We start from the raw sequence: 247460 nt of genomic DNA on the forward strand, positions 1-247460 counted from the left end.
AGCAGTTGACTGGTCACTTCGGCACATCTATAATAATAAAAGCGTAATATGCTAATTAGACCAGACAGCTGAATGCCCTTCCAGATGTCCTTCTGGACATCCTTCAGGACAACCTTCCAGATGAAGCCTATGCTGTGAGGGCAGAGGCAAGTCACTGGCTGCTAGGGCTAAGCCCCTTGCACAAATTTCGTGCATCGGGCCTCTAGTATGTACATCCGGGTAATGATATCAGAGAGCAATGCCTAGCTTCCTCTCCCTAGTGACAACTAGCCTCCTTGTAGTTTCTTCAGCCCAGGAACATGACTTGCTTTATAGCCAGGTGCATACATTTCACCCTTTAACCAAATGTCTGTGAAGCGTTTTCCTGTGCCTCATCTCATTTGATCCTTACAGGAGTCCTGGAGTAGGTAGATAGGAACTAGGTGGAATCCTATTTTCTTTTCATTAAAACAGAGATTTAGAAAGTTTATAAACTTGAGCCGACTGAAAAGAAGAAATGATGGACCTTAAAAATGACTTCAGGTTTTCTTACTGGGCAGAATATACTCAAAGACTGCTGCAGTTAAATATTTTACCCTTTGTTCTTCCTGCATGATCTACAGTAATAATCTGCTTCGTGACTTCAGACTGATGTCTTCCAAATCATGATGTCTTTCTATTTTGTTTTGTTTTGTTTTGTTAATATTCACCCAAGGATTTTTCCCCCTCTAGTGATTTTTGGAGAGTGGAAGAGAGGGGGAGAGACACAGAGAAAGAAACATTGATGTGAGAGAGATCGATTGTTCGCCTCCTGAACGCACCGTGACTGGGGCCGGGGATTGAACCTGCAACCCAAATACGTGCCGTTGACCAGGAATTGAACCCATAATCCTTTGGTCCACAAGCTGATGCTCTAACCACTGAGCAACCAGGGCTCCCCCTTCTATTTTTAAGAAATTGCTTTCCCTCTAGGTCTCCTAACAGACTTCCAGAAAGATAGCGGCATTAAAACAGGTCCCAAATTCTTCCCACAAATAAACAGAAGTGACCACAGGAAAATGAACAACACATGTACAACGTGGGCCTCAGAAACCTCAATTTCTGTGAATCATGATGTTGACAGGGCCATACTGAAGCAACTCACCAATCAGAAGTTTTGTGATCTTCTGACAAACCAAGAAAATCTTGGCAGAAAACCTCTAATATCATCTAGTTTAAAAAAGCAAGGACTGTGTCTATGACATTTTTTGTTCTTAATCTCATCACCTTTTTCACCCAGTGCCTCTCCCCTCTGACAGCTGTCCATCTGTTTTCTGCATCCATGATTCTGTTTCTATTTTATTTTGTTCATTAGATTCTACATATAAGTGAAATCATATGGTATTTGTCTTTCTCTGACTGGCTTATTTCACTTAGTATATAGTACTCTCTAAAATGCCATTTTTGTCAAAGATTTTATATATATACTAGTGGCCCAGTGCAAAAAATTCATGCACAGGGTGTGTGTCCGTCAGCCCAGCCTGCACCCATTCCAATCTGGGACCCCTTGGGGGATGTCCCACAGGGATCGGGGCTAAACTGGCAGTTGGACATCCCTCTCACTATCCAGGACCTCTGGCTCCTAACCACTTACCTGCCTGCCTGCCTGATCTCCCCAACCACTCTGCCTGCTGGCCTGATTACCCCTAACTGCCCTCCCCTCCTGGCCTGATTGCCCCTAATTGCCTCTGCCTCGGCCCCCGCCACCATGGCTTTGTCTGGAAGGATGTCCCAAAGGTCTCCTGGTCTAATTAGCATATTACCCTTTTATTTGTATAGATATAGGTAAGGACTGGAAGTAGAGGCAATCAGTGAAAAAGACTGGCATAAGAACTTCTCATAAGTTGAGAGAAGCCCGGATAACTTCCATTTTATATAAGTCTTCAAGTCTATCTTTTAAAGAAAATAATGCCAAATTAGAAATATCGCCGAAACTGGTTTGGCTCAGTGGGTAGAGCGTTGGCCTGTGGACTGAAAGGTCCCAGGTTCGATTCTGGTCAAGGGCATGCGGGCACATCTCCAGTGGGGGGTGTGCAAGAGGCAGCTGATCAATGATTCTCTCTCATCCTTGTTTCTAACTCTCTATCCCTCTCTCTTCCTTTCTGTAAAAAATCAATAAAATATATTTTTAAAAAAATATCAAAATTGCTACAGAGTTTTAAAAATTCCCACCTATTAAATTAAGCTATTTGAAGAGCATTTTCCACCACCTTAATCTGGCTCTGTGTCTGGAGTAATCAATTCATTTGAGGATAACGTCAAGATCCTAAATTTGAGCCCTTCTGTGAATGTGAGATACAGGCCACAGGGCTCTCCTGACACTTTAAACCCCACCCCTGAGCGAGGCCCTGACAGAATGACTCCATTTGCTCCTATTTAGACACTTCACATCAACAGAAGTCGGCGCAGGCTGATCACTCTCAGAGGACAAGTCAGTTTCTTTAATCGTGTCTTTTCAACCAACATGGTGGTCCCCACCCTCGAAGAGTCCTCTTAAATGAGCCAGCAGGGTTTGTTTTAATGTTGTATATCCAATACCCCACCTCCCCACCACACATACACATAATTGGTGAGAATATATGTATTAACCACGTATCTGAAGTAGAGGCCAAAGAGCACGAGAAAAGACATCTTTTTTTAAAAAATTATTTTATCATTTGCCTATTTTTTTATTAATTTGTTTATTGATTAAGGTATCACATATTTGTCCTCAAACCCCCATTCCAATTCCCCACCTCCCACCCCCACTCATGCCCTCACCCTCCTATTGTCCTTGACCGCTGGTTAGGCTCATATGTGTGCACATAAGTCCTTTGGTTGATCTCTTCCTTTTATCCCCACCCTCCCTTTGAGGTCCAACAGTCTGACCTATGGCTCCTTATCTCTGGATTTGTTCTTGTTGTTTATTCAACATCATTTTTTTTAAATCCTCACCCAAGGTTAATTTTCCATTAATTTTTTTTTTTTTTTTTTTTAGAGAGAGAGAGGGAAAGACAGGGAGAAATATCGATGTGAGAGAAACATCAAACCTCCTGCACTAGCCCTGGAGCCTGCAACCAAGGTACGTACCTTTGACCAAAATCGAACCCAGGAACCTTCAGTCTGCAGGCTGACGCTCTATCCACTGAGCCACACCAGCTAGGGAGAAAAAGCCATCTTGAGATGAACTCCTGCTGGGGTTGCCCACGACCGTCCGTGGCTCCCACCCCACCACCTCATCCTGCTGATCACAGTGCCAGGATATAAACTTAGACCTTCCAGCAGCCCAGTGTGAGCTCAGGGAGGGGGTGAGCAGCAGTAAACAGGGAATGTCTAGAAGCTGTGCCCCACTCTTCCTGCGGGGGGGGGGGGGGGGGGGGGGGGAAGGGACGGCAGGTCAGGATGTACTCTTCTTGATTCCTTGTTGCATAAATGGATACACTGTGAATTGACTGGAGATAAATAAAACCCCAAACCAAAACAGAGCCTGGAAAAACAACTTGCAAAATAATAGAAAAAAAAAAAAAGCTACCTCGTGTAAGGCACAGAGGAAGGACAAAGAGTTCAAAGTGATTTTTCAAAGAGGAAATGCAGTTATAAATAAAAACAAACTAGAAAGCAAAATAAAAAGAAATACAGTAGACTTCATGAAGACCTGAATCTTTTCGAGGAGGAAACAAAATGTATTAAAAATCAGACAAACATTTTGCAAGAGGAATTGAGGCATTCTGTGGTCCTTGAATGTGTGAAAGAAATGTACCTGCTAAACCTTCTGAGCCAGGCCTCCCACAACTCCAGTTTTTCCTGCTGCTGCTGATTAATTGCTATTTTCTATGCCACTGGCTTATTTTAGAATTTATTTCCCTGTAAAATCACCCATGCCATGCATTAAGTCTCATTGTCATGGCAGACTTTGTCTTTATAATGATCTCAAACACCCAGCATCATATGGCAGTGAAATAACAAATCGGATTTTCTAACTTGGTTTGCTGAGGAACGCTGATAGTCCCAATGTGATGAGTGCGTTTACAATGAAAAAGGTGTCCTTTACTCAAATCAGTTTGGGAAGTGCCGAATGAAACAAAGTTAAATAGCTTTTATTGTATAAAAAACAACAACACCTGGTCAATATCTACCCCGCCAGGGCCCTTGAAGAGGGGCTGTAATACAGGCGTGTTGCAAACTTATTTGATCATCTCCCGGAGGAATGTGTTTTCAAAAATGCAATTTTGAATCGCTGTAGCAAACCCCTGTCTGGTGAAAATGAAAACCAAGACAAGAATGCCCCTGCCACTTTTATTACTTGGACGGTTCTAGAAGTGTTTACCCCATGCAGTCAGAAACTATATTACATTTTGAAAAGGAACACATATTATTCTAACTTAGCATTGATATGACTGCTTGCTTACTCGGAAAAACTCAGGGATTAAATGAATATCTCAGAAATGAATAGATTTCAATAAATTGCCAATTTAAAATTATTTTATGAAAGTGTTCTTACCCTGTGTAGCAAAAATGCCCATATAGGTAACAAATTGAATAAGAGCTCCCAGTTGCATTATTTTTTTCATGTGTGTGTGTGTGTGTGTGAGAGAGAGAGAGAGAGAGAGAGAGAGAGAGAGAGACCTGGGAATATATTTATCATAGATTATAGAGGACTTTAATAAATAAACATCCCCTAAAGGACATAAAAATATATATATTTTTTAATGAGGCAAAATATGTTATTGGAAAGCACTGCAATTCTGTAATTCTCACTTTTATATCAACCTCAGACAGTCCCAACCAAATTCCCAACTTATTCTTGGGGGAAAAGAATCAACTGCAAAGCTCATGTGGTACAAATAAACGTCAGAATCATCCAAAAAGTGTGAAACTAGCCCAGCGGGTGTGGGTCAGTGGTTGAGCATCGGCCCATGAACCAGGTCATGGTTGGATTCTCGGGCAGGGCACATGCCCAGGTTGTGGGCTCCATCCCAGTAGGGGGCATGCAGGAGGCAGCTGCTCTTGTTGCTGAAATCAAGAAAAGCGTATTTTTACCAAAACTGTGAAAAATCAAAAGAAAAGTTCAATAGGAGGACATATCCTAACAGATATGAAGTCATAATTCTAACTCAATAACTACAGGCTATTATACTGAAGCTACAATGCTCTGTGTACTAAAGAGAATTAAAAATCCAAAATAAAGTGTATATATATATATATATATATATATATATATATATGATATTTCAAATGGGCGGTGCTCAAAAGATAAGTACTAGCTAACAACTGGCTCATGTTTTGGGAAAGAAAAAAAATTAAATCTCTAAACCCATATATCAAAATCATTGCAGAAGAGAAAAGTATTTTTTTTTTTTTAGTAAAACCATTAACATTGGAGAAATATAGGATAAGGTTTATATAATCTCGGGATGGAGCAATGCCACTAAACATTATCCCAGGGCCAGAAGGCAAAAAGGAAACCGTGTGTCCATTTTTTATTATTTTTTTATTTTTTTTAGTCATTTTAATGCTTTTTTCCCTGTGCATAAGAGAAATAACTGATAGAGTCAAAAGATACAGTATCCTTTACACATCGCAGTTAAAAGTAATGCAAACATCACATGACATTTTCAGTGAAAGTTACATTTCCAATTACAAATCAAAATGTGTATTATTAGGGTCTCTGTAAGAGAGAAGCTTGAGAAGAAAATCTTAGGTGAAAAGCACTTTTCCTGGCATAACTACACTGATCCTTCAGGCTGCACACAGATTAAGGTCATATACAGTCAATCAGCAAATGTTGACACAATTTCACACAGTTAAGTTTTCTGTACAATTAAATGTATACTTAGAAATACCAGGATAAACATTTCTACTATATTTTAACTCAACTCGCCTAGCCAACATTTTCACTGAGTAGTTGATCAAAGATGCTGTAAGATTCTACAAAATTGTTACATACCTAACGCCAGAAATACGTATAGTCTTTCTCACTGGGGTTACACATAGTATGCTCAGAAATTCTGTTGTAACATCTCTAGGTGTACAGTTCCAATTGTGCTTACTGTACTGTATACAAATATAGCCAAAAAAATCAAAGAATGATATAAACCTTACAGCATTTTGCTAGCAAAAATACATGCCAAAGTCACAATAAGCAATATTGTACCACAAATTAGAGAGCTTCAGATAATTTGCTTCTGGTTTTAATATTTCCCATTCTACATTAAATTACTATCAGAGGCTAATGTTTAAAATGCAAACAAATTGGACATCTGTAGAACAAAACTTGTTCACCCGACTGTGAAGTTTGATACCTGTTTCCAAAAATCACAATAAATGCAGAATAAAGAGAAGTGTCTGCATGCAACACTTTTTTTTGAGAAAAAACAGTAAAACAGTATTGATTCCCACCATTCAAAACAGACAAGGGAGGAAATGGAAGGAGAGAGGGAGGGGGGAGGGAGGGAGAGAGGGAGGGAGGAGGGAGAAGAGAGGAGGGAAGGAGGCAGGTACAGGACTCCACCTTAAAATCTAGCATTAGGTTTAGAACTAGACAGGTCGAAAAGAATCAAAATGAAAGTAAAGCATGATCTGTGTGTGTTTAAAGATTTCAGAGCCATTATCAAAAATAAGATACATTTTTCCAAGGTACAGAAATGTGATTAGGATGGCTGCGAGCCCAGCAGCCGCTCAATGGCTGCATTGATGTCGCCTCCTGTCGCTATCAGAGCCTGCAAGTTAGCTTCGCGGTTTAAGAAGCCCATGGCGTTGAGCTGTTCCAGTTGCTGCTGAAATCGGACTTCTGGGATTGGCAGCTGAGCAGCGTTTGCCCCAGCCAGAGCCTGCACCATCTGCTGAATGAACTGCTGGCTGGGTCCGGAATCGGAGGTGGGGCTCGTGGTTTCACTGGGAGCCGAGCTAGGCACGGTGGCCCCGGGGGTGCTGCCAGAACCAGTGGAGCCAGGAGGACCCGCGGGGCCGGTGGGTCCTAGGGGCCCGATCGGCCCGATGGGGGTGAACGGCACAATGGGGCCGATGGGACCTATGGGTGTGACCGGGCCTACGGGGCCTATAGCGGTTCCCAGCACCCCCACCCCCACACCTGGAGTGAAGCTGGGAATGAGGCCAGGCGCCTCGGAGGCTAATGTCTGCAGCCCCTGCTGGATCTGCATGAGCGCCTGCATGGCTCTGGGGTTGGTCATGGCTGACAGCGTGTCCGGGCTCTGCATCTGCTGCAGGAAAGAGGGGACCTGCGGACGAACCTGCTCCTGCAGCTGCGGGTTCCCGGAGAACACGGGGTTGTTCAGCATCATCTGCGCGGCCAGATCCGGATTCTGGGTCAGCGACTGCATCATGCTCCGCATGTAGGGCGCCGACAGCATGTTCTGGATGAGCTGGGGGTTCTCGGTGATCTGCTGCAGCAGGCTCTGCATGCCCGGGGTGCTGAACACGCTGGCCACATAGTTGGCCGCGGCCATGGTGTTCCCGGGGTTGTTGGCGCTGCCGCTGGAGCCGCTGCCGCTGCTCGAGGTGGTGCCGGTGGTCGCCGAGCTGTGGGTCGCCGAAGGCGGCGCCCACGGGTTGGGCAGCGGGTCGCGATTCTCCGTGCGGGAAGGCTGCGAGCCTTCCCCGGTGGAGGCGGTGCTCCCCACGGAGGCGAACGGATTGCCCCCGAACTGCTCCTGGGCCGCGTTCAGCATGGGCTCCTGAATGTCAGTGTACATGCGCCGTAGGGCATTGTAGCCCCCGGGGATGCTCTCGAGGTTGCTGAGGGCCAGGTCTTGATTTCTCATCATCTCCTGCATCATGGCCGGATTGCGGGCGATCTCCAGGGTCTGCCTCATGATGTCCGGGTTGTTGAGCAGGTGGCTGATCTCCGGGTTTCTCTGGATCAGCTGCTGCATCTGCGGGTTGGCCATGATGAGCTGCCGCATCAGGTCGGGATTGGAAAGCATGCTCTGAACAAAGGGATTTTCCATGATCTGGAGCATCATCTCCGGGCTGGACAGGAGCTGCTGCTGCATCTGGTTCTGGAGCTCCGTGAAGCTGGTGGAGGCCAAGCCCAGGCTGCTGAGGCTCGCGAGTCCTCCCAGGCCCCCCAGCCCGAACGGGTTGCTATTTGTGGAGATAGGTGTGGAGTTACTCCTGGGAGTCGACGCGGTGGTGGTAGTCGTGGTGGTGCCCGCCGTGGTGCTGGGCTGCGTGGTCTGGCCCTGGGGCCGGTTCTGGCTCTTGATGACCAGGTGCACGGTCAGCCCGTCGTGGATGCCGTGCTGGCTCAGCGTGTCTTGATCTTTGAGGATCTTGCCGGCGAAGATGAGCACGAGCTGATCCGTCTGCGATTTGAAGCGTTTCGAGATCGCCTCCTTGAACTGCTGCACCGAGCTGTTCTCGGGCACCGCGAACTCCTCCTTCTCTTTGGGGGTCTTCACGGTCACTTTGATGATCTTGGGCTCGGCGGCCGGGGGCGAGGCGGAGCCGGGGGCCGCAGCCGCCGGGCCGCGGGAGGGGCGCGGGGGGCCGCTGCTCTCGCCGTTCTCAGCCATGGCGGCCGCGGTGACGCAGGCAGACAGGGAAGGCGCGGGCGGCCGGGCGAGAGAGAGAGCGATCGAGCGAGCGAGCGAGCGAGGGAAGGAGCAGAAAGGAGGCGCCGCCGCGGCAGGCTGGGCCGGGGAGCGCGGAGCGCGGTACCTCGCGGAGGAAGGCTGCGGGCCGGGCTCCTCCGCCGGGGAGATGGCTCCGGGTAGGCCGCGGGCCGGGATCTCAGCTCAGGGCTCAGGGCTCCGGGCCTCCGCCGCCACCGCCGCCGCCACCGCCGTGTGATCCCGCCGCGCGCGCTCCCAGCAGCTCCCGCAGCCGCTCCGCCCGCCCCGCCCCGCCCCCGCCCCTCCCCCTCCGCTGACGCGGCGCCAGGCCCCGAATGATAGCTGCGACTCGATCAAAATGAAAAACTTCTGGAACGAACAGACCCGGGGCGAGGGAGAGCAGCGGAGAGGGAAATAAACAAAGAGAGGAGAGAAAAGCGAGAGAAGGAGGGAGGGATGGGGGAGGGAGAGGGGGGGAGGGAGGGGGGAGAGGGAGCCTGCTTCTGTAAAGGACATTAAAAGACCAATGGGGGGGAGGGATCGCGCGCGCGCGCGCGCGCGCACACACACACACACACACACACACACACACACACACGCATGCACACGCACACACACGCACACGCACACACACGCGCATTTGAAGTCTCCAGGCAGTGAAAGGATGAAAGAAAGCCTGGATCTCACTGACCCCCTGTAAAAGACAAAAGAATACAACATAAAGAACTCTGACAAAGCAAAAAAGGAGCAGATTAACACCCCGAGAGGGGACCGGGAGAAGACGAGCAGAAGCTCCTATTGTACAAAAAGAAGCGCAAATGGCCAATGGGCATCCGAAAGGATGATTAAGCCCAGCAGCAACCGAAAACCCAGCTGAAAACACTGAGCGTCCCCTCTGCCTTATCACACCGGCAGAAATGAAAGATGATAAACCTTCCAGAGAGCCGAGAAAATGCACTCTCATGCCAGTTGAGGTGTGAGTTATTGTCATCATAAGGCGATTTGAAAAATATATATCCACATTTTAAATATTTCCGACCTTTCTTTGTAAATGCCTCATTCAGAGGCCTCACCTAGGAAAACAACTGATAAGGATGCAAAAGCATGTGTATAAAACGTACACGCGCTACAGCATTTAAAAATTATTTTAAAAGGGAGAACCAGGATCTGTTTAAACAGAAATGATCAGCTCTGTGACGATATTGCCATACAATAAAATAATATGCACCCTGTTTTTAAAAAACGGGTGGTTAATTGGTATGATCTAAAATATTTTTTAAAGGAATAGATGAAATAAACAGTAGTTGTAGAGAAATCACAGAGCTATTTCCACTTTCAGCTATATTGATATATTTCTGTAGAGAAGAAATTGTGTAAGCCTGTATGTTTCAATACAAAAAAATACAATAAACATGTTTTTATTTGAAAACTATTTTTAAATAGTTTGTATATGTGAACTGTCTTTAAGTGTTTGTGTAAAAATAAATCTGGAATGCTGTACATTAGTATGTTAATAGCGGTTATTACTTAGTGCTGAAATTAGGAATAACTATCCTTTGTCTATTGATATTTAAATTTTTATGGCTTTTATAGGTATCCACTGCATTTATAATATTTTTAAAAATCAGAAGACATTCTGAGGGAGATGATAGATAGATATTGACAGGCACACAATAGTAAAGTCAGTCATTAACATATTTACCTAATTTAGTTACAGATATGTAGGGGAAATAAATAAAGATGTACCATTTGAATAATAAGAACAAAGAATTTTAAATTGGTGTATAAATTTCTAACTCCAGTTTATATTATACAGAAAATACTCTTTCCACCAATATCCAATGAGCATTTAACACCATTTAAATGTCATTTGGCCACAAATACCTTAATAACTCTTAAGAAAAAAATATGAGTATGTGATATCTATCAATTGTGGAATGGATTAAAATAGTATGACTAATATGATTAATAGAATACAAAAGATACAAAGAATGAATTAGATCTAAATATATTAATATGTATAAATCTCAAAACCCAATTAATTATCACAACATTCTATGGCGATTATAGATGCATTCATATGTATGTGAAGCTATCAGCAATATATTAAAGTGATTCACACTAAACTTGTACCCATGAGGAAGAGGAAATGGAATAGGTCCCAGGATAATGAGTAAAAAGAGATTGAATTAAATCTGTAAAAAATGTATTTCATCTTTAAAATGAAAGCAAATATGGCAAAATAGCAATAGTTAATTCTAGATGGCAAGGATATGAGTCTTCATTATAATATTCATATCCCTGACATCCAGGATGTTGTATTTAGAAGGATTTTTAATTTTCTCAAAAAATAAAAGAAACTAAGAAAATATCACATCACCTTATTTGATCATAATAGAACTAACCTAGGTATTGATAATGAAAGTATAAGTGAAAACATCAACCACTTGAAAATTAACACAGAATCACTTTGGGGACAAAGTGCAAATCAAAATTTTTATTAGAGTGAATTTAGCAACATAATGATAATGCGAACTTATATATCAATGATTATGATGGCATTTCCTTATGTATAGTCTGAAGATCTTGTTTAAAAAATACACAAATCTGGGCACCACTACAAACCAACCCAAATAGGTGATGCTCAGCGATCTGCATTCTTATCAAATCAGAGTTTAATGTTATTTTACTTACCGGGTACTGTACAGTGGGGTGACCCACTCTTCCTGGTCTCCCAAAAACATGTTGTTGTTTTTCTACTGTAGAGCAGAAGTTAGACTAAATAGCAATCATCTTGGAGTCCCTTCAGAGAAGGGTAGTTTTTGAGGAACTAAAAGACTTGACAAAGAGCATCTCCTCATGAGGGACCCTAGCTGGTATGGCTCAGTGGATAGAGCGTTGGCCTGTGGACTGAAGGGTCCTGGGTTTGATTCTGATCAAGGGCACATACCTGGGTTGTGGGCCCCATCACCAGTAGGGGACATGCAGTAGGCAGCCGATTAATGATTCTCTCTCATTATTGATGTTTCTATCTCTCCCCCCTCCCTTCCTCTCCGAAATCAATAAAAATATATTTAAAAAAAAAAGAAAATGTTTACCACCAACAGTGTGTTAGATGACACCTCCATCACGTCACATAATGATCATTTGTTTTTTGTGGTGAGAACATTGCAATATACTTTCTTAGCAACTTTCAAGTATAAAATATAATATTATCCTATATAATAAAAGCCTAATATGCAAATAAACCAAACAGCGGAACCACCAGAGGAATTACCAGTCACTATGACTGGCACTGACGACCAGGGAACAGATGCACAATGCAGGTGCTGCCCCCAGCCTGCAGAGGGAGGTGACTGGCAGCAGCAGCAGGGGGTGGAGTCGGTGAGCGGGCAGCGCCATTCCTGCCAAGGTGGGTGCCAGCGGGGTCCTCTCAATTGCCCCACCAGTTACCCCACAGATTGGCCTTGGTCGCTGATCAGGCCTAGGGACCCTACCCGTGCATGATTTTGTGCACTTGGCCTCTAGTTACCTATAATCATGTTGTATGTTAGATTCCCAGAACTTATTCATCTTGTAACTGGAAGGTTGTACCCTTTGACCAACATCTCCTTATTTCCCATCACCACCCAGCCCCTGGAGACCACCATAACAGTCTCTGTTTCTGAGTGCCACCAAAAGCAAATTTCCTTGAGTTTTTATCCTTAATTTTACAAATGATGTTATAGTTTATATTTTATGCCAAAATATACCCATTTTAATGTATTAAATTACTTACAACTAAGTAAAATTAGCATTTCAGTGGTTGAATGAACATGTTTTTGTTAGCAAGAAGCACATCAATTAGCTTTATCTTAAATTTTAAGAAAAGAGCAACAAGATAAATACATAAAACTGGCTGCATGAGTAGATTTAATAACAGATTAAGGGAATTTTTAAAAATTAAATTTATTGGGGTGACATTGGTTATAAAATTATATAGCTCTCAACTATACAACTGTATAAATTGCATTGTGTGTTTTACCACCCAAAGGCACATCTCCTTTTGCCACCATATATTTGACCCCTTTTACCCTTTTCTACCTTGCCACCCCTCTTTTCCCAACTACCATATTGTTGTCTGGGGCTATGAGTTCTTATTTGTTTATCTTGTTTTTTCATTTGTTGCTTTCAGTTTTACATCACATATGCGAGTGAAATCATATGGTTCTTGACTTTCTCTGTCTGACTTATTTCCCTTTGCATGATATTCTCAAGATCCATTCATGCTGTCTCAAATAGAAGCATTTCATCTTTCTTATGGATGAGTACTATTCTATTGATACTTTGTAAAAATCTTTGCTAATACTAAGAAGATGGATGATTGTATAACTTTTCTAGAAAGATATACATGACCAAAATATATTCAAGAAGTGGAAAACCTTACAGATCATGTAAGATATTGTAAGAAAAAGAATAAAAAATTAACCCTAGGTGGTTTGACTCAATGGACAGAACATTGGCCTGAGGACTGAAGGGTCCCAGGTTCTATTCTAGTCAAGGGCACATTCCTTGGTTGTAGGCTCTCCCTGGCCTGGGCACTGCTAAGGTTGCGTGCAGGAGGCAACCAATCTATGTGTGAAACACATAGATATTTCTCTCTGTCTCTCTCTTTCTCTCACTGTCTCTAAAAATCAATGGAAAAATATCCTTGGCTGAGGATTTTTTAAAAAGGAGTAAAAATTAAATAATTCGATATTTTAAAAATTAGCTTTCTTAGTAAAGGTTGTGACTGATCTTATGTGTTTACTTCCTTCCTTTATCAAATCCATTGAATTGATTGAAATGATGTGAGAAAATAATGAATACTTACCAGTATTGGAAAAGTGGAAGAAGTCTAATCCATGAATCTTCATGTTAAATACCAAAATAAATTCTAAATGAATAATAAAATAATAAAATTTGCAGAAAAATATTAGAGCAAATATTTCTATAACCTAGGCATGGTGATAACCTTTCTAAAACAACAAAGAAGAACCAAGATTGATGTATTTCATTAAATAAGGATTTAAAAACTTCCGTATGTGAAAAGTACAATAAAAATTAAAAGGTTAAAGTCAAACTAAAAGATTTTTGCAACATTTATAACACATGAGATCTTAGCATCCTTGAAATAACATATTTCTTACAAATCAAATTTTTAATATGACCACCCAAAGGGAAAAATAGATAAAGGACATTAATGAATATGTTCATGTTACAAAAAAAATAAAATGTTCAAAAAGAAAAGAGGGATGGGCCTGGTAGCATGGTTCAGTGGTTGAGCATCAACCTATGAACAGAAGGTCATGGTGTGATTCTTGGTCAGAGCACATGCCCAGGTTAAGGGTTCTGTCCTCAGTGTGGGGCATATAGGAAGCAGCCGATCAATGTTTCTCTCACCCTTGATGTTTTTTTTTTCTCTCTCTCTCCTTCTCCCTTCCCCTTTGAAATCAATAAAAATATATTTAGAAAAATGAAAGGAAGGAAAAGAGGGATGGGAGGAAGAAAAGAAAGAAGGAAGGAAGGGAGGGAGGAAAGAGGGAAGAAAAGAAGGAAAATATTTTATCTTCTTTAAATAAAAAATATACCAATGAAAATAATGAAATATTTTTGTCTACAAAATTAAAGAGGCTGTATAATATACAGTCTGATGTAGTCAATGTAGGCTGCTTAGGTACAAATTCTGACTTCACTACTTCTACTTATTAGCTGCCTGATGTAGGGGCAAGCAACTGAACCTTTCTGTACCTCAGTATGCTTTATCTGTGCTGTAAAAGGCTGTTTGAGGATCAAATAAATTAACGTATTTCAAACATTTAAAACAGTGCCCCGTAGTAAGCACTCTATGAGTGACATTATTGTTATCATTAGCAGAAGAAACAAGTTCTTCATACTCTACTGAAAATTAGATTATTTATTAGATACAACCTATGTGAAGGACAATTTGCTAAGAAACACCAAAAGCTTAATAAAACATGCAGGCAATTTTACTGAGCAGTTTTTTAAGGTATTTATCCTGAGGAAGCAATTGTAGGCTGTTGAGTTCTAGAGGTGATTACACTAATGTGCTGTTTTCCTGGAGTTTATCTACATACCTAAGGAAAACTCCATAATTAGTCCGCATTCCTACTGATGCACAGAGGAGCAAATAATACAGTCAGAACCAGAGAGACAGCAGAATGGTATAGTGGCAAGACCATAGACTTGAGCCAAAGAGATCGATTTCAACTCTGGCTTGGTCGCTTAGAGATGTATGACCTTAGTGCAGTTCATTTAATTTCTCTGAACCTCAGTTTCTTCATCAGCTAAAATGGGACTAATATGCATACACTTCATAGTTGTAGTTATAGTCAGTAAATCCCCTGAGTGGCCAGATTATTATACATTCAGAGATCTTAATAATCTGGCCACTCAGTATATATATTAGAGGCCTGGTGCATGAATTCATGCCTGGGTGGGGTCTGGCCAGCCTGGTCAGGGGAAGGGGACATGGACGGTTGGCCAGCCTGCCTCCTGGTCAAACTCCTGGTCAAGGGGACAATTTGCGTATTATCCTTTTATTATATAGGAAATACACCGAGTGGCCAGATTATTATGCATTCAGAGATCATAATAATATGGCCACTCAGTGTATATGAGACATTGATTGCTCTGACACACCCTCTCCTCCAAAAATAAAGCAAATGAAATAAGTTTACCATTGGTAAGTTAAACTATGAAATAAAAAACAGTAAAGGATCCAAGCAGAGATGCAATATTTCTGGCAGATATACTAATATACTCTGCTCTAAAGATGTATATTCAAATTACCTTTCATTTTTGTTCTGATTCCATGCTCTCTATAATCTTCTAATACCTTTATTTTTCATTTAGTTTGCCTATAAAGAAAGAATGTATAAGTCAGGTTTTCTTGAATGCCCAGGTATTCTAAGTGCTAGACACCCACTTTAACCTCTAGTACATAAATTACAAACTGGCAACTCATGAACTGGCTTTGGCCTTCCAACAACTAAAACTTGACAAATTTCTCAGGCAAATTGAGATTTCAAGCTTCTCTTTCAAAACTGGATGATATGGCTACATTGGTCTCATACCCTTGGAGGGCCACAATTTGACTGGAGTCGAGTAGTGGCTGTCCCTTTTAGACAGGCGTGTATACTGCTCCTACCAGGTCCACTTCATTTTTTTTTAATCTAGTTGGTTCCATAGGCATTGGAATTTCTGGCCCTTGATGGAAAAATTCAAGCTTTCCCTCCCCTCTCTCCATCTCCCAAAGAATAGAAACACTGAAGTGAGCCAAAACCGATTTGGCTCAGTGGATAGAGCATCAGCCTGAGGATTGAAGGGTCCCAGGTTTGATTCTGGTCAAGGGCATGTACCTTGGTTTCGGGCACATCCCCAGTAAGGGGTGTGCAAGAGGCAGCTGATCGATGACTCTCTCTCCCTTCCTCTCTGTAAAAAAATCAATAAAATATATTTTAAAAAAGAAAAAGAAACACTGAAGTGAGTTGGAAAAGACCAATAACAAACTGGAGTCACTTTATTAGAAGGTGGAATATTCACCTTAGGGGCAGTATAACTAAGAATGTATTGAGGCAAACACTCTCTGATGGTGATGATGATGATGATGACGACAATGATGATGATGCTGAAAGCAGCTAATACTTTTTCTTCCATTTATCTTTCCATGCCTATTACTATCAGAGTTATATTATCTTGAGGGACTTGCAACTGAAAATTGGGCCTTGAGAAGGATATAAGATGGGAGTGAAAGTCTGCCTCACTATGCTGGGTTGAATGAGATTTTACGTTATAACCTATGACATAAGTTGAATTTTATGAATTCCTTCCAAAGGAATTTGGAAGAACCAAATGCTTTCTAGATATATAAAATCAATAAAAGGGAAACGAAAAGGAGAGTTTTGAGAGAAAAAAAAACTCAGATAAAGATAATATGGAGGACTTAACATGGAAAAGAAAAGCGAGAGAACAGGTATTTCATCAGAATGTAGACATGAGTAGAACCACTGCTACTTTCAATCTCATTCATACCAACAACAGAATTGATGACAAAGTAAAGGTGTCAGGGGAAATTAAATCTATGATTTTAGAGGCTGTCAAAGCTTAATCTTCTTAAAGATAGTAGCATGTTGGCCAAGGGGATGTTGTAGGCATTAAAATGCTCTGGACTGACACAATTATGTAAACATTGAACAACTTACATAAAACAGAGTTACATTTCTAAGATACCTCTATAAGCCTATTTAATTTGCAATATGGTAAAGAGTTGAAGTTAGTGCTGTGAAGGCCCAAGGGGTATAGGAGCAGGTTGGAGTGGGTCATTGAGGGGTGAGGGTAAAGGGAATATCTGTAATATTTTCAACAATAAAAATAATTTTTTTAAAAAGAGTTGAAGGTAGGCCCTGGCTGGTGTGGCTCAGTTGGTTGAGCTTGGTCCCATGCACTGGGAGGTTGCCTTTTGATTCCAGATCAGGGCACATGCCTAGGTTACTGGCTTGATCCCCAGTAGGGGGCATGCAGGAGGCAGCCTATTGATGTTTTTCTCTCTCTCTCTTTTTTTTTTTCTTGCTCACAAATCAATAAAAAAACAACAACATATTTTTAAGAGTTAAAGTTAGCTACATTATATTCAAATGTGAATGTGTCATCTTTGAAAAGATTGTATGTAAAAAACTGCTTCCAACATGCAAATCAGAAACCAACAGAAATACACCTGGCAGCAGTGGGAGGAAATATTTCCTCCACATGTATTTGCAAGTGAATTCCTGAGACTATAGTATCAGTACTCAGAAATCTCCAATGGCAACAGAGAAATAAAGGGAGTTGAATTGTAGTTGAATCGAAAAACAAATCTCTTTCCAAGGCAACTGCTTCATTGGCAAATCTGTATATTAGATAAATAGGACAGCTGGTATTTACTTTTAATAGCCTGAAGTCCTCAGATTGGCATTTACTGATGGCATCTATTGGTGAATTGTGATGTTGCAGTCCAAAGCCATTGGACATTGAAAATGCCCAAGTATAAATCAAATAATGCAATATTTATATGAAAAGTCTCTTGGACTATAAAAGATGGAGGTTAAAACAAAGATACCAGAGTTAGGAAAGATGAAACCCTTGCAAAGGTAATGTCCATTGTTGATGGCAAATATAAGTTGCAACAGAAGATACAGAAGTTGTAGCAGTATTATATTAGGAAAGTCTGCAAATTTGAGCTTGTCTTCACAAAGTCTTTTCAAACAGTAGGAGGATAAAGACAGTTTGAAGGGAGTCGATTTCTAGCTACTTGATTTCCATATATCTTCTTTCCTAAAATTGATCTTCCAGAAAATAGCCCTGAGGTCAAGGCATCCCCTCTGCAATTGATCTTTTTCCACTTTACAAAATAAAGTCATACTTCTGTCACATATTCAAGATTTTACTATGTTGCATTGCCTCTGGGTGTAAAAACCTTGAGTCAACAAAGGGACAATTTCAAATATATATTGGTATCCACACGGAGAAACTGAATGACTCTAATGACTAGGTAATAAATCATTTCGCAAGTTCGTAATTTCCAATTCTTTGCCTTGGACAAAATTGAAGGAGGACCTAATGGAATTGTCAGATGATAGGTCATTAAGATAATTTATGAAGATAGATCATTATGTGATTTTTGGCATATTATTTGGAAGGAACTAAAAGATGGAAGAAAATTACTATAACCAAGTCCTTCTATTTCCATCTATTCATTTATTATATATTTTAGTGCTCATATTTATAAAAGCAAAGAAAAGTAAAAGACTTCTGAGCAGTAAGTAATATTGATGCTTAGATGAATAAACTAATAGGGGAGAAAGCCCTAAAATATATTTCCAATGGAATTTTACCATTTTATATTTAATATTTATCAAAGTTGGTGATATTATTTTGATCAATTCTGTAGTAACAATAATTATAATAATAACAATACAGAAAAATTTTTAACTCTTAAAATTAATTTATATAATTTTTGTGGTGAGGAAGTATGATAAGGTAATCAATGAAAGGCTTCCTAACATAAAAATATATAAAATTAGGACAAAACTTTTGTGGTTAAAATAAACGAAAATATACATCAAAAGGAAAAAGAAAATATAAATTATACAATTGTTAAAGAAGAGTCTTAAAGTTTTTTTTAAAAACAAATGATGGTGAATCTCAAATTGCTACAGTATTTTGATTCTATTGGATATTTTAAAAAGAGTAGCAGTTTATTTCAAAATTTCAATATTCATAATACTCCAGAAATTATATTCTTGCCATTATTGAAATATACGATGGCAAACTTTAGATGTTAGCTTAAATATGTGTCAGATGTTTGCAGTGCTTCAAAATTCAGTTATAGGAGTACATAAGCAAAAATGTTTGAAGATTTCTGATTTGAGGGCTGCCTTATACCTTTGGTCATCTGCTTTGCAAGCCCAGAGATTCACCCGTGTCAGCATCCAGAATGGTTTAGGCCTATAGAGACTGACTCACAAAAATGAAAAAGCAGATGATATTGACATAGACACAAGAACACCCATTTATTAATTTCCAGTGAGAAACAGCATGTTCACACATACTGGAAGTACTCAAATCTATGCATTCAGCACATTTTCCCTCTGCAAAGCTAAATGAAAATCCAAATAAAAATCAGAACAAGAAGATGAGGGATTGCTGATTATTCTTTGAGTGCAAATTGTAAGCCTGGCATATTAATCAGAGCAGACACAGGCAAAATCATCTAACGGCTATGTGATGGGTTGTTCTAAGATGGTTGCTAGGTACACTGCAATTTATAAAATAATAAACCAAATATTTATTGGCACAAACCCACACTAGTGCTGTACATCCATCCTCCAACAGAGATAGTCTTGCTCATAGGATTAGAAATGCTGGAAATCGAATGCCTAAGTCACCTTTTATCCATTGAGGACTCTCAGTGTACTTCAGTGATTCTCCTTTCCCTATGCTTTTGTTGCTGACCAACCTCTCCAGTGCCTTCACATTCACATATTCTTCTTAAAGATGCTAATACAGTCAATCAGGTCTAGGGCTGCTGGAAGGGTACATGAGTGGAGATATTCCATTGTTTGTGAGAGGGAGGTTCTTGGGTGCCACTGAAATAAGAATTTTCAGAAGCCCCCACGAGTGGATGACAGGCGACAGAAGGTTTTATTGGCGTGGAGTTACATTTCCTGGGCTGCAAAGTCCCCTGCCCCTTAAGCCAGTCCTGGAAAAGGTGCAGCTGGGGTTTCAGCAGAGCCATAAACAAGGCCAGTGTCCAGAGCTTCCGGTCCATGCTGCAGCCGGGTGTGGTCCAGTATTCAGGCCAAATTAAAGTCTATTAGTCCATGGGTGGAGTACAACATGGCCATGAGCTATGTGGGCAGAGGGGAGAACATCCTCTGACACAGGGGTAAAGAGGGAGGAGGGAGGGAGGGAAGGAGGGAGAGAAAGAGAGAGAGAGAGAGAGAGAGAGAGAGAGAGAGAGAGAGAGAGAGAGAGAGAGAGAGAGAGAACTTCCTTTGTTTGGAAGTTTGCAGTGGCCACGCCCATCCTGGCCATTGACTAGCTTTCTGGTGTGATTGATGGGGAAGCCCCTTCCTGCCTCACTCAGACCTTAGTAAGCAAGCTTCTATCTGGTCTCCCCTTTCCTCCTTTTTTGATACATAAAAATCAGGTTATTACAATGGCATCATTAGCATACTTATGCTTTAAGGGCCTGAGAGTCATTCTGTCTCCTCAGATGATTTTGCATCTCTTTTCTTTGATTAATGATGTGCAGATTTAACAATTTCATTATCAAATGGCAATCAAATACTACTTTTGTGTGTGTGTGTGTGTGTGTGTGTGTGTGTGTGTGTGTTTTAGGTAGGATGCAGTGGAGAGGAAATTCACTGTAGTCTCTAGTACTGAAATGCTGCTCTGGAAGAGTATCATCAATGAAATAGGTAAGTACAGTATTTTCCAAAACTAATAGGATATTATTGTAGGAGTTCATAGAATTGTGTTGTCAGGTGGAATATGTAGTCACATACATAGTCTCACCCCAGGTAGGTAAGAATTTAGTGTATGGTATAGCAATCACTCAAAATATACAGAAGTGCTCAAAGCAAAAAACTGTAACACAGAAGTTGAAAAGAAAATGGAAGAGGGTATAAATCTGGCTGGATGCAGGAAAACTAGGAAGGACCAAAATGAAAGATTGGAAATGCAAGCTTCGATGAGGAAATGCAGCCCTGAACATTTGCCAAGGAGACAACTATATTGAATAATGATGACGTAGGCAGAAAGGGATGGGGAATGAATACCAAAAGGAATGAAATGGAAGATGAGACAAAGAACACTAGAATGGTAGTTCCACTGTAAATGGATTTATAAATGAGACTCAATTTCTCTTCAGAAGAGAAACAGTACAAAGCTTGAAGCATAATATGAACAGAACAAAGACTAGATTGTGAGAGACCTTTAGGATTCTAAGAGAAGAAGAAATAGGTTTTGCTCTGATACCAAAAGACAAACAAACAAACAAACAAACAAAAAACACACAACAGGAAATAACAACAACAAAAACAGGTTTAATAGGAACAGGTTACAGAATTTTCTACCAAGTTCTGAGTTGGGAAGACTTTCTACTGGTCATTATGTAAAGAGAACAACTCCATTTTTGTGTTGTTGGGTTTTTTAAAGGTTTTTTATTGCTTTTGCTCAACAGATAAAAAATAGGAATAAAAAACAGACCTGAGTGATTTTTTATGTGTATAGAAGACAAAATTGCCTCATAAAATGAAGCAGACATGGGGAGAGCAAAGCTACTTCAGGTATTAAGTTACTCAACTGAACACAGGGAACATCAAATTATTTTTTAGAGGAAACGTCAATTATGTCCCAGAGTAAGGTGACGAGGCCAAGAAATGAGAGAATGCCGTTGGTGTCATGGATAAGCATGATATCAGTAGTAGATCAAGAGAGTACTTTAGTAAAAAACAAAACAAAACAAAAATACTCCTAGCCCTAGCTGGTTTGGCTCAGTGGATAGAGCGTCAGCTTGCAGACTGAAGGGTCCTGGGTTCGATTCAGATCAAGGGCACATGCCTGGGTTGTGGGTTCAGTCCCCAGTTGGGGACGTGCAGGAGGCAGCCAATCAATCACTCTCATCATTGATGTTTCTATTTCTCTCTCCCTCTCCCTTCATCTATGAAATAAAAAAAAAATACTTTTTTAAAAATGTTTAGCTTTAATTGGTTTGGTTCGGTGGACAGAGCGTCGGCCTGTGGACTCAAGGGTCCCAGGTTCGATTCCGGTCAAAGGCATGTACCTTGGTTGCGGGCACATCCCCAGAAGTGGGTGTGCAGGAGGCAGCTGATTGATGTTTCTCTCTCGCTGATGTTTCTAACTCTCTCTCCCTCTCCCTTCCTCTCTGTAAAAAAAAAAAAAAAAAAAAAAAAAAAAAAAAAAAAATCAATAAAATATATTTAGAAAAAATATAAAATAATGTGCATCAACATAACATATTTATGTTGCAAGTAACAACTTATTTGTGACAAAAAAAATGCTGTTTGAACTTTAATAGTTGAACAGGTTTTACTTACTTTGGAAATATGTTTTGATTTATAATTTTAGAAGGACTATAAGCATTAAAAGTTTGTATATAGTTTCATGCTTGTACATATATAAATACTATCATAATAAAATAATTTAAATCAAGTGTAGAGTTCCAACATTTCTTCCATTAAAGAGGGGTCCATACATTATTTAAGACTAAGAGGTCTGCAAGTCACATAAAAGGGTTTGAAAAACATGTAGACATAACCCAAATAAGTCTTTGGGTTTGCAGTGATAACTGGGGTCCTGATTAACTGAGAGAGACAGACAGAGAGAGAGAGAGAGAGAGAGAGAGAGAGAGAGAGAGAGAGAGAGAGAGAGAAAGAGAGAACAAGATTCTTCAAACATTTCTGTCTAAATGGACAAATGGAATGATCTGTATAACTGTACATATCTGAGAGTCTATAAACTTTCCCAGAAATCTTTTTTGTTCTTTCCATAAATATTTATTGAATTCACTACTATATCTTAGGCAGTGATTGACCGTGGGAATACAGTAGTGAATAAAACACATATCCTAACTTTATGGAATACAATATGAAATAAATAATTACAGAAATAAATGTAGAATTTAAAAATTACAATTAGGATATTAAGGAAAAGAACAGGCTATGAAAATGAGTCACAGGGCATACCTATTTTGAAATAAGTGGTCACAAAAATCTTCTCTAATTATAGTATTTAAGGTGAGATATGAGTGATGAGTAGGAGATAGGCAGATTAAAAAAAAAAAAAACAGGCGGGAGAACATTCCAGAAGAAAGTACAGTGCATGAAAAGGTTCCAAAGTAGATAAACTGGTATATCTCAAAATAGCAAGGAGCCGCAGGAAGGGAGTAGTGTGTAAAATGTATACAGTGACTGTGGAGGGTGGTGAGAAATAAAGTCAGAGAGATGTGTAGGAATGACATTATGCAGGACCCTAAAGGCCAGGGTAAAAAGTTTGGATTTTTTTTAAAAGGACAAATAGAAGCTAATAAATATAGGGATGATATGATTGGATTTGCATTTTTAGAAGATCACTCTGGCTGCTGTTGGGAAACTAGGTTAAAGTGAAACCAAAGAAGAAATAGGTGAACACAGAAGCATTGAACAGACTGTCCAATGTTCCAATGTATAAGGGAAGGCGGGGCGGGGGGCGGTGAGGGGATAAGAGATCAACCAAAAAACTTGTATGCATGCATATGAGCATGACCAATGGACACAAAAGGAGCGGGAGGGGGCAGGAGAGGGCATGTGCTGGGGGGTGGGAGCGGCTGGGGAGAGATCAATGGGGAAAAAAGGAGACTCATGTAATACTTTAAACAATAAAGAATTTAAATTAAAAGGAGGAGGAGAAGGAAGAAGAAGAAGAAGAAGAAGAAGAAGAAGAAGAAGAAGGAGGAGGAGGAGGAGGAGGAGGAGGAGGAGGAGGAGGAGGAGGAGGAGGAGGAGAAGGAGGAGGAGGAGGAGAAGAAGAAGAAATTTGCTGGTTTTGCTGGTTTTCTTTAGTGTTTTATTTTTCTCTTTATGTTTTGGTGTAATTTTGTGGGGTTTTGGTTTGTGGTTACCTTGGTGTTCATATATAACCATTTATATCCATAGCAGTCTCTTTTATTTATTTATTTATTTTTATTTTTTATTTTTTAAATATATATTTTATTGATTTTTTACCGAGAGGAAGGGAGAGAGATAGAGATCTAGAAACGTCCATGAGAGAGAAACATCGACCAGCTGCCTCTTGCACACCCCCTACCGGGGATGTACCGGCAACCAAGGTACATGCCCTTGACCAGAATCGAACCCGGGACCTTTCAGTCCGCAGACCGATGCTCTACCACTGAGCCAAACCGGTTTCGGCCATAGCAGTCTATTTTAAGCTGGTAGGCATTTACATTCAAATGCACTACATTTTTACTTACCTAAAGGCACTACATTTTTACTTACCTCTTCATTCTTCATGTTTTTATGTCATTTTTTTTTATTCTTGGTTTTGTGTATCCCGAGCTATTTATTGTCTTTGTAGTTGATTTTGCTACTTTAGCTTTTTAACTTTCACATAGCTTTTTAAGTGGTGGATTCACTTGACCAGTGAGGTTTTTTCCTTTCCTATATTTTCTTTCTTGGTTATGGCCTTTTCTTTTCTGGATAAGGAAGATCCTCTAATGTTTCTTGCAAAACTGGTTAGTCGTGGTGAGTTTTTTTTAGTTTTTCACTTTTCTGGGAAACTCTTTATCTCTCCTTCAGTTCCTTAATTTTCTCTGTGAGGTTTCTCTCTCCTGTTTGTTAGGCAGAAGTTGTTCAAATGGTCCTCAGTTCTCTCTCAGGAGGTGTTGCTCTCGATATAGGGGCGCATTTGATGAGTTCTTAGGAGAGGACAAGCTCAGTGTCCTCCTACACAGCCATCTTGGACACACCTCTCTCAGTTGAATTCAAGTTAACAATTGGTGAATCTAAATAAACAGTATATAAACGTTCATTTTATTATTCATTTGATATGATTATGGGCTAGAAAATTTAAACTAAAAAGTTGGTGGACATTGGTAGGAGTTACAGATTGGATATGGGGTCAACGGAAAATGAAAAAAATCAAGGATAACTCCTAAGAAACTGGATGTACAACGGTGTGATTCAGGAAGATGAGGATAGTGTCAGGTGTTAAACAGAAATGCAGACTGAGAATAAAGAGTTCTGTGTGATCATTCTGAATGTTAAATTCTTAGACATTCAAGTCCTATGTTGAATACACAAATCTAGAGCTCAAGGAGGATAGATGTCTAGACATATATATTTGGGCACCATCAGCACGTAGATGATACTTAAAAGCCATAGAACTTGTCTGGCCAGTGTGGCTCAGTGGTTGAGCATTGTCCCATGCACCAAGAGGTCATGGATCGATTCCCAGTCAGGGCATATGCCTGGATTGTGGGCTCAATCCGTAGTAGAGGGCATGCGGGAGACAGCTGATAGATAATTCTCTCTCATCATTGATGTTTCTAGCTCTCTCTCCCTCTCCCTTTTTCTCTCTGAAATCAATTAAAAAATATGTTAAAAATAAAATAACTTTGAGAAGTTTCTTGAGAAACCTTGAGTTTCTGGCTTCCCTGAAAATTTCTGAACATATGTGTTGAACATTTATTATGTGCTAGCTATGTTTGTAAGCCCTTTAGCACAAATTAATTCAAACCTCATGTATGCTCCATGTTGAAGACACCATTATTATTATTTTAAAATTGAGGAAATTGAAACAGAGAGGCTGGGTGAATGTACTTAAGTCACATAGGTATTACGTGGTAGAGTCAGTATTCAAATTCAGAGAATCTGGCTTCAGAGCCTACATTCTTAACTATGCTATGTCGTTGCTCTTTGGTTAATACTGGGCTCATATCTTTGCATGGCAACATTTGGCTGTAAATAGATAATATCTGCCTCTTTAGATTCAACATGTGTACTTGTGTTTGCCTTGGTATTCTTTACTATTTCCTTTTGTAGTGTACCTGTTCCTCTTCACTTATTTACATCACCTGCTTGGCCACTGAAGGCATTTGAGTGTTTGATTCCTAACGTACAAAGAAAGGGAAGAGGAATTCTACTTGTTCATATCAAGAAATTCTTACAAGAGGGTTTTCATTACTATGGAGAGTCCTTCAACATGACAGACAGCCTCTGGATTCAAAGGTTATATCATCTGTTTGCAGGTAGGGAGTCAGTTACCCACAGGGCCTAGCCTATTGCAGTGACTTCAAAGAACAGATGTGTAAACAAGTGGAGTTGCTGTGAGAACTCAAGAATCAGACTTGTGGATGGATTAAATAAACTTTAAGGTTTCAATTGTTCTGAAATTCTTTTTAAAAATATATATTTTATTGATATTTTACAGAGAGGAAGGGAGAGGGATAGAGAGTTAGAAACATCAATCAGCTGTCTCCTGCACGCCCCCTAATGGGGATATACCTGCAACCAAGGTACAAGCCCTTGACGGGAATCGAACTCTGGACCCTTGAGTCTGCAGGCCAACGCTCTATTCACTTAGCCACACTGGTTAGGGCTGCTCTGAAATTCTGATTCAGTAATCTAAAACAACATAAAGCCATCAATATGTCATACTATTAATATTTCAAATGGACTATCATGAAGCAATTGGGATTTTAAAGATGGAACAGGTCTTTGAGACTACCCACCTTTCCCACCTCCATAATTTTACAGAGTAGCAAATTGGAGACTCAGAGAAGATCCTTTATGTTTTGTTGTTTCCTCTCAAATTTCCAGGGAGAAATGACCAAACTTTCCTTTTTGCTTCTTCAAAGTGCAAACTTCAAAATATCCATATCAGTTTTACATCTCTACTATAAGGAATTACTACAATCATAATGTCTTTAAAAACACTACCTGATAGATTTTAGTAGTTAAATGCCAGGACTCTTTCTTGGGCTAAATATTGTAATCAAACTCACAGGCCCTTGAGCCTAAATATTTAGGTTAAAACTATTTCTGCACTACTTCCACCTTGGCAGTTTCTCCAATTAAATAAATAAAAATAATCGTAGCTTCTGTTTCAGATGTGAAGATTAAATAGAACATATTAATTTTTGTTTATTGACATTATTACCCTTAGCACCTAGTAAATACTTAATAAATAGTAGCCATGCTCTAGCTTAGGGGTGTCGAACTCAATCAGAGAAGGGGCCAAAATCTAAAATCCAGCCTAAATCGCGGGCCGAATGGTTTACTGAACAGTCATAAACTGTCATTGTGATGGAAACGCAGCGGAGTGCAGTGATGACAGCGCGGTGCGAGCCACATTGCAAGGCCTGGCGGGACGGATTTGGCCCGAGGGCCTTGTGTTTGACACATGTGCTCTAGCTGGTTTGGCTCTGGATAGAGTGTCGGCCTGCGAACTGAAGGGTTCTGGGTTCAATTCCAGTAAAGGCCACATACTTGGGTTTGGGGCTTGATCCCCAGTAGGAGGTATGCAAGAGGCAGCTGATAGATCAATGATTTTCTCTCATCATTGACGTTTCTCTCTCTCTCTCTCTCTCCCTTCCTCTCTGAAATCAATAAAAAAAAATATTAGCCATAATTTTATTATTGCTACATGTATGTTTCTATAATCCTCTCTAATAAAAGAGAAACATGCAAATTGATGGTACCTTGGCTATACCCATAAGCTACACCCACCAGCCAATCAGGGTGAGTATGCAAATTAACCAAACCAACATGGCGGTTAATTTGCATACCCAGGCCAGAGTGAATACTGAAGACAGCATAGAAAGAAGCCAAGCGCTGCAGAAGGGAGCAAAGCTGCGGAGAAGCAAGCAAGCGGGGCAGCGGAGAAGGAAGGGAAGCAGGTGGGGCAAGGGAGAAAGGAGAGAAGCAGGGGGGGCAGCGGAAACCACAGCGGGAAGTCCTATTGCAGGAAGTCCTATTGCAAGGGGCATCTAGTGGTATCCATAACACATTACTGACCTTGCTGTTCTATTTATCCTTCTCTCTCTTACACTGTAAATTTTTTGAAGCCTTATGCTACCTAATTTATAATTTTGTTCACAGGACTTTGCAAAGCATCCAACATGAGCAAGTAGTAGGTGCTTTATGAGCATTAGTTAAATAAGTAAATGAATGAATAAATTACTATTCCAATGAATTCAGTCTCTGACACCACATAGCTTTGCTGTTTATGAATTACAGGTCCAATAGGCATGTACTTTCCTGGATTGGCAAAAGAGGTTAGGAGGCTTGCTGAAAAGACATACAATAAAGATAGTTAGCATTTGTCTTCTCTGTTTTGTGACTATGCTTTCATGTGCATATTTAATGTTTCTAATTAGAATTTAATGATCAAAATATAGAGGAACAGCAATTAGTCAATGGGTTACCAGGAAGGTCAGAATGAAGTCATTATTAGTCAATAATGACTCAAAATAATCTCCTGATGGGTGCGAGATTATTTTAACAATTCCATAACTAAGTTTAAATATGAGAATCTGCAAAAAACTAAGAGATCTATAAATTAAAGAGGAATTGTTACTTTGAGTCATTTGTTGACTCACCAGCAGAGCCAGTTTATGCAAATTTAATTAGTACAAAAGCACATACAGGCTTTCAGTAAAGCCATTCCACCTGGATGATTGTCATTATATCACTTAATATATATTGAGAAGCCAGGTTATTATGATCTCTGAACACATAATAATCCGGCCACTCAGTGTGTGTGTGTGTGTGTGTGTGTGTGTATATGAGGCCTGGTACATGAATCCATGCATAGATGGGGTCCGGCCAGCTTGGCTAGGGGGAGGGGACATGGGCGATTGGCCAGCCTGCCTGCTGGTCCAAGTCCTGGTTGAGGGGACAATTTGCATATTAGCCTTTTATTATGTAGGATATACACTGAGTGGCCAAACTACTATGTGTTCAGAGATCATAATAATCAGGCCATTCAGTGTATATGTAACCAGAAACACCTATCTATCTACATTATAACCATAGACATATATAGGTCTATGAATATATGTCTACAGAACATAAACCACACATTTTTTAAATATATTTTATTGATATTTTACAGACAGGAAGGGAGAGAGATAGAGAGCTAGAAACATCAATGAGAGAGAGTCATTGACCAGCTGCCTCTTGCACACCCCCTACTGGGGATGTGCCTGCAACCAAGGTACATGCTCTTGACCGGAATCGAACCCAGGACCTTTCAGTCCGCAGACCAACGCTCTACCACTGAGCCAAACCGGTTTCAACATAAACCACACATTTATTAAAGAAAAGATTAGCTATTTTAGGAATTGACTCTAACATGTGTATTAAAACTATGTTTGTGTGTGAAGAAAAGCAGGATCTCGTACCAGATCTGAGAAAAAGAAAGTGATTAATGTTGTATTATAATGACAGCAGGAGCTTGGAATGAGATAGAATAATTTTTCTTACAATTAATTTCCTGGGAATCACATGAACATTTGAGATCTAAAAACAGTAACACCCCGTCTGAGCCCATGGGCATATCACTGGGAGATGTTATGCCTTGTCTGTGGCTACCAAACATCCTGGAAGGCCACTTTCCCTGCTGTGGAGGAACATTGGTGACATGCTGGCATGTTGTACTGAAAGAAGTACAGAATTCAGCCCTAACTGGTTTGGCTCAGTAGACTAAAAGGCCCTGGGTTTGATTCTGGTCAACGGCATGTACCTTGGTTGTAGGAGGCAGCTGTTTGATGTTTCTCTCCCATCAATGTTTCTAACTCTCTATCCCTCTCCCTTTCTCTTTGTACAAAATCAATAAAATATATATTTTAAAAAGTAGAGAATTCAAATGTAGGCTTTCTCCATCCAACTGTATATCCAGCTCTTCCATTTGTGAATATTCCCCTTCTTGCTACATCCTTCAATGACTGCTACTTCTATGCTAGTGTGATTATAGCTCTCCGAAAATTGGTTTCTATTCAGTCCTCTGTTTCCATGCCTGATTAATTGAACAGAATGTCAACATTTTAGGGAAGTTCAAATGGCCATCCCTTGTTATTTTGGTTTGTCTGACAAGGCCACTAGCAGGACTAGATAGATATCAACAGCCATTTGCCTCTGTGACAATAAGGTTTAAGGTTTAGGTTGCATTTTTCCTGATGAGACCCAAGCACTTCAGCAACATTATCAGTGACAATGCCTCTCCTGCTACTAAAAATATCACCAACAGTAACAAAGATGCTATGGTTAATTGTGCTGCTATGAACATAGGGGTGTGTCTTTTTTGTTTGTTTGTATCCTCCCCCACCTCCCACACACACTGGAATGGAAGTTCCACCTTTGTGGACCTTTTCTGTTGCATTCCCCACTAGGTGACCAGTGCCTAGAAGAGGGCCTAACACATAGTAGGTTAATAAATATCTGTTGAGTGCAGAAATAAATTAGCCTGTAGATGGACCCCATCCCCAGCTCACTGATAATTGGTACTGATAATGTATTTTTTCCCCTTTCCACTCTCATATCCCACTAACCCTGATGCTAGTTTTGGAATCACTGCAAGTGTTTTCTCTGGTCTTTAGGCTTTTATTCTTTTTAGTGTTTTTTCTAAATCTTAATTTTTTCTCTGTTCTCTCTTTTGTTTTTTATCTCTCAGCTCACCTTGAGGAGGAAATTGCAAAAGGTAGAGAAAAGGAAAGACATAGGAAGAAGGGCTGATAGAAAGAGAAAGGTTTCCTGGGGAGGCAGGGTATTGTTCAGAAAAGAGCATGGGTTTTAGAGTTCGAATCCTGAGTTCAACTCCTAGCTTGGTCAGAACATTTAGCACCTTTGTGGCTATGGGCAAGTGGTATAATCCTCTAAGCCTTGTCTACAAATTGGGGTCAATAATAGTATCTACATTATGGGGCTGTTGTGAGGATTAAATGACCCAATCTATCCAAAAACAATGTTAATTCTTTCTCTGCTTATGTATAGCTTATCTCCTGACTTTCCTTTCTTACCTAGCTTTCCATGAGGAAAAACAGAATGTTTTCACAAGTGAGATGCACAATACTTTGCTGCCCCAACACTGGCTCCTCCCCCCACCCATACCTCAATTCCTGGTCAACGCAAAACCAAAAACAAATGGAAATCACACATGAAAACTAGACTGTCAGGTCTGGAAAGAATTGTGAAAGATCTTCTCTCAGAACAACGTTCTACCTACTGGTTAAACATTACATACAAAGGTCGCCTTAGCAAACACTACTGCTCTTTCACAACTTTTACAGCCTGCCTCTTGGAAGAGAGATTCACAGAACGGATTGTTAAAGAATATGAATTCTTTCAAAATTAATCATCTTTATGAAATTATCCTGAAATATTAACAATAACTACCACTCATCGAGCACACAGTATGTGCAAATCACTTGGATAAGTAGTTTATATACTGCCTTATGTAATCCTCACAACAATGCTATGAAGTAATACCTTCATTATCCTTGTTTTATAGTTTGGGAAATAAAAGCTGAGATGAGTTAAATTACTTGCCCCGAATTCCTACAGCTAGGAATTAGGGAGCTGGGATTTGAGCAGAGGAAATTTGGCACTAGAGCCTAACCATAACACTTCTGAGCCAACATGCCAGGCTCTCTACTAAAACCCATCAAGTGAGCCCTATTTTGATAACATTGGAATTAACCTAATCTCTCTGTACAAGTGTTTTCATATTCATTATAGTGAAGTATACCTTCCCCTACTCCTAACTCTACACTCAGTATTCTCATCAAGTTATCACCTCAATATCTACCAATGGTATAGAGCTCCTTCTTTTGTACCACAGCATAGTATTCCATTGTGTAGATGTACCACAGTTTTCTAATCCATTCATCTGCTGATGGGCACTTAGGCTGTTTCCAAATCTTAGCTATGGTGAATTGTGCTGCTATGAACATAGGAGTGCATATATCCTTTTTGATTGATGTTTCTAATTTTTTGGGATATATTCCTAGAATTGGGATCACTGGGTCAAATGGGAGTTCCATTTTTAGTTTTTCAAGGAAACTTCATACTGTTCTCCACAGTGGTTGCACCAGTCTGCATTCCACCAGCAGAGGGTTGGACCTGCATTACCACCATTTGCCCACCATCCAGAACTGAAATATCATTGCTGACGTGTACACATAAGGAACTGTTTGACATTGAAATTGGGTCTCAAAAGAACTGGTGGCCCAGAAAGAAGCTCACTACAGACTGATTCATATGCCTTTCAGCATAACGGTTATTGCTTGTCTCATTTTTTATTCTTATAAGTATATTTCCAGTAGGACATGATCTCACTCATCTAGGGGAAATGGTGAACAACATAGACTGATGAACAAGAACAGACCCAGAGATAAGGAGCCATGGGTCAGACTGTTGGACCTCAAAGGGAGGGTGGGGATAAAAGGGAGAGATCAACCAAATGACTTATGTGCACACATATGAGCCTAACCAGTGGTCAAGGACAATAGGGGGGTGGAGGCATGAGGGGAGGTGGGGGGTTGGAATGGGGGGTTGAGGACAATATGTGATACCTTAATCAATAAAGAAATTAATAAAAAATTAAGTACAAAATAATATCTACCAACTAGTCTATGTTTCTGCTTTTTCTGAGTTTTTTTTTTTTTACCCTCACCTGAGGATATTTCCCATTGATTTTTAGAGAGAGTGGAAGGGAGAGAGAGAGAAACATCAATGTGAGAGAGATACATCAATTGGTTGCCTTCACACATGCCTGGACCAGAGCCCAGGACTGAGCCTGCAACTGAGGTGCATGCCCTTGATTGGAATCGAACCTGGGGCCCTTCAGTCTGCAGGCCAATGATCTTTCCACTGAGCCACACCAGCTAGGGCTCCAGGTGTTTAATCTGTCTAGAAAAATCCATTTTCTAGGTTACTCCGGTGGTTCTCAAACTTTAATGTGTACCAGAATCTCCTGGGTGAGTTGGTAAAACACAGATTGTACTTTTTTGGTTCTGTCCCAATTCTGGCCACTACCCTCACAGATCTTCCTTCTTACAACCCATACCCTTAAAAAACAACAACAACAACAACAACAACAACAACAACAACAAAAACCTCTGGAAACAACACAACAAACAAACAATGGAAGTCTTGAGAATTTGGAAAGAAGAAGGTAGACTGTCCAGAGACTTCAAGACTTGAGAGTAACAATTTGCCTGGGATTTCCTATTGCCTTCTACACATACTCCATAGGGCTTTGCAGAAGCCTCCAATCTGGAACCACCAACAGGCACAGATGAGAAAACAACAGAAAACTCCAAGAAGATCCTATTTCCTTTAGCCAAATCTCTGAGAAAAGGGTGGCCTAAAAAACCCAGACAATCTTTTTTTACAACACCCACCCTGCTTCGTTCAAACACCAGTGGCAACTGCCCACAGTCACACTTCTGTTCAAATCCCAACTCCCCTAATTCCTAGCTTTAGGAAATCCAGGCAAGTAATTTATTCATGGATTCAGCAGCATGGAGTGAGGAGCTTATCTCCCTCCCTTCCCCATGGAGCCAGATGACATTACTCTCTCTCTCCCCCCAAGTATTATAGTTTTGCAGGTATAGTTAAGAAGTTGATCATATATTCCCTTCCAGAACCAGTTTGATTACATAGCCAGGTGGTTTTGGCAAGTTAATCATCTACCCCTTCACCAGCAGAATCAGGTGGTGCTTCAATGACTATTCAAGGGCAGGGTGGGCAAGTATGAGCAGTGATATTAGAATGTCCCCCAGTGGAATCATGAGGTGCTTTGATTCCTTGGCCAGTGTTGTGTCAACATGGTTCAGTGGTAAACTGATCCTCCACCTCCACTGTGCATCAGTGCGATTGAGCAGGGTGATCTGAGTCATTTCCAGCATTCCACTTTCCTTCCTTCCCTGGTGTGAGCAGGCCTAATGGGAAGATGAACTTCTACATCCCCTCTGCAGCTGGAAGACTGAACTAGGGAGTGTGATGCAAGATTAGTGAGAACTCTCAACCCCACCACCACTTTCAACAGGGTCAGGTAGAAAGCTGAGCCCTCACTCTCATCTAGCATCAATGCAAATGGTTGTGTGAGGTGGTATAAATAGCACTTCCCTTCTTTCTTACCCTTGTGCTAGTGAGCTGAGTGGGGAACTAAAATTCACAGCTTCCTCTTTCAAAGGCTTCAAAGAGGTAAAGCAAGGCAGAATGAGGTGGGAGATGAGATTGGTTGACATTCTACTTTTCCTCATCCTCCCCACCCCTAATTCAGGAGGACCAGAGGGGATGTTTTCTCCCACTGTTGCTGTGCATCAAGAAGGTAGTGTAGCCCAAGCTGGTTTGGCTCAGTGGATAGAGCGTCAGCCTGGGGACTGAAGGGTCCCAGGTTCGATTCCGGTCAAGGGCACATGCCTGGGTTGAAGGCTCAATCCCCAATAGGGGACATACAGGAGGCAGAACAATGATTCTCTTCATTGATGTTTCTATCTCTCTCTCCCTTTTCCTTCCTGTCTGAAATCAATAAAAACATTTAAAAAAATAAGGTAGTGTACATTATATTTGTGCTTCTGTCTGAAGTCAGCAAGGTCCAATCAGGAGCTGAGCTTACACACCCACATAGAGGTAACAAACTGGTGTAAATTGGTTACCCATTTTCACTAAGAAGATATTAAAAGAGCTAAGAACACAGCCAAACTTCTGCCCCCTTTCAGCAAGGAGGCTTTCAGTTTGAGGCAATGTTCCACTTTTGCTGGAATGGAATCAGTGGTGTCCAGAGGATAAGTAAACACACACATTCATTCATTCACTCCACCTTTATTATATGTCTAAACAAAAAACAAGGAGGAAAAGGAGGAGGAGGAGGAGGAGGAGGAGGAGGAGGAGGAGGAGGAGGAGGAGGAGGAGGAGGAGGAGGAGAGAAGTTGTTTAAAAAGGGATCTGCAGTCTCATTATGTTAAAGGTATCCAGGATACAATAGAACATGTTTTGTCTTACCAAGCACCAGAAAAACTCAAATTGAACAAGAAAATAAAACCCACAAGTGCCAACAATATATGAATCAGTGTTAAAATTAACTGAAAAGAATATTGAAGTCATCCAAAAAGTGTTTCAACAATTAATTATAAATTCTCTATAAACAAACTAAAAATAACAAAGCTTAGCAAATATGTAACTTATTAAAAAGTATAAAAGGAAATTATAAAGCAGAAAAATTTCAGTAGTACAATGTAGATGGTATAAATAGATGACAGAGGGCATAACCAATTAACTGAAGAAGACATCAATAGAATTTACGCAATCTGAACAATGGGAAAATATATACTGAAAAGAAAAGAACAGAGCCCTGGCCGGATAGCTAAGTTGGTTGGAGTATCATCCCAAGCACCAAGGTTGCAGGTTCAATTGCCAGTCAGGGCAAATACAAGAATCAACCAATGAGTGCATAAATAAGTGGAACAACAAGTTGATCTCTCTCTCTCTCTCTCTCTCTCTCTCTCTCTCTCTCTCTCTCTCTCCATCTTAAATCAATAAAAAATTTAAATATTTTTTAAAAGAAACAAAATAGAGACTCAAAGAAATGTGAGATGAGAAAATAATGAAGAGTCCAATCATATAAAGAGAGTCCCAGGAAAGAGAGGGAGAGAGAGACAGAAAGAGGGAGAGAGAGGTGGGGGAAAAGAGAGAGAGAGAGAGAGAGAGAGAGAGAGAGAGAGAGAGAGAGAGAGAGTTTGAAAACGTATTGTAGGAATAATGACTGCAAACTTCCCATATTTAGCAAAATATATAAACATAAATATTTAAGAAGCTGAGAAAAAACAGAATATTGATAGACCAAAATAACTCCATGCCAAGACACATTATAGTCAAATTCTTAAATGTAAAGACAAAGAAAAAAAATTAAAACAGCCAGAGAGAAAGCTATAAAAAAAAAAGTGAAATGTAAATTTGAGTGACAGTGGATTTCTCATCTGAAACATGGAAGCCAGATAACAGTGACACATTTTCAAGTGCTTAAAAAACAACAACACCTGTTAATTGTGAATTCTATATCTGATAAAACTATCATTCGAGAATAAAGGGGGGGATAGAATATTCTCAGGTAAAGAAAATAATAGAATTTGTCATTAGCACACTTACCAAGACAGAAAGTTAATGATGACAGAAGATTTGTGCCTTCATAAAGGAAAGATGAACAACATAATAGATGAAAATAGTGGGAATGAGGTTCTTTTTAAATATATTTTATTGATTTTTTACAGAGAGGAAGGGAGAGGGATAGAGAGCTAGAAACACCAATGAGAGAGAAACATCGACCAGCTGCCTCTTGCACACCCCTTACTGGGGATGTGCCTGCAACCAATGTACATGCCCTTGACCAGAATCGAACCTGGGACCTTTCAGTCTGCAGACCCACGCTCTATCCACTGAGCCAAACCGGTTTCGGCAGGAATGAGTTTTTTTAATCACATTTAATGGTTGAAGCAAAAATTATATCATCACCAGATATGGTGTGAAACGTATGTAGAAGAAATATTTGTGACCATTATATTTAAAAAGTGAGGAGGAAAAAAGAAACTAAAAGGACATAAGATTTCCACACTTCACTTGAAGTAGTAAAAAATGTTGATAGCAGCAGATTTGATAAATTATGTCTGTATATTGTAATAACTAAAAAAAATAACATTCAAAAAGGTATACTAAAAAACTATAACAGTTAAAATAAAAAGTATTAAATATAATTAAGGGAAAGGCAATAAAAATAAAACGAGTAAAATTAAGAGAAAACAAACAAAAAACAAACAATAAAATAGCAGATTTAAAGCCTAACATGCAAATAATTACTTTAAGTGAAAATACTCTAAATGTAACAATTAAAATACCAATATTGGCATAGTGGATTTTAAAAAATATCACCCAGCTATATGCTGTATATAAGAAGTCAGAGGATAGAAAAAGATATCCATGTAAACATTATATTTTATAAAAGCAAGAATCACCACATTAATATCAGATAAAGTGGATTTTAGAGCATATAGTATGGTAAAATTACTAATAACAAAGAAGGATATTACATAATAATAAAATAATTAATTCATCAGAAGGACAAAATGACCATAAATGTGCACCTACAAAACAACAGAATCTCAAAATACATGAAGCAAAACATGGGTGGTGAAAGAAAAAATAGACAAATCCAAAACTATAACATAGGCTGCAGTACCCCACTCATAATGATCTATAGTGGTAGACAGAAAATTAGAATGGCTAGAGAACTGAACAATAGATTCAACTAATAGGATCTAATTTATAGATACAGAAAACTACTCACTAACAACAGAACACATTTTTCCAAAACAAAATAAGCTCTATCCTAGGCCATAAAGCAAACATGAACAAATTTAAAATATTTGAAATCATACAGACTATATTCTGTGGCTATAAGGAAATCAAGATAAAATTCAATAATACAAAAACAAAAAACTCTCCAAACATTTGGAAATTAAACAACACACTTATATGGGGTCAATATGGACATCTCAAAGGAAACAAAAAAACAAAATACTCAGATTTTATTGAAAATTAGAGAAAAAATTATAGCACTAAGTGCTTACATTAGCACAATCAATAACTGAAATTCCTGTTTCAAAAACCTACAAGAACAAGTTAAACCCAAAAGCAGCAGAAGGGGAGAAAAGATAAGAGAGGAAAAAATGCAATTGATTTTTTTAAAATTAGAAAAAAATCAATGAAACAAAAAAAACTGGTATTCCAAACATCAATAAAACTGATAACCTCATGCCAGACTAACAATGATAAAAGGAGAGAAGATATGGAACTACAAAATACCCCAGATAGCCAAAGATATCTTTGGGAAAATAACAAAATGAGAGATATCATGCTTCTTGATTTCAAACTATATCACAAAGCTACATAATCATCACAGGATGGTACTGGCACAATAACAGACACATAGATCAATGGGACAAGAATAGAGAACTCAGAAATAAACCCTCACTCATAAGGTCAATTAACATATGACAAAGGAGGCAAGAATATACAATGGGGAAATGATAGTCTCTTTAATAAGTGGTGTTGGGAAAACTGGATAAATACATACAAAAATGAAACTGGACCACTTTCTCACATTATACACTGAGTGGCCACTGATCTGGCCACTCAGCAGTATATATAATTTTTAGAGGCCTGGTGCATGAATTCATGCATAGGTGGGGTCCGGCCAGCCTGGCCAGTGGGAGGGGACATGGGCTGTTTGCCGGCCTGCCTGCTGGTCAAACTCCTGGTCAAGGGGACAATTTGCATATTAGCCTTTTATTAGACAGGATATATACTGAGTGGCCAGATTATTATGTGTTCAGAGATCATAATAATCTGGCCACTCAGTGTATATTTAAAAAATTGGTTGTCGCCTGCTGGAGAGGAGCCTGAAACTGAGGTACATTCCCTTGCCCTTGACCAGAATCGAACCTGGGACCCTTTGGTCCGCAGGCTGATATTATATCCACTAAGCTAGGGCATCTAATTATATTTTTATTGGCTACATAATCTGGAGTGATACCCCTGATTTATTCCTTACATTGTTGGAATATATATATATACATATATATATATATATATATATATATATATATATATGTATATATATATATTTTATGTTTGAGACAGATCTTTTAATCATGTGTCATGCACTTTATTCATTTTGTTTCCAAGGATCTTATAAGTAGAAATGGTCTCTTCTTTATTTCCATCTATTGGTTAACATTCTGGTGTCTATATTTTGAGGAACACATTTTTAAGTATATGAGCCAGGTAGCACTACCCTGAGAACTGCTCATGCTCCATAAACCACACACTCACACACACACACACACACACGCAGAACACTATGATCTCCTGTGGCCTTGTTACTACCAGGTTCTGCTTATGCCAGCCACAATAATTAAGAAAGAAATGATACAAGGCGTGCTGTCAACACCAGATTACATTTCCCTAAAGAATATAGAAATACTACCTAAATTCTAATTGGGAAGTCAATGAACTTGTTAACCTGGGGCTCCATTTTTCGCCCATCCCCTCTGGCAGCCATCAGTTTGTTCTCTGTATCTATGAGTTTCTTTCTGATTTTGTTTATTCATTTGTTGTTGTTTTCTAGATTCCATAATAAGTGAAATCAGATGATAGTTATCTTCCTCTGTCTGCCTTATTTCACTTAGTAATATCTTCCAGGTCCTTCTATGTGGCAAATAACAATATTTAATTCTTTTTGTGACTGAGCAATACTTCATTGTATAAACATATCACTTTTTCTTCATCCATTTATCAATCAATGGATATCTGCGTTGCTCCCATATTGTGGCTATCCTATATAACAAAAGCCTAATATGTAAATTGACTGAACTCAGAATGACCTGTTGGCCCGGGTGCTGGGCCAGCAAGCAGGCAGTGCCAGGCCAGCCAAGGTGGGTGCCAGCAGGCAGAGGGAGGGGATGGCGATCTGGTGGCCATAAGGTGATGGGGGGCAGGACTGAAGCTGCCCTCTGGTAGTTAGTGTTCTCCCATAGGGGGATCGCTGCTTAGCTACAAGCCTGGCTGAGGACTGATGAGCACAGCTGTGGTGGTGGGGGCAGGTGCATACCCAGTATGGAGTGTGCAGGAGGCAGCTGATTGATGTTTCTCTCTCATCGATGTTTCTAACTCTCTATCCCTCTCCATTCCTCTCTGTAAAAAATCAATAAAATAAAAAAATAAATAAAAAAGATTGGTCCTGGTACTGATTTTTCGAGGTAGCACCAAAAGCAAAGAGAACAAAAGCAAAAATAAACAAGTGGACTACATCAAACTCAATAGCTTCTGCACAGCAAATTAACCCATATCAACAAACAAAACAACAACGTACAGAATAGAACATATTTCCAAATATATATCTGATAAGAAATAAATATCCAAAATGTATAAAGAACTCATACAACCCAATAACAAGAAAAAATTAAATAAATAAAATAAAAATTAAAAAAAAAAAAACAAGACAAAACAAAACGCTGATTAAGAAGCTCTTCCAGCCAAAACCGGTTTGGCTCAATGGATAGAGAGTTGGCCTGCACACTCAAGGGTCCCAGGTTCGATTCTGGTCAAGGGCATGTACATAGGTTGTGGACACATTCCCAGTAGGGAGTGTGCAAGAGGCAGCTGATTGATGTTTCTCTCTCATTGATGTTTCTAACTCTCTATCCCTCTCCCTTACTCTCTGTAAAAGTCAATAAAATATATTAATTAAAAAAAGAAGCTCTTCTAAATATACTGCAGGCCCATAGTTTCACTGGAGAAACCTACCACATGTTTAAAGAAGAATTAACACCAGTTTTACACAACTTCTTGCAGAAAGCATATGCCAGTATTGCTTTACCACCAAAACCAGACAAAGATGGCACACAAAAGAAATCTACACACTCAATGCAATGCTGGCAACAATGTAGAGAAACTAAACCACTCACACTTTGCTGAGGGGGAAGTAAAATGGTACAGCTACTCTGAAAAAAAGTATGGTAATTTAATACAGACTAAACATGTGTTTACTATAGACTAAGCTATTGCATATTTGGGAATTTGTCCCAAAGAAATAAAAACGTATGCTTATACAAAAATCTGCACATGGGTATTCATAGCAGCTTTATTCATAATAGCCAATAACTACAGAAGGTGTTGAAGTTAGGTCGTTCAATTAGGGAATGATTAAACAAACTGTAGTACAACTATACAACCTAGCAATAAAAATAAATTATTATACATAAAACATTTGGATAACTCTCCAGAGAATTATGCTAAGTGAACAAAACCAAACTCAAAAGGTCACATACTGACATACTGTACGAATCCATGTATAAAACATTATTTAAATGACAATGTTCTAGAAATGGAGAACAGATAAGTGCTTGCTAGTAGCTAGAGAGAGGGGTGGAGGGAATAGTGGGCGTAATACAAGGGATCTTTGTATTGATGGCTCTGTTCTGTACTTTGGCTGTGGTGGTAATCACATGAAATTACCATGGTAAAGTTACTTAGAACTAAATATACACACCCACAGTAGTACAAGCAAAACTGGTAAGATTTGAATAAGACTGGTGATTTTCTGAATGTAAATTTCCTGTTTGTGGTACAGCACTACTGTTATACAATATGCTGCCAGTTTGGGTAACTGGTTAAAGGGTTCACATAATATTGTTTCTTACAACTACAAATGAATTTATAATCATCTAAAGATAAAACATTTCCAACCGCCACAGATCTCTGTTTTCTACCCTCAAAATTTGGGGATATAGTAGATCTGGTGTGGTTCTCGGGAATTAGCATTTCTCCCCCCCCCCCCCAATCTTTATTGTTGAAAGTATTACAGATGTCCCATTTATTTCCTAAATGCCCCCTCCACCTAGTTCCTACCTTAGGCCTTCACCTCACTATTGTCTGTGCCCATAGGTTATGCATACATGCATATCAATTATTTGGTTAATCTCTGCCTGTTCCCCCTTCCCTCTGAGCTCCGTAAGTCTGTGTCATGCTTCCATGCCTCAACTTATTTTTTAAATTTTATTTTATTGTTTAAAGTTTTATAAGTAGTAGTACACATGTCTCCTTTTTTCCCCATTGACCTTCCCCCGGGGTTCCCTTCCCCCCCTCCCCCCGAGGGTTGATCGTTTACCTCCCCGCCAACCCTCCCCAGACTTCCTGCTATAGTTTGACAGTCTGTTGGATGCTTCTTTGCTTCTGTATCTATTTTTGTTCATCAGTTGATAATGTTCTTTATATTCCACAAATGAGTGGAATATTTTGTTCATTGGTTCATGTGGTACATGTCTTTCTCTGACTGGTTTATTTCATTTAGCATGATTCTGTCCAGGTCTCTCCATGCCATCTCAAAGGGTAAGAGATCCTTCTCTTTTTTACTGCTTCATAGTATTCCATAGGTTTTTGTTTTGTTTTGTTTGTTTGTTTGTTTGGTTGGTTTTTTTTTTGTTTTTTTTTATCCACTCACCTACTTATGGGCACTTGGGCTGTTTCCAGATCTTAGCACTGTTATGGACATAGGGGTGCATGCATTCTTTCTGATTGGTTTCAGGCTTCTTAGGATATATTCCTAGAAGTGGGATCATTGGGTCAAATGGCAGTTCACATTTCTTTTTTCTTTCTTTCTTTTTTTAATTCTCACCAGAGGACATGCTTAGAGAGAGTAAGAGAGAGACACACACACACACAGAGATGGGTTTGTTGCCTTCTGTATGTGCCCCAACCAGGGATGGAACCCAAAACTCAGGATGTGCCCTGGCCAGGAATTGAACTGGTGACCTTTCAGTGCACAGCAGGAAGCTCAACCAACTGAGCCACTCCCCGTGGGAGACTCTTGATCTGTCCTCCTGAGTCACTGGCTCTGCCCTGCTAAGCCTGCTCCTGCAGAGAAGATGGCTGGCTGCACTCAACCTGAGCATCTTTTCATATGTCTATTGGTCATCTGTATGTCTCCTTTGGAGAAATGTCTATTCAGGTCTACTGCCCTTTGTTAAATTGTATTTTTTGTTTCCTTGGTGTTAAGTTGCATGAGTTAATATACACTTTGGATATTAACTCTTTATCTGATGTATCATTGGCAAGTATATTATCCTATTCAGTAGGTTGTCTTTGTGTTTTGTTGATGGTTTCCTTCACTGTGCAACAACTTTTTAGTATGATGTACTCCCATTTGTTTATTTTTTGTTTCTCTTGCCTGAGGGGGCATTGCCACAAAAATATTGCCAAGTGATGTCAAAAAGTTTACTATTGAAGTTTTCTTCTAGGAGTTTTAGAGTCTCAGGTCTTACATTTGAGGTCTTAATTCATTTTGATTTATTTTTGTATGTGGTTAAGGAAGTGGTCTAGTTTCATATTTTTCACATATCTGTTCAGTTTTCCAACACTGTTTATTGAAAAGACTATATTTACCTCGTTGTATATTCTTGCATCCTTTATCATGGATTAACTGACCACAGAGGAAGATTTTATTTCTATGTTCTCTATTCTGTTCCCTTAATCTATGTGCCTGTTTTTATGTCTGTACCATGCTATTTCGAATAAACAGATGATAAAAATAGAAAAAAAAACTAAATCAGCATAACATTGAATGTCAACTATAATTGAATCATAAAATTTAAGAAAGAGATTTGGAAATAATAATATGTAATTTTGGATATAGCTCTGTATTAAACCCACATCTGGATATAGGTAGGCAGACTTTCAATATTCCTGCTTGGCATCTTGTAACTGTTATTGATTTTTTTTAAAAAAAAGTTCAAGGTGTTATTTAAGTTAGAAAAAAATCTTCAGTTTAATAAAGATTTATTTCAGTGAATATTGAACATGATGTGACAGGAGTAATAATCACTGCCCTTATTTAGGACAGCTCTCAATCATTTAAAGAAGTGCATAGCTCATGTGGGACTTGGAAACTGCTTGTGCAAGTACCATCCATCCCCTCCCTCACTCCTTTTCACAGGATGAAAAGCAGCATCAGATTTCCCACTAGATAAAAATCCAGAGGCCTATCTTCAAAAGCAATTTAATGTTGCCTGAGTTAATATTTAGCATGGCAGTCATTGCCCAAGGGTAAATATCTCCTCTATCTGGATTTTTGTAGGAGGTGACCTTAAAATGGATTTCTATCTGCTCATCCCCTGTAACAGCAGAACAAATATTCTTAGAATAATTAACCTAATGCAACATTAACAGACACATGAATAAGATAGGAAAGAATATGTATAGAGAGAGACCAAAAGAAACAAAACAATAAGCCCAGAAGAAAAATAGAGAATTTTAAAATTTTAATTAGCATCCTTACAGAAATTTAAGATGATATTAAATCCACATGACAAAAAAAGGATATTGTGAAGAAGAAATAACATTTAATGAGAAAAATATTATAAACATTAGAATGTTGCCCAGCTGGTGTGGCTCAGTGGTTGAGCATTGATCTATAAACTAGGAGGGCATGGTTCGATTCTTAGTAAGAGCACATGCCTGGGTTGCTGGCTCAATCCCCATCAGGGGGGCATGCAGGAGGCAGCCAATCAATGATTTGTTGGGGAGCATAAGAGACTTGGTTGGAAAGTTATAAGTAGGACGTTCTGAGAAAAAGGAAGTATGTGGATGGCTGCCTGCCCTGTTTATTGGAGTTCTGACTTAAGGGGGGGCTTAGGGAAGTGTCATAGGTGACACCCCTAATTATTCCTTGACCTTTCCAAACAAGTCTGTGCATGTGCAGACCCCTGGGTGTTTACTGGATTCCTTATGCTTAACCCCTGGATGTCCTTGCTTAGAAGACAAATGCATGTGTCCTCCCAAGATTACTCACCCTACTGATTGTATCTAAAGATAAAAATTCCAATAAAGGCCTAACAAGGCAGGCAATCGAGGCTGCCTGGCTCCTTCAGCCAGGCCATCCCTTAGTGTCTCTTTCACAGCAAATGTTGTGTCTGAGTAATCCATTCATCCATCGCTCAGGGTCTCCTGGTCAGCCCCAGCAATAATTCTTTCTCATCACTGTTGTTTCTATCTCTTTTCCTCTCCCTTCTCTGAAATCAATAAAAACATTTTAAAAATAAAAAGTAAACATTAGAATGTTATTTAAAAAAAAAATCTAGAATACCAAGGAGATAAAGTTCAGAATCTCTCTCAGAAAACAGACCCCAAAGAAGAAATATAAAAGAAGAGAAAATAAGACAAAATTCAAAATTCCAACATTTGACTAGTAGATGTTCCAGAGAGAACAGATGAAGGAGACAATTATGAAACTAACCTTACAAGAAAATATCCAAGAATGGAAAAAATATTTTTAGATTAAACAGACTTAATCAAAATCAGATTTTAATGCCCACACCTAAAGTAACTTTATGAAATTTCAGAACATCAAGAACAAAGAGAAAATTATGAACCTTTTTTGAAAAACAATCTCATCAGCAATGTAACAAAGATCACACTGGCATCAGAAATTTTAGCAGTGATAATAACACCTTGAAAGTTCTGTGGGACCAAAATGTGAATCCACAATCTTCTACCTAGCCAAATTCACAATCAAATGGACAGGTCAAATTTAGATATGCAAGAACTAAGAGTGTCTGCTTCCCAAACATCCCTTCTGAGGAAGTGACATGAGGTTTTAGTGCTGTGAAATGATGTGTGAACTAAGGAAGGGGAAGGTATGTGATACCGGAAACCATGGAATTTATCCTGGAGTGCAATGAAAAGAAGTCTCAGGATGATAGTGTGCAACAGGCCTAGAAAGCAATCACTCTAAATTAGAACAGGAAGGCAGTAGGCCATAAGAAAAAATGTTTCCAAGAAAGAGAATGTATTGAAATCCCCTTCAATGGGTAGAATAAGTAAGAAGCTGGAAAATTTTAGTGATGTGGTGAAGAAGGCACATTTCTTCTCTCAACAAAAAGTGGGTAATTAGAAACTCCAAGGAATGTCTTTTAAAAAAATCATACTAAAGTATTATGTTCTAAATATGAAGCAAACTAAAACTTGGCATAATTTTTAAGATATTGATGGAATATAAGCAAAGAGAATCCATCTGGCCCTGAAACTAAGAAAATTTTTTTTTCCATTTGTGACATTATAACTATATAGAGAAAAATGTAATATGATTATACTTCCAGGACCCTCAGTGAACAATTATTTACATAATCATAATAACTTCATTCAAAATATTTTAAATAAAAAGAAGGAATTCTTACCATTTGAAGCAACCTGGAAGGAATTGGAGAACATTATGCTGAGTGAAATAAGCCAGTCAATGAAAGAAAAACATGACATGTAATTTTTTAGAGTAACATAATTACTGCATGAATAAATAATGCTCTAATGAACATTGGAGTGCAGGTATATTTTTGAGATAATCTCATCTTCTTCAGATGAATACTCAAAAGTGGAATTGCTGGATCATATAGTAGTTGTATTTTTAATTTGTGAGGAACTTCATTCTCTTTTCCATACTGGCCACACAAATTTACACTCCTACCAAGTGTACATCCTCACCAGTATTTGTAATTTCTTGTTTTCTTGATAACCATTCTAACAGGTGTGAGGTAATATCTCACTGTGGTTTTTATTTGAATTTATTGGATGATTAGTGATTTTGAGCACCTTTTTGTGTACCGGTTGGACATCTGTATTTTTTCCTTGAAATAAATTTCTATTTGGATCCTTTGTTCATTATTAATTAGATTAGAGTTTTTTGTTTTTATTTTTATTTTTATTTTTGGGGGGAGGTTGGCTTTTTACTATTGAGTTGTATAAGTTCTTTGCATATTTTGGACATTAACCCCTTATCAGATATATGATTTGCAAAACATTTTATGCTATTCTGTGTGTTGCCATTTCATTTTATTGATGATATGCTTTGTTGTGTAACTTGGTTATTTTTACTTTTTTGCCTTTGCTTTAGGTATCAAATAAAAAAAGTTATTGTCAACACCAATGTCAAGGAGCTTACCACATATGTTTCTTCTAAAAGTTTTATGGTTTCGGGTCATATAATATGTTTGAGTCTTTTTTTTTTTCTTCATTTTGAAGTCATCCATTTATTTATTTAATATAAGTTTCAGAGGAACAACATTATAATTGGCATCTGTATACACTGCGAAGTGATCAGCACCAAAGTCTGGTTACCATCTTTTACCATACAAATGAATCCCTTCACCTATTTTCCCCACCCCCATGCCTCTTCCCCTCTGGTAACCACCATCTGTTCTCTGTATCTATGACGTTTTTGTCTTGTTTTGTTTCTTTTATATTTTACATATGAATGAAATAATACAATATTTGTCTTTCTCCATCTGACTTATTTCACTTAGCAAAATATAAAGTATCTTTATATATGCTTTATCCATTCACGCACTATTAGAAATTGGAGTTGTATTCTTTGGATAAATACCCAAAAGTGGGATAGCTGGATCATATGGTAGTTCTATTCTTACTTTCTTAAGAAGCCTCCATACTGTTTTCCATATTAGTTTCATCAATTTACATTCCCACCAACAGTGTATGAGGGTTCTCCTTTCTCTACTTCCTCTCCAACATTATTTTTCTTATCTTTTTAACAATAGCCATTCTAACATGTGTGAGGTGGTATTTCATTGTTGGTTTGATTTGCATTTCCTTAACAATTACTGATATTGGTCATCTTTTCATATGCCTGTTGGCCATCTTGTATGTCTTCTTTGAAAAAAATGTCCAGATCCTCTGCCCATTTTTTTTGTCAGGTTGTTCATACCATTGTGATCTGAGAAGATGCCTGATATGATTTCAATCCTCTTACACATATTATGACTTATTTTGTGGCCTAACATGATCTAGCCTAGAAAATGTTCCATGTGCGCTTGAAAAGAACATATATTCTGTTGCTTTGGGACTAAATGTCCTAGAAAACATCCATTTATCCATCTGTCTGTATTATTTAAGACTACTATTTTCTGTTGATTTTCTGTCTGGATGATTTATCCTCTGATATCTTCGGAGTATTAAAGTCTTCTACTATCATATTACTGTAGATTGCTCCCTTTATATCTGTCAATATATGCTTAATACATTTAGGTGCTTCAACATTGGGTGCATGGATGTTTACAAGAGTTATATCCTCCTTTTGAATTGCACTTGTTTTCATTATAAAATGTCCTTCTTTTTCTTCTGTTAATCTTTATTTATAGTTTATTCTGTCTGATATACGTATTATTACCCCAGTTTTATTGTTTCCATTTGCATTAAATATCTTTTTCTATACTTTTACTTTCAATCTGAGATGGGTCTCTTGGAAACAGCATATGTACAGGTCTTGTTTTGTCATCTGTTCAGCCACCTTATGTGTTTTTGTTTGTTTGTTTTTAACATATATTTTTATTGATTTCAGAGAAGAAGGGAGAGAGAGAGAGAGAGGAGAGAAAGAAACATCAGCGATGAGAGAGAATAATTTATCTGCTTCCTACTGCATGCCCCTCACTGGGGATCGAGCCCATAACCTGGGCATGTGCCCTTGACCAGAATCAAACCCGGTGCCCTTCGATCTGTAGACTGATGCTCTATCCACTGAGCCAAACTGGCTAGGGCTACCCTATGTGTTTTTATTGTAGCATTTAGTCCACTTACATTTAAAGTAATTATTGATAAGCATATAGTTATTGCCATTGTATTGCTTTCTGATTGTTTTTGTATAATAGAACAGAGAATTCTCCTCAGTTCCTTTCCTATTCTCTTACTCTCTCCTCTTGTATGTTGGTGACTATCTACTGATAATCATGTTAGGATTTCTTGGTCTTTATTTCGTGGCTGTGTTTTATATAATTTTGGTTTGGGGTTATCATGTGCTTCCTATGTTTATAGCAATCTATTTTAAGTTGATGGTCACTTAAATTTGAACTCATTCTAAAATGACTATAATTTTTACTCCCCCTTCCATATTTGTGTTTTTGTCATTTGAAACTTCTTTTGTGTGCATGTGTTTGTGTGTATTCCTTAATTTATTGTTATAACCACACAATATCATCTTCCTATTTTTTTCTTTTAATCTTTGTACTAACTTTATAGTTGGTTGATCCACAGCTTTTACTAAATGCTTGCCTGTCAGTGAGGATTTTTTTCCCCTATATTTTCTTAGTCCTATTTTTTATCTTTTCTTCTTAAAGAAGTCATTTTAACATTTCTTGTAATACTGGTTTGTGGTGACAAAACCCTTCAGCTTTTCTTATCTGGGAAGGTCTTTATCTCTCTTTCTATTCTAAATTATAGCATTTCTGGGTAGAAAAATCTTGCTTGTAGATCTTTGCCTTTCATCACTTTCAATATTTTGTGCCATTCCTTTCTGGCCTGCAAAGTTTCTGTTGAGAAATCAGCTTACAATATTATTGGAGCCAAATTGAACACACTAACTGCTTTCCTTTTGCTACTTTTAATATTGTTTGTCTTTAAACTGTGGGGTTTTAATTTTCATATGTCTTGGGGTAGACCTCTTTTGGTTCATCTTATTTGGGACTCTATATTTTCTGGACTTAACTATTCAGTCATTATTTCTTCAAATAAGTTTTTAATCCCTTGCTCTCTCTTTTCCTTCTGCTACCCCTATAATGTGAATGTTTATTTGATGGCTTTGTGTAGTATTATGTTTAGATTTATTATTTTCTTTTGTGTATTTACTATAAATTTTTCTTTGTGTTTACTGTGAGTTTCTTATATAATATCCTACATATATAGAATTATGCTAAATGAAATAAGCCAGCCAGAGAAAAATAGTGTTATGTGATTTCACTCATATGTGGGATCTAATGAACAAAATGAACTAACAAACAAAACAGATAGACTCATAGATAGAGAGCAGGCTGACAGCTGTCAGGGTGGTGCTTGGGGGCTGGGTAGAGAGGGTAGAGGGATTGAGCAAAAAAGAAGAAGAGAAAAAAAAATCACGGACACAAACAACAATATGGTTTTCTTCAGGAGAGTGAAGGTGATGGAGGAGTGTATGGGGGGATAAATGGTGATGGAAGGAGACTTGACTTGGGATAGTGAACATACAATACAGTGTCAGATCATGTGTTGTGGAATTGTACACTGAAACCTATGAAATTTTGTTAACCACTGTCAACCTAATAGATTCATTGAGAGGGAAAAATTAAATTTAAAATTCCCATATAAACATGAATTAAAAAGTCTGTTTTGAATTGATAGCCACTTAAATTTGAACACCTTCCAAAACATTTCATGTTTAATTCTCCCTGTATTTTATATTTTTATCACATTTTACATTGTTTTCTTGTATGCATTCCTTAGCTAATTATTGTAGTTTTAGTTAAGTTTACTACTTTTATTTCTTTTTTTACTTTCATACTTGCTTGATAAGTGATTGGTCTACTAATTTTACTATATATTTAACTTTTCCTATGATATGTTTACTTTTGTATGTTTTCTTGTTATGAATTAGTGCCATTTCTTTTCAATTTAAAGAAGTTCCTTTAACATTTTTTGCAATGCTTGTTTAATAGTGATATGAACTCCTTTAGTTTTTGCTTATCTGGAAAATTCTTAATCTCTCCTTTAATTCTTAGTGATCACCTTGGCATGTAGAGATTATTTGGTTTTAAGTTTTTTCCAGTACTTTCAACATGTCATAACATTTCTTCTGGATAGCAATTTGTACTGAAAAAAAAAATTGTTGTGTCCATGGAAGGAACTGGGTTCAGAATCTTTCTATCCCACCATGTGTAACCTGTCTTTAATTCATTTTGAGTTAATTTTTTTGTATGAAGCAAGGTAGTGGTCCATGCATATATTCTTTTTATTTAAAATAGCAATTTATGTGTTCTTTAATTGGAATTGTATCGGCTAAATGAAGTAATACTTGTCATTCCAAACAAGTTAATATGGAATTCAAAAAATTTCCAGGATTGTGTCTCTGCTTATCAGTCCTCCCTTTGGGCCCCTTTCTTCAGGTTATCTGACCTATGAGCAGATTCCAAACTATGAGATTATCTTTTGGATGCATACTGGGGAATTTTTGCTGATTTCTCAAGACCTACTTCTTCATCATGAAAGCCTTTTTTAAGTGTCCTAGCAGTGACTTCCTACCCCACTCCATTCTCCACTCTCCCAGTCACAACTGACCAACCACTCCTTCCTGTCATTATTGCCTTAGTTTGACCCTTCAATTACACACCTAATCTAAAGGGGAATACAAGATATAAAAAAATTAAACAGTAGAGAAGGACTTTTGTTTCCAGTATAATGGAGTCGACATATTTAAAAACAAAACAAACCAACAACAACAACAAAAACCCCCCACAAAACCTGGACATGATATATAAAAGAAACACAAGAAAACTCTGAAGAGTAGAGAGAAAAAGGCAGAACAGTTGGGAATCAAGAGCTTAGGAAAGACGTGATAATTACCTTGGACTCACATTTTCCAAATTTGGTGCTAGAGAAGCTTGCAACCTGGAAACACCAGTAAGCCAGAGCAATGGTCGGCAAACTGCAGCTCATGAACCACATGCAGCTCTTTGGCCCCTTGAGTGTGGCTCTTCCACAAAATACCATGTGCGGGCGTTCACGTACAGTGTGATTGAAACTTCATGGCCCATTCGCAGAGTTGGTTTTCAGCTCTCAAAAGAAATTTCAATTGTACTGTTGATATTTGGCTCTGATGACTAATGAGTTTACCAACCATTGGCCCAGACAAAAATGCCTCAACCAATGCTGCTCCCTCTGACAAAGGACCAGGAAGGAGGATCCGAGAAGGCAGACAGCTTTTAGGTCATGTGCTCTTTTCCAGCCAAGCACCAAGTCTACTTTCATCAACAAAGGTGGAGAAAGGAACCTATAATAGATTTATCCCTTCATCAGGCTATAATTAAACACTCCAGACTCCCCCTCCCCACCTTTCACTCCCCAAAAGAATGGTATCTCGAGCCTGGACTTTATTCTCACTGAGAAGCTGGGGCTTTCATCACTTTCCAGTGGTAACAATTCTCTTTTCATGTGCTGTCATCATAGATCAGCTGGAGAACAGAAATGAGGCACTTATTTTCCTTCAACCAGGTGGTGTCAGTAAAAGCCTAGTAAGACATTGGTACCGCCCACCCTAACCCCCAGCTGGCAGTAACAAGGCCATTTTCCGTCTCCCCTCATCAGCGAGATGTAAGAGAAATCCTGATAGAACTATTATATTAAAAGGAGAACAAAATAAACCAATAGTAGCAGAATGATGGAAATAAAAGAACAAGAATCAATAAAATATAAAACAAAAAGACAAAGAGAAAATTAACAACAAAAAACCTTATTCTTGGAATAGATCTATAAAATTGAGAGGCTCCTAACAAAACTGACAAATCAAAAAGGAGAAAAGACACAAATAAAACAGAAAATATCATCAGAATAAAATAGAAATATCACTAGAGACCTGGCAGATAAGAATACTGTGAACAATTCTCTGCCCACATATTTGATAAATGAAAAGAAAGGAACCAAATTTCTTGGAAAGTACAAACTACCATATCTTATCCAATTTGAAACATGATTTGAATAGCCCTCTTCTTAGTAAATAAATTAAATTCATCATTTTAAGCCCCATAAAAATTAATTGCTAGGTTCAGAAGATTCCAAAGGACAATTCTACCAAATATTTAATAATTAATTACACTAACTGTGCACTATTTCTTCTAGAAAACCCAGGAGGAAGAAACACCTTCCAACTCATTTTATTAAGTTGGCATTACCCATATATGCATATAAACATATTCATAGGAGAAAATACTCATGACAATTACAGCCCTTGTTTCAGTAACTGGTCACATGGTCGTAGCTGGTATTTTTCCATTACCTCTCAATGATCCCTTTGCCTTTAGCAAGCTCTTCCTCACCTGATGGATGACCCAAACTGTCATTCCTGAAAGGTCTGGGCCATTAGTAGTCAGTCCTGCATGGGTTTGGTTGTTGTAATTTCCCCCTGACTTTTATCACACGGAAAAATCATATTAAGAGACCCCCTAAGGGATCTCTCAAATTCCAAAAATACTCTTTCTTATCTCCATTGTGAAATAGAAGACCAATTTCACTTAGTAGTCAGGATCAGTCACCCCAGTCAACACCATAACTCTTTTATTTGGCTGCTGATTCAGAAGCTTGAAGAGACCAAGGTGCCCTGATTGTGGTTTTAACTTCCAGTTCATGGAATCATTGTTGTGCCTTTTGGTGAAAGCAGCCGTCTCTTGAAAAAAGACCTCTAGGTCAAAGGAGCACAAGATTATGAGGACAAGAAACAAAGATTTAGCTAGTGTGCAACTAGAGATAATAGCGAGTGGCACAACTCCCATTTTTACCCCTTGATTCTTGGATCCGTCTATCCTTGCTGTGGGAGAAACAGCACTATGTATTGGCTACTGACTAAGAGCACATATACAATTCTGCTTAACCTTTCCCAGCCCTGCAAGGAATTGCCACCTAACTATCACTGTGAGTCTTCAAAGGCCATTCCACTATTCTATCAAGCCAGCTGCTTCAGAATGGCAGCGAACATGCTAAGAGCAGAAAGTTCCATAACTATCGGTCCATTACCATGCTTCTTTTTGTACAAAATTAATTCCTTGAGCAGAAGCAATGTTGTATGGAATACCGTGGTGGATGGAGATGTTCTGTAAGTCCCAGTGTGGATGAGTAGGGCTTCAAGGACGAATCCCCTCTAACATTTTTCAAACAAACAAACAAACAAACATAGTATGTCTCTCCGAATAAACAAAGGATAAAATACAACTTTATAACTCGACTACCATGGTGCCTAGAACAATGTTTAAGAAAATTAGTGGTAACAAAGTCATAACATTTAGTAACTAGAGTAGGGGACTCGATATAGCTATAGAAAGAGTATATCACTGTCAGAGAAAGGAGGGATTTAAACACTACTCTCATTGCTTAGTAAGCTATGGTGAGGAATTTTGCTAATAAGTATGTAGCTTTAGCTTGTGGTTTTGTTGTTGTTGTTGAAGAAACTATAAGCTTTGGAATTAGAACCTAACTGAATCTCATCTTTTAAATCTGTAAAAGCAATAGAAAATAATAATACCTACTTGCATAACTGTTGTGAAACTTAGAAATAATCTATACTTTGAGACTTCAGGCATATAGGAGTCATTCACACATGAAAATACTATTTTCCAATTATCCTCCATAACTGGCCATCTTCATTGGTGTTGCTAATACAATAAATGTTAATTATGCATTATGGTGTCTGGTACATAATAACTGGTCAAAAGTATATGTTGATTTAACAAATCCATGAAGTCTCTTCACCGGCATATTTTACAATAAAAGTTTTTTCCCCCAGGTCTAAATTTGTTTCAACATTCATTTGACCCACAGCAGACTGTCTGTACTTAAGACCACTAATTATTAATGTATTTGTGGGTTTGGTTCTACTCCATCACATCCCATGTCTTCTTTCCTCTATTTTAAAAGTGAAATCAGCCCAGCTGTTGTGGCTCAGTGGTTGAGTGTCACTTCATAAAGAAGGAGGTCACCGGTTCAATTCCCGGGTTGTGGGCTCGATCCCCAGAGGGGCACATGCAAGAGGAAGTTAATTGATGTTTCTCATCAATGTTTCTATTTCTCTATCACTATCCCTTCCTCTCTCTCTCTCTCTCTCTCTCTCTCTCTCTCTCTCTCTCTCTCTCTCTCTTAAAAAAAAGGGTAAAAAATCAATAAAAGGGAATTCAATTCAAATTCCCAAAACATTGGAAAATAGCTATTTCCTCATGAATTGGCCCTGCACTGGAAACTCTGTTACCTTAGCAGAAGAAAGATGAGAAGGACACAAGCAGATAAAAAGATACCTTACTAGGAGCTACATGCAGGGTGGAACAGGTATGCACTCTAGTGTCAGAGCAATGTGGGTTTAAATACTGTTCAGCCATTTAATATATTTATAGGATTTACTTTGTCCACTGGATGCTGTGGTAAAAGGGACACAGAATTTGGAGACCCATTTCTTACCATTTTACTAGCTTTGAAATATTGGGCAAATCATTTACAGTACTTTGGTCTTCTGAGACTTTGGGTCCTCATCTGTAATGTTGGAATCATGGTCTAAAGAATTACATAAAATAAAGGATGTTCAATACATGGTAAATTGACTATTCTAGAGCAGGAACTCAAAAAACAATAGCAATTTGTATAACCTGGGATTCTAAATTTACCACATTATGGCAAATCCTTTATTTTATTTTAAGTGATCATTGCTGATGGTAAGGTAGAGGAATGACACATGGTCCTGCTCTACTGAAAAAAAATTATTAGAGCTGAGAAGGAAATATCTGTATGTTTGGTAGAGATCATGGATGCAAATGCATGGTGCTAAGTCATACTCTGTTTTCCAATGGTTATGGCAATGACCTCTATTGGGGTCACCAAAGGAGGAATGCACAAGGCTAAAAGAGGTGAGGGATTATAAATTTATTAGATCATCTGCAAACCAAATGAGCTGAGCCCCCAAATGGTGTCAGCACCAAGGAATGGGAAGTCAGAGGTTTTAAAGGACTCTAGGTGAGCTTTTTCTGGGCAGGGAACTCTCTGGGCAGATCCGGATCCTGAGAAAGCCTGGAGGGGGGAAATAATGGTCTTAGCCAGTGGAATGTGGTCTCAGCGAAAGGGAATGTCAGTTGTGAACTGCTCTAAGGGTCAGTTCCCAGGGGAGGGGGAAGTGATTCAATTATCTGATCAGACCTAAAAGTCTCCTATGTAGGGTGGAGGAGGCATAACATGATCTGTTGGGTTATGGGAAGAAAATATTAAAACTTGTATTTGTAATATTTTATCTTGATACATTTGGCATTTCTGTGAATGTATTTTTAAAATATGTCTTCATTGAATTTTTTTAGAGATAGAGAAAGGGAGATGTAGAGAGAGAGAAACATCAATCAGTATGCATCGCAACCAGGGATGAACCCGAAACCAGGGTATGTACCCTGAGAGGGAATCAAACCGACACCCCCTCAATACATGAGATGATGCTCAACCAACTGAGTCACATTGGCCAGGGCTTTGTGAATGTTTATAATGGACAAAATATAAATTTGTACTATAGTGCATGTACATAATCATATATAATTAAAGCATAATATGCAAATCAACCAAACAGTGGAATGACCAGTTGGTGGGGGGCGGGGCCTGAGAGCAGGCAGTGCCAGGTCAGCCAAAGTGTGTGCCAGTGGGCAGAGGGAGGAGATGGCGATGGGGGGGAAGTGGGGTGGTGGTGGCGGTGACCAGAAGTGGGTGGAGGGGTGATCAGGGAGTGGGGCCATCTGCTCCCTGGCTAGGACTGTCCCCTGATTGGCCTGCCCATGAGGAGTGGGCCTAAGCTGTCGGTCGGACATCCCCTGAGGGCTCCTGGACTGCAAGAGAGCACAGGCCAGGCTGAGGGACCCTCCCACCCCCCCACCCCGAGTGTACAAATTTTCATGCACTGGACTCTAGTTTATACATAAATGAACATATATTGGAGATATAGACTTTTTATCATTCTCTCATTCATTCACTCAGCTGCAGGCACACCGGCCTCCTTATTATTCCTTGACCACAATAAACACATTCCTATTGCACTTGTTTCTTCTGTTTAAAATGGGTATTTATCAGATCTCCTTATTGCTCATTCCCTTATTTTATTCTGAGCTCTGCTCAGATTGCACATCCTCAGAAAAGTCTTCTTTGGCCATCCTGTATGAAATAACATCTTCTGGCAATTTTATCCTTTACCTTGATTTTCTTTTTTTCTTTTTTTCTTTTTTTTTTTTTAACTCATAGCATATTTATACATTATTTTATTTATCTATTCATTGGCTATTTTCTCCATCAGAATACCAAATATATGGGGGCAGAAACTGTGTCCATTTTCCCCATCATTGACTCCTTAGTGTTACAATGGGCTCTCAATAAATATTTGATCAAAGAATTCTCAACTTTTTTTGAAAAAGTTTGAACATCATCACTTTTAAGGAAAGAATGGTTCATTTTAATAGGTAGTTGAAGATCTTTAAATATAGAAATTTTGAGAACTTCCTAAGGTCAGAGTTGAAACTGCGCATACACTTCCCACAGATGTGAAAATTGATTGTGAACACTTGCATTTTCTAGGAAAACTAGCCTGATTGTGAAAAGAAAAAATTAACTTTCTCTTTCAATGTGACTTTGAAAAATTACTTAACCTCTATAATCCAGTGTCTTAATCCATAAAATGGCATTAGTAAGAGTCCACACCTTCCTTTTGAGATGTGAGGTAGATGTAAATTATTTGATACATAGTTGTAGTCCTGGAAATAATAGATAATATTATAATATCTCAAAATGATAATTCCTAGAATTAATTCTTTCAATATTTTTTAGTTGTTTTTTCTTCCAAATAGATAACTTTTTTCCTCTGATAAATCTCAAGGGATTTCCCAATGTCCCTCCAAGAAAGCAACACAACACATACAATTTGTTCCATTACTTAAATGCTGTTTTAAAAATGTGTATCTTAGGCCCAACCAGTGTGGCTCAGTAGTTGAGCACTGAGCTATGATCCAGGAATTCATAGTTCGATTCCCCATCAGGGTACATGCTCGGGTTGCAGGCTCAATCTCCAGTGGGGGTTGTGCAGGAGGAAGCCAATCATTGATTCTCTCTCATCATTGATGGTTCTATCTCTCCCTCTCTGAAATCAATAAAAGCATATTTTTAAAAATTTTGTATCTTAGTATTTTAAATGGTTTGCACCTTAGTATAGCAAGCAAATACAAAGGCTTTATTACCTGAATATTTTAGTCTTTTTAGTATCTTGTTTCTCAAATTCTTTTTTCATATACTTAAATTAACCTTCACTCTCTATTCTGTATGTAAGGCATAAAAAGGATAATGATTTTAATTGTCATCATACCCTGCTATCCACCAACTCCCAATGAAAAGTTAAACAAGTTTAAGCAGTTCTGGATCTCCCCTCACGTTCAACACTGGGCCATACTGTTAGGCTTTTTTAGGTTAGGGGTATCACAAAAAGAAACGACAAGAAATATGCTCCACTCCCATAATACAGCAATATGAAAGAACAGCAGTCCAGGGAAAGTGTGGAACAAAAACTTAGGAACAGTTTTGATTTGTCAGAACAAAGGGCTTCCTGAATGCCGCACATGGTGCCATTTTTGGACCAGAAGGGCCAATGCTGCTCTGTGGCTTTAAGGACTCTGATTTTTTTTTCATTTCGCTTCAAAAAATCAAGGCTCTTTTCTTGGGCCTGAGGACACTTTCTCTTGAATCATCTTTATTGTTCAAATCAGGAGGAGGATTCAAGGGTTAAATTGCAGTTATTAACCAAGTTGGCAACCTGCTTCCTGCTAGGAGCTGAGACCCTGCTGAGCATGCTTTCTGACATCCCTTTCTAAAGCTCTTTTCAAGGCGTGGGTGCCTGGCTACTAAGGACTAAAGCTATAATAATTACGATGGATAGAGGTACTGGAGGTTTTGAAATAGATTTCAAAATTACTTTACCTTTGTCAATACGCCATCAGAGTGACATTCTTAGTTTGTATGAAAAGGATGGGGTCTTACTGGAATATACTCATGAGAATTGTTGTAAGGGTGCCAAGGAAAATGCTGCAGCAGCTTTAAAGCTGGTTTTTCTCACAAACAAACCTAAGCAGGGTTTTTTTTCAGTTATTTGAAACCGTCAAATCTTCTGAATTTTATCAGAGGAAGAAAAGGCAGTTTGAACCAGGAACCAGTCTAATATTTAAAGAGATATAAGGGTGAATTGTTTGAGGAAATACAATAACCAAACTGAATAACAAAGAGTTGGCCTAAAGAGACATTAGCACCAGACAGATAAGCATTTATACCCAGTGCATCCGTTGCATTTTTACATGGGTGCTTAGCAGACCTTTTCTGATATATTCTATAGTGGTTAAATTCATCCCAGCCTCGTTCTGGATTATACAAATTGTTAATCAGATGGTCCAAATTCACGCGGTTTAACTGTAATATCATTTCCTCAGATGGTTTCCATATGTTTCAATTTGCTTTCAGCTTTGACAGGAACAGAGACAATGAGGTTGAAGTCTCCATAGTTGGGAAGACACAAGCTAAAGCTCAGATGAGAGCCAATTCTTCTGAATCAGACTGTTAGGCAGGTGTTACATTTACTCATTTGGCAGGCAGAATGTGATGGTGCTCACAACAGCTGCAGCTATAGGAAGGAAGGGGCAAGTGTGATTGTACAATCAGGTTTTGTCACTCTAGTCTTAGGGCTGTTTTAACGGGAGAGAAGAAGAGGGAGATATTCTGAGTCTTGAAGAGTCTCTGCTTTCTAAGCTACAATATTTAAATTCCCTCCCTGTTTTTTTATTGTCCCCCTGCCTTGAAACATGTCAAAGACTTACAAAGATTTAGAATTGTCCCAACAAGGCCTGTTTGCCAGATTTGGAAATTACATGGATTTGTTCCAGGCTGTACAATGTAGGAACACTTTCATCCCTATTTCCTTCCTATCCTCCCGCTGCCTCACCAAATTCCAAAAGGAATGTGTCTAGCTGCTAAGTCTGTACATCACACTGGAAGAATGCAATGGTTTGCACGTTCTCAGCCTAGGAGCATCAAAGGCTTAACCAAGGGCCAATTTTGCCCATGTGTATTTCATTAGATGATTATGAAAAGGTATCATTCTTCCCGTCCTTGTTCCTTTCCAAATGACTACCCTAGAGAAATTATAATAAAACAACTTAGAAACTAGGTATAAGTATAGGAACATTTTAAGAGAGAAATTAGCTGCCTATGAATGGACCCGGATGCCATCTCCAAATTTCCTATAATGATAGTTGCTTCATGGGAAAATCTGTGTCCTTATAGTGAAAGCTTAGACACTGGTTAAAGGGTCAAGACATGTCCTATAAGTTCATCACTTGGAACTTATAAAGGCATTAATCTGATCCTGCATTTGGGTTTCATTTTCTTTTCGTGGAAATAAATGGGGAACACCTGACTTAACAGGTAATCCTATATAATAAGCTAATATGCTAATTAGACCAGATGGTGGAACAACCTTCTAGAATAGGGGTGTCGAACTCAATCAGAGAAGGGGCCAAAATCTAAAATCCAGCCTATATCGCGGGCCGAATGGTTTACTGAACAGTCATAAACTGTCATTGTGATGGAAACGCAGCGGAGTGCAGTGATGACAGCGCGGTGCGGGCCACATTGCAAGGCCTGGCGGGACGGATTTGGCCCGCGGATCTTGTGTTTGACACATGTGTTCTAGAATGACCTTTGGGGAAAAACACTAGGCAGGGGACAGGGCCATGAGGCCACGAGGCAGCTGTAGCCAAGAGGGCCAAGGCAGCTGGGGCTGCAAAGGCCTACCCTTGCATGAATTTCATGCACCAGGTCTCTAGTAATATATAACTATCTAAATTTACATGTATTTAAAGGAATAATGGCTTTTGAACTAGAATAAAGCTAGTTTAAATATTTGTACAGCTACTCATTAGCTTTGGAACCTTACATCCAAATCTACCTAGCATGTGTCATGAAGTTGAGAGATAGTAGATGTAAAGCACTCAGCACAATACTTGACAAATACTAAGCAATCCATAAATTGCAGCTTTATCTTTATTGATACTAAAGAGCAATTAATCAAGGGGAGGTGCGTTCTTGATCCCATTTATCACTGTAAGAACCAATAAAAAGACTAAGAAACTCTAACTATGAACTAGAGCATATAATGGAATATACAACATCCTTTTCCTCTTAGTTTGGAGCTTTTTGTTTAACCAGTGACTCTAATCAGAATTATGATGAAAAAACCTGATACATGACTTCATCTATGATATTGACAAATGAACAAACAGAAACTTAGAGGGTGGAAGTGATGTAGTTATGTTGGCAAAGTTGGGACTAGTATCAAGCTCTGAGTTCAGGTTCTTTCTTCTTTTACCCTTACAAGGCTGCTTCAGCAATTGCAATGACCAGAAAGATAACTATTTTGTGCAGTTAAATGTTAACCTTTTGGGGACCATGGACCCCAATTAATCTGATGAAAGCTGTAGAACATCTTTGTATAAAATGTATGTGTGTGTATGTGTGTGTGTGTGTGTGTATATATATATATATATATATATATATATATATATATAAATAATTTGCAGGCAATTTCAGGGGCTTGTAAAACCCTTTGAAGTTCAAGTACCCCCAATTAAGAACCACTGTTATGGTGGATTCTGAGAAGACTTGACTAAATAAAACAAAACAAAATTCAAGATGGTCTAAGGGGCCCAGCTGGTGTTGCTCAGTGGCTGAGCATTCATCCATTAACCAGGAGGTCAGTGTTTGATTCCTGGTCAGGACACATGCCCATGTTACAGGCTTTATCCCCAGTGGGGGCATGCAGGAGGCAGCCAGTCAGTGATTCTCTCCCATCATCGGTATTTCTATCCCCCTCTCCCTAGCCCTCCCTCTCTCTGAAATAAATAAAAACATTTTTACAGGGTTTCATGTCTAACATGGAAGGAGTTACTCTGCTAATGTTCTGCCTACTGATGCCAATAAAACTATCTGTACTCCAGACATTGCATGGCAGAAACCCTATGGTATGAATTATAACATGGTGAACTCAACTTAGTGCAGCTTCATAATCTTTAGGAAAAACAAACCTGACAAAATTATACCAAAAATAAAGTTGAGTCCTACCTTGTTTGGCTCAGTAGATGGAGCCTCAGCCTGTGGACTGAAGGGTCCCAGGTTCGATTCCGGTCAAGGGCATGTACCTTGGTTGCGGCCACATTCCCAGTAGGGGGTGTGCAGAAGGCAGCTGATCATGCTTCTCTCTCATTGATGTTCCTACTTCTCTATCCCTCTCCTTTCCTCTCTGTAAAAAAATCAATAAAATATATTTTTAAAAATAAGGTTGAAAAATGAACTGGGAAGAATACTTTTACACATTTGATAGATAGAAAAGGGGTAATTTACTGATACTCAAAATTTTGTAGAATATATTTTTATTGATTTCAGAGGAGAAGGGAGAGGAAGATAGAAACATCTGATGAGAGAGAATCACTGATTGGCTGCCTCCTGCACGCCCCACACTAGGGATGGAGCCCACAACCTGGGCATGTGCCCTGACTGGAAATCAATCTGTGACCTCCTTGTTCATAGGTCAATGCTCAATCACTGAGCCACGCCAGCTGAGCTCAAATATATTTTATTAAAATTAGTATAAAAATATGAGCAACAACCTTTCCATATTTAGTGATAATCACATTGCTAGGGAATGAGTGCAAATGAAATCCTGCTGCATAACCACTAAGCCCTGGAAATGGTTTCTATACCCCACAGGCAGAAGGGACCCTGCCATAACAAGTTCCAGGTCCAGGAAATCCTCTTTGTCCTCCCACTAATCAAATCTTGTCCCAGGCCTGGGACACACTTCCTCTATCTAGAGCAGGGGTCGGGAGCCGCATGTGGCTCTTTGAACCTTTGCTGCGGCTCCCAGCAGGGCCGACAGCAGGGGGCGGGCGGGGAGCTGTATCACTTACCTCTAATACTAATTTTTGTTGTTGGTTAAGCATGGGAGACAGGTCCTTTTGTAAGATGTACACTGTAGGAAATTTGTGGCTATTATATAAAAAAATTTTAAAATAAATAAATTAATTAAATTATTATTTACATTTTTAAATTTAATTTACTTAATTTAATTTACGGAATATTGGGGGGCCTGATGAATTATTTTTATGGCATGCATGGCTCACTAATTAATTTACAAAATATTGGGGGCCTGATGAATTGGTTTTTTTTTTAAAGGTGACTTGTTGAGGCGGGCGCAGGGGCGAGGTGGGGACGGAGCAGCCGCACTCACCAGCGCTCTCTTTCCGTTTGCTCTGGCTCCGGACCCCACACACGCTGAGGCGCTTCTCCTCCTCCCAGCGCCCCCGTCCTGGTCCCAGCCCCGCGCGGGGTTCAGGGATGCCCACCAGCATGTTCAGCATCGACAACATCCTGGCTGCGCGGCCGCTGGTGGCTCCTGACCCCGCCGCCCATGTCGTCTTCCCGGTGCTGCATCGGGACTTGCTCTACAGCGCCGCAGCCGCCTCCTCCCCAGACTACTGCCAAACAAGGGGTGAGGATATCTGTAAGGCTGTCCTGGACTATTTAAGTGCCGAAAATATAAACACCAACCACCTGGTCTCAGTGGCTACTGATGGGGCACCGAGCATGAGAGGAGCACAGAAGGGCTTTGTGGCTCTACTGCAGAAGGCTCTGGGTAGAACGCTGCTCTCATTTCATTGCATCCTGCACCAAGAGGCATTGTGTGCTCAAACATTTCCCCCGGAATGCACAAAAGTGATGGATGTGGTCATTCAGATTGCTTATAAGATAATGGCAGAGGGTTTAAACCACTGCCAGTTCCGTTTGCTATTGGATGAGGTGGAAAGCATATATTCTGACCTCCTGCTCCACAACAAGGTCCGGTGGCTGTCCAGAGGCGAGGTGCTAAAACGCTTTGTCGCATCTTTGGAAGAAGTAAAAACTTTCCTGGCCAGCAAAGAGCTCACCTTTCCTGAGCTGGAACAACCAGAGTGGCTGTAAAAATTACATTTTATGGTAGACATGACAGCACATCTAAACACACTAAATACAACCCTTCAGGGGAAAGGAGTCACAGCCCTGTACATGCTGGAGGAGGTTTTGGCATTCGAGCACAAGTTGACAGTGTTTGTCAAAGATTTACAGAGAGGTACACTGTCTCACTTTCCCTCTTTGAGAGAGTTCAAATAAAGTCATGATATGATAAATTTGGAATATTTGAAGTCTGCAATCACCATAATGCAAAGTTCATTTGGGAAACGATTCTGTGAGTTCAGAGAGGAAAAAAAACACATTATCCTTCCCTGTCACTCCCCTGGCGATCGATCCATCCCTATTGAATATGACTGCATTTGCAGGTGTAGGTCAACCTGATCTTGAGATGGAACTGGCCGATATAGCCGACAAAGATATATGGGTGTCCAAGTTCACATGCTTGGCTGCTACTCTTAAGGATGTTGCCCGTCAGAAGGCCATTCTGGCTCAGAATCATAAATGGAGTGATATTGAAAACCTCCCCCAAACAGGACAAACTTGTGTTCGAAACATGGAATGCCATCCCCAACACTTATATAAACATGAAAAACTATGCATTTGGAGTCCTGTCGATCTTCGGCTCCACATATGTATGTGAGCAGGTCTTCTCCAACATGAACTATATTAAAAACAAACATCGATTACGCCTCACAGAAGACAACTTGCAAGCCTGTGTGAAAATGAAGGTAACGTCTTACAGCCCTGATGTGCAGACACTGTGCACTGAGGTTCAAGAGCAAAAATCCCATTAACCAGGTAAATTAAATATTTTAATTAGCTATTAATTTGCAAAAATATATTTTATATTGTTAAGTGAAAAAATCCTTTTTTTCTTCAGATTGACAGCTAACTGCATGATCCGGTATATAGCATTAAGGTAAGAAACAATATATGCAGTGTTATATTTGTTTTAAATGTCGCAATGGTTTTGCGGCTCCCAGGTTTTTTTTTTCCTTCGGAAACGGGTCCAAGTGGCTCTTTATGTCTTAAAGGTTGCCGACCCCTGATCTAGAGAAACAACTGGCCCAGCCTGGGGAAACTACTTCTACCCCCTCAAATAGCACCAGCAAAAACCAGGGAGAGCTTTGAGAACTTAAAAAATGCATGAAGCTTCACTGATGCTTTCTACTCTTCAATTTTAGGTTTTCTTTACATATTTATTATTGAAAATGATATCTATTTATTGTTAAAATATTAAAATAATGTATAAAATACAAGAAAGTAAAAGTAAGATACATCCCAAATTCCATAAATCAATGATAACCACTGCTATCAAAGAAAACATTCTTGCCAAAGCCGGTTTGGCTCAGTGGATAGAGCGTCAGTCTGTGGACTGAAGGGTCCCAGGTTCGATCCCGGTCAAGGGCATGTACATTGGTTGCGGGCACATTCCCGGTAGGGGGTGTGCAGGAGGCAGCTGGTTGATGTTTCTTTCTCATCGACATTTCTAGCTCTGTATCCCTCTCCCTTCCTCTCTGTGGAAAATCAATAAAATATATTTGAAAAAAAAGAAAACATTCTTCATTTCTCTTCATGAGATTAAAGGAAGAAGACAAATAGTACTGCATAGGCTCTTAAAATTGGACTGTTATTGGGACCAAACCACACGAAATTAGACCAGGACTTACATGCCATCTCTAAAGAGGGTGACTGCCTATTAATTTTTTTTAAAAAATAAACAAACATTATTAAAATCAAGATTATCCTATATAATAAAGAGGTAATATGCAATTTGACCCTCACATCCTTACAAGATGGCTGCCTATGACCAGGCCAGCAAGGGGGGTAGTGAGGGACAACTAAATGACTAATCAAGCAGGCTGTGTGGGCAACCAGGCTGGCAGAGGGGGTAGTTAGGAGCGACCAGGCCAGCAGGGGTGGCAGTAAGGGGTGACCAGGAAGGCAGGCAAGTGAGCGATTAGAAGCCAGCAGTCCAGGATTGTGAGAGGGATGTCTCACTGCCGGTTCAGACCCGATTGGGCCTAAACCAGCAGTTGGACATCCCCCAAGGGGTCCCAGATTGGAGAGGGTGAAGGCTGGGCTGAGGGGACCCCCATGCACAAATTTTGTGCACCAGGCCTCTAGTCCCAATATAATAGCTAAAGTGTCTATCATACAATAAAAAATTACCCATAATAACAAGAGCAGGAAAGTCACAACTTGGTTAACTGATGCTAACAGTGAGAAACAGGAATGCCCATAAATTTTTGGTAAGACTATAAATCAGTGTCTTCTGGAGGGCCATTGGGCAATATATATCAAAATGTAAAATAAATATATTGTTGCTCAAACAATTCCACTTCTAGAGAGTCACTATAAGTAGATAATGACACAAATAAGAAGAAAATGTATGGAAAAACTTTTTAATGCAAAACCTACTTTAACAATATACAATAAGCCCGATTTAAACAATATAATCATCTATCATTAAGGGTCAGTTAATGTAGCTATGGTTTAATCCATATAATGGAACTGTGCACATTTAACAATGTCAATAATAATGAGAATAATAATGCTTGTTGACTTGGAAAATATCAGACTATGTTGGTATGTAAAAGTTGGCTTCAAAATATCAGGAAAAAATAACCTTATTTTCAAAATTGCATATTCTATTTCTTGCTGAAAGAGAGAGAAATGAAGAATGTTTTCTTTGATAGCAGTGGTTATCATTGATTTATGGAATTTGGGATGCATCTTACTTTTACTTTCTTGTATTTTATACATTATTTTAATATTTTAACAATAAAAATAAATATTTTAAATAATAAATATGTAAAGAAAACCTAAAATTGAAGGGTAGAAAGTATCAGTGAAGCTTCATGCATTTTTTAAGTTCTCAAACAAGTCTGAATGGATAAAGCTGAGGAAAGTATTGAGATATCACATCAGAACAAATTTAGCAAGGTGAACTCCTATTGTTGAACATAATATGATATGTTACAGATAAGAAAGCCAGAAAAATCCTTTTGGATATTCTACTGTTAACGTGTATTTCAGGATATATTTAATATTTACACTGTTATTTCAGTTTCATTGTCTACTTCTATTCGGTATCTTGAATATAGTTTCTGTACACAAATTACTTGAAACAGCTTTAGTAAATTCCAAGATCTGTTTTGCTCAGAAGATGTAGTCCTTTTAAAGTAATAATGATAATAGTGATGATGTTGATGATCATAATAAAAACGGAGAAGAAAATGAAGGACAAGAAGGATAATGAAAAGTAGTAGTTATTGTCTTTGGCTAAAAATGGTAAGCTGAATACATGCACCTGCCTCCTTTCCTTGCTCTAAATTCCTAGAAATGCTAGAAAAAGAGTTCATAACAATTCTGGAAAACAAAAGGGCGCTTCTGCTGTACCAAGAATTATAGGACTCTCTGAAAGATGAACACAAATAAGATTGACAAAGGAAACTGTAATTATGAATATACTCATAAAAGATAGTGGTAGCTCAGAAGCAATATACAGTTGAAGTAGCCCAGCTGTTGTGGCTCAGTGGTTGAGCATTGACCCATAAACCAAGAGGTCAATGTTTGAATCCCAGTCAGGGCACAAGCCCAGGTTGGGGGCTTGATCCTCAGTAGGGGCTTGCAGGAGGTAGCTGATGAATGATTCTCTTTCATCACTGATGATGTTTCTATCTCTCCTTCTCCCTTTAGCTCTCTGAAATCAATAAAAATGTTTTTTAAAAAGGAACACATCTCTGAAATGGAAATCCCAGAGTACCAATTTCATTCCCATGAGCATTGGGATTTTTAAGTACATAAGTAAGTAAATAAGTAAACAAATGAATGAATGAATAATTGAAGTAGACAAATGTGGAATGCAGTAGAAACTCAGGGAACAATTGTCTATATGATTAGCTGAGGTATGTTTGAAGTAGCAATGCATGTCACCTCTCCATCCCCCATTAAGAATCAGATAGCAGAGGATTTTGCTATTAAGCTGTAGCAATATATATGAATGATTAGACTAGAGAGGAAACTGAATGCTTTGAATGGTGGTGACAACAGATCTGCGGGATCTCCATGACCTTCAGAAAGGTGCTTATCCACCTTTCCTGGTGTGATCTTCCATTCTTCCCCCATAATCACTGGAGAAAGGCGGTGGTGACCAGAAAGAGAATCCACAGAGAAGCAAAGAAAAAAAAAATGTCAAATTTAAAGGTAAGCCTAAAAGCAATTGTCAGAAAATATTTGAGGAAAATCAACAGCTTAAAACAGATGGACCAAACTCAATATGAAAGACATAAGGATGAAAGCAAGAAAACAAAAGGATAATTTTATATATAGTTAATATCCACACAGATATAAAAAAAAGGATATCATACATATGGAATACGAATAGGCTGTTACAAATAATTAAAATATTGCAAGCAAAAATGCACACAGGTAAGTAGTATTGATAAAATAATTAGCTGATAGATTGAATGGATGATTTAGTATGAAATGTATTGCAAAATAAAATTGGCCTAGAATATATGAAGGAAAATCAAGAGACTCATGAAGGGACCTCGCACCAGACCCACTCAGAGATTTTGACATTAGGCCACCTGCCCATAATCCTGGCACCAGGGATGACTTCGGACTGTGGCCCTCAGAGATCCCATGAGGTATCCTACCATGGATCCCTCCAACTGGCCTGCCTGTGGACTCCCTCACATGACTCACCCTTGGCTCCACAACTACCCACACAGAATCTCTGTTCAGATGACTGAGGAATAGCTTTCCCAGATTAAACCAGTCTTTAAAGACTGGAAGAGATAACTGCTTTTTCAAATACCTAGACACCGAAGTAAGATTGCAAATATTATGAAGAATCACGTAAAGATGACAGCAACGAAGGAACAAAATGAAGACCCAGTGAGTGACTTTAATAAAATGGAGATCAACCAACTACCTGACAAGTTAAATATGAATGCATATTAAAGTTTTACATTTTATCTCCCCACAGTAGAAAGATAGAGATCAATAATTTTTATCTTTAGTATAAAAGTTGGAAAAGTCGTATTTAAAGTAATTGCAGATACAATAATTTTTCATTGATGAACAATATGAAAATATATAAATTGTCGTGGGAGGAGAAATGAAAGTGTAGGGTTTTTACAAAAGTGAAAATAAATTATAATCAGTTTAAAATAGACTGTTATAACCAGAAAGTGTTTTATGTAATTTTCATAGTAGCCACAACAAATCTCTCTACTAGACACATCAAAGATAAAAAGAAAAGAATTAAATCATACTGCAACAAGAAATAAACCACAAATGAACACAGAGAGGGAGAAAGGAACAATAGAACTATAAACAACCAGAAAACAATAACTTTGCATTAAACCCTTATATATCATTTTACTCTAAATATAAATGGATTAAATACTCCAATCACCACCACCCACCACCCAAAGTCAAATAAACTTCCATTACCATATATTTAACCCCCATTACCCTTTTCTACCCCTAATACAATATACAGACCATTCATCATAGAACTGTACACTTGAAACCTATGTAATCTTATTACCCAATGAACCCCCAAATTTTAATAAAAAATACTCCAATCAGAGCACAATATCAATGTAAGACATTCCTCCCCCCTCCTAACAATGAATTAAACAACCAGACATGAACAAAAGTATCTCAGTGGGAGCTGTTTACAGCTCACCTGTGCATCTGAAAATAGACAATCAGACCTGGTAAGGAATGTGAATCCAAGCGAGTCAGTGAGCCTGTGCCATCCCATCACTGTGGTAAGGAGGAAAAACTGGAGAGTACTGACTTATTCAGATATTCGGGGTGAGCAAGAAACTCTTCTAGAGTTCTGCCGCCATTACTGCCACCAGAGGTGAGCTATACCAGAGAGAAAGTGGAAAGCAGTGGATGACTACCCAGCTACCCCAGTTTTGTGGGTCAGAGCTGGAGAAACCTGTTTTCCACCAGCAGTACCCAGAGTAGTAAGGTGGAATTCCATTATTGGGGGGAGGGAGGAGGAAGAGGAATGAGAAAGGGAAGGAAGCAGATAGGAATATCAGAGAGCATTAAAGGAACTTGATTCCTACTAGATGCTTCAGGACTTCAGCAAGAAGGCAGCTCACAAGCCCCTGGGCGTGTCCCAGTAACAAACCTCCCCACTGGATCAGCAGGCACCCCCATCTCTCTGAATGCTTCACCTATGCCTCCTTATTTTATGTGGCCAGATCCTTGTACATACTCCCAAGTGCAGCAGACAGAGCAGGTGCAGTGATCATAGAACTCTTGGAAATAGGGACAAGGGTCTGTGGGCAAAGGGGGGAACAGCTGAAGCTATAGCACCACCTCCTGGAAAATAAAATAGAAGTTGCCTGTAACCAGTCTGGTGAATTATAAAGCCCACAAGATACATGTAAAAGCTTCAAGGTTTTGTCATGAGGAAACAAGAACAAAGAATGGAGTTGCTCTGCCCACATGAAAGCTAAGAAAACACCAGATATGGCAACAGTAGTCATTTGTACCCCATCTGAAGGCAACCAATAAAGATTTAAGGAGGCGTCTACTACTTCAATGAGAAAACAGTAGTGAAAAAAAAATATTAAAAAATCAAGAAAACGTTAATATGTCACCTCCAAAATATACCAATAATTCTTCAAAAACTGAGCTTAAAGGTGTAGAATACTGTTATTTAGCTCATAAAGATTTTGGAATAAATGTATAAAGAATTCAATAATGTACAAAGAAAACACAAAAGGAAAGTTCAATTATATCAGAAAAATACACGAACAAAATAAGCTTTTTGCCAAAGAGTTAGAAATCATCAAACACCCAGAAATTCAATAAGTGAGATGAATAATACATTAGAAAGCATCTTCAATAGAGTAGAGTAGATGGAAGATAGAATAAGTAACTAAAAGAATAGGAATTTTGAAATAATACAGTTAGGAATGAACAAAGGAAAAGAAAAAGAACAAAGAAATCCTTATAATCGATGTGTCTCAACCAAAAATAAAAATGTTAGAATAATGAGGACTTCAGAAAAAGAAGAAAGGGATAAGGTGACCAAAATTTTATGTAAAGAAATAATAGCTGAGCCCAGCTGGTGTGGCTCAGTGGTTGAGCATCGACCTATGAACCAGGAGGTCACAGTTAGATTCCTGGTCAGAGCACATGTCTGGGTTGCAGGCTTGATCCCCAGTGTGGGGTGTGCAGGAGATCAATTATTCTCTCACATTATTTATATTTCCATCTCTTTCTTCCTCTCCCTTCCTCTCTGAAATCAATAAAAATATATTTTTATATAAAAAGGGAAATAATAGCTGAAAGTTCCCAATCCTGGGGAAAGATTTTGAAATTCAAGTTCACAAACCTAACAGGTACTCCATTATCTCAATGCCAAAAGACTTTCTCCAAAACAAATTATAATAAAACTACCAACAGGGTGAGTCTAAGATGGTGGCTTAGAAGGATACTGAACTTGTCTCCTCCCAAGAACATATCAAATATACACCTAAATTTGGAATAATTCCTCCTGAAAGATAATTGAATAGCTTCTACACAACAAATGAGAGAGACTGCATAGAGAAGGTTGGGGAGCCACTAGTGGTCTCTGGGAGCTGAGGGAACTCTCTGTGAAAGAAGGAAATGGTGAGCACCATTCGCTACCTATCCCTGGATATCAGGTGAAAGTTCCATCCAAGTTCAATGGCTGACATGAAGGGTTGTTCACCACTCCAGAGCTAGTGCCAATAGGGACAGGAGGGTGCCATAGCCCATGCACATGAGGTTTCCCCACCCAGAGAGTAATCAAATGGATATGGCATGGTGCTACTTGCACACACCCATGGACTGTGTGTGCACACAGAGCTCCTCAGCCCAAAGATAAGATGAAACTAGCAAAGCACCACGGTGCCCATATGTAGCACTGCTCTGTCCAAAGAAAGCGCAAAGATAGTGGGGTGCTCCTGCGTAAGTTAATAGAGCTGTTCTACCAGGAGAAAGTGCAGACCCAGCAAAGTGCTGCAGTACAAGCACACAGGGCTGCCCTGTCCAGAGAAAGTGAGGCACTACGGTGAGCACAAACAGTGCTACCTCACCAGGAGAGGTTGCATAAATGTTGGGGTGCTGCTGTGTGAACACATCGAGATGCCCCCTAAGCCAAAACCTCCTCCAAATACAAAAATACAACCCAGAACTTCCACTTCTGGGCATTTATCTGAAGAAAACAAAAATACTAACTCAAAAGATGTATGCACCCTTATGTTTATTGCAGCCTTACTTACAAGATGTGGAAGCAACCTAACTGCCCATTAGTAGACCATTCAATAAAGAAGATGTGGTGTCCTAGCTGGTTTGGTTCAGTGGATAGAGTGTCGGCCTGGGGACTGAAGGGCTCTGGGTTTGATTCCAGCAGCAAGCTAAGCTACCTGTCAGAGTGTCTGTGCCCTGGTGGTCAGTGTACATCATAGCAACTGGTCGAACGGTCAGACACTTGGCATATTAGGCTTTTATTATACAGGACTAGGGGCCCAGTACATAAAATTCGTGCACTGGGGAAGGGTCCCTCAGCCCAGCCTGCCCCCTCTCACATCCTGGGAGCCCTCAGGGGATGTCCTAAGCTGCAGTCTGGCCTCCCTTTGTGGGAGGCGCCCAGATCAGGGGAAGGCACCAGCCCCATCATCCTGCTGCTGCAGCCACTGCCAGTCACCACAGCCACCAAGGTGTTTTCATCAACATGTCCCTTCACCATGAAAACATGACAACTTTCTTTAAGCATTTTCAAGGTGTGTCTTTCATAAGATATGACATTTCTTTCTTTTTCTTTTTATCCTCCCCTGACGATATGTTTCCATTGTTTTTTTCCCCCTTCCCTCCAATTACAGGTTCAGCCCCTACCCAAGCCTAAAGCCTCCACCCCAGGCTTTAGGCTTGGGAAGGGGTCCCTTCCCCCCCCCCACCTTCGATTGCAGGCTTGGCCCCTTCCCCACCCCTCTGATGGCCAGCTGGGAGTGAGCTGGGTGCTGAGAAGGTTCCCAGGACCCAGGTATGTATGCAAATTAACCACCATCTTTGTTGGGTTAATTTGCATACTCACTCCTATTGGCTGTGGGCATAGCAAAGGTATGGTCAATTTACATGTTTCTCTATTATTAGGTAAGATTATAAATCAATAAACCAGGTAGAAAAAATGTAATTTGGAGAAAATGCTTAAGGAAAATATCCAGGCTACTAATGGAATTAACACCTTCAGATATTTAGCACAAGGAGCCAAGCAATCAGGTCAGTTTTCTTTATACCCCTCCCCTCATGAGAAGGGTGAAAAGCCTGTATTCTAGGCCATTCATACCCAGCTGTTTTGGTTCTTATGATCTCTTGACCCAGATGCAATGATTCTTGCTTTGATGTCCCCAGCATATGCACCTTCCCCTTGCTAACCTTTTTTAATTCTTTTGAAAATATACCTGGTTCCACCTTAGCCAGTTTGGCTCAATGATTATAGAGCAAAGATTGCGTATTCGATTCCTAGTCAAGGGCACTTACCTCTGTTATAGTTCCCTCAGCCCCATATAGGGGCGAGTGTGGGAGTCAAGGCGATATGTCTCTCCCATGTGGATGTTTCTCTCCCCCCAGCCCCCAACACTCACACTTCCTCCCTTCCACTCTTTCTGGAAATCAATGGAAAAAAATATCCTTGGGTGAAGATTAACTAGAAAAATGTACCTGGTCCCATTCTTACCTATCCCCACTCATTTTCTGCCCAGTGATTGTACCTAATCTGACAAATGAATCAGTATAATGTACTTGTGGGGATCAAATATGATTTATGTACTAACTCTCCCAAGTAATCCTGTGATTTTTTTAAATAAAATGATTCAGAAGTGTTTTTGCATTCACTATTCCCTTGACCATATTTTCTGCCAGCCCTACAAGTTGTTTCCCTCCTGTATCTCAGACTTTTTTAAACCCTCAAACTGAGGTCCTTCATTTCTCACAAAAAGTACAGTAATCTAGTTGGTGTGGATTCTTCCAAAATAATATGATTTCAAATCATTCCTCATAGGTTAATATGGATCTACTTCATTCCTATTAACTGCCACACTGTGTTCCACAGAAAAGCTTATACCATAATTTATTGCCATTCCCCTATTGATAGACATTTAGGTTGTCTATAATTGGTCATTATTATAATCAATGCTGAAATGAAAATCTTTACTGTACATGCACCAGCCACTACATATATGAGCATCCTTGTACTATAGACACCAAAGAGTAGAATTTCTAAGATATAGGGTATATAGTCTTTTTGGTCATAATAAATACAGGAAAAATTCCCTCCAATATGACTAACACTTTTTATCTCAACCAGTAGTGAATTATATTTGCCCATTTTCATATATTCTGTCAATACTGGGTCTTAAAAAACTTGTAATATTTGCTATTTAAATGAGTAAAAATAGTTCTCATTCTAATTTTATTTCCATGATTAGTAGTGAGGTTGAACTTATTTTTATTTATTGAATATATATAATCTATCTGTGAATTATTTGTTAATTTTTATTCGTTTTATAGTTTTATTATTTGTGATTTTTTTATATATAAGGTGTCCCAAAAATGTATACACACTTAACAGCTGATAGCTCAATTGATGTCTCTCTATTTTCAGATTTAGCCCATTGAAATTAATAATTATTCAAAGGACTTATGAGCCTAAACAGTGGTCAAGGACAATAGGGGCATGGGGGCATGAGTGGGGAAGTGGGAGATTGGAATGGGGGGTTGAGGACAAATATGTGATACCTTAATCAATAAAGAAATTAATTTAAAAAATAATAGATTAAAAAAAGAAGAAATTTCAAAAACAAAAAACAAAGTGTGTATGTTGGACACGCTTGTGTTATATGTGTGGCTGTGTTTTACCTTCTTATGGTATCTTATTCACATATTTTGAATTTGCAGAAATATATAACACATATCTGTTATGATATTTAAGACACTGCTGTGTTGTTTTCTTTCTGGTATCCCTCATTAGGAAGTGAATTGCTTGAGAGTAGCTGTATTTTATTCATTTCCATAGCAACCAGCAAAGAGTCTGGATTATTGGTCGCTTTTCAGTCAATATTTGTAGCATCCAGTTGATTATGCTTTTAACCCAAAGGGATGACAATGACTCTTAGAATAAAGAAATATTGCCGGAAAACCTATAAGCCCTGAGAATTCTTGTTTTGTATCATTTGTAATAAAAAATCCCTTTCTGGCAGTCACTCTTTGATCTGTTTTTCTAGATTTTGTTCTCAATTTTTCTCACAGGATTTCCCCCTTTCTACTTTCTCCCCAGTGTCTGAAAGACAAAGCTTCCCAAAGCAGAATCTTCAAACAAGACAGCCTCCCACATCCCCACCAAAGGTTGGTATTTATACTGAAGTAGCTTTGGAGTTTAAAGCTGTCCCTATCCCCTCCTCTTCTGCAGCCCTTCTTAGAAAATAACAACAAAAAATAAATGATGGTGAAAATAGGAATGGGCAGGGAAAGCCAGCCAACTGAATCAGTATCCACAAGAGCCTTTGTAGGGAATATTTTTTAAAAGCATTCAGGCTTAGCCGGAATGGCTCAGTGGTTGAGCATTGACCCATGAACCAGGAGGTCATGGTTCAATTCCCCGTCAGGGTACAGGCCCGGGTTGCAGGCTCGATCCCTAGTAGGGGGCTGTGCAGGAGGCAGCCAATCAATGATTCTCTCTTATCATTGATTTTCTATCTCTTTGTCTCCTTTCCTTTCTGAAATGAATAAAAAAATATTTTTTTGAAAAGCATAGTCTTCATGAGACCCCATTCTGGGATGTTGCTGACTAGATTACCAATAATGGGGAGGGCCTCATGTGCTTAAACAGAGAAATTACTGTGCTTAAGATAGACCAGCTTCCTTTCTTACCCCATGCTAACATACAATAGTTTCATCACTATAGTTTACACAGCTTGGGCCACAGGACCTATCTATCTATGTCATGCTATATGGAGGAAACATACAATAGAGATAAAGTCAAAATAATATCCATGGTATGTGAAGTTTAAAATATTTTATTAATAAAAAAGTACAATAATCAAACATAACAAGATTGCTTAGTACCCAAGCACACACTCTGCCCGGATGCCACAGAGAGAGAGTCTCTTTAGGTTAGAACAGAGTAACCTCTAAAGTGGCCATGCTAGCTGAGAAAATCCTTGAGTATTTCCAGGTGCACAACAGGCTCGTATATAAGAGATTGTTCGTGATCCTAGCCTCAAAGCCATATCTCTGGAGCAAGAACTAGTATAACATAGAGGAAAATGGGGTGCTGCTCTAAAGCACTGAAATAACGAGGCACAAACATAAGAGTTATAGAGACTAAAGCTTATATACTGTTCTGTAATTTCCTTAAACAAACTAACAATGACAAAAAAAAATTCAGTCAGTCCCTTCACTTTGGGCTCCTTTCCCCAACATACATACACAAAAACGTTTCTGGGACTGCTCTGCTGCTGTGACCTCCCGCCAAAAACCAGGGATGGACAATACTAGGGATTCTCTTCCTCTTTTCATTCAGAAATACAAGAAAAACAGCACTGCATACAACATACTTCAAAAGTAATGTCCAACACAACTACTGACCCTGGGAAACATCTATTGGAAGGGAAAGAGTTTAACTGTTAACAAAATAATCTCTCTCCCTCGGCCCTCAATCCACCATCGGAAAAGGAAATGGAAGGTGAAACCAGAGTGAGAATCAAAGAAATATCCTGCCACTGGTATGAATTGCATCCTCTTCCACCCCGCTCCCACCCCAAACATCCCACCTCGCTTTCCTCCTATCTATGCTGCTCAGGGTACAGGAAGTGGGGAGAGAGCAATGTAACTGGTGAAGTTGAACTGAGCAGTGTCTGAAGGGCTCTGGGAAATTGCCTTTGTGCTTCTGACAGGGTGACATGTAATGTGGTCCAGGCAGAGTAAAGAAAGGGGAATACAGTGTTTGTAGCAATGGATTTTATCTACCTATCCCTTTAGGCCCTAATATGTTTTGAGTCTGGAAACAGATCAGAATTCTATAGTTAGTAACGAGGAGAATGCAGGAAAAGTGAAAGTAGAATAGGGAATAATATTGCTTCCAGTGACTGCTCTTCAATGATCCTTGTCACTGACTCAAATTTAGCTCTATATTACCAAAAAAAAGCCTAATCCTCCCCATTTTCTAGGGCAAATATAGGGGATTATACTTATCATCATAGTGATTATCACAATACTTTTTATTCATTTAGGAATCTCCCATCGTTGTTGCCAACATCCATTAATAAGAATCCTCACAACATTCCTGTGAGGTAGATATTTAGATCCCCATTTTACAGATGGGTTAACTGAGGCACAGAGAGGTGATGTGACTTGCCTAAGGTCAACCAAGCGAGAGATGAGAAAATACGGGAGAGGTAACTTAGGGTAGCACCCTTAATGTCAGAGAGCCATATTTGCCCATGAGAAAGGAGTGTTATATTTTATTTTCATTCAGGCACACCCACTTTCTTCTGTGTCCATCTCTCTATGTAGACAATTAGCACACTGTGGGGGAACCAATAATTTCCCTAGGCTTATTCAAGGTTGGTTCAATAACCAATGGTTTGGTTATTGAGAAAACTTTTGGGGGGCAGAATAGATTTTCAAATTCTTGGAACCATGATGATAGAAATCCCTAATTCCTAAATGTTGCAGATCACTTGGTTTCAAAAAGTTGTTGGAGTTTGGAAACATGTTACTATCATACAAATAAGCACTGTGTTCTAGTTGTTATCCAGTGTACATATGAACAATTCAGATACTGCTATTTATAATAATAAAAACATAATATGATAATTAGACCAGATGAAACTGAGACTGTGAGGGGAGCCTGGGTCCCAGGGGCCCAGAGGGAAGCTGGTGCCAGCAGCTGAGGGAAGGAAGGCTACTCTTGCACAAAATTCGTGCACCAGGCCTCTAGCATATTTATACTAGAATTGCACAATTAAGCAAATAGATGTCAGAGTGTGGGAGATAGCTTTCTTACTGTTTGAGTGGGAGGTTACAAATAAGCAAAGGGAAAAGGCTAGAATGATACATTTGGTGATGGACTGGTATTGGCAACATCAGTATGAACTCACGTTTAGCTTAATAAAGATATGGAAGATTACCTATAGAAATATTTGTTGATATGTGTATATATACATGAGTTAGTGTACATACATATATATTTTTTGTTCTGTCAACTGAGATGGCCTAGAAGCAACAATACCCCAGTAGCCATAAGCATACTTAATCCTAGATCTTGGTTTCTAATACAATTATCCATTAAAAAGAATCAGGGCTCCTGAAAGAAATGGTTGATTATAAGAGTGGACCAAAAATATATAAGATGAGCCTGGAGCATCTTGTAGTGCCAGCAAATAAATATATGCTTAAAAAAAAAAATGACGGGGGTATGTCAAAAAGACTTGGGAGCCAACCCAAAAGAGCATCCAATGGCCAAAGCTGGAACAATTTGAGCATACAAAATAAAATTGCATTGATTATAACCCCAAGAATAAAGTAAATGTGAGTCCATACTGATACAAGTAAATTATTACATAAATTAAATGAGGGAGAAGAATCAAATCTCCCGTGCAGAATTTTTTGTAGATATTCACACTCTAGGATGCGGTGCACAACTCTCCACTCCTTAAGTGTGGGCTGCATAGTGACTTCCCTCTAAAGAGTACAGTATGGAATGTGGGGGAGAAAGTACAAAGGAGGAAGCTAACAAACACAATGTCAGCTCGGTAGTCCAAGTCAACATCAAAGATTAAGTCATGTTCATTTGATGTGATAAAAAGAGCTCTATGGTCTTCCTCCTTTTAACCTCAGTTTAATATGAGAAAAAGATCAGACAAATCTCAATTGAGGAACATAGTATTCAAAAGTGTCAAGGGGAAAAAAATCTGAAAAAGTGCCACATTCAAGAAAAGCCCAAGAAGATATGACCACTAAATGTGACATATCTTGAGTGGGATGCTGTAACAACAACAACAACAACAACAACAAAGGATATTAGGTAAAAATTTAGGAAATTTGAATAAAGTGGACTTTAGTTAATAAAACATCATTATTACTTCATTAATTATAACAAATGTGCCATACTAATGAAAGATGTCAATAATAGGAAAAACCAGGTTGTAGGGTATAGGCAAACTGTAGAATCTTCACAATTTTTCTGTAAGTCTGCAACTGTCCTAAAATAAACAATTCATTTAAGAAGAAGTTACCCTCACAAATCTTTTTGTCTTACCCAAAATTCTTTCCACCTAATCTAACCAACCAATTCACATTCTTCAGTTTTTCCTGAATTTTCCAATTATAATCATCAATAGTTATGTTCAACTGAAAATTATCTACAAATGGAGGAACTCCACTGCAACAAATCCCAGGATATTGTCCAATCCCAGCAAACAAGGTTACCTAAGAGCTACAGTTCCTGCCCAGCCAGTGTTGCCCAGTGCACTGAGCGTTGTCCCACGCACCAAGAGGTCGAGGTTCAAGTCCCAGTCAGTGCACATGCCTGGGTTGCAGGCTCGATCCTCGGTAGGGGGTTTGCAGGAGGCAGCTGATTGATGTTTCTATCTTTCTCTCTCTCTTTTCCTCCCTCTCTAAAAATAAATAAAAACATTTTTTTTTTAAAAAGAGCTACCGTTACTTTTCATCTCGCTGTCTACCTAACAGAATCCTATGTGCTTTTGGTGCAGTACTCTATTGTACTCTATTTGAATCCCTGTATGTTATGAAATACTCAATAAATTTTGACACATCTCTTAAAGAGTATATAATGATTGGAATGATTTTATTATTATTTGGAGGGGACTATTAATAAAGCAGTAACAAAATCCCTCCTTACTTTGCAGGGAAAAAATGAATAAAGATTTAGGTGGCAAAGATAGCAAATTTAGGAGTTTTAATTTGATCATCATAGTTAGTACAATAGTATGTTTGATAGCCTTTATTTATTAACAGGTTATATACTCCAATGCAAAAGATCCTGAGGTCTGGGGAGTGTTTTGAACTCTGGGAAAGGGAGTTTCAGGATCCAAACTCTGGAGAAAATGGGTCCTTGAACTCTACTGTGAAACACTGTATCAACTACTCAGTTATAAGCTTAAGCCAATATAATATATATGATGGTAAGTCACTTTTAACCATCTTAGAGCTACATAAAAGTTCCCTTTCAGTCTATAGTGTGGAACTTAGACACCAAAAGTCAGAGGAAAGTCTGTTTCAAAATAACCATGAGAAGTGTAAAAATCCACGTGTCGTTTTGAATAATACAGGCAGGCCTTGAATTCATAAAAGTTTATAATCTGGACATTGCATGTTTAAATGAGGTAAATCAATTCTGAGATATTACAGAAAGTGTCAGAAGAGAAATATCGTGTACCTGATGTTATATGTCCATGACCACAGGCACACTTTACTTATTATATAATCAGCTGAGTGTTCTAGTTTTCTGAAGCATAACATATAAAATTGGACAAATACTGCAACCAATCATGTAAATTTTTCTCTAATCTGATTTAATAATGTGACCCCTGGGAGAATGAGTATGCAGGTCCATAAGGCCTCAAGGAACATCTGTGGAAAGGATCTGACCCGTACTTGTCTCATCTGTAAAATATGAATGATGGATAGGACTAGTTGGCTAATGGGATCCCTCGTTGGTGCTAGAATTCTATGATTTATTCAGAATGGACAAACCTTGGGAGGTAGTAACCTAAAATATGTAAGCAGGGACTGGTTGAATATCTGCCAAGGAAGAGGGGTTCCATATGAACCTTTAGGAGAGAGGCTGAGTCCAAAGTGAAGGGATATAAACTCCCCCTCCCCCCTAAAGAGAGGAAATATGACATGTGGAGGTAGATCTGAGGTCCAGAGCCTGGAACACAGGGTTTTATGTCTCAGAGACTATTATGAAATAGGTTTGGTAACCAAATGTCTATATTATGCAATATGCTGTAATGGCTGAAAGAAATGCCATAGGTGCTCATAGCAGTTGCAGAGCATCCAAGTGCTTTCAGAAATTATCTCAATTTTCACTAGAAGCTTCCTATTCCAATTGAAACACAGGAATGCATGCTAATAATGCCATGGAATGAACAAATCTTTTTCTTACAACCCCTCACCTTTCTATGACATGGCCCCAGTGTATGATTTCTCATCATGCATTATACTCATAATAGTTGCTTTATGTAAACAAAAGAATAAACAGTACAATACAGCCCCCTCAAGACACTGTCTCAACAGGCTGCCATTTGAATGAGGTTTGTGATTACAGCACTTTTAGCGTCATATCCAAGTGACAGTCCCTCTCTATTTTTTTTATTCTGCTTCTTCCTGTCATGGTCCAACATGCTCTCCTGAAACACTTTTCATCCTACCAGCATGTCAACGTGTGCTTCAAATATTTGTCCTAACTCCGTGGTCGGCAAACCGAGGCTCGCGAGCCACATGCGGCTCTTTGGCCCCTTGAGTGTGGCTCTTCCACAAAATACCACGGCCTGGGCCAGTCTGTGTTGAAGGAGTGGCGTTAGAAGAAGTGTAAGTTTAAAAAATTTGGCTCTCCAAATAAATATCAATCGCTGTACTGTTGATATTTGGTTCTGTGGACTAATGAGTTTGCCGACCACTGTCCTAATATTTAACCCAAAAAAGAAGGTGATTGTGCTGTAAAATCCTTAATGTTGAAGGAGGAAGAGAAGGAAGGAGAAGGAGATGGACAAGATCACTTCATTCCCTTCAATGGACTTATGAAGCAGAAGTGCCCGCACGTGTGAAAACCAAACTGTCAGGACAAATAGGATTGGATTTACAAAACCACTGAGTTTTGCATGGGACTCAGTAAATTTACTGAGAATGTGTCCTATGCTCAGGATGCCAATCCATTCTACCAACAAGCTACACTGTTATGCCCTCTTCTGTCTAGGAACTTGAAAAAAAAAGTCATTTTAAAACACTACCAACCACTTTTAAGTACTGATTTTTTCAAAAATATGGATAAGAATTCTAGAACAAAAGGAGGGAAAAACAGGAAAAAAAGCAGCATATGTTTGTTCACAGCCTTGAGTTGGATTCCTGTTTTGTTATTGTAGAAAAAGTGTCCCATCTGCGACCATGGGTGCCACACTTTTTATTCAACCTAGACGGAGATGTGAGGATGGAATATGAGGAGCCACCATGGGAAATCAGCTATCTTTGCCTCCAGTCTCATCAACCTGGCTCAGTGAGCTACTCCGGTCCCATCCCAGAGGCAAGCTGAAGTCAAAGAGGAAAAGATGGTCATGACCTCAGCGCACACCCAGGAATGAGACCAGCGCAGCTCTTCTAGTGCGGACTGTGGAGCTCACATGGTGTCATGGCGCCTGCGGTGCAGGGACAGGTGGTCAGAGCGAGAAAAGCTCCGGTTGCAGTCTGTGCACCGGAAGGGCTTGATGCCCGTGTGCTTGCGGAAATGGCGAGTGAGCTCATCCGAGCGAGCAAATTTCCAGGAGCAGCCATCCCAGGTGCATTTATAAGGCTTCTCTCCTAAAAGGGAAAGATGAAGAAAACAAAACAAGGGGAGTCAGAGATGTTTGGCCACAGAAAAGATAACAGAGGCCGTAAGCTTTTAGCAAGGCTTTGGTCAAAAGGTGAGGCAATCACTTTGAAGATAGGCTCTTGTTCAATCTCACAGAAGTGCTCAGGAGAAGGCGGCAGGCGCTGGCTCCAACAGGCCTTTGCTTGAATCCTGGCTCTACTACATACCAGCTGTGTGACTTGAAATAAGTAACTTCTCTCTGGCTGGGTCTCTGTTTAATCATCTCTAAAGGTGAAGAAAATAACTCGCAGGGCTGTTTGACACATCTCTTCTGAACACAGCTAGTAAATGAGAAACCTGGGATCCAAACTGAGGTCTTTGACACTTGAACCTGTACCACACTGTAGCAGCCACATCCTCCCCTCTAATACCTCCCAGCAAATAGTCTTAAGGAGAGACATATACACAGAAAGAAAATGTGATCCACTAGAAGGAGCCCTCAGCTTAGCCTACAGGCCTTCTTCTGTGTCAGTTCAGAAATTAAAGTGCATGGAATGGGAGGAGGAGAAGATTAAGTCAAATTTTTAAAAATAGTTCATGCTCAGTATCTGCAAGGTGCTTCTGGGTTATATATGGAATATGTATGCTCTGGATAAAAAGCTAAATGAAAAAAAGTAATAGAAAATACATTAACACAAGAGGATCCCATTAGGGTGTGTAAATCACACAGTGCATGTTTAAGTACTCAGAACAAAGGTAATATCAATATACTTAAATGCAAATTATGAGATAAATTATTAACAGTAAGTGAATATCTGGAAAGTGAGGAGAAAAGCTGTGGGAAAAGGACTTTCTTTTTTTTTTCCTTTTTTTCCTTTCTTACTTTTCACTTTTCTGTGTCAATTGAATATTTTAAAAATCATGATATCATATGTTATAATAAAATTTTATTTTCTTTGTTTTATATCCATTTTAATTATATCTAGTAAACATACAGTATTGATTTCAGATGTACAACATAGTAATGTGTCATCTCACTAATTCTAAGAATCATAAAAGAGAGAAGAGACATTACAATGGATGCCTCAGATATAAAAAGTATTATAAGGGACAATTATGAACAATTGTATGCCCACAGACTGCATAACTTAGAAGAAATGAATAAATTCCTAGAAACATACAACCTACCAAAACTGGCTCAAGCCCTAACCAGTTTGGCTCAGTGGATAGAGCGTCAGCCTGCAGACTGAAAGGTCCTAGGTTTGATTCCAGTCAGGGGCATGTACCTTGGTTGTGGGCACATCCCAGTAGGGGGTGTGCAGGAGGCAGCTGATTGATGTTTCTCTCTCATTGATGTTTCTAACTCTCTATCCCTTTCCCTTCCTCTCTGTAAAAAATCAATAAAATATATTTTAAAAAAAAAACTGGCTCAAAAAAGAAAAAATAGAAAGCCTAAACAGGCTATTAACAAATAAGGAGATTGAGTCAGTAATCAAAAATCTTTCAACAAAGCAGGCCGGTGTGGTTCAGTGGTTGAAAGTCAACCTATATACCAGAAAGTCACAGTTCAATTCCTGGTCAGGGCATATGCTGGGATTGCTGGCTTGGTCCCCAGTAAGAGAATGCTGCTGGTCAACGCTCAACCACTGAGCCACTCTGGCTGGGCCCCCTTCCACTCTTGTAACTCAATGCTTCCACCACCAACCACTGCACTTAATATGCCCTGGCAATGCTGGGCTTCCGTCAGTCATTAGAACAAGACAAACTTACTCCCGTCTCCTAGCTTTTGTACTCTGCCTAGATAAGAGTAACACTTTCCTTAAATTTTTGGCATAGTTGGCTCCTTCTCATAATATTGTAACTATGTCATTTAATGTAAGAACCTTTTTTAAAATACTGATTTGAACAACCTTTTCAAAAGCATTTATTAGACAACTGGGGAAATTTGATATTAAGAAATTTTTACATTCCTTTCTTTGAGCACTTTAAATATCTCCTGCCACTCCCTTCAGCTTATTTTTAAATGTCCATTGCCTTTTAAAGATATATTCTTAAGTATTTATGACAAAGATAATATGATGTCTGAAATCTGCTTCAAAGTAATAGTGTGGGATGGGGGAGTTGCAAGGGGTGTGGAGGAAACAAAATTGGCCACATACTGAAATAATTGCTGAAGTTGTCTGTCTCCCTCCCTCTCTCTCTCTCTCTCTCTCTCTCTCTCTCTCTCTCTCTCCCCATCCCTTCCACTCTTTCTAAAAAAATCAATGGAAAAATATCCTCAGATGAAGATTAAAAAAAAAAAAGGAACACCTACAGGTAATCAATGGAGATGATGGCTATTCAGAAGACACCAGGCTTAGTGTAGTCATAGGCTGGTTTTATAATATAAAAGCTTAGAGTAGCCAAAACCGGTTTGGCTCAGTGGATAGAGCATCAGCCTGCGGACTGAAAGGTCCCATGTTCGATTCCGGTCAAGGGCATGTATCTTGGTTGCAGGCACATCCCTGGTAGGGGGTGTGCAAGAGGCAGCTGATGGATGATTCTCTCTCATCTCATTGATGTTTCTAACTCTCTATCCCTCTCTCTCTTCCTCTCTGTAAAAAATCAATAAAATATTTTTTTTTTTTTTTAAAAAAAGCTTAGAGTAGGAACAAGGCATAAGAGTAAAAGCCATGAATGGAATCTAATCCATGATTATAAATGGATCAATCTTTGAAGACTTTCTTCCCTTCCTATCTCTCAGAGGCTGTACGGTGTGTGTGTGTGTGTGTGTGTGTGTGTGTGTGTGTGTGTTGGGATGGGGTGAAGGTGACCAGACCTGTATGGATTCTGCGGTGGGCTTTCAGGTGAGAGCTTTTGGTGTATACTTTGCTACATCCTGCAAAGTCACATTGGTGAATCCGTCTTCTTTTCAAGTCAAGGGATTCTTCTCCCTGCATTTGGGCCATTGCTGCTGGTCTGAGGAAAAAAAAAAAAAGAGAGAGAGAGAGAGAAATAGGGTCAATGAATGCTTTTAATGTGAAGTCTAAATAAATGGACATACATGCAGTAGGACCACTGCATACATGCAAATTAATCACTTGACCCTTAAAAGAAGAAGTAAGATAGTACAAGCAATTCCCTTAACTAGCCCTTTCTGCTCAGTACGTGCAGGTTCCAGGAGGTGGCAATGTTTCCTTGGGTGGTTTCTGCTCCCACACAGTGTGAGCATTTTGCAAGTCTCATATTTGTGTTTAAAGAAATATATTTTTCATACAACATGATTGCTAAAATACAAGCCAACTACTTTGTTAGTCCCAACACTGGATGACAAGGCTGCTTTAAACATACAGAAAGAAACCCTATGCAGCTGTACTTTACAGGAAATTTGCCAATTTTTCAAGGGTAAAATTGATGATCTACAATTAGAACCTAACTCTGCCACAATATGCATACCTGTGCACATGTACGCACACAAACTCATACCTTTGCTGGGAAAGGTTTCCCTATATTTTTTGTCCCCACATTCTTGCTATTGTGTCTAAGAATTTGTTCAATTTCTACCACAGATACACATATATACTTAGAAAGGGTCTTGAAGTGAAGACAAAAGTACTCACTCTTGCTGCAGTCCCTGTAAGGCCAAGGATCCACTCTCATTTGCACTTTCCTCACTGTCACTTGGGACTTCCAGTGGAGACATAGACATGGGGTCAACTTTCACTAAAAGCAAAGAAAAGGAACAATATGGACTACAAATATGTGTCTCTGTTATAATTTTCAGGATTCCCAGTTTGGCCCACAATGAGAAGGAGCAGAAAGAAAAAGAAAGGAAAGCAAAAGATGGGAGAATTGTATTTGTGTAGAAGGAAGAGAAGAATATTTAAAGTATTTAGCATAGCGGGAAAGAGAAATTCCTTTGAGGGAAAGATAGTCAGGAACATTCTGGTACCACAAGAATAAGCTTCTCTGGGATAGGGAGTGGGATAGGACAGTGAGTTTCTCTAGGATAGGGTCTGGTTACGAATGAACTCTACCTCCAGCCCCCAGGACAGGGTCTGCTTAAAAGTCAAGTTCAATGCGTGCTTGTTGAATCATACTCTGAATAGTTCCCTGGCTGTCCTAAGACAAATGCCTATTCTCAGCCCACAGGTGATAATGCCCCCTTTGGCTTTTGTGTTCCTAAATGAAAACAAGCCAATGAAACACATACCGGGTAGCTAGTAGGTGTTTGATACATGTTACATCCTTCCTTTTCCCTATGTTGGAAGAAGCCCTCAAATATTTCTTATTATCAACTAGTGGTCCCTCTTGCAATCCAGGACCACTGGTTCCTAACCACTCACCTGCCTGCCTGTCTGATCACCCCTAACCACTCTGCCTGCTGGCCTGCACGCTCCCAACTGCTCCCCCAACTGCCGACCTGCTCGCCCCCAACTGCCTCCCCTGCTACCAGCCTGCTCACCCCTAACTGGACCCCTCTGCCAGCCTGCTTGCCCCCAACTACCTTCCCCTCCTGGCCTGATCACCCCAACCGCCTCTGCCTTGGCCCCGCCACCATGGCTTTATCAGGAAGGATATCTGGAAGGTCTCCCGGAAGAGCTCCTGGTCTAATTAGCATATTACCTTATCATTAGTATAGATTACTTGTGTTTCTGACATCAAACGAAATTCAGTCCTGTGGTCAGCAGTCTCCTAGATCTAGTAAAAGCTAGAAACTTAAGGATGCTAATAAAGTTGAACGAGGAAGGACCTGGCTAGTGCAATTGCCTTCATACCTTATTGTACAACATTCACTGAAATGTTTTAAACATGGCCCTGGCCAGGTGGCTCAGTTGTTTGGAGCATTGTCCTGTATATCAAAAGGTTGCAGTTTCGATTCCCAGTCAGGGCACATACCTAGGTTGTGGGTTCAATACTCGGTCCGGGTACGTACAGGAGGCAACCAATTGATGTCCAATTGATGTTTCTCTCTCACATTGTTTCTTTCTCTTTCTCTCTCTCCCTCTCTCTCCCCGCTCTCTCTCCCCTCCTTCCTCTCTCTAAAATCAATAAACATATCCTCAGGTAAAGAAAAAGTTTTAAGTATGCATCTCAATATATATGTGTTTGCATGTGTGTTATAAATGTGCTAGTATATTACAATTTTGTGTACATTATGAAAATAAAAAAATAATATGTGAGGGGCAAAAAAATGCAAATAGAAATGCTGCTACTTTCTCCTTGTGCTCTAATTGCTTTGGGCACCTCTCTCACTTGAGGTGGAAGCCTACCATTTTGGAGACCACTGAGCTAATGGTCTTAGCTTAGCTTGAAACTACATGAAACATTTTTGAAACATATTGTTTATTTAGACTGGCTCTAATGGACTGATGAATATTATGGTGGGAATTCAAAGCCCCTTCAAACCATCCCGAGGTGCTACCACTGTCTTGATCAGTAAATTCCAACACGGGGAATTTTATTTTTCATTTCATTTTTTCCTTTGGTTCTCTCTCCCTGTACAAGAATTAATAACTATATTTTAATTAACCTCCTCAGGAGATCTCAAAAACAAGATTGTGAAGAATATTTACATTACCAAAGTTAACCTCTAGTCAATGATGATGTTTTTATTCAAAAGAACATTGCAGAGTCTCAGAAATTTGATACTTGATATGTTGTTTTTCAGCATCTTACATTTAGTGATGCAACAATCACAAGGCATTAGATTTCAATGGTTGAAAACACTTAGAAAGTTCATTTTATATATATATACGCTGAGTGGCCAGATTATTATGATCTCTGAACACATAATAATCTGGCCACTCAGTGTATATCTTATATAATAAAAGGCTAATATGCAAATTGTCCCCTCAACCAGGAGTTCAACCAGCAGGCAGGCCGGCCAACTGCCCATGTTCCCTCCCCCTGGCCAGGCTGGCTGGACCCCACCCATGCACAAATTCATGCACTGGGATTCTAATATATATAACACTTAGTGGCCAGATTATTATGCATTTGGAGCTGAAATCTGGTTCCTAGTCAATTCTACCTACATCTCTTCCCTTTGGTCTTTTTAATTCATGTTAAATATTTGACATGGATTTCAGTCCTTGAACCATTCTAATCTCTCTCCTCTAAGTATACTCCAATTTCCCAACAAACTTTTTAAGGCATAACATCCAAAACTGATCAGAATGCTATAGATGGTGTGAAGCTATATATATGGAAACACTTCGAGAAGCCATATATTTTTCTTTGATCATTCCCATTTATAAACTACTTCCAGGAGGGAAAACTGGATGGTTGGGGGATAGTGGTGAAAGGGAGACTTTATACATTTTTGAATTTTGAACTCATTTTAAAAATTAAGCAGAAGGAAAGATTATAGTAGATGAACTCTCTCCCAGACAAATGTCCAAGTTTGTTTATCAAATTTTAAAAATATTTTTATTGGTTTCAGAGAGGAAGGCAGAGGGAGAGAGAGACAGAAACATCAATGATGAGATAGAAACATCAACTATTGGCTGGCTGCCTCCTGCATGCCCTATAATGGGAACAAGCCCACAACCCAGGCTTGTGCCCTTGACCAGAATCGAACCTGGGACCCTTCAGTCAAAGGCCGACACTCTAGCCACAGCCAAACTGGCCAGGGCTCATCAAATTATTTTTTGTGAGACAACTGTTATCTATCACTGTGTTAGGTTCTCTGAAGACACCAAAAGAGAAATAAAACACAGTTTTGTCTTTGAGAAATTTACAATTCAGTTAGGAAGAATGCCCATATACTGTAATACAGGTGAGTAAAAAAGTAAAATGGAGGGTGACAGATGCTAAAATGAGGAGGAACATAAGGAAATGGCAATATTTCAAAGGAGACTTTTACCTGCAGGGGAAAAAAGTGTTAGGAGCTTAGCAGGATCTAAGTCTAGCTAAGTATGTAGGCCTAGAAACATTATCAACTTGTCTGCCAAGGCATTCCTAATGGCATAGAAGGACAAAAACACTCTCCTGAAAAGCCCCAAGCCTAGTAAGCATAAAACTATTTTTGAAGTTTGTGTTTTATCTTAAAATGTTATTCAAATTTTATATTTTTCTCTTTAATAAAATCATATTTTTAAAATATAAAATGTTTTAAATTACTGAACTCTCAAATAATATATAGGTTCCAGGAAGATACATAGTATTTCACTCAAGGATATGCATACCCCAGTTTGAGAAGCCTGGGCTAAACAAAAGAGAGTTATTGTACATTCTTAAGCATTGAAACGACGTGATAAAAACAGTGTGTATGAAAGATTGTGCTTGAAGCTGTGTGCCAGGATAATTGGAGGGGATAAAAAGAGGCAGGCGATAGGACAACTCAAAAAGAGACTGGATGACAGTAACTAAGATATGGAAACAGCTCACGTGCCCATCAGCAGATGAGTGGATAAAAACAGCTGGGGTAGACATCAAGCAATGAACTTGCATGCATATATACATGACCCATGGACACAGACAATGGAGTGGGGACCTAGCAGGGGGAGGAGGATGGGACTGGGCTGGAAGAGGCTAATGGGAGGAAAAGAGAACCTATGTAATCCTTTCAACAATAAAGATTTTTAAAAAGAAGCTGTAGCACATATATAAATGGAATATTATGAGGCTTAAAAAAAAAAAAAAAAAAAAAAAGGATCTCGTACTCTTTGCAACAGCATGGAGGGACCTGGAGAATATTATGCTAAGCTCTATAAACCAGTCAGAGAAAGATGAGTATCACATGATCTTACTCATATGTGGAATCTAATGAATATAATAAACTGATGATGAACAAAATAGGTCCAGAGACATAGAAGCATGGAACAGACTGACAGATCTCAGAGCAGGGGGTGGGAAGAAGAGATTAACCAAAGAATACATATGCATATATGCATAGCCCATGGACACAGACAATAGTGTGGAGAAGGCCTGGGGTGGGTTGGGGTCTGGGTGGAGGGAGGCAAAAATAGGAAAAATTGGGGACATCTGTAATAATGTCAATAAATAAATGAGAGAATAGCCAAAACCAGTTTGACTCAGTGGATAGAGCATTGACCTGAGGACTGAAGGGTCCTAGGTTCGATTCCGGTCAAGGGCATGTACCTTGGTTGCGGGCACATCCCCAGTAGGGGGTGTGCAGGAGGCAGCTGATCGATGTTTCTAACTCTTTGTTCCTCTCCCTTCCTCTCTGTAAAAAATCAGTAAAATAATAAATGAGAGAATAGATTGATGGAGGTGAAGCTGAGGAAAGGGGCACAGTGATGCTCACCTGATCCAGCATTTTTGCCATCTCCTCCAATGAGTGGGACTGTAATGGCTGCAGGGTTCGCATCTGCAGGCAAAGCAGTATACACCATGGGCAGCGGTTGTACCACTACCGGGATGGTCTTCAGGGCACTCATTTTATTTGGCAGACTGACTGAGGGGATGGTGTGAATCACATGGAAGATCTGCTGGCCACCAGTGCCCTGAGAGGAGGCCAGGATAGGGCCTGGAGTCAGAACGGTAGGGATGTTTGCTAAAGTGCCTGCATCAGATGACGAAGTGGACACGACAGGAGTCTGGGGAGCAGGCTGTGGCTTGGGAGGGCGGACTGGCGCTTGCAGCATGCTGGCAGGCTGGAGAGGAGCCTTGGGCTTATGAAGGGAGAGGTCGACTGGTTCCACCTGGGGCAGGCTGAAATCATTGGCCAGAAGTTCTTCTGGGGGCTCGATCTTGATGTCATTAAAGAGTGCTGGGTTCTCCATGGGGTTGGCATCCAGAAATGGTAGAGATGTCATATTACCTCTGCCTGCTGCTGTCTTTGGGGGATCTCTGATTTGAACAGAGCCAGTGACCTGAAATAAATTAATAAACAAATGAGAGATGCAAAACAGTCAGTGCTAGTGCCCTGAAGAAGAGACACGTGAGCAATGAAAGGAAGATATCTCCATTCTCTTCTCATGAACAGAATGTATAAGGAGTTGAAAGAAATGAGGCAGGAGTACATTAAAGAGGGAAAAGGAAGGGACACTTTCCTGAGGATGGGTACTAGGCATTGTATCAGGCAATTGATACAAATTGTTTTACAATAATCTTTATAATAATTCTGCAAGATTAATTAAAGTCAACACTTTCTAACTATTCTATTTAATAAAGAAGGAATATGCTAATTTACCCTCACACCATCTCAAAGATGGCAGCACCCACAGCCAGTAAGAAGGGAATATGCTACTTGACTGCTCCACTCTCAAAGATGGCGGTGCCCACAGGCAATGAGGAAATATGCTAATTGACTGCCCCCACCCTCAAAGATGGCAGCACCCACAGCCAATAGGAAGAAATGTGCTAATTGCTACCATACCCTCAAAAATGGTGGTGCCCACAGCCACAAGATGGTGGCACCCAGTCCCCTCAGCCCGGCCTCTGGAGTCCCCCAGTCCCCTCAGCCCCCCAGTTGCCCAAGGGCTTACGTGAGGCACAGGCAAGCCTTGGATGGCAGCTGCCCAGCCGTCCAGGGCCACCAGAGGCTCAGGTAACCAGGGCCAGCCGAGGCTTGCGCTGCCGGCAGTGGCAACAGCAGAGGTGTTATGGGGGCATCACCTTCCCCTGATTGCTGGGTCGCCTCCCACCCCTGAGTGCTCCTGGACTGTGGGAAGGGGCAGGCTGGGCTGAGGAACCCCCTCCAGTACATGATTTTTCATGCACCAGGCCTCTAGTCCACTATAAATACTGGGCTAAGTTCAGTGAGGACACACATGAATGAGGTATAACCAAAGTATTAATATACTATCTATAATGATAGAATGATGTGAGTAGTTTTAAGTCATACCATAGTAAGTGATGCAGCAGATATATAAACGAGGTGTTTCAAAAAAGAAAATGGAGCCCAGCCAGCATGGCTCAGTGTTTGAGCATCGACCTATGAACCAGGAAGTCACGGCTCTATTCCCAGTCAGGGCACATCTAATCCCCAGTGTGGAGGTGTACAGGAGCAGCTGATCAATGATTCTGATCATTGATATTCCTCTCTCTCCTCCCTTCCTCTCTGAAATCAATAAAAATATTTTTAAAAGGGCACAAAGAAGCATCCATGTTTCATCTATGTAATTTAGTCAGAATGCCATCTGCTTTCTCCCTCTGATAGGCTATGGCACGCTTGATTTTTTTCATTTACAATCTCGCATCTCAACTCAGGCCTTGTTCAGAGTCCAAATATTGCTTCAATCTGCTTTTCTAAGACAGGACTCTGTGATTTGCCCCACTGTTTCACATACTTCTAAATTACTCAGTCCCTCATGGGTGGATACACTCCATTCAGGTAACGGAGCAGTAGAACCTTGTTGGTGGTGGGGAGGAGGGAGGATAGGGAGAGAATGTTGTAAAAAAAAAAATGGCTATTTAAAGTCCTCTGAATCCCGGAATCAACATAAACTTATTTTCCCCACATTTCCCATGTGTCTCTTCATCTGGCTAGTCTCCTTCCCAGATTAAAAAGGCAGAATACTAGGAATCTCTAAGAAAGAATAGGAAGAAGTATTTCTTCTTATAGTCTCTCTATCATGATTATCAATAATTTTGAGAAATAAAGTTACAACAGAAAGCATAAGAAGAGGTTAAGTGTAGTATAATTTTCCACAAGAATATAGACTGTGGGTGTTGAGAACAAGTAATAAACAGAACACATATGAGTGACTGATACAAGTAATTTAGCATTCCAGGAGCTCAAGCGTACTAGAGATTAGTGAGAGTTGGAGTTATCAGTGAAAGTTTTATGAAATAAATGGAATTGGAATTTGGACCCTAAGAAAAGTGTGGGATTTGGTAAATCAGACAGACTGATTGAAGCACATGCTGGGCAGAAAGAATGGCATAGGAAAAGGTATCACTAATGTTTGACCCAAATAGTTAATATTACAGAGATTTTATTAATTTTCTTGGTTGTAATAGTGTTGATGTTGTTAGATAGGAGAAAGTCAGTATTTATAGGTGATGCATACTGAATTATCCTTATTTTAATATATATTTTTTATTGATTTCAGAGAGGAAGGGAAAGGGAGAGAAGAAATAGAAACATCAATGAGGAAAGAGAATCACTGATAGGCTGCCTTCTGCATGCCCCCTACTGGGGATCAAGCAGCAACGCAGGCATGCGCTCTTGACCAGAATCAAACCTGGGACCCTGCAGTCCGCAGGCTGACACTCTATCCATTGAGCCAAACCAGCTAGGGCACATACTGAATTATTTAGGGGTGAAGTTTCTTGATGCAAATTGTATTCAAAGGTAAGAAATGAAGAGAGAGGAGAGAGAGAGAGAGAGAGAGAGAGAGAGAGAGAGAGAGAGAGAGAGAGAGAGAGAGAGAATGAGAGAGAATGAGAGACAGAATGAAAATGCGAGAAAATATGCCAAAATGTTAACAGTAATAAATTGGAGGGGGGAGACATATATACTACAATATGAATTCTAAAGCTGCTCATACATTTGGTCCAAGAAATTGTACTTTCAGGAAATAATCAGAAACTAGAAACAAAGAGCAGGTGGCAACAATCCATTGGTGATATAAGAATGTGAAGAAGGGCCCTGGCCTGTGTGGCTCAGTGGATAGAGCGTCGGCCTGCGGACTGAAGGGTCCCGGGTTCGATTCCGGTCAAGGGCATGTACCTTGGTTGCGGGCACATCCCCAGTGGGTAGTGTGGGGGAGGCAGCTGATCGACGTTTCTGACTCTACCCCTCTCTCTTCCTCTCTGTAAAAAATCATTAAAAATATATTTTAAAAGCCGAATCCGATTTGGCTCAGTGGATAGTGCGTCGGTCTGCGGACTGAAAGGTCCCAGGTTCGATTCTGGTCAAGGGCATGGTTGCAGGAGGCAGCTGGTCGATGATTCTCTCTCATCGATGTTTCTAACTATTTCTCTCCCTTCCTCTCTGTAAAAAATCAATAAAATATATTAAAAAAATAAAAGAATGTGAAGAAGGGGAGCAGCATGTATGTACTGAGCTAGAGAGCCACCCATCAACCCTACCTCATGACATAAACAGATCATACAACGGACCAAATAGGAGGCTTCTGCCCACTAGGATGTGCCCAGCACCACAAGCACCTTTGCTGTACTAAAACCAAGGCATCTTGGAAATGATAAGAAACAAAAAAACAAGTGATTAGATCATCTACTCTCCAGAATTTCTACACATTGATCCAATGTGCTTCAAATTCTAGAATCTTAATATACTTCACACACTGAAAAACATGTTTCAAACTGTACTTAGGTGTACAGAGATTTGAAAATAAGGTAGTTAAGCGTACTTGACAACGTTTTATTGTTTTTTATTACAAGTCCAAGAGATTTTTCTCTAACACTGACACTCAGCTTCCTTTTTTTTCAATCCTCACCCAAGGATATTTTTCCATTGATTTTTTTTTTTTTTGTAAAATGATTTAAACATTTTTATTTCTATTTATTTATTTATTTTACATTTTTTTAATTAAATTATTATCTGTTTCCATTGATTTTTAAAGCGGCAGGGAGGTGGGGAGAGAAAGAGGAAAGCATCCATATGAGAAAGATACATCAATTGGCTGTTGGTAAGTTGAAGGATCGAGCCTAAAATCTAGATATGATGTATGTGCCTTTGACATGAATCAAACTAAGGCCCTTCAGTCCATCTGGGCTCAGATTCCTTTTAATATTAACTATGGCTAAGAACCACCAAACAGCAGATGTTTTTGAACAATTAGCAAGTGTTGATGTGCAAATACTCCCTAAATGGCCACAGCTACAAATATCATTAAAACAGTACAAAGGCATCATATGTACATGCAACTCAATTGTACACCAAGGGCAAAACATTTAATGATTAAAAACATTTTCAGAAAATTTGACTCCTAATATAAGCCAGACACTATCTGGTGACTTTTAAAAAAGGGATCTGGCCAAGCTGGGATGGCTCAGTGGTTGAATGTAGACCTATGAACCAGGAGGTCATAGTTCAATTCCCAATCAGGAAATCAACTTCCCAATCAGGACACATGCCCAGATTGCGGGCTTGATTCCAAGAGGGGTCCTGCACTGCTGATCAATGATTCTCTCTCATCATTAATTTTTCTATCTCTCTCTCCTTCTCCCTTCTTCTCTGAAATCAATAAAAATATATTTTTAAAAAGTAAAAAAAGATCTGTACTGGATAAATAAAACTATATACTTAATTTTATAAGCAACTTAGAGATTTTTAAGGGTAACTTTGACTGTATTTTGGTTTCACGTATGCAATAACTTTAGAACTTAACCATGAGCAAAATGGGACTTCCACATCTAACATAGAGTGCTTGCTGTAAAAAAAATAAATAATCTGTTTTGCCCTGGCCAGTATTGCTCAGTGGTTGAAGCATGGGCCCATGGGCCCATACTTGGAAGGGTAGGGAGTTCAATTCCTGGTCAAAGGCATGTACCTGGGTTTCATGTTTAATCTCTGGCTCCAAAGGACCATGTGTGGGAGGCAGTCAATCTATGTTTTTCTCACATTGATGTTTCTTTCTCTCTGTTTCTCTCTCCCACTCTCTTTCTGAAAAGTAATGGAAAAAATATCCTCGGGTAAGGATGAACAACAACAACAACAACAACAACAAAAACCCCATAATCTGCTTTGAATCTTTGCTGTGGGGACATCCAAGTTCACAATTTTCTTATCTATAAAATTGGAACATTAAGCATACCTATCTGTGATGGTTAATTTTATGTGTTAATTTGGCTAGGCCATAGTGCCAAGATATTTGGTTAAATGTTATTCTGAATGTTTCAGTGTTTTGGTTTGGGATTAATATTTAAAGCCCCAGCCAAAACCGGTTTGGCTCAGTAGATAGAGCATCAGCCTATGGACTGAAAGGTCTCGGGTTCAATTCCTGTCAAGGGCATGTACCCTGGTTGCGGGCACATCCCCAGTAGGGGGTGTGCAAGAGGCAGCTGATCAATGATTCTCTCTCATCGATGTTTCTATTTATCCCTCTCTATTCCTCTCTGTAAAAAATCAATAAAAATTAAGGGAAAAAATAATAGGGATCATTAATATATATATATTTAAAGCACATGTGTCAAACACAAGGCCCGCGGGCCAAATCCGTCCCGCCAGGCCTTGCAATGTGGCCCGCACCGCGCTGTCATCACTGCACTCCGCTGCGTTTCCATCACAATGACAGTTTATGACTGTTCAGTAAACCATTCGGCCTGCGATTTAGGCTGGATTTTAGATTTTGGCCCCTTCTCTGATTGAGTTCGACACCCCTAATTTAAAGCATCAGACTTTGAGTAAAGCAGATCACCCTTCATAATGTGGGTTGGCATCACCCAACCACTTGAAGGCCTTAATAGATAGACTGACCTCCTTCAAGCAAGAAAGAATTCTTCCAGCAGACTGCCCTTGTACTCAAACTTCAACTTTGCCTTGGCTCTCTAGCCTGCCAGCCTACCCATTAGATTTGGATTCACCAAATTTCTACAATAATGAGAGCCAAGTCCTTAAAATATTTCACTCTCTCTATTTAGATAGATGAATGGATAGATAGATAGATAAATAGATAAATAGATAGATAGACATATTTATATATAAAACAAAATTATATCTATATCTACCTATCTATATTGAGAGAGAGAGAGATTGAAACATACACATTCTGTTGTGTGTGTTTTTTTCCTCTAGAGAACCCTGACTAATATACTACCCGACAGAATTATTATAAAGATTAAATAAGACAATACATTTAATCTTCAGAGTGCCTGAAATATGGAATAGCGATAGATAAATGATTGCTGTTTTATACCAATCTTGCTCCTATTGCTTTGTTCCCAGAGGCTGTTTCTTTAAGGCCAGATCTACTCCCTATCTGAATGTGAATACTGGGCATTCAGGTACTTCTTACAAACCTCCCTTCTTCATCCCTTCTTAGTCCTCAATATGTTGTTAGACATAGACAAGAAAAATGATCTTCAGCTCGATAATGATTATGAAGCACTCAACAGTATTATGGCACAATATTAGTATCTCTTTTTCCTGATAACTGACCTGTTTGAATACATGCATTGAGCCACTTTCTGAATTAAGCTGGGCCTTCAAGTTGTTTATGAATTGATCCATATCTGGAAAAGAGACAAGAGAAAGATAATTTTAAAATAGGATCTAACCCACTGTATTCACACACGATACGTCGCTTACTAGTATTCTTGGTTACACCTGTTTGTGTTTTTATTAACATGATTTCTCAAGATTTACTAGGTACAGAGAAGTCAGCATTTGGACAACATTCTAATTTATATGTTATGTTCATCAAGATGGCCCTGGCTTGTCCTCAATAATATGAGCTGCCCACTCCCCTCAAATTCTGTATGCATGTATAACTGTTTCTTCCAATCTCTACAACCCACCCTACATCCATAGGAATATCAGCATAGCTACATAGTTTCCAGAATGCTCCCCTTCCTGGCCTAGCTCTCATTCTAAGAAGTCCCATGTTCCTGTATGGATATGTACCCTAGTGAACATGCTTACACATCAGCATCAATTCTCTCTAAAGCAGTGGTTCTCAACCTTTCTAATGCCATGATCCTTTAATACAGTTTCTCACATTGTGGTGACCCCCAACCATAACATTATTTTCATTACTACATCATAACTGTAATTTTGCCACTGTTATAAACCGTAATGTAAATATCTGTGTTTTCTGATGGTCTTAGGCTCTTAGGCTCTACAGCTAGCCAGGGTCGCCAGAGACCATCAGAAAACACGATTCTTAACAGTGGCAAAATTAGTTATGAAGTAACAACGAAAATAATTTTATGGTTGGGGGTCACCACAACATGAGGAACCGTATTAAAGGGTCGTGGCATTGGAAAGGTTGAGAACCATTGATCTAAAGGGATATTTTATTTCTCTACCTCTCTTTAACATACAAGCCAGGTGGAGTTAATATGATCAATCTTTTACTTCCTTGTTAGATAGATTTTCCTCCTATGAGAAAAAGATTCTTGGTGGCCTCACTCAGCTGCCCTGCACCATCACATTCATTCCCACCAGAAGCACATACCAGCTTCTCTTTTACCAGATTTCCTTTGATCTATTTACAGTCTAATCTCACTAAGAGAGGAAAGCATGGGGCAAGGTAGATGAATCCGCAGCTTGCTTATGACTTAATTGGTCAGATTTCAGATTTCTCTAAGTATCTCCAAGTCAATTACAATTAGTTTCCTCATTTATGATCTGGTTGCATTTCAAAAGGTTCTCTATAAATCAGTTAATTGCTTTGGACATCAAATACACTTACCTATCTATGGAAATGTTCATTTACAGGTCACTTCACATTTAAGGCCAAATTCAGTTAATATACAACAAATGCACAATTAGCAGGAATAGAAAATTATAATATGACCGACCACACACAAAATAAAATGTAATTCTAAACACAATTCCTTTATTTATTAAAAGTCAGGAATGGAGAAAACAAATCCTAATTGAGTGGCAATAATAGACAAAGAATCCTCTATTGGAATTATGAGAAAACTTCTGAGACACTATCAAGAGCTTGGAGAATTTTAAGAATTTAAAATAGCATCAATTTTATCTCAAAGTGCATAGATTTTCTTTTCTTTCTTCCAAGTATTATATATGAGTAGAACTGCTCATATATACATCCATCATTCACCAAACCATCTCTGCATAATTACTGTTAGAAGTTAGAGTAGGCAAATTGTTATCAGTTTTTGATCTGAGTCAACCAGATAAGGAGAATCAGCAAACGCAGCAGCACTGACATGGGAGTTCAATGCCTACAAATCACAGCCCATTATGTTTGTCAAGGCCTTTTTCTTTCTAAGCTTGAACTTCTCAATCTAGAATTTAACATTTTCAAACTGTTCTCTGCAAAGTCCTAAGGTGTCTGAGAAGTCTTTTGGGAGGGGGGGGGGGGTTCATGGAGGAAGATATGTAGTAAAGAATAAGTATAAAAGTCAGATGCAGAAAACTGTGTTTTCCGTTAGATGGTAGGCTCTTTGCAGGCAGAGATTTTCGTCTTTGGTGTTCCTTTCAGTGGTGCATTTCAAGGGCTTCAGACAGTGCACATGGTAGGTGTTCAATATATTTTCCAAGGTTTTTGATGAGTTACAGAAAAGGAGAATGAGGAAGTGTGTTTTCTCGAGTACAGGAGTTAGACAAGAATAGAAAAGAATAAAAGAAAATTAGACAGGTTACGTAGGAGAGATGTTTGACATGCAAATAACTATGAAGTATGATGCGCCAGAGACTGTAGTTTATTATGCTTTGAAGGAGGAGTGAAAAAGGAGGGACAACAGTATAAAAGGAATGTTAGGTCAAGATAACTCGCATATGATCCAGAGGAGGGCACCGTGAAGTCAGGAGCACTTGCTTGGTTGCTGCCAGAAAAATCTGGAGGAGAGTGAAAAGAATTCCATTATTTTTCTCCATTCACATATTATTCAATTAGGCCTCATTATTTTTATCTGGGGCAACTTATAAGAGCCATCTCCTATCTGGTCTTCCTCAATTCCTATGGATTACGAGATAGTAGGGTTGAGGGAGCAAAGTGACTTTGATAACCTATTCAGCCCTAATGAACCTCAGTTTCTTTACCTGCCAAGGAAAGGGGGTATGGTACTGATTGAATAGGTTTAATGTGAAAATTTCATGAATTAGTAAATGCAAATGTACTTTTTTGCATAGGAAAAGTTCTCCCCGAAACTGGTTTGGCTCAGTGGATAGAGTCAGCCTGTGGACTGAAAGGTCCCAGGTTCGATTCTGGTCAAGGGCATGTAACTTGGTTGTGGGCACATCCCCAGTAGGGGGTGTGCAAGAGGCACCTGATCAACGTTTCTCTCTCATCGATGTTTCTAACTCTCTATCCCCTTCTTTTCCTATCTGTAAAATATCAATAAAATATATATTTTAAAAAAAAGAAAAGTTCTCAATATAAGTAGTTATTATCAAAGTCACCACCATTATTATTGCTGATGGCCATGTTTAGCTCTGGCCCAGAAGGGTATCAAATAGTTCTTTCATAAACTCAGTGTGCTCACAAACCTTCTCTTCCGCTTATATTTATAATCTCAATTTATAGCACCACCATCAGCCCAGTCTCAATCTAAAAACCTGAGGGCCAGTTACTTTTGACTCCTCTCTCTCCATCTCCAGCCAATTGGTTATCAGCTGCAATAAATTCTACTGAAGAAATATCTCTTAAACCTAGCTGTTCATCTTTTCCCAGTCACTTCCTCTTTTAGTCCATTCTCGCACATTGCAACCCAAGTGTGGTAAAAACATGTGGGGTCTGGACTGAGTGCCTAAGGTCACATCCTGGCTCTACAACTTCTTAACGATAAGACTCTGGGTAAATGTTTCTACACCTCTGTGTCTGTTTTCCCATTTGCAAAATAAGAACAATAGTACCAGCTCATAGGGTTGTTGAATTTATCAAGTTAATACGTGTTCAAGTGTTTTCAGCATCCTGTACAAAGAGGCACCATCAGGTGAGCTCCTCAGTAGATACCTAGTCTTGTTCCTCTCTGAGTCCCAGTTTTTTTTTTTAGCAGAGTATCTTCTCCATGTAGCGTGCTAATGTCCAATGAATGAATGATCATAGGAATAAGGAAGGTTATTTAATAAGAGCAATCTTGTATGCATGCATATTAGCATAACCAATGGGTACAGACACTGGGGCAGTAGGGGCTTGCCCAGCATGGGAATGGCTGGGGAGGGGGGGGGGGTCAATTGAAGAAAAAGGAGACATATGTAAAACTTCAGACAAAAAATAAAATAAGATAAAAACAATCTATATATATAAAAGCCAAAAGCGACTATCCGACTGTCCAACTGGTAACTATGATGCACAATATCCACCAGGGGCAGACACTCTGATTGGTAGCTATGCCATGCACTGACCACCAGGGGGCAGACACTAGACACAGAAGCTGCCAAGCAACAGCAAATGTGCAGAGTGCCCTCTCACACACTGGGACCCCTTGGGGAATGTTGGACTGCCAGTTTTGGCCCAATCCCCACAGGCCAGGTTGAGGGATCCCCACCTGTCGGAGGGTCTCCACTCATTCCACAGAAGTCCTTCAAGCCCTAGCGCCTCCCCAGGTGCAGCCAGCCAGGGGAGGGACCGAGGAAAGTTGTCTCCAGGTTGTGCCAGCCCATCTCACCCAATCTCACCCCACCAGCCATCTTCTAATGAATTTACTTTCAATGTGCATGAATCAATGCACCAGCCTCTAGTATACTACAATATAATAATAATATTAATATTTAAAATAGCAATAATCAAGGAGTCTGAAAAAAATACTTCTTGTCCAAACTGCATTAAAAGTATATTAGTCATTGTCCTCGCTGGTTTGACTCAGTGGATAGAGTATTGGCCTATGGACTGAAAGGTCCTGGGTTCAATTCAGTCAAGGACATATGCCTTGGTGGCTCAATCCCCAGTAGAGGGTGTGCAGGAGGCAGCCAGTTAATGATTCTCTCTCATCACTGATGTATCTATCTCTTTTTCCCTCTCTCTTTCCCTCTGAAACAAATAAAAATAGATTTTTTAAAAAGGGATATTAGTCAGCCCAGCTGGTACGTTCAGTGGTTGGGTGTTGATCTGTGAACAAGAGGTTCGATTTCTGGTAAGGGCACATGCTCAGGTTGCAGGCTCAATCCCCAGTGTGAGGTGTTCAGGATGTAGCCAATCAATGATTCTCATTGATGTTTCTCTCTCTTCCTCCCTCCCCCTTTCTCTCTGAAATCAATAAAAAAATTTTTAAGTATATTAGCAAATGGCATAAGCTGACAATCAGAAATGTCTCAGCCATTTTTGCTAACTGCACTTTCACCCAAAAGATAGTCAATTGGAGTTGCCAATAGATAACCATGGACGTTGTTAGGAATGAATATAGAGATAGCTATCAGAAATGTGTATAACCTTCTCTTTAAAAAATTTTTTATTTAATATTTAGCCAGCTAAAATTTTAAAAAGTGGGGCCAACAGAATGGTTTTAAAGAAAGCTCGGGATTTTTGTTTTGTTTTGTTTTGTTTTAAGGAATTTAAAAGCCTTTTACTTTTCTCTAAAGTTGGAGCTGCTGCTCTTAAGTGTCTAGAACCAGACAGCTGCACAGAATCTGGGAGGAAAGTGGTAAGGAAATACCCAAAGGGGGTTAAGGTATTTGTGTTGAGCCATGGAGATGTGAATCTCACAGGCAGGAGAGCTTCAGAAATGTAAATAACCTACTTGAGATAATAACCATTATTCTGCCTGGAATGGCTCTTCAAGCCTTTGTGTCTGGAAGCCGGACTTTCTGGTCCTTCTCCTAATGTAGGGAGTACTGAAAGGGGAAATAAAGGAGGAGATAAAAAGGAAGATTGAACCCCTTCCATAGGGGGGTCAATGTCTAATATATGCATGACTTCACACATCATATTACAAGGACCACGACCACAGAAAATTGCTAATGTTATATTCCATTTGCCATGTTCCGAAGGTTATTTTGTTACACATTTTCCATAGTGATGTGCTTGTTATATGAAAGTGAACAGTGCCTCTAAGGGACAGGAGCAGGTGGCTGGCTAATAAGAATGCATCTCACCCTTTGGCTAGCCCTGAGAGGGAAAAAAAATGTCTAGGGATGAATCAAGAAGTTAAACCTTTAAGGAAGGAAGCACAGCAGAGTCACTGAGGCCTACAACTTCAAAAGAAAGCAGAACATGGGGAACCCTGACACAGACCTAAGAAGGCACTCATATCTTAACAAGATAGAGCATGTGGACAACACAAATATGTTCAGACATAAATAATCATCCCTCATGTGCATCTACATAGCTTTACAGTAGGGAAATCGCTCTCATATACCATCCCCATTTCACAGATAATGAGCCTGGAAGCTCAGATCACATAGTTTAGAAGTGACAAAATCAGAACTGGAATTCTTATCTTTTGACTCAAATGACAGTGCTCCCTTACTACTTTCTAATATTGCAAATTTGATGAGCACCTTCTTTCTAAAACACTATCTACTCAGGAAATAAGCAAAGTGTCCTTCCATAGATGATTGGATCAAGAAGGTGAGGCATTTATACGCAATGGAAAGCTGCTCAGACAGAGAAAAGGTTAAATACTGCCATTTGTGACAACACGGATAGAGCTTGAGAATGTCATGATAAGGGAAATGTCAGACAGAAAAAGTCAAGAACCATGTGATTTCACTCAGATGTGGGATATAAAACTGAAAGCAACGAGTGAACAAACAAAAACTCACAGACACAGATAACAGTGTGGAGAAGAGGGGTGTATGGAGGTAATAAAGGGTATAGGGGGTCAATATATAGTAACAGAAGGAGACTTATCTTTGAGTAGGGAACACACAATGCAATACAGAAATGATGTATTATAGAATTGTACACATGAAACCTATATAATTTTATTAACCAATGTCACTCCAATAAACCTAATAAAAAAGAAAAAGAAAAAACTGTCTACTAAAAGAAAAACAATTTTAAAAACAACATACCAATCATTTAGAAAGATATTGAGTAGTATCAATCATTTTCAGCCACTGACGATAAAAAATGCTGAAACTGTTAAAAAATGAAAATCAACACTTTAGGGTTTTGAGATTATAGTAGTAGGCAGTTTTTTAAAACACATTACCTGTGTTTTTAATATCTGTAAAAGATTATTAAAGAACAACTAAAGCCCAGCCAGCGTGCTCAGTGGTTGAATGTCAACCTATGAACCAGGAAGTTGTGGTTCAATACCCAGTCAAGGCACATGCCTGGGTTTTGGGCTCAGTCCCCAGTAGGGGACGTGCAAGAGGCAGCCCATCAATTATTCTCTTTCATCATTGATGTTTCTATCTCTCCCTACCTATCCCTTCCTCTCTGAAATCAATAAAAATATACTTTAAAAAAATAATTGGGAGAGTTTTAGCAAACATTCAAAGAAGAACTAACATCTATCATCCTCAAACTATTCCAAAAAAACCCCAGAGGAAGGCACACTTCCAAGTGCTTTCTACATGGCCAGCATTAGCCTAATTCCAAAATCAAAGACACTGTAAAGAAAGAGGATTACAGGCCAATATCCCTGAGGAACACAGATGCTAAAATCCTTAACAAAATATTAACAAATCGAATCCAGAAATTCATTCAAAAGATCAGACACCATGACCAAATGGGACTTATTCCAGGGATGCAAGGCTGGCACAATATTCGCAAATCAATAAATGTGATATATCACATAAAAAAACTGAGAGACAAAAGTCACATGATCACATTAATTGACACAGAAAAAGCATTCGACAAAATCCAACACCCCTTTTTCTTTTCTTTTCTTTTTTTCTAATATATTTTATTGATTTTTTACAGAGAGGAAGGGAAGGGACAGAGAGGTAGAAACACCGATGAGAGAAACATCGACCAGCTGCCTCCTGCACACCTCCTACTGGGGGTGTGCCTGCAACCAAGGTACATGCCCTTGACCGGAATCGAATCTGAGACCTTTCAGTCAGAAGGCTGACACTTATCCACTGAGCCACATTGGGTAGGGCCAACACCCTTTTTTTCATACAACTCTCAGGAAAGTAAGAATAGAGAGATCATACCTCAACATTACATTAAAATACCAATGCCGTATTTCACAGATCTAGAACACTCCAAACATTGATATGGAACCAAAAAAGACCCCAAGTAGCTACAGCAATCCTGAGAAAGAAGAAAGTTGGAGGGATCACAATACTAAATATCAAGTTATACTACAAAGCCACTATAATCAAAACAGCCTGAGACTGGCACAAGAACAGGCATATAGATAAATAGGACAGAACAGAGAACCCAGATCAACCCAAGCCCTTGGATGTAGAGAAAAGGGGATGTCCTTACACTGAGCATGCCAAAAGCTCAATTAATATTTGACAAAGGAGGCAAGAGCATACATTGGAACAGAGACAGTCTCTTCAATAAACGGTGTTGGGAAAATTAGACAAGTACATGCACAAAATGAAAGTAGACCACCAACTTACACCATACACAAGAATAAACTCAAAATGCATAAAAGACTTAAATGTAAGCCGTGAAACCACAAAAATCCTAGAAGAAACCATAGGCAGCAAAATCTCAGTCATATCTCCTGGCAATATGTTTGCTGATACATCTCCTAGCAGTGTTTCCCAAAGTGTGGTATGCATACCCCCAGGGGTACAGGAAGAGTTTGGTGGGGGTACGCATTACACCATGCTTAGCTGCGCCTAATTCTACGTTCTCATGAGTACAAGGGGTACTCAGCATTATGAAAATTATAGAAGGGGTACATATATGTCAAAAGTTTGGGAAACACTGTTAGGGCAAGGGAAACAAAGAAGAAAATAAACAAATGAGAGTATATCAAACTAAAAAAATGCACAGAGAAAGAAACCATCAACAAAATGAAAAGGGAGCCCACTGTATGGGAGAATACATTTGCTAATGTATATCCAATAAGGGCTTAATTTCCAAAATATATTTAAGGAACTCATACAACATAACCAAAGGAAGACAAACAATCCAATTTAAAAATCGGCAAGGGGCCTAAATAGACACTTCTCAAAAGAGGACATATAGAAAGCCAAGAGACAGATGAATAAATGCTTAAAGTCACTGATCATTAGAGAGATGCAAATTAAAACAACAATGGGGAATCACCTCACACCTGTCAGAATGACTGTCATCAACAAATGACAAGTGCTGGTGAGCATGTGGAAAAAAGGGAACCCTCGTGCACTGCTGGTGGGAATGCAGACTGATGTAGCCATTATGAAAACAATGGAATTTCCTCAAAATATTAAATATGGAACTGCCATTTGTCCCAGTGATCCTACTTCTAGGACTATATCCTAAGAAACCAGAAACACCCATCAGAGAGGATATATGGACCCCTATGTTCATAGCAGAACAGTTCACCATAGCTAAGACATGGAAACAGTCAAGTGCCCATCAGTAGACGAGTGAATAAAAAAGCTGTAGTACATTTACACAACGGAATACTATGCAGCAGTAAAAAAGATCTCTTACTCTTTGAGACAGCATGGAGAGACCTGGAAAATATCATGCTAAGTGAAATAAAAAAGACAAGTATCACATGATCCCATTCATCATGCGGAATCTAAGTAACAAAATAAAATGATGACTGGAGTAGAACCAGAGACACGGAAGTAAGGAACAAAGTTCGGCATCTTAGAGGAGAGATGGGAGAGGGTGGGTCGGATATCACCCAAAGACCTCATATGCATATTTGAATAACCTATGGACACAGACAATAGGGTGGTGAGGGTCTGGGGCAGAGGGCATGGCAAACTGGAGGGGTACAATGGGGAAGGAAGGATAATATATGTAAAACTTTCAACAATAAAGATTTTTAAAAACCTGATGAACAAAATAGATCCAGAGGCCTGGAAGCATGACCAACACAGACTGGGGAATCTCAGGGGGAAAGCGGGGTGGGGTGGGTTTGGGTGGGGTGGGGCGGGGCAGGGCAGGGCAGGGCGGTGGGAAGTGCATAACCCATGGACACAGACAATAGGGTGGTGAAAGGGGAGCAGGCGTGGTGGAGGATCAATGAGGAAAAAGGGACATGTAATACTTTCAACAATAAAGATAAATCTTAAAAGTTTTTTTTAAAATAACAGAATGAGTACACAGATGTTTTCAGATAGTGTGTTTTTTTTTTTTTAATCCTCATCCCAGTGAGGATATTTGTTCCACTGATTTTTAGTGAAGGGAGGGGAATGGGGGAAGGAGGAAAAGAGGGGGGAGAGAGAAAGAGAGAGAGAGAGAGAGAGAGAGAGAGAGAGAGAGAGAGAGAGAGAGAGAGAGAGAGAGAGAGAGAACCATTCATATGTGAGACACATTGATTGGTTGTCTCTCACTAGCTTCCAGTTGGGGGCAGCAATTGAATCTGCTCCAGCTACTGCAGTGCATGCCATTGACAGTTAACCTTTGACCAGGAATGGAATCTGAGACTCTTCAGTCAGAAGGCCAGACACTCTTTGGCCAGGGCCAAATAGTTTAACTACATATTTTTCAGAAAGTAGTTTTGAGATGATCTCTGGGAAAATCTTCAGCAGCACAGAAACTACTCTACATGAGGTTAGGTACAGAATGGTGATGAAAGAACAATAATTGCCAACCCTCACTGAGTACTTACTGTGTGTCCTGTTAAAAGAACAAATGTAGACAGCCGTCAGTTGGAGCGCAGGCCTGACTGGCCACATATGAGGGGCGCACTGGAAGGGTGAGAGTGGCTCAGAGGATGCTGGATACACAGGGGTGCTCTGGGACTCCAAGTGGTGCCCTTTTGCTGATGTGCAAGGAGGAGGCAGGCTGAGTGAGGGCTGTTACATCTCCAGGCTTCCTCAGGGCAGGTCCCTCAGCAACCCCCTCACTACCATAGGCAGTCAGGGAGCACTGGGGAGTCTAGTCATTGGCCAAGATGATAGAGGGGCGGTTCATACATTGAGCACGCCCAAAGCTAGAAAGATGAATGGATAGGGCTCTAGGGAGTGAGAGTAAAGGCTAGATGATCAAGTTAAGTTGGGGATAATAAAAGTCACTCAATAGGAGGCTGTTTAAATGAACTGTGATGCATCCAAATAGTGAAAAACTATGCAGTCATACAAAAGCATGAGGTGTTTCTTTACATACATATATGGAAAGGGCGCCTAAGTATATTTTTAAGTAGACAAAGTCAGGTGAAAAATAATATGCAGAGTGTGTTACTGCATATAAAAGGCAATGGGGAGTACATATGTATATATAGAGACTCATTTCTTTAATCTAAATACATAAAATGCCCATGGAAGGATTCCTAATCAACACATAACTCAAGGAGGGAGACACTTCATTGTATATACATTTGCATATTTTTAATTTTGAGCAGTGTGGAATTCATTGCCAATATAAAATACATTTTTAAATGAAAGTTTTAACAAGAGCCCTTGACTAAGTAGATAAGGACACTGAGGGAGAGGGCAAAGCTAATGCTGGCATTTAAAATATATATATTTTTACTGATTTCAGAGAGGAAAGGAGAGGCAGAGAAAGAAAGAAACAGCAATGATGAGAATCATTGATCGGCTGCCTACTGGGGATCAAACCTGCAACTCAGGCATATGCACCCAGGACCCTTCAGTCCACAGGCCAATGCTCTATCCACTGAGCCAAACTGGGTAGGGCTAATGCTAGCATTTTGAGTATGGAGTAAGAGAATCACAACAGCCATATTTCCCCGCTGCTTACTATACTGTCATGTATTCCTTTAAGTGCTTTAAAAAATTACTACATTTATTCCTTTCTTGGAACCCTATGAGGTAATTTCTACTATTCTTCTCAAATCATGGACGAGAAAAGGCAAGTACAGAGATTATGATGACGGTAAGTTGCAGAACCAGGGAAGTGAAAAGGAAATGAGGGGTGGGGGAAGAGTCTAGAGGTAATGACATATTCTATTTTAGACATGATGAGATTGAGGTTACAAAAAAATGGCAAAATGATACCTGTATTGATATCAAATACAGGAATCTGGCTCCAGACTTAGGTTATAGATCCTTAATTTAAAGTGTTTAATAACCCCAGAGTTTGGTTTGTTCATATTATACCTATTTTGTATAAGTGTGCAATTAATATCTTTAAGTTTATTATACAAAGTACCTAGCATGTTACATTTAAACCCACCTTCCTGTCCCACTAACATACCTTCCTCTTCTCCAAACACACAAGCACCATTTAAATAAGTTACTTAAAGTAACAAAAATGAAGAGACCCTCCACTTATAAAATATGTAAGAGAAGTCAGGAACTGATCCAATGTGTTTTACTTACATTCTTTGTAATCACAAATTATCATATCATCTTAGAGATGAGAAAACAGAGGCTAGATGATAACGCTGAGTTGGTGATAAGAAATACATCAGAAACCCAACTTCAGATATAAAACCCAAATTGAAAACAGTATTAAATGAAAATCAAAAAGGGAATCAAACAAGGTCTCACATTGTCTTTGATACACTAATGAACATCATGTGACAATGTAATTAGATATGTACACAAAGTACAGGGAACAGTGTATCGGAGGTTCCAGATAATGCAGGGCTACAAAGAGTTTGTTTCTCTTTGAATCAGGGAAGAATAATAGAAATAGCATTTAATTTAAAATTAATAAGGAAGGAAATCTATCAATACTGTTTTAAGAAAAAATCATGAAAGTACGCACATTCTATGATAATTATCAACTGAGCAGACCAGATATGACATACAATTTCTAAGAAATAGCTGAGGAAATAAGGAAGTTTTGATGCACATGCAAAGGACTGTAATAAGACTTGAAGGACAATTGGGGTTTGAATGGGGAGGCAAAAAGAAGGCATTTAAGATGAAAGAAATACAAAATGAGTTTTAAACAAATTTCTCAGTGCCTGACACATAGTACGCCAATACATATTTGCTAAATAAATTATATATTCAAAGGCAATCTTCTCATTATTCATCAACTTAAGTGAGACAATAAACTATAGCCAACTCAAGGCAAGGATAAATATAGAAATGTGTCAAATAATAATAAAGTAAAACCTTGATATAACAGACTAACGAGGAGGGGCCTGTTAAAGCCGAAATCTGTTATATAATAAAGTACGTTTTCCAAATGCATATGCTAACAAATTGACAAATTAGTTTACCAGTTTTGACTTATGTATACGTTTGTATAATTAAAATTAAGTATGCATAAAAAGTTTAATTTCACAGAAAAGTTTTCTATATGCATTATAGTAATTTTAAATTTACACTGAATAGGTCTAATCAATGCCTGGGCCATATCAGGAAGGGTCTTGCTCCAACTGGTTTGCTCAGTGGATAGAGCGTCGGCCTGCAGACTGAAAGGTCCCAAGTTCGATTCTGGTCAAGGGCATGTATCTTGGTTGCAGGCACATCCCCAGTAGAAGGTGTACAGGAGGCAGCTGATTGATGTTTTTAACTCTCTATCCCTCTCTCTTCCTCTATGTAAAAAATCAATAAAATATATTTTTTAAAATTACAGTGAGCCAAAACCGGTTTGGCTCAGAGGTAGAGCATCCGTCTGTGGACTGAAAGGTCCCAGGTTCGATTCCAGTCAAGGGCATGTACATTGGTTGTAGGCACATCCCTGGTAGGGAGTGGGTAGGGGGTGTGCAAGAGGCAGCTGATCGATGTTTCTCTCTCATCGACGTTTCTAGCTCTCTATCCCTTTCTCCTCCTCTCTGTAAAAAATCAATAAAATATATTTTTTAAAAATTACAGTGAATTCACGACAAAAAAAAAAATAACCTGATAATTTAATTATAAGCAAGTCTTGGTTAAAAGTACTTTAAAATTAACCAGGTGTTAATTTTCACATATGACATACAGACCAGAAAATTTGCCCATTAAATTCGAAGTCTGTTAAATCAAGGTATCAAAAACCGAGGTTTACTATACCGCCCCTGCCAGAATGAGAAAGAATAAATGGTGTTCTCCCTCACTGCTAGGCACATGCAACCTAGAGGGATGGAAGATGACTAAGCTTGATGGCTTGATTATTGGAATTCAGTTAGCTATACCAATAAGGGCTTCATTTCAAAAATACATTTACTAGAATGACAGGGTGGGAGGTAGAGGGTGGTAGCAAGCTAGTTCATGTTTTCTCCCAAATTTCTTTCCAATGTATCCTGGAAGTCTAAGCCAGAGGGACCTACAGATCTCCTGAGCTCTGAAAATAGAGCCATGATCTGGCTTGGTTTTCAGATACATGTGTCCCTTTTGCTAAGTTTATATTTCCATTCTTCCTATGCCCTTCAAGCTAACCTGAAGACACTGTTCCCAGTCAGTTCTCTGTGTCACCAAAGATATAAAACCCCTCCCCCCAAAAACAACAATAACAACAACAACAACAAAATCTGAGAACGGGATGAGGTCATCTGTGAGTCACTGGTTTCTGTTGTCCAAATGTCCTGTTGGTTATATCATCCTGTGTAAGTTGCCCAAAGAATGAGGGGAAAGGCAGATTAGTGGCCCTTTCTCTAGGAGGTGCTAAAGTCCAGCGGGAGCAATGTTAAACCCAAAGTAAATAAAGCCGGTGCTCTAACTTCAGCCTGTGGGCAAGCGGATTCCATCTTGGGAGGTCTCCTTTCACCCCATCTGCAAGGTGTTTTACTGATTGGAACGTAGGAATTCTCGCAGCAGGGTTCCAGAGAGAAGAGTCTCAAACGGAGTAAGAAAAGGAAGTGAAACTAAGATATACACGGAATAGCAGGCAGCGTCTGTTACATGCATTATGGCGTTTCGTCTATCCAAACTTCTGTGGAGATAAGATTATTAATCCACATTTTCTAAAGGAGAAAAGCAACGTCCAGGATAATGCAGCAAGGAAGCAGCGATATTAGAGTTTGAAAGCAGTTATGTCTGCTGCCCCAAACCACCCTAGTTTCCAACCCAAACTTCAAGATTCTTCTCTTTGCCTCGTTATGATCAGCCTGAGTGACATCAGACAGGTGCTAAATAATACCAAAGGAAATAAAGGATTGTCCCTTGGGCCATCTGTTTGGACTGATGTTTCCAAAGAATATATTGTATTTCTTTTGTGATTTAATTCCCTCCAAATTCACTGAGTTTTACACACACACACACACACACACACACACACACACACACAGAGTTCTTCCAAGTTAATCACTGCAAGTCGATTTGCTACAGCAATTTGGTTCAATCTCACACCTACAGACAAACCAGCCACCTGAGCCAAGATTTAAAGAGCTAGGTGGGGCAGGGCGTAGGTTTCCACCTCAAATACAGCTCAGCCTCCCTTTAAAGAGAAGGCACACCCAAAGCAGCTCCTCCCCTAGGCTGCCTCCGGGACTTCACAGGCCAGCTCCAAGTCCCCAACAGCCTAAGCTCAAACCTTCACTCACTTCCCCCTTCTCCTTCCTTTTAGAAGCATCTCTGGGTACCTGTGATCGCTCAGGGGGGTAGGGGGGGGGTACGTGAGAGTGCTGTCCTTCTGAACCCTGTCCTCTGGACTCTGGCTGCAACTTTGGCTGGGTTGGGTTAAGTCAAAGACAAACCTCGCTGCTTAAGGAGAAATGAGAGTGCCGAGCCCCGGCCGCCAAAGTTAGACAAAGCCATCCATTCTTGCCCTCTCCCCTTCAATTCTCCCACAAGGCTCCCCAACCTTCCTGTCCCTTCTTTGCTCAGCCCTTTAGCAAAATCATTTTCTCTTGAGTTTCATTCGGTTCCACATAGTCTTTTCCCCAATCCACCTATGCCTTCCCCCTCCCCCCCAAAAACCTAAAGAACAGAAGTGGGGGTGGGGCTGAATCTCGACAGAGGAGATGGGAGTGCGTGGGTTCTAATCCCAGAGTCACTTACCGCCCATGTCACTAGCTGGGGACTCCTGATGTTTCCGGACCTCATACCACCGTCCTCCCCGAGGCTCATACTTCTCAGCTGATCGCAAGACAGCTGTTTCCTTCACACCCGCCCCTGTCTGCCAGCGACTCGCTCTCGCCTGGTCTCGCTGGGCCCCCAGCCTCCCCTCTTCCTCCTGGCTGGAAAGTGGGGAGGAGGGCCAGGGCAGAGGGAGTCAGTCCAGACTCAGCTGGGCCACCCTCGCAACGAGGGAAACAAAGCTCTCCAGCATCCAATCCCAAACCGGGGGGCCAGCAAAGCAGACTTCCTAAAAAGAACCTTACCCCCGCTGCCAATGCAGCTCTCTCCCTGGGCTAAAAATAAAGTGGGTTCGCTGGGTTGAAGTGGCCAAAGCCGAGGATCCTCGGTTCCCCTTTCACCTCCACCAATTCAGTTCCGGCCAAGCCCACTCTCCACCCATCCCCTGCACTCTACAGACCCTGGAGGAGAGGGCTCCGAGGTTGGACCTAAGAAAACGAACCCAGATCCCAAAGCAATACTTGGAGACAAAGTTGAGGCAGGCGGACGAGCAGGCGGACCCGTTCGGGGACAGGAATCTTTACCGCAGCCTTAGCCGCCCCACACCCCAGCGCCTTCCTAAAGAGAAAGAAAGGAGGCGCAGATGCATACAATCGGTGGAAACATATAGAGGCATCCCCAAGCCCAGGGCAGGGGCTTCAGGGAAAAAAGGGCCCCAACTCCCAGGGAGACATTTCTTGGAAGCACCCGGCGGCCCCGCTGGAGAGATCCTGAAGTGCTAGCAGGGCAGCTTGAGTGGGTGGGGTGACTCTGTCTCTCGCTGGTTACACCCAGAAGAGAGGTGTGACCGCTGCGAGGGTGGAGTTCCTTAAAAGGGACAGACAGCCGCCAGAGGAGAGTCAAAAGTGGGAGGAGGTGGAGAAGGGTGTGGCTGAGACCAGGGAGGGAGAAAGAAGGGGGTGGGGTGGGGCGGGGCACTGGGCGGAGAGTCCTGGTCTTGCCCCACCCAGCAGCTTCTCTCAGGCTCCAGCCCCAGCAGGTATACAACTCGAGTCAATTTCAATTCCCTTTTTCCCATCCCATAGAGAGTCTTGCAAGCGCTCTGCCTGGTTACCAGTCCATTCGGATTTAAACTCACTCACAAGGGGAGGGCGAAAGGGATTGGGGATTGGGGTTAGGGGCTCTCTACCAGGAGAGGAATAGGGAAAAGGAAAAAGCAAGGCTGGCAACTGGATTCCCATCCACCCTCCTAGCTCTCCATGGTAACAGGAAGACACTGGCAGGGACAGCGAGGTCACAGTGTCTTCTCAAGGTGGAGACTAAGAGCCGAGGAGAATGGAGCTGGGGGCATTTTGTAGGAAAGAAGGTGAAGGTGAAAGAACGGGTGGGGGAGAAGGAGGAGTTTGAAGAACCGTGGGGCCAGAAAGGCTTTTGTAGTCTTCCAGACACCAGACCTCTAAGAATAGGGTTCTCAACTGCCGGAGACTAACTCTCAGCCAGGCATTGCTAAGATTCCTGTAGAGGGTAATCCATAAAACAGCCACATTTCCAGGATTTCTTTGCCCTCGCCTGAAAGTCGCTCTCTAGGTCATTTCAATAGGAGGTCAGGAAGTCTCAAGCAACCACTGGCCCTTATCAGTGTGGCGTCCCTACCACAATTCTTTTACAGAGGAGGGAAAAGCAGCGAGACAAACAGAGCAGAGGGATGGAGGAAGCAGAGAGACAGGAGAAATAATAGCTCCTGTGCCTTGAGCACCTAATATGGACAAGTCACTGGGCCAGGTGCATTTATCATTTCTTATTCCCGACAATGACCCTGGAAAGCAGGTATTAGTATACTCTTCAAGCCCCCTTTTAAAGGATAAAAGAAGTTCAAAGCTCAGTGTGGTCAGCAATAAGACAGACATGAGCAGAGGATGGATGATGGGCCAGGTACAGAAGATCACCAGAACAGAAAGCCCTAGGGGCCTAGCAATTGTAGGGTGGGGCTTCACCCCCCCCCCCCCCCATGGTGGCCTTTCCCCCACTAGCTTATCATGGGTCCTGGTCCAGCGGTTTGGACCCCCTGACCTTTCCTCCCTAGAGATAACATCTAGGCCTCTGTTGTATTACGGCTCCAGGACCAGAAAAGACGCAAAACCAGGCCAGTAACCCCAGGGCTTACCTCAGGACCAGTTGCATTGGAAAATGATCCTCTCCCCTGGCACCGACCAATATTCATATTCAATCAGTGGAACCTGAAAAGTCACGCCTAGAAAGCTGCTGAATATTCTATTGAGATCTTCCCTCAGGACCTCCCCTAATATCTCCACCCTTAAAACCCTTAGGACAAAGGACCCAGTAAGCTCTCCCTCCCAGGAGCTGCCACACCTTCCCCTTCCCTCTCCCTATCCCCCCAGGCACATTTCTATTAGCTTTCTCAATCTCAAACTCCAAAGGCCCTTCCTTTGCCTCTATAACTTGTTTCTTCAGCCCAATTCTTCTACAAATTACTTCTTCTCTCTTGGTGATGTTCCAAATAAATGTTCTCCTTTAGTTTGAGTCTCGTCTCTGAATTCTTTCTTAGTCAGAACTCAAGTACCGAGTTTGCTGAACCCAAGTCCGATCTGACATCTGGCACCCTTCCCCGCCTACAACACCAGTACTTCCAAACACATATATGCCCATGTGCTTGATCTTTCTGCCTGAATGTATTCTAATCATCTCATCTTCTTACTCTGCCCCTAAAGTTGAAGTTCTCCTCTTATAGTTCCCCAACTACCTGGTTGGAATTATTATGCATGCCAACATCCAAAGCAGAACCCTGGGATTCACCCTCTACCACAGCATTTTCAACCTTTTTCATCTCATGGCACACATAAACTAAGTACTAAAATTCCGCAGCACACCAAAACATATTTTTTTGCCAATCTGACAAATTACCTACCCTTTTTGCTCTGAAGTGACTTTAAAAAAAATCAGGTATCACCCAGCTGGCATTGCTCAGTGGTTGAGCCAAGAGGTCACAGTTCAATTCCCCATCAGGGCATATGACCAGGTTGTCTGCTCAATCCCAGTTGGGGGCATGTAAGAGGCAGCTGATCAACGATTCTCTCTCATCATTGATGTTTCTATCTCTCTCTCTCTCTCTCTCCCTTTCCCATACTCTCTGACATCAATAAAAATACACTGCAAAAAAATTAAAAATCAAGTGCTTATACTTGTATAATAAGGATTTCTAGTACCAAGAGTTAACCAATCAAACACAACCATATTATGCAAGGTGACCAATAAGATGCAACTCTATTATAAATAGCCTATAATTATGGTTCTAGACAGAGCATTCATGCCTACAGTTATTGTTGTGTTGGTTGTCATTTTTTTAATTTGACAGTCTAAAGGAAAAGAAGTCAGTGCCCCTGTCAGGTGATGCTTTTTAAATATAAAAAAATATATATATTTTGCAGCACACCAGTTGAAAATCACTGCTCTAACCTATTGTACTCTGGACTCAGCCTACCTTTGAAGCAGCAAAAATCTTGGAACTTTCTTGAGCTTAATCTGTATTACAAATCCCTGAGAATGCCTGTTTCCATGTTTATTCTTTGGCTCACCTTGCTTCTGTGTTTGAAATGGCTTAAATTCTCTGTTAATCCTTCTTGAAAGAATTAACTCAAAAGATCACCCCCCCCTCCTTATTTAATTCCTTCAGGCAAAACTGACCATTGATTCTTCTGTGCTCTTCTCTACCTCAGAGGACCTATTTGTACATATAATTGCTCCCCCCATTAGACTATACTTAGTCCCTGAGATTAGGCACCAGATGTTATAATTTTTTTTTCTTTTTAAAAAAATATATTTTATTGATTTTTTACAGAGGAAGAGAGAGGGATAGAGAGTTAGAAACATCGATGAGAGAGAATCATTGATCAGCTGCCTCTTGCACACCCCCTACTGAGGATGTGCCCACAACCAAGATAAACGCCCTTGCCCAGAATCAAACCTGGGACCTTTCAGTCCGCAGGCCGATGCTCTATCCACTAAGCCAAACCAGTTTCGGCCAGATGTTATAATTTCTATAACCTGCATGCCAGATAATATTATTAACAATAGTAATAGTTACTGAGCATTAACTATGTGGCAAGCTCTATTCCAAGCCATGTGCATATGTATGTGTGTATGTGTGTGTGTGTGTGTGTGTGTGTGTGTGTGTATACACTGAATTCTTCTGACAACTTTATGGATAGGTATTGTTACTAACCATATTTTACAGATAAGGAGTCTAAGGGACAGAGATTAATATGCATATGTTGAAAGAATTTCCCTCTGGTAGAGGTTCTATAAAGAACTTCCTATATCACTAATTCATATTTTTCTACCATCTGCCCAGCTTATTACGTAAGATGCATTGATACAGAACCACATAGACAGGTGTACAGCTCTCTACATATTCTTTGAAAATAATCACTTTATGCCAGAAAGTTTTACTCTAAAATGTGGGAAGTTCTACTAAACATAGGATTCTCATCACTCCAACCAACACTATTTTCAGCAATACTGGAAAGTTTTCTCTTAGATTCCAGTGTGTGAAAAGACATTGAACTTTTTTGTTTTTAATTTTTATAAATATATTTTATTGATTTCAGAGAGGAAGGGAGGGAGAGAGAGATAGAAACATCAATGATAAGAATTGTTGATGGCTGCCTCCTGCACACCTCCTACTGGGGACTGAGCCCGCATCCTTCACCATGTGCCCTTGACTGAAACCCAGGACCCTTCAATCTGCAGGCTGATGATCTATCCACTAAGCCAAACTGGCTAGGGACATTTTTTTTTGAATTTTTTAAATTACAGTTGACATACAATATTATATTAGTTTCAGGTGTACAGAATAGTGGTTAGACAATTATATTACTTAAAGATACCCCAATATATCTTGTACCCACCTGACATCATGTATAATTATTCCAATATTAGAGGCCCAGTGCGAATTTGTGTACCAGTGGGGTCCCTCAGCCTGGCCTGTGGGAATGGGGCTGAAACTGGCTTTCCGATGTCCCCTGAGGAGTCCCAAATTGTGAGAGGATGCAGGCCAGACTGAGGGACCCCCACAGGTGCACGATGGGGGCAGGGGAGAGACATGAGAGGTTGGCCAGCTGGGGTGTGACCAAGAGAGGGCTCCAGGGCATATCTGACCCTGTTATTCAGTCCCCATTGGCCGAACCCCAGCAGCAAGCTAATCTACCAGTTAGAGCATCTGCCCCCCCCCCCCCCGTGGTAAGTGCACATCATAGCCAGTGGTTGAGCAGCCTTAGCATATAATTAGCATATTACTCTTTGATTGGTTGAATGGATAAATGGACAACTGGACACTTAGCATATTAGGCTTTTATTATATAGGATATAAAAGCCTAAGTGACCAAATGACTGGTGCTATGGCACCCACTGACCAGCAGGGGGCAGGTGCTCAGTGCAGGAGCTGTCCCCTGGTGGTCAGTGTGCTCCCTCAGCAGAAGCACTGCTCAGCTGACTGGCAGGTGCCAGACACAGGGCTCACCGCTGGCGAGTGGCTGTTGTTGCAGTGTGAGGTTCTCCCAATGAGGACTGAGTAGGCATGATCCCACAGCAAGCACAGTGGGGCCCAGGATGAGCAGGAGTAGCAGGCAGGAGTGGCAGGTAGCATTGGACTGCTGGTTTCGGCAAATTCCCACAGGCCACACCAAGGGACACCACTGGTGCATGAATTCGTGCACTGGGTCCCTGGTGTTTATAATAAAGCTCTATGGTTCTAACTTCCCCTTCCCTTAACTTCTGCTTTCCCTTATATAAATACCTCTCCATCTTGGCATGCAGGCTAGAAAATGCACATTATTTGCCATGTCTGCATGCACTGGGTTGAGTCAAGGATAAATCCTTTTTTCAGGGATAAATCCTTTTCAGTGATGAAACACCTAGTCTATATTATTTTCAGTCAACACCAGGGAGCACCACAGGTGCTCCTTTGTATTAGCTGGCTTAAGAAATAAACCCAATAGCCCAAGGCGGTTTGGGTCAGTGGAAAGAGCCTGGGCCTCCTCAGACTGAAGAGTCCCAGGTTCAATTCTGGTCAAGGGTGCAGGCTCCATCCCTGGCCCTGGTTGGGGGGTGTGTAGGAGGCAACCCATGGATGTGTGTCTCTCACATCCATTGATGTTTCTCTCTCTCTCCCTCTCCCTCTCCCTCTCCCTCTCCCTCTCTCCCTGTCTCTCCCCCTCCCTTCCACTCTCTCCAAATCAATGGAAAAAATATCTTTGAGTAAGGATTAACCAAAAAAAAAAAAAAAGGAAGGGAAGGGAAAAGAAATAGCAACCTACAATATCTTCAACTGCTTCCATCTCACCCCAAGCCTAAGGGAGGCTTCTGGTTGAACTAGTAGGCCTGTCATTTCCTCTATATACCCAGAGTCAGATGAGAAGTTTGAGTTAAATTTATCATGGAACCTAGTGGACAGCTAAGAAATATGCAGACAGAGGAAACATGGAACACACTGACAGCTGTCGAGGGGGCGGTGGGCACTGGATGACATAAGGTGAAGGGATTAGCCAAAGAACATATATGCATAACCCATAGATTCAGACAGCAGGGCAGTGATGGCCAGAGGGAAGGGAGGGGGGCTTGGGCTGGGTGGAAGCGGTAAAGAAGGGGAAAATGAGGGATATCTGTATTAGTGTCTACAATAAAAATAAAGTTAAAAAATAAATATGCAGACACCACATGTGTCAGGGTCCACAAGATGCTAGTTCTTCCCATTCCCTCTTTCTCCTCTCCCTCCTCCTGCTTCTCCTTTTCACAAAAGCCAGCTGACAAACTACCAGGGTGGAGCCCAGTCTGAGGGCTGTAGAGAGGAAGGAAAAGCCTCATTAAGAAAACCACCCTCCCTGCTCCCAGAACAACAACAACAAAAAGAAGGCTTGTTGGGGAGCTGAGGTGAAGAAGGTGGGGAAGAATATGGTAGAGTGAGGAAGAGTGGGGAGAGCAAGGGGAGTTAGGGTACAGCAGGGTAGAGCTGGTCTGAGAGAGGAGGGAAGCCAAGCAGTATATAAACAAAAAACCCTACATTCCTAGGTCACTGTTCACAGTGCAACCAAAGTGTAGCTGAAACCAGTGCATAGCTCAGTTCTAATGGGAAAAAAATTTCCCTCCTCACCCACTTTCTTCTAGCTCTGCAGTTTCCCAGAGGGCATATTCCTCCTTCTAGGAGGAGACCTTTTGGCCCTCTGCTAATGTTGAACCAGTGTTAAGTTCCTCACACATCCCAGGGATCAGCACTAAGGTTACTGTCTGCAAAGGGTAAGTTTGTTTTGGAGAGAGAAATCTACTTAGCTGAGAGGAGAAAGCCTGGAAGGAGACTGTGGGAGAAAAACAATGACTTCGCCTACAAACTGCACAATCTTGGGCAAGTAACTTCACTTCTCCTAAATTCAGTTTAGTTACCTTTTTTTAGTTCTATATATATAACAACAACAACAAACTAAATATATATATATATATATATATATATATATATATATATATATATACACACACACACACACACACACACACACACATTTTATTGATTTTTAACAGAGAGGAAGGGAGAGGGATTGAAAGCTAAAAACAACAATGAGAGAGAATCATCGACCAGCTGCCTCCTGCACACCATCCACCAGGGATGTGCCCGCAACCAATGTACATGCCCTTGACCGGAATCGAACCCGTGACCAACGCTCTGTCCACTGAGCCAAACCGGTTTCGGCTCACGTACTTTTTTTTTTTTTTTTTTAATATATTTTATTGATTTTTTACAGAGAGGAAAGGAGAGAGATAGAGAGCTAGAAACGTCGATGAGAGAGAAACATTGACCAGCTGCCTCTTGCACACCCCCCAGTGGGGATGTGCCCGCAACTCAGGTACATGCCCTTGATCGGAATCGAACCTGGGACCTTTCAGTCTGCAGATCAACACTTTACCACTGAGTCAAACCGGTTTTGGCTCACGTACTTCTTTTAAAGGTATGCTGCTAGGACTTACTTCTTAGATTTGTAAAAAAAAAAAAATATATATATATATATATATATATATATATATATATATATATATATATATATACACACACATATATATGGCAGAACTGGCTTTACAATGAAATTATGAAAGCCTGAACTTCAGGGCCCATCATTTGAATGGGCCCTTTCTAAGACCCTGGGAGGGATGAAACAGTGTTTTTCTTAAAGAGGATCCTCCAAACTGTATAAGCTTTAGGCCCTCAAAACTCTGGATCTACCCCTTATGAAAAAACTAAAGGCCTGGTGCACAGATTCCTACACCAGTGGGGGTCCCTCGGCCTGGCCTGTGCCCTCTTGCAATCTGGGACCCCTTCGGGGATGTCAGAGAACCAGTTTCAGCCTGATTCCCACAAGCCAGGCCGAAGGACCCCACCAGTGCATAATCAGGGCCAGGGAGGGGTCACAGGAGGGCGCTAGGACATGTCCGGCCTGTCTCACCCAGTCTCAATTGGCCAGACACCAGCAGCAAGCTAACTTACCGGTTGGAGAGTCTTCCCTAGTGGTCAGTAGTGTGTCATAGCGAGTGGTCGACCGAATGGTCAGACACTTAGCATATTAGGCTTTTATTATATAGGACTAGTAGCCCTGAGCACGAATCTGTGCACGAGTTCCTCGCTGCCACTTGCCTCAGCTGGCGACTTGCCCACCGCTGCTCCTGCGTAGCTCTCCGCTGCTCTCTCCGCTGCTGGTAGCTCACTGCTGTGCCTTCCTGTAGCTCCCTGCCCACTGGCCTGACCTCTTGTAGCTCTCCTGCTGCTGGTAGCTGGCTGCCCCGCCCTCCTGTAGCTCTCCCCACCTGTAGATTGGTCGTGACATTACAGTGTAATGGATAATTAGCATATTCCTCTCTTTTATATATATAGCAGAGCCTACAAAACACAGTGCTTAGCATAAAGAAAACTCTTCCATAAAGGATAACTGTCATTCTTAGCAATGACAGCTCTTAAATCTACTAGCTTTAGACTGAGTCTCTTTCTAGCCACAGATGTTGGGACCATACTTCCATGTTTGCCATACCTCCCATCTTGTATATATAAATAAATCAACTTATAGAAATTAGAACTAGATTGCTTGCTTGAGACATTCAGAGGCATGACTAAATTCAGCTTAGGAATGGCCACTGGACCAGGAGCAGGTTGAGCAGGGTTTGACATTCTCCTCGCGGAGAACTATCCCAGGCAAGCTCTGGCAGGCCTGCTAATTCCCACAAGTTCAGCTGTGCCTCATACTGCTAACTTTATCAGCCAAGGGCTTGGCTAGGAGGGTGTGTGTGTGCACGTGTATGTTGGGGCTAGGTAATTAGGTATATGTGGACTTTTCACACCAGGTTAGACCCTGGATGCTACAACACCCATCAACTGGAGGAGAGGAGATTTATAATCATCAACCAAGCCAAACCAGAAAAACTGGGAGCCTCAAACTCATCTGCAGGAAAGAATAACATCCTTTGTCTGGTCCCCAAAATGTATATTCCTGAATCAGGGAAGGATCCTATTGAGTGTACAAGAAAAAGACTTGCATTCTTGTTTTCATATTAAACAAATAAATATGCTCGATTGTCTAGCAGGGGTGGGGGGGCCTTTTTCCTGCCAACGGCCATTTGGATATTTATAACATCATTCGAGGGCCATACAAAATTATCCACTTAAAACTTAGCCTGCTATATTTGGTCAAACATTTAATTAACAATGCCTTGGCAGGGCCAGACCAAATGATTTCTTGGGCCCAAGGGCTAGATGCTCCCCACGCCCTGCGTCTAAGGACCTGTATAAATAGAAAAGAAACTTATTTATCACTGAGCGAATTCAGAGACATGAGGGTCCTGCAAGTCCCCAACAGGTAGGCTCACTCTTCTCATCACTTTCCTGACAGAGGGGCTGTGTCTATCTCCCACTATCCTCCAAATCAATGGAGATTAGCCTTCCCCCTTCTGTCCATTGTAGTCTTACCACTTCTCTCAGAGAGTGAAACAGAGAAGAAAGGAGGGAAGTACATCTTTGGTGCTTTCGTTAAACCTTCCCACTAACACACCTATTGAAGTACTACACCTTTATTCTTCCTTCCTCTGCCCTTTGCCCAAACGGCCCTATATTATGGTAATCATTTCCTATCAAATTAATGTCACAAATACTGTAGCAGCCTTCCATGAAGTTACAATGTCACGGCATCACCTTCTCAAGCCAGGCTAGCAGTGAATTTAAAAGAATAAGGCAGGCACATTAGCAGTATAATTCACTTCCTACAGTGAGATAAATGATTTGATCTGGGAAGAGAGTCTAATTAGTATGTCATGGAGATACCACAGCTGCTTACATAGTGTGAACACACAGAAGAAATTATCAGGACTATGTGAATGACAGGTAGAAAGAATATACACAAATATGCACGTGCCTGGGTTGCCGGCTCCATCCATGGGGCGTGCAGGAAGCAACTGATCAATGATGATAATCATTGATGTTTCTCTCTCTCCCTCTCCTTCCCGCTTCTGTCCATTGTAGTCTTACCACTTCTCTCAGAGAGTGAAACAGAGAGAAGAAAGGAGGGAAGTATATCTTTGGTGCTTTCGTTAAACCTTCCCACTAACACACCTATTGAAGTACTACACCTTTATTCTTCCTTCCTCTCTGAAATAAATGAAAATATATTAAAAAAATATTGGAGGCACATATTGGATGCAAGAGTTATTCACTCAAGCACAGAATGTTGATGTAGGAGGGACCTGAAGAGATTATTTTTATCCAATGCTTTTCAACATGTGGCATGCATTCCAATAGCTATATGAAGAGCTATCTTAGGTGGTACATAGATAGTTTCTAAGAGTACACATTTATTTATGGAAAGTAAAACTAGATTTCTATTTATGCTAGTGCTATTTTTGATGATATTTTTAGTAATATAAGAATTACCTTAGGTAGTACAGAGATAAATAGTTTCTAATAATATGCATTCTATTTACGGAGAGTAAAACTAGTTTTCTATTAATGGTTGTGTTATTTTTGATAAAATATTTTTAGTAAGATAAGGTATGTTTATTTAAGGAAGCATATTAAGTAAATCATGGTACAGGTGGTACTCAGCTATGGTCTAAAACTCTAAATCATAAAGGTGAAATACAAATAATTAAACTTTAGCAGTCAATTATCGAATCCAATTCTCCCAATTTGAGATTTCTTTTACTAGTCACCTTGGTTTAGAGAAAGGTTGAACTCCCAAATCAATAAATACATAGCAAGCCTGCCTCCTCCTTTAGTGCTCCTGGCAGAATTGTTGATTATGGAAGTTTCCCAGGGAACCTAGATGAAGCTTACACCTTTTCTGAACACACTTCTACAGTGATCGGCTGTTTCCTGAACACCCCCTACTGATGATCAGGCCCTAAACTCAGGTATGTGCCCTTGACTGGAATGGAACCAGGGACTCTTCCATCCACAGGCCAACCCTCTATCCACTGAACCAAACCAACTGAGGCGACATAAACATTTTTACTAAAGAAACACATTTTAGTATTTCAAAAATGATAGCAGTAGAATTATATGAAACTTTTATTTTATTGGAAATGTTTCTATAATGAGCATGAATTATTTTTATAATTGGAAAAATATTGGGAGTTGGACATGGGATGAAAGTTGTAGATCATTGAAGGATTATAGGAATTTTATTTCCTTTATTATACTTTCCTGTTTTCTATTTAAAAAAATTGTATTACTTCTATAATTATAAAAAACAAATAGGATGAATTGTTTATAAATCAGAAATGTATTATAATCCTTACTTGCCTGAATCACATCAGCTTAAATAAATGATATGTAAAGAGGTGGGCAAATGTAGGTTTATAGTTGTATGTAAAACAGTTTACTCTTGTGTTATTATTTATTAATACTGTATTATTTTCCATACAAACAACTCTAAACCTACATATACATAAACCCCTGTATAAGTAATACTAGTAATACAAACCACACACATAATTTATTATCTAAACTATCAAAAGGCGTTTTTTTAAATATATTTTTATTGATTTCAGATCCTCAGAAATAGGTTCTAGAGACCTGGGTAAGGAACTATTTTAAACCTGCACAAGTTTTGCCAAATGACAGTCCTTTTTGCATGTTCACATCTGTCCTTGGCTACATTTTGTTAGAATGAGAACAGGAAGTCTCAGCTAATGACCCCAATAGGAATAAAGTAGGAGGCACTATTCCATGGTGACCACCCAGAAGGCCATTTGCATTTAGGGTTTGCTTTAAAACTAGTTTTGATTATTTCAACCAGTATTATCGTTCCCATTTTAGAGTTTCAGAAGTGCATAGTATTTATGAAAAAGTACTTCATAGATTCAAGATTTTGTGACAATGCCCTGGCTCGTTTTACTCAGTGGTTAGAGCATCTGTCTCAGGACCTAAGGGTCACACATCTGATTCCCAGTCCAGGGCAAGTTCTGAGGCAACCAATCTACTGTGTCTTTCTCACATCGATGTTTCTCTCTCTCTTTCTCTACTCTTTTCCTCCCTCCTTCCACTCTCTCTAGAAATCAATGGAAAAAAATACCCTCAGGTGAGGAGTAACAAAAAAATTTTGTGGCACCACTTAAAACTCCAGTACATCATGATTCTCACACTTTAATGTGCATTCAAGTCACCTGGAGATCTTGTCAAAACACAGACTGCTGATCCCCACCCTCGAGGTTTCTGATTTAGTAGGTCGCAGGTGAGGTCTAAGAATTTTAATTTCTAGCAAGTTCCCAAGTGATGCTGATGTTGCTATTCTGGGGGCCACACTTGGAGGACTAAAGGTCTGGATTTAGCTCTTTGGGATAATGGGAATATAGATACTGCTAGCCTGTTATTGCTCTACAGGTGTTAAAAACCAACAGTTGGTGGATCCATGGGAATGGATCTTCACAACAAGGAATGTTTTCTATTATTAATATTTAAAAAATTCCTTTTTTGTAGAAGCAGCTAATAATAATGGCTACCATATCCTGAGTACCTATTCCTCTGCTAAGCACTTTTTTTTAAATTAAATATATTTTATTGATTTTTTTTACAGAGAGGAAGGGAGAGAGATAGATAGAAACATCGATCAGCTGCCTCCTGCACACTCCCCACTGGGGATGTGCCCGAAACCAAGGTATGTCTCTTGACCGGAATCGAACCCGGGACCCTTCAGTTTGCAGGCCAACGCTCTATCCACTGAGCCAAACCGGTTTCGGCTGCTAAGCACTTTATAGGCATTACCTTTTTTGTTCCTCACTATAATATTGAGATTCCCCATTTTGGCTTGGGTAGGGGCTGAAGGCCCATGATGAAAATGGTGGCTAAGACAAAGATGACTCTGAAGAACACAATTGGAGAGCATGAATAGTAATGATAATAACAATAATAACAACAACAATAATAATAATAGCCTAATATTGGTCTTATTTACCGTATTTTTCGGACCATAAGACGCACTTTTTCCCCCCCAGAAGTGGGGGGGAAAAGTCCCTGCGTCTTATGGTCCAAATATAGCCTACACATATACTTTAAAAAAAAAGTTTTTTTACTTGCCCGGCTCTGTGTGGTCTCTGTGTGCTTGCCCGGCTCTAAAATGGTTCTAAATGCTGCTATTTACTTTACAGGGTTGATTACATGTGTTTATGACTGTGATGTTGGGTTTTAATGCACATAAAATATTTTAGGACACTATTTGTTTCAGAATCTTTTTTTCTTCATTTCCCTTCTCTAAAAACTGGTGCGTCTTATGGTCCGGAGCGTCTTATGGTCCGAAAAATACGGTAATCCATGCAACCACTCAGAGTTAGTATCTCACTCCTATAACCAAGTACATGGCAGGGTATAGGAGGGCTTAATCTCTACTGCCTCCCAGTGTTCAGAGTCCATCTCAAGCCATCACCTGGTTTCAGTTGGATAGACAGGGAAGACTGCATTGTGAGTGGGAGGAGAGGCTAGAGGAGAGGCTGAAGGTCAGCCACTACTCCCCATCTAAATATTTCTGAACTCTAGCTTCAATGATAGCTAAGGATCATATTTTTTCTTTATGGAGGTTATTTTTAGTATGAGGGGGAAAAGGACTCTAGTAGCTTTATCCAGGCCCAATCAATTTTACTTAGAGCCACTTGATTTTAATCATCTATCTGCACAGAACATCTGGCAGACCCACTCCTGCTGAAGAAGCTATAATAACTGGCCACTAAACTCTCTGTTTAATGATACTCATTCTTCAGAGAGGCATCCAAATATCTTTAGGTTCCTTACATGGCCTAACATAGGCAGAGCCTTAAAAAAAATCTTTTGACCAAGTTCTCACATTCCCAGACACATTAAATCTTGACTTTTGCCCCTATTGCCAAATCAGCATTGAAAGATTTCATCATACAAATTCAGATGTGGAGCCCATGGTTGAACCACACATCCTGGAGCATACTACAATATTATATTTTGGGTACTTATATATAAGAATGTTTTTCTTGTGAATAAAATCACATTATAGGTGCTTATCCTATAAAATAAAAGCCTAATATGCAAATTCTCCTGTTGGGCAGTTGTTCGACCTGAAGTTTCATTGGAAGTTCGACTGACCGCTATGATGTGCTCTGACCACCAGGGGGGCAATGCAGAACATGGCAGGCATCAGCGACATGGCGCTGGCGCTGCCCAATAGGCCCTGACAAGAGTGGGACCACAGCAGGATGGTGGAGGTGAAGCAAGTGAGCGGGAGTGGTGGTGGGGAGGGAGCAGGGGGCAGAGGGGGTGTCCCCCAGCACTGATGGCACTATAGGAGGGGTAGTGGAGCAGGTGAGGACATGGTGGCAGGCCAAGCCAGAGTGCCAGGCAGAACTGTGGGGCTATGAGGCTGGGGGTGCAGCTGGGGCCTGATTTCTGCAGACCACCCTGAGGGACCCCACCCAAGCATGAATTTATGCACTGGGCCTCTGGATAAAAATAAACAAATGGGGGTTACATCAAATGAAAAAGCTTCTGCACAGCAAAAGAAACCATCCTCAAAATGCAAAGGGAACTCACAGTATGGGAGAACGTATTTGCCAATGATATATCTGATATGAGGTTAATTTCCAAAATATATAAAGAATTTATACAACTCAACATCAAGAAGACAAACAACCCAATTAAGAAATTGACAAAAAACTTCAATAGATAGTTCTCCAAAGAGGACATACAGATGGTCAACAGACATATGAAAAAATGCTCAACATCACTAATCATCATGGAGATGTAAATTAAAACTATAATGAGATACCATACTTGCCAGAATGGCTACCATCAATAAATCAATAAGCAACAAGTGCTGGTGAGGATGTGGAGAAAAGGGAACCCTAGTACACTGCTGGTGGGAATGCAGATTGGTGTAGCCACTGTGGAAAACAGCATGGAGTTTCCTCAAAAAATTAAAAATCAAAATACATTTTGGCCTAGCCAGTTTGACCCAGTGGATAGAGCGTTGGCCTGTGAACCGAAGGGTCCCAGGTTTGGTTCTGGTCAGGGGCATGTACCTCGGTTGCAGGCATCTCCCAGGCCCAGGCCCAGGCCCAAGCCCAGGCCCATGCCCCAGGAGGCAACCAATTGATGTGCATCTCTCACATCGATGTTTCTCTCTTTCTTTCCCTCTCTCTTCCACTCACTCTAAAAATCAATGTAAAACTATCTTCAGGTGAAGATAAAAAAAAAACAAAAAACCTTTTGACCCAGCAATCCCACTTTTGGAAATATATCCAAATAAACCTGAAACACGAATTCGAAAGAATGTATGCACCCCTATGTTCATAGCAGCATTATTTACAACTAGAGGCCTGGTACACAAAATTCATGCACTCAGGGGGTTCCCTCAGCCCGACCTGTGCCCTCTCTCAGTCTGGGAGCCCTTGGGGAATGTCCAACTGACAGCTTAGGGGCCGTCAGTTGGGGACATCCTTAGTGCTGCTGCTGAGGTGGGAGGCTCCTGCTACTGCTGTTGCTGTTGCATTAGGCTTCTGGCTGAGTGGTGCTTCCACTGTGGGAGCGCACTGACCACCAAGGGGCAGTTACTGCGTTGAATGTCTGCCCCCTGGTGGTAAGTGCATTTCATAGCAACCGGTCATTCCACCATTCAGTCAATTTGCATATTAGCCTTTTATTATATAGAATAGCCAAGATCTAGAAAGAGCCCAAGGCCCATCAGTAGATGAGTGAATAAAAAAGCTGTGTACATTCACATAATGGTATGCTACTTGGCAGTAAAAGAAAAAAAAGGAAAATTTACCTTTTGTAACAGCATGGATGGATGGACCTTAAGATTATTATGTTAAGTGATATAAGCCAGTGAGAGAATGACAAATATCATATGATCTCACATATATGTGGAATCTAATGAACAAATCAACTGAAAAACAAAATGGAAATAGAGACATGGATACATGGAACAGACTGTCGGCAGTTAGAGGTGACTGGGGTGGGGGGAGAATGAATCAAAGAAGGTGGAGGTGGGCAAAATGAGGATGGAAAGAAACTGTGCATTGGGTAATGGGTACAAGATAGGTGTGCAGATGATGTTTTGCTGAATTGTACACTTGAAACCTGTATAGTTTTTTGAACCTATGTAAACCCTAATAAAGTCAATAAAAAAAGGCAGACAAATAAAAGGCAGACAAATCAGAAAAAAAGAAGTATCAATAGAATTGATCTTAAATTAAAAAAAAAATCTAAATACTCCACCAAACAACTTTCAAGCTAATAAACAAATTCAGTAAAGTTGCAGGATAAAAAAGTCATCATACAAAAATCAGTTGTGTTTCTATACATTAACAATGGACTATCTAAAAAGTAAATAAATAAAATAATCCCATTTATGGCTATATCAAAAACAATAAAATACTTAGGAATAAATTTAACCAAGAGGTTGAAAGTTCTGTACACTGAAAAGTATAAGACTTTGCTGAAAGTAACTGAAGCAGAAACAAATTTATATAAATTCCATGTTCATTGAGAAGAATTAGTATTATTAAAATGTCCATACAACACAAAGTCATCTATGGATTCAATACAATCCCTATCAGGTTTGCAATGGCTTTTCTTTTTTACAGAAATGGGAAAAATAATCCCAAAATTCTCAGGAAACCACAAAAGACCTCAAATAGCCAAAAAAATCTTAGAAAGAACAATGAAATGATTTCACTTCCTGATTCCAAACTATATTACAAAGCTATAGTAAACAAAATACTGTAGTGTTAGCATGAAAACAGACATAGAAACCAATGAAACAGAATTGGGAGCCCAGATATAAACCCATGGGTATGCAATCTACTAATATTTGAAAAGTCAGCCAAGAATATTTGATGGGAAAAATATGATTTCTCTAGTAAATGATGTTAGGAAAACTAGATGTTCACATGTTTAAAAAAATGAAACTGAACTACCATCTTATAACACTCATAAAAAATGAACTCATGGTTTGGAGGCTTAAATGTAAGACTTAAAACCATAAGACTACTAGAAGAAAACATAGGGGTAAAGCTCCATAACATTGATCATGATGATGATTGATTAATATATATATATGATGATTACCACAACAAGGTTAGCTAACACTTCCATTACCTCACATAGTACCATTTGTGTGTGTGTGTGTGTGTGTGTGTGTGTGTGTGTGTGTGTCTGTGAGTGTGGTGAGAGTTTCTAAGACCTATTCTCTTAGAAAGTTAAAAATATATAATACAGTATTGTTAACTATTGTCACCATGCTATACATTAGATACCCAGACTTATTTATCTTATAAATGGAAACTTGTAGCATTTGGAAATGAATGTTAGGATATGACACCAAAGGATAAGAAACAAAAGTAAACAAGTAGCACTACAGTAAACTAAAAAAGCTTCTGAAAGGTAAAAGAAATTATAAACAAATTGAAAATACAACCTATGGAATGGGAGAAAATATTCGCAAACTACCTCTCTAATAAGGACTTAATATGCAAAATCTATAAGGAATTCATACAACACAACACCAAGCAAAAAAAAAAAAAGCAATTAAAAAATGGGCAGAAGAACTGAACAAACACTTCTCCCAAGAAGACATACAAATGACCAATATGCAAATTGTCCCTGTGTGAGTTTGACCAGGAGACCAGGAGTTCAATCAATTGCTGTGATGTGCGCTGACCACCAGGGGGGCAGTGTGGAATGAAAGAAGGCCCTGGCCAGCAGCCGAAAGGCCCTGATAGGCCCTAATTGCTGGCTAGGCCTAGGGACCTTACTATGCACAAATCCTGTGCACTGGGCCTCTAGTAGATATATGAAAAGATGCTCAACTTTACTAGCCATTTGGGAAAATGTAAATCAAAACTATTATGCAATGAGCCTGGCTGGTGTGGCTCAGTGGTTGAGCGCCAACCCATGAACCACAAGGTCACCAGTTCCATTCCCAGTCAGGGTACATGCCTGGGTTGCAGGCTTGCTCACCAGTAGGGAGCATGCAGGAGACAGATAATAGATGTTTCTATCTATCCCTCTCCCTTCATCTCTCTCTAAAAAAAAATCAAAAAAGACATATTAAAATGAGATACCATTTCACAACTGTTAAAATGTCTATTATCAACAAGGAAAGTAATAACAAATGTTAGAGAGCTTGTGGAGAAAAAGGAGCTCTCATTCACTGCTAGTGGATATGTAAACTAGTACAGCCACTATGGAAAACAGTATGGAGGCTCCTTAAATATTAAAGAATAGAGTTGCCACATGATCCAGCAATCCTTCTTCTGCCTACCTACTTAAAAGATTTGAAAACATTTATTTGCAAAGATAAATGCAACACTATGTTCATTGCAGCATTATTCAAGGTGGCCAACACATGGAAACAACCAAAGTGCCCTTCGATAGATGATTGGATAAAGAAGATATGTTACATATATACATTGGAATACTATTCAGCCATAAAAAAGACAAATACTGCCATTTGCAACAACATGTATGGACCTCAGGAATATTATGTTAAGCAAAATAAGTCAGTAATAAAAAGCTAAGAACTATATGATTTCACTCATAAAAGGCATATTAAACTGAAACTCACAGAAACAAACAGTATGGCAGTTACCAGAGGGAAGGGGTATAAAGGAATGTAAAGGGTAAAGAGTGCCAAATGGAAGATGATTTGACTTTGGATGGTGGACATACAATGCAATGTACAGATGATGTATTATAGAACTGTACACTTTAAACCTACATAGTCTTATTAACCAATGACACACCAATAAGTTTAATTCATTAAAAATAAATAAATTAAATAAATAAAAGCAAAAGCACCACACCTATTCTATTATGTTTCTTACAAGCGCAGAGGGGGTGAAGCATCATTAATCATACCGTACTTCCTATGAAGGCGTAAACTGTTTCAGACGCTGAGCCAACCCAGACTCCAGGATTGTTTCAGCTGCCATTTCAATCAAGCCTGCCCAGTAAACTGCTAGCCTAAGATCAACTCACTATAGAAAGAGACTTCTGAAGGGATTTTTGTAGTGCATTTCCATTTCTGAATGAAATCCACAGTTGAACTTCCTCTGACTTTTGATCTGCATTAAGAGAGCTCTTTTTGTGGCTCAGGAAAAGGGGAATGAGAACGTAAAAGAGATGGGCACCAAAAGGTCGCAGCTATTTCACACAAAAGAATCATTTTCTCTGTATTCAGCCACAGCCAAGACTCAAAAGAAAATGCATAAGCCCTTATGACATCATCCTTCCTTACCCAAAATGACCATAGAGTACATAAGCTGGGCTAAACTGAGCCCACAGAGGCTTGCTGCAGGCTGAGGGTTCTCCCAGGAAAATCCCTTGACAATGACAAAGAACACACTACAGATCTCTCCCTATATTGACCACAATGACCTATGGTTTGTAAGGACAGCTGTGGAAAGCATCGTATTTTATATGGCACCAGAAACGGAATCATTCACATGCTTCAGACAGAGAGATATTAGAGTAGGTAGAGAGAGCAGGCACTGAAGTTTGCCTGGGATCAAGTCTGAACTCTTCAATGAACAAGTTGTGTGACCTTGGGAAAGTTACTCATTCAGCAAATGTAACTGAGGTTATTTATTTATTTTAGGCATTTTGGAGACCTCAATGAATAAATCAGGTACAGGTCCCTGCCTTTATAAAGCTTGCATCCTAGTGGTGGTGGAGGGTGGGTTGGGGGAGACACAATAAAGTTAACACATTTTATATGTTCGAATGAAAAGTGGTAGGGAGCCAAAACCAGTTTGGCTCAGTGGATAGAGCATCGGCCTGCGGACTGAAGGGTCCCAGGTTCGATTCCGGTCAGGGGCATGTACATTGTTTGTAGGCACATCCCTGGTAGGGGGTGTGCAGGAGGCAGCTGGTCAATGTTTTTCTCTCATCGATGTTTCTAGCTCTCTATCCCTCTCCTTTCCTCTCTGTAAAAAAAATCAATAAAATATATATTTTGAAAAAGTGCTGGGGAGAAAAAAAAAGTAGAGCAAGATAAGGGAGATCAAGAGATAAGATGGAAGAGAATTAACCTTTCCAGCCTCAGTTTCCACATTTGAAAAAATAGATATAATAAGTGATTTATAGTCCTAGCTGGTTTGGCTCAGTGGATAGAGCATCAGCCTGCAGACTGAAGGGTCCCGAGTTCGATTCCAGTTAAGGGCACATGTCTGGATTGTGGGCTCGTTCCCCAGTGGAGGGTGTGCAGGAGGCAGCCGATCAATGATTCTCTCTCATCATTGATGTTTCTATCTCTCTCTCTCTCTCTCCCTCACCCTTCCTCTCTGAAATCAATAAAAAAAATTTTTTTAAAGAACTAATGTTCTCATCATGAAAAATAAATGATATTTATGCAAGGCAATAGATGTGTTAATTAACCACATATTATAATAAAAGTTTTGCAATATATATGTATACCAAATCATCAAGTTACACACCTTAAACTTACACAATGACATATGTCAATATTACCTTAATGAGGCTGGAAAAATTTTAAAAAATTTATTGTTTAAAGTGAAGAACTATAACTGCACCAAGCTAATGCTCACCCTGTTTCTCAACTCCCCTCCCTCCCACCCGCCCCCAGCTTTCCGAGCTCTCTTTAGAAACTTACAGTTTCTGGCCCTTTGGTCATAACACTGATTTCTGGCAGAACACAAGGCCATGGGATGGTGGGGGAGAAAATGCTTCATAATCAACCCCCCTCGGAATGGAGATGAGATTAATTATTTTCACTAGCCCTTTCATCAATTCTTATAATTGCATTCCATCGGGCCACCTTTTCTCTGATAAGTACTCTATTGCAACAGAGGTCATCTTCCTCTCAGAGTCCCTGGCTGGCTCCCACTCAGCACACCTGTCCCTGCTATGTCCGGTTCCGAGTGCGCACTCAAACTTGCAGTCAAGTCCCTTTGGCCAGATGCTCCACCTCAACCAGCCAGTGCCACACAGTGGTGTGTGCGATGATTCTTTGGAGAGGTGAAGACTGCCTAAGGACCTTGATAGGTTTGTTTTTAAAATTTTAGAACAGGGTTTCTCAATTTTGGCTGTATTTTGGAAACACCTGGCATGGGGATTTTAAAAATAGTGATATTTGGGTCCCAACTGGCAGATATTCTGATGCCATTGGCCTTGGGTACCTTTTGGGCACTGATAGTGTTTTAAGTATCCCCAAGTGATTCAGATGTGCAACAAAGGGGGGAAATCACAGTTTTAGAGTCATGTTTCTGCTCAACTATTGAGCCACACCAGCTGAGCATTTATATAAAATTTTAATGCTTCTTCTTACCATCACAAGCGATTCAAATGTGCAACCAAGGTGGAAAATCATGGCTTCAGAGGCATGTTTCTATAGGATCCCAAGGTAGTTTAGTTCAGGTCAGTACTCCTAGCTTAGTAAGATAAAAATTAGTCTATTTCAAGGACATTACACAGTATAATTTGGTCATCTATTTCTTGGAGGGAAAAACATTCTTTCATAACAGAATCATTATCATGACTCTAAGATAGGGGTGTCGAACTCAATCAGAGAAGGGGCCAAAATCTAAAATCCAGCCTAAATCGCGGGCCGAATGGTTTACTGAACAGTCATAAACTGTCATTGTGATGGAAACGCAGTGGAGTGCAGTGATGACAGCGCGGTGCGGGCCACATTGCAAGGCCTGGAGGGACGAATTTGGCCCGCGGGCCTTGTGTTTGACACATGTGCTCTAAGAGATTCATTCAATCACTTGTTCATTTGCTTGAATTAGGTTTTGACTTAAGGTAATGTTGAAACTGGTTTCATCTTCTATCCAGACCACTGGCACTGCCACATCTAATGGCTAAGGACCACAGTAGGAAGCAGTGATGACCAGAGCTGGTGCATGCACACTCAGCTGTGGGTGCCAGCTGCAAGTGCCTGTGGAGTAGCAGGATCCAGTTTCAGAAACACACGTAGCGGTGGGGTCCATGACAGGCAGCAAGGATTGGGGCCAACTGCGGGTAAAAATGCAGCTTTGGGGGCACTGGCTGTTAACTCAGTCTAATGTGACTATTGGGTCTCACCATGAGCACATGGCAGCAGAGGCCAACGTTGGGAGGCAGGCCAGGGGCATGTCGGTGCACAGCTAGAAGGGCTAACCCTAAATGTGTGTATGTCAGTGGGGGACAGTAGCAGGGATCCAGGCTGTAGTTTTACACTTACACAGCAGCAGAGGCCTGGGCTGTCTGCCAGTGTGGGTTCCAGTTTGAGCAGGTGGAAGAGGGTTCCAGAAGGGACTCTGGTGGTTGGTGTTTACAAGTACAAATTCTTGTGGGGCAAAAATCCAGTGAAATAATGCAGGGCATCCTTAGTAGCCATGCCTGGCCATTGGTTTTGTTAGTTTAGAAAGCTGCTGGGGTCATCTGCAGAGCAGGTCAGTAGGAACCGTGGTCACTCCCACTGTGCCATTGATACTGGTATCCCCTTATTTTCTTCCTTGCTCTTAGCCATTTCTATGCATTTCAGCTTTCTTGATCTCCAAGTGGGGTGAAGCTTCCACGATGTCAATTAGGGATGATGTCTTGCTCACTACTGCAACAAGGTGTCTGGTACCTGGTAAGCACTTACACAACTATCATATCTATTGAATAAATGACTAGGCCCTTAAAGTCAGGGGTACTAGAAGAAATTGTATTACACAATGGTTAGGTTACTGAACCATTGGGTTTGCAATCTAGCTTAGTTATATGATTTGAGCAAGTCATTTAATCTCTATTAGTCTCAGCTTTATCATCTGAAATATGAAGATAATAGTTGCAGTTGTCTGTTAACATTAACTGAAATAAAGTCATTAATGCATTGAGCATAGAACCGTGCCCACAGTAAAAGAAAAAGAAAGAAAGAAAGAAGGAAGGAAGGAAGGAAGGAAGGAAGGAAGAAAGGAAGGAAGGAAGGAAGGAAGGAAGGAAGGAAGGAAGGAAGGAAGGAAGGAAGGAAGGAAGGGCATTAAGTGTTTGCTCTGTGGCTTAGAGGACGTAAGTAAATATTTAGTCATAGTGCCATTGTAATCATTAGTCCCTGTAGCTGGCTCAGTGAGGATCTTCCAAAGAAGCCCACATTCTAATCCCTGGAACCTATGAATATGTTACTTTATATGGCCAAGGAAACTTTGCAAATGGGACCTAATTAAGGATCTTGAGATGGGGAGATTATCCTGGATTATCCAGATGCTTCTTAGGTAATCAAGAGTCCTTATTGGAGAGAGAGAGAGGAGTCAGAGAAGATGTGACAAGAGAAGGAGAGGTCAGAAAAATAGGGCTCTGAGCCCAGGAGTATGATTAGCCTCTAGAAGCTGAAAAAGGCAATTAAATAGATTATCCACTAGACATTCCAGAAACAATGCTGTCCTGCCAACACCCTGATTTTAGACTTTCTGACCTCTAGAACTATAACACAATAAATATGTGTTGTTTTAAGCCAAATCTGTGATAATTTGTTAAAGCAGTAATAGAAAATTAATAGTCTTTTTCAATGTTTCTTGCATAAACATACAAGTGATTGCATGAATCCCTTAGAGTCAGGATGATGATTCTGTTATGAAAGAGTATTTTTCTCTCCAAGAAATAGATGACCAAATCATACTGTGGAATGTCCTTGAAATAAATAGACTAATTTTTATCTTACTCAAGCCAGAAATACTGACCTGAACCAAACCACTTTGGGCTCCTTCAGAAACATGACTCTGAAGCCGTGATTTTTTCCTCCTTGGTTGCACATTTGAATCACTTGGAGAGATTTAATACACTATCAGTGCCCAAAAGGCACCCCAGACCAATGGCATCAAAATATATGCCAGTTGGGACCCAAACATCACTATTTTTAAAATCCTCATGCCAGGTGTTTCCAAAATACAGCCATGATTGAGAACCACTGTTCTAAAGTTTTTAAAAACCAATTTTTGGCAGTCTTCACCTCTCCAAAGAATCATCGCACACACCACTCATTAGCTACCCAGACTTGGAACTTTTTGAAGCCTCAGTCACTACAACAAAATATCACAGAACTGGGTGGCTTATAAACAACAGAATTTTAATTCTCAGTTCTAGAGGTAGAAATGTCCAAGGTCAAGGTGTCTTCCTAGTCAGGTGAAGGCCCTCTTCTAGGTTCATGGTTGGTACCTTGTCCTCACATGGTGGCAGAGCTAAGGATCTCTTTAGAGTCTCTTTTGTGAAGCACTCATGCCATTTTTTTCATTGAATAATTTTTTTATTGAGCACCTATTATGTGTCAGAGTCTTTAATCTCATTCTTGAAGGTTTCACCTAAATGACATAAGTACCTTCCAAAGTCTCCACATACTAATGCCATTATTTTTGAAGGTTAGGATTTTAACATAAGGATTTGGGGAGGTCACAAACATTCAGACTATAGAATAGTCAGAATTTATATATCTTCATCCCCACCCCTGAAATATATAGACCCCCCATTCCTTCTCTCCCCTAGAGCTTTGCATACCCCCATAGATTTAGCACGATCTTACATATCACACCCTTAATAAATATTTGTTGAATTAACCTGACAGTGTCTGTTGCCATTTTGGTCTCTATCACCTGCTGTGAGTGTCATAGAAAAGATCCTCCCTTGGAAACTGTGAACTCCCAACTCACATCTGTGCCAAATAATCTTGAACAATCAATGTGAAACATATGTTGAATCTCTGGAAAGAAAGGATGTCAAGGCCAATAGCAGAGTTACAACATGACAAAAAATGCTGGTACTTGTTTGTAAGTACTAGTACATTTTAAATATAAATCAGTTCAATCTAACTCAGGTCAACAAATACTGGGTGGCCAGATTATTATGATCTCTGAACGCATAATAATCTGTCCACTCAGTGTATATTCTATATAATAAAAGGCTAATACGCAAATTGTCCCCTTAACCAGGAGTTCGACCAGCAGGCAGGCCGGCCAACCGCCCATGTCCCCTCCCCCTGGCCAGGCTGGCTGGACCCCACCCATGCACAAATTCATGCACTGGGCTTCTAATATATATAACACTTAGTGGCCAGATTATTATGCATTTGGAAATCAATAATCTGGCCACTCAGTGTATATTGAGTGCCTACCATATCATAGCAGGGCACTCTGTTAGTCTTTGTAGAAGGACTTAGATATCATCGCACCCTTGAGATACTTTCAGTCTAGCAAGGAGGGATGAGGCAAGTATATTTATAATTGTCAGGCAAAAAATAGGATAAATGTCACAAGGGAAAGGGATCAGGAAAGGCTTGGACACAGGCTTTACAGAATTTTTAAAAATTTTCCAGAGGGCTTAGCTACCTGGAAGTGGGGGATACTGCTGGAGGATCAAATAACTATCACTTAGTGTGACTGTGCTAAGAACTTTTATGTACTAGCACACTTAATCCTCACATCCCCATGAGTTGGGTACAATATCATCATCCTGAATTCTGAAAGGCTAAACAACTTGCTTAAGGTCCTACACAGAAAGTAGAAGAAGGACCTGAACCCAGGTTTTTCTACTTACTCCAGTGCCTTTGCTCTTTTTTAAAGAAAATAATTTTTTTTATTGATTTCAGAAAGGAAGGGAGATGGAGAGAGAAACATCAATGATGAAGGAGAATCATTGATCGGCTGCTTCCTGCAACACCCCCTATTGGGGATCAAGCCTGCAACACAGGTATGTGCCCTTGACTAAAGTTGAACCTGGGACCCTTCAGTCCACAGGCCGACCCTCTATCCACTGAGCCAAATCAGCTAGAGCCAGTGCCTTTGCTCTTAATCGCTACACTATGTTACTCTCCTTGATGCTCTAACTGATCCTCTAACTGCACATACTGCAATCATTCACTTGGAAATCTCCTCTCTGTCAGAAATGACTCATGACAATCAGCTCTTCTTAGTGACCCATAGAATTCTCCATCATGTGTGCCATATGTTCATCTAGCCAAATTCTCAGCTCAGGAGTCCTCATGCAGATGGCCAGTCTTTGGCAGACAGGGTTGCTCTGGAACACCGAAGAAGGATATAATGACTATTCTTGGAAAGCCAAAATATGATATTACAAAATCAGAGTCCAGTGGAGTGGTTGTGTAAGCTGCATTAGCTGGATAGAGAAACTGATTATTTTAAATCATGCTTTTTTTTCTTTTAAAAAATGTATTGAATTTATTGGGGTGACATTTGTTAATGAAATTATATAGGTTTCAGATGTACAGCTCTAGCATACATCACCTGTATATTGTACTGTGTCTTCACCACTCCAAATCAAGTCTCTTATCACCATTTATACCCCTGTACCCTCTTCTGTTTCCCCTCACCTTCCTTTCCCTCTAGTAATCACCATACTGTTGTCTGTGTCTTTGAGGTGTTTTTTGCTTAATCCCCTCATCTACTTTGAGGTGTTTTTTGCTTAATCCCCCTAACCCCTCATCCTTCTGACAGCTGTCAGTCTGTATGACTCTGTGAAAATAACATTTTTAATTAAATTTATTGGGATAAAATCTATATATATATAAAAAAGGCTAAGTGACCATACGTACATCAGACGGTCCATCTGTTACTGGTCGATATCCATGATGCGCACTGGCAATTTAAAAATGTTGACTTGTACATTATTAATAAATCATAAGGACAAACTCTACACAGAATAGGAATATTCTTACCTGAACCTGTTTTCAGACATGGTCAGTTATATGTTGCTTTCTCTCCAGTTCAAAGGGTGTGTGACGTTAAAGTTGTAAATACTTCATCACAAGGGATATTAGTCAAGCACTCTGAAAGTGTTTTTCCTCTTAATGTGGTACACAGGGAAATATTAGAATAAGTTTAATCACTTTATCAGTCATTGTTTGCATCAATGTTGTTTTTATATCATGTTTTTGTTGTTTATTAATCAATTTATATATTATTTTCATATATATTTTACTAATTTTCTTTCATCTCTGACACCCCTATTATAGAGAAAGGGAAAATAGTGATATTAAAATATTTTGTATTTGAATTTTATAATACTTTATTATATATACTAATTTTTTGCAGTCAAGTAATTACTGCATGAATCTTTCTTCTAATTAATTTCCTTTCAATGTACATGAATCCATACACCAGACCACTAGTTGGTTAATAAAATTCTACAAGCTTCAAGTGTGCAATTCTATGATGCATCTTCTGTACATTGTATTGTGTGTTCACCACCCAAATCTCCTTCTGTCACCATACACTTGACCCTCTCTACCCTTTACTATACCCTTATCCACCTTCCCCTCTGGTAACCACCATATTGTTGTCTGTGTCTATGAGGTTTTGTTTTTTAATTTCTTGCTTTCAGTTTTCTATCCCACATATTAATGAATTTTAAAGCCACATGCAAAAGAATGAAGCTAGACTGCTGCTTGTCCCCATATACAAAAATTGGCTCAAAATGGATCAAAGATCCAAACATAAGACCTGAAGCAACTTTCAAGTATTCATTACAATATTACTAACTATTATCATGCAGTGCATTACATCCACGTGATTTACTTATTTGATAACTGTAAGTTCATACTTTTTGACCACCTTCACCCATTTAGCCATCCCCCAAACCCTGCTTTGGTAACCACCCATCTGTTCTCTGTATCTATGAGAGTTATTTTTAGATTGCACATACAAGTGAGATCATATGGTATTTCTCCTTCTCTGTCTGACTTATTTCATTTGTCAGAATGCCCTCAAGATCCACTTAGATATTTCCTTCATGTTATGGCTAATTATACATATACTAGAGGCCCGGTGCATGAAATTCATACACAGGTAGGGTCCCTAGGCCTGCCCAGTGATCAGGGCTGATTGGGGCCTTCTGGCTGCTGGCCAGGGCCTCCCTTCCTCAGCTGCTGGCTGCCAGCCAGGGCCTCCCTTAGTTCCACACTGCCCCCGGTGGTCAGCACACATCATAGCAAGTGGTGGAACTCCTGGTCTCTTGGTTAAACTCCAGAGGGGACACTTTGCATATTAGCCTTTTAAATAGAGAGATTCTTTATGTATTTTTCTATCAATGAACACTTAGATCGTCTCAATGTCTTGGCTATTGTAAAGAATTAAATAATGCCACAATGAACATTAGGGTGCATTTATCTTTCTTTGAGTTAGAATCTCAGTCTCCTCATCTGTAAAAGAGAGAGAGAGAGAGAGAGAGAGAGAGAGAGTGAGAGAGGTGAACCTTGGTCTTCTTTAGAGCCATGCTACACAAAATGTTATCCACACAACAGTACCTGTATCACCCAGAAATTTTTTAGAAATATAGAATCTCCTCAGGTCCCACCCTAGACCTTCTGATTCAAAATCTGCATTGTAAGCAGAATTGTAGTTGATTTATATACATTGAAGTTTGAGCAGTACTGACTTAAGTGAAAGGAACATGAGAGAATCTGTATAATTTCATCAGCAAGTTAAGGAGGCAAAAGTTGGGGGTAGGTATGAATGGGCAGTTGAAAAATATTTTAAAATCTTGGATCAGTTACTGTGGGGATGGATGAAAGGATGGTAAAGCAGCCAGGATTTTCCCTCTGAGATTGGAAAGCATGAGCTTATAGTGAACCCAATCCAAGTACTTTTTAGGGGAGAAGAGAGAAGATAGCAAATATGTGTATACTACCATTTACTGACTGAACATTATATGCTCATTACTTTTATATGTTATGTAATCATCATAACAATTATCAGATAGGTATTGTAAAGAATTTAGAGCAGTGTCTTGCACATAGTAATTGCTCAATAAATGTTAACTTTTATTGGCATTTGCAATAAATGATGTCTTAACCTGCCAATTAAAGGAGCTAGAGGCAGGAGAGAGAGGATCCAAAGTAACAGAACCATACTCACTTTATTGCAACATTAACTTGAATAAAGAGGAAAGAGAAAGCAACCCAATGTCTGCTCAGATTTCAAATGTCCTAAATGAAACTTCTCTTTCTAGGAAGTTTCCTGGCTTTGGCTCTGAGTTCTTCTCTCTTTGCACTGAAGAGTGTAGAATATTACCCTGGCAATAAGCAACTCTGCTTGAGGAAGTCGGGATAATTCTATTCTATTTATAAAAGGCAAGGTGAATGCCAGAAGAGGCTGCAGGACTGGGGCAGAGCTTGAATTCCTTTGGAAGGAATCCATCTCATGATCTTGAGAGAGAATAGTTTCAGACTGGGCAGCTTACTTCAGTACTTTCAGGAGGGGGGGGGGCAACTTCCCTCTAACACCCTCTAGGATTAGCAATCCCTGCACCCCAAAGCTCTGGGCTGAGAGCGGAATCTTTCTATATTGACTGCTACTTTTGTAAGGAGTGTTAGGAAGGGAACTTTGAAGTCATTGGGAAAAAAAATCATTGAAACAAGCAGTGTCCAAAGTCTCAGCTGGGAACCACAAAACTTGGAAAGCTCCTTTGCGTCAAAGGAATCCAAGAAGAAAAACACAGTAAATCCCCGTCATCCTGTCTAATTCGAAAGCCCAGGCATTACACTTATGAATGGAACTTTGGCTAATTCTTCAGTCCTAAGCACATCACCATTAGCTGCTCTCCTTTAGACCTGCCTGCCCCCTTTTCATCCGGGGCTATTAACTCTTTAAGAATGCACTCACCAGGCCTTATTCAGTGGCCTAGAGGTCATTATAATGATGAATAAGGTGATTTTAAGCTACTGGAGGAAGGAAGTCCTGTGGGATTCAAAGTGCGAAAAGAAAGGCAGGGTAGGGTATTCTGGCCCTTTGGGCCTCAAATTGCTTTGTAATAGGAACAATGTGGGTGTGCTGAACCCTACACGCTCCCAAAATAACAGGTCTAAACCTGGCAAGCAGGTCAGATAGGCCAGGCTTACAGTAGATTCAAAGACCTCCAAGAGAACACGAGAAGCTACCACAAAGTGAGCAGAACCCAAATAATACGTGGTCCAGGGGACACATTCGGAAGTGTCTGCTCCACACATAAGGGTCCCCTTCTAACTCCAACCTAATTTCTAAATGTGTGTCCCCAGTTTATATTACAGATCCCTAGCCTCCTGGGCCAAAGTTCGCTTATCTCGGGGTAGGCAACAGGCCCATTCCCTGTGACTTGGCAGTTGGTACTAAGCCAGCCAGTACCTTTCTAGGAGACTAAACTGTAACATATGAACTTAGGAGATAACGAAGCTATCTCTTGCCCACTCCATGCTCTCCTCTACTAAAAGAGAGAAAAAAAAAAAAAAACAAACACCAAACTTACATGCAGAGAACCAGATAGGAGACACAGAAAAAAAAAGAAGTAAAAAAAAAAAAAAAAAACCAAGCCTGAGTTCCCAACGACTTCCAATTTCCAAAACCCCGTCCATTCCCAAGAGACAGTCACATTCCTCTTGTGCTTAAACTAGCTCCAGCTGGTTTTGCCTTTTGCAACGAGAGGAGAGAAATGAATAAATAACATGTCGAAAGGGGCAGCTGCTGCTCAGTTCCTGGTGATTGTCACCACGCAGCAGTACAGGCCCAGTGATGCAAAATATTTCAAGTTTTTCAAGAAAGTTGCAAACCTATATTTTACATCAGGGGTGGGGACCCTTTTTCCTGCCAAGGGCCACTTGGATATTTATAACATCATTCGAGGGCCATACGAAATGATCCACTTAAGAATTAGCCTGCTATATTTGGTCAAACGTTTAATTAAGTCGCCCCTTAATGACTTGGCAGGGCCAGACCAAATGATTTTGTGGGCCTTATACAGTCTGCAGGGCAGACATTCCCTACCCGTTTTACGTGAAAAATTCCACTTGTATATACCGGTAATGAAACCAAATTTTAGAAAACATGGTCACTAGAAAGCTTATCGGTGGCCTCCATGTGGTTTGTGGACCCCTGAATTGTGACCTCGATCAGCAAACTTCCTGTCTCACCTGCTATTTCCTTACTTCCTAAATCTTTCATCTATTACTGTATTTTTCATGTATATCCATTTGTGCATTGTATTACCCTGATATTTGGGCCCACCTTGAGCTATTTCCTTTTGGTCTTGCTGACTAGCTCACTAAACATATAATGATTAAAAATGTGGATTGCAAAAGCCCAACTATCTGATCAAATTCAAGTTCTGCTGATTATTAGCAGAATTTTCCCAGTTTCCTAGATTTGAAGATCTATAGTTTCTCCGTCTATCAAATGGAAATAAAAATCCAGTGCTTAGAGTAGAACCTGTCACACTTGTTATTGTTCTTTTTTGTCGTTCTTATGAATAGTGTTTGAATGTCTGACTAGCAGCCATACTATTACTCTGGCCTCCCAGAAAGTACAGATCTCACCCTTTCCCCCTGATTGCAATGACTCTTGGGGTTCAATGAGCACTCAGGTTTGTGTCTACCTTCTGGCCCCAGAAATGTTTCTGGTCTCTGAGGAATGACACGGTGCTAAAGATGTCTCTGGTTTATTTAGCACATGAAGCAGCTGTTTATGTAATCCCTAAGGTTTTTTAAAGTAAAGAATGACTTTTGGGGAACGTGCTCTTAATACTGTGCCTATAAAAAACAGAGACTCCTTTATTTATAGTTGTGTCCTGATTCTGTCTACCTTTCCAGTCTTTTTTTCCTGCCACTGACCCAGAACACCGTTATGCTCACTATTTCCAAAATACACCACCTCTCCGGAACCTCCATTCAGTCACACATGATGTTCCTTCTATTGCGTCCTTACTTTCGCTACTTGCCTGGAAAACTCAGATTTATCTTTCAAGACTCAAGCATTACTGCTCTGGCAAGTCCTCTCTGACTCCTTGACTCCCAGGGTCACCCACATCTTTCCTGCTCATGTTAATGATTTGCTTACTTGTCAGTTTCCAAATCCCTCCCTCCTTGAATTGATTCAGCCTTCCTGTAATCTTCAGTGTCTTTAGCAACAAAATGAGTAAAATCCTATGATGAATCTACCTGCGAAACATGCAAAGGGCTTAACATGTGAACAAATACTACTTGTGTGATAGAACTTTGTCTCCCAGCTGAGTTCAAGGGCAAGGTTGAGGTCTTATATCTTTGTATCCCCAGCCTGTGGCACAGAGCTGGCCACATATAGAGTTCTCAGGGCATGTATGTTGAAAAAGCAAATAAGATGAATGAAGGAATGTTGCTTCTCCCTTTCAAAGCTATCTGCCTTATAGATGTGGAAATGGTCAATGTATAGTCAGCTTTAAATAAACCAAAGCTACAGATCGCATTCCGCTACAGCAGGGGAAAAAACAAACAACCAACAACAACAACAAAAAAAACAACAAAACACAAAATCTAAACACCTCTGAATATTTTCTGCTCTACTACCATGCCATCACTGACAAGCAAAAGTGCCCCCAGCCGAAAGAGGTTTGGCTCAATGGATAGAGCGTCGATCTGCGGACTGAAAGGTCCCAGGTTCGATTCCGGTCAAGAGCATGTAGTACCTTGGTTGCGGGCACGTCCCCAGTAGGGGTGGTATAAGAGGCAGCTGATTGATGATTCTCTCTCATTGATGCTTCTAACTCTCTCTCCCTCTCTCTTCCTCTCTGTAAAAAATCAATAAAATATATTTTTTTAAAAAGTGCCCCCAACTCAGGGAACAACTTTCCAAAGAATATAATATGGTCCATCGGAGCATCAGGTAACACAAGCTAGATAATAACATTCTTTGAAACCTGGCAGTTTCCCTGAGACACTATAGAGGGAGAATAGTGGCATTCCTGGTTTTCCAGCAGCTGATTTTGCCCCACCTATATTATCACCAAAAGTAGAGTTATCTAACCTCATCCCTTCCCTAGCCCTAGTCCATTTCCCTCTAGGCCCACATTGTATTGATTCTGTCTTTGGCTATATGATTCTTTCTGCTTAGAATGTCCTTTCCCTTCCATTCTGACTATCCAAATCCTACCTATATTCTTGAACAAGTTGCTTGATTTTTTTAAACTTACGAATTGTTTATTTCTGGGATTCCCCCTCTCCCTTTTATTGAATTTATTGGGGTGGCACCGGTTAACAAAAATCATAGTTTCAGGTGCACGATTCCACAACTGCAGCCACTGTGGAGAGCAGTATGGAGGCTCCTCAAAAAAATTAAAAATGGAACTGCCTTATGACTCACTGATTCCACTTCTGGGAATTTATCTGAAGAAACCCGAAACACTAATACAATACAAAAGAATATATGCACCCCCAGGATCATTGTAGCATTATTTGCAATAGCTTGATTTTTCTGTGCCCCGATTTCCCTTACTGGAAAATGGGGGAAATAATAGTATATAGTGGATAGGATTGTTTTGTTATATGAATAGATACATGTAAAGTGTAGATAGAGGGCTGAGCACACAGTAGGTATTCAGTACATGTTAATTATATACTATATATTAGGGGGAATGTTTGGCTGGGTGAGAGAATCCAAGAAGAAAAAGAAATTGAAGACGAGAGAAGAAAGCTGTTGGAACAATTTATCAATAGAAGGTATGGGAGAGAATGGATCTTCTTCTACTTACTGTGTGACCTTCGGGAAAGTACTTTCCTTTTCTGTGTCGAAATTTCCTTGCTATAAAATGGAGACGACAATAGTGCCTACCTCACAGCATTATTGTGAGGACTAAATAAAATGAAACATACTTCCCCATTAGGAAGGACTTGGGGAGAATAGCTTAAAAGAAATCTTGAGGGCAAAAAGACGGAAAGGTTTTTTTTGTTTTTTTTTTTTAAGTTCCAAGTGAATACTTTTCACAATTTTATGATGGAGTAAACTGTTGTGAAGTTTTCTTTAAAAGCTTAAATATTTTTCTAGTGCTAATAAATTTATTGTGATTTTTTTATTTTTATTTTTTTATTATTTTTTTTAATATATTTTATTGATTTTGTACAGAGAGGAAGGGAGAGGGAGAGAGAGTCAGAAACATCGATGAGAGAGAATCATCGATCAGCTGCCTCTTGCACACCCCGCACTGGGGATATGCCCGCAACCAAGGTACATGCCCTTGACCGGAATAGAACCCGGGACCTTTCAGTCCGCAAGCCGATGCTCTATCCACTGAGCCAAACCGGTCTGGGCTATTGTGATTTTTTTAAATTAAAGTGCATTGAAGAGGCTTTTTATAATGAAATAGTTTCAAATGTGTATGAAACCTTTCCCAGGTAATTGTATGATACAACAATGGTTAGTATGAAATTAAATTGTATCAGTTGACATGAATACAGCAATAAGCTCACTCTGTTTTACCTTAATAAAAAAAAAATGGAAGAAAAAAAAAGAAAAAGATTCTATATAGCTCTGGCCAGTTTGGCTCAGTGGATAGAGTGTCGGCCTGCAGAATGAAGGGTCCCGGGTTTGATTCCGATCAAGGGCACCTACCTTGGTTGCAGGAGGCAACCTATTGATGTGTTTCTCTCACATCAATATTTCTCTCTGTCTTTCCCTCTCTGTTCCACTCTCTCTAAAAATTGATGGAAGAATATTCTCGGGTGAGGATTAAAAAAAGAAAGAAAGAAACATGCTATCTAAAGCATAAAAACATAAACCATATTGATATTTCAGAGTAGGATTTTAAGTAAAATAATTGTTGATTACTTATTTTCTTTAAAAATGGCTTTTACTCCCACTTCCAGGAATATATCCTAAGAATCCTGAAACACCAATCAGAAAGGATATATGCACCCCTATGGTCACAGCAGCACTATTTACAACAGCTAGATCTGGAAACAGCCCAAGTGCCCATTGGAAGATGAGTGGATAAAAAAGCTGTGGTACATTTACACCATAGAACGCTACACAGCTGTAAAAAGAAGGGTCTCTTACCCTATGAGACAGCATGGAGGGACCTGGAGATGCTAAGCAAAATCAGCCAGTCAGAGAAAGACAAGTATCACATCACATGATCTCACTCATATGTGGAATTTGATGAACAAAATAGATCCAGAGACAGAGAAGGATGGAAGAGACCAAGGATTCTCAGAGGGAAGGCAGAGGTGAGGCTGGGGGGGGGGGGGTTGATTAACCAAAGAACTTGTATGCATAACCATGGACACAGACAATAGGGTGGTGAAGGTCTGAGAGGGTGGGTCAATGGGAAAACGAAAGGTGGACATCTATAATATTTTCAACAATAAAGGTTTTTTAAATGGCTTTCACTCGGTATAAAAATCAAAATCTTAGTAAAGTCCTATATGATCAGGCCCTCTATGTCCCTCTGACCACATGTCCTACCACTCTCTTCCTCTCCACTCCAGTGATACTCAGTAGATAAGAGCGTTTGCCTGCCGACTGAAGGGTCCCGGATTCCATTCCCTGAACACATCAAGCCTTTGCACATTCTCTTTTGTGTGTCTAATACCCCATTTCCTCAGGTATTACGGCTAGCTCACTCCATTTAGGTATATTTTTAAATATCACCGAATAAGAGAAATTTTGTTTAACTGCCCTATAGTAAATATATCTCCGCAACCCCAAATGCCTTCTATTCTTTTTCCCACCTTATCCCCATCCCACAAATACCTTTATTGTTTATTGGCTTTCCCCTCCACCAACACACCCTCATTAGATGACATTCCCTAAGTTTGTGCAGTGATGACACAGAATGGATTCCGACTAAGTATTTGTTCAATGAATTAATTAAAGAACATCATACCACAATGCACCTTGTGTTGATAGCTTTGCTTATCACAGCGCCTCGTCCTCAAAGGCTGAGCAACAACTAGGAAAGAACTCATACCAAAGTAAACGTACGGGCACGCTGGTCTAGTCTAGGCAAGAATAGCCTAGGTCACCAGATACGGGCATCTGAGAAGGGAACTTGAAGGTCCAAATTACTTCTACTTCTACTCTCTACCACAGAGAAAGCACAAAGTACCCTTTTTACAAGTATCCCCCCTGAAACCTCTTTGCCTCCAAACAGATAGAAATTCGCCGCAATCCCAGGAAGCAGAATGAATGACAGCAAACAATTTCCGTCGCTCTGGGGAAGCCACTAGAAGTCCTTGGAAAGGATTTCTATTGCTTGCCTGTGAGTCGTTAGTGGGTTCACAAACCTTTCATTGTCCTAGGAAGGAAATAACCATATTTCAGCAGTGGTATTTTATGAGAGCTCCGAACTGCCTAGCTCCCATATTCTCCAACTAGAAAGTGTCCCAGAGGAAAACAAGCCAATAGGAACACAAAGGGCCAATCAAACATGAAAATGGAAGCATACCTGTTCCTAACATAGTCCATGCATACCAACTGCAGGAGGTTGGGTATGGCACCAACACATAGTTGCTTCTCCACCCTCCATGCAAGGGTGTGGATAGCAGACTTCAGTGGGTGTGACATGTACAAGTGGTTCTTGGCTCTGCGTCAAGACTGTTCTCCCACTGACGAAAGTAAGGAAGAGTGCCAGTTGAATTTATGTTTCCTTTGTTTATAGGAGCCCATAGGCCAGTGACTTTAGGGGGAAATACCTCTAAGCGAGGCTTTCTTTCTTCTTCTTTTTTTTTAATCTGAATCCAGTGGACTCAATGATATGACCGCCCACAATGAGATCGCTTTGCGGGTTGGAAAGTCAATGCAGGAGAGAGGGGATGGAGGAAGGTGCTTTACTGAAATGTTGCCTAGGAACCCAGAACTAACACATGCCCTTGATGGGAGTTGGCACTGGGATGCAATGAAACCCAACACATGAAAGAAGGGAGGGGCTCTGTGACTTGCATTTAATACCAGAGACAGCTGAACTGGTCGACTGCAGAGCCCTGGGAGCTGTGGCATTCCATCCGCCGAGCAGAAACTTTCAGAGTGAAATGCTAGCCCTACAGCCTCAAACAACATGTTTTCATCTCTTTCACCTGTGGGGTAGCATTAGGCCCCACCCAATCCTGCCACTCTCCCTAAGCAGAGAGATGAGACAACATGGAAGAGATGTCACTGGTCCATCCGACACCTTCAACCAAGTCTCCACCACGCGGATTCTTTATTTAACATCAGAGGGGAGCTGGTGAAGCCCTTCTCCCCAACTCAGTCCTCCTGACTGGACATGGACGTGGGAATGGCAGGTCATCCAAGGTGGCCTTTGCTTCCTTGTGGAAGCATACCATCCTTGGCCTTTTGCATGCCATTTAGCCTTGAGTTCTTATCTCCTCCAGCTGCCTCTCCCAGCTATCTGCGCTTGGGCATATGAATGCCTCGTGCTTAAGGAAAGGCAATAAATGGGAACCACTGGAACTTTCAAGGGATGGATGCTTGGTAAATGTTAGAATCAAATTCAACATCCATCCCCATATCCTAAGAAGGAACCTTGGCCACCCATCTGCTAAGAAAGGAGTCAGGGACACCACTCTACATGGTCTTGACATATTAACAGACAGCGCTCAGCAGTGGGATCAGCCCCAGGCACTGAATGTAGCATTCAAGAAATATGTGTAGAATGAATTCTTGTTTTCTCAAGTCATCTGCACTGCCATGGCACCTCCTAGGAAACAGAACATTTTTCCATCCACCTAAAACTGCTAATTGACTGCAGTTAACTAATGCAACTTAAGGGTTTGCAGGCTGATCATCAGCTGGGTATTAGAACCAACTTTGGAGGTTGGTATGGGGGAGAAAAAGCCCTCCTTCCCATGCCAATATCCCCCAAACTCATAGTGTCACAGCGAGGCGAGTCCCTGCCGTCCTTCTCGAAATTGAATTTCCAATACAGATTTCCCTCAGTTGAACGAGTGCACTGTCCCTTTAAGAAGCCAGGCAAGATGGAGCCCTCCCAACTCACAGCTAGAGGCTTTAAGCAACCTGATAAGGATGCTGGAGTGTGACAAAAAGAAAGAACTCCTGGAGAGGGTAAGTCGAGGCTCCGATGATCCAAGGGGCCATCGAGGCACCAAACCATACAAACATCCAACTCCGAGCGCGCCTATGCCACGGGGTGGCAGCTCCCCTAGCGCCACCCCTCCTCCCCTTCCCTCCCTTTCTTACCCCACCCTGCTCCACCCTCAGGATCCTCCTTGAAAGAGTCTCCTTCTATAAGGTGGCTCCTTCGCCGCCCAGCGGAGACCCCAGGGAGGGGGGGCAAAAGGAAGGGGGGGAAAGGGGTAGGTAGGCAAAATGAAAGGGACTTACTTTTGGATTCTGCGCCTCCGGAGGCATCCTCTCCTCCCAGCCTGGGGCCAGGGCCAACGGACGGGGCGGGGCTGGGGTTGAGCTGATGGACTCGGGGTCCTCACTCCCTCGTACTGCAAACCTAGTTCAGTGGAGGGTTAGAGGTAACGGGCACCGATCAGGGCCGGTGGACACACTCGATTTGAATGCTCTCCAAAGGAGACAGAAGGCTTGGGGAGACTTGACCGCGGGTGGGAGTGGAGGTGAGCTCGAAAGCCCTCCTTTTCCTCCCTTTCGGACTAGCTCTCCCCGCCCGGCATTAAGCGATAATCAGGGGCAATGGTTTTCTTTTTTCTTCCTTTTGGTTTCTCCCAGCTGCCGGTCCCAGACCCCACCCAGCGGCTCCACCCCATCCACTGCTACACATTCTGTCAATCACCAGCCCCTTTAAAGCTGCATCGCACAACTTGGGTTTTCGGCCGTCTTTGGCGGGCACACCGAATGCGGGGGCTCCTGGCCTCGCCTGCAATGCCTCTGACCTTTCTGCCGAGTTTAGGAAGGCCGGCCTTAGTTGCTAGTGGAGGGTTCCCCTCCCCCTCTGCCCCGAAGCTTTCACAGTCCGCTCCACCCAAAGTCCTTCCGGGCCGGCCAGGCCACGCCATGCTCTACCCCCTTCTATTTTCTTTACTTTGTTTCTGGTCAAAAAAAAAAAGAAAGAAAGGGGGGGAAAAGCGGTTCCTTAGGCTCCAGATAGCCGAGAAAGTTTGTGCAGCGCCCTCTCTGGCGCCGCCCACTTCCTTACAGTTTCTGGACTGAAGTGGCTCCAGCAGATCCCCTGTCTCTGGGGCCTCTTGGTTTGGCCTGACTCGGTATATTCAAGTCTTCTCTAAATCTCATCTGTGTGAAGGCTCCACATTTCGGACCAGAATAGGGGAAGAGAGAGGGAGGATTCCCAGAAATGTGCTTCAAGCCTCGAACTCACCCAAAACAGCAGCCCCACCCCACCCTCACTGCCCACATAAGCACAGAAGGGTCTTGACGTGCCATCCACACCTAGAGGAACTCCAGATGACCCGTCAGAAACCACATGCAATACCATTCTCCATTCCAGTGCATGATAAAATACCTGGTTGCTCAGGGCAACAATCACTGAGCCATCCTCAACATCTGACTCTTTGAGAAATCCTGGTGGCTCTATCTTAAAAATCAGAATCTGGCCGCTTATCACCATTGCTGCTGCCACCACCCTGGCCCCACCACCATTTTTACATCCAGCCCCTGCCTACCTCTTGGACTTGACTTATAAAAAAGCCTTGTTCACTCTCTATTAGCCATGCTGATCTTTAAAAAACAAACACATTTTATTGATTATTTTTACAGAGTGGAAGGGAGAGGGATAGAGAACTAGAAACATCAACCAGCTGCCTCCTGAACATCTCACACTGGGGATGTGCTCACAACCAAGGTACATGCCCTTGACCGGAATCGAACCGGGACCTTTCGATCCACAGACCGACACTCTATCCACTGAGCCAAACCCATTAGGGCCACACTGGTCTTTTTGTTCCAATATGCTCTGTCTGACCTCAGGGCCTTTGCACTTTCTTTTATTTCTATCTATGGTGGGCTGCTATATTGTTTCAATCTCAGGGAAGTTTTCCCTGACCACCCAAATTAAAGTAAGTCCCATGGCTCAGGTACTCTCTGTGACCTTATCCCATTTTGTTTTTTAACACAACACTGATCACAATCTAAAACATTCCCACATGGTTGTTTGCTTCTGTGGTAAAGTCCCTCCCACTAGAGCATAAGCTCAGTAAGAGCAGAGACTCCATCTGTTTTTCCCTGCTCTAAACTCAGAACACTGCCACATAGTAGGGGCTCAGTTAATATTTGTGGAAAGAATGATGGAAGGTGATATCTTCTAGGATATATCTGGGGGTTATCACTTTTTATTAAATATCCTATATAATAAGAGAGGAATATGCTAGTTATCTGTTACGCCCTGAGGTGTAAGGACCAACCACGTAACATCTGGATCACGGATCTGCAGGAGGGTGGGGCAGTGAGCTACAAGTGTGCCAGAGAGCTACAGGAGGGGGCAGGGCAGCGAGATATGAGGAGGGGAGGGGGAGAAAGGGGCGGGGGGAGCTACAGGAGGGTGGCAGCGACCTACTGGCACAAGGATTCGTGCGCAGGGATATATATATATATATATATATATATATATATATATATATATATGTTGATTTCAGAAAGGAAGGTACAAAGGAGAGAGAGAGGAACATCAATGATGAGAGGGAATCATTGATCATCTGCCTCCTGTACATCCTACTTCCCTTGTGGGGATCGAGCCCACTACCCAGGCATGTGTCCTAACTGGAAATCAACACTTAACCACTGAGCTACACCAGCTGGGCTGTTTCCACACCTTCTTGCTGTCATACATAGAAGGGTGTGTCCACCACATACTACCCCCAGATGACCTGGCCTCCTCACAATAATTCCTCAGTTTTTTAAATGCCATGGTGGCAACCACAAAGACATGTTAACAAGCCACCCTGAAGGTCAGCCCAGGTGCTGGGCATTTCCTTCAGGTGTGCTACACTTCCTTTGGGGACTGCCTGTTCTTTTTTTATTATTGATTTTTTACAGAGAGGAAGAGAGAGGGATAGAGAGTTAGAAACATTGATGACAGAATCATTGATCAGCTGCCTCCTGCACACCCCCTACTGGGGATGTGCCCGCAACCAACGTGCATGCCCTTTACCGGAATCAAACCCGGGACCTTTCAGTCCACAGGCCCACGCTCTATCCACTGAGCCAAACCGGTTCGACCTGCCTGTTCTTATACAACCACTGAGCAACACTGGCCAGACTAGGTGTTATCACTTTAACAAGAATCAAACCAAAAAAGAAGGCAGCAAAGAGAGACACATCTATATAATGAATCACTGGCCCCATCTATTCTCCCTTAGAACATCCATCTGGATACCTTGTCCGTAAGCTGAGTTAGCAATGGTAGTATTTGGAAAAGCGACCCCATAGCAATGAACCTTTATATTGGCTTTTAGGGTTTGCAGTTCATTGCTAGTGGTTGGCTTAAATGTCCTTGGTTTTGTCAAGCAGTGCTAGGGAACATAGTTGTTGAGGACCTGGTCATCTGAACTCAGGGCATCTTTGTCTCTAGATGTGTTTCTTACTTTGGAGTCCGAACATCTACCTATGCTCTGTCTTACCTCCAAGAATGCATTAACTAATTTGATTCTCACAACTTCCCTATGAAGTAGGTATTATTATTATTATCCTCACTAGTGTCCCGGTGCATGGATTCGTGCACATTGAAAGGAAATTAATTAGAAGAAATATTTTAATATTGCTATTCGCCCTTTCTCTACAATGGAAGTATCAATCAAATTCACAGTCAACAGTGACAAATCAAAACACACACGTGCAATTGGCTCCAGCAAGAGCTTTATATGTATCGCACATGCACAAGTCAACTTAGCCTTTTATATATATGGCCCCTCAGCCCACCTGGGAAAGGGGCTACCTGCTGCCACCCACTCCCGGTTCCCTGTCCCAGCCCGGGGGCCTGGCCCCAATCAGGTGATCGGGACCTGCTGGCCAGGGAAAGTTACCAAGAGGCTGGCTAGCAGGCCCCATCAGCAATCAGGGCCTGCGGGCTGGGGGGCAGCTCCTGTGTTGAATATCTGCCCCCTGGTGGTCAGTGTGTGTCATAATGACCAGTCATTCTGTCCTAACAGTCACTTAGGCATATATATTAGGTCTAGTAATAATTAATGTCGTTTTCTAATACCTTTTTTAAATCGAATTTATTTAAACAATACAACAAAATTTAATCAACAATATAGTTGCCGTTGTTTTCTACTACTTGTGCCCAACGCTCAGGAAGCATTTTAATCCCTCTGTTGTAAAATTCTTGTGATTTTGATGCAAAAAATTCGGTCAATGCATTTTTAAAAAAAATATATTTTATTGATTTTGTACAGAGAGGAAGTGAGAGAGATAGAGAGTTAGAAACATCAATGAGAGAGAGTCATCGATCAGCTGCCTCTTGCACACCCCCTACTGGGGATATGCCCGCAACCGAGGTACATGCCCTTGACCGGAATCGAACCCGGGACCCTTCAGTCCCCAAGCCAATGCTCTATCCATTGAGCCAAACTGGTTTAGGCCGGTCAATGCATTTTTGAGGCATTCTTCATTATTAAATTTTTTTCCAAGAAGAAAGTTTTGCAAAGAATGAAACAAATGGTAATCGGAAGGGGCAATATCAGGAGAATATGCAGGTTGAGGGAGAACTTCCCATTCCAACTGGCGCAGTTTTTCAGCAGTGATTCTTGCAGTATGCGGTCGTGCGTTATCGTGGTGAAGAATTACGCTCTTCTGATTAATCAGCGCGGGTTCTTTTTCTCTTAAAGCTTGGGCTAACCTTTCCAATTGGGCACTATACACTGCACTTGTAATGGTTTGGTTAGATGGTAAAAGTTCATAATGAAGAATTCCTTTAAAATTCCACCAAACACACAACATCACTTTTTTCGCATGCAAGTCAGGTTTTGGCGTGGGCTGCGGAGCCTCATTTTTGTCCAACCATTGAGGCCGCCTTTTCAAATTAACATACAGCACCCATTCTTCATCTCTGGTAACAATTTGCTCTAGAAACGGCAAACGGTTTTGACGAGAGAGGAGCGAACTACAAATTGTGACTTTTTGATTACGGTTGTTGTCGGTCAACTCATGAGGAACCCATTTTCCAAACTTTTGGACTTTGCCAAGTGCACGCAATTGATTGGAAATTGTTTTTTGTGAACAATTTAAAGTTGTCGCAAGCTCTTGTTGGGTAATTTGAGGATTTTGCACCAAAAGAGCTTGAAGAGCTTCTTGATCAAAATTGGACACACGGCCTCGACCACTCTTGTCATCTAATGAAAAATTTCCCTCGCGAAATTTCTCAAACCAACGCTGGCATTTTCTGGCGCTAACTGCATCTTGACCAAGAGCACTACAAATGTTTTTTGCAGCCTCACTTGCTTTTCTTCCTAATTGGAACTCGTAAAGCATGCAGTGCCGAATATGCTCTTCATCCGCCATCTTCTTAGCCCTAGTTTTGCAACAAAAACCAAACCAAACACAAACTTTTTCAAGCAAAACTTGTTAATTGCACTTCACACGTTCTGTAGATACCACGTGTTTGAAGGTTATGTCAATACAAGTCAATGCCAAGCAAGATTTTAAACGAATGTTTAAAAACGACATTAATTATTACTAGACCCGAGATATACATATATATATATATATATATATATATATATATATATATATATATATATATATATAATACAGATGAGAAGACAAAAGCCCAAGGAGCTAGAATGACTTGCCAAAAATCACCTCCTTAGGAAATGATAAAGCTGGGATTTGAACCCAGGTAGTACAGCTCCAGATAGAAACATTTCCCACTACAGTGTGTTTCCTAAAGGAAATTGATGTTCTGTCGTGACACTGGGAAGAGCAGACACTCCATTTTGTTGGATGTTATTGGGTTAAAGATGAAGGGAAGCAGCTGTAATTAGGGACATTTGTTACCTAAAGCTAGAAGTGTGGTTTGAGCAGTTCTGTAAGCAATGACCTTGATACAAGTCATATGAAACAGTCACTTCCCTTTTCTAATGGAAGGATCAGGGCTGTTTAGCCTCAAGAAGAGAAAACTCCGGAGGATAACCATCCTGTCTTTAAGTCTATCTTAAGCTGACATTGACATGTCCTTGATTATTTATCCATTGTGTATTCTAACTCAGCTGTCTGCCTGATCATAAAACCTACTCAGCTTGGCCAAATTCTCTGGACTTCTGGCCACGTATGACAGATAACTCTTACTAGGTTGCTACCAATACCTGAGCATGATATCATGGGGAAATTTGAAATATACCATGGCTATGTTCTCAGCACAGTGCTGAGCACCGTGGAACATAGGCAGAGAAAAGTCCCACAGAATTAAAGGTCAGACATTTCCTGTAACCCACTACTACCACTTATTTGCTGCGTGACTGTATGTAAGACTGCATGCAAGGGTCTCATATTTCCCATTGTACAGTGAGGTTGAATCAATGGTTATCAAAGGCTCCTTCTAGCTCAGTCTCTGTTGATTAGCTTATTGATGTCAGAAAGTTCTTATGACAGGAAAAGGCTTGGGATATTAATAATGCATTCCCTTAATCTTATTCCTCTTGATTAGATTTTAGGAGACATCACACAGGATGTAGTATATTTCCAATGAACAAGAATTGACCTTCTTTGGAAGGGATTTACCATAGGTGGTTCTGTAATGGCCATGTCTGATGTCTGTGATATGTAAGCCTTCCCTATTGATGATAAAAACTAATTCCAGGGGAAGATCCCTGACCCAACTGAGACAATCAATTTCTCTCTCCCAAGAACATGGCATTTTGAATGGAAATAGTTTGGGGTGATAAGAGATGGGGGTGGATCACATTAAAGCTGGAGAGAAGATCCATAAATTTCTCTTGAATCCAGTGCTGACCTTTTTACTGCCCTTACTTGAGTCAACACTTCCCTTAACTCAGATGTCCCACTATATATTTTTTAAAATATATTTTATTGATTTTTTACAGAGAGGAAGAGAGAGGGATAGAGAGTTAGAAACATCAATGAGAGAGAATCATCGATCAGCTGCCTCTTGCACACCTCCTACTGGGGATGTGCCCCCAACCAAGGTACATGCCCTTGTCCAGAATTGAACCTGGGACCTTTCAGTCCACAGGCTGATGCTCTATCCACTGAGCCAAACCGGTCAGGGCCCACTATATTTTTTATTTATCTTTATTGTGGAGAGTATTACAGATGTCCCTCCTTTATTCCCATTGTCCCCTTTCTCCCAGTTCCTGCTCTGCCCCAGGCCCTTAGCACTATCCTTTCAATAAATTCTCTATTTCTCTAACTTTTTAAAAACTTTTATTACTTATGCTAGCCAGAGTCTACTTCCTGTTTACTGCTATATAATTGTCACTTGCCTGTCAAAAATTGATATTCAATAATTTTCATAACAGGTATTTTTTTTCTAATGTTTTGATTGCTTTTTAGAGAGAGAGGAAGGAAGAAGGGAAGAGAGAGAAACATAGAAGAAGGAAAGAGAGATAGAAACATAGATGAGAAACACTGATCAGCTGCCTCCTGCACACACCCCCCCCTACTGGGGATCTAGCCCACAACTAGTTCATGTGCCCTGGCTGGGAATGGAACCGGGACCTCCTGAATCATAGGTCAATGCTCAACCACTGAGCCACACCAGCCATGCCTAACAGATATTTATTGAGCCCAGCTTTTTGCCAAGTACATAGTGAGTATATAGCAGTAAATAAGATTTAACAAGATTTCCCCCACCAAGCCATTGGTTCAGACCTAACCCAAATCCTCACCTTTCTATGCCTCTATTACTTACACGTTGTCTTAAAACAGTGGTCAGCCAACTGCGGCTCGCCAGCCACATGCGGCTCTTTGGCCCCTTGAGTGTGGCACTTCCACAAAATACCACGGCCTGGGCGAGTCTATTTTAAAGAAGTGGCATTAGAAGAAGTTTAAGTTTAAAAATTTGGCTCTCAAAAGAAATTTCAATCGTTGTTCTGTTGAGATTTGGCTCTGTTGACTAATGAGTTTGCCAACTTAGAACATAGTTATACTTTAGATGTTATTTTACTACATTGTAAAAGCTCCTTGGAATTATGTTCTGTGTCTTTTTTATCTTCATTTCTCTTGCAGTGACAACAACCGAGCTTTACACATAATATATACTCCAGGCATGTTGAAATGAACTCAGCTCTGCAGTACACATGGGACCTGTCAGTCTTGTAGCCAACCAGAAAAACTCCCAGATATGAAAAGAGCTGTGATGTAGTGGAAAGAAGACTGGATTTTGAATAAGACTCCCAGTCCCAAGTTTGTCATTCCCTAGCTGTTTTACTTGAAGCAAGTCACACTTAACCTCTCTGAGCTTCAGAAACACGGGAGATAATAATAATACTTTCCTCAAGTTCCTCTGTGCGTGCATTGTAAAAGGGTTCCCTTGTCTCTTTATCCTCTCCAATACTTGTTATTTCTTATCTCTTTTTATGATAGCCATTATGGCATCTCATGGTGCTTTTGATTTGCATTTCCCTAATAATTAGTGATGTTGAACATCCTTTCATGTGCCTGTTGGCCATCTGTATTCAAAAATATATATGCACACCTGTGTTCATTGTAGCATTTTTTTTTATAACATCCAAGATATGGAAACAACCTAAATGTCCACTGACAGATAAATGGCTAGAGAAGATACGGCAGCCCTGGCTGGGTGCCTCAGTTGGTTGGAGCATCGTCTTGTACACCAAAAGGTTATGGGTTCAATTTCTGGTCAGGGCACATACCTGCATTGTAGGTTCTATCCCCAGCCAGGGTGTATAGGTGTGTATGGGAGGCAACTAAAATCTCTCTCTCTCTCTCTCTCTCTCTCTCTCTCTCGCTCTCTCTCTCTCTCTCTCTCTCTCTCTCTCTCCTCTTCCTCATATATATATACAATGGAATACTAGCCATAAAATGTGAAATCCTACCATTTGTGACAATATGAATGCACCTTGAGTATATCATGCTATATGAAATAAATAAGATGGAAAAAATTGTATGATTTCTTTCATATTTGCAACACAAAAATATCATTAAACAAGACAAAAGCAAATGAACAAACCACAAAAAACCTCATAGAGGCAGACAACAGATTGGTGGTTATCAGAAGGGAATGTGGGTGAAGGGAGGATGAAACTGATAAAGGGTGTCATTTGTAAGTTGACAGATGGAAACTAGACTTTTGATGGTGAGCATGATGTATTGTATACAGATTTTTTAAAATATATTTATTGATTTTGTACAGAGAGGAAGGGAGAGAGATAGAGAGTTAGAAAGAGAGTCATATTACCCTACTGGGGATATGCCCACAACCAAGGTACATGCCCTTGACCAGAATCGAACCCGGGACCTTTCAGTTCCCAAGCCGATGCTCTATCCATTGAGCCAAACCGGTTTCGGCTGTATACAGATTTTGAATTAAAATGTTGCATACCTGAAACATGCTGTAAACCAACATTGCCTCAATTAAATAATCTATCTATTTTGAGCAAAACTAATAGAATTTTTTATATTGCATACCATTTATTTAGGTAATACAAAATACATCATAAGGCAGTATACAATCAATTGCTAGAGTGAGGGTTTAACTTAAAAAAATGCAATAAATAAGAGAAGTGAAATAACTCAGAGGCCAGAAAAGCAATTGGCTAGGATTACCTTAATTATTCCTGAGGCATTTGTGAAAGGAGGGGAGCTGGCAGTTATTTTAGAAAATGAGAGTCAAGGATATTTCATCAGAGACCTAAATGAAGTAAGAGAATGAGCAATAAAAGATCAGAGGAAAGGTGAAGGAGCAGCAAGTGCAAAAGCAGGAATGAGCTTGGAGCGCAAGGTCCTGCAAGAAAACCAGACTGACTATGGTTTGAGCACCGGGGGGGCGGGGGGGGGGGGGGGCGGGCAGTGGCAAGAGACACAGTGAGAGAGGAAAGTAGAGGCAGAGCACACAGGACCCTCTCATCCATCAAAATAAAAAAGTATATTCTAAATTGTGATGTAAGCCCATTGAAGGATTTTGAGCAAGAGAGTAGCATGATTAGTTATTTCCTTTTCTTCTGTCATGTGTAAAACTAATAGAATTGAAGAAAGAAATAGACACATCCACAATTGTATTGGGAAACTTCAACATTCCCTTTCGGAAACTGATAGGACTTGTAAGCAGAAAATCAGGAAGGATATACAAGAACTGACTTCACGACCAACCAGCATGATTATACTTAGTTGACATATATAACATTCCACACAACAATAGCAAAGTAAATATTTTTTTTTTCAATTATCCACAGAATCTTTACCAAAAGAGACCATATTCCGGGCCATAAAACAAACCTCAACAAATTTAAAAGAATTACATCATATGGCATGTGGTCTATGAACAAAATAAAATCAAACTAGAAATCAGTAAGTGAAAGATAACAGAAAAGTCTGTAGACATATGGAAATTAAGTAAAACAAATTTATAATCAATGAATCAAAGAGGTGTTTTTCTAAAGAAATAAAAATGCAGAGAAATAAATGAAATAAAAATATAGCGTATTGAAATATGTAAGGCCTGAGAGAATTTTATAGCACTAAATGCTTACATTGCAAATGAAGAAATGTCTCAAGTTAAAAAAAAATCAACTTCTTAATTCAGACACTATAAAACAACAAAATAAACCCAAAGCAAATAGAGAGAAGGAAATAAAGACAAGACAATCTGGGCAAAAATCAATGAAATTGTTGTAGGAAAACATACAAAATGAAACCTTTAAAAGCTACTTCATTGAAAACAAAACAAAATTGGTAAGCTCACAGAAAGACTAATAAAAGTTAAAAGAGGGAAGACATAAATTCCCACCCAATTAGAAATGAAATGGGAAATAATACTGTAGATCCTGCAGCCATTAAAAGGATGATAAGGGTATAGCATAAACCATTTTATGCTCATATATTTGACAACTTAGAAAAAAGTGAATACTTCCTATCAGAAAGGGAAACAAAGAAAACAATCCCATTTACAACTGCTCCAAAGAAATAGAATAAAATACCTATGAATAAATTTAACCAAGGAGATAAAAGACCTGTACTAAGAAAATTATAAGGTACTAAAGAAAGAAATCAAAGGAGATACAAATAAATCGAAGCATACACCATGTTCACAGATAGGAAGAATTAGCATCATTAAAATGTCCATGCTATTCAAAGCAATCTATAGATTCAATGCAATCCCTGTCAAAACACCAGTGGAGTATTTTGTAAAACTAGAACAAATAATCCAAAAATGTATATGGTACCACCCACACACACGCATACACAAAATAACCCTCAACAATATTGAAAAAGGACAAAGTTGGAGGTATCACACTATCTGATATCAAGGCCATAGTAACTAAAACAGCATGGTACTGGCATAAAAACATATAAATCAATGGAACAGAATATAAAACCCAGAAATAAATCCATGTTTAGATGGTCAATTAATATTTAACAAAGCAGGCAAGAACATACAGTCTGTTTAATAAATGGTGATGAGAAAATTGGACAGATACATGCAAAAATATGAAACTAGACCACCTTCTTACATCATATACAAAAATAAAGTTAAACTGTATTAAAAACTTAAATGTGAGACTCTAAACCACAAAATCCCATGAAGAAAACTCAGGCAGTAAAATCTCCGACATGTCTCTTAACAATATTTTTCCTGCTATATCTCCTCAAGGGTAACAAAAAATAAAAAGTGAGATTACATCAAACAAAACTTTTTGCAGAGCAATAGGCACCATAAACAAAATGAACAGACAACCTACTAAATGAGAGAACATATAATGCCAATGATGTATCTGATAAGGGCCCAGTATCCAAAATGTATAAAGAACTCACACTACTCAACACACACACACACACACACACACACACACACACACACACACACATAATCCAGTTGAAAAATGGCCGAGGACCTGTTTAGACATCTCCAGACACATCTCCAAAGAGGGCATACAAAGGATCAATAGACATGAAAAGATGTTCAATGTCACTAACTGTCAGAAAAATGTAAATTAAAACCTCAATGAGATATCACCTCACACCTGTCAGAATATTTACCATCAATAAATCAAGAAAAAAAAAAGTGCTGGCAAGGATGGGGAGAAAAGGGAACCCTCATGCTCTGCTGGTGGGAATGCAGCTTGCTGCAGCCACTATGGAAAACAGTACAGAGTTTCCTCAAAAAATTAAAAATGGAACTGCCTTGTGACCCAGTGATTCCAATTCTGGGGAGTTAGCTGAAGAAAACTAAAACACTAATTAGAAAGAATATATGGTGATTCCCAATTAGGGCACATGCCCGGGTTACTGGCTCAATCCCCAGTGTGGGGCATGTAGGAGGCAGCGATCAATGATTCTTTCTCATCATCAATGTCTCTATCTCTCTCTCTCTCCCTCTCAGAAATCAATTAAAAAATACATATTTTTAAAAAGAAAGAATATATGCACCCCTATTTTACCGCAGTATTATTTACAATAACCAAGATATGGAAGCAACCCAAATTCTGATTGATAGACACGTGGATAACAAAGCAGTGATACACATTTATAATGGAATATCACTCAGCCATAAAAAGAATGAAATCTTACCACTGAGACAGCATGGATGGACATAGGGGACCTATTCTGCTCAGTGAAGTAGTCAGAGAAAGACAAATGCCATATAATTTCACTTATATGTGGACTCTAAAGAACAAAATAAACAAGCAAAATTGAAACAGACTCAGACACAGAGAACATTCTGGTAGTTGCCAGAGGGAAGGGGGTATGAGGAACTGGATCAAAGCTGTGAAGGTATTAGGAAGCACAAATTGATTATTACAACACAGCATTGGAAATATAGTCAATAACATTGTGATAACTGTGTGGAGCCAGTGCAGGCATAGGAAATATTGAGGGGAACACTTTGTAAAGTATATGATTGTCTAATCACTAAGCTGTACTAGCATACCTGAAACCAATACAAAATAAAATTGCAAGAAAAAAAATAAAAATTTAAATTAAAGAAATCAAACAGTTCTAAAACCTCAAACCATCAAAACTCACCCAAGACGAATTAGATAATATACCTAGCCTCATAATCATGGAAGACATTGAACATGAAATTAAACTTCTTTAAAAAATTAAAACAATCTCCAGACCCAAATGACTTCACTGGCAAAGTTTACCACTTAACTTAAAGAAGAATAAACATAATTTCCCATAATCTCTCCCAGAAAATAACAGAGGAGGGAACATCTTACAACTCATTTTATGAGGCTGTATGACTGTGATACCAAAAGCAAAGATATTTATTAAAAAATAAAATTTCAGACCAATATTTTTTATGAAGTTAAACATAAAAATGATTCCAGCAATATCTAAAAAGAATATTCCACAACCAGGTAGAATATACTTCAGGTACGCACATGGGGGATTCAAAAAGCAAAAATCTGGAGTAGATGCATGAAACATAAAAAAGAGGGAAACAGCATACCACCCTGGAAACGCAACAGTTTATAAAGGTAGGCAGAAAGAGATGAACAGAGAAACAATGAAAATACAGAAAAATCAGAAGGCAAACAAGATGTCAATAGTAAATTCATATATATCAATAATCATTTTAAACATGAATAGATTGAATTCATCAAACAAAACAACAGAGTAGCTCAGTGAATAAACAAACAAGACTCAACTATGTACTCCCTATAGGAGACTCCTTTCAGCTCTAAACACACACGTAGGCTCAAACAAGATACCCCATTAAAATAAAAACCAAAAGAAAGCCAGGCTAGCCATACCTGGACCAGACAAAATAGACTTTAAGCCAATACAACAAGAATAAACATAAATCATTAAGATATATGCATTCACATTGGAGCACCAAAATATATTAAGCAAAGATTAACGGATCTAAAGGGAGAAATACACAACAATACAATACTAGTAGGGGACAGCAATAGTCTACTATTAGCAATGGCTAGATTACCCCGAAAGAATAGCAACAAATGTTGGAACTGGACCGTACCTTAGACCAAAGGGGCTTACAAGACTTATACCACTCAACAGCAGCAAGAATACACATTCTTCTCAAGTGCACATGGGACATTTTCCAGGATAGATTATGTGATAAGACAGAAAACAAGTCTTAACAAATTTAAGAGACTGAAACCACACCAATAACCTTTTCTAACCACAATGGTATGAGACTGCAAGCCAACAACAGGAAAGCTGTAAAATCTACAAATATGTAGAAACTAAACAGCGCGTTTGTGAACAACCAATGGCTCAAATAAAAAAAAATCAAAAGGCACATAAAAATTATCTCAAAACAAATGAAAATAGAAACACAACATATCACATCTGTGGTAGATTGCAAAAGTATTGTAGTTCGGAGAGGAAAGTTTATGGCGATAAATGCATATATTGAGAAATTAGAAAGATCTCAAATAACTGAACTTTAACCTCGGGAAGTAGAAAAGAACAATTTAAACCCAAAGTTAGCCAAAGGAAGGAAACAACAAAAGATCACAGTGGAAATAAATAAAATAGAGACCAGAAAGACAATAGAAAGTATCAACAGAATTAAGAGCTGGTTTTCCAACAAGATAAACTAAATTGAAAAACCCCTTTTAAAAAAAATCCTCACCCAAGGATATGTTTTTACTGATTTGAGAGAGGAAGCGGGCAAGATGTATGTGTGGGGAGAGACATCAATGTGAGAAAAATATTGATGGGTTGCCTCTCCCATACCCCAACTGGGGATTGAACCCCCTGCAATCTAGGCATGTGCCCAGACCAGGAATCAAACTGGAGACCCTTCAGTGGAGTGGGAAGGACAACACACCAACCACCTGAGCCACACCAACCAGTGCAAAATTGACAAACTTTTACCTGTGCTAAGGATAAAAAGAGAGAAGACTCAAATTAAATTAGGAAGGAAAGAGGAGACATTTCAACCGATACTACAGAAATACACAGGATCAGCCTTAGCTGGTTTGGCTCAGTGGACAGAGCATCGGCCTGCGGAGTGAAGGGTCCTTGGTTTCATTCCAGTCAAGGGCACATGTCCACGTTGCAGGCTCAACCCCCACTAGTGGTTGTGCAGAAGGAAGCCAATTAATGATTCTCTCTCATCATTGATGTTTCTATCTCTCTTTCCCCTCTCCCTTCCTCTCTGAAATCAATAAAAATATATCTAAAAAATAAAGATACATAGGATCATAATATAATACTATAAACAATTACATGCCAACAAATTAGATAACCTAGAAGCAATGGATACATTTCTAGAAACCCACAGCCTAACAGGACCGAATCAGGAAGAAATAGAAAATTGGAACAAGCCAATAATGAGTACATTGACTGAATTAGTATTCAAAAATTCTCCCAACCCAGAAAACTCCCTCTATGGGAAAATTCTTGTCAGAAGGACACTTATTAATCAACAGATGCCCTCTATTCTGTTTTTAATGGGGAAAAATCTGCATAATTTTGCTTTATTCTGGGAATCAACCAGATTATTGATTCAGTATTCTCCTAGAAATAATGGTTGCTTTCATCTGAAAATTTCACAAAAGTCTACACATAATCAGCATAGGTTAAGGAAAGACAGAGAAACCGCACTGATGCAGATGGAAAAACAACATGTTTCTTTTTTTTAACTGGTAAAACCACTCACTGAATGAATAAATGGACCCTGACAGATTTTTCAAAGGGATAAGACATCAGCAATATAAACTGTGTTTGTTCTGTAAGAACATAAACAGGAAAAAGGTCTCATAAAAATTAAAAATAATTGCAAACCATATGGGCTTCTGGGTGAGGTTACACAAGAGTCCCCTGTGACTTGAGGAGAGAAGCGACATCATGTTTGAGCCAAGTTTTGCCCATGCCTGGCTGGGCAATTACTTGAAGTGCTTTTTCAATTTTTTTAAGTGAGGTATAATTAACATACACTATTATATGAGTTTCAGATTTACAGCATTATGATTCAATATATTTATATATTTATCAGCACAAATCTCGGTAACATACATCGCTTCACATATTTAAGAGAATGTTCCTTATGATATGGATTTTTTAACATTTAAAATTTTCTTAGGCCCTGGCTGGTGCTTAGAGCATCAGCCCATGGACAGAAGGGTTTCTGGTTCGATTCCCAGTCAAGGGCATATACCTGGGTTGAAGGTTCAATCCCGCCCCCTAGTTGGGGCACATGTGGGAGGCAACTCATCTCTCTCTCTCTCTTTCTCTCTCTCTCTCTCTCTCTCTGTCTCCCGTCCGTCCCTCCCTCCCTCCCAGTCTCTCTAAGAATCAATGGGAAAAATATTAACAACAGCAACAAGTCTCTTAGGAATTTTCAAATATGCAATATAGTACTATTAACTATAGTGATCACACTATACATTACATCATCACTAAGACTTTTTTACTTATTTTATAACTGGAAGATTGTACCTTTTGATGCCCTTCACCCATTTTCTCCGCCCACACCTCTAGCAACCACCAATCTTTCTTGCATCTAGGAACTCATTTTTTGTCTCATTTCTTTCTTAGGCTCCACATATAAGGGAAATTTATGGCATTTTCCTGTCTATGTCTGACTTATTTGACTTTGAATACTTCCCTCAAGGTCTTTCCATTTTGTTTCACATGGCAAGATTTCATTCTTTCTTATTACTGAATAAATCTATACTAATAAAAGGGTAATATGCTTATTAGACCAGACATCCTTCTGGACATCCTCTGGAAAAAGCCATGGTGGTGGGGGCCGAGGCAGAGGTGGTTAGGGGTGACAAGCCCAGCCAGGGAGGGCAGTTAGTGGTGACCAGGCTGCAGGGGAGGGCAGTTATGGGTGAGCAGGCAGGCAGATAGGTGAGTGGTTAGGAGCCAGCAGTCCCAGATTATGAAAGGAATGTCTGACTAAACCGGCAGTCGGACATCCCCTGAGGGGTCCCAGAATAAAGAGGATGCAGGCTGGGCTGAGGGACCCACCCCTGTGCATGAATTTTGTGCACCAGGCCTCTAGTATTTAAATAAAGAAATAGTCAAATTTTCTTAATTATTCACCCATTGATAAAAACTTAGGTTGTTTCCATATTTGAGCTATTGTGAATAATGCTGCAATGAACATTTGGCTTCTGTGGTGTATCACATTAATTGAATTGGGACTATTAAAACAAACTTGTTTGTCTTTCTGTGGAGGAGTGACCTCTGTGTAGAATGTGTGCCAAATGGTTTTGGCATGCCAGTTGGAATCAGGGTAAGCACGTGTAGTGCCTGAGGTGCGGCTGGCCAGGAGCAGGTTCCAAGTGGGGCAGTTGTGTGTACATATGTGTGCACTAGCTCTCTGTTGTTCCGGCTGTCCATGGCCAGAATGGAGTTGAGGCAGAGTGGCCTGATGAATGCATACTTTCTTCCCCTTCCCATCCAGGCAGGGCTGCCTGATATATGTGTGACCCACGCTGTTGCTTTGCCTGTTGCCCAAGCTGGGTCAGAGGAGAGCTACTTTGTATGAACGCAGTAATGCCCTACTATTTCCTCACTTTCTCCTGACAGGGCAGCCCTGCTACTTCTGTACTCTCTCCAGGTAGGAGAGTCCTTCATATGCACACAACCCAGTGGACAGGCACAGCAGTGCCTTTATACCCACTTGATCAGTTTCTGGGTGGAGGAGCCATGTGTACATGTGATGTATAGCACCCTCCTGTTTGTGCTGGAGCTAACTCTGGGAGGGGTGGCTGGGGACATGCTACAGCAGCCCTGGAGGTTAGCCAGAGAACCTAAATAGAACTCCCGCCCACTACCCAAGTGCAAGAGAAATGTAAACAATAGTTGCTCACTAGTTCCTCTGGTACTAGACATCCCTCAGATGCTATAAGAGAGAGAAGAGGGAGAGGGAAAGCGAGAGGGAAAGAGAGAGAGGGGGGGAGGGAGTGAGAGGGAGGGAGGGAGAGGGGAGGTGCAGGGATGGGAGGGAGTGGAAGGGGAGGGGGGAGAGGAGGGAGGGAGGATGGAGGAAGGGAGGGAGGGATGGAAGGACGAGGATGGGGAATGAAGTCCGTCCGTAGGGTAAGGAGTGTGAGGGAGGACTGGAGGTAGGTAGGGGAGGGATGGATGGATGGTAGGGCGGGGAGTTGGAGGGTTGCGTGTCTGGAGGGGAGGTTGTGCGTTATGGTGGTGGGTGCGGGTGGGTTGTTCGTAGGGGGTGGGTGGCTTTGAGGGTGCGTGGATGGATGTCTGAAGGGGAGGGGGGTGGAGTTAGGTTCGGGAGTGAGGTGGGAATGAAGTCTGGCTTCATTGCGTCCTTTCGTAGGTTATGTTATGAGTTCGGTCTTTTTGGCATTTCCTTCTTGCCTTACTTTAGTTCTTTCTTCTTTCTTCTTTTTCTTTCTTTTCTTTTAGTGTTTCTTTGCTCTTTCTTTCTTTTGTGTTTCTTTCTTTCTTCTTTGCCTCTTTCTTTCTTTCTTTCTTTTCTTCTTTCTTTTCTTCTTTCTTTCTTTCTTCTTTCTTTATTTCTTCTTTCTTTCTTTCTTTATTTCTTTTCTTTCTTCTTTTCCTTCCTTCCTTCCTTCCTTCCTTCCTTCCTTCCTTCCTTCCTTTCTTTCTTTCTTTCTTTCTTTCTTTCTTTCTTTCTTTCTTTCTTTCTTTCTTTCTTTCTTTCTTTCTTTCTTTCTACAGAAACTGTTCAATTGACCCTCACCCTCACTTGTTTCTTAGGGGAAATTGTTCCAAATATAGGTGTACATTCAATGTGTTCTTGGGAGGGGGCAATCTCAACCAGTGTCTTGGACCCATTTCCCTAGATGTATTCTCTTCTTAAATTATATTTTTGTTAGTCCTCACCGGAGGATATTTTTTCCATTGATTTTAGAGAGAGTGAATGGGAGGGAGAAGAAGGAGGGAAGGGGAAGGGGAATGAAGGGAAGGAGGGAGCAAGGAAGAGAGAGAAACATCAATGTAAGAGAGACACATCAATTGTTTGCCTCCCACATGCGCCCTGACGGGAGTAGGGACTGAACCTGCAATCCAGGTACCTGCTCTTGACTGGGAATCAAGCCCACCACCATTTGATGCGAGGGCCAGCATTCTAATCAATGATCTACACTATCTATATACCTAGATGTATTCTTGAGTTCAATCCAGCCACGCTTGTTTGTTTCCTCCCTAGAATAGAAACTATCTGGATAAGAAACTTCATTCATTCACCAACTATATATTTATGCCTATGACATATCAGTCAATGAACTATGTCGTGGAGAGTCAGTGAGGAGAGAAAATGGACATGTTTATGCCCTCAAAGTTTCCAGTATTGGGGGAAGGCCCATTTTTTTTGCAAGCTAACTTTTTGTCTTCCCAATCACAAGGCCTAAAACAGAGCTAACTACTCAGGGCTGCTCAGTCAATACTTGCTAACATATCAAGGGGAATTTAAATAGACTTATAAAGCTAGTTTATTTTCAACCTAATTTAAAGTAGAATGTCTGTCCAGCTCTGTCCACCTCAACCTGAAGTTCCTGTGCTACACAGGGTTGCAGGCATGTTAGTGGCACACACTAGATTGCCTGGATTCAAGTCCCAGCTCTGTTACTAATCAGAGTTGTGCAAAAATAACCTAACCTTAACCTCTCTGTGCCTCAGATTTATCATATATAATAGAGCCCAATTAATGGAATTTTTAAGGATTAAATATATATATATGTATGAACAATGGCCTCTGCCAGCACTTTTGTTTGGCAGAAAGCTGCCCTTCCAGTTCTTGCCCTGATTCCAGGCATGTTAGTTCCTCCCTAAATGTCCCAGGTTTCTTTTAAGCTGCTTCCCCAGCACTGGAGCTCAGAATGAGTCCCAGTAGGTCCATGCCCAGGCCCTTTAAGAGGAACTGCCTGGGACTCCATCAGCCTCTGTGTCAGCCACAATCTGAGCTGGTTTTTATAGCCAGAAGTTGTGAGGACTTATCTTCCCTGTCCTGGATCCCTGGGCGGGGGGGGGGGGGGGGGGGCGGGAGGCTGATGTGGGACTGAGACCCCTCACTCCTCAGGGAAATCTCCACAACCAAGATATCCTTCCCAATTTTTTTGTAAATTCTCACTGGAAGATATATTTTCTGTTGATTTTTAGAGAGAGTGGAAGGTAGGGAGGAGGGGAGGGGAGAAAAAGAAACATCGAGGTGAGAGACACATCTATTGGTTGCCTCCCACACACATCCTGATCAGAGCCAGGGATTGAAAAACAACAGAGGTGCGTGCCCTTGACTAGGAATAGAATCCATTACCACTCAGTCTGTGGGCCGATGCTAACCATTGAGCTAAATTGACCAGGGCATATCCCTCCCTATTTTAAAATGCCACACATGTAGGAGTGGTCCATTCTGCAATTCTGCCCCAAGTCTCTGCCCCTCCTACTAGTCTCCATGTGCTTCTTCTTTAATTCCCTAGGTGTAGGACTTCCATTCAGCTAGATCTCAGTTGGCTCTGAATGATGGTTGTTATAATGTGGTGGTGGGAGGCAGTGAGTTCCATGTTTACCTGTGTTGCCATCTTGACCAGAACTCTAAGATATTCGATTTTAAATGTTCTCACCAGGAAAAAAAAAAATGCTAAGAGATATGTTAATTAACTTAGTTGTGGTAGTTGTTTCATTATGTATAACACTAAAGGCCTGGTGCACAAATTTGTGCACAGGTGGGGGTCGCTCGTCCTGGCCGGTGATCAGGACCAATTGGGGCATCTTGCCCAGTTCCAATCGGGGCCACAGGAGGGCTGCAGGAGGTTGGCTGGCCACATAAGGTTGGCTGTAGAAGCACACTGACCACCAGGGGGCAGCTCCTGTGCTGAGTATCTTTTCCCTAATAGTGTGCATCTTAGCAACTGGTCAACCGGTTGTTCCAGTAATGGTCACTTAGGCTTTTTTATATATAGATATATTAAATTATTTAATCGTGCACCTTAAAAACAAACACATTGTACAACCTAAACATATAAAATTTTGTCAATCAAGCCTCAGCAGAGCTGGGGGGGGGGGGGCGCGTAGATGCTAATTGTGTTCCACACAGTAAGGAAATTTACACAATGGGGCTTGTTTATGAAGATTGCAGAAGACCCTGACTGCCTTCCTGCTAAAACATTGCTGTAGAAGCCTGAGAACTGTAACAACGTTTTCCCCTCTTGTTTTAAAGAGCCCAAGAGAAGCAGAGGCTATAACTGCTCTCATTAGCCCAGTTCTGGGGAGACAAAAACCCTAACTACCGAAAATTGCTTTGATTTAATGTAAATCCTACAAGCTGGAGGTATTTTTCTCCTATTGACTCTGCATCTCACTGCCTACTGTGGTAAAGCTTCTTGTTCCATGTGGCAAAGCCCCAGTGAAAACAGACATGAGATATTTCCATAGCAGCGAACAGAGTGGTAGTCTCAAAGCTAGGTATCACACGTGACACCTCAAACTCTCCACCATGAGTAGCTTCTTAAATTCAAGAAGGCCAAATACCTTCAAGGTTAAGGCTAAGTGCGCAAGCTCTGCAGGTTACTACCTGAGTTCAAATTCCAGCTTCACCACTACTGCATAACTGTGGGCAAGTTTCTGGCCCTCTCCGGGCCCACTTTGCTTATTTAAAAAAACAGGATAGCCGAAACCGGTTTGGCTCAGTGGATAGAGCGTCAGTCTGTGGACTGTAAGGTCCCAGGTTCGATTCTGGTCAAGGGCATGTACATTGGTTGTGGGCACATCCCCGGTGGGGGTGTGCAGGAGGCAGCTGGTCAATGTTTCTCTTTCATTGATGTTTCTAGCTCTCTATCCCTCTCTCTTCCTCTCTGTAAAAAATCAATAAAATATATTTAACACACACACACACATACACACACACAAAAACAAAACAAAACAAAACAAAAAAAACAGGACAGTGACAGACAGCACCTACCTTGTGGGGTTCTTGTGAAAATTAAATGAGATAATCCTTTTACAGCCTTACATTTAGTAAATACTCAACATTTCAAGTAAAGGCAGTACTGTTTTCATTTGGCAATCCCACCTAAGTTTTCATGATATTCTATTGGGTTAGCAAATAGAGGTGGTCGAAACTGGAATATTATTAGGTCCTTATACAAATTGCTATCTATACTCTTTATGCTAGCATTTGTTTCCATTTGCAACATACCAGTTATGAAATAGAAACTTCCTAGTCATTCCTTCTAAAATAATGCTTCAAAAAATTTTATATTACTTTGAGAATCAGTGGCCTAAACTATATATATCTTACTTGCTATAATGCCTTCAAGTCACCTTGCAAACCTAGTGAACCTGTTTTTCCACTCCTGCTTCCACACCTACATTTTCTCTTCTTTTCCCTAAGGTAGTAGTTCTCAAAGTATAGTCCCCGGACCAGCAGGATCAGCATCCAGCATCACCTGGGAACTTGGTTTTTAAAATTTTATTTTATGCTGAATACGGTTTGGCTCAGTGGATAGAGCATTGGCCTTCGGACTGAAATTCCAGTCAAGGGCATGTACATTGGTTGCAGCCACATTCCCGGTGGGGGGTATGCAGGAGGCAGCAGGTCGATGATTCTCTCTCATCGACGTTTCTAGCTCTCTATCCCTCTCCCTTCCTCTCTGTAAAAAATCAATAAAATATATATATTTTTTAAAGTTATTTTATTTCCATACTAGTGACCTGGTGCACGAATTTGTGCACATTGAAAGGAAATTAATTAGAAGGTAGCCAGTGAGGTGAGATGGGCCAGACACACCCTGGAGCCAACCTCCTGCAGTCCCCCCACAGTCAACTGCACCTGGGGTGGCACTGTGGCTTGAAGGATGTCTGTGGAGTGAGCAGGGTCCCTCGGACAGGTGGTGTCTCTTGACCTGGCCTGCGGGGATCCAGCCGAAACCAGCTCTCTGACATTCTCCAAAGGGTCCTGGAGTATGAGGAATTAGACTTCCTCCTCTCTGGTTCCAGGGTGTCATCTGAGAACCACTGCTGCTAAGTCACTGCAGCTCAGCAGCTCCTGCATTGAGTGTCTGCCCCCTGGTGGTCTGTGTGTATCATATCTACTGACCAGTTGGACAGTCCCTTTTCTACACCCCCCTCCCCCCAGCAATCACCACACTGCTGTCTATATCTTTTTTGCTCAATCCTTCCACCCTCCCCAACATCCCCCTACACACACATACCAGAGCTGTCTGCTTGCTTTCTATCTATGACTCTGTCTCCCAGCAATTCCACTTCTGGAAAATTTATCTGAAGAAACATGAATCACTAATTTGAAAGAATATATGTACCCCTATGTTCACTGCAGTGTTCTTTACAATAGCCAAGATTTGGAAGCAGTTCAAGTGCCCATCAGTAGATGAGTGGATAAAAAAACTGGTACATTTACACTATGGATTACTCCTCTGCCTGAAAAAGGAAGAAAATTTTACCCTTTGTGATAGCATGAATGGACCTGAAGGATATTATGCTAAGCAAAATAAACCAAAGACAAATACCATATGATCTCACTAATCTGTGGAATTTAATGAACAGACCAATGTCTGGTTTGATATCTTCTCTCCATTTCTGTGTGCATGCCTTCACTGTGTACTTGTTTACTTCAGTGCTCCACCTTAAAATATATTTTTGTCTTCAATGACGACTAGTCATTACCATAAGGATTATGTTGACTCATGTTATTTTGCTAACCTTTCATCCTTTTATATATCCAAGTTATAACTAGAATCTGAACAAGTTGAGTCAAGAGCAAATAATGATATAATTTTGTGTTTTTTGTGTGCTCATTTAATTTAATGTCTATATCTATATCTATCCAACTTCTAAAAAAAATGCTTTTAGTAGCTCCTTCAAATACCACCCCAGGTATTGAGGATAATGAGTCATGCCAAATCACGACTTCTATTAGTCATAGAACAGATCCCCGGTTCATTTGCTCTTCTCATTTTCCTAAGCGTTAAAAGGATAAAAAAATCTGGAGCATCTACTTAAAAAAACTCGCCTTCTCCAGAAGATTAATACAATTGTTGATCAAATTAGTCCCACGCAGTTCTCTTAAGACTTGAGATTATTAATCTAAATAATGTAGGCTACCAAAAGCACATGCACTTTGCTGTTCAGTGAAAAACTCTTTCAACTGGGGATAATAAGACGGGAAATGGTGACGTTCTGGTGGTCTGAAAGAAGTATCTTCAGAACACAGAGACGAGAAATGAGATGAGTCTACTGTGCTACACACTCCCTAAATGCATTTGTGTTTTGTTGGCGTATCTATGGAAGCTGAAAAGGTTGGGGCTTTGAGTAATTCTAGTGTGTGTTGTTAAGTTCCATTTCTCCCAGTTCACAATGCTTCATGTTTTCTTTAGGAGATGAAGTCAAATAGAATAATGCTACTTGACTAGCATAATGAAGGCATATCCTATCTATACTAATAGGAGTGAAATATGCAAATTGACCATACATCCGTTACACCCACCAGCCAATCAGGAGTATGCAAATGAACTCAATAAAGATGGCAGGTTAATTTGCATACACAGGCACAGAGCAGCTGGGTGGGTCAGGACGCCTGCTGGGTGGGGGGCAGAGGGAGCTATAGGAGCAGACTTGCAAAGGCCCCCCCGGGCAGCTGGGAGCAAAGCCAGGGGAAGGCAGGCCTATTCTTACATGAACCTTTGTACAATGGCCTTTGCTTAGGTGTAATAGAATATATAAAATTCACCATTTCTGGACCTCAAAGAAAGAAGTCACATTTCACAAATCCTTTTATTTCTCCTCAACTTTTTATTCGTTCCTTCTCCAGTTACATCCTAGAACAGGCTTTCAACACACTTCAAGCCTAGATTACTACCAGAGCTTCCCCAACCGCCATCCGTCAGCCCATAGAGTCTAGGTTAATTTTCTTTCAAAATTCCTTTCATTTAATTCCCCTCCTCAAAAACCTACAATGGTCTCCTACTTCCTAACACATTACCTTTAAACTCTTCTGCCTAGATTTAAGGCTATCATCAGGCTCCATCCTTTGCACCCAACATTATTTTGTACTATTTCACAGTAAGAAATGGATTCCCTTCTAGACTAACAGTGAAATTAACTTGTTCTTCCTTAGGAAAAAACTTAAATAAATAAGAAAGAAAAACAGACACTGAATCTCTAACAGCAAGTTTTATTTGTCATCGGAGTTAAGGATCATTTTAACGCATGCTGAGGAATAGTAATACTCCAAATTTCTAGGTTACTATCATAGGGAATACAAGACAATGTTAAAAGAGGCTTTGGCACACACAACTATTGGAACAAGATTATCAGAACACGCTATTAAAACCTTATCATCAGAACACTCACATATTACCTAGTTTTATGTCAGATCGGATTCATGGACAGCTCATCTTCTAGTTTCTCATTGGCTATTTGCGTAAATAGCATTCAAGGGTAAACATTAAGACTGAGGAGTGGGGAAGAAATACAGAAGTGGTAAGCATCACAACATTTCAGAGTCTACATATACTAATTCAACAGTAAGATTAAGAAACAGTATTTTGATTTCTTTTCTGAAACAGCATTTTGGCAATGCTTAGCGCATGAGAAGACACTGCTTTGGTCCGTCCACTCTTTCCAGCTTTTCAAAGTGTTTCCTGGCATTGCGGATGTTGATCAGAGTCGCTGCAGAAGCTGGGGGTGGGGGTGGGGGAGATACCCAACAAAGTAAGTACAGGCAGTCAAAGAAATGTCTATTAAAAACAAATAAACAAAGGAGATCCAAATCCCTCAAAGTAGTAGGACGTAGACAACATATAGGAATATGAGGCCCCAAGTTAAGCACAGTTTAGTTTTTCTGAAAAAGTGTGTTTATATTATAAACACAAACTTTCCAACATAAATTATTAAAAAATTATATTTGGGGGATAATACTATAAAACCTACTAACCTATATTATATTATATTATATTATATTATATTATTATATTATATATTTTAAATATGTTTTATTGATATCAGAGAGAGGAAGGGAGAGGGAGAGAGAAATAGGAAGATCAATGATGAGAGAGAATTATCGATCGGCTGCCCCTCACTGGAGATTAAGCCCGCAATCTGGACATGAGCCCTGACCAGGAATCAAACCCTGACCTCCTGGTTTATAGGTTGACGCTCAACCACTGAGCCACACCAGCCAGGCTTATGTTACATTTTAATATTAACCTAAGGTAGAAAAAAAAACAGTGAATCAGAGATAACTTAAACTTCTGGGAACATCCTGAAAATACTGCTACAACCTTTATTTTAATGATTGAGATGAATCTGACAATTATGGCATGGAAGCACCAAATATCTCCCTGTATGCCCATAACACAAATATGGCGATATGCTACTTAGAAATATACAGTAACATATAAAATAATCAATATTTAATAGTTCAGAGCTAAGACTGACTAGTCTTTTAAAAATCTAGCCCTGCCAGTGTGGCTCAGTGGTTGAGTGTTGTCCTATGAACTAGGATGTCACAGATCAATTCCTGAGTTGCAGCTTGGTTCCTGGTAGGGAGTGAGCAGGAGGCAGCTGACCAATGATTATCTCATCACTAATGGTTCTAACTCTCTCTCCCTCTCCCTTCCCCTCTGAAATCAATAAAAAATATTTTTAAAAAAATCTATACTATATATCATATATTTGGGTTCTTCTTTCTTGAAGTTCCCAAGAACAAAAGATAATACCATAGAGCCTAAATTATTTTTAAGCTTCAAAATATACATTTATTAAATAGAAAAAAAATACTGATTACTAGTACTAAGATAGTTTTTTTGTGTGATAAAACATATATAACAAGAAATTTAGCCCTGGACATGTGGTTCAGTTAGTTGGACATCAACCTATGCACCAAAAGGTTGCCAATTTGATTCCCAGTTAGGCACCTGCTCAGGTTCTGGGCTTGATTCCCAGTAAGGTGTGTGAAGGAGGCAGCCGATCGATGTTTCCTTCACATGAATGTTTTTCTGTCCCCTCCTCTCTCTAAAAAGTCAATAAAATCTTTTAAAAATTTACCATTTTATCTATTTCTAAATGTACACAGGTCAGTGGCCTTAAGTACATTCACACTGTTTCGAAACCATTCTCACTCACTACAAAATAGTTTTTCAATATCTGAGTCCTACCTCTAGGGCAGTGGTTGGCAAACTCATTAGTCAACACAGCCAAATATCAACAGTACAACAATTGACATTTCTTTTCACAGCTAAATTTTTAAAACTTAAACTACATAGGTAGGCACATTGTTATTAACTTCATTAGGGTGCTCCTAAGCAGGCCTTTGCTAAAAACTCAAGGGGCCAAAGAGCTGCATGTGGCTCGCGAGCCGCAGTTTGCCGACCACTACTCTAGGGCAATAAGTTTAAAGAATATGTACGTGGCTTTGAACCAATGTGAACTAAGTTTAAACTTACGAATGGATGGATCAGACATCACAACCATCACATAGGTGTTGGATGTAAAGATATCAATGAAAGCAGCGAAGTTAGAGTTCCTTACTTCCATGCTCTGGAAAGAAGCAGCCAGCTTGCTATGGGAGAGAAGAGAAAAGAGCAAAGAACATAAAATAATAGCAATATAAGAATTTTTATGTTTCAGGAAAACATTTTCATAGCATTATACCGTAATTGACCTCTTCATTAAGACAGTTCATCACTAGCTCCACTTTGTTTTCCAAGGAAACTCTAATGCTCAATTGATCATAGTTTGGAAAGTGACTTAGAGAGTTAGGCCTTGATATATATTTTTATTGATTATGGTATCACATAATTGTCCTCATCCTCCCATTCCCATCCCAAACCCCTCCCCACATATACCCTCACCCCTTTAGGCCTTGATATTGACTGTGAAATCAAAGTGGGTGTAGACTTAGATCCCTGTTAAAAATCATGTTATAAAAGATTTTTATTTAAGAAGCTTTTAGCTGAGGCCGGTTTGGCTCAGTGGATAGAGCATCGGCTTGGGGACTGAAGGGTCCCGGGTTCGATTCCGGTCAAGGGCATGTACCTTGGTTGCGGCCACATTCCCAGTAGGGGGTGTGCAGGAGGCAGCTGATCATGCTTCTCTCTCATTGATGTTCCTAATTCTCTATCCCTCTCCCTTCCTCTCTGTACAAAATCAATAAAATATATTTTTTTTAAAAAAAGCTTTTAAATTTGAAATTCCTCTATCACTAGGATTAATTTTTGAATTTTAATTACCTGGAAATTCAAGAAATGATCCCATCTCTTTGAAAACAAATCAAGGAAATTATATTTGCATTTCGTTCTATATTTCTCCTTAAAAACGTTAGCATTAAACATGCCACGAAGTCCCAAAGTATCTTTTATGCTAAGGCATAAAAGGAATAAACTCATACCTATTCTACTGTCTGGGTATCCACGTTTTACCAGAGTAAGAATTTTGATTCTTAGATATTTAAGAAATTGTGATGTTCAGCCATTGCATCTGCCTATATTCACAACACTAAGACTCAAATTGTATTTAATCCAAGCTGAGGCAACATGATTAGACATTCCCAGACTCTATTTTGTACCATTCCTGAATCAGTGCTCCCTATTTTAATTAGAAAACCTTGGTATTTGGTGGGGTAAATTATCCTACTTTCTTCTTTTTTAAAACTCTCTTGGACATTTTTTATTTCTTTCCAAACAGAATCAAACATCTCAAAAGGGTACTCTGCTTAGATCTTTTTCATATGCTTCTTCTGTAGCCCTTGAGTTTACATGAAAGGACAATGAATTTCATTCCCCTCAGACAAAGGGAGGCTCCCTTAGACTTTAGCTTTCTTTTCAATTGAAGGAACTATTCTGGATAGAGAATGTAGTCCACTCTAGTTATTTGTACCTCTCAAAATAACATTAATTTTTCCCAGTGATAAATAGATCCCACAAGACCTCTTACCTGCAGCTCAGCTTAAACTGCTTAATAATGTTGCTGATTTTTTCAAATCTGTGGGCATCACGCTGCTCTTTGCACTGATAGTGAGAAATCACCTATGAAAAAGAGCAATGCCCTGTAAGTCCATGCAATGTAGTCATATCACCCACCGTGACTGCTCTAGGCCAGCATCTGTCAGCCTCCTGTCACCTGATTTTCAGGGCAGACTTGGCACCTGGCTTACCATTTGTTTCCCTCAGCCCCATAGGCTGCCAACATTATGCAGAATTTCAACATACTTATGGATGACTCATCCCATAGTTTGGTTATCATTTTATTAGATCACTCAAGTATTATCTATTTTGATTTGTTGGTCTTCTTTATCACTTGCTTTAATCATGAAATGTTCATCTTATTTCAATATTTCTCAGGATGGTCTTTGATTAAAAAAATACAAATCGAAAAAGAAAAATATATAAAAATTCCTAGCTGCTCGTTTTTAATTTTAATAAAGCCTATATCCAAGTGGCTTTCGGTATTATATTTAAAAATCTTAATGAAATGATTATAACCTCTGAGAATTGACTGTTTATAAATGAACCTACTCAGGATGGACATCCACGAGAGCTGAGAATACTTTCCCTCACACTTTCAGATTTTAATAAAACCTAGACGAGCATTTTGTATAGGCTGAATATATAGATATAAAAATTTTCAGTAGGAAGCAAAACTGAGTCACTCGAAAGAACGTATGAGATGGATATTATTATCTCCATTTTAGGGAAGGAGAACCAAGCTCACAGATTAAGAAATGTGTCTAAAATCATTAAGCATTGGTAGAACTCAGAAACAAATTATTTACTGTAAATTGTTCTTAAGAGTTACATTTACTGAGCTGATCAGCAATTACTTATGCTGTGCTTTGTGACATCTCAAAGTCCTTTCTGCTACTGTTATTTAAAAACTTTACTTATATGCCCAGCTGGCGTGGGTCAGTGGTTGAGTGTCGACCTATGACCCAGGAGGTTCAATTCCCAGTCAGGGCACATGCCCAGATTATGGGCTTGATCCCCAGTGTGAGGCGTGCAGGAGGCAGCCAATCAGTGGTTCTCTCTCATCATTAATGTTTCTCTCTCCCTTCCTCTCTGAAATCAATAAAAAAATAATTTCCAAAAAAATTTTTTTTTTTACTTATAAATATATTGGTTTTTGTATTGCCTCTCAAGCCCATACACAGAGTAGGCTTTAATATACTTAAGTGGAATTTATAAAATTTAAATTAAAATACCAACATGCCTCATTTCTGTTCTGCCTCTCCATGTGAACTCTTAGCTATGTCAGTGAGTTAACCATTATATCTCTTCCATGTTAAAATTTCTCAACTCAGTCTTTTGTTGAAAAGGGTGGGATGTGAGCTTCCTCAAAAGGGAAATAACCCTCACCTATAATAATAAAAGTGTAATATGCTCATTAGACTGGAAGTCCTTCTGGACGACCTTCCCAATGAAGTCAGGACTTCAAGAGCCAAGCCCCTTGCCCGAATTTCATGCACTGGGCCACTAGTTTCATAATAAAATTCAATAGGAAACGGGGTTACTTCAATACAAATAAGCAGTGATTTGCAGATGTAATCTAAACTCTGTGTATCAGCAGCTGCCCATTGGTGGTCCATGAAGTCAGGAAGGTTAGTGACTGCTGCTGTAGATTATACCTACAAAAATCTAAGTTTTTACTAACTACTGAAGAATGACAAACCAAAGGATTTGTTTCAGGTCGCTTACTGACAATACTACTGTATAAATAAGGCATGTTAACATGATCACAAGAGGAAGAAGGTTCTTCCAGAAAGTAGCAATATGGTGTTCTCTGCTGCTGAATAAAAGAAGGTGAGTGCGAAGTAATATTTGCAGAGAAGAAAGTTCTCACCAGAAAAGTAGCTCTCTCAAATAGAAGCACTTCGTCAGCCTCAATAATTTCGGCAAAATTCCTCAGGTTCATTTCGAGCTGCTGAACATTGGGAATCAGCTGATAAACAATGCTGGACCAAGCCTAACAGGACAGAAACGTGGTGGAATATTACTGACAGGCAGCCAGTCCCAGACCTTTGCAAATGAGTAAGCACACTACGACACATGGACAGCAAAACACGGTGATAATTGAGTCCCAAATACTGATAACCAATGACATAAAACAAATAAAATGAGAAAGCAAAGCTAATATTTGACATTTACTCTTTAGTTGGAGTTTTTAAAAATTGTCAAACACTTGCGTATAATGCTGCGGAAACTTTTTCCTATTGATAATAAATAACTTAATTCCATCATGTTATCTTAGGAAAAGTTGAAAACTCTGATCTCCTATTGGGGTATAAAGCTTCTACTGCTGTCATTCAACAAATATTTAAATCCAACGGTGCAGACTGTACTAAAAAATCAGAACCTAATGATGCTATAGTTAACATATCCCTAAAAATCAGTTCTTTAAAACATATCAGAGCCACAAAGACAAACAGCCCCTCCCCTCAATGGGATAACATACAAGAGAAATTTTAAGAAAAATTAGTGCCAATATCATTCTAAAAGGCTTATATTCAGCTCTATAAATTATTGAATTTAAAATGGTCCACTGCGTGTTTGCCTAAAACTGACTTCATCTAAAGGAGTATGACTAAGGAAAGGAGTTGAAATTAACCACACCTCCCTCTAGTCTCTTATGGCTCTTGAATTTGAACCTCCATTAGAATACGTCCTTCAATCTTGCTCTCATTTGTCTGGCAAGGTGTGTAATGTTCTTCTCTACCACTAGAGGGCAGGAACCTGGTCTTAGTCATGTGTGCGGCCTACAGCATCAAGCAGGTATGTGATGAGTGCTTGCAGAATAAAACGGAATATAAAAATGTAAGTTAGCTCTATGCGACATTTATGCAAGCGAGAGTAGTGCCATGTCTCTGCTCCAATTAGTTTGTATTACTTAGGCATGGGGTTTCAGGCTCCAGGTTCCCAGGTCGGTGTTAATGTCACTGCTGAATTTACCTTGGAGAAGACACCAAAGCTAACCACAGCAGAGACATTGTCACTCACAGCAGTGTTGTGCTTAGCCAATTGTCTTTGGTCGTGTTATGTATTGCCATCCTTCACACCGCAGCTGGTTCTTATCAGTGCGTCATGTCCATCCTTATTCACGGTTACCTGTTCTATGGGAATAAGGCTTTGAGAGAAATTCGGCCCAAATGAACCTAGAACAGTATTTCCTAGACAGGTATCTCAAAAATGATCTGTTAATAGAGCGAGGCTGGGTCAACATAATATTGGGGAGGGAAATGAATTAGTGAAAAAATAAATAAAGCAATGGCTATATATTTAAAGTCCAGTGTTTTTTGTTTTGTTTTGTTTTGTTTTTCTCCTTGAGAAATCAGGTTTCTGTGCTTCTGGTTGTAGATCCTTGTTGTATGCAGTTGATACTGAGGCTGTAGCTACCAGGGACCGAGAAGGTTGTTTTTCCTACCCAGAGTCAAACTTGTCAACAGATACCAGAAGCAGTCTGAAGGAAAGGTCTGACCACAAGAGGGCGTCAGGGAGCCAGTCTTTCCAATCGCTGGATCAGTAGGAGAAAGGGAGGAAGCAGGATAAGGAACCTATGTGCCAATAAGGTCATTTCAGCTTTACCCGTAACACAGCTATTGTTGTAACCTCGAGGACTACCGCGAGTGGTGTGGTATCCATTCCAGCAGCAGGAACAATCTTTCTGGTTGAAAGAATGCTAGTCTCGCCCAGCCGGCGGCTCAGTGGTTGAGCGTCAACCTATGAACTAGGAGGTCTGGGCACATGCCCTGATTGTAGGCTCAATCCCCAGTGTGGGGCGTGCAGGAGACAGCTGATGAATGATCCTCTCTCATCGTTGTCTCTCTCTCTCCCCACCTCCCTTCCTCTGAAATCAATACAAACATACTTAAGAAAAAAAAGGATGCTAGTCTCCATTTGGCATGAATATGGATGCTACCAAATTCTAGGCAGACATGTCTCATTCTAAGACTCCCTTTGCCAATCTCTCCCTTAAATATTGTTCTTCTCCTGCCATCCAAACTTAGGCAGACTAGCACATAGCCTGTAGAAGTACCCGGATACTAGTCACAGCTCCAATCAGCATTGAGACCACAACAGGTCAAAATGGACGACAGCCAATGAAAGCTCAGCTGGCATGAATATCAGTATCAGATCAATCCTGACCAAACTGGCTAATTCAGTGTGGTTGGTAGGCATGTCGGCCCGATTTGAGATCAAAATCAAAATCTCTGAAGGTTAATTCTGATGTTCCAAATAATTCATTATAATTTTTTTAGTTCAACATTTAGATGGCTATGACAGAGTTTAAATCTTTTTAATAATACCCTTCTTGCTTTTTTTTTTTCATGCTCTAAACTGAGGGAACTCGGAGAAACATACACACCTTATAAAGAGTTTCATCCCAGATAGATGTCCGGAAGCAAGAACATTCCAGTGGGCGAGACAAACGCCTCAGATCTTCTTCTCGCTCTTTGAAAATCTGAATGAAAAAGCCCAGCACACTCATCAGGATACATAGCTCTCCTCTTTCTTTGCAAAAGCTGAGATATGATGATTTCTGCATATTTTGAACAGAAAGCATTTTCTCTTTCCTCAGAGGGATTTTTCAATGTGGACAGTACTTCAGAGACATTCTGACAGAAATGTTTTCAGGTCAGGTCTAAAAGTGATCCTACCTGTGATGGTGAATTTTATGTATTCATTTGGGTAGACCAGTGGTCGGCAAACTGCGGCTCGCAAGCCACATGCGGCTCTTTGGCCCCTTGAGTGTGGTTCTTCCACAAAATACCCCGGCCTGGACGAGTCTATTTTGAAGAAGTGGCGTTAGAAGTTGAAGTTTAAAAAATGTGGCTCTCAAAAGAAATGTCAATCTTTGTACTGTTGATATTTGGCTCTGTTGACTGATGAGTTTGCCAACCACTGGGCTAGACATTTGGTCAAAGATCACTTTCAATGTTGCCGTGAAGGTGTATTTTAGATGAGATTAATAATTAAATCAGTAGACTTAACGCAGATTCCCCTCCACGATGTGCGTAGGTTTCATGCCCCTTCCCTTTATTATACCTATCTACACACACACACACACACACACACACACACACACACTTATTGTTGGTTCTGTTTCTTTAAGGATCCCTTACTAATACACAGAAACACCCATCTTACTTGAAATTGATACTTAGGGAAGCGCCGAAACCGATTTGGCTCAGTGGATAGAGCATCGGTCTGCAGACTGAAGGGTCCTAGGTTCGATTCCGGTCAAGGGCATGTACATTGGTTGCGGGCACATCTCCAGTAGGGGATGTGCAGGAGGCAGCTGCTCAATGTTTCTCTCTCATCGATGTTCCTCTCTCTCTCTCTCTCTCTCTCTCTCTCTCTCTCCTTTCCTCTCTGTAAAAAAATCGATACTTAGAAAAGCACCCTAGCCATTTTCACTTCAAAATTTCCAAGTCTGACCGAATCTTTAATGAAACAGAACATATCTTTTGTAATTAAGTTTCAAATCCCACAAACAACAGCAATGCATCTCTGGAGTGTATAGAAACAACAACGAATGCCCTAGCCAGTTTGGCTCAGTGGACAGAGCACAGGCCTGTGGACTGAAGGGTCCCTGGTTTGATTCTGGGCAAGGACATGTACCTTGGTTGCAGGCTCCTCCCTGGCCCTGGCCCTGGCCAGGGCATGTGCAAAAGGCAAGCAATCTATGTGTCTTTTTCACATCGATATTTCTCTTTTTTCCTCTCTCTTCCATTCTCTCTAAACAATCAATGGGAAAATGTCCTTGAGTGAGGATTAAAATATATATATATATATATATATATATATATATATATATATATATATATATATATATATTCACACACACATATGTATATAAATATGTACACACAAATGACAAAACTTTATTTTGAAAGCTTAGGTGGAGATTTCTGCCCTGAAAAAAAGGATGGCACAAATGTCTCTATACTTCTACAAAAGAAGTGTGCAAAGCATGTCCGCCATTTCCTGCAGCAGCCTTTCTGTTTCTTACCAGATCCCGCTGATCCTCCTGTACCAGATCCATCTTGTGCACCAAGCAAAAGATTTTGGCATCTGGCGAGTTCTGCAGAATGGCCTCCAGGCATGACTGGTAATAGTGCATGTCCTTCTCCAGTTCGCGGCTCTCCACATCAAAGACATAAATCAGAACCTCCACATTTCGGAAGATGTTGTCCCGTTGGCTAGTGAAGTAGTTTTCCATGAAGGTGTCCTGTCTAGTAGGAAAAAAAAACAAGCAAGTCCTCAGTTTAGGACCTTCTACTTGTGATCCATCTTATATGAAAGATAATCGAAAAGCTTCGAATGACAGGGCAAATAATAGCAAACCGGTTTGACATCAATTTCTTAAGCCTTGCACTACCCTAAGGCCCTCTCCCTGTGTTACAAACATACTTTGACCTGTCCTTGGTTCTCCAGGCTTACCGTCTATTCCCCAAGGGGCCTTGACATTCATTGTCTCACCTGGCCCTACCTCAACATCTCATTCATTCCTACTCATCCCTTTAGATTTCAGTTCAATCCGTACTTCTTTACAAAAAACATCCCTGACCTCCCTGACGGGCAAATCCAGTCACCACAGGCCCTTTGACCAATACACTGTTCTTCTTTTTAACATTTCCAAGTATGGTTTTACTCATCTGCATGAGTTATGAATGAATGGCATTCTCTTCCCTAAACAGACCGTTCTAAGGTAAGGAACATGGTCTGTTACTGTTCGCCGCGGTTTCCCAGCTTTTAGCATAAAACCTGCCATTGATGAGGTGCCCAGTGAATATTTACTGAAGAATAGTCAATACTCTGAACGATATGAAAATGATTCCAAGAACACTTTATAGCGGAATGTTGCTCTCTGCTCCTTAGGCTGTGTGCTGTTTACCAAGGAATTCTCAATTCCCAGATGCCTAGCAAAAAACAGAATTTTGTTATGGGGGGGGAAAAAACACCTCATGAACCTAGTTTCCAGTCTTGCACTTTGCTATTAAATGACTGTGCAGCCCAGCCAGTGTGGTTCAGTGGTTGAGCATCAACCCATGAATCAGGAAGCCAAGGTTCAATTACCACAAGTCAGGGCACATGCCTCATTGCAGGCTCAATCCCCAGAGTGTAGGGGGCAACCTGTCGATGCATTTCTCTCTCTTTCTCCCTTCCTCTTTGAGAAAAATATATTTAGCCCTAACTGGTTTGGCTCAATGAATAAGAGCGTCGGACTACTGAACAGTCCCAGGTTCTATTCCAGTCAAGGGCATGTACCTCAATAGCAGGCTCAATCCCTAGACCTGGTTGGGGCCCGTGTGGGAGGCAACCAATCGGTGTCTCTCTCACACCGTTGTCTCTCCCTGCTCCCTTCCACTCTCTCTAAAAATTGGTGGAAAAATATCCTCAGGTGAGGATTAACAAAATATATATATTTAAAATAAATTAATATAAATAAATATAAATAGATAAATGGCCGTGACCTTAGATGCAAAATCTCACTGGACTTCAGATGCCTTATGTGTAAAAATGACATCTTATTGCCTAAAAGTAAGAGACTTGGGCTGATCTTGACACAGATTACGGAATTGGAAGCAATGGTAATAAGGAAGGATTTGGATGGAGAAATTTGCTAGGGTGTTAAGTGATCCATCTGCTAGCAATAATGAAGTCATTTTCTGATGGAATATTTGGCTATTTTGTTGTTGTTGTTGTTAACAGATACTCATTGAGCACCTAGTCCATGTCTGGTTCTATGCTAGGAACTGGGAAATGTTGAGCTAATTATGTCTGTTTACTTCATGAAGCACTTGGCTGTGCATTTCTTAACATCATCTTACTTAATCATCAAAAAACCCTATGAGTTGGCACAATCATTCTCTCTATTGTATGGATGAAGAAAGTGTGGTTCAGAGAGTTTACGTGATCAATGCCAGACAGCAGCTAACAGGGCTGAGATACAAATGCTAATATAACTCCAGGGCCTAAGCTCCTCACCAGTACGCTACCCGCCAAAGATCAAATGGCCACAGGGTAGGAAGCAATACCAGCATACAAGTGCAGTGAATGTTCATTTATGATGGGATATTCCAGGACTGCCTTGGCCATGAGAGAAAACACTGTCTCCTACTCCTTCCACGGAGGAAAGGTATGTGCTCAGGTCTTATGGATAGTGCTTAGAGTGCCTGGAGATAATTCATACACAGCCCGGCCTGTGTAGCTCAGTGATGACTCTCTCTCATCATTGATGTTTCCATCTCTCCGTCTGCCTTCCTCTCTGAAATCAAACAAAACCTATTTTCCAGCCGGAGATCTTGATGTCATCAAATGCCCACTCTAAATCAATCTGTATCCAATGGATCTATTATGGAAGGCAGCTATGCTCACCGCTCTACCGCCAACGCCAGCCAATGGGTCTCTCGTGAATGAGAGTTACTCAAGTGCATTCTCCATGCTGATTACTGCCACTGGCCTCACAGGTAATCAGATGGTACTTACCCACCACAGTCCCACAGGTTCAACACCAGGTTTCCCAGAAATCGAACATGGGAATGTTCTACATCAACTGGAAGGTAAATATGACAAATCTAGTAATTGCAGCATGCGAGGCGAAACTCAAACTAAGCAAAGCACTAAGCCCGGGATTTAGTAGGACCAGAGTGGAGTGAAATGCTCAAAGCCACAAGAAGGTGATTTTCAGCTTAGTAGCGTGGTTTAGTGGCAAGGTGGCACCCCGATTATCCTGAACTGGCTCTCATGTAAGTCGTTTTACTTTTTAGTAGTTTAGTGCTTGAAGCAGAGACAACTGCCAATTAAAATACTAATGTTAAAATCTTAACATGTAAGACAGAGACATATACCATTTAATAGCGCTATCCTGGTGCATGTACCCCTACCAAAGCCCTCCGCAAGAAATTTTTTAAAAGCAACAACCAACCCCGCCCCCCAAAACATACAACGTAACCATATTCACTCCTTCTATCGATTCCCTTATTTTCGTGACTGACCCGACCAATTTCACATTGGGGGTGGTCATGTTGACTCCTCTGTCCACATTCATTCATGGCTATCCTTTGTCATCTCCCTCATTTCCCACTCCTTGCTTTATAACCTGCCACTAACATTGAGGAAGGCCCTTCCCCTCTCAAGCCTACACAACCACAATAGCTCCACAGTTTCCTTCCGACCGGAAGCCTTCCCCCCTTTCTTTGACCCTCTAGGCTACTGCTAGGTTCATCTTCTTAGCACTACTTTGAACATGTCACTCCCCATTCAAAAAGCTTACAAGGGCTCCTCTATGTCTATAGGGGGGCGTTCAAGGTCCTTCAGAATCTCCCTTTCGTATTCCCCAATGAGACACATTAATAATGCCTTTTGCTCCAGTCCAATCTGGTTTGTTCAGAGTCCTCCCCAACCCCACTACCTCCCCAACCCCCAATGGACCTTACATCAGGGGTCGCAAACTTGCTAATAGGGGCCAGGCCAGTAAACATCCAAGAGCAAAGTTAATCATTTCTGAAGAGTAAACATTTACCCAGGGGGTCGATGGCGTGAGTGGCAGTTACTCAGCTGTAGCTCGTTTGCCATGCAGGAACATGGGTTTAGGATTAACAGAGCTGGCCATTTTTCAATCGTGGTGGGAAGTCCAGACTTTTAGAGAAACATTTACGTGTTGATAACTAATTCCAATTCTTAAGAACATTGGACAGGCCAAACAAAACACATCCACGGGCCTTTTCCAGCACGCAGTCTGCCTGTTTGCGACCTCTGCCTCACGCTTCCCTCCCATGCCCTCTATACTTGGCCTACTCTGTCCATCTGCCTAGAAAGTCCTCCCCACCTTTCTTTCCGACTTTGATTCATCTTGTAAGACCCAACTAAAACCCCCACTCCTCTAAGAGTCCTACCTGGCCACCCCCACTTACCGTCATCATTCCCTCTCAATTCATTCAAACATTTACTAAGCACCTACTCTCTGCCAGGCACTAAAAGTCACAAGGTGGAAAACCACAAATTTTTATCCTGGAAATTTCTCCGAGTGGAGCAGCTATCACCTTTACAATTGAGGTGACAGTCAATCAATCACTCAGTGGTATTTCTTCTATGACCAGCTCGAAGCTGTTGCTTAAACGGACAGCTAACTTTTGTGCAATTTTAGATTCTCATAAACTGTATCGTAAGCAGCAGAGCATTATTTTTTTTAGTGGACTCTGGAGCCAAACAGTTCTTAGTTCTATGTGTCTGTGTGACCTTGGGCAAGTCACTTCACCTCTAAGTATAAGTTTCATTCTTCTATTAAAAAAGTGCGGAGGCATACTCCTGACCTCACAGGCTTCCTGTGAGGATTGAAGGAGTTATCCTAAATCCAGTGCCTGGCACATAGTAGGTACTCAAACTACCTCCCTTCTCCCCTTTACTTCCCCCTCCTTGGAAAAGGAATCATATCTTACATGTCCTTGTATTTCCAACAGAGTCTACGAGAGAGTAGGTGCTCAAACTGCTATTAATTTGAAGACTATGTAAACGGTCTAGTACTAAAAAAAAATGGAAAGAAGTGCTACTGAGAAAGGGAAGACAATAACAAAAGAAGTGACAGGATTCAGTGACGGTTTAGATATGGAGCACACGGAATAGAAATCTGGTTTCTATTCCCCATATCACAGACATTGTTCTCATTAAGTGGCCAATGGCCTCATGTCAAATCCAGCGGACTTTTGAGTCCTTGTCTTACTTTCTATTGTATGACACTGTTGACCACTCTCTTCTCAAAAAAATTCTCTTCTCTCGGCCTCTGATATCACATCTACAACCTCTGGCAGATCCTCCTTCATGGCTCCTGTTCTTCTTTCTGACCCTTAAATGTAAGAGTTCTTCGAGATTCCACTGTTGGTCGCCTACTCTTCTATATATTCTCCTCTATTCATAATATTTTATTCTCTATTTGGGTACCGACAACTCATAAATATGTTCTCTCTAAAACATATTTCTCTCCTTCCTTTCTGAATCATAGAGTGGACATCTTCACTTGGTTAAACCACAAGGATCCCAAACTCAACGAGCGCAACTATAATTCATCATCTCCCCATTCTTCCCATAAAATCGATTCCTCTTTCGGTCTTCTCCATCTTAGGGAATGTAACCAGTTGCTTAAGCAAAAACCTTAGTTACATCCTTAAGTCCACTCTTTTCCCCGCCATTCCCCCCAAACCTATCAATCAGCAAGTCTTATTGACTCTACCTGTTAAAACATCCCAAATTCATTTACTTCTCATCATATCTATGACCATCACCCTAACCCAAATTAAGCCTCCTTCATCTTTTACCTGGTCTACTAAAATAGTTTCCTGATTTGTTAACCCGTTTCTACCCTTGCCTCCCCTAACCTATCCTCCAGATGACAAATATAATGGTCTCTCAAAAATGCAGATTATTATTCCAGTTTTCTTTAAAAAGAAAAGAAAACACATTATCTCTGTATAATTCTATATATGTCTGATTCTATACACTCAGGGGAAAAAAAAAGACCTGAGAATGAGGAAAGGAATATACTTTCTACACTTCCATCATGTTTGAATTTTTCACAAATATTATACTCTTGTCCTTAAAGTTGAACATTAAAAATGGTAAAATATGACTGTACTTTCTGTTTAAAATTCTCTACGGGCTGCCCTCTATTCTCAGTTCAAACTGCCTGGCATGGCTTATAAGGCACTTTATGATCTAAAACCCACTTTTTGCCTCCCTCTTTAGTCTCGTGTCTCCTATATGGCCCTCTGGCTCTCCTAGTCATCCTATCCTCTATTATAAGAGCAACTGAAACGAGCCAAGAACAGAACTCACATACATTTATGGGGCAGAAAGAAAAAAATATTATTTTAAAAAAAGGGAGGGCTGATTTAGAGATGAAGGGAGAAAACCAGGATAATAAGGCACTAAATAAAAAGGGAACAGAATTTTGAGAAGATCGGAAATCTCAGAGTCGTCAACAGTGTTTTAGAATACAATACTTCATAATCATATTTTCATTGACAATTTTACTCTTCCAACACAAACACATTTTAACAGCCCCCTAATGAAGTCATTATTATCACCATTCTGTATCCTTACTTCAAATTTCAAAACAAGTAGACTCTAAGATTAACAAAATAAAACTGGACTTTTTCATCAATGACAATCTAGCAAAAACACTAAACATTCAAGGTGATGTCATATATTTGACGTACTCTTTTACTACTTTTTAAAGAACATTTTCAAAGCTGCATACAAAGGAATTTTTAGTTAGTCTATAAGGTATGCAGGAGAACCCAAATGACAAACTAGTTAATGATACACCAAAGCATGAAGGCCAACACAATATTTTAAAGTATACCTTTTACTACCTTTAAGGAAATACAGTAATTGCTAACAAAGCATTATCAATGAAGGTCCCGCTTGAGACATGCTTAAGGGTAAGACCTCTGTCCCATTCACAGCGCCTGGCACACGGGAGGTCTGGAAAAGCACTTGTTGAATAAACAACCTGCATTGATGTATACGAAGTCATATAATTTGCAACGTACTGTGTATAACATTTCAGGGATGCTGCTAGCTTATTTTAAAACTATTGTAAGAAGCTACAGTAGTTCTGAAATTTGGATCGCAAGACTAGTCACTAGACTTAGGGTAGTAGGTAAACGCTACTAATTCCCTAAAAACAAAAATATTAACTGGACGAGAAAAAAGGTGCTTCAATAAAATGTACAGAATTTAAAACACAGAGAGAAAGAAGTCTTCCAAGAATTGTGGCTGTCGCATAGTGACTGGCATCCGGCATTCAGGCTTTTGAGGTGAGTGAGCTGAACTCCTGGGTCACACTTTGCTCATCTATGAAAATGAAGCTGACACAAGGACTAACGTAAACAAAATGGCATACGATAAACATTAGCTGCCTCTAATCTACTAAAACCATGTGATTATGAGGCCCAGATAGTTAAGTTGGAAGAAGAGGGAAAAAATGAAAATTGAGCAAATCAAGACAGGGAGGAAACTGGACAGGTACTTTCTAGAAGGAAGGTTCTTGAGGCATTATGGGCCAAAGGACCCCATCCTGACCAAGATTTCTGATGGAGTACTTAGCTAAAATCGAGAGGAGATGTTTATCAAGTGTACGAACTGTAAGAAGGCTAGGAAGAATAAGTAGCATAACAGATGAAAGAATCAAAGATAGGATTTACCCTATTTCCTACTGATAAGGAAACTGAGGCCCAGGAAAACAGCGACTTTTGTGCTGGACCTCACAGTGAACAAATGCTGGGGTTCAGGCACAAGTCATGGGTTAAAAACGAACAAATAGAGGTAAGCATGTATTCTCAGGTTCAAAATATGAACTGCATGAGAATCAGAATACGTGTTTCAATGATAATACCCTGTTTTCCCGAAAATAAGACAGTATCTTATATTAATTTTTTCTCCCAAAGTTGTGCTAGGTCTTATTTTCAGGGGATGTCTTATCTTTCCATGCGCTAGGTCTTATTTTTGGAGGATGTCTTATTTTCGGGGAAACACGGTATATGTGAAAAGAAACTGGGTGTTTTTAGAGGACTCAACATCATGGAAGTCACTCCACAAAAAAAACAAAGAGAGCCAGACGGTGCTGCCCAGAACATGACATGTGACCATTTTTTCGGCCCTAATCAGGCCACATCGACATTTGAGTCTTAGCACTTTAAGAAAAATGTAGATATGTTCAAACAAGTCCTTCAAAATCCTTCAGAATGGTGTCAAGTGAGGCACAGATGGAGGAAGTGGAGATGTTTGACCTCAGGAAGATAAGACCGGGGAGGTAAGAGATGGCTGGGGCTGATTGAGACATTTATCATACACAAATATTTGCAGAGACTCAAGAGAGCGGAAAGGGGCCCAGCCAACAGAAATAAAGGGGAATAGACTCGGGGCTGTAACTAAGAAATGGCTTTCTAGCCATTAGAGCTGCTCCAATTAAGAGTCTATACTCCACGCCTCGCCCAGAGATGAGGTTCCCTTCTCCTCTGTATCCTAGCACCTGGGAGGGACATAAGGTGTTTTTAAAAGGTTTGTTGTTCTCAAAACCACAGCAAGATGCCTTATGAAGTGGCGGGAGACTTGTCCCTGAAAATGGTCAGGATGCCAGAAACCCACATCAGGAAATCTTTAAAAAGCCAGATGAGGGCAATGGCTTCGTCACCTAGAGGCCCAGGACCATGACAGGATCCGGAAGTGCTTGGATGCTGCAAAATGAAATGGCGTCACGGCCTAGGAGCGTGGATCCGCTGGCGGCCCAGTGAGCGAGCCTACGCGAAGAAGCCAGATTGAACATTCCAGCCATCAAGGGCAATGAAATGTTTCTCAAGTTGAAGCCAGAACTCCGATGAGAACATCCGTGTGTATCCAGGAAGAGAAACAGCAGAGCGCAGATAAGGTTAACCTCCTTCTCATAACCCCTGCTCCCCCCACCCCCCCCCCACCCCCCAGCAATTTACCTTTTAACAAAGCCTAGGACTAGCAGCTGCTTAAAAAAAACAAATCTTTGGCGATTTCATTGTTATGCCTGTTAATACCTATCAATGAATTTCCTTTTACATAATGACAGTTCAAAAATAAACACCTGCCCCCCCCCCAAAGAAAAAAACAAAACAAAAAACACACAAACAAACAAACAAAAAGATCCCTATGCTTGTTTAAGAAAAAGCGGGGTAACAGAAGTTGCACACGGGCATTCCACTGGGTAAGCAACCTAGACGAGAACCACCCAAGAGCGCAAGCAGTAGTAGCCAGAATCAGGCCAAACACCTCTGCAAAGAAATGCAACGGGGAGAACATGCTGCAAAACCAATCTTTCAACCTCTGCATGGCCGAGTGGCTGCAACCAAGTGTGTTATGCGGATCATCAACAGTTCAGATCACCTGACTTGACAATTAAGATAAAACATCTTACTTGTTGCACCAAGGCGACGGGTGTCTCTGGCAATATAATTTGCAAAGATAATTGATCTCATGCTGGTCTTACCAGATCCGCTTTTACCCATCAATAGCACCTGAGGACAAAGTGGAGGAGGGGGAAAAGAATGAAAAGAAGTTAGCAAGCTAAAGCAAATCAAGTCTCCAGGGATCTCTCTCTCTCTCTCTCTCTCTCTCTCCTGTACTTGATGTTTTCCTGAAGTAACATACCAGCAACCTGCTGCGGGTAATGGTGACTCATTCCTCAACCAGAATCCCCAGAATTCCAGCGCCCCGATGCTTAGCTGTCATGAGTCACACATCCTCTTGGCAACAGAACTGCAGTGCATTTATTATGCTATGAGTATACGTCAAATATTCATATATTCAAAACCATGTTAATGCCCAGCCAGCATGGCTCAGTGCTTAAGCATCCCGGTCAGGGCGCATGCCTGGGTTGTGGGCTCAATCCTCAGTATGGGGCGTGCAGGAGGCATCGATCAGTGATTTTCTCATCATTGATGTTTCTCTCTCTCTCTCTCTCTCTCAAATCATTAAAAATATATATATTTTTAAAAGTGATATTACTGACAGAGTAACTTGAATGGAAACTGAACCCTGATCTCGCATGATCTAATGTTTTGTGCACTGAATAGGACAGATTTCCGTATAACCCAAGTTTTTTCTCTTGCTCAAGGTCAACCTTTCCATCCCTGCTACCCATCTCATCCTATCTACTGACCTCCATGATTTTGCTCTGCTTCTTTTTTTCTCTCTCAAATGTCCTATGGCCTACAACAGTGGTCGGCAAACCGTGTCTCGCTAACCACATGCGGCTCTTTGGCCCCTTGAGTGTGGCTCTTCCACAAAATACCACGTGCGATTGAAACTTCGTGGCCCATGCGCAGAAGCCGGTTGTCGGCCTGGGCGAGTCTATTTTGAAGAAGTGATTCTAATGCCCAGCCAGTCAAGGGGCCAAAGAGCCGCATGTGGCTCTCGAGCTGCGGTTTGCCGACCACTGGCCTCCGGGATCAAGTCCTTAAACCACATATTACAGCCCCCTTGATCTGGCTTGTTTATTCCTCTGCCCTCATCTTCTGACCGTCCCTGCCTGGAACTTTATTGTCCAGCCATACTGAACTGAGCTGCTCGTGGAAACTTTCCCTGCTCCCAGATCTCCGGGGCCTGTGCACTATGTCTTTGTTTCACCTCGGACTCTCTGCCAGTAGCTTTCCGTTCCCTTTTCTTTCTCCAGCTAAGCTCCACCCATTCTTCAAAATTCAGTTCAGTGACCATCTCCTCAAAAAGCTTATCTGGCCCTGGCCGGTGTTGCTCAGTGATTAGAGTACCAGTCTGCATACCGAAGGGTCGCAGGTTTGATTCCCAGTCAAGGGCACGTACCTGGGTTGAAGGTTCAATCCCCAGCCCTGGTGAGGTCTGTGTATGTGTGTTTGTTTGTGTGTGGCAACCAATCAATGTTTCTCTTTCTTTCTCCTTCTCTCCCCTACTTCCTCACTCCCTTCCCTTCCACTGGCTCTGAAAATAAAAACTATCCTTGGGTGAGGATTAACAACAAAGAGCCGCTCTGACCCTCTGACCGCAATCCCCTAGGCTGGCTTAGGTAATTCTCACCTCTGCCCTTCCATGACACTCTTATAGCACTACAAAGACCACAATGCATTGCAGTTAGCCCATTCTTTGGTCTGTCATGACAGAGAATCCCCTTGGTAGCTTCAGCGTCTAACATATAACAGATGCTCAACATTCATGTTTCTCAAATGAATTTGCCGACCACTAGCCTAAGGAAATGTTACTCACGAGCCAGTATAAAGTTGTTATAAAAAACGTTTTGTTTTTCTTATTCATGCACACATTTCTGGTATTTTTAGACAGTCTTATTAATTACTTTAGACAGGCTCATCAAGAACATCCCCTTAGCGAAGTGGAGTTTTTTATATAATAATTATTAAATGAAGTTAGGCTTAAATATATTTCTTTAAAAAAATGATTCTTGCCGAAACCAGTTTGGCTCAGTGGATAGAGCGTCAGCCTGCGGACTGAAGGGTCCCGGGTTCGATTCCAGTCAGGGGCATGTACCTCGGTTGCGGGCACATCCCCAGTAGGGGGTGTGCAGGAGGCAGCTGATCGATGACTCTCTCTCATCGATGTTTCTAACTCTCTATCCCTCTCTCTTCCTCTCTGTGAAAAATCAATAAAATATATTTTAAAAAAATGATTCTTTACTGTTAAAAGTATTACATATGTCCTCCTTTTTCCCCCATTGACTCCCTCCAGCCTGCCCCCACCCACCCCCCCAGGCCCTCACCACCCCACTGTCTGTGGCCATGGGCCATGCATATATGCATACAAGGTTCTTGGTTGGTTACTTCCCACCCCCCCTTCCCTCCAAGATTCCACACTGTTCCATCCTTCCATGTCTCTGGATCCACTCCATTCATCAGTTTGTTACTTAGATTCCCCATATGAGTGAGATCACGTGACACTTGTCTTTCTCTGACTGACTTATTTCACTTAGCGTGATACTCTCCAGGCCCCTCCATGCTGTCTCAAAGGTTTTTTGTTCTTTTAATTTAAGAAATCTTGCTTTAATTGTTTAGGAAAGACTGTGTGAGGTGCTGATCGAAGTGCTTGGCACGTATTTGCTTATTTAAACTTCCTAACTACCCTATGAGATAGGTAATGTCATCACCATTTTACAAATGAAGAACATAAAAGCCCCAGAGGTCCAAACACTCGCTCCAGAGTTGTGCTCTTATGAATTCTGCCTAAAGGGCAAGTTGGGTACCATAGAGCACAAGGGAAAAAGCCTTCAATTCCACCTGGAGCCCTCATATTAACATCCTATAGCGGCCCAGCCGGTGTTGCTCAGTGGTTGAGCGTTGACTTGCGAACCAAGCGGTCATGGTTTGATTCCCAGTCAGGGCCCATGCCCAGGTTGAGGGCTCGATCCTCAGTAGGGGAGGTGCAGGAGGCAGCCAGTCAATGATTCTCTCTCATCATTGATATTTCTCTCCCTTCCTCTCTGAAATCAATAAAAAATGTCTTTTTTAAAAAGACCCTATAATGGTAACATTTGGGTTGGGTTCAACAAAAATGTGCTGGCTTGTGTATGGCTTACAGAAAATGCAAATTAATTTGTACATCTGGAGAAAAACAAATTCTGTATGGCTACGCTAAGGCGATTAGGTGTGGCAGAATGTTTAGTCAGGAATCGTTTTTAAAGAGCATTCTATGCCATGAAACCCCTTGGATTTTATCCTATGGGCTTTGAGAAGTTACAAAACGGTAATGTGAATGACCCAGATAGATACATGTCTCAGAAACAGTAAATCAAGAAGTAAACACTGGGAGAACATGGTTACACATTTTCTGAAGAGTAACTTCTTACCTTCCCCTTCATGTTTTTGATGTACTTAATGCATCTTACCTTTTTCTTCAAGGCTGTATTTGGCAGCGCCCACCTGCAGGTATAAATCATAAGACAGAGTTTCCATGATCCAGTTGCCTCTGAAATTGGGCTTAAAGAAACACAAATCAATATCGAGATGCAAAAGAGTGTGTTTCGAACAACAGCTGAGCACGGCTGTGCGTGGCTCCTCAGTGGCGTAGAGGCCCTCATTTGCCTAAATTATACAACTGGCTTTATGCTAACCTGGCCCCTAATTACATGCTCAGGAGATAGCTCCTAGTTATATTTATTAAGGAATATAAATGAGCCATTAAAATGCAAGATGCCACTATCCATAACCTTCATTTTTTTTTTTTTTAAGCAAAGCAACATACACAAGTGCTTTAACAAAGCTAACAATGTTGCCGGATTTAAATGTCCTCTGTTTGATTTTTAAAGCTAGCCTCCGATTTTAAAAATGTGGGAGCATCTTTAACCCTTCGGCTGTCCTTCCAAGTCCTATTTCGCTCACTGCAGGCACAAAGGATATAAAATACAAGACTCGATTGCAGATACAAATTGGCACAGAAAGCACTCTCAAGTCCATGATCTCTGCCCAGGCAATACCCACCCTCCTTGTAAGTCTTCTCATCCTCAACATGGTGATGCCCAATCTCCTTTTATTAATCATCCAAAACAATTCAGAACCGTCACCTCCTTTAGAACACACCTTCCAGGGCTGGTATCAGGCCTGTCCCTTCCCGTCCCGAGGGATTTTTCGGCCCAGTTCCCAACCAGCCCTCTTTCCAGTTCACCCAGTCCCCAAAAGCATGATACTGATCAACCCTACTGGTAAACAGAAGCAATCGATCGCGGGTGGGGTGCTCTAATTCCAATAGTCCCTTCGGTCCAAAGCCCCTCACCCCCTACCCCCACCCCCACTTCCAGGTTTGGCAGAATCCCCTTCACCCACCCAAGCGATCCTTCCGGCTCCCCAATGGGAGGGTCCGCTCTTGGCCCCAGATTCTCCTTCTCCATCTTTTTCTCGGAGTCAGATTCTTCCATCGTGCAACAAGTCCTTTGCGGTCCCTGCTACAGCCGCAGTACGCTTGCTGCCCCCCCCCACTCGGCCACCCCCTCAGCCGCCTGTCCTCAGCGCCTGCAGCCCCTAGGCCCGCTCCGATCTTGCCTTCGCCTTTGTCCACTGGGGGGGCTGCTGGCCCCCTTTACCCTTTACCACCTCAAACTTGGCCCCGAGGCACAGCCCAGCCGGCCGGCTCCGAGGCTAAGGGATGCGGTGATGCAGAGGAAGAGATGGAGGAGGAGCGGGGGAGCGGGAAAGAGGGGGTGAGGCGGGGATGGGGGGGGGGTCTCGAGTTGGGGCCTCACGCCCCAAGGTCTCGGGAGACCCAAAGGTGACTTCACCCGCAGGGAGGTGGGGATGGCGGAGGCGGAGGCGGCAGGAGGAGCAGAGCGGCGCAGGCACTGAGCGGCGATCGCAGCTGGGCTCGTGCTGCCCGAGCCCGCCCAAGCCCGCGAGTCCGCCGCCGGCGCTGGCGACGTTTACGACCTAACCGCCCGCCCTTCAGGAGCCCAGGTGCTTCGCTGCAGCCACACGACTGCGGGCGGGGTCACGTGGGCACCTGCCGTAAACCCGGGGCCCGTGTCACGTGACCGCCGCTGCCCAAGGCGCGGGGGCAGAGGAGGATACCATAGAGACTGCGCGCAGGAGGGCAGAGTGCCCACCGCCCCCCCCCTCAGCGCCGTCACGTGGCCCCCGCTCCGGTGGGGCCCCGCCCGGCGGCGGGCGCTCCCCTGGGGGGCTATCCGGGTCCCACCCGCCTGCGCGATGAGTTAAAAGGGACCGTTGTGATTTCTGTGCCACAAAGCTAGCTTTCCCCCCCCCCCCCAACTGCTCTTTCTCCCTTCACATTTTTGGTGGGGAAGGCATTGTCTTTACCTGTCTGTTTTGGAAATTTCTATCTTCCTTTTCTTTAAAAAATATATATTCTATTGATTTTCTACAGAGAGGAAGGGAGAGGGATAGAGAGCTAGAAACATCCATCAGCTGCCTCTTGGACACACCCCACTGGGGATGTGCCTGCAACCAAGGTGCATGCCCTTGACCAGAATCGAACCTGGGACCCTCCAGTCCCCAGGTCGACACTCTATCCACTGAGCCAAACTGGCTAGGGCTGTTATATTCCCTTTGTAAATTATCAGTCCCTATAACGGAGCTTGTCATGAAATGAGTTAATAGCATCTGAGCGGATGGCCACTGTGTCTGCTACATAGCGCTCAAGGAAAGTTATTGTTGGGACCAGTGGTTCATAGGGGATTCTAGGACACACACCTATCTCTCACTTGTTTAAAACGGGAAGGGGAATGCATGCTCATAGACCATAGTAAACGTCAAAAGATGAAGCCCAAAATTGATCCTGAGGAACTGCTGACAGGTATATACTTAGTATGTTTAGATGATGAGACCACCAGGAAAAAAAAATGGCCAAAAGAGTTCAAAAGGGGAGGGGATAGGAAATTAAGGGCCTTTTGCTTTTCATCTTAAGCCCTTTTGTATATTTAGTATATATAAATGTATGTATTAAATATATTTCTATAAATGTATACATAATGAAATTATACACATACATTTAAACCACATGTATATGTTACTTGTTAAGAAAGAAAATGAGCCCTAGCTGGTTTGGCTCAGTAGATAGAAGGTCGGCCTGGGGACTGAAAGGTCCTGGGTTCGATTTTGACCAAAGGCACATGCCCAGGTTGTGGGCTCCATCCCTAGTAGGGGGCGTGAAAGAGGCAGCCAATCAACGATTCTCTCATCATGGATGTTTCTATCTCTCTCCCTCTTCCTCTCTGAAATCAACAAAAATAAATTAAAAATATAAATTAAAAAAGAAAGAAAATGAACGGAAGAATGAAGGGAGGGAAGAGAAGGAAGACTGGATAGAACATGGTGTTTTCTGCTCCCAGTCTTCCCCATTTGCCATCCTATACAATCCCTTCTCACCGCAACTACAATGCCTCAAGAAAAATGTATTCTATTCTGATCACATGATTCCTTAGCCCTGTCACTCACTAATCACCTTCCTTCTCCCCACCAGCTGCCTCCAAACCAGCTCCTGTTTTTTTCTCTGAAATACCCTAAGTCCAAACCAGGAAATCACTAGATTTATGGCCCTCCATACAAGACAGTGAGATGAAATGATGATTAGTGTCAATAAGGTAAAGCAGTGAAGACAAATTTTATTCAATAACTATTGTCAATAGGGGGAAAGCTAGCTCCGTTCCAGTTTGGACATTTTACAGGGATGGGGGAACCGGGGGGGGGGGGGGGCGGGCAGGGATCAGTAGAGTCAGAGAAATGAAAAATTACAAAAGATTGGTCTGTGTCAATGCGGATTAAACCAGCTGTATCTGCTAGCTGGCAGTTATCAAAATGAGGAGTCTATCTTCCCACAGATACAGGAAGACAAGGCCCTAACCTTCCTGATGATTACATTTCAAGGGAATGACTCTCAGGACCTTGAGAAAGACACTTCTGAGCTGTAAGAACATTTGATAAAAATGTAATCCCTTTTTATCAAATGTTTTGAGAAAAGTAGGTCAGGGACCTACCATTAGACTAGAACATACTGTAATTCTCCTTGCATACAAGATTTCTTTTCAGACAAGCTTCTTTTGATTCTTTTTGTTTGTTTCTTTTGTTTGTTTCTTTTTTTTTTTTTTTTTCCTGTTAACCCTCACCCGAGGATATTTTTTCCATAGATTTTTTTTTAGACAGAGGGAGAGGGAGAGGGAGAGGGAGAGGGAGAGGGAGAGGGAGAGGGAGAGGGAGAGGGAGAGGGAGAGGGAGAGGGAGAGGGAGAGGGAGAGGGAGAGGGAGAGGGAGCGGGAGAGGGAGAGGGAGAGGGAGAGGGAGAGGGAGAGGGAGAGGGAGAGGGAGAGGGAGAGGGAGAGGGAGAGGGAGAGGGAGAGGGAGAGGGAGAGGGAGAGGGAGAGGGAGAGAAGAGAGATGTGAAACAACTCCATCTGCTGCATGCTCCCCAACAGGGGACTAGGGATTGAACCTGTAACCTGGAAATGTGCCCTTGACCAGGAATCTAACCCTAGATGCTTCAGTGCACAGGCTAATGCTCTAACCATCGAGCCACAACGGCCAGGGCACACACACACAAACATTCTAATGAAAAGTTGGGGTCAATGCAGAACTGGGGTAATTCTAGGGGTATGGCAAGCCTCTTACTGCAGGGGTTTGGACAGAGGTATGTGCTGAGACTTCTAAATTTCTCATTAGTCCTTTTCTACAATTTGTCTACTCCTTCCAATTCTTACTGATGTCGTTTTGTTCCAGCTGTTATAATACCTGGCCGGGTAATTGCTATAGCCTCCTAAGTGATTTTCTGACAGTGGCAGTTCCAAAGGAGTAGGGAGTGGGTGGAATAATCTAATCTTCATCAGTAATCTCATCCCCAAAAGGCACTTAATGTAATTAATATGTGCTTGTTATGTAAAGGCAGCTTTCAAACATAAACCCCACCCTCCTCACCAGGCGTCACCAGCCGTATTGTGTTCTTGAACTGCTGTTTTATTTTTTAAATAATTCTTTATTGTTGAAAGTATTCCATTTGTCCCCCTTTCCCCCCATTGACCCCTTTCAGCCCGCCCCCCATCTCAGTCCCTCCTCACCCCATTGTCTGTGTCTATGGTCCATGCAAGGTCCTTGGTTGATTACTTCCCATCTGCCCACTCTCCGCCACCTTCCCTGGAGCTTTAGGGATATTCTCTGTCTCCCTGTTGTTGGTCTCCCTTTACCCCTTCTCCAAATCACCACTTTTTTCTGCCCACTCTCCCTCTTTCTATCAAAGACCATGATACAGCTGGTACAGAGAAAGAAAGGGAAGGGAAGGGATGAAGATGAAAAGTGGGAGAAGTGGAGCCAAGTGTGTTGCTCCATTAAAGAAAAAAAAGAGAGAAAGAAAAGTGGGAGAAGTGGAGAGTTGGGAAGAGAGAAAGTAGAGAGGAGAAAGGTGAAGAGGAAAGAGGAGGTATAGGGGTAGGAGGATAGTTGTGAAAGAAATGGATTTGAAAAATGATTGAGGTACTAAGTCAAATTAAGAGTTAATTCCAAAGAATGAGGAATAAGATTGTTGGTACAATGCATTCCTATAGAGGTTAAGATTCTGGTTTCTATCCAGATATCCCTTGCTGCTTAGTATTTTTACATTTTTATTAAAGAATCTTGCTTAGAAAAGAGATGAAGTTTGCTTTTTCATTTTTATTTTTGTCAAATTACTTTTTAAACTTGTAATTATAGTTTCTTTTCAGAAAGCTCTGCAGGCTTATTCATGCATTCATTCAACAAATGTTTACTGAGCAGCCAGGAAATATGTTAGATGCTAGAAATACAAGCATCCCGCTATTTCCGGTCCCACTTCCTATCAGTGCTTCTATATAACATTCACTATACTCAGATACACATGAACACACACATCCCAACACATCAGCATTCTGTCTGTCCAGATCCTACCCCGTATTTTTTCAACTATCCACCTCAGCAAGAAAAAGTAGTATAGACCCATAAGATCGAATATAATAGGTTTCTTTTTACTGCCATACTTTACTTAATTTTGTCATCTTTATCCTCAACCATACCCAAGTCTCCAATTCCCAACTGTCCCTCATAACTCCCTTGCCCTTCTTTCTCCTCCACTCTTCTCTGCTCCTTTTGACCCCATAGCTATCATTGCTATTTCCCAGAACGGCATGAGTTTATTACTATGCCCTGCTGGAAACTCTTTCCTCCGCATTCCCACCTCTTTGAGTGAAATATCAGGAAATGATCTTCCAGCTAACTGGACTTAACGATTTGATGAATAATTTCTAATGGAGGGAATTTTTTGTCTGCCTGCCCAGCATGGAAGGAGCTTAGAAATTGCCACTCCATGCTAACAAGTAAAGTCTGACCAAACTGAAAAATACATATCTTCCTAGAGTCACCAGAGAAGTAACTCACAAGGAAAACCAATACCTCTAAAATTGAAGAGACAGCTTTAACTAATTTGGCTCAGTGGATAGAGCATCGGCCTGCGGACTGAAAGGTCCCTGGTTGGATTCCAGTCAAGGGCATGTATTGATACCTTGGTTGGGGGCACATCCCCAGTAGGAGATGTGCAGGAGGCAGCTGATCGATGTTTCTCTCTCACCGATGTTTCTAGCTTTCTATCCCTCTCCCTTCCTCTCTGTAAAAAAATCAATAAAATATATTTAAAAAATAAAATTGGAGAGACAGACAGGCAGATGTAGACAATGATAACTCTCCAGAACAGGAGCTTACACACAGAAACCTTTATGGGAATTACTCCTGGGATAGGAAAACCTGAATTGCAATTGATCATTTTCGGGACAAGTCTGAGAGTTAAAAACTCTAGAACAGCCCATTCATAGGGGTCCTCCACTCTTTTGTGAGTTTTACTTCCAGGAACTCTATTAGCTCCTCACAGTGACTATCGGAGGAAAATATCCTTCTGCCAATAGGAGGGGGAAAATAATCATTGTTTAAACAAACCAGATTTCCTTTTGTTCTTAACAGGGCTTTCTCTCTAAAGAAACGATTTTGCTGGGATTTTATCAGCGTGCTTAGCATACCAGAGGAAAAGGAAATGCCCAACTCCAGCATACTCTAAATATCCTGTTCCACCTAAAGGGGGGAAAAACCCTGAGAAGCACTGGTGAAGTTCACAGACTAGGGACAAAGACTGAGACCTAATTATACTATAGATTCATCCTCCCACTCCCCTACACATTATTACCACATTCCTAAAGGCCTATTTACCAAAGTTCCTTTCACCTAGTATATCATGTCCACCTTTCAAAAAAATTATAAGGCTGAAACCTGTTTGGCTCAGTGGATAGAGCGTTGGCCTGTAGACTGAGGGGTGCCAAGTTCGGTTCCAGTTGGGGGCATGTGCATTGGTTGCGGGCACATTCCAGGTGAAGAGTGCACAGTAGGCAGCTGATCAATGTTTCTCTCTCATCGATGTTTCTGACTTTCTGTCCCTCTCCCTTCCTGTCTGTTAAAAAATCAATAAAATAAAAAAGTATAAAGCATACAAAAAGGCACAAAACACAGTTTGAAAGGACTGAACAGGATCAATACCAGTCACATATGACACAAATATTGGAACTACCCAATTGTGAATTTAAAAATAATTATGATTAATATGTGAAGAGCTCTAATGAAAAAATATATAACATGCAATAACAGATAGGTGATGTGAGCAGAGAGATGGACATTCTAAGAAAGAATAAAAAAGAGATGCTTGAGATCAGAAAACACTATCTCAGAAGGGAAAATGCCTTGATTGGACTCATTAGTAGATTGGACATGATTGAGGAAAGGATCTCTGACCTTGAGGATATGTAAAAAGAAACTTCCAACACTGAAAAACAAAGAGAAAAAGACCAAAAAAAATCAGAAAAGAATATTAAAAGATTATGGTGTAACTGCAAAAGGGGTAACATATGCATAATGAGGATATCAAAAGGAGAAGAAAGAGAGGAACAGAAGCAATATTTAAATACATTGAGAATTTATTGACTTTTTAATATTAGCCTTGTATCCTGCAACTTTGCTATAATTACTTATTAGTTCCAATTGTTTTTATATTGATTCTTTCAGATTTTCTATCTAGATGATCAAGTCAACTACAAACAGAGTTTTATTTATTCCTTCCAGATCTGTATACACTTTTCTTTTTAATTAAAAACACAATGCCATTTACATTACTACAAAAAAAGTAAACACTTACGTAAAAATATTTTTTAAAATATGCACAATATCTATATCAGGAAAACTTCAAACTCTGGTTAAAGACATTAAAGAACTAAATAAATGTATAGATATTCCATGATAATGGATAGAAAAACTCAATATTGTCAAGATGTCAGTTCTTTCCAACTTGATCTATAGATTCAATGCAATCCCAATAAAAATCCCAACAAGTTATTTGTGGATATTGACAAACTGATTCTAAAGTTAATATGGAGAGAGAAAAGATCCAGAATAGCAAACACAATTTTGCAGAAGAAAAAATTGGAACAGACACTACCCAATGTCAAGACTGATTACAAGGTCACAATAATCAAGGGTGTGGTATTGGTAAAAGAATAGACAAATAGACCAATGCAACAGAACCAAGATCCCAGAAATATAAATATAGCCAACTGATCTTTGACAAAGGAGCAAAGGCTGTACTGTGTACACATGCAACTCACTTATTGCCTTTGCTTACAGACTGCCACATGCCTTTAACCACTGTGTACTATAGTATTTTCAACAAATAGTACTGGAACAACTAGACACCCACAAGCAAAAGATATATTTAAACACAAATCTTACACCCTTCACAAAAATTAACTCAAAATGGATCAGGAACCTAAATTTAAAATGCAAAGTTATAAAACTCAGAGAAGATAACATCAGAGAAAACCAAGATGATCAGAGGTATGGTGATGATGCCTTTTTATTTTTTTAATTATTTTCTAATTTTTATTTATTTTTAAAAATATATTTTATTGATTTTTTACAGAGAGGAAGGGAGAGAGATAGAGAGTTAGAAACATCAATGAGAGAGACATCGATCAGCTGCCTCCTGCACACCCCCTACTGGAGATGTGCCCGAAACCAAGGTACATGCCCTTGACCGGAATCGACAGGAACCCGAGGCCCTTCAGTCCGCAGGCTGATGCTCTATCCACTGAGTCAAACCGGTTTTGGCAATGATGCCTTTTTAGATACAACAACAAAAACATAAATCATGAAAGAAATAACCGATAAGCTGAACATCAGTAAATTTTTTTTAAAAAAACTTCTTCTCTGCAAAAAACAACATCAAGAGAATAAAAACACAAGCCACAGACTTGGAGAAAGTATTTGCAAAAGACACATCTGATGAAGGACTGGTATCCAAAATATACAAAGGACTCTTAAAACTCAATAATAAGAAGAAAAACTTCTATTAAAAACGGGCAAAACCTTTACAGACACTTTGCCAACGACAATATGAAGATAGTAAATAATCATATGGAAGGATGCTCCCCATCATATGACATTAATGAAATACAAATTAAAACAACAAGGAGATACCAAAATACACCTGTTAGAAGGGCCAATATCCAGGATACATGCAACACTAAATACTGGCAAGGATATGGAATAACTGAAACTCTCATTTGCTAGTTGGAATGCAAAATGTTATAGCCATATTGGAAGACAGTTTGGTGGTTTATGACAAAAGTAAACATACTCGTTAGTTTACCATACAATCCAGCAATTGTACTTTTGTATTTACCCAAATGGGTTGAAAACTTATATCCCCACAAAAACCTGCACACAGACTTTTATAGCAGCCTTTTCATAATTGACAGAACTTGGAAGCAACCAAAATGTTCTTCAGTAGGTGACTGCATAAGTAAACTGTGGTACATCTAATGAATGGAATATCATTCAGCACTGAAAAAAATAAGCTACCAAAGCATGGAAAGACATAGAGGAATCTTAAATACATATTACTAAGTGAAAGAAATCAATCCAAAAAGGCTATCTATTTTATGATTCCAACTATATGACATTCTGAAAAAGTCAAAACTATTGAGACATTGAAAAGTTCAGTGGTTGCCTGGGGCTGGGGGGAGGAAGGAATGAATAAACAGAGCACAGAAGATTTTTAGGTCACTAAAACTATTCTAAATAATACTATGCTGATGGAAATATATCACTAGACATTTTCCCACAGTCATAGAATGTACAACACCAAGAGTGAATCTTAATGTAAACTGTGGGCTTTGATGATAATGATGTCTCTGCAAAAAGTCTAATAAACACAAATCAGGAAATGCAGATCAAAACTACAATGAGATACCACTTTTCACTCACTAACATGGCTATAAATAACAACCAAAAAAACAAAACAAAACAAAACAAAACAAAGCAAAAAAAAAAAACCTTTCAAATAACAAGTGTTGGCAAGGATTTGGAGGAAATGGAACTGTATACGTATGTCAAAACTTATTAAATTGCATGCCAATTACATATAAAAACTGTAGTAAAAGGAAATAGTTTATCTCACCTATCAGATTGCTAATATGGAGAATATTTGACAATGCTTAATGCTGGTGTTAGATGTGGCAAAGCATTTACTCTCCACACACTACTGGTGATATTATGAAATGACACAACTATTTAAGGAAGTCATGCTAGATCTATACATCAAAGTTTAAATGTGTAAAACCATCTGAGCCAGAAATTCCATGACTGGAAATATATTCTAAGTAAGTAAGTGGACATTGTTAGGGTATCCAAAGGAGGTACTACCGCACGAGGCCAAAAGTGATAAGGGATTATAAATTTATTAGGTCATCTGGATATCATATGGACAGAGCCCCCAAATGGTGCTAGCACCCAGGGATGGAGATTCAGAGGTTTTAAAGGAATCTACACAGGTTTTTTTCAGCAGGGAACTTTCTGGGTGGGTCTGGATCTGGAAAAGTCAGGAGAGGAAAGACAATGGTCTTAAGTGGAATGTCGTCTTAGCCAGTGGAATGTGGTCTAAGCAAAAGGGAATGTTGGTTGTGAAATGGTCTAAAGGTCAGTTCCCAGGGGAAGGGTAAGCAATTCAATTATTTTATCAGATCTAACAGACATATTTACAAATGTGTATAGACAGGATGACAGCGACAATATTGCTTCTAAATGTAAACAGATACTCTACATATTCAACAGTAAAGTTATGGTGAAACAAATTATAATACAGGTATAGAATGTAATATTGTGAATTAAAAATTTTTATGTGTGCCTTGAGATCCTCAGGCCATGCATATGCAGGCAATAAAATTTGGCCCCTTGCCCTGACTGGTGTGACTGAGTTGGTTGAGTGTCCTCCTGTGCACCAAAAAGTTGTTGGTTTAATTCCTTGTCAGGGTACATACCAGAGTTGCAGGCTTGATCCCCAGTAGGGGGCGTGCAGGAGGCAGCTGATTGACGTTTTGCTCTCACATCAATGTTTCTCTCTCTCCCTCTCCCTTCCTGTCTCTAAAAAAATCAATAAACTATTATTTAAAAAAAAAAAAAACTTGGCCCCTAGAGATGATTGTTTACAATAATCAAAATTCCACATTCCTGTGTCAATTTTAACTTCCAGGTCTTCAAAAATATTGTCCCATTTGTATGGAGAACCTTCTGAATTTTCCTCTGCTTCACTCTTACTGAACTTTCAAGTCTCAGTTTACTAGTAAAGGCAACTTATTTACTCAGAGATAACTTCCTGGACAACACTTAATTAGGCTGATTTCCCCTGGTTCATGCTCATATGCCTCATCCAGATTTCTCCGAATCAGCACCTGTCATACTTAGCTTTTTCACTTCTTTGTATCCACTAACAGACTGTTACCTCACCCTTAAAGTCCCAGTGAGTAGGCTGACACCTGGCGTATAGTAAATGTTCAGTACATATAATTCCAAATGAATAAAGTGCCTGGCAAATAGTAGGTATTCATTGAATTGTAACATTTGTATTGCTACTACTGTTTTATTCTGGACTAGACGTTATGGAAAAAGAAGAGATAGGAATTCAATGAGAATATTACAAGTTGCTCAACAGCAGGAAATTTTAGATATTGAGGGTGAATCCTGAGGATAGTGCTGAAATTTTAGATATAACTGGAGACACTTTAATATATATATATATATATATATATATATATATATATATATATATATATATATATAAGAGGAAAGGAGAGTCTGATTGGCTGCTTCCTGTATGCCCCCTACTGGGGATTGAGCCCACAATCCAGCATGTGCTCTGATGGAGAATGGAACCATGACCTCCTGGTTCATAGGTCAATGCTCAACCACTGAGCCACATGGGCCAGGCTACAACTGGAGACACTTTAAAGGAACACCTACTCAGCAGCCCAGAGACAGCTATTATTATTTACTAGAGGCCTGGATTTATGCACCAGTGGGGTCCCTCGGCCTGTGGGGATCGGGCCAAAACTGGCTTTTCAAGATCCCCCGAGGAGTCCTGGAGTGCGAGAGGGTGTAAGCCAAGCTGAGGGGCCCCACTGGTGCATGAATCCTCTAGTATACATATAAGATCTTTGGTTAATTTCTTCCCAACCTCTCCCTCCCGCCTTCTCTCTGAGATTCATCAGTCTGTTCCATGTTTCCAGGCCTGAGGTTTCTGCTCCTGCATTGAGTGTCTGCCCCCTGGTGGTCAGTGCATGCCATAGCTACCAGTCGGAGGGTCAAAGAGGTCCTCTGGTCACTTGGGCTTTTATATATATTAATAGATAAATGTACCACAAATCAGACATTATTCTAAGTCCTTACACCTATTAACTCATTTAATCCTCAACATGATTTCACAGATAAGGCCATTGAGGTACAGAAAGATTCAGTGTCTTTCCAAGGTTTGCAGTCTTGTGTATGGTAGAATTTAGATTGATCCTAGGGAGTCTCCTTTCAGAGCCCATGCCTTTAACCACTGTGTGTTACTGACTTCCCTTAGGTAAAAAGGAGAGAAGACATTGTGAAAATCTTTTTTTCATGACCAAGGAGAGATGGGTTGTATCACACAGTTTTATAGATGAGTCAGGGAGAAAAAGAGATCTATGAAAGATTATGCACTGAGTAAAGGATGCAGATATCCCGCCTAACACTCCAGTGTTCTCCATGGAGCCATCACTTTGCCTGTTTCCTCTAGTGTTTCTCTTTCTGCAGGACACCATGTTGGCAATTATTCACACTTAACCCAATAGTTGCATAGAAATTATGCATTTCTCACCAAATAGAATGTCTGTCAAAATGTGAAATAAAATTCTATGTATCCAGTAAAATAATTATATATAATGATTGTTTTAACCATGGAATATTGTCTGGAAAAAATGAAAGATTGAAATGAGCTTTAGAAATTTGAGTGACTTCGTTTTTTTCTATTACTTGTCAGTATTGCTGATCATGATTGCATAGTACATACTATTGATATATAGCTGAAGAACAAAGAAATATAAAACTCCAAAATTGTCATAAAAACTGTGGAAGAAAGGGAAGGTGAGAACTCCCAGAGACAGTCTCAGGACCTAACTTTTGACTCTTTGCTCAGACTCCCTTCCAAGTCTTCTTCCTCACTAGAGTTACCAGCCTGTTTCTTTTTGTGTATATGTTTGTTTGTTTGTCTTAGTTATATCACATCCTGGCCATAGAATCCTCATCTACTTAGCAGCACTTCCCTCGGTTAATCAGATTGTTTAAGTTGAAAATCTGTCATGTGACATTGAGCTGACATACTCTAAAGAGAGTGAGTCTTTGTGAGTGCGCAAACACCTCTGGTTATAAATGTACACACAGAGTATGGGAAAAAATTAAAGAAAATTATTAACAATTATCTGTAGTAAGGTTGGTGAAACCATGTGGAGTCCATTTGTTTAGGGAGCACAGATACTCAAGTTCACGTGTCCCTCAATATTTTTGAATGTTATGGGATCCAAGATCATGGAAGTTACAATCACTTTCTCCCAGGACCATACTGGAATTACAACTAAATTACAGAATAATCAGCCTGAATAACCAATTAAAAATTAGCTGAACAGAGTCTTATAACCAAGGATTTACAGAAGAAGCCATATTGAGACAGGTAGGAAAGGCAGAAACACTGAAAGGGCTGAAACATTGAAATGAGCTTTAGAAATTTGGCAGTTGAGAATCTGGAGGAATATCGCAGCTGCAAAGGTCCCCCCAGAGGAGCAAGGAATCTCAACCCACCCTGGAGCACCAGAGCCAGGAAGGTGAAGTGACATAATATCTGCTGTGAAATTCAGTGAGGATTCTTTCTGCAGGGAAAGACAGAAGTGTGCTAGAGAAACAAGCACCCTCCTAAAGGGCCAGCTAACAAAATTTCCTTTGCAGCCACTCACCCTGCTCTCTGGTGACGTGAAGGCATCTTGGAGCAAACTGGCTTGTGTGGGTTCAGGGATCGTGTTGAAGGGACAAACACCAAGGTCTCTGTTCTTGGCCCCTCTCCTGCACCAGCTGCAGACGCCATCTTTCCTTTCCTGGGTTGAGCACTCCACTCAGTATAGAATCAGCTTTGGGGAATGTACTAGCCCCACCCTTCTGACTCCTGATGGCCCCACCCTGCCAAGCTCAAGCCCTGCAGAGTAGCCTTCTGGCTATAGCCAGCTTGGACTGAGGTAAAGACTTTCACACAGGGATCTCAAGTAAGTCTAGGCAAACTTGACAGGGAAGTGGCAGAGATACACAAGAAGAGTCTGAATTGTGTGATTCTAGGGCAAGGGCCATTTTCCCCTCACACACTTGAAAGACTCCACAATTCCACTGCATAACCTTCCCTCTACAAGGCCAAATCTTGGTCTGTTTTAGCCTAATGAACTCTGCTGGTCTCACCCCAATAACTGCCTGTGAGCCCAACCCATCAGAGAGGCCCGTGGGTTCCAGGAGGGTGGTGGCTGTCCTTGGTACAGTCTGAGACTTTTGCTGAGTGGCCTCAGAACTACCACTGTCACCAAGTTTGAATCTGTATCAACCTGGTAAACACCACTTGTTTCTACATGGTGACTCACTGAGAGCATACCATATGCAACTCACATACTGCCAGAGGCTCCGTTAGTGACTGAACCTAACAAACAGCCACATGTGACAGTGAATCTCTAGGTGCCTTGGGCCTTTTGCAGACCTGACCCTGGGCTCAGTGCTGACAGAAGATAGCTTTGCTATTCATCTTGACCCCTCCCATGTGCACCAAGGCCCAGCAGAGGGAGCCACAAACTGTGGATCGCTTTGTGGCTCCAGACAGATAGCCCAGGGCCAGTAACAAGCAGTGTCTGAAATGACCTGCACCATAGTCTCTCTCAAGAAGCCCCAGAACTAACACACCAGGTGATAGACTTCAGGCCACATCAGAGGAGTCAGGTCTTGCATAGCACTAGGGTTAGGGTCAATCTTCATAGTCAGCCAGCCCCAACCATGTAGAGGCCAACAGAATCAAGCCTAAACTACAACAGGAAAGCTCATATAACCTACATAAGATACATTCCTGCAGCACCTAGCTCAGGTGATCAGGGAGACTAGACTACTGAGTCCCATAGGACACCTACTATATATGGTCACCAAACCAAGACATAGCAGATCCACATAATACACAGAAACAAATACAGAGAGGAAGCCAAAATGGAGAGACAAAGAAAAGTGCCCCAAATTAATTAACTGGACAATTCTTCAAAAAAAGAGCTAAATTAAATGGAGGCAACAATCTACCAGATACAGAGTTCAAAACAATGGTTATAAGGATGCTCAAGGAACTTAGGGGAAAAATGAGTGAACTCAGTGAGAACTTAAAAAAAGAGATGATAGACATTAAAAAACAAACAAACAAACAAACAAACAACAACACATAAAAACCATAAAAAAAGAACCAGTCAGAAATAAAGAATACAATATCTGAAATAAAGAATACTCTAGAAGGAATCAATAACAGATTAGGTGAAGTACAGGATGGAAACAGCAATTTGGAAGACAAGGTATCAGAAAATACCCAATGAGCATCAAAAAGAAAAAAAATTAAATGAGGAAAGTCTAAGGGAGCTCTGAGACATCTAGTATAGCAACATCCACACCTTAGGGGAACCAGAAGAAGAAAGAAAACAAGGTATTGAGAACACGTTTGAAAAAATAATGGCTGAAAATTCCCCTAACTTGCTGAAGTTCAAAGTCACATAAGTCCAGAAAATGCAGAGAGACCTAAACAAAGTGAACCTAAAGAGACCCACATCAAGACACATCAGAATTAAAATGCAAAGGTTAAAGACAGAGTCTTAAAAGCAACAAGGGAAACACAGTTAGTTGCTTACAAGATTGTTCCCATAAGACTGTCAGATGATTTCTCAACAGAAACATTTCAGGCCAGAAGGGATTGACACAACCACAATGGTATGAAACTAGAATTCAACCACAAGAAACACACACACACACACACACACACACACACACACACACACACGGAGGCTAAAGAGCATATTACTAAACAATGAGTGGGGGCCTGCTAAAGAGGAACTTATTAGATGAGGAGGGACTGAAAGTGGGAAAATCCAGGAAGAAGTCTGCTGCATAAATCTAGATAGGAAACCCTGGAAGTCAGAGTGGTGGTAATGGGAACTCTGGCATTATGACCCAAAGTAGAAACAACAATGTCTGCGGTATCAGGGGAAGTTAGCCAAAAATCCTGGCTCTATCATCTGTAAAGGATTTGATATCAGGCCTGTTATTATGTCTGTCATAACATGAGATGCCTCATATTTTCATTGGGCATTCTAATGGGTGTGACCACCTAGAGTAGTGGTTCTCAACCTTTTTAATGCCGCAACCCTTCATGTTGTGGTGACCCCCAACCATAAAATTATTTTCGTTGCTACTTCATAACTGTAATTTTGCTACTGTTATGAATTGTAATGTAAATATCTGTGTTTTCTGATAGTCTTAGGCGACCCTGCTAGCAGTTCTCAACCTGTGGGTCATGACATTGGAATGGTTGAGAACCGCTGTACTAGAGGGTATTGTGCTAAATGAAAAAAGTTAGTCAGGGAAACACAGTACCATATTCTTGCACTTATATGTGGAATCTAAAGAACAAAACAAAATAAATGAGCAAACAAAACAAAAACACTCATAGATACAGAGAACAGACTGATTGGTGGTAGCCAGAGGGGAAGATGTTTGGGGGGCAGGTGAAAAAAATGAAGGGATCAAGAGGTATGCATTGGTAATTATAAAATAGTCATGGGATGTAAGTATAGCATAGGCCCTATGCCATAGGGAATACCGTCAATAATATTGTAATAACTAAGTATGGTACCAGTTGGGTACTGGAAACATTAGGGGGTGTCACTTTGGAAAGTATATAATTGTTTATATAAATGTGCAGTATACTGTACATTTGAAACTACCTGTGGGTCCACAAGTTAAAATTGAATGTAACCTGTAATTAAAAATAATATTTTTTAAAAAGAACTGCCCAGTCAATGTCTCAATAGGTGAGCATCTTTGGTTCAATTCCCGGTCAGGGCATATGCCCAGGTTACAGGCTGGATCCCCAGTAGGGGGCATGCAGGCAGCCAATTAAGGTTTCATCAATGTTTCTTTCTTTGTTGTTCGTGACCCACAGGTTGAGAATCACTACTGTAGAGCCTAAGACCATCAGAAAACACAGATATTTACATCACGATTCATAACAGTAGCAACATTGCAGTTATGAAGTAGCAACAAAAATAATGTTATGGTTGGGGGTCACCACAACATGAGCAACTGTTTTAAAGGGTCATGGCATTAGGAAGGTTGAGAACCACTGGCCTAAAGATAATGCACATTAAGAATAGCAGAAGGAAGTTACTAATTATTGATATCATGAATAACAACAGGCTGAATCTAGTATATATGGTGAGAAAAGAAACACAATATGGTTAATAATAAATGTTTTTGTTAATGATTATAAATCAATGTTATTTCAGTTAACAGCTGGGAAATCTTTATTTTATTTTTAAAAAATATATTTTATTGATTTTTTTACAGAGAGGAAGGGAGAGAGTTAGAAACATTGATGAGAAAGAAACATCAATCAGCTGCCTCTTGCACCCCCCCCCCCCACTGGAGATGTGCCCACAACCACGCTACCAAGGTACATGCCCTTGACCGGAATCCAACCCAGGACCCTTGAGTCCGCAGACTGACGCTCTATCCACTGAGCCAAACCAGCTAGGGCTGGGAGATCTTTAATGTAACCGCTTACTTATTTTATTTTCAGGAGGCAGATATTTCACCTCCCTCTCAGAGTCATTCTAACCCTTAAAGAGAAAGCATGAAGGACTAGGGTTCCCAAGGAAAAGGCTTGTCCAGGAGGAATCAGGGATGGACTCTAGGCCTACCAGTGATATGCAACTAGGGTCCACAAGAGCACACAGGCTGATTTCATGAGGATGATATTTCGCAGCTTTTGTTCATATTATCCCTGATGTCACTTGATGGGAGTCAGTACCCTGAAGACGCCAGAGAATCTTTGGGTGAATTTTAGGAAGCACCACACTCCTGTGAGAATGCAAAGTTGGCTAATCAACTCACTTTGAAGTGAAACGATAAAGGTATTAAGGGGGGGGGGGGGAGAAAAGGAGCTCATAGACACAGACAACAATATGATGATTACCAGGGGGAAAGGAGCATGGGTGGAGGCAGTAGACCGTAAAGGGGGGGATAAATGATGATGGAAGAAAACTTGACTTTGGGTGATGAACACACAATGCAATGTACAGATGATGTAGTATTATAGAATTGTACACCTGAAACCTACATATTTTTATTAACCAATGTCACCCAAATAAATTCACTAATTGTTGTGTTTTGTTTTTTTGTTTTTTTTTAAAGAACGATATACGGCGCTTTCCTTAAATACTCCTTTCTCAGAGGGGGCACATACTGACGCATTGCCCTTTGAGGCAGACCAACACAAGCTTCAGGGACAGAAAGGCCTGTGAGCAGACAGGTGGAATTTAGGTACTTGGAAAGGAGATTCAGACAGAGGAAGCGGTGAGCAAAGACCTGGGCTGGGTAACTTCTGAATATGCTCCAAATCACATTCAGATTACCGAATGAAAGGAAGGAGTAGAACAAATCGGGTATTCAGGCAGACTGGAGCCTGGAAACCTCAGAGCCAACCTATTCTCCACCCTCTCCCCATTTCCCACTTTCACCCAATCAGACTCTAAAGCCTGTCCATCATCACCCCTAAAATGCCTTTCTGCCTCTCCATCTCCTTGGCAACCGCCTTCAGGCTCATTTTCATTCCCTCTTGCTTTTCATCCTAATTGCTTCCTGAGTGACCTTCCAGACAATGGGCTGCTCCTCTGTGAGGCAGCCAATCAGTGGCCTGCTTGATCATCCCGTGAATACAGGACATTTTAAAGGCTCTGCGTCTGTTGTATGCTGCTTGCTTTTGCAGTTCTGTGTGCTCTCATCGCCATGTTATCTGGGTGTTAGATGGGCCCACGGATTAATTGGCATACACACGATGCCTGCTGAAAACAGAGCCAGTGAATGAATGCGCTGTGTAAACCAAGACAGGAAAGGCTGATTCCTTCCAAGAATCCACGCCCCTTCCCCACCACACACACATACACACACACCCTGCCTGCCTTCCCTGGGAGTGGAGAAAGAGACCCATTCCTTCCTAAGGCCCGCGAGCCAATCCTGTACCAGATTGAAAAAAAAAAAGACATCATCTCTTTGCATTTCTCCTCTGCATCCCGCGGACCTCGCCAATCCCAAGCCTTCATCTGGGATCTAACCCCACCCCTGCAGGCCAGCCCCCTTTCCTAGCTGACAGCGGAAGTCTGGGGGCAGGAGCCGCCCACTTCCTTCTGAGAGTCAGGGGTGTGCGTGGCAGGGGAGGCGGGGCCAATCCTGCCCAGCATTCTCGCGCGCTCGCGGCCGGGGCGCGTGCAGGTGGCGGTCGCCCCCGCAGGTGGGCTTGCGTGGGAGTGCGCGCGGCGGCCGAGACCGTCTGGCTCCCTGCTACAAAGACTCTCGTGGCGTGGGTGGCTTCATCGGTAGCCCCTTCAAAAGGCAGAGACTGTCCCTTTCTGCAGGGACGATAGGCATTCTTCCCTAGGATCGCTGCAGGCTCAGCGCCCCCAGCCAACGACATGCCTCGGGGACGAAAGAGCAGGCGCCGCCGCAATGCCAAGGCCGCAGAAGAGAACCGCAACAACCGTAAGATCCAGGCCTCGGAGGCCTCGGAGACCCCGATGGCCGCCTCCGTGGTCCCGAGCACCCCCGAGGACGACCTGAGTGGCCCCGAAGAAGACCCCAGCACCCCGGCGGAGGCCTCCACCACCCCCCAGGAGGCCTCCAGCACGGCTCAAGCGCAAAAGCCCACGGTCGCCCGGAGCAATTTTCAAGGCACCAAGAAGAGTCTCCTGATGTCCATCTTGGCCCTCATCTTCATCATGGGCAACAGCGCCAAGGAGGCGCTGGTCTGGAAAGTGCTGGGCAAGTTGGGGATGCAGCCGGGCAGGCAGCACAGCATCTTCGGCGATCCGAAGAAGGTCGTCACGGAAGAGTTTGTGCGCCGAGGGTACCTGATTTACAAGCCGGTGCCACGCAGCTGCCCCGTCGAGTACCAGTTCTTCTGGGGACCTCGAGCCCACGTGGAATCCAGCAAGCTGAAAGTGATGCATTTTGTGGCAAGGGTGCGTAACCGCTGCTCCAAGGACTGGCCGTGTAATTACGATTGGGATTCGGACGATGATGCCGAAGTTGAGGCTATCCTCAACTCAGGGGTGGCAGATTACTTCGCTCCTTAGGGAAATCTGGCGCACACCCCCAGGGGTGTTGGGGGGCGGGGCGGGGTGTAAAGAGCTTCACAGGTACCCCAAGGAGTAGATCACCGGGGTTCTCAGTTGGATGTTGATGGGGAAGCGGGCGCGCTGTGTTTGTATTTGTGATCAGTGCTAATAATAGTTTGAAGTGCGACAAAGACCTTTTGCTTTGGCTATTGTAAAATTTTCTTCGCTTTAATACGATGTTGCTTAAGGTCACACGATATGTTTCAAATACGATGGAAGAAAAGGTGTCTTTCTTTTTCTGTCTTTTGATTTGGTGTAACAGTTTTGCTCACGTTAAACAATGAAGCCTTTTTCATCATATTCTGTGATCTGGTACCTGTTTTATAGCATTGAATAGTCTGTTCTTTGAAATAACCAGTAAACTGTGAAAGAAGGATGGGGCGGTGGGGGTGGCGGTGGGGGTGGGGAGGGGAAGGGTTCATTTATGTCTGACCTATCTGAAAACCTTTGTGTCTGCTGTTGTGTATAGAAGACTTAAGACTTACCGTGATGTTGCTTAGTTATTGCAGAATATAGGGGAAAAAATAAAAGCATAATATCGAGGACACTTTGCTCATTTATTGACCACCAGTCATGTGTGAATCACCACTGTACATCCTGAAAATACTCATTGGCACACAGCCCTCCGTTCTAAAGAATGGTATAGATTACATGGGAAAGGAATATATGAACTGGCAGTGTGGTAAGTGCTGTACCAGGGATGAGCTTGGGGTGCCATGAAAATGGAGAAAAGCTATCTTGGGTTGGAACAGGAAGAAGACATCAGAGGGAGCTATAAAAATCCAAGAGTTGGCTTGGGGCGATTTGAAAGGGGCATCAGAGCATACTATGAGAATTCTGTACACTGGGTACTTTTGGGATGCTTAAACCAGCTGGGTGGAAGTGACATTGGCCAAGGGAAGGGAGCATCATGGGGTGCAGTGGAAATAGAAAGTACACCTAAATCAGCTGGACAGCAGGGCAGAGGAGAGAGGGCTACTTGCAGGAAATAGGACATGGTGAGGCACTGGATAGATTAAAGAGGAGACTGTCAGAAAATTCTGGGTGATATAACAGCCTGGAGTCTGAAAATCATATTGGAGTTGGGGAAAGGAGTAATAGGGAGGCACTAAAGGCAGTGTGGACATTAGGGAAAACACACTTGTCATTGAACTATTAAGGACATGTCAAGATAAAGTGGAGAACAAGAAATGAGATGGGAAGGAGGTGAGCAGGGTCTAGGACATCAAAGGGAGGGAGTTATGTCTAGGTATATTGTTACTAATAATGATAATTCTAGAATAATGGGAAGAAATGGCTCCAAAAAATGCATACACTCTTGGATGAGGCAGAAGAAGATACAACTGGGGGAACATCTGAAAGGTGACCTGCCATTTCTCTCAGGAACTACCCTTGGTGAGAGTGTACAACTTGTTTGAAAAGTGCAATGTGCGTGTATGTCCACGTGATGGGGCAGAATTAGCATTCTGACTGTCTCCTTCAGTCAGTGTGGCAAGCCCAGAGGACCATCTGGCATGGTGGTGGCCCCTGGTACATACTAAGTCATGTGGGATCTGCTTCCTATCCTCCTCCAGATTTCAGACTAACCTCCTGGTACCAAGACTTCAATGCCCTCCTCATCCATCCTATCACCGGGCCTTTGGAAGTCTCTACCTCACCCTGAAGCAAAGGTGGAGATGTGAGAAAGGAGGAGACTGTCAGATAATTCTGGGCGATATAACAGCCTGGAGTCTGAAAATCATCCCTCAACTTCTTAACAGCTACTGGCAAACAACACACATAAGGAGCTGTGCCCCCCCCCAAAAAAAAAGTGACCACATTTACCCCCTAAAACTCAGCACTTGATGGACAAAGTCCACTGATAGGAACACAAGGAAGGGTGCCCCACCTGGCCTTGTGGGGCCCTGAGGCCACGGCTATCACACACAAAAGAGGGGCCAGGATCCCTTCCTCTTCCTTTGCCTACAGTCAGTCCTACTCTGCCTCCTGCTGTGTGCAAGGTCAAGTCCCTGGGACAGGCTGGCTAGCAAGTGACTTCCTGACAAGAGTTCAGGGACCCACAGAATGAAGCCTGCAGGCTCAGGAGGCTTTAAAGGGAAGCAGGAACTATGACCCCACCAACCTCAAATTCAGACAGCGAACAAGGACCTAGAGGGCCCCCTAGGATTCAGGCAGAGTGACAGCAACTGGGCTGCCCTGGAGGGGCCATGTTTCTCAATACCACTTCCAGATGTAGACAGGTGTGAATCCCAGGTTCAGATCCCTAAGAGACTTTCCTGTCTGGAGCCACAAGGGAAACAGGTGACCTGTCCCAGACAAGGCCCCAGTCCATCCCCACAAACACAGAGTGTTTCCCTGCAGGCCACCTGCGGTCCCTCTCTGCCTGCCACAGCGCTCACAAGGGCCTTGTCTACTGAAGACACCGGAGGCGTCAGCGCAACAGGCCTCAGGAACCCCGAATGCAGCCCGAGTTCTCTTGGGGACAGAGCTGACTACAAATCCCCCCTTTCATAGACAGGGGCTCACAGAGGGCAGGCGGGACAGGCCAGGAGCTCTATTGGCTAGAGCGTCTTCCCCCTCCACCAAGCTTGAGGAGAGCTGCAGAGCAAAGATGTACTGAGGATCTCCTCTGCACCAGGGGCTGGCCGTATATCATCTCTGCCAGGTCAGTAAAGTGACACACACACACCAATTTATAGCACGCACCAGCTAGCTCAGGGAAAAAACACTGCCCGTTCATTCCAGTAATGTGGGTAGGATGGGAGAGCAGCGGGTCACCGTGGACATTGTGCTGTGACCCCCCTTGCCAGTTGGCTGAACACACACACACACACACACACACACACACACACATGGGAGAAGATAGCTACGTGCAGCTGCGAGCTGAAAATGTAACGTGGAAAGGGGAGGGGAGGGGAGGGTCTGCAGTTTGGCCTTCAGAGCTCAAAGTCCGATAACAAGGCGGCTACTCTTCTGTGATGTTACCAACAGCTCAGCCCCTTCCTGGGACCGGAGAATGGTCAGCGTTCCTGACAAACACGCCCGGAGCGGGTCAGGGTCCGGGCAGAGCCACCAAAGCAAAGCATGTCCTGTCTTGCTCTGTCCTCAAAAAGTATTTCTCTTCTGAGCAATGGACCCATGAAGGCTTCTTATCTCCTGACAGCCTTGTTCCATCCTCCAGGCTCCCGGGGTCTGTAAGGAAACTTATCTGTGGTTGGCAAGGTGAATCAGACAGTGGTGGCTCCATTGTTCCTCCATGCCCTTCCCCCTCCTAGATCCTGTCTGAGTCCACGTTCCCTATGACTCTGCTGGGCAGTAGCCGTCCCAAGACCTCCATGGTTATTTGCAAGCATGGGTCAAGAGCTTAACTCGGTCAGAGAGCCAGTAAAGGGGAGAGAGGGTGGGTCATGCGACCCCCTGCATGGAAAGCCAGGGCTGCTGACTCCTGAGGGCCCAGGCAGGAGGCTCCACAGGGAACTGCAGAGGGTGGAGTGATCTGGCCAAACACAGCCATGAACGAGTGACCGCCCTAGGCCAATCGCCTCCCCCCTGGCCTGGAGGTGTAGTGAGTCCTCCCCCCACCCCCCACCCCGATTGGTGCTGCAAACAGTTATCCTTCAACTGATGAGCTCACCACTGCACAAGGGCTGCACTTCCAGGGCCAGGGAATGGACAGCAGGGCGGAGGGAGAGGCAGGAAAGGGAGAGGCAGGAAAGGGGGCTCCTGGAAGGAGGGGAGGGAAACAGAATCTTCATGGTTTCTTCTCTTTCCCACAAATCCCCACACTCTCACAGTCTGTGAGCATCCAGATGGGAACCAGGCTGGGAGCCTCTGCTGTGTCAACCAACAGCCTAAGCAGCCCCACCACCCAGCAGAGTTTCCAGGGAGTGAGTTAGAAAGATGCAGCTTTAGTGGCCAGCAGACCTCTGAAGTGCATTGAGATTCTGGGTCCTAGAACCCCCAGTTGTGTAGGAAGCTCAGGTAGAGAGAGCCCCACGCCCCCAGTGCCCAGCAAGACTGGCAGCTGCCATTCCCAGCTCGCCTAAGCTGTGCCAGCCACTTTGATGGCTGCTGCCATGTCTCTAACTCTTGTACCAGTCAGCAAGGTGGGCGCCCCAGGCCATGCTTACAGAGGGAGAAGCTCAGGTCAGATATCAGAGGCAGGTAGCTAGTTCCCCTGGTAGGTCACTGAAGGCCTTGGACATGGATTCAGGGCCAGCCCAGTCCAGAGCCCCAGCAGTTTTACTAAAACAACCACTGCATCACAGGGACACCGGGCACTCCACCCGGCCCCGGGAGTTTTCTGTCTTCACAGTCCGCACAGCCCTGCCAGGTGAGGAAGAGCACGCTGGAAAGGGCAGAGGGGTGGGACTAGGAAGCCAATGAGGCATTTGGGGATCAGAGTGAAGGTCCTTCCTGCTGATTGGGTGCTGGCCCAGCTACCACGTGTCCTTGAGGGGTTGCCACGTGTGGACGGAGGATTTCTTTCCCAGACAAGTATGTCTCTCCCATCCCAGCACATGGCTCAGCCACTCCGTTGATCTTCAGATCCGAGGTCCTGGCTCTCTCACAGTGGACCCACCAACCAGCAGACTTTCTGGGCCTGCAACCTTGTTAGCTGATCCCCCTTTCCATCCAGAAGGTACAAAGGCCACATAACTCTTACCTTGAGCAGAGCAGGAGCCTGGGGGGAGGCTCAGGCAGCCAGCACTGGGTGTCAGAAAGGCAGGCTGAGGGGTGTGCTCTTTGGCCCAGGCTGTGGTCTTATACTCAGCAGTCAGGGGCAGAGGACAGACCACAGCCCTGGAGGAAGGCAGATGTGGATGCCGCCTGGTCACGTGTCCCCTGGAGGTGGGTAGCGGCCAGGCTCCCTCTGTCTCCTTCCTTTGGCAGGAGCACAGGGCCCCCGCTCTCTGAGGGCAATGGTTTTGACGCAGTGGGGCTGCTGGAGATCAGTGGTTGCCATGAAGATGTAATGAGATCTGAAGCAGGGCACTGCAGGGCTTGCCATGCGGGAACAGTGCAACACCAAAGAGCATAAAGAAGAATGGCTCTGGAGAGTCCAGGGCTGGGAGAACAGGCCTTGGGGGGGCTCATGCTCTGGGCTGGGAGGGCTCGCCACCCAGCAGGCACAGAGCTCCCTCAGGGCAGATTAAAGCAGGAGGCAGAACCCATAAATAGCTGGTGAAAAGGAGGCCCCGTTCTTGACAGGTCGGTTTTTGCCGCAGTTTATGACTAATGACACCTTAACCAATGTTATTTCAAAATAAGCAGTCCACGAGAAATGCCCGAAATCCCTCCCGCAACTCCTATGAAGGAGACTCTTGATCTATTCTCAGCCCACAAGGTCTCAAAAGTAACTGGGCCCACGGTATTTTGGATGCCGAGATTATCTAAGAATTCATCCATTCACTCATTCAACACGTTTTCAAGGGCCTATTTGTGCCGGCCACAGTTCCCGTTGCCTGGGAAACATACGTGACACATCGCAGGCTCTCTTGCTGGGAAACAGGAAATTGAAGGTAAACCTTTTCAATAACCAATTATGCAGTGCCTCGGGAGGACATTAGTCCTCTGCAGGGGCGTCCTCTGCCCGCAGAGAACAGACAAAGGTGCATGGGAGACGTGAGGCAAGAAAGGGAGCATTGCATTTCAAGCTAACACGTAGTCAGGGCTGTCCTCATGGGAGGGGCGGCATCAGCTAAGGAAGGGGAGGTGAGGGGATTCGCTCTACTGATACAGGAAATGTGGTTCCCACAGCAAAGCCTGTGAGGCAAAGGCTCCCAGCCCGGGAGCGGGTAGCAGGTTTGGGGAACGGTGGAGAGGCCAGTGTGACTGGCATGGAATGAACAGAAAGGACACGTTATGGAGAGACAGCCCGAGCATTAAGAGACGCCCACATTGTGTAGGGCCTAGTAGGCCATTGTAAGAAACTGGCTCCTGATGGCAATGAAATGTGGGAGAAGGAGGAGGGAGACCAGGTAGGAAGCTACAGCTATAAGTCCGGCTAGGGATGGGGGTGATCTTGACCATCCTGCAGCAGTAGATATGGTGAGAGCTGCTCAGTGTCTGGTTGACCTATCAGAATTCCCGTTGGTTTCCATGGGGAGTGTCAGAGAGGAGTCAAGGATGACACCAAGTGTTTCTCCTCACAAGGAGTAGAACGGAATGACAGTCAAATCATATGGGCTTCATAGCTGGGAGAGGGGATTCAGAATGCAGTCTGTACATGTCCAATTAAGCAAATGTCCCTTTGACTCTGGCGGGGGTGGGGCAGGCAGGGTGTAATTCAGTTGTATGAAAGTCAGGAATGTGTCTGAAAGGTTTGCCTGAGATGCCCTGAGCTGCTAAGCAATCAGGTAGGGGGCGAGGGCACCCAGAGAGGCACAGAGGAGCGAGGATCACGGACAGTCGCCTGCAGCCTGAAGGTGAGGGAGAACGGGAGGTACCAGCCCAGGACAGGGGTGTTGTCCCCAAAGCCGGAGATGGAGAGGGCAGTGACTGCGAAGCCAGGGGAGCAAAGCGTATCCAGGGAGAGCAGTGGGCAGCCATGCACAGAGGGCTGATGTGAGCGAGGGTGAGACATGACCGTTGCATGTGGTGACGTAGAGGGTCCTCCAGACTCAATGAGAGTCGCATTCCCTGAAGGGAGGGTCCAGCTGAGAGCAGTGAAGTCCACAGCACAGGGTGGCAGAGAAGGCCTGGCACAGCCACCGTGAGTGGCAAGGAGGGCACTGGATCCTGCGTGAAGATGGGGCCACCACACGCACAAGGAGTTGCAAGTCCTGTGGGTGCTGGATCAGAGGGAGCACAGCCAGCCTTCCTGGGCCCCTGACCTCCTCCCCCTGAGGTCAGGCACCTGCCCACCTGATGTGCCTCCCTGGCTGTGGAGCATCAGTTATGTGCCAGGCTCTCTGGTGACATTTAATCCTCCAAACAACTCAATGTAGGTTACATCCTAGTCCCAGGACACCAGCTAGAGACGTGATGCACAAGGGGGCAGGTGGACTGGAAAGGGCCCTCAGCCATAGATTGGAGGATTAGATGCTGAGCCCAAACAGCCTCATTATCAATAGCGACTTATACCCACAGGCTCGAGCCTGCTGGCAATTCAGTGTGGCCCTGAGCTTGCTGCCCGTCACCCTGGTAACAAAGCTCCCGGCAAACCACAGCTGCTTCCAATGACCTCGCCACTGCCAGGCGTGGTGTCTGAGCACCTGCCTCAGGCTCTGAGGGGCATGCCACCGCAGAGTTAAGAGTTCAGTCTCAAGTCTGAGACCGCGGGAGGCAGAGCCCCTGTGATGTTGACCTGCTTGAAACAGTCCTCTGCTCTGAAGGCGGCCGACTCCACATGGACCTGACATCCCAGAACCATTCACTGTCCTTCCTGGACTTAAACCAGCTCTTTGCAACAGCTAGGCCCATGTCCTGAACAGGATTTCCTGGGATCATAAAAACTCTGATCAAACTGAAAGCCACTGTGCCATTGGGACACTACCCTTCAGACTGCTGGGCGCACTCTCTCTCTCTCTCTCTCTCTCTCTCTCTCTCTCTCTCTCACACACACACACACACACACACACACACACACACACACACCCCTTGGTCACCCTTGGGGGCTTTCTACCATGGCTTCATTCTGGTGTCTCCCACTCCACACCCAGCCGCTCTGGCAAACAGGCCACCTGCTCCCAGGCCAAGATGAGCTTCCTGATGAGGGGAGGCCCTTCTGCAGGGAAAGCCTGAGGCCAGAGAAGATGGGAGGCTCTCAGGAGAGTGGGCCTCAGGTCACAGGGCCCCCTCTCCTGGGGAAGGAAAATCATGCAGCTGATCTGAGCCAGTGAGCATGGCTTCAGACTCCATGACAAGAAAGGAACAAGAGGAAGAGATGGTACTGGCGCCCTCAGAGACCCGGATTGGGAGGGCAGCTTAGTTCAAGGATGAGCTCCTGCAAGGCACACACCGCCTTCTACCCACACCTACGGCCCTGTCCCTGACACGTGGGTCAAGGCCTGAAGGTGCCCACTGCCCTGCAAGTTGACATTCAGAGGCACCTCTCCGTGGTTTCCACGCAGACAGAGCCTCAGTTAGCAGGCGTGAAGCTGCCTCCCTCTTTTCAGAGAGGCATCCTCTGAGGCTCCCCAGCTTGTGGGCGAGCTCCTCCTGAGGCATCGCTGCCTCATAAGGTGTGCAAGGAGCAGAGCAGCCTCCAGGGCTGTGGCAGAGGCCCCTTTGAAGTCCTGGCTAGGTCAACTGGTTCGGGCCCAAGAGAACACAGTTGAGGGAAACTGGGCACATTGAGTGGAGACCTGCTGCTCCCCAACCCGAGGTGTTTACACAACAGCTCAGGGACCCATCCAAGTTCTCTAGCTCGTGGCAGCTTCTGGGAACACTGTCACACGCACGAAGGACGCCTCCTGCTCACAGACACACTGCGAATCCAGCCGGCTGACCTTCCCAAGGCCCTTCGACTGCTGCCTCTCAAACTGTCTGCTGAAAACCCAGGTTTGTTCTTTCCCAAGCCAGTCACTGCATCACCGCATTTGTTCCACGTGAGGAAAGTGGACTCCCACAAGAAGGAAAATGAGAAAGTGCAGCCCTGATGTTTTGACCATCATGGAAAGTCTTGCCGCATGCTTTGCAATTTTCTGAGCCTGTAATCTCCAGCTCTTCGTCCCATCTATCAGATCAGCTCTTCAATGCAAGTCTGAGCCTGAGGGTGAGGTTAAGCCGGGAAAGGTGGCCCCACAGCCCAGCCTGTGTGTGCGTGGCCAGGGTCCCTTTCCCAGGACCCATCTCCTTATCTTCCCTTTGGAAGGGCTGCCTCCCGCAGTGCTTCCAGGAACCTGGGCCACAGCACTTCTTCCTGGCCACTGACCGCCTCTATCCTGCTCCTGGGCACCCCTCCCAGCCCACTCCAGAGGCAGCTACAGAGGCCAGCATGCCGTGGGCCACTCTAGCACCCTCATGCTGACCCTGGACAAGATTGCTCTGTGCTCCCAGCCCTGGAAGGCTATCTGATCATCTGATTCTCCTGTGCTCCTCTGACCTGCTGACCTCTGATGCGCCCTCCTGTTTCAACATCCCCAGCACTCATTCCCAGCTCACTGAAGGCAGAGTTCTGACAGGCATAGCCTGGGCCCACACAACGATACATAAGCCTCCCTTTCCCCCACGGGTGACAGCCCACTGTGCCCCTGAGGTCCTACAGATGGGCATCCGCCTTTCTCTACAGGTGCACTCCCGCTCCCCATGCCACAGACAACCACCCCACACAGCTCCAGGCTCTCCTGAGGCTACCTTCCCCATATCCACTGCTGACTGTGTGCTCACAGGAACAGACATACCCCCAGATGGACACACACAAACATGGGCCCACTCACCATATGGACACCACAGAAACACCCGACATACACTTCCACACCCACCAACATAGCTAATAATGCACAGTCACAAGGCCACACACAAGTACACAAATATATACATGTGTGTACACAGGATGGGGAAAATCTCAGGGGGTTAGGTGTCCCAAAATACTCTTAAATGCACACATACATGAAAACTATCACACACTACAAAAACATATTTACTCACTAAGAAAACCCCACATGCACAGTACAGGAGAAGCATGTTATGTCTACCCACACTATCCAAGTTCTAAGATAAAAAGGATAAGGTTGCATTTGTAAGTCTTGGATTCTTTCCAGACCTAATGTACATTGTTCAATTTCTCTCTCTCTCTCTCTCTCTCTCTCTCTCTCTCTCTCTCTCTCTCTCTCTCTCTCTCTCTCTGTCTCCATACACTCACACACACGCAAACACACACAGCTCCCAAGGACATGGCAAGGTGAGAAAGTGGAGGTGGGTTCCAGGGTTCCAGGCCCTGAGAGCAGTCACTGGGAGCAGGTGGCCCTGCAGCTAACCTGGAGCCCTGGGCCACAGGGGATCCCCATTCCTGGCCCCCAGCCTGGGCGGCTCCAAAAGCCAAAGGCAGGGCAGCCTGCTTCTCAGCTTCCTCTGTGCAAGGTCCCTGCTCCCTCTTCCTGCTCTGAGGGCTCTCTCACTCCCTCCCTCCCTCCTTCGCATGACCATCCTGGAATGCAGCTATGAAGAGAAAGCAGATATACTTGCTGTTCTGGTCAAACAGTGAGAAGTGTCAAGACCCGTGACTCAGAAAGAAGCCCGAGTGTTGGTGTGCAGGGGGATGAAGCAGGAAAAGCTATCTGCAGGCCAGCGCCCGAATGGGAGCTCCACAGGCAGAGCAGCAGACAGCAATCTGGGAGGAAAGAGACCATGGAATCCTGCCCTGTGACCCGGAGCTGACAGCACAGCCAAGGTGTCCCTCAAACTCCCAAGGGGTCTCCAGGCACGTCTCACCCCTTCCATCTCTGTGTGATCAGACAGATTCCCTGAGAAAGCCTCAGTCCCTTGCATGCTGACCCCTGACATTAGGCTTGGGGCCTGCAGCTAAGAAGTGCATCAGCTGCAAACTCCTGCAGAAAGTCAACAGCCCAGGACCCTGGTTATCAGCTCATGTGGAGGATCAATGGCCCCCTCTCCTCCTCACCATGTGGCTGATGCCCCCAAAGGCCTCTGCCCCTTCCAGGAAGATGCCCGCCCACAGAGCAGGGTGCAGAGCTATGAGGGCTGGGACTGGGGCCACCCAGGGCACAAGCTGAGGCCCAAGAACCAGGACAACCTTGACGCCCACTCTTCCCAGCCAGGCTGCTGACCCCACCCCATGTGCCTTTCCAGTCCGGGTGAGAATTACTAGTATGTGTTCAGTGATGAGATTATGTGAGGATAAAACCAGCAATGGATGTTGGAAAAGATGCCTCTGAATTATCAGTAATAATGAAATAGTCAGAACGGGGCATGCCAGCAAAGGGCAAGGAGCTGTACCTAGAACAGAAACCTCTTAGAGGGCTATGGTAGTGTTCTCCTCAACATAACCCACAGTCTATGCACATCAGTGACCCTGTGCCCACGAGCACACGGACAACAGCTCCAGGAGTGCAATTGGGAAAGGAATGGGGGAATAGGGGAGATGGGAAGGAAAGGGGAACAAGTGGAAATGAAATAGGAATGGGGAACTAGGGGAGATGGGAAGGAATGGGGAACTAGGGGAGATGGGATAGCAATGAGAAAACCAGTGGAGGTGGGATAGCTAGTGGAGATGGCACAGCAATGGGAGGTAAGGAAGTTGAGAAAGCAATGGGGGAGATGAGAAACAATGGGGGGACTACTGGGATGCACCATATTTATCACACCAAGAACCCATGGACTGAGTAGCCTTCCCCTTCCAGTGCACTCTGCTGTGTCCCTCTTTGTTGGAGGGAGGAATCATCAGCCAGTCTTGTTCCTGCCTTTGGGCTCCTACATTGGAGCAAACTTAGGGCTATCACATCTCTCTCCTAAGGCAGAGAAGTGAAGGTTGGACTGGCTGTTCTGAGTTCCCTGTCCATATCTACCCCCCCCCCCCAGTCCCGACCCCCAGGCTGGCAGAATACAGAAGGGGCTCATCTCTTAAAAAGAAAGGACATGGGTAGGAAATGACTACCATTTGTTGTTCATCTTCCACTGAGGATATTTTTTCCATTGACTTTTATGTAATGAAAAGGAGGGAGGGAAAGAGAAGGAAGGAGGAAGAGGGAGGTAGAGAGAGGGAGGGAGAGAGGGAGGGAGGAAGGGAGGGAGGGAGAGAGAAAGGGAGGGAGGAAGAGAGTGAGGGAGAAAGAGAGGAAGGAAAGTAGAGGGAGGGAGGCAGGGAGGGAGGGAGGGAGAGAAAGCCACATGGATTGGTTGCTTCCAGCATGGTTCCCAATTGGGACCTGGGATGGAACATGAAACCCAGGGATGTGCCCTTGATAGAGAATCAAACCATCTAACCTCTGTGCATAGGTCAATGCTCTAACTATGGAGCAACACCGGCCAGGGTGGGGAAGTCTATCGTTCCCTGTCCCATGCATTCAGGGGTGTGGACTTTTGTGCCAGTCACATCTCTACATAGTAAGCCTTGGGTGGGTCAGAAGTGATGATACTTGGGGACAGAGGACTTGGCCATTTATCCCCAGACTAGGAGAGTCACCCAGCAGGCCATTAAGTGTGGTACTAACTTCCTGACTGTGGGTGAAAGCCCCCAGGACGGAGGGAACATCAAGAATTGGTCTCATGCCCTAGCAAGTTTGGCTCAGTGGATAGAGCATCGGCCTGTGGACTGCCAGGTTCAATTCCGGTCAAGGGCATGTACTTTCGTTATGGGCACATCCCCAGCAGGGAGTGTGCAGGAGGCAGCTGATGGATGTTTCTCTCTCAGAGATGTTTCAAAGTCTCTATCCTCCTCCCTTCCTCTCTGTAAAAAAATATCAATAAAATATATTTTTGAAAAAAGAATTGAAACAAGGCAATTGTCTCTCATTCTCTGACAGTCTCTCTTTTAGTGACTATACACACACACACACACACACACACACACACACACACAAGCCTGCACTCAACACCCTGGTGTATGATCATGCACTTTCTCAATTCTCATGGGTGTGGGCTGCAGATACTACTTACACCTATTGGGAAAGGTTGGGATTTGGCATCAGAACGCTTGACTGCTCCACTTTTGCTTGGTTATGTGACAGTGGATCAAGCCTTTCCCTTTTTGAGTCTCAGCATGCGCAACTGTACAGTGCTAACACCTACTCAAGGAGATGGCTGGGAAGGTGAAATGAGGTGCAGTGTATGAAATGCTTTGCAGGGTGTTAGGCACATATTCCGAGTCTGACCATTGCTGAAGACAATCATAGATTGGAAGGAGGACTGTGACGCTGGTCCACTTTTTCACCCAGGTGGCAAGAAGGCCTGCCTATCCCATCTGATTCCCATGCAGATCACAGCTGAACCTGGCACAGAGGGTGAGTCCCTGGGGTCAATGCTCTCACCATCATTTCGCTGGACTGCAAGCTCCAGGGAGTCAGGCCTTTCCGCGTTTGTTTGCTTTATCTACTGATATAACCTAGGTGCCTGGAACGGTACCTTGGGAATATTCAACAGGGAAAATAGCTGGTGAGTGAGTCAATGAATCCTTCTGAGCATCTCGTGCAAAAGATGTCCAAGGTAATGATAATAAGCACTTTCAAGTTCTGATGTATTCCCACAAAGAAATCAGGTGGCAGCAGAATAATACCTCACTCATCTCCAAATGAAAGATATGGAATTATTTTAAACTTGAACGACTACTGAAGCTGAGCAGGCACGTGCCAGGAATCATTAAGCTAAGAGTCAATTGTGCAATAGCAAACCAGGGAAGTTGCTAGGATACTCTGGAGGTGGTACAGAGTTCTCCACTTGATCCGGAGCAGATTCCTCAATGAGCAAGGAATGCACTTCACAGCTACAGCTTGTGTTGACTGAGCACAGGGATGTTGTGGGTGTGTATTTATAGAATTCATATTGGAAAATGCAACCCTCACCTCCACCCTATGGAATAAGGCTTATAATATTTACAGATGGCATGTCTGGAATTCACAGAGGGTAGATAGCTCACACAGGGCCATCCAAGGTGTCATTAAAGGGCAGAATGAAGATGTAACACCAGCTCTCTCCAAGACCAAAACCTGGACTTTGCTCTCAAATCTCAAAAGGCACCATCCACCCTTCACTGTCTGCGAGCTGGTTAAAGGGCTTCTATGGTATAGGCCCCTGTTCAGGTGCAGAGTGAAGTCACCTGAGGGATTAAGACACAATACACTGATAGCGAGGCCCTTACACAGACTATCTATGGGCAGAACCTCACACTTTCCTACAGTGTGCTCTCTGGTGCAAAGACAAGACAAGGTCTTTGTTTTCAAGATGAATCCAACTTGGCCAGGACGCACTGCAGAGGGTGCTGGAGGTGGCACGGATCACCACTTACCTTTCATGATGGAAGATTCCTCAGGCTCTTTCAGTTTGGCTGCTTCATTTTAGGCAATGATGGTGTCCAGGCAGAGCTCTCCTCCTTCTCCTTCTCCTTTTCCTTTAGGAGAGGAGGCCTGGGGATGGAGGGCAGGGTGTGGTGTGCCTGATGTAGAGGTGGCAGCAAAAGCACCCTGAGTCTTAGGTTCTGGTGTTGGAGGCTGCCTATGCAGCTCTGCAATTTGAATGCTGCCTTCCTACTGGAATGTTCACTTGCTACACTCATGGGGCCCTCAGACTTGATTGCCATGCGGGTGCCTAGTGTATCATTCTGTACAGCAAGGGCCTCTGTCTGATTTTCCCTATATACTGTGTGGAGGAGTGTGCCCCCAAGATTCATGTCCATCCAGAACCTCAGACTAAGGCTTTATTTGGACATAGAGCCCATGCTGGTGTAATTAGCTTAATGAGGCCAGGTTGGATTAGGGCAGGACCTTAATTCAACACAACCAATACATCTGTGGTCTTCCTGTAAAGTAAAGAACACACAGAGACACAGACTCACGCAGAGGAGCACGCCATACAAAGGGGAAGGCAGAGATTAGAGGGAGGCATGTACAAGCCAGGGGACTCCAAGGATGGGGGCAGCCACCAGAGGCTGGGAAGGGCATGGAAGGGTCCTCTACCAGAGGCCTCAGAAAGAGTGTGGCTCTGCCCACACCTTGCTTCAAAATCCTAGCCTCCAGACTGTGCTCAAAAGCCCCCCATTTATGGTCCATTGTTACAGCAGCTCTGAGAGCTCAACACCTGCCCCTGTAATCAAAGATTCTGAGCACAAGCCTCCACTGTGTGGACATGTATGAACTTACAGGTTATACAATGGTGAGTGACACTATGTTAGGATGCCATCTCTTCATCAAACATACACTATAATTAGAAGTTGAAAAGGACGTAATATCATAAAAATCATTAGAATCTCTAATATCGAGGTCTTCCTAAGTCTCCATATCTTTTCTTACCCAGCCCCTTTGTAAACCAGGGTGCTCCAAGATCCCTTTCTCCAGGCTAGAGTGGCTCTGGTGTGCTCAACAGCAAACATCCAGTTGCCTTCCAACACGTCCATGAGGCTGGTGCCATATTCTTGACCTTCTGTAAAGCAAGTGGCAGCTGTGGGAAGGTTCATGGGTTCAGGCTCTGATCTCTCCACATCCACTCCGAGTGAGGTGTGTCCACAGGCTGCAAGACAGCTTTGTTCTCGCAGCAGCCATGTTGGCCCATTGTGGTGGGCAGGTGCCCATTCTTGTCCAGCTTTCCCATCTTCTAAATATGACCACTTACAGGAATTGTCAGAACATGAGGTCAGGACACACTGATGTTAAGTATATTTCTCTTCTTTCCACCTCTTTCTCCCTGCCCCTTCCTTCCCACAATTCTTCTGAGAAAAATAAGCAGTTATTTTACTTCTTCTGTTTGAGTGTCAAGGACCTATTTCTCTTATAACATGGCATCCTTTTTCCTAAGGTTACTTGAACAAGTTCCCTCACCCCAGACATTTGAAGACTCTTGGGAGGCAAAATCTTTCTTGAAAATTTAATGACCCAAATACTTGCAGATGCTATTGCAAACTAGTACTCCATTATTCAACATGGCTTCTGGAAATCACACAATCCCAAAGGAAGCAGATAGAGAGACCATCTCTTAGCTTGAAAGGTGAGGATGGGACTGCTCCATTCTTGAATATAATACAAAAGGAGAGGGCAGGGAGCCCCCTGGGGGGTGGGGAACATGATAGCTGATAAACTAGTCTCCAATGTCTACTCTTAGCTCCTGGAAAACATAGTAGCCTCCTCATGCAGTGGGTCTGAGGGTCCTTCATTGCCTGGGAATACACAGGGACATGTTGGAGAATCTTCCTTCTGGGGTAAAGAAGAGCAAAATTTTCAGGGGATCCTGCCATGATTTCCCACACTTCTTCTGGCCCACTGCTGGCAAGGAAGGGAGGTCACTGAGTGACACAGTTCACAAGACTGGTGTGGTGGCCAGTCAAAAATGGGTGGGGAGTTGAGCCTGTATTCCTTTGAATCTAATGTGGAATATGTGCCCATCCCTCAGTGAGGGTCCTTGTTTCCTCTTACTTTTCTATTTCTCATTGTAAGAGCTATACCCATTAAGCATTTAAAGCAAAAATTTAAAACAGAAACAAGAAGGAAGATGTGACCCCAATGCTGTCCGGACCCAACCCTCCGGCCCAAGGACCAGGACACCCATGACTGCCATGATGCCCCGCCAGGTTTCTAAACTGGCAAGAGAAGAGTAGATTACAAGTACGAGAAACAAGTAATGTCCTGGAGAAAAGGATGGGGGAAGGCAGTGATTTAAGAGACACAATCAAACACCTGCAATGTGTGGTGGTTTTAGGATCCTATCTGATCAAACGATTTGTATCAATACATTTAGGAGACCATTGGGGAAATGGAAATGTCATTAGGCGGTAAGTAGGTGGTGGTAAATCAGTGTTGGTCCCTTGCTTGGATGTGATATTGTGCCTTAGTTATGGAAAAGGGGTCCTCGTTTCTGAAAGTGTACTCCTAGATGAAATGAGTTGATGCCTACACTTTGCTTCATGGTACTCCAGGAAAAACATTTGCATAATGGGATGTACATGAAACACAACCTGAACAAGTTAATGATTGTTGAAGTTGATGACTCTTGAACTTAATGGGCACACGGAATGCATTATACTATTCCTTCTGCTTTCATGTGTCTGAATTTTTCCATAATAATCAGAAAATGAAATGCTTGACTTACTACAGGTAACGTGGGGGCAAGAGATGAGGGATGGAAAAAATAGTCACATTCATGGGAACAAAAGAGCCAGTGCAATATGCAAATGGCTGTGAACTATCAGTCATATATCCAGTGGCAGATTCTGGCAGATATAAGCCATCCTCAGACAAATGGGCTGAAAAGGATTTGGCAATGAAAACAGAGTTCATATAACCAGAGAAAGCATTTGGAAAGAAGGGGACATCTTCCCGATCTCTTAAACATGTGTTATTTTTAAAAATCACCTTTTTTGTTCTTGTTGAAGGAGATAGAAGCAAATTACTTATACAGTAATATGCCCCACTGGTAAGAATATTGAGGGTGGTGTGCTTCGATTTCTCTTGCCTAAAAGACACAATGGAATAGTACACCGTGGTAAAAAAGAAGGAGCTCTTACCATTTGCAACAGAATGATGGAACTGGAGAATTCTATGCTAAGAGAAATAAGCCAGGCAGAGAAAGATAAATATCACATGATCTCACTCATTTATAGAACATAATGAACAACATACACTGATGAACAAAAACAGATCCATAGACAGAGAAGCATCTATCAGACTTACATACCTCAAAGGGATAGTCGATGAGGATGAGGGGAAGGGGAAGAGATCAACAAAAAGACTTGTATGCATGCATATGAGCCTAACCAATGGACTCAGACACCCAATGGAGGGAGGGTGAAGGCTTGAGTGTGTGTGTGTGTGGTGGGGGGGGGTGCAATGGGGGTATAAGGACACATATGTAATACCTTAAACAATAAAGAATAAAAATAAAAGAAAAGAAACGTGGTGAAAAGAATTACCATCCTTCTCATATGTAAGGTTACTGGAGAAATTCATTTTGGTGCAGAGAGAGGTTTTCAGGGATCAGAAGCAAGGGCACAGGACTTAAAGGCATCAACATCTTCAAGGCAAAAGGATGCAGTGAGGAATGTCTCCCTCTTTAGGAGCTTCTGCCTACAGGACACTCTGTGTCTGGGGATCCATGATTCTGGGACAGGAGGTGGCACTCTTTCCACTGTGCCCCTCCCAATATCTCCCTTCTGTTCACTGATGTGCCACTGGTACAACAGAATGCTACCTGACACAGGTTAGTGATAGTGAATGTGTGTGTGTGTGTGTGTGTGTGTGTGTGTGTGTGTGTGTGTTTATGGGGAGAGAGAGAGAGAGAGAGAGAGAGAGAGAGAGAGAGAGAGAGAGAGACCCTCACTGCAAAGGGGAGGTGAGAAGATGTTCCCGTCTACAGAAGCTACATTTTAAATACAAAAATAGAGAAACTCATGCAAAAAGGGTGCCATTATTTTCTATCTTTCATTGAATATATAACATAGGCAAAGCTCTGATGAAGGCACCAGCAAAGGTAGGATGGGTCTCCCATCAGCCGCCCTCCAAAGAGACAGTCAGAGGGAGTAAAGGTCAGGTACCCAGGAACCAGACATCAGCAATTGGTGTCTAAACTGTAGCTCTATATAGGTGTTTGTTTGTATGATGTATGTGTGTGTATGTGGACATGCAGGTGGACATGGGAGGGAGGAGAGTGGATGAGTATGCATATGGGAGTGTGTGTATGTGGGGGTGTGTGGACATGTGTGTAAGCACACATGTAGGTGTGGGAGCAGGTGTGAATACGTTTGCATGTGTGTACGGGTCAATAGAACACTATATTCTTTTTCTTGCCAAAGGTCCCTAAAATCCACCATCTGGCCTGAGCTTCAGCCGTGGGGCCGTCTCTGTGACCAGCATCATGACTGCCATCACCACCACTGACGATAAAGTCCACTTCCTGGGGCTACAGCAGCTGAATGCTCTCCACATGTCCCTGCTGATCATCCTCCCAGCCAGGTGGCCTCAGCTGTCAATCCCATTCCCAGCCAAGGAGAGAGATCCACACCCCTTTGCCAGATACCAAGTCCTGCTGCACCCAGGGCACCAGGACACCAGCCAGAGGGTGTCCCGGGTTCTCTGATGGGGCAGAGGGAGGAGGCCCTGCAGCAGCAGAGGCGCTGAAAGGGGATCGTGAACTGTGAGAAGGGAGAGCACCCATTTTGTGTGATGACTTCCACGCGGGAGCTCCAGAGCTGGCCAGTCTGTCAGGAGTTGCTCCTTCAGCAGCAGCTGAGCTGCCGAGTGCAGGACAGGAAAAGGAAAGGGAGGAGACCCCTCTTCCTCAGCCTCTCAGGGAGAGGGGAGGACTTTCTCTGACTCACACACACGGTTCCTGGGGGCTTTAGGGGATGGGCCTGCAGGCTGATGGTCAGTGCTTCCTGAGGGGACCATGCTTCACGAGCTGGTCCCTGAGGGCCAGGAGCTGACCCGAGTGTGGGAGGGAGAAGGGGTGGAATCAGGCAGCTCTCCACCCCCCAGGAGGGTTCCTGTAAACCCGCAGGGTGCTGTGGTCCTCTGGTCCAGGGCGTGTGGGGCTTCGTGAAGCCCTCTGTATAGAACGCTCTGTGGTTCTTTGCTGAATGTTCTTTTCTAAACAAATGATCACATTAATTAGCAACGAGTAACTAACCCATCTTCTTTACTGTTTTTAGATAATACAAATTTACAAGGTTTTAATCCAGACATATATAAAACCCCAAACCCATACATCAATGCATGGGTAATAAAATATCTTCTAACTGTGAAAAAAAAAAGAGAGAGAGAGAAAATATAACGTAGACACAGGATAGCAATATGTGGAAACAAAGGAGAAAATATAGATATGATGTCATCACCATAAATTCTCATGGTGTGTATTGCAGTACACTTGTTTCCCTCTTGTGCCCTGTGAATATGCTTGGTCTAGGTGGTAAGATCATACAATAAATAGGATACTATGCCCTGCCTTTCTACTTTCTTTTCCTTTTGAACGTAGGCGTATGAGTCCTCACAAAGATATGAAGTAGGGAATCAGATTTGCTCGTACACTAAACAGACTGCAGGTTTCAAAATGACAGCCTTAGATGTAATCATCAGACCTGTCCCTGGAAGCACAGAGCATGTGATCTCTGTGCCTGAGGGGCTCTGAGGGCGCATGGCAGGAGCCTCACGTCTCCATCCCTGCCTGCTCTGGGTGGGGCCGGCACGGGGGAGGGTAAAGAAGAGGGTCTAGGGTTCCGCCTAACACCGAGCCTCTTGTTCCTCTTACCATCCAGCTCATACTTTCGGGGAAACCCCTGCTCCTGGGTCCGCAAAATGGTTGAAGACCCAGCTGCAAGGGAAAAACGCTAATGAGCAGTGGCTGAACCCACTGAGAGCTGAAGAGAATGTGTGCAGGTCTCCGGAGCCCCTGCCACCTCTAAGGAGGCCCCCAGGGAAAGAAACAGGAGGCCACAGGCATGCGAAGGTCAGATTCCAATACTTGGCCAATTGCGGGGTCTTTCCCATCAACACACCCATCAGCATTTAAGTGAAAAATTCAGAGACGTTCCTGTTTGTCCCCTGCATAACTACAGCATCGCAGCAGATCTGTACTGAAGTGTACAGACATTGCTGGGTATGGTTTCTGAAGCCTTTAGCAGCTCTGTCCCTAGAGCGAGGCTGCTGAGGGCGAAAAGTCATCCTATTTTCTCGATTTCCATGTCTAGCTTTGGAGAACATTGTCTGTCTTCGGGTTATTCAAAGCAAAGAGGAAAACATAACGTTGGCTGGGGAAAGGCTTTGGAATATTCACTTTGCTGCTGCTTGTGTGCCAACCAGAGACCGTTGCACATGAACACTTGTTGCCAAACCAAAGCATCTGAGCAATTCCCTGGCAGGTGGCTGACTTCCTCCCTTCCGTACACTGGTTACATCTTTGCAAATCCAGTGCATGCTCATCGGAGTGTTTCCCCATCAGCCCCATCTCTCAGCCAAAGACAACACTGGTGAGCCCTGTCAGTCGGTGTGCCTTCTGAACTTCACATCTGCAGTTAAAATGGACAAAGAATTTTGGTTGAAACAGTTCGAACCGACCTATGGATTGGCTCAGGGCTATCCCATGTTAGCCCCAAAGGCCCCGGGTCCCGGGAACCTCTTCCTGGGACAGGGAGAGCCCGGTCTCACATAAGGAGGCAGCGTTTGGGGAGGGGAGCACACAACTCCATGGCCGCTCCCGGACAGGGGCTGAGAGGCACCGAGCTTGCTGTGTCCAGTGGGTCCCCATGGGTCACGGCCTTGCCTAGCGGCTGGCATGTTTGGTCCCTGCCTAGTCACGTGGTCAGGCATGATTTGGGCTCCCAGGGGGGGATCAGGCACTGCTGCTTCCCTGTGTGATGTGCCCTGAGTGAGCAACCTAAGCACCTGTCATCCTGAGCGTGAACCCCAGCCTGGCACTCCTTCCGCCTGCAGGGAACGGCTTTGGCATGAATTTCCGGGTACTGGATCCACTGGTGGAGAGGCAGACGTGTGACGTGACTTTGTACAAGTGCATCCTTTGCAGCTTTGGTTGCAGTGACAAAAAGTGGAAAACAACCCATTGTTCTGCCTTAACAATGGAACTCGTTAAAATGACCAGGTTAGAAATCTTGTGCATCCATTCCAATATAAAACAACCCTTTGCATTTTGTATAAAAAACTATAATTCCCCATTGCACTGTTTAAAAGAATGATTTCTTAAATTAATATTGTATCTATTTAAGGTGTAGAACAGGATGGCTTGATTTGCATATACATATTTAAATGAGCACTGCATTCAAACTAATGAACATATTTCCTCAGTTGTGTGTGTGTGTGTGTGTGTGTGTGTGTGTGTGTGTGTGAGAGAGAGAGAGAGAGAGAGAGAGAGAGAGAGAGAGAGAGAGCAAACATTTCCAAGGGTTTCCACAGAGTTATAGGTATGATTACCAGTTCCATTAGATGTACAGACTTATACAATACGTCCTACCCAAGGGCAATTTTGTGGTATGAGCTGCAAAAGGGTTTGGAAATCACAGCAACGAGTTGTGTTCTGCTGCGGGATGCTTCCTGGGACATGTTGTTTGTCTGAAAAGCACTTTCAAGCACAATGTTTCTAATTGTTGCCATTTGTGATAAAAATGAACTCGACAACATCCATTTAGAGCTGTTTTTCTGTAGAATAACTCTGTGAGGACAGCATGGAGCTTAATAAACCTGGCTGTCTCCAGGAGGGCAGGTTGGAGAATGCGTCAGGAGAGGGAGGAAAACATTTCACTCTACACAATTGTGTCCATTTTGAATTTCCTGCCTGTGCATATGATCTACCTAAAATCTCAGTTTTGAAACCTGGCCCATAAACTAATCCACTGCTTTCTAAAATTAAATAATTAGCTGGTTTGACTCAGTAGATTAGAGTGTCTGCCTGCAGTTTGAAGGGTCCTGGGTTCTAATTTGGTCTAGGGCACGTGCCCAGGTTGCAGGCTGGATCCCCAGTAGGGGGCATGCAGAAGGCAGCCTATGAATGATTCTCAGCACTGATGTTTCTACCTCTCTCTCCCTCTCCCTTCCTCCCTAAAATCAGTAAAAAATATACATATTTTTTAAAGATTGGAAAATAAACTGGGCTGGTACCATGAAGCAGGTCAATCAGTGAGCAGGTGGCTGTGTCTCAGACGGCACAGGAACAGGACGTCCACTCAGCGGGGCCCAGTGAGACACGGTCCATGTGACAGTTTATGTCATGACTGTGCCACGACTCACAGGTACCAGAGTAGCCCTTGCTGACTTGTAAATGTTCCAGTGTTTAATGACAAAATGTGTTCCCGGTGTGTGCTGTCTGTGTCTCAGCTCCACATTCCTGCCCTCTATTGAGTCCGCAGGGAAGCCTGCCTTTCATTGTCCCTGTAGTCAGACCTGAGGGGACTGCAGTGATGGAGCTTCCATGGCCACTCCTCCCCTACCTCATTGTCCTTCATAGTCAGACCTGAGGGGACTCCAGTGATGTCTTTGACATTTCCACTCCTCCCTTACCTCATTCCCTCTGCATAGTCAGACCTGAGGAACCCTCCAGTGATGGCCCTCACTCCTCACTCCTCCCCTACAGAGACCTGGAGTCCGTTGGCTCCTTCCCTGAATAAGGTTTCCTGACTCCCTCACAGGAATACTCAGGAATTTACTAGGATTCTGTGGAAATGTGGTGAACTGAGCACATGCCCCATGACACCCTCCCTACAAAGAGCTAAAGCAAATAAATGATGAGTAGATAGAACACATCAAACGTTCTGAGGGCTCCAGGGCCAGCACCCCCCATTCTCATCTGGGAAATTACCAAAATATATAGAATAAAGGAACTGTGTAACTTAAGCCCACTGTATTATGAGCGTTTACAGTCTGTCTTTACTTTGCATGTATACCAACTGTTATTTGTATTGAGATAGTGCTAGTTCAACTTGCAATAATATGAATATTGGAATCATGCTTCCTGAGGATTCAGATAATGAAAATGAGAATGATTGTAATACTCAACAAGATTTTTTAAAAATAAAAGAACTCATGATTTTAGAGGACAAAAAAGCTTTATATAATGTTATATTTTTTCACTCTTATTATGTAATTTGTTCTAGTGCCAATTAGCATTTGCCACTGTTTACTGGTTCCATTATTATTTTGTTTAGACAATAGCATTTATGAAACAGAAAAGGAAAAAACAAAATGTCATTGAAAATAAACATCTATGTTTCATAATTTGTGTTAAGTAATAACATGTGTATCATTATTTATTACATTATGCTTTCTCATCTCCTAAGGCTGTGACCAGGGTTATTAACAGCCTAAAAAAATCTGGTCAGCCAAATCTTCATTTTTTTAAATTTGTAATATTTTTAAATAGTTGCCTTTTCATTGCAGTGGACAGGTTCTGCAAGAAACACTATTAGTCTAAGTTGCAAAGATATTCCATTAATATTTCATTGCTGAACATAATTCTGATGACATTTCTGAGTCTTCTTTCATTTGTTCTTTGAATGCTCAGATAAAATATTTTTAAACTTTCTGTTATTTTGAATTCATTATTGTGTAAAACTCATGCATTGATGAATCATTTAATTTGTTCATCATTGCTGTCTATAAATTTTACTTATTTGATTCATGAATGTAACAGAACAAAACTGTCATTCCATGGAATGTGTGTGTTTAGCAATTTAAACCTTTGCATATATGTAACTTTTGAGGACCATTTGCATTCAACATTAACATCATGTGCAAAAACAAAACAATTCTGGCTGAGAGTGGAATCTTGTGTCAGATGACCAAGATTAAATCTTAACTATTAGCTGTGTGAGATTGGGCAAATATCTTCACCTCATTTGTAAAATGGGGAAGTGAATAGTAACCAGCTCATTAAGCTGTTTTTTCATTTAATCAACAGATGATTTAATATGTGTCAGACTTTCTTCTAGGCACCACGAATATAGCAGTGAGCATAAAGAAAATCCTCCTTCAGTCACTTTGATGTTATTGAAGGAGACATGGTGTAAATATCTATAATAATAAAGACATAATATGCTCATTAGACAGGACAGCAGAACATCCTTCCGGTCAGGGAGTTGTGATGGCTGGGAGGGCTGAGGGCAGGCCAGCAGAGGCAGCAGCAGAAGGGTGATGGGGTTGGTGTCTTCCCCTGATAGTCCCATAGCCTCTTGCAGAGGGAGGCCAAACTGTGGCTGAGGCCCTACCAGGCGTCTTCAAACTACGGCCCGCGGGCCACATGCGGCCCGCAGAGGAGTCTGATCCAGCCCGCCAGGTTTTTTGGGCAGTGAGCGCAGCCGAGGTGTTACAGTAGGAATTAGTAGTTCATATAGTCCGGCCCTCCAGCTCTCTGAGGGACCGTGATCTGGCCCCCACTTTAAAAAGTTTGAGGACCCTTGGAGAGCGTTGACCTGTAGACTGAGGGCTCCCAGACTGTGACAGGGGGGAGGGCAGGCTGAGGGAACCCCACCCCAGTGCACAAATTTTCATGCACTGGGCCTCTAGTATATTATAAACTGGGTAGTAAAAATAAGAGGGATAAAGAAAATAGATTGACAGGGTTTTGCTACCTTAGATAGCTGGTTAGAATAGGGCTGTCTGTGTGGTATCTAAACAGAAATCTCAATGAAGAAAAGGCAAACTATGGGGAAAAACTGGTTCTGGTAGAGTAATGAGCACAAAGACCATGAGTTGAAAATATGTTTATGTTTTGAAAGGAGCACAGAGTTTACAGATATTTATCCTTTACTATGTAGCAGGTTCTGTGCTAAGCACTTGATACTTTTATCTATTGACATATCTCCACAACAGTAAAAGTGAGGTGCTACTATTACCATTTGGCCTAGTTTTATAGTTGAGGAATTCAAGACAGTGTGCTTAAGTAATCTGATGAAGGTTACACAGCCAGCGGTGGATAGTCAGGATGAAAACCCATGGTGGGATCCACAGGCTGTGGTCTAACTACCAAGTGACTCTTTTATGCCTGTGGCACCTCCCGTATAACTTATGAAAGAAGAAAGGACCAGAAAGGGACATGATTTCCCCACATTCACACAGCAAATCAGGAGAGATGTTGGGACCAACATCTAATCTCAGTGCTGAAGCTGAAGGACTAGTCAATTCCTTTTGTCAATTGTCACTGAGCCTCCTGTTATGGCAAACCCTGTGCCAGGCATCAGGCACCAAGGAGTAAAGATGACTCAGAGAGAACAAGGCCTTGACCTCACATTAGAGATTATTTATTCAGCATCCCTCTAATTCTTGTGATTAATGTCTGTCCCCTGCTCTACCCCATCTTCCCCACTAGCCTTCTCCTTTCCTGGCTATCCCTGTCTGGTGATACATCTGTCTCCCCTGCTGAAGTGTGAGCTCCTTGGTGGCAGGGAGTAGGTTTGTCTCAGCCTGGCACTCAGTAGACACACAGGGAATAGCTACTGAATAAATTTCCAGGTATTTGAAAAATACATAGATGTATGAAATAATGTATGCAAGGATATTCTTTGCAGCATTGATTACAATGGCAAAAAGTAGGACATGACAATTATCTATTATACAATAGCTGGTTGAAATCATCAAGGTCAGAAACCTTATGCAGCACATTAAAATAGAAGACAATTTTATATTTTATATATATATATTTTTTTAATATATTTTATTGATTTTGTACAGAGAGGAAGGGAGAGAGAGAGCTAGAAACATCGATGAGAGAGAGTCATCGATCAGCTGCCTCTTGCACACCCCCCACTGGGGATATGCCCGCAACCAAGGTACATGCCCTTGACCGGAATCGAACCCGGGACCCTTCAGTCCCCAAGCCAACGCTCTATCCATTGAGCCAAACCGGTCTTGGCTAACTTTATATTTTAAACTATGTTCAACATGCTGCATTTTCTTTTCTTTCTTTGTAAGGTTCTTGCTACGTTGCTATGAGTGTATAGGTAAGAAGTGTAATAGTCCATACAGTTTTAAAGCTTACAAAACCCTTGGGGACAATCAAAACGAACCACCTCTTTTCTTACTTGGGCCAAATGAATCGAAGATGATGTGTAACTTGCACAAGAACACTTGTCTCTGTACTCCCAGGCAGTTGTAATATGCCCTACATTAGGAGAACCAGGATGCCCTGGTAATGGGGAAACAGGTAAACATACAGGTGAGAGACCCTTAACTCCATTTGAGGGACTTCTGAAATCAGTTTTTTTCCAGCCAAACAAGCCTTTTCTACAAGGAAGTTTCTTGTCTGAGCCAGGCACTGATGCAATTCTTTACCATGGTGGGGGTAATCTAGGCTTGGGGCTAGATATAATTATTTCAAGGCCTGAATCTGCAGTGTGGGGGATGAGCTGGAGGGTGTCCCCACACTACTAGCATACAAGAACCCTATAAGACAAACGTCTGCCCCAAAGCTACATCTCATTATGGAGGAAGAAACAAGACCTAGTGTTAACAAAAGTTGGCAAAAGAACAGATTTCTCATGTCTTAAAAAAGGGAAGCTGTCAAGAATTCCTCAACCTCCTTTCCATCACCCTATCCAATCATAGAGCTTCACTTATTGTCAGGCCTGGTGAAGACCTGCTGCCTGCTACAGCCCTGAGACCAGAATTATCAGCGTGCTTCCAGTGCCCTTATTACACCTTTATCTCTGGGAAGAATTCTGTTGGCAACAGTCAGAGCCATGTACTTACTGTTGTCCCTGAGCTTTGTTGTCTTCAGGGATCCAGACCAGCCTAGAAGGATGCAGATTCTGAGATACGATAGGAGATGGAGATAAAATATTTACAGGGAACCTTGGCAGTCAGAAGGTTTGGCATGGAATAAGAGAATCCCAGGACCTGTGTTGTGCTCCCAGCTCTGCCACTGATCCCCTGTGTGACCTTGAGCACATCCCTTCATCTCTCCTTGGGCCAGTGTATCCTTAAAGCAGAGAAAAACCTGAAGGAGAAAGGGTCTGTAGGGATTCACCCAATTCTCAGATTCTGCAAGTCCATAAATTTGGTGGGCTCAGAGGTGAGCATTACCTGAACATTATTCCAGTAAAATCAGAGGAATCAAATGAGTTCTTGGGTTGCAGCCAAACCTGGTGGTTAGGGTCCTGGGCTCAAAGCTTTAATTACTGTGTGACTTGAGGAAATACATTTGAATCTCTGTACCTCAAATTCTTGTTTATCAAGTAGAGCCAATTTTAAGACAGACCCCAATGAAGTGCCTATAGCACAGGAGGAGAAAAACTCGGTGAGGTAAGGAGGAACCTGGCTGAGGAGGATTTATGGGAAGATATCTACTTGGGTGGTGCCCTTGTGGTCTGTAGGAAAATGGGTTTCCAGAGATCTAGCAGTTATCATATCCTGAGGATATCTGGGCAACAAAGGGACTGCAAAGACACTGAAAAGTGAGGGAAACCAGATGACTTCTTTAGTTGCAACCATATGCCCTGTTCTGTACTAAATGCTTTGCAAACACTTTTGCATTTAGACCTCCCAACAGCCCTCGGGGGGCTGTGCACAAGGTCTTGTGACTGGTTCAATGTCACCTGCTAGTAAGTGGTGGTGGATCTGGGATGTGATTTCAGTTCAAGTCTGCCTGGTGCCCTGAAGTCATCATCTCCTCTTGTCTGGGCCTGCCTCACCACACCTCCCCCATCACAGAGAAGTAGAAATTGCAGGCCAGTCAGTTTAACTCTCTATCAGAGGTATGGCAAGAAGCTTTAAAAGATAAGGTTGCAAATAGAATAAAAGCGCATCTCCTTTTAAGTAGACCATTCTGAAACAGATCGATTAGGATCTGATTAAACTCTCAATAAGGCCTCAATTCTACACAGAAAGGATTCTTTACACCTGTACTTGGTAACACCAAATCCTCTGGTACCGGTACTTTTAAAATGCCATCCAGTTTTTTTTACAATTTGATTTGCAATGCAATACCTTCTTCAAATCCACTTGCTTCACCCTTAGCCCCAGTCCCTTCCTTTAGACTGGGCATAGCCCCTGGTATAAGATAAAAAGGAAACCTACCCTGAGTGGTAGCCAACATGGCAGAATAAAAAAAACTGAAAAAGTCAGTCATTTTGGACTTAATCCAGAGTAGTTTCAATGGAGTGGTACAGGAGAATTAAAAATGGTATAGGAAGTGAGTGGAAATGACATAAGACAAACATGTATAGAAAAGCTTGGCAGTGAAGGGAATGAAATAATATCAGAAACAGAAACATCATGAAAAGGTTATGAATTGTTTTAAATATGAACCTAAAATCAAGATCTCACAGAGACTTTTTGGTCTCTTCTGGGGAAAGTATACACTCCAGGAGGAAGTATTAAGATTTGAGGGAGCCCAGCTAGTATGGCTAAATGGTTGAGCATCAATTCATTAACCAGGAGGTTATGGTTAGATTCTGGGTAAGGGCACATGTCTGGGTTGCGGGCTCGATACCCAGTGTGGGGTGTGCAGGAGGCAGCCGATCAATGATTCTCTTTCATCATTGATGTTCCTCTCTCTCTTTCCCTTTCCCTTCCTCTCTCTGAAACCAATAGAAATCCTATCTAATAAAGAGGGATATATCTGTTGCATAGTCATGATGTGCCACGCACTATAAAACACTATGAAATGGTGATGTACACTGTCTCCTGTGAAGGTAAACTAATGTGGTACACCATGGAGATGTGTGATAACACTGTTGTAAGAGTCTCTCTCTCTCTCTCTCTCTCTCTCTCTCTCCCCGCATTAACACACACACACACACACACACACACACACACACACACACCAGCTCCGTGTTGCAATTGCTGCTCCCTCTTGCCTCCCAATATCTCATAAGCACCAATTCTTAGATCTGTATTCTTTTCCTTGAATTGTACCCGAGATCCCCTCCATACAACCTGGCTATTTCCCCTCTGAACACCTCCTTTCTTAAGTCATCCCCTGTAAGCTGAGGAGTCTTTGATACACTGTCTTTGAGTAAAATACACCGATCACACTGTTTCATAGCATTGAGCACTTGATGAAGGCTTGGTGGGTGAATGGGTGAGCACATTATTGAGAGGGCGAATAGAAAAAAATGACTGAACTCATTTTCATAGTCAACAACCATTTATTAACACAGAAATGAATAAGGCTTGGCCCCTGTTCTCAGAATGCTTGATGCAGAGGGGCAGACAATCACAAAGCTGCGGTAGAATCACAGTAGAATAAGTACTATCACTGAGGTACAGACAAAGTACTTTGGAGGCACTGTGAAAGGGGTACACAGGTGAGGGAGAAACAATTTTCCAACTTATGCCTGCCTACAGTATTCAGGGAAGGCTCCGGAAACATCACTGATGAGTCTCAAAGGAGTAGAAGCCACCAGGTGAACAGTGAAGGAAGGAGCCCTTACAGGCTGGGACACAGGTGTAGTACGT

At 41.6% G+C, this 247460-nt stretch overlaps 4 protein-coding genes across 9 annotated transcripts; 1 reads left to right on the forward strand and 3 right to left on the reverse strand.

Moving 5' to 3' along the window:
* Nucleotides 1-5469: 5469 nt before the first annotated feature.
* On the reverse strand, nucleotides 5470-8841 carry UBQLN2 (ubiquilin 2). The gene has a single exon (XM_036415776.2). It carries the CDS (start codon nucleotides 8529-8531, stop codon nucleotides 6648-6650), a length of 1884 nt encoding a protein of 627 aa, XP_036271669.1. The 5' UTR covers nucleotides 8532-8841; the 3' UTR covers nucleotides 5470-6647.
* A 71712-nt stretch (nucleotides 8842-80553) lies between these two features.
* KLF8 (Kruppel like factor 8) lies at nucleotides 80554-151111 on the reverse strand. Of its 3 annotated transcripts, none has more exons than XM_036415773.2 (6): nucleotides 150460-151111; nucleotides 96451-96524; nucleotides 89686-90253; nucleotides 85034-85136; nucleotides 84253-84392; nucleotides 80554-81442 (listed from the first exon to the last, which is right to left on the reverse strand). In XM_036415773.2, exons 2-6 carry the CDS (start codon nucleotides 96520-96522, stop codon nucleotides 81261-81263), a joined length of 1065 nt encoding a protein of 354 aa, XP_036271666.1. In that variant the 5' UTR covers nucleotides 96523-96524; nucleotides 150460-151111; the 3' UTR covers nucleotides 80554-81260. The 3 variants fall into 3 exon arrangements, with proteins under 3 accessions (XP_036271666.1, XP_045429451.1, XP_036271665.1); XM_045573495.1 differs by lacking the exon at nucleotides 150460-151111 and adding an exon at nucleotides 148565-148817; XM_036415772.2 differs by lacking the exon at nucleotides 150460-151111 and adding an exon at nucleotides 111835-112610.
* Nucleotides 151112-175313: 24202 nt separating this feature from the next.
* Nucleotides 175314-211616, reverse strand: RRAGB (Ras related GTP binding B). Of its 4 annotated transcripts, none has more exons than XM_036415766.2 (11): nucleotides 211474-211616; nucleotides 197518-197551; nucleotides 194068-194167; nucleotides 189566-189649; nucleotides 187614-187680; nucleotides 185134-185356; nucleotides 183487-183582; nucleotides 180967-181089; nucleotides 179065-179156; nucleotides 177576-177691; nucleotides 175314-175809 (listed from the first exon to the last, which is right to left on the reverse strand). In XM_036415766.2, the coding sequence occupies exons 1-11, from the start codon at nucleotides 211599-211601 to the stop codon at nucleotides 175712-175714; spliced, it is 1161 nt and encodes a 386-aa protein (XP_036271659.1). In that variant the 5' UTR covers nucleotides 211602-211616; the 3' UTR covers nucleotides 175314-175711. The 4 variants fall into 4 exon arrangements, with proteins under 4 accessions (XP_036271659.1, XP_036271660.1, XP_036271663.1 ...); XM_036415767.2 differs by lacking the exon at nucleotides 211474-211616 and adding an exon at nucleotides 198452-199113; XM_036415770.2 differs by lacking the exon at nucleotides 189566-189649.
* Nucleotides 211617-216980: 5364 nt separating this feature from the next.
* On the forward strand, nucleotides 216981-218508 carry MAGEH1 (MAGE family member H1). The gene has a single exon (XM_036415807.2). It carries the CDS (start codon nucleotides 217264-217266, stop codon nucleotides 217921-217923), a length of 660 nt encoding a protein of 219 aa, XP_036271700.1. The 5' UTR covers nucleotides 216981-217263; the 3' UTR covers nucleotides 217924-218508.
* Nucleotides 218509-247460: the final 28952 nt, after the last annotated feature.

Source organism: Pipistrellus kuhlii, unplaced genomic scaffold (assembly GCF_014108245.1).
Source record: "Pipistrellus kuhlii isolate mPipKuh1 unplaced genomic scaffold, mPipKuh1.p scaffold_m20_p_51, whole genome shotgun sequence".
Taxonomy (NCBI): Eukaryota; Metazoa; Chordata; class Mammalia; order Chiroptera; family Vespertilionidae; genus Pipistrellus; species Pipistrellus kuhlii.

Coding starts and splice junctions, on each gene's coding strand:
- RRAGB (XM_036415766.2), bottom strand. CDS start 211,601: ATGGCGTCTGCAGCTGGTGCAGGAGAGGGGCCAAGAACAGAGACCTTG. Junction 194,168..197,517: donor ATACAGCCTTGAAGAAAAAG/GTAAGATGCATT, acceptor CTTTGTCCTCAG/GTGCTATTGATGGGTAAAAG. Junction 187,681..189,565: donor TGTTGGAAATACAAGGACAT/GTAAGATATGAT, acceptor TTTACCTTCCAG/TTGATGTAGAACATTCCCAT.
- UBQLN2 (XM_036415776.2), bottom strand. CDS start 8,531: ATGGCTGAGAACGGCGAGAGCAGCGGCCCCCCGCGCCCCTCCCGCGGC.
- MAGEH1 (XM_036415807.2), top strand. CDS start 217,264: ATGCCTCGGGGACGAAAGAGCAGGCGCCGCCGCAATGCCAAGGCCGCA.
- KLF8 (XM_045573495.1), bottom strand. Junction 85,137..89,685: donor TGGCAAAAATGCTGGATCAG/GTGAGCATCACT, acceptor CTTTGCTTTTAG/TGAAAGTTGACCCCATGTCT. Junction 84,393..85,033: donor TTACAGGGACTGCAGCAAGA/GTGAGTACTTTT, acceptor TTTTTTCCTCAG/ACCAGCAGCAATGGCCCAAA.